This window comes from Pongo pygmaeus, chromosome 8 (genome assembly GCF_028885625.2).
Source record: "Pongo pygmaeus isolate AG05252 chromosome 8, NHGRI_mPonPyg2-v2.0_pri, whole genome shotgun sequence".
NCBI classification, from domain to species: Eukaryota; Metazoa; Chordata; class Mammalia; order Primates; family Hominidae; genus Pongo; species Pongo pygmaeus.
The window spans coordinates 101,596,317-101,832,170 of NC_072381.2; the positions used below are offsets into that span (position 1 = coordinate 101,596,317).

At 45.1% G+C, this 235,854-nt stretch overlaps 3 protein-coding genes across 4 annotated transcripts; 1 reads left to right on the forward strand and 2 right to left on the reverse strand.

Moving 5' to 3' along the window:
- Positions 1-23,515: 23,515 nt before the first annotated feature.
- On the forward strand, positions 23,516-57,626 carry DNTT (DNA nucleotidylexotransferase). 2 transcript variants are annotated; one of them, XM_054435925.1, is made up of 11 exons: positions 23,516-23,782; positions 37,403-37,577; positions 38,269-38,397; positions 39,629-39,799; positions 41,652-41,723; positions 43,287-43,410; positions 46,491-46,623; positions 47,753-47,858; positions 51,440-51,685; positions 54,959-55,042; positions 57,206-57,626. In XM_054435925.1, the coding sequence occupies exons 1-11, from the start codon at positions 23,580-23,582 to the stop codon at positions 57,290-57,292; spliced, it is 1,530 nt and encodes a 509-aa protein (XP_054291900.1). In that variant the 5' UTR covers positions 23,516-23,579; the 3' UTR covers positions 57,293-57,626. The 2 variants fall into 2 exon arrangements, with proteins under 2 accessions (XP_054291900.1, XP_054291901.1); XM_054435926.1 differs by having other exon boundaries at positions 54,962-55,042.
- A 4,653-nt stretch (positions 57,627-62,279) lies between these two features.
- OPALIN (oligodendrocytic myelin paranodal and inner loop protein) lies at positions 62,280-78,040 on the reverse strand. The gene is made up of 6 exons (XM_054436574.1): positions 77,932-78,040; positions 74,296-74,331; positions 70,462-70,494; positions 68,791-68,910; positions 67,316-67,372; positions 62,280-65,156 (listed from the first exon to the last, which is right to left on the reverse strand). Exons 1-6 carry the CDS (start codon positions 77,932-77,934, stop codon positions 64,980-64,982), a joined length of 426 nt encoding a protein of 141 aa, XP_054292549.1. The 5' UTR covers positions 77,935-78,040; the 3' UTR covers positions 62,280-64,979.
- Positions 78,041-89,055: 11,015 nt separating this feature from the next.
- On the reverse strand, positions 89,056-235,448 carry TLL2 (tolloid like 2). The gene is made up of 21 exons (XM_054435408.2): positions 234,988-235,448; positions 202,211-202,321; positions 168,388-168,465; positions 153,924-154,076; positions 149,747-149,864; positions 143,647-143,825; positions 142,078-142,183; positions 134,303-134,427; positions 131,495-131,610; positions 126,335-126,437; positions 118,317-118,433; positions 117,010-117,155; positions 116,323-116,518; positions 108,104-108,229; positions 107,214-107,374; positions 105,747-105,927; positions 100,098-100,223; positions 97,801-97,928; positions 94,730-94,943; positions 91,179-91,429; positions 89,056-89,345 (listed from the first exon to the last, which is right to left on the reverse strand). The coding sequence occupies exons 1-21, from the start codon at positions 235,160-235,162 to the stop codon at positions 89,211-89,213; spliced, it is 3,045 nt and encodes a 1,014-aa protein (XP_054291383.1). The 5' UTR covers positions 235,163-235,448; the 3' UTR covers positions 89,056-89,210.
- Positions 235,449-235,854: the final 406 nt, after the last annotated feature.

Below are 235,854 nucleotides of genomic sequence, written 5' to 3' on the forward strand. Positions count from 1 at the left end.
ATGATGTCTGCAACTTATTTTCAAATGGTTCAAAAAAATGTTAGCAATGATCAAAGTTGGGTGATGAGTGTATGGGTATTCATTGTACCAGTCTTTCAACTTTGCTACATATTTGAAAATTTCATGTAAGAGTTTTGAAAATGGCAGGACTTGAAATGTCTCTAACCTTCAACCCTTTCTAGAGAGCCATCTGGGCTATTGGAACTGCCTGGTGCCCCAGGCCTCCTCATCAATGCTGTTTCCATTAAGGAAGAATCCTGATTGGGGCTCTCCTGTCATAGTCATCTCATCTCCCAAATATTGTTCCAATCTTGACCATTTTCTTATTTCTCATGGCCTGTCCAAATCTCACTCACCATCAAGGCCCACTTTCTTTTGGAAGCTTTTCCTACTTCCTTCTAGTCCACTTGGGCCTCTGCTCTGATCTCTTCTATCTCCCTGTCTTTTGACCATAGTTTTGACTTATTTTTCATAAGTATATATCCTGTTACCATGATAAAATTATAAACATTCCCGCAAAACGACTATATTCTATTTCTTTGGTCTTTCTCTATGGCAAGCACAAAACTAGACCATTCTTCGTATAGAATAAATATTTTCTGAATTAAATGTGGAAGTTATTAAAAGACATCAACAAAAAAAATAGTTGTGAGATGCAACTACTTTTCAAACTCAGGAACTGAATTGATGTTGAAAATCATTGAAATTCTAATAGTTTACCTATGCCGAATGGGGAACTACATGGCCATGGAAGCCCTGCTTTCCAATCACAGTATTTCTTTCAACTGAGCCTGGTCATAAACTAAGGGTCCTTTTCAAAACGTGTTCAGGAAGTCGCTGCTAAGTACTCAGAGCAGACAGTCCAGCAGAAATATATTTGTCAGACTGTCCAAAGAGAAGAGTAAGGAATCAAACTTCCATCTCCTAGAACTTACCATCTGTCATTAACGCCAGCACTACCGTCTCTTTCATATTGTCTTTCTGACTCCACTTGCACGTCTTACCTACCTCCAAATTCTACTTCTAGTCCCCTAACTGTCCAAACGGATCCCTGGACTCTCCAGGCTTCATCAGCATTTCCTTTACTATCATCCCTGGAACAGTCTCCATTGGACAATGGTATCCCCTGCAGTATGGGACCCAGATTCCCTCAGCTTCAAAGTGCTGTGATATTGGACTACATTTTATGCCCAGCATTCAGTCATAATTTGACAGATCTGGAATTGGCCTTTGAGAGAAAGCTTCCAGATTTAGCAAATAAGAATACAGGATGCCTAGTTACACTTTAGATAAACAATGCTTTTTTGGTAAAAGCACATCCCAAATATTGCATGATGTCCTGTCCTTTATCTGGCAAATCCGAGATGAGAAAACCAAGGCCCAGAGAGTGGACTGACTTGCAAAAGTCCATTTTAGAGAAAAACCCCAAGCCAGAAAAAAACAAGAGCAGAAAGAACTAAGATCTCCTTACTCCTGACCCATGTATAATTTTTTGTGTGTGTGTGGATGTGTAAAAACAACAATGTCTGTAGTCAAGATGTGTTGAATCAGTACAAGGAAGCAAATTTCTCATGAAAAAAATCTCGTACATGTTTTCTATTAATTATTTAGCCAAATAATTTGGGCCCCTAGGATGAAATGGCTTAAGGAAATTCTCAGATCTCCAACCTGAGATTATCTGAGTGGAATAATTCAAATTCCTTCTTAAGAAATGGCAAACCAAAGACTGGACAGACTGGAAATATCAAAGAATGTATGTGGAGCTGGAGTGAGGGAACTGAATGCGTCACTACCATCCTTCCAGACCACGACTGCCAATCTGTGTGATTTCAACGTTCTGCTTTTTTACAAATGAGAAGACCCTGTATATAAAGTGTAACAAATATTTATAGAAAGCCACTTTTTATGAAGAAATCTTTTTAGATATTCTATAACATTACTGTCTTTCAAAACAATAAGTAACTAGCTAATATTCCAATAGAAAAATGAGCAAAGAACACAAAAGGTTAATTCACAAGAGAAGAGATCCAGATGGCCGATAAAAATATAAACTAGCTCACAATCCCACTAAACCAAAGAAACACAAATTAAACCAAGTATAAAATACCACTGATTCTTTAACCTACCAAAGTAAGCTTTTAAAAAGTTATAAAATTCAGGTTTGGCAAAGGCATTGTTAAGTGGGTGCTCTTGCCACTGACCGGACAACAAATTGATAGAAACTTCCTAGAAGGCAGTTTGGTTCTAGGTATCAGGATTCTTAAAATGTTCATATGCTTAAAAGAAAAATATAAAATTTTATTAATTTTTCCTAAGTGTAGAATTATTTATACCAGTATAGAATTAGAAACGATGTAAACATTCAACAATAATATAATAACTTCATAAATTATGATATAGCCAAAAGTGGAATGCTCTGCAGCCATTAAAAACAGTGTTTTCAAATAATCTGTAACCATATAGGAAAATCTTTACAATGGACCAAAAAAAAAAAAAAAAAAAAAAGGGCAGGGCCTGAAACTGTCCATATAGTTTGATTCAGGTTTTATAATCTCGCACACAAACACAAATGAAAACACACTGATACATTAAGTCTAAGTGTGATTCTCTCTGGGTGATTATCATGTCCACTTAAAAAATGTTCCTAAATTTAAAGAATCTTAAAATCTTAAGATCTTTGGATTTATTTTTAAATTACAGTAAAAAATTTGAAACATACTTTGTGTACAGGTAAAATATAACTGCTTTGTATAAGTTCCTTACAGCTTCCATAACAAATGACCACAGATATGGTGACTTAAAAAAACAGAAATTTATTGTCTCACAGTTCTGGAGACCAGAAGTCTGAAATCAAGGTGTCAGTAGGGCCATGCTTGCTCCAAAGGCTCTGGAGAAGAATCCTTCTTTGTCTCTTCCAGCTCCTTGTGGCTCCAGCCACTCCTTGGCTTGTGGCTGCATACCTCAAATCCCTGCCTCTGTCTTCACATGGTCTTCTCACTTCTTTCCAAGTCTCTCCTCTATGTTGCTTATCAGGACACTTGTTATTGAATTTAAGGCCCACCCACTTAATTCAGGATAATCTCAAATTGGCATCCTTAATATAATCAAATCTGCCAATACTCGCTCTCCAAAAAATGTCACATTCACAGGTTCTAAGGGTTAGGCAGTAGACTTATCTTTTGGAGGACTATCATTCAACCTGGGGTAGGAAGTGGGACTGGACTGCGGAGACGGGGCTCTGACACCAGACCAAATTGAGGGACTAGCTAAAACAGGTCCGTGGCAGAAGCACCTCCCGCTACGGCACACCCAACAGTGTGCTCTGTCAGTTTACCGTTGCCATGGCAACACTCAAAGGTTACTGCCCCTTTCCATGGCAATGACCTGACAACATGGAAGCTGCCATCCTCATCCTAGAAATTTCTGCATAAACCACCCCTAAAAGTGGGCATAAATATGAATGCTGCACTATCTCTGAGCTGATGCTCTGGGCACACTGCCTATGGTGTAGAACCTCTGCTGCTGCTGTACACCGCTGCTCCAATAAAAGTTGCAGTTTAACACCACTGGCTCACCCTCGAATTCTTTCCTAGGTGATGCCAAGAAGGCTCCCAGGCTAAGCCCCAATTTGAGGGCTCGCCTGTCCTGCGTCAAACCCACTATACACCGTAAGATGGTAGTTTTACTTACAAATGTCAAATATATAAAAAATATTTGCGTTTCATTTAGGACTCTTTTAACTGCAAGTAACAGAAAGCCCAACTCAGGCTGGATTAAAAAAGAAAGGAAATTGTTGGTATATCCAAATGTGCTGCATCTGAGCAGGCTTTAGAGTTTAGGAACCAAACACTATGGCTAGGACCATTTTTTTCACTCTCTGTGAGTCTTAGCTAATTTTTTCCTTAAAGGTGGCCAGCTGGCTCTGGCTCAGTGGGCTGCTGGATCTAGCTCATATCAACTATTCAGAGAAAATTGTTAAATTTTCGGAAATTTTGTAATCTATTGTTAACACAGCCATTATTTGAAAACAATAAATTATATAAGATTACAATTCAATAAATTATATTTTTAAAATGTTATAAATACTCAAAATTCATGTCTTCCTATTTTACATTTTATATTTTCTATGCTCTTGAGGTGAGTTTCATCTATTGTACTTATGTCTACAATGGAAAGACTATAATGGTCAGCAACATTATGTTAGAGCTTGAAATCAGCGTGGTGGAGGTGTTTCCACCACACGAATTGGCAAATGCTACAAATCAGAGTTGTTTTTTGAGAGCCAGTTGTTAAATATTCACCACCACACCACTATTCCAGCTGCCCCAGACTCACAGCCCCTCAGGTTCAAGTACAGCTGGATAAAGATGGCACCCTCAAAAGTAATGAGATTCACCCTGATTGGATATTTTGTCTGTCTTTCCATCTCTGAGCCAAACACCAAAGCCAGAGGGAAAGTGATACCCTATCCTCCATTCTGGACCTAGGTCAGCACACACCCAAGCCTATATATTTAGGGTGATCACTCCATGACTATCAGGAGATGTCACTGGAAGAAGGAAAAAATGGCTGCTGGGGAAACGTCAAAGTATATCCACCATAGTTGTCAAGCAGTAGCTTACACATGGTCTCAAGGTCTCCTTCTTTCATTCCTCATTGATAAGAGGCATGTGGTTCTGGACCAATGAAGCTCTGGTAAATGGGGTGAAATGGTCAGGTTCTGGTGCAGATCTCTTCCCCATAACCCCCAACCTCTCTTTTTGGTGGGATGATGTCTCCACTCTCTTCTCCCTCAGGCCTGTTTTTTTTTTAATGCTCACAGCTTGACTCCAACTTGGATGAATGGAGCATGCATTTATAGGTTGTGTAGGTTCCTGAGATTTTTTAAAAAATGAATTTATTTCTTCCTTTCGAGGGGTCCCTAGTCAAATGGAGGAGACATATACAAACAAATAATGACCAAATGATGTAAAGTGTGCTTTCACAGACATATGGAAAAGCTGCACTGGGGAAGTTCAGAAAATTAGGGACAGACTCCCAGAGAAGAGGACATCAGCGAGCTGGACCTTTACATCCAAATAGGAGGTTTCCTGTGTGGCTAGAGGAGCACAGAGAAGATGTTCCATTCCAAAGGAACACAGAGAGCTAAGGTACCACAAGGTCACCTGGGTTCCTTTACTCCACCCTTTTTCCAACACCCTAGACACCCTAGAAAGATTTCCCTTCCTCTCTCACTCTCTTTACCATTGTGAGCCAAAAATAGAACCCAAACATGGGAGCGACACAAAAGCACTGCTGAATGCAGACTGGTGTGGAGGATGAAGAACATGCCCAGGCTTTAAACTGAACACGCAAAGAGCCTGGGCCATTGGAAAGACCCACAGGCACTTTGGAAATCTCCAGCTGCCTCCACCACCACATCAGGTGAAATCCATTCCTCTTCGAGTATGAGCATTCAAGGCCAACCATTCCTTGCTTTGTTAGCTTTTCTTTTTGGCTCAATTACTGTGTCAGCACAGAATCATTTTCTATTTTCATCTCCAGGGCAGACGTTTCTCCAACAGTCTTTTGAGCCTGGGGACCAAAACACCATTTATAGCTTTGCTTCTATGGGAAAAAGTGCTTTTAAGTACCAAATAACTGACTTACAAATAAATGATTAAACTCAACTGACCTTAAGCAATGAGCTTCCTGTAATGTTTTGCACAGTTCAGTGCCAAAGGCTAATAATGTGTGTGTGTTTTAACATTTCTAAATATGGGCGCCAGGTGTTGCATTTTCAGACTGACCAAGTGTAACTTTTTTCTTCTTAAAGCAACAGAGTCGTTTTTTTTAGTGAACATGTATCTGTTTAAAAGAAAAGGTGAAAGAAACGGCAGGGGCCACAAAAGAAAAGCTACACTGAAACTTTAGTGGAGAAAGATATATTTGCGCAATATAAGAAAAGAGGTTAATTTATTTTTAAAACTTTATTATTACAGATTAAGGCAAGCCTCCAAGCGTAGGGAAAGTTCAGAGATCAAAGCCTCCTGCACAGCTTGGTTTTACTTGGAGTCCAGCAACCCAAAAAGATCTGCACGATGAGGTTTCTAGTCTCTTTCAAAGCAAGCCCAGATGAACAAAAATTTTAAAAGCACGCTGTGAAGATAGTACATAAACTGTGTCCCTGATAAATCAGTATCAGGGTGACCCCATCAGAAGGAGTGACCATGCAAATTGCTTTTTTGCATCAAAAGAAGACGACAGGGCTTAGTGCTTGATTCATTTCAATCTCCCACTCTTTGATTCCTCTCTATTTCTTTTCTACACCCTTGACTGATCTTCTGTTCTCAGTCTTTTCGTTTCTTTCTCACTTCCTCTAACAGCAGGGTATGATATAGTGAGAATTAATACTCCCAAACAAAAAAAAAATTAACTATATATATATTTTTTCCTTTCAAAACAAAACCATTTCTTTACTGCTGTTCTTTCAAGATTCATGACCTTTGTGTATACTGGCATGATGAAGCATTTTTCCCTGTATGCACTGGTATATGATTTTTCTATATCCCTGAATGGTAGGTATTTTAATAATACTGATAACTATCAAATTTTTAAAAACTTGCTTGTGGCCAGGCATGGTGGCTACCACCTGTAATCCCAGCACTTTGGGAGGCCGAGGTGGTTGGATCACCTGAGGTTAGGAGTTCGAGACCAGCCTGGCCAACATGATGAAACCCCATCTTTACTAAAAATACAAGAAATAAGCCGGGCCTGGTGGCAGGCGCCTGTAATCCCAGCTACTCGGGAGGCTGAGGCAGGAGAATCACTTGAACCCAGGAGGCAGAGGTTGCAGTGAGCCGAGATCAGGCCACTGCACTCCACAGCAAAACTTCATCTCTAAATAGATTAATTAATTAAGTTAAATTAAATTAAAACGTAAAAACTTGCTTGTGTTTTTGAACAAAGTCCAATATTTCATGGAGCGCAGGACCGGCTATGTATGTTGTGAGATCCAGTGCAAAATGAAGATGTGAGTCCCCTTCTTCGAATTGTGAGACAAGGTGAGAGTCTTCTGAATGTAGGGCCCTCTGTGACTGCGCAGGTCCAGGTCCATGGAGCGGGCTCTGTGGGTGGGTTTTTATTCATGAGAGCACACACACACGGACACACGTACAATTCTCTAGACTAGGATAGAATTAACCAAAATTCACCATGAAAATTAAATCACGTGACCCCCATCAAAAAGGCCAAAGTATCCTGTGCTGGTTTCCAGTATGCTTCCTGAGAATTCACTTACCATCACTGACAGAGAAAATATTGTTGTAATTCGTTACAGCACCGGGACCAACTGATGAGTGGGGTGTTTTGGGTAACTTGTTTTCAAATTTGTAAAACTTAATAAGCATACGCAAAATGTACTCAACAGAAAAGGAATTTTAGAGCCACCTTTCCCTCAGGGCTGGGAGCATTTGTAATACTGTGTGTGGAGGGCTCCAGCGCAGGGAACCATGATTGACAGCAGCCACCACGTGATGGATGGATGACCAGATTGATGTATCGATAAGGCCGGGCTTGCAGAAGAGAACTCTGAAGAGCAGGTTTTTCTGGCTCCAACAAATTAAATCAGAGTCACATTTTTCTTCGATTAGTGACCCATATCTGTTTTCACTTTTTCCCAGTCCTTCTGCTGGTCCCATGGATGCCCCCTCCCCCTTAAGCCACCACTCATTGTCCCCACCCTTTGTCATCTGGACACTTTTCCTTCCCCTGTGATAGTGGAGTCATCATCCCATGTCCTTTCTTGCAAACTTGACAGGGTATTAGAGGCATCTTCTTCCTCCCAGGATTCTGTTGCCTTTGAAGTGAGGTGGAGCATTTGTCTATGGGATGGGGAAGGGTGAGTGTCCGGATTCCAGTTGCACCTCTCAATTGCAGACAGTTTCTACTGCATCTCCCAAGGGCAAACACAAGTCACCATCATGAATTTACACTTTGTTCTCAATTGCCCACTCCAACCTCCTATCTAGAGTCACATGAGCATGAGAAATGAATGGTGTCTCATTCAATCTTTATAATCCCTTAGGCACAGATGAGAAAAAGGCTTTGGAGAGGTTAAATAACTATTAATAAGAAGAGGGATTTTGATTCGATCACTGCATTAACTGACTCTCACCATTGTTCTGTACTGTCCACAATACTTTACTATAAAGTAAATTATAAAACAAAAGTTTAACTAGGTAATCATTATATATACAAGATTCTAAATAAGCTAATTCATTCTCCGTATGGTTTCCTATTTTCTACCTCCTTCCAGATCATTCTTCCAGGTGCGGCCTCAGCTCCCTCTCCCTCGAAACCCAGTGGATGGTTCTAACTTCCCGGTCACCTCTTCCTTTCCTACCAACCCCCCACTGCCACTCAGATGCTGTCAGAAAACACATTTAACCAAACTAAAAATAGCAAACCCAGAATACTCCCCAGCAAGGAGAAAGAAGCTAACCATCTTCAAAGAAGCTGAAAGGATTTCAAGAATGGTGAAACATTCACAAATCTAGAATTGTGTTGTATAAGTTAACTGGCAATGCTGTACCACCTTGTAAAAATTCAAATAACAACTCATGTGCCTGTAGTCCTGTGTAGTTTATAAAGCACTAATGCACTTTAACTGTACAGCATATTATGGCATAGATGCCATTATTAGGTCCATTTTTACAGAGGCGAAAGCTGAGGCACACAGCAGTTGCATGACTTCCCCACAATTAGTCAATATGAGAAGTGAAGTCAGGTTTTCTAACTTAAGAGCCTGTGTTCTTTCCACTCTCCCACACAGCTACTTGTTGAATTAAATTTTCAGATCAATGCACTTTTATTTCTTCTTTTTCCAAATAACAAGAGATACAATTCAGAAAGAGCTAAGAGCCTCGTCTAACATTCTGCAGCTTAGACATCCTCCTGCTGCCAGATTTAGAAGTCATGGACCTTCGTGTATTCTTTCAAAAGTTAACTAGGTTTTAAATAAGTGGAGAAAATATGGATTATTTAATAAAAGAATCTAGGACAAGTAGGAAGCTACTTGGGGGAAGAGAAACTTGGATCCAATACCTCACTTGATACACAAAAATAAATTCCAGTGGATTAAAGATTTAAATGTGAAAACAAATCCCTAAAAAACCTAGAAGAGAACATCATTCCCATCCCTCACCATCCCACTCCACCCCATCCCACTCCACCCCATCCCACCCGCTGCTGCTTAGGGTTTAGAATCTCTGAGTGTGAAAGGGCTAAGTATGACACAAACAGGGAAGCCATAAAGAATAAGATTGATATATTTGACTACATTTAAAAGATCTGCATGTTTAAAAGCCACCACCATTAACCAAGTCAGAAGTCAGAAAACAAATTGGGGGAAGTATTTGAAACCTATACGCAGGAATAAGACTAATTTTGTCATATATAAGCAAATCACACAAGTCAATAAGGAAACACCACACACCCAATAAAAAATATGCAAAAGATAGAAAGGATGGTTTGTAGAAATACTCATAGCCCTTAAATAGATGAAAAGATGCACAACCTCACTCATATTGAAGAAAAAGCAAATGAAAACTCCACTGGGATAGCTTCTTCTACATTTCATATTTGCAAACAACCCAAAGTTCGACAGTACACCATGTGTGATGAGCGTGAGACAACGGGCCCATCACCTCTCCGGTGTGTAATCTGATTGTAAACTGGTACATTGTCAATGGAGGGCAATTTGCAGATTGGCAATAGCTATACAAATTTAAATGCACAGATAGAGGATTTAAGCAAATTATCTGTCATCAAAATGCCATCAAGTGTAAATGATGGAACTTGGATTTGACTCCAAACCCCATGCTATTGGCACAGCCCAGAGCTGGAAGACTACACAACCAGAGCAGCCTCTACCTACACATTAAACAGCTATTTAATATGTACCTATGAATGCAAGTAACATTTTCCATTTTTAATATTTAAATTTTTCTATAGATTTAGGGAGTATAAGTGTTGTTTTCTTACATGGATATAATGCATAGTTATAAAAAGTCCAGGCTTTTAGTGTAGCCATTACCTGAATAGTATATATTGTACTCATTCAGTAATTTTATAATATCTCCCCCTCTGTCCCACACCCTTCCAAGTCTCCAATGTCTATTATTCCACTCTTTAGATCCATGTGTACACATGATTTGGCTCCCACTTATAAGTGAGAACATGCAGTATCTGACTTTCTGTTTCTGAGTTATTCACTTAAGATAGTGGCTTCCAGTTCCATCCATGTTGCTACAAGAGACATAATGTCATTCTTTTTTTCGTGGCTGAGTAGTATTCCATTGTATATATTATATATATCACATTTTCTTTATCCAATCATCCATTGATGAACACTTAGGTTGATTTCATATCTTTCCTGTTGTGAATAGTTCTGCAACAAACATACCGTTGTAACACCTTCAATTTTTTAAAACAGACTTATTTTTTAGAGCAGTTTTAGGTTCACAGCAAAATTGAGCAGAAGGTAAAGAGATATCTCACACACCTTGTGCCCTCACAAATGCATAGCCTCCCCCATTCTCAACATCCCCCACCAGAGTGGTACATTTGTTACAATCGGTGAACCTACCCTGATACATCATCGTCACCCAAAGTCCATAGTTTACACAGGAGGATTCGCTTTTGGTGTTATACGCTCTATGGGTTTGGGTAAACGTATAATGACCATTATAAGTGTCATACAGAGTAGCTTCACTGCCCTAAACATCCCCTGTGCTCTGCCTAGGCATCCCTCAACATCTTTAATTTTCATGATAAAATTGGAAGAAAAGTGTTTATTATGTATGTTTTATGTATGACGAGACTGCAGCTCAGAGAGGTTAAGTTTATTGCCCACAGTCACATCGCTGCTAAGTGGCAAAACCAGGCTCAAAGCCAGGGCTAGCCTTTCTTTCTACAGAACTGCTGCCTCCAACAGCTGCCTCTGCCCTGAGCATGCTGCCCTCTAGAATCCGAAAAGCTCTGTAGGCGGAGGGACTTGTGTTACAAGATGCTGGTCCTCAAGATTTGTTGGTCAAATGAATGAATGGTGTAATTCTGACGTTCGCCTTTGCAGATAGAGAGAATGCTGCCTTTTTTCTGCGCAAAGAAAAACAATTACAAAGCAGAAAACAAAGCAGTGAAGGCTAAAAGGAATATTAAAATCTTCTGAAATAAAGTTACTTATTCACAGTAAAATACTCCAGACTTTCTCCAACAGGGCCTTTGCTTTGTAACCCAGAGGCCTTTTAGGATAGAAAATACTGACACCAAATGGTGACAAGTAGAACTCCCATGTCCGGGACAATAGAAATATCTGAAATGAACTCTGCTGTCTGGCCAGCTCACTGAATGACTGCACTAGTTCCCAGAAAAATTGTCTTGTCAACCACGCCCAGCGAGTTTCATTTTGTGGCATTTCTCGCACGTGTATGTCAGGATTTGCTCCCAAGAAGCTGGTATTCCTTCTCTGCCACAAGAATCCCAGAACATGCCAAGTGCGGCCCACTGTTGGCTGCACTCCTAAGTCCTAGTTTTCTCTGCCTTGGTCTACAGTGCATGGATGTGCATATCCACATATGCACACGCAAATGGATGTATGCATGTGTATATTCATAAACTCATGTTTCAGGGTCCAAAATCCCTTACCTTTCCTTATATATACAGAGAAAATGTGAGCTTTGTTATTTTGTCTATAGAAGAGCTGATTTACTTTCTTCTTGCTGGGATGTGGGAAAAGAACTAAAGCTTAGTTCCATCTTGCCATTTCAGTCCAATCCAATAGTTTTAACTGTCTCATCAGATAATTCAGTTTTCTCTGCTTTGATAACTTCAGGAAATGTAATATCTTTCAAAGTTCTGTCCCCTCCCTTCAAGATGGTATCCGGGTACATGGGAGAAGCATGTGGCTATTTGTCTTTGTGGCATTGTAGAACACTGTCTCATGGGTTGGCTGGTGAAGTGGAGCTGGTACTCAACAGGGAGGCAATACCTTCCAATGCCCTGCTTTCTGCCATCTGGCAAGGGCTTGGTGGTGCAAGTTTGAGTTGTCCAGACTATAGAGGAAAATGCCCCACCAATTAAAAGTAGTTGTTTCATTTAATAAACACAAATATCAATAGAGAGTAGGGAAGGAGTCTATGCCTCTCTATCTTTTTAGCTTTACATGAAGGAGGACAAGTAGCGTTATCCATCTCAGCCGTGCTCAACAAATATTCTAAACCAGGGGTTTTTCAAGGTTGGTGGCACAGGAGGATAACTATGGAGTTTGTAAAAAACATGAATACTCACCCCCACCCACCCTTTGGGGTTCAGATTCTATTCATGTGCAATGGAGCCTGTTCACTGGTATTTTAAAAACTCAGGTAGTTTATTGTGTAGCCAGGGTTGTGAACCAAAGTTCTACACAGAGAACAAATATTTATGTAACAATGTATTCATGTAACAGGCAAACTGGTTTTTTGTTTGTTTATTTTTGCTTTGTATCCATTGCTCTGGACTGAATGTTTGTTTCATCCACAAATTCACATGTTGTTGCCTTAATCCCCCATGTGAGATTAGAAGTATTTGGAGTTATGCCTTTGGGAGTAATTAGGACATGAGTGTGGAGCCCTCCTGAACGGGATTAGTGCCCTTAAAGGAAGAAACATGAGAGAGATGATCTCGTTCCCCACCATGTGAGGATACAGCAAGAAGGTGGCCATCTGCAAACCAGAGCGAGTGCCCTCACCAGGAAACTTTTCAGTTGGCACCTTGATGTTGGATTTCCCAGACTATAGAATGGAGAGAAATAAACTTCTATGGTAATTTTGTTATAGCATTCCGAAGTGACTAAGACACCCTGGTGATCTGGGAGACTCCAATGTGTGGAATTTACCTAGTTTTCCTCTAAGAGCTGCCAGCCTCCTCTTGGATTTTCCTGGCACTCTTCCCCTTCTCTCCCTGTGCCCTCCTCCTAAGTTATCTAAGGCAAACCTCTTCCTCCAGTAGAAGTTCTTTCTGTTGGACACTCTTCTGCCCTTTCTAATAGAGCTGAGATTTACTAGTAGTACATAGGTTTACTTCCTCTGAGAATAAGTAACCTGCTCTCTCAGAAGCTTTGGAAAGGAGCTAGGACCTTTTTCACCAAGTTAAAACATTTCAGTTAAATATAGTCACACCATTTAGCACCTAATTATAAACTATTACCTCCACAATTTAAAAATATTGAATATGAGATTTTGTTATTTTTAAAAAGTAAATAATTACTCACAGAGCTTTATAAAAAAAGATTACTATATTGAAAGTGAGTCCCCACTTCCCCCTACCCCCATCAAATTATTCTGTCTGAGAAACACATGTTTAAAATAAATCTCAAATTCGTTGCATTGAAAGCTGAGTTTGGTACCAAATTCACGATGTGACATTGTTTCTGCTGGGCCGTTGAACCCCTTTTTCCTCCCAGGTGGTGATGAAAGACTTTCACTTCCTGGCAAAGAATAAGAGAGGGTTTTGGCTGCATCCCCAGCAAAACCAGCTTTAGATAAATGGTTTGGCACAAACACTTGTGGGCCTGAGCTCTCTCCTTCTATGCATTAGGGGTGTGTCACTGACAGAATTCCCACTGGTCTCTCTGGATGGAAGAGGAATGGTGTTCACAGCCTATACTTTGGGCTGTCATCTATGTACAAAGACATGTGCTAAGCCCTCTAAGGCATACAAAGAAGATTACACTCTAAATGGGAAGACGAGCCATATTTGTCTACATAAAGGAAGGTGGTCAGGGGCAGAAGGTAATTAAAATAGGGTAAGTATCAACAATGTGTTATTAGGGCGAGTTCCCAGGAAGCCAGCCCTGAGATGGGAATTTGTGTGCAGAAGTCTATTGGGGATGCCCTTGGGATCATCATCTATGGCAGCATGAAGGAGTAGATTGGGCAGAGAAAGAGTTGAACCACGATTTGGTTATAGTACAGATCTCAGCCAATCTAATAGGATGCTCTAGAGTTAGGCTGGCCCTTCAGAGTTGTCACCCCTTGAAATGAGATGACCTGGCCTTTGTAACCTTCCCCCGATCATTGACCAATAAGTGGAGGGGTCTGTCCTTAGGCAAGTGTCTCTCTTTGTCAGTGAGCCATCAGCTCTGCCATTGTCAGTGGCAGAAGGAATGGTGACTCCATCCTGAGGGGGTCTCTGGGCAGCTCACCACAGCATCCACTACAGCGGGAGATCTGTGACCTTGAAGATAAAAGTGTTTTTTTTTGTTGTTGTTTTGCTTTTTGTTCTTTGAGATGGAGTCTTGCTCTGTTGCTCAGGTTGGAGTACAGCAGTGCAATCTCGGCTCAGTGCAACCTCCGCTTCCCAGGTTCAAGTGATTCTCCTGCCTCAGCCTCCTGAGTAGCTGAGATTACAGGTGTGTGCCACCATGCTCAGCTAATTTTTGTATTTTTAGTAGAGAGAGGGTTTCACCATGTAGGCCAGGCTGGTCTCAAACTCCTGACCTCAGTTGATCCTCCTGCCTTGGCCTCCCAAAGTGCTGGGATTACAGGTGTGAGCCACCGTGCCTGGGCCAAGGATAAATGTTTATAGCACAAGGGAAAAAGGGTACATTACTAAGGCACTGGGAGTAACTGGGGAATCTGAAGTGTATTGTTATGATCAGTTTCTATTTGCTATTCATTTCACTCTGATAAGACCATCTCAATCCCCTAGTGTTATAAACACTACAAATACTACTATAGCATAAAATGTCCTCCATAAGATCCAGTAAAGAATAGCTGAAATATTTAACTGACACTTTTCAAACCATAAAGGTCAAACACATTTCAAGTTTGGTTTAATTCTATTTTACAATTTTGGTTTTATAACCCAAAACTATTATTTTCCAATTCACTGTCTAAATAATTGTGAGATTCTGTCTCTCTCTTTATTTATTTATTTATGAAATAGGATCTGGCTCTGTTGCCCAGGCTGGAGTTCAGTGGCACAGTCATGGCTCACTATAGCCTCAACTTGCTGGGTTCAAGCAATCCTCCTGCTTCAGCCTTCTGAGTAGCTGCAAAGACAGGCATGCACCACCACACTCAATTAATTTTTTTACTTTTATTTTTGTAGAGATGGGGTCCTGTTTTGTTGCCCAGGTTGGTCTCGAACTCCTGGTCTCAAATGATCCTCCTACCTCAACCTCTCAAAATGCTGGGATTATAGGCATGAGCTTGGCCTCAATTTTTTTTTAAGGTAGACTTTTTTTTTTTCCAGTAGTTTTTGGGGAACAAGTAGTGTTTGGTTACATGGATAAGTTCTTTAGGTGTGATTTCTGAGACTTTTGATGTACCCATCCTCTCTCCTTTTACAATGATTTCTTTATGATGTGCCTCCTTGGTCTGGCACATTTATGCCTGTTTCCATCACCATCATCATTAGTTTCTTTCAGATCTTTGCTAAAATGTCACCTCCTCAATAAAGCCTAATTGGATAATCTTAGACTGCCACCCCAACCCTGGCATGTGCTGTCCCATTTATTTCTCTCTACAGCATTTATCACCATCTGGCTTTCTTGAGATTCTTGAATAATTTTATTTATTGTCTGTTTCCTTCTAGTAACAGACAAGTATGTAAATCCCATGAGGCAGGGGTTGTTTTATTCACTCTGTATTACTAATGCCTTTTAGAAGTGCCTGGCACATAGTAGGCACACAGTCAATATGCATTGAATGAATGAATGGTCCCAGCTGAGGCTTCCACGGTTCTCTTCTGGCCATTTGCAATAGTGACCCAGCTGTAGTAGCAGCTTCAGCTCTCTGCACCTTCCAGGCGTCCCGTTTTGGACCACAGTATATACACATCACTGCAGGGCTGCCCTCTGTGGCCCTGCCTTGGGCCTGCCACTGTCCTGCTCAGAAGCTCCCATGACTTCTCAGTGCCAACTCAGGCTCTGGGTGGTCTCCGAGGTCTGCTCCAAACCTAGCTTCTCTCCTTCTCCCCCCATCTGCTCAAATCCTTCCAGCCCTCCTGGCCTCCGACAGGCTCCCTCTCACGTGAGTGCCCTTCCTGCCACCCTTTCCTGCCCTCCTCTGAATTCCTCCAGCAGATGGGTATAAGGTGGCAAGTTAAACATCTTCCAGGGCCTTCTGAAGAATGTGAGGATAAATGGTAAAGCATTTCACAAAGCCTAATGTCTTTAGAGATGACTATTATTACCAGTATGTCATGATAGTAGTATTGTATCATAAACTTCTCAATTCAGTAATACATGTCTGGGAGGTTGGAGCTAAAGCATCAAGCCAGATTCTCCAGTTTACCAGTAATAAAGCTGATCTTGTGACTCTGGTCACAGTGGTGTGCTGGAGTCAGCTGATGCCAGCTCACGAGAACCCATGGCTAGATGTTCTGGAACTCTGCGAGCCGGCTGCTAAACATTCACATGCACCCCACTGCCAGCTGACCCATGCTTGTTTTGCAGTCAGTTCATAAGCTGCAGGAGAGAAAGATGTGTTTAACTGCTTACCTTAGAGACATTATCGGTCAAGAAAAAGAATGAAAAGGATCTGGTGACAGAAGTGAAGGAGCAGTTTGGGGAGTGATCATGAGTAGTTCTGTTTCAGGCATTTTGAATAATATTTTTCAGTGGAATGTAAATGGGTCTGGTGCTCAAGAGAGAGAAATGGGCTAGAGATAAAGATTTGGAAGTTATGGGGTATTGGCAGGACTGGAGGATTTTACCCCCGGATACCCAGGAGCCATGGCCCCAACCACTGATCCACAGCACAACGTCTATCATCTCACCCAGGCTCTGTTCTCATTCTCTTCAGGGGCCCCAAGTCACATCTTATTATAATTGTCTCCTGATTCCTTCCGTTCTTTCTCCCTCTTCAATTCACCCCATTCATTATTGCCTGATTAATTTCCCTAAGGCACCATTTTGATCACCTTCTGTGTTTGCTTAAACACATTCAACAGCTCCTAACTCTTTGCAAATAAAATCCCAACTTTCCTATTCAAATTTGTCCTTGAGGCAAATCCCTGTACTTTCTCCCTTCCATGGCTGATATTCATGCTATCACCCATAATTTTGTATACAGCTAAGTTTAATAAACGTTCTGGAATAAAGACTAGAAGTCACAAATAAGCTGCTGTTGTCCATCAATTCCATTGTTCTAACTCTCACTTCTCACCTTGTAGATGAAGGTGAACCCCTGTTATAACTAAAATATAGAAATTTCTTGTACTTGTTAGGCACCCAACATATATAGCTACCAAATGCTTCTTAATGGCAAGAAACAAATTTTCCAAGGTTTATTTTTCATTCAAGACACTCTACACATGTTCCTGGCAAGGCAGTTCTAAGCTCCAGAAGACACTTGCTGCCAAGAACCAAACACAGCTGTTCAGCCAACAGAGGAAGCTGGTGCTCAGTGAAAAACCAAACCAAAACAAAACCCTGCCCGCACATTTGAGGATGGCACAGGTCCCAGATCTACACCTTGAAATGAATAGATGATACAAGATATTTGATATAAAAGAAAATAAAAGTGCCGGAAACAGAAGTTTTCTCTCTCAGACTGACTTCCTCCAATGTGCACAGAGAGTAACAACGGACTCCTAAGGATAAAAATAATGTTTGCTGATGGGAAGAGGGCTGCTTCTCCACTGAACCATGGAAAACCTAAAATCCTCCCCATTGTTTCCTGCCCCATACACTTGTACTCAATAAAGATCTCTAAGAATGATCATGTGGAGACTAAATATTACCCAAAATGGAAAAAATTTAAAAACAATCCCGAACTAAGGGGAGCAGTGGCTGCCTGGGAGCATCAGCATGGAAGCCAGTGAGCAGCTGTGTTCTTTGTTTCCTCATAGCCATCATCACCTGAACAGGCAGGAGCATTGGCCACATCTGCCAGTATCATGGGAGTGGCAGCATGAAGGGGAGGACAGAAGAGTGGCCCAGCTCCCATGTGGACCAGGCAGGCAGTTGTCATGCTATCTTATTCATCACTTACAATGTGAAGAAGTTGGCACTATGACTGCTATTTTACATGTTGGAAGCTGCGAACCCCCCACGGGGTAAGGGAATGGCCCAAGCTCATACATCTGGTAAGTAGCAGGTGGTTCAGGCTTGTGTAGCTCCTGAGGCACCAATACTTCCAGTTGCATTCAAAAGGGTGCTGTAGGTGTTCTACAAAACAAACAAAGAAAAGGCAAGCATGTTGAGAATACAGTGGGTGAACACAGTTTATTACAAACCTTTAATGTTCTAACACACATTGTATAGAGTTTCTCTGGTTTCCCTACACTTAATTCACTACAGAATTTTTGTTTTGCCTGGAACACTTCATGGGACCAGTGTTCCCATGAATCATTGCAGGACACCCCTCTGGTCTCATTAGAGTCCTAGGTCTGTTTTATTTTTTTTTGTCTTGTTTTGTTTCCTTTTATGAGACAGGGTCTCACTCTGTTACCCAGGCTGGAGTGCAGTGGCATGGACAGGGCTCTCTGCAGCCTCGACCTACTGGGATCAAGTGATCCTCCTGTGTCAGCTGTTCCTAAGCGGGCTGGCACCACTTTTGGAAGAGTCTAGGGAAAGCAAAAGGCCATTGGGAAGGACTGTGACAGGATTACCTACAAAGTATATGGGAACACAGGGAAGGGAAGGGAAGGGGGAATAAGGAGAAACCTGCACTATTACAATAGCAATGGACAATTCTGGGAACTTGCATGCCAGTGTTCTTTGAAGTGCTTTAGTCCTCATGGCCACCTGTAAGATAGAAATCATTCTAACCCCCATTGCAGAGATAAGGGAAATGAAGCACAGAAAGGTTAGGTTTTGAATTCAGGTAGTCTGGCTCCTAACACCTGTATTCTACTTGCTCATATTGAAGAGACATCTAGTTGGGATGTTTAAAATGGAGAAAGGTGGTCATGGCAGAAGATTTATATTACAGTTGCCCAAACAGTGTAAAAGCTTAATAATAATATCAACGACTGGGTGCAGTGGCTCATGCCTGTAATCCTAGCACTTTGGAAGGCCATGGTAGGTGGATCACCTGAGGTCAGAAGTTCAAGACCAGCCTGGCCAACATGGTGTAACCCCGTCTCTACTAAAAATACAAAAATTACTCGGGCATGGTGGCACGCACCCACCTGTAATCCCAGCCACTCAGGAGGCTGAGGCAGGAAAATCACTTGTACCTGGGGGGTGGAGGTTGCAGTGAGCCAAGATTGCACCACTTCAGCCTGGGCAAAAGAGCGAGACTCCGTCTCAAAAATAAATAAATAAATAAATAAATAAATAAATAAATAAATAAAATCAACTTACATTTGAATTTGAATTTGTTCTTCAAACACTTACTAGTCAGCCTACCTTACCAGGTACTGTACTATGGTGTTGGGGATTCAGCTGTGAATACAGCAAGACTTATAGTCCAGTGTGTGGTATACACAAGGGATTAGATCATTACAACACAGGATGGTACATGCTTTTATGGGCAAAGAGGCACAGAAGACTGTGGAATCAGGAAAGGCACCTGACTTAGGATAGCCCTTTGATGCTATATTAAGGATTTTTCACTCTAGATGTTGCTCAAAAGGAGGAATGGATGGTACGGAGGTGTTTCAGAAGGACCACACCTTCTTGTCCACAGGTCCACACTAACAGCTTGGAATTCTAGAAAGGCCTCAGAATGGCCTGACCACTGCACACTGTGGTCCTCCTTTTGAAAGTTCTTCTCCAGGAAGTGCAGGGCTCTGGGGCCTCCCTGCTCTCTGCCCCAAGCTTAGTGCAGATGTAGTAACAATCCCTTAACTGGGAGTCTCCACAACCATCAACCAGCACATCATGTAATCCTGGGTGTGGCAAGAGTAGGAATACTTCCTTCCAAATTCCATGTGCTCCCTTGCGTTTCCAAGCCCTGCTGCAGTTAGGTGGGACTGCATGACTAATTCTGGCCTATGGGCTACCAGCAAGAATGTCTATCATTTCTGAGACAAAGCTTTTAATTGCTGATGCAAGACATCCTCATCTCAGTGCTCTCCTCCCTGCAACGGTGACTGAGATGGGCTCATAGCTCAGGTGGTACAGGTACACAAATGTGAAACCTCCATCAGCCTGAGTCTTGAATGGAGCAGAATTCTTCACTAAGTAGCATAAACAAATAAACTTTTGTTAAGACACTGAGATTTGGAGATTATTGACCAATCTAATAGATCAAGGAGAGTGCTCAATGTCTGATGCAAAGAGCTTCAGAAAATTATAGTATAGTAAGAAGAAATCAATTCCTGCTATTGGCAGCAATGCCAAAGAGGATAAGAGAACTCTGTATAGTGTTTTATTATTTTCAAGGCACTTCATGAGCACCATTTAATTTAGTTCCTGAAAAGGCAATGAGACATCTGTGCTCTCAGACCTTATTTCACACCTCCCTTCACCACAGGGGATTAGTTTAACAGACATTAATGGCTGAAAAAGCACAAAGAGGACATTGAGGTAACTCAGAGAAAGAAACTGCAAGAAGCACACTACACCACTGGGCTGGAGCAACAAAGGGAGGGAGCGGGGATTGTTGAAAACTGGAAGTTTGGAGCAGGGCTCCCATGGAGCTGGAATGCAGATCTTTAACAAGGAAGTGCTGCCTGTCGCCCCTGGTGCCATAGAAGTTCATAGGGAAACCTCTGCAGAGCTGGGACTCAGACCTTTGAGGAGATGTCACCTAACTGGTACTGATACCTCTGAAGGGTACAGTAAGGCTGGGTCTGGTTGTGCAGAAAAGAAAAAAAGAAAAAGAAAAAAGCTAAAGACTGGAACCAACCACTGCTGTCTGAGTAGAGAACCATTACTGCAAAGACCCTGACCTTTGTAGCAGCAAGCAAACAAAAAAGGTCACCTCTTTCCTCTTATCTAGACTTTCGGTCTCCCTCTGGTATCACCACTGGCAGAGCCTGACATAAAGTCAGCTGGCAAATGAGAAAGAGAATTTGCTCAGTCCCGGCCTCAACCTCATGGAATCCACCAGAAAAAAGGTAGATTTGCAGCTGAGAGATGACAGCCTGATAACCAGACAGGCATCAGTACATTTGAAATTTTTGTTGGTAATCTTTTCAATACCAGTGACTCAAAGCAAATTAAATATGACATTGGTTAATATGATATTTTGATGATTTAGTAGTTTTACAAAACATATATATCTGATTTCAGATTGAACTGGAATGTCTCTAAAAACAACATAAATTACTACGAGCTGACATTTATTGAAAGTGCTACCTTTGTGTCAAGCACTCTGCCCTGCAGGTTATGTGGGCTATCTCAGTCCTCATTTTACAGATGGGGTAAAGCTGAGGCTTAAAGAAGTTAAGCAACTTGCTTTGAAGCTTCAAAGCAATAGAGACAGAATTTTTATGGGCAGCCTGACAAAGCCTGAGCTGTTAGCCACATCTCAGTACTACCTCCCCATTCCCTTTACTGCTTAGGTGGTGCGCCCTTACTATTAGGTGGCTATACCTTGGGAACGAACACAACAATCCCAGACTCTTGCTAGAATCATTTAGTTACTCCCTGCTGCAGCACCATTTGGTAGCTAAAAATGCATTCTAACATGAAGCATTCAGCTCTTCAGTAAGCAAACACATAATAGTGAGCGTCAAAATGGACTCTCATCTCCCAGTTGATCTCTAGCAAACAGTCATAGCATCCGGGAATTTCAGGGCTGCATTATAGGCCCTTACCAGATGTCTGAATTCCCTTCTGTTACAGCTCAATAAACAGTTATCCAGCATCTGTTTGAATATTTTTCATGACTTGTAACACACAACTGTATAAAGCTGCTCTCTGTATATTTTTAGACAGCTGAGTTACTAAACAGGTCTTACTTGCGGAGAACTGGAATCTATTACTCTACAATTTCTACCTGAAGATTTCTGATTTTGCTTTCTTGAGCAACACAGAGTGCTTTGCCCATGTCTTAAGGCAGCTGTCACATCACTCTTCCCCTAATACGGTTGTGAGGTGCTCACGTGCTTTTGGAGATAGCAAAAGTCTCAAATAATATGGCACAGATGGCCAGGCATGGTGGCTCACACCTGTAATCCCAGCACTTTGGGAGGCCAGGGCGGGCCGATCACCTGAGGTCAGGAGTTCGAGACCAGCCTGACCAACATGGTGAAACCCCATCTCTACTAAAAATACAAAAATTAGCCAGGCATGGTGGCATGCACCTGTAATCCCAGCTATTCAGGAGGCTGAGGTAGCAGGATCGCTTGAACCCAGGCGGCGGAGGTTGCAGTGAGCTGAGATTGTGTCACTGCACTCTAGCCTGGGCAACAAGAGCGTAACTCCATCACCAAAAAAAAAAAAAAAAAAAGGACAAAGGGTGAGCAGAGCTCAGATTAGTTATTGGAGAAGGCAATACAGAGGAAGGCTCCTTGGTGGTTAAGAGTATGTCTTTTAAAATCAGACAGATCTGAGTCCAAATCCTAGCTCAATCATTTCTCAGTTGTGAAAATTCAGTAGCTCTGTGACCTTGGGCAAATTGTTTAGCCAAATGAGAAATGTAGGACCACCTGACAGTGGTATTGTGAGGATCCTGTCAGCTAAGGCTGGTAGGTGCTTGCCTTGGCTGTGTAGTAGCTGCTCAGGAAATGAGATCTATAGAGTGTATTAACAAAAGACAAATTTAATTTTGCACATCAAGTTATGAAAATGTCTCCTTATGGCAGTGATTCTCATCTAAAAGTCATACCATCCCACTGAAGAAGACCTATTTTAGGGTTTATAACAGACTACTCTCTAGACAACCTTAATCCACTTAAAAAACTAATATATGCATACAGCATTTGGAATCCAAAGAACTGAATTCAAGATCTGGCTTGGCCCCTTATTCTGTGATCTTGAATAACTGAGCCTTGGTTCTCTTGTTTATAAAATGTACCTATGTAAGTGAGCAGGTGGTAATACCCACCATGAAATACTATGGAGCAGTTAGAAGCAACAGAGCAATTAGAATACAGACCTGGAAAACATAGTTCCAAGTGAAATAAAAAGGTGATTGGCAAAATGAGAAATGTAACAATGCCATTATGTAAAATCAAAACAACCACAAGCAGAATATAACACCCAGGCAAATCACAGACATCTAGTACAGTGTAATGATTGTCTACAAAAGGAGGAGAATTCAAGTGAGTTGGGAGGTTTAAAAGGGATCAATAAATAAAGACCACAGAAGGGCCTCAGTACATTTAGAAATAAATAACATGCAAACAATGATGCTTCCCTACCTTCCTCACGAGGTTACTTTGAGGAGCTAATTAGATTGTGCGTATGAAAACAAAAGTTAATTGACTGTCTTCATTATGATCTCCATATTGGACAAATGAACTGAACAGAGATAAAAATTCCCCATCACACTTTGGCAGGAAGCTGTTGCCAGGGCAGCACCCGTGAAGCCCTGCCCTGGCTTCAGAGTCTGCTGGTGAGATGACATCAAAACCCTTCGTGTAGGAGGGTGGCAGTCTCCCTCCCTTCTGGAGACACCACCAGATGGGCCAGCCAGAGGCAGCAGCAGCCTCTTCCCATGGATCCACCACGAGCGTCCCACTTGAGCCCTCGGAAGAAGAGACCCCGGCAGACGGGTGCCTTGATGGCCTCCTCTCCTCAAGACATCAAATTTCAAGATTTGGTCATCTTCATTTTGGAGAAGAAAATGGGAACCACCCGCAGAGCGTTCCTCATGGAGCTGGCCCGCAGGAAAGGGTTCAGGGTTGAAAATGAGCTCAGGTAGGACAGCATCGATCTTGCTTTGTAAATAAGCAGAGGCTTTGTGAACAGCTTCTTGGGAACCCAAGGAAACTGTGTTTTCTTCCACATGTGGAAGAGGTGATCTTCCCACTGGGAGAACAGCAGATTTGAAATCAAAGAACAACTAGTTAAGGAAAATGAAATAAGTGGGGACTGAATACAATTATATTGAAACTAGTTGACACCAAAAGGTGAGATAAATTTTTTGTTTTTTCTTTTCACGCCTACGAGATCTGTTATTTAGGGATGATAAGCAGAACACTAATTGGAAAATTTAATGCTGAACCACTCAATTCTATTCCTGACCAAATTGAACAAAGTATCACTGAGTTCAACAAAAAAGTTTTGGCTACTTTGATGCAGAAAGATGATTTTGTTGCTTGGTTCTTACCTATACATCTGGGCGTGCTAAGGCAGCTAGCATCTGTGGTGGGTGAGGATGACTAGCCAGCTTGCCACAGGCACCCAGATGTGGCCTTGATCACATTTTTCCAAAGAGCGGTCCTAGTGGGGTTCTTAGAAAGAGAGATGCTAGGTAAAGATGTATTCACTGTTAAGACAGCTCTGTCCAGGGGTGACACACATCACACTGAGTAATCAGAGCCCAGGCAAGGAGGCAATAGAAGCATTTGGACCACCTAGATTGGTTCACTCACTAATCCACTCACCTTGGACAGCAATTATTCTTGTTGTTTTTCTAACTGCTGTGTAAGCTCTTCACTGGTCTCAAATAGATGAAGAGAAAACAAACAAAATCCAGAAACAAATGGTATTAGAACCTTAACATAAGTGATGGTTCTGGATTAAACTGTTAAGGGGCTTGCAGTGAAGGAGTAATGATTTATGCAATTGACTGCTTTGACTGTGCAAGAAATAAATTGACCACAAATTTTCAGGCAAAACTATAAAAATTTTATGTGAAAGGACATTTTGATTGTAAAAATAGTCTTTGATATTTGAAAATAAAACTGACAAGCATGTCATGCAGAAGAAATGTCAGCTTCCATGTGTTGAAGAGACATATTTCAAAAGTCAATTTTCAGATATGTTAATGTTCCCAACACCGTGATTCATATGACATTGACTTTTCATTCATTTTTTGCTAAAATGCCCCATTCAGAAATTCCTGAGTTTCCTATGGCCTTTCTTCCACCTGATTTCTCTTTGCAAGGTCTCCTTTTCTCTCTTGCTGCCTCTTTGTAACCTCCTACAGCCACTCTGAATCTCATTTTCTAACATCCTTTCCAAGAAAATCCTAGATTTCATCTAACTGTTAAGCCTGCCTGATCTTACAGACTTACATAGAAGGCTAGAATTGGAGAAGGCAGGAAGATTATATAGGTAAAGAAGCCAAAAAAATAGATTTTTTTTTTTTTGAGACAAAGTCTCGCTCTGTTGCCTGGGCTGGAGTGCAGTGACACAATCTCAGCTCACTGCAACCTCTGCCTCCCAGGTGCAAGTGATTCTCCTGCCTCAGCCTCCCAAGTAGCTGGGACTACAGGCATGCGCCACCACAATCAGCTAATTTTTGTGTTTTTAGTAGAGACGGGGTTTCACTATGTTGACCAGGATGGTCTCTATCTCCTGACTTTGTGATCCGCCCGCCTTGGCCTCCCAAAGTGCTGGGATTACAGGCGTGAGCCACCACGTCTGGCCAAAAATAGATTTTTTTCAAAAAGAAATTAAAAGCCTTAGCAAATATGGAACTGCTTTTCATGGTAAAGAAATTTGACAAGGGTTAGGCAGGAAGGAAAGAACCAGAAGCGCCACTTACTGGAAAGCTCTCCATTGAAACGTCCAAGCTTCCAGCAAGGACCCGCTGATTTATTATAGATACAGCAATGAATACATACAAGGCGGCTGAGGCAGGCACTCAGGGAGATGATGGGAAGTAAGTTTCTTCTGTTGGCAGGACAGCTGAAGAGGCAGCTACATGCCCCAGATGCCTGCTGCCAGGGACCAAGCCCAGCTGCTCAGGCGGCGGAGGAAGCTAACTGGTGCATGGTGAGCAAACTGCTGCTGTGCATGTGATGATGGCAAAGTTCCCAGGCTGGTAGCTCAGAAGACACATTAAATACAAATGTGCTCTATGGCGCAAAAATAAACCACAGGAAGTAGAAGTCCTAGGTCTCAAACGGAATTTCTGTGCATAGATATATAGACTTTAATTGGATAGAAAAATAAAAATTATTGTAGGGGAAAAATCTCTAGATACGAAATTTAGAAACCTCAAATCCTGGCTCTGAGCCTCCCCAGCCATGGGGTATGGGACAAGGTCCCCTCTCTCCCCATTGATTTTAATATCCTGATAAATGGCCTATCTGATGTGATCACCAGATGAGATAATGCATGTCAATGTGCTTTGATAAATTAAAACAGTTAGACAAATGTAAAGTGTATTTTCTTGTGAATTGCTGGATCCATTGACCTTTACAGCAAAACCCTAAGGAAAGGGCTCTCCTTCCACAATATGAACTAGGTCAAATGATATCAACAAATAGAACAAAGACAGGAAGGAAACCCGTCAACATGTTATAAGTGGTTTTTTGGGGGTGGGGGTTATTAGGGAGAGATTATGGGTGTTTTTATTTTCTGTGTTTTCCAATATATATATATATATATTTTTTTTGAGACGGAGTCTCGCTCTGTCCCAGGCTGGAGTGCAATGGCGCGATCTCAGCTCACTGCAACCTCCGCCTCCCAGGTTCAATCGATACTCCTGCCTAAGCCTCCTAAACAGCTGGGACTACAGGCATGTGTCAGCACGCCCAGATAATCTTTTTTATTTTTAATAGAGATGGGGGTTTCACGATGTTGGCCAGGATGGTCTCGAACTCTGGACCTCGTGATCCGCCCACCTTGGCCTCCCAAAATGCTGGGATTACAAGCGTGAACACCGTGCCTGGCCTCCAATATATTTTTTACAATAAGCATATATATATGTATGTGTGTGTGTGTGTATATATATATATGCATGTGCGTGTGTGTGCACATATATATATATATATATATATTTTTTTTTTTTAGACAGGGTCTTGTTCTGTCACCCAGGCTGGAGTGCAGTGGTGCCATCTCGGCTCACTGCAACCTCCGTCTCCCAGACTCAAGGGATCCTCCCACCTCAGCCTCCCAAGTAGCTGGGACTACAGATGCAGGCCACCATGCCCGGCTAATTTTTGTAGAGATGGGGTTCCGCCATGTTGCCCAGGCTGGTCTCGGACTCCTAGCTCCTGCCTTCGCCTCCCAGAGGATTACAGGTGTGAGACACCGTGCCCAGGCTATAATAAGCATGTATTTTAAAAATAAAAATAACAAAGAAAGCTGTGTTTTCAGCTGATAGGCAACAGTTTTCATTGTTCCTAACACATTCTTTGGCTGTCAGGAGGATTAAATTAGAGAAGAAACCTGATTCCTGCTTTACCTGGGCCTGAACACACAAATTAGAAATGGTGTACCTCAAAGTGTTGCACTGTCTGTAGCTATTTCATTCTGCAACATGCATGCAACATAACTGGGTGGAGCTTCGCTAACATTTATGCTATATTGCAAAATACGTGCCATTCAATGTACCATAGGAAGCTGGTCTTAAAACGTAGATCAGGGAAAGTATTAAAACCCTTGAGGCATTTTTGCATATTTATGAAAAGAATACTGAATTTTATTCCATGGCTAACTTCCTAAATTTTAGAGCAATTTGTCACCCAGGTCAAGCTGGAGAAGGATCAGAACCTACTGCTTGTCACTTTCTTATTTCATCCTGGGTTCCAATACATGGAGCTATTTTAAAATTTCATTCTGTCATCAACCCTCTTCCATAAACACATTAGTGTCACTCGAGTCCATGTGAAGAGACCACCAAACAGGCATTGTGTGAGCAACAAGGCTGTTTATTTCACCTGGGTGCAGGCAAGCTGAGTCTGAAAAGAGAGTCAGCAAAGGGTGGTGGAATTATCATTAGTTCTTATAGGTTTTGGGATAGGCGGTGGAGTTAGGAGCAATGTTTTGTGGGCAGGGGGCGGATCTCACAAAGTACATTCTTAAAGGTGGGGAGAATTACAAAGAACCTTCTTAAGGGTGGGGGAGATTACAAAGTACATTCGTTAGGGTGGGGCAGAAACAAATCACAATGGTGGAATGTCATCAGTTAAGGCTATTTTCACTTCTTTTGTGTATCTTCAGTTGCTTCAGGCCATCTGGATGTATACGTGCAGGTCACAGGGGATATGATGGCTTAGCTTGGGCTCAGAGGCCTGACAATTAGTTAAGCTTACTCTCTGTGTCTTGACCCAAATCATTGATGCTGAGGAAGAAAATGCACGGCCAGGAAGGCTGGCTCTCCACCTTTGCATCTACCTAGCCATTTAACACTTGCCAAGTTCCATTGTTCAAGCAGCTTGACACCCACCAGAGCATACTGTCATCCTTCCTAGACTTCCATAGTTTATCTACAAGGATGCCACTGGAAGGCATTGTCTTCAGTGAAAGCAAGATGCAGCATCATGTCATCACCAATAAAGGGCTTTGTTAGTGCCCACTCTGTGCAGTATTTGTCAGGTTGTGGAGACACAAAATAATGGAAGACATGAGTCCTGCAAACAAGGAGTTTACAGTCAGACAGGAAAGTCAGGAATTGTACCTTTGTTGTCACCTGGAATTAAAAAAGTAGCATAGCATATATTCCAAGTTTGAACAAGTTTTCTTTAAAAAAAAAAAAAAGTTAGCATTTGCCTGCTCATTTTTTACTTTTAGTCTTCTAGTATAATTTTGGTCTAGTTTTATCTAAACTGGCTGCTTGCCCTTTCCATACAGTCATTACATAATGTTTAACATGTGGATTCTGTCTCACTCATTATCCCAAAATCATTGCCTCCCAAAGTCCCTGGCAATCTCGTGGTAGTAAAATGCATTATCTTTTTCCACCTGAATGTTGGTAAAGACTCTCCGCTTGACCAAACTGTAGCATGGCTTCTAGCAGTTAAGGCCATGTCCCTAGGATGGCCCCCTTTAAAATGCCTGCCTGAGAAAGTTCATCACTGCCAGGAGAATGTCCTATTTATTCTAGCCAAATGCAGGCAATAGGCAGCTGTCCCATGAACCCTCTCTTAAAGCAGTTACTTTAGAAAGTTGCAATGATAAATCCTTTCTCTGTCCCTTTGAGATGTAAATCTTCTAACCATCCAGAACTGTCTTCCAAGGACCTGAGAAAAGAAACCCTTCAAGGAGATAACTCCGACTTTCAGATTCTGTGGGAGGGAGGGCCTAACCTCAGAGGACCTTGCTCTAATTTACACCACAGAAGTTTGCTTCTCCTCCAGATAAGCTCCAATTAACAAACCCAGATGGCCTAGTCACAGGGACCAACCCCCCTACTACCCCTCAGGGGCACACCCTTCCCCTAGCAGCACACCCCAATTTTTTTAAAAGTCTCATGCCTTTTGTTCCCATAAAGTTGAGTTCACTTCACACTGGATCCTCTTTCCTATTGCCATCATTATGACTGAATATAACCATCCTTCCCACTTTAACTAGTGTCCAGCTTTGTTAATCTTTGGCAATGTTCTATTCTACACTTCAAATTTATGGTGTCTGAAATCAAAATATTCAAGGTCATTGTTTGCAAAATAAACAGAACATCAGTTGAAGGAGGTCAGTTACCTGCTCTAGAAAATAAAAGTTGAACTGGCCACTCTCCAGGCCAGGCCCAGAATCCAAACACAGATTCCCTGGTTTTCTTTACAGTTTTTCTCACTCTCTCCCCACCACCTTGAGTGCCTTCTCCCTTTACCTCTCTGCTTCCCAGACCTTAGACTCCTGAAAGCCCCCAGAGAAGCCTTCCTCCCTAGTGATTCCTGGTGGGAATCACTGCCTAGGGTGGGCTCCTAGCTTTTCCTTTTGATGAGAAAAGGCTCTTCATCTCATCCAATTATCCCTTTCTGACTCCACAAGGCCACGTGTAGACCTCATCTACAGACTTAGACAATTTTCTTTCACATACAAGGCCTCAAGAAATATTTGCTCAGGGAATGATTTATCTGGTGAATATAAAACCAGCCCAAGGAACTTGTGTTTACCAAGAGTAATTTTTGTAATGAATTTTTTTCTGCAATGCATGAGTATTACTTTTGTAATCAGCAACATAATAAATATTTTATTTTTATAAATTCAAGAGCATGAGCATGGGATGTAAACTTTAGTCTTGCTCCGATCCAAATTACTTTGTATTTCAAAATTTGTGGCTTTAAATTAATAAAAATTTTCTTAATCCCATTTAAGGTGGGCCAAAAAAAATCGAGGCAAGATTGTCTCAGTCATAAGTACAGCAGGGCTGGAGACAGAAACCTGTCCTTAGTGGTGGTAGGTGCTAGTAAGAGTTTGCGATGAAACCAAACAAAACTGCATGATCTTTCTGTTCTAAGGATCCTGAAACAGATGAGTTGCTAAGTGAAATTGGTAGAAGGGTTTTTAAACTGTAAACAGGTCAGTTTAACTGTAAATGACTATTTAAGTCGTTGTTTACAAAATAAGTCCTATATCAGATGGGAAGAATCAGGAATGACCTCTCCCTGGGAAGAAGACAGCAGGTGACCATCCATGAGGATCCAGAAAGTCAGACAGAGGGTGGGAAGGAGTCTACACCCAGGCAAACAAAAATAGCTGCCACTTTCCTCGTGGAGGGTTTTTCTAATTATACTTGGTGAGAGGCAGGATCAACTAGGAAAAGAAAGACAGGAAGAACAGGGAAATTGTTGCCTGAAGAAAAAAATGCAGAACTGAAGCCTGTGAGTTAATTCCATAACCCAGGGCTTTTCAGACATCTGAGTGCCACAGTCATGATTCTTGTAATATCTTTTACCACATCTGTTATTATAATATATACGTGATCTGTTTCTTTCGTTTGTTTGTTTGGGGGGAGACAGGGCCTTGCTCTATCACCCAGGCTGGAGTGCAGCGGCGCGATCTCAGCTCACTACAATCTCCACCTCCTGGGTTCAAGCGATTCTCGTGCCTCAGCCTCCCGAGTAGCTGGGATTACAGGCGCATGCCACCACACCCAGCTAATTTTTGTATTTTTAGTAGAGACGGGGTTTCACCATGTTAGCCAGGCTGGTCTTAAACTCTTGACCTCAAGTGATTCGCCCACCTGGGCCTCCCAGAGTGCTGGGATTATAGGCATAAGCCACCACACCTGGCCAGTGTGTTTCTTTTAATTGTCCCTAAACTGACTCATTTAAAATAAAATTAGCCTTGTTCTAAGGAATCATATCCATAAAACCTATGATCTGAGATGCATAATTTAAAATATAGATATAAATAAACACATAAGCCTTTTAAATGTTCAGTTGTGTACCTCCTAAAATTATGTCGCGTACCTGCAGAGAAACCAGTACCATGTTGGAAAACACAGCTGTCATTGAAGCCAAAGGCTCGAGTGGGAGTCAAATCTAGGCTGAGGCAGTTCAATAGAAAAGATCTTTCTCTACAGTGGTGTTTCTCAAAGTGGAGTTCTTGGGCTGTGGGGTGGTTTTAAAACATAGGTCCTCCTGTGGAGAGGGAGGGGCAATTTCCCTGACCTTTGCATCTGAGAGGGCTGGTGACTGATTCAACCAGTAAGGTACAGTGGAAGTGACACTGTGTGACTTTCCCTGGAACACAATCTCTGGGACCCCAGAGCCTCATGTAAGACATTGGTGCCTCCTCTTAGACCACATTAAGTTGCTTGGGTCCCTGGTCCCTAGTTGCACTGAGCCCAGCTTTCCAGCCATCCTCACCAAGGTGGCAAAATGTAGAACCACAGGGAACATCAGCACCTCAGCAGAACAATACAGGGCAGAGAGATCACCCAGCCAAGCCTACTTGAAGACCTGACCCACAAAATTGTGACATATAATAAAATAGATGCTTTTTAAGCCATTACATTTTGGGATCACTGGTTATGCAATAGTAGATAACGAAAACAGACTGACTATATCAGAATCACCAATGGAGCTTGTCAAAATGCATATTCCTGGGCCCCAGGTGCAATTCCCCAGGGATTCTGAAGTCTGGTAATGGGACCCAGTAACCTGAATTTTAACCTAGCTTCCTGGATGACTCTGGTAGACACCAGAGTTTGAGAGACATTCCTTTAGAGCTATTCATTCATTCATTCATTCATTTATCCAGTCTACCATCATCTTTTTACCATTACTATAAATCTGGCCATGTGCTGGGTTCCAGGCATAACCCAGAGACCATGCCACTGTCCCTGCTCTCAGGGACACCAAGGACCAAGCTGGGCACCTGACAGTCAAGCACTAGTTGAAGGAGGAGACCCTGAATCTTCTTCCCTGTGGGAGACTGAGGACCAATGCCAGTTCCCTCAGAATTGCTATAATTGGTTCAAGACCTCCCAAACTTAGTCCAAAGCATTAACAATTGGTCGTGGCCAATAAATTAGGAGATTGAATTCACCGATATTTTGGGAATAGCCATCTCAGCAGAACCTTGGGATCTCTGAGGTTGAGGTTGGCTGCTGGAGGGTTTCTGTCACCTTTTATTATAAGAAGGAAGCCAAGGTCTCTGTGGGCAAGGCAGAAACAACTTCAGCCGCAATCACAGATTCATTTGCCCTTGAAAATGACATTCATGTATATTTTCCCCCAAGTAGAAAAGTGACCATAGATAGTTCATTACAGAAAATGAGAAAATAAAGAAAAGCATTTCAAACACACAAACAAAGCCCTCCTCAGGCATCTAACCACAGTCTAGCAGAACGTTAAGAGATTGCTTGAGTCAGGCACACCTGGGTTTGAACCTCGGCTTCATGTAAGCTCCCCCAGGGTTGGTTTTCTCCTCTGTGATTATATTGCCTACTGTGCAAGACTGTCGTGAGGATTAAGTAAGAATATCTGCACATGTGTGTATGTCATTATCATTATCTTTGCTAATAGTCACAAGTATTTCTTTCTAGTCTGATTCCCTTTATATGCCAGTATTTATTGTTTGTTACTTAATAGTGCCTTGAGCAGCCTCCCATCTGTACTCCCCAGCATTCTAATGTCCCCATCAGAGGTAGGGCTGTGTCCAGAGGAATCCTAGGTGGAGAGATGGTGGTGATGGAGCAGGGGGGTAGGAGTGGATGGTGACAGGCCAGAATTTGGACGATGAGTCCAGGGCTCCCCCTTGACACGTCCATCTCCCTCAGAGGTTTAGGGAAAACCCAGAGCCCAGGGAGCCTGACAGCCTCCCTGTGGCTGCTCTGTCTTGATGTGTGGCTATGGCAACTGTTCTTTCAAGTTTTCTGGGGCAGTTCTACATGTCCTGTAGTCTAGTTTAGTCCATATAATATTGTACATAAAATAGCAAAACACAAATTCTATGTGGCAGCAGCAAGGCAATACATTTACTGGTGTTATATAGGAGGTGCTATTCCATCTGTATTTCTGCCCTTGGGAGGAAATCGGTTTTCTTATTATTATCATACCTATCCAGATGTTACTCCCTCTGCAACAAGAGGAAGTGAGCAGCTCCCTCCTTTTCCAAAGAACACAAAGTCATGGATGGCCAAGCACGTAGACTTTGATGAGAACAGCAATAGGATCAAATCCCTGCTCCACCTACTAATTATTCACTGGGTGAAACTTTTAACGTCTCCAAGGCTATCTCTTCCCTTTTTTTTTTTTCTTTTTTTTGAGATGGAGTTTCGCTCTGTCTCCCAGGCTGGAGTGCAGTGGCACAATCTCAACTCACTGCAACCTCCGCCTCCCAGGTTCAAGCGATTCTTCTGCCTCAGCCTCCCTAGTAGCTGGGACTACAGGCGCGTTCCACCACTCCCAGCTAATTTTTTGTATTTTTAGTAGAAACAGGGTTTCACCGTGTTAGCCAGGATGGTCTTGATCTCCTGACCTCATGATCTGCCCGCCTCAGCCTCCCAAAGTGCTGGTATTACAGGCATGAGCCATCGCACCCCGCCTCTCTTCCCATTTTTAGATGGGGATGATCATATCTATCTCATGGCATTATTGATAATTAAATGAAGTGATGTATCAAGTGTGCCTATCAGAGTATCTAGCACATAGTAATATTCTAATATTGTTAACATTTCCAGTATTGGAGTGTTCAGAGCAGAGAGAAAACCACTGTACCAGCAAATAGACAAACAGTTGCCACAAGATAGTGATAAGAAAGTATCAGCAGAGCACACTAGAGGCCGTGGGTCTCCTTAGTAATACTGCTCAGTAAGGGCTCGGAGCTGAAAGTGAACAACACACAGACTGTGAATTGCCTGTGAGGGGCTGATGGCAACCCCGACACGAGGAAGCACATCACAGCCCAGATCTAGCTGGCCACATGCAGAGGATCAGCCAAACTCAGGCAACACAAGACGATGGGAAATACAGTCTGGGCCACAACAGAGATTATTCTCTCAACAAAATTTCTTAAATTATTTGTGGCAAAGGACCAGTTTTCAAAAAATGTGTTGAAGACCAATGCTTCTTTTTTTTTTTTTTTTTAAAGCCACAATAAAACTATTTTGGTGATGTCGAATTACAATTAAAGTTTCTAAATGCTGACTTACAATTTCTGAACTTACCTTGTTGGGAACTAGTGGCAACCAATACGGAGCTCTGAGTAGCATTGGCTTAAGAAGTTTTGTTTGACTTTTTGGTTTTTGTGTGTGCTTAAGATTGTTGTTGCTATTTTGTTTTGTTTGCTAGTTGCTTAATGAGCAGGAAGTGGGAGTTTAAATCAGAGTCTTCCTTCATATGACGTACAGCCTGTCATCCACAAATTTGCTTGTATTAATTAAGAAATGCATATGGTTCTCGCCTAACAATGTGAGCGCAGACATTCCCACACTGTCTCAGAGAATCCCAGGAGAAGAGTCAGTAGGGGGAGTGGTAAGAGTGTAGGTGATTAGGGGTCCCAGGGTTCCTCTTTAACATACCCTTCTCCCTCTCAGGGTTAGGTAAAACTCTATTTATTGTAATAATATTATCATAAATAATAATGTATCATAAGTATAATAATATAATAATAATTTTTCCCTCCAAAGGGCAGAAATACAGATGGAAAATATAGATGGAATAACACTTCCTATTAATCCTTGATCCAAAGAATCCTTCAGGAATTTTATTGTAAATAAATTTTGAAATAATATGGATCTACAATAGGGAAGTGGTTATCCATCTTCCTTTAATTCTTGTAGAATGTTGCTTTGCCATGACTTATTTCTGCTTGGGCACACCCTGCCATCCAGATGGTCTCAGCTCTGACCCCAGCCCACACCTCTCTCTGAGCACCAACCTCAGATCCCAACTGTCAACCAGATATTTTAATTTGGATCTCCTGCTGTCCTTCAAATGCAGCATGCCTGAAATAAACTTCAGTTCCACTGCTCCACCCCTTCCCCCAAAGAGACGCAACTTCCTAAATCTGATTTCTACCAAAAGTGCCATTACTTTACTGTGATTAATATGCTGGAGTAATATTTGACTCCCTCCCTGACTTCATCTTTCATAGGTGAGCTGATGCAGATGTCCACCATATTTCTCCTCTGCTTTTCTGTGCCACACTGGGTTAAAATCATCTCACACTTACACTATCGTTTCATCTTCCTAAGTAGTTCCCCAACCTTCCCTACCCCATTAAGCTCTCCTACAAATCACTGTATGTACCAGACTCGTCTTTTAAAATAACACTGTAGTGCTATCAATGTTCTGCTCACAAAAGCCTTCACTGGCTCCACAACCCCAGAAAATAAGATCAAACCTCCTCAACAGGCTTTTAAGACCTTCTAGAATGTAGTTGTCCCTTCGAATTCAGCCACATCTACAATTACTTCCCAATATAAACTCTCCACTCCAACCCAGGCCATTATCCTCCCTGTCCTTCTGGCCCCTGATCCTTTTCTTCCAGGAGAACCCTAAGTTCTGCCTTTTAGGTGTGTCATTCAGGACTAGGCACAGTCCCAGCTCTGCCACCAACCAGCTGCCTCTCCCAGCTTACACCATGTTTTTTTCCTTCTCTGAACATGGCAGATCTTCATACCTCATGTCTTGTCATAATTCACATCATAAGCCATCTGTTCCATGTAACATACTAGTGTCTAGGAACTTCCTTTTTCTTCTTTGGTCCCCAACCTCCTCCTACTACCATCACCGCCACCACTGTCACAAAGAATCTAGGGTTGTGCATATAATAGTAAATTTAAAAATACCTCATGAATCAGATTCTATCAAAAAAAGAAGATGGAGAAAGAGGAAATCAAGGAAACAAAATAGGAGGAGAAAGAGAAAATATTGCTATATTTTCTCTTCGATGCTTGGGTATGCTGTGTGCTCATGCTATTGCTCAGATTTATAGACTATTTGAACTGAAAGGATCTTAAAAATCACTGGGTCCAATAGTATAATGCTGACTGTGAAGACTTCTTAAAAACTAGAAATAACATATCTGGCCCCCCCAAAAAAAAACAGTAAAAAAAAGGTGAGTATCATTTACCAACTGTGTGACTTTTAGAATGTCACTTGACCTCTCTGTTCCTCAGTTTCCTCATTTTTGAAGTGTGAATGATGTAACACTTATTGAGGAGCTAAATGAGATGATGTAGGTAAAGCACTTGGCCAATGTCTTAAACATGGTAAGTGCTTAGTACCTGTTAAGAAAAAGATCCCTGTCCATGCTTTGAAAACATGTAAATCAAAATTTCTTGAAGGCTGGTTATAAATAATTAATTTATTATTAATAATAAACTGTGAGATCATTTAATGGGGTGTTTCTATGGTCTGAATATTTGTGTCACCCCAAAATTCATAAATTGAAACCTAATCCCCAAAGCGATGATATTAGAAGGTGGGGCCTTTGGGAGGTGAGTAGGTTATGAGGGCTCCACCTAGTGAATGAGAGATTAATGTCCTTAAAAAAGAGGCCCGAGACAGCTGCCTTCCCCTTCTGCTATGTGGGACACATAGCGGGTGCCATCTATGAAGAACGGGCCTTCACTGGACACCAAATCTGCCGACCCCTTGATCATGGACTTTCCAGCCTCCAGAACTGTGAGCAATAAGTTTCTGTTGTTTATAAATTACTCAGTCTAAGGTATTTTGTTACAGCAGCCTACATGGATTAAGACAGTTGCTTAATCCATGTAAGCATAGCTACATCTGTACCTATTTCTATGTCTACTTTGGATCATAATATAAAACATATTTCTAACTGTGGGTCACTGTCAAACAAGTTTGAAGGCCATTGGATTATTAAAGTCCTCCACTAGTAAAAATGGAGCAGCATGCCAAAACCTCATGTGGAATGCTAGGTGCTACTTTAAGAGCAATTTTATCTTCCATCTTCTCTGGACCTTGGTTTTCCATCAACACCTCAGTCCTGCTAATGTTGTCTTTATTTTTCATGCATCTGACATGTAACCCAGACCACTGTTGCCATACTAATTAATGTAGAGAGAATTCCCTTCCACGGAGTCCTAAATTCTCCACACCTATGGTTAGGTCTAGCATGTGTCTTTCTCCATCAGATGGAATGCTCGGAAAACTTGAGGAAAGAGGAGAGCTTCTGATTTTGAAAGAGTTTCAGCTGGTAACTCTGTCTTGCATTTTGCAGTGATTCTGTCACCCACATTGTAGCAGAGAACAACTCGGGTTCGGATGTTCTGGAGTGGCTTCAAGTACAGAAAATACAAGTCAGCTCACAACCAGAGCTCCTCGATATCTCCTGGCTGATAGAATGCATAGGAGCAGGGAAACCGGTGGAGATGACAGGAAAACACCAGCTTGTTGTAAGTGTCATGGGTGTGATTTTCACTGTTCTTTGCTTGATGGTTAAGAACATAGGCTTAGGATCAACGGAACTGGGGTAAACCCTAAATTCTCTGCTTACTTCCTGTGTGACCTTGGGCAAGTCACTTAGCTTTACTGAGCTTCAGTCTCTTCCTTTATAATATGACATAACAATTATGCCAGCCTCACAAAATGGTCATGAAGATTAGAATAACACACATGTAAAGCGCTTAACACAATGTGTTAAGTATAGTAGGCATCTAACGAGTGGTAGCTATTTTCCTGAACACATTTATACAGAAAAGCAGGAGATTCCTTTTTTTCTCTCACTGTGATCATTCAGAAAACAAAACACAAAACAACAAAACAAAAAGTTAAGCTCTCAATTCCAAATATTTGAGCAATTACACTAGAATCTTTGGGAAGAGGGCTTGGACCATAACTACATAAATTCATAGAAAAGGAAGATGATACTTAATTGATAGGTCTTTTCATGTTTTTTTTTCTGATTTCAAAAATAATACATGTTGATAATAGCAAGTTCAAATATTAGAGATGTATATAACATAAATTTTGAGTCTCCTATAATTTTATCCTCCAACCACAGACAACTACTTCCAAATTTTTTCCATACATATCTATTATTACTATTAATTTTTATTGAAAATGGATGCTTATGCATTTGTTTAGGTGAGAAGAGACTATTCAGATAGCACCAACCCAGGCCCCCCGAAGACTCCACCAATTGCTGTACAAAAGATCTCCCAGTATGCGTGTCAGAGAAGAACCACTTTAAACAACTGTAACCAGATATTCACGGTAACGGGACTTTACATCAACACCCAGGGCAAACGAACGGCTTGCAGCTTCTTTCTGTGGATCGCAAATTAAATTATAAATTTTTCTGAAAACCTGGGAAAGTTTTCCTCCCACCTACCCACAGCCCTAGCCTGATCTCTCTCTGATCCTTCTATCCTTCTTCTTTCTATCAAGAATGGGTCTCCTTCCTTCCTGGAAATGGGCAAATACATTTAGGTTATATTCTTTGGAGACAGCGGATTACTATTTACAGAGGGTTGTCATTAATGGGCACAACACTTGTCAAAAGCAAATATTCTGAAAAACCAAATACTGGAATTAGTCCAAAACATAGTAAGAGCAAATTACATAGAAATGGTAACAATACATCAACAGCCTTTGCTGGGAAACCAAAGAATTGAGCAAACCTAGATTCCAGCCTTTCTGATATTCACTAGTTTGGGCAAGTCGATTTCTCTCTCTGAGCCTGTTTCCTCATCTATTCAAAAAGAAATTGGATGGATCATATCTAAAGCTCCACTCAGCCCTCAGATTGGTAATTGTGTTTTGAATGGCCCTAAAACCCACAACTGCTTGTCTGCTAGCCTAGAGTCAGTGGTTAGCTGGATGAAACATGTAGTAGTAGATCAATACAAAGCTTCTCATTTCTAGACTTCCAGCTCCATGTCTGTGTTGGAAAGACCAGGAAATTGTAGCTACTGGATATGCTGAGCATGAGATCACACAGCTACAGCTGCTTCCTCCCCTGCTAGAAATACAAACATGCCTTACCTTAAATAATCCTGGCTCTGGGTCTGTGTGACCTACGACTACACTCATTCATTCAACAAGCCTGTGTTAAGTGCTGTGTTTTATGGGGATGCTCAGTGATCAAGGCAGAATTCTAGCCACAGGCTAGTGGGAAGATAGTATAGAAGGAGGGATTATGCTGAGTCATGACTAGCAAGATGCTGTGAGCACCAAAGCATTTTTTAGTTAAATCATCTGTGAATGTTTAATAGCAGTGTACTCCAAGTTTCCGTATAATGCACTCTGGTACCTGTCTTTTCAATTCAACTCTACTCCATGACACCAGAGAGGAATACAAGGGTATGGGAGACCCCATCCTGACCTAGAAGGAAACACGCAAGTGGTATTCCAATATTTAAAGGAGAGCAAGAGGCGTTTGTGAGTGACCACTGGCTCAGGGGCTTGGAAGCAAATCTCTTGCTTATCTGGTTTTATCCTTCAGGATGCCTTTGATATACTTGCTGAAAATTGTGAGTTTAGAGAAAATGAAGACTCCTGTGTGACATTTATGAGAGCAGCTTCTGTATTGAAATCTCTGCCATTCACAATCATCAGTATGAAGGACACAGAAGGAATTCCCTGCCTGGGGTCCAAGGTGAAGGGTATTATAGAGGTAAGGGTGAAATGGGATTTGTCCCACTTCCCAATAGGTAGGTGGGGATGGGGGAGAGAGAGATGTAGCTAACAGATTTTCCTGTCAACTATGTAGATGTGGTGTACATCACAAATTTTCGTTTATACATATTCCTCTCTCTCTCCTCTGTCTCTCTCTCTCTGTGTTTATTTATATATATATACACACACACACACATATATATGTTAGGGGTTGTGAATATCCTAGTCACATGGCACCAAAATACGTTAGTGGTGGCAGGTGTCAAGAGTTACTGATAGTGAATTCGTTCGGGTCTGCAGCAACCCCAATTATTGCTTCCGCAGAAGAAAGAATTCGACTGAAGGGCATAAGGCAGAAAAAGAGACTGAGGCAAGTTTCAGAGCAGGAGTGTAAGTTTATTAAAAAGCTTTAGAGCAGGAAAGAAAGGCAAGTACACTTGGAAGAGACCCAAGTGGGCAACTTGAAGGACCAGTGCAGCGTTTGACCTTTTGACTTGGGGTTTTATACGTTGGCATACTTCCGGGGTCCTGCGTCACTTTTCCCATGATTCTTCCCTTAGGGTGAGCCACCCGCATGCACAGTGCCCTCCTTGTGCTTGGGAGGGGAGCATGCGCAGTGTGTCTACTGGAGTTGTATGCATGCCCACCTAAGGCATTTTTCCCTTTTCCGGTGGAATGCTCTGGAAAGTCATACTCTGCCATTTTGTCTCTTAATGTGCATGCTCATGCCCACTCGCCCAATTCCTGAGATTTTAATGGAAGCTGCTGATTACCAGTTTCAAGTGTTTTTATCTATTGGGAAATTGCCTCTCCCTGGCGCCGGCTGTGACTAATCATTTTATAGGGTGACACCTGCCAGACCATCAGGGAATTGCCTCTCTCTAGCACTGGCTGCAACCAATTATCATTTTAGAGAGACAGTGTGATAACTGCTGGACCATCACCTGATGGTCGCCTGACATTCCTGGTTTGGAGGGGGGAGCCCTCTCCTGCCCCACTCATGCCTGACTAGCTACCTACTCTAACATATAAATAGATAAAGGTGTGTTATTTATAATTCATACCCTAATATTATCACAGCTGGAGCTACATGGAACCAGCTAGTAGAAACAGAACTCTCCCATATTGTTATTAATCACAGTGAAAGACTCAAGTGGCCGAAATCTTGACAGCAGGGAAATGGTCTGATTTCCCTCAGTTCCACCTGGGGGCGCCACCTTAGAGCAGTGGTGCATTTGACATGAAGTGGAGGTGGTTCTACATCTCTCCAGGGAGAGTGTCAGAGGTTGTGCTTATTTAATGAACGGTGTTAAGGGTTTCCCCAGCAAAGCAAGTTGGTCATCTGGTAGTAAGTTTCCGTATAGTCAAGTGCAAGGTATATTATTCAAGGACAGTTATCCCAACTCTACTCAGAGGAGGGGGGCTCTGAGCTAGACATCACAAGGGCTTGAATGTAGATTGGCTTTTTGGTGGGTCCAAAATTAACTTTCTCAATGGAAAAGTCTTCTTATTTCAGTAAGGTCATATTCATTGAAGAGAAAATTATCACCAATATTTGGACATACATTTTTCAGTGAATATTTTGGTTTGGGGTTCTGTAGATCTCGATTCTAACCATTTGTATCTTTGTTCCTAAGGATCGTAAGGGGGTCCTTGGATATATGATGAGCTAGCGTTTTCAAGATTGTAGGGAAATGTCTTGTTTTCTCCAGATCAATTAGGGAAATACCCCTGCATGTGATGCATGCACATTTCATGAGAAAGCAAACTACTAGGTCCATGAATTTGAGAGTCTTAGACAGTAATTGTCCAACATCACTAATTTAAAATATTTTTCAACTGTCCATTAGGAGATTATTGAAGATGGAGAAAGTTCTGAAGTTAAAGCTGTGTTAAATGATGAACGATATCAATCCTTCAAAGTAAGTGATTTTACATATATTTATTGAAAATGGTTTTTCAGTTAATCTTATTACTTATTCTGGCTGGTTGTATTAGTCAACTTGGGCTGAGATAACAAAATACAGAGATGGGGTGGCTTAAACAACAGAAATTTATTTTCTCACCATTCTGGAGGCTAAAAGTTCTGGATCAAGATGTCAGCAGGGTCAGTTTCTGGTGGGGGTTCTCTTTCTGGCTTCTTGCTGTGTCCTCACATCCTCCCCTGCTCACATGGTGAGAGAGAGAGAGAGAGAGAGAGAGAGAACAAGCAATCTTTCTGTTGTCATAAAGACACTAATCCTGGGCCAGGCACCATAGCTCATGCCTGTAATCCAAGCACTTTGGGAGGCTAAGGCGGGTGGACTTGAAGCCAGGAATTCGACCAGCTTGGCCAACATGGTGAAACCCCATCTTTTTACAAAAATACAAAAATTAGGTGTGGTGGGGCATGCCTGTAATTCCAGCTACTTGGGAGATTGAGACATGAGAATCGCTTGAGTCTGGGAGGCAGAGGTTGCAGTGAGCTGAGATCACGCCACTGTACTCCAGCCTGGGTGATAGAGTGAGACTGTCTCAAAAACAAAACAAACAAAAAGACACTAATCCCATCATGAGAGCCCCACTCTCATGACCTCAAAGGCCCTGTCTTAAATACGGTCACACTGGGGATTAGGACTTCAACATACAAATTGGGTTGGGAGGGGGAATTCCGTCCATAGCTTTGGTCTAGGAAGAAAATGCCTAAATAAATTCAGTTGCCCAGATTATTGCCATGCTGTCGTGATGTACAAATTGCCTTACCCTCCAAGAGTCTGTCACTCATGGGTACAAACATCATGGGACATGAGGACGATGGGGGGTTGGTGGGGACAGGACGGAACTGCTCTTAAAGAGCAGATTTGTGTCTGAAAATCTCCTTACTGCATCTCCATTTACTTGGAAGCAGGGTTTATTACCTCCCAATTTTCCCTACCTTAGAGTTGCAGGTGGAAGGGACTTCCACCAGTTCCTTCAAAGCAAAAGTGAGGTACAGGCCTAAAATATGGCCATGAGCAGGAGCACAGGCTTGGAGTGTAAATAGACTGGGGTTTAAGTTTGGGCTGTGCCACTTCCCACCTGTGTGATGGTTGAGAAACTATATAACCTACATGAGCATCTCTTTTCAAAATGTGAGGGTACCTATGCAGAGCATAAGTGTCGGTAAGAGACCCAGCAAAGGGGAAAGCCCTGTAGAGATAGCGTATCACTCATGGACAGCGCAGGCAGGCCATCAATTAGACTGTATCTAAGCCCTGCACAGGTGCCAGAACCTGCTTGTTACTTCTGTTTCATTCTGTAATTCCACAGGTCGAGAAAGGACTCACCTGAAATAAAAAATGCCCTTAAAAATAACCATCACCCACCTGCTCGTCATATTCAGGAGAAACTAAGTCAAAGATTTGCTTACACTTTTTCTTCATTGCCTGAGACCTAGAAAGGGTCATGACTCAGATGTTATAACGATTATTTTAGAGACTGATGGCATGCCTTTCCCTTCATTTTAGCTCTTTACTTCTGTATTTGGAGTGGGGTTGAAGACTTCTGAGAAGTGGTTCAGGATGGGTTTCAGAACTCTGAGTAAAGTAAGGTTGGACAAAAGCCTGAAATTTACACGAATGCAGAAAGCAGGTAAATTGTCTCTCCTAAAGGTCATTGTTGCTATGGGCTGGTCAGGTCGTGGTGGAGCTCTAAGTCAGTTACACTGCAACTCCAATCTGGGAGAGCTGGGACACTTCTTTGATGTCCATTGATGCTTGGATCTAAATCTTAGCTCCAGCAGTTTCCAACTGTGTGATCTTGAGCAAGTTAGTTAAAATCTTTGAACCTTAGTTACCTAATCTATGAAAGGGAGATAACATTGATACTTAGCTGAGAAGTCAATCAGATAATGCAGGCAATGCCTCAGCACTGTGTCTGGCACAGAGCAAAGGTGCCCTCCACGGTGGCTGTTGGTGGTCCTTCATCCAAATGTCAAGCCAGGTTGTGCTGCTGATCTGGTCCTTACTGACTCTTCTGGACATTGGGTCCTGGCTGTCTCCCTGGGTAAGAGTTGTGGGTGAAGAGTCAAAGACAGAAGGGTTGGCTGCTAAAGAATACTTGAACAAACAGAGTTGTTGCCTGGCACAAATGTGAAGATGCTCTAGAAACTGTAAAACACCAGGAAAATAGAAGGGAAATGGTGGAAATCTAGGCACAGGGTTGATATACCCAACCAGGACTCTTTAGCCTAAGAGAAGACCGTGGTGGGACATGAGTGCTGTCATCACCCACCTGAAAGCCTGGCAGGGCCTCTCAGAGGTTGAAGGTAGCCTGGTCACTTCCATTTATGAGGCTCCCAGTAAGTTTTTTAAAAATGAAGGAATGGCAATACAGTGTGAAAAAAATTGTGTGTTTAAAAAAATGTTTACTTTTAACAAGCAATAAAAATACAATACAGTTGTGATTCAAAAGGGAGTCACAGCCACAGTCCCTACTCATTTTTTGTAAAGTTGCTAATCTTTGAAAGATTGCTAATCATACAATGCCACATAGGAAATAAAAGAGTCTAAGAAAAAAAGAGCCAGTATTTATATTCCAGGACTCTGAAAGCACATGTTTATCAGGCATGATATATACCAGTTCTCGAGATGCCATTCAAAAGAAATTTAAATAAGTATTAAACATAAGTAGCAAGTAAATGGTTTGGAATGATGAGTAAAGACTCTCAGTGCTTAGAGAGAAATTGGGAGGCAATATAGTGTTTCATTTGGATGAAACTTATCAAATGACGTCCAGTGCTCTCAGGATCTAAGGGCTTCTAATTCCCTAGCTTTGTAAACTGGATTTTTGCTCTTCCTGTTGAGCTTTTCCAACCCTTTGAATGAAGGGGCTTTATTCATTTAGTCAATCAGTGATTTCCATCGAACTGTTTAATGCTACCAGTTCTAAGCAGAAAGCAAGGAATGCCCTCCCATTATACTTATACCCCCACAAGTAGTTATAGGCACCCCTTGGAGCAGCACTACAATGAATGGAATTGCCAATGGGAATAGCTTAGAATACTGTGAAGGGTAAGCTAATTGAACATATTGAAAGGACAATTCATGGGTCAGATGGATAACCTGATTTGGTTTTACTTATATTTGCACTTGATTGCAGTTCCCTGAGGCTTGAGCATGCACATGCCACGTTTGCCTTGAAAAGTCAATTTATGAACTATAGCAGCACATATTTAACCTTATACTGTGTGATATTTCCTGTAATAAGTTAGTCGCCTTGCCATACCAAAAAGGAAAGCCAATTAAATTACTTTCATGGATGTCAACAAATCATCATAGTCTTACATGTTCATTCCTGATAGCTGCACATCTTCTTAAAGAAATAGTTGTGAATCCTGACTTTTGGATCATGTATATCACTGCATAAACACAGGTGTTTGTGGTTACACAGTGAGTTGTACTTCGAGTATTAGTCGTGATGACAGTTTCTGTATTAGAGCCTAATAGAGCATTGCTTCTTAGATCAAACTCCTCATGCTCACAAAAATGGCCATGTTGCAATAATTTTTAGAAATGTGGCTTTTTAATAAAAATAAAAAGTAAGTGTCATATTGAAATAATGAAAGTAGTGTTCCACAAGTGGTGTGGTTTGGTATTGGACACAGTTTATAGGTGTGTTCATATGAATACCATTTCCTCTTGGTCTTGCCAGCATGTTTCTGTGACTGTCCCCATTAGAGAGAACATGGGAAATTTGGCAGGGTGTGCAAGCCAAATGGCCACCCTGCTGCTTCCCTTCCACAATCCCAGGGTGAGAAACAAGGACCAGTAGATTTACTCTTGTCATTTCAGAGGGCCAGTGGTAGGTGAAATCGCAAAGAAGTAGACTTAGGCTTTTCAAAAGAAAGAACTGGTGCAACAGAGTTTACAATTAGGAAACAGGCTCCTCTGGAGGTATCAGAGTTCCCCATTATTAGAGTCAAGCAGAGTTTGAATGGCCCCCTCTTGGAGACCCTAGATAGGAGAACAGCGATGCTGAAGCATGATTTGATGTCCCTCAGGCTCTATGGATCTAATCACGAGGCTCATCTCCTCACCAATACTTCACCCCAATCCTTGGAGATAAGCCTCCCTTCTCCTTTGCTCTTTCCCTCCAAATCTCCCTCCACACCGCTCTGTGGGAACCACCAAGTTAGCTTTTCATCATAACAACTCTGAACTTTCATTAATTCATGCTGGTCAGGCAAAGAAGCAACAAGCTAAACCACCTAAGATATTTCCTGCCTTGCTTCAGACACACGTCTACTCTGCTCCTATTCTTGACTTTAATTTTTTAATGGATCCATCACCTTCCAACTCTGAATCTCCTCATTCCAAGTCTTTATGCGTAACCTTTTAAAAAACAGTAGGACACAGCTTATTGATCAAGAAGGCTGGTTCTTCAGTAGGAAGTCAGATCTGAACAGTTTGGATTCCAGAGGGATGTGAAATATTGTCTCCTTCTTAGGAAATTGTAAGCCTCTAGGTTAGAAAGCAAAGAACCACTGTTACCCTGAAAAATTCACAACCAGGAGAACCACATGGATTATTCTGTCTCTGTGGGAATGGAGTTCGGTGTTGATGACTGTAGTCATGTTAGCTCTATTGTGGGGACAGAATCCCCTTCTACTGAGGGCTGGTTGTTTCACACACGTGTCACTCTCTTCATTGACCTGTCAAATGGCCTCTCAGGATTTCTGTATTATGAAGACCTTGTCAGCTGTGTGACCAGGGCAGAAGCAGAGGCTGTCAGTGTGCTGGTTAAAGAGGCTGTCTGGGCATTTCTTCCGGATGCTTTCGTCACCATGACAGGAGGGTTCCGGAGGTAAATAACTTGGGTGGCTTTGCCTCCTCTGCCCTAATACTTCAGTGGCTCCCTGACTTGGACAGGCATCTGAAATGGCACAAAAGGCTTTTTGTGATCTGGTGCCAGCTTCTTTCTGCAGCTTTATCTCCTGCCCCTCACATTTCATTTCAGCAACCCCAAATGGCTTGTCATCCCCTGCACATTCAGAGCTGTTTCTTGCCTTGTTGCTTTGCTTACTCAGACTTTTCTGCTTTGACTGCCATTCCTCAAATTGTCGCTTGGCTGACTTCCCCTCATTCTTTAAGACTCAATTTAGATGGCACCTCCTCCAGAAAGCCTTCCTTGACTCCCTCCTTCTCCATGCTGGATTAGTGCCCCCTCTTCCATGCTCCCTGAATACCTGCAAAGCCCTTGATCCACAGAGTTACAGTGATTTGTTCCTGTGTGTGGTTTCTCCACTAAGTTTGTAGAGCTTAGTTCTCAGCAAGACTAGTGCATGATGCCTAGCACAAAGTAGGTGCTCAAGAAATCTTGGTTGAGTCAATAAATGACTGACTGAATGAATTCATGAATGAGTGAACGCTTCACAAGGATGTATGCTGTTGTTGGATATTGAGGCCTACATTTCAGAAAGGGATTTCTTTCCTCCCACAGCCTCCTCTACCTCTTTCTCCAGCCCTCTTACCTGGTGGCTTTTGGCCATTCTAACAAAATAGGTTTGGGGCAAGGAAGAAAGTAAGAGAAGATCAAATCTAAGATAATGCCTTTACTCCATGTCATAATTCCAAGAGCGCTACCTTGTATTATGTGAATACAATTCTTGGTTTGCTTGTTGTCATGCTTGTCTCCATGTGTGTATGTGTGGGTGCATGTAGGTTTGTGTGAGTGTGTAGAATAAATAATTTTTTTGTTATTTTTTGCCTTGATATACATAATCAGATACATGCTATACATGACTTTTTCTGTGTCATAAATTTATTTTGTAAGGAACAGAGTGTCTAACCAAGGATATTTTGTTTCTTAAAAAAAAGTCAAGAACCTTCTATGTTGCAAATCTTAAGCATAGGGCATAGAAACAAAGGTGATTTTTTAAAAATGAAGACTAAAATCTAATTGATTTCCATTTTATACTGCTTTTGAAAATTAGGGGTAAGAAGATGGGGCATGATGTAGATTTTTTAATTACCAGCCCAGGATCAACAGAGGATGAAGAGCAACTTTTACAGAAAGTGATGAACTTATGGGAAAAGAAGGTGAGAAGAAAGACGAAAAATACATGCACACTCAAACATTATGTTAACACTTGAATTTTGCACATTACTTGCCTTATAATTGTGTAATGACCATCTAATCAATTCTCAATTATTTGTGGCAGCTTATACAAAGCCATATGACCTACAATAAGACTTTCCTGTTTGGGGTCCTAGAGAACATGTTATGAATATGTCCTGTATCTTGTTTATTTATACTTACCCTATTGCCAACAGGGCCAAGGGTGGCTATGCATTTGTGTTTGACATGCAGAGGCATTAAAGCACCTAAACAAAGTAAAAAGTATGCACTATGAAGACCTGGGAAATGTAAGCCAGAAAGCTGCAAGCTTGGGTGAGGGGGCAGGACTGCAAAGACTGGGATAATATCAGTCTAAAAGGTGTTGATAGTGCCTTGAATTCTATGCTGGTCAATTACCATCTTGACTTTGTGCTGAGATGGAATGAAGGAAACTAATGAGGGCAAGCTGAGCCCTGCAGAGGTCATGGCTCAGAAGCCCCCATACATTGCAGAGATCAGACTTGTGACAGGCCTATTTCCTGGTGGAGGAAACCAAAGTAAGCTAAGCTAACCGTGCAGCCAGAGCCACATGCAGGCCCTGACTCCTGTCCAACTCTAGTGAGAGCCTCACTTCCTAGAGAGACCAGAGAGTCCCACCCTTGGGACCTGTAGATAGGTCTGGGTGGGCTGGTGTTTCTCCTCACGGCTTCATCCTTCCTGAGTAGTTTGTGTCTATTGGGTGCGGACCAAGCTTATTGATATCCCAGAAAAGGAAAACCTCAGATAAAGTGAAAATAAAAGCTAGAAACACAACCCTAGGGCCAGGGGCACTGGAAGTGAAGACTCAACTTTAGAACCAGATCCAAACTGACATGAGTTTGAATACCGGGCGTCGAGTCTTCCCAGAAGGAGTTGGAGGGAATTAGAAGCGAAGGGCAGGGAAGGGCTCCTGGCTAGACAGCCTCACACTCAGCCTTGCAACCCTCCTCAGAAGGCACCTGAGACTAAATTCGGATGGAGCCTTCCTGTGGGAGGTCAAGCTGAGTGCATCTCCCTCCTGCCCCAGAGCTCTCTTCCTGAGAACTGGCCGCTCTGTACCCTGGGGAGGATGGGAGGGACGGAGAGGCAGGGAAATGCCTCCTCCTAGTCAGGAGTTTCTCAGTGTCCAGTAGGAAAAATAAAAGAACATGCTGATGTAAATATTCAGTCAACCAGTGGGTATTGATGGGGAAGCCAGAGCCCAGAGGGCTGCCCTGTAGATAGCCAGGGCTGGAGATCTAGAGGTGGCATCAGGGGTTGTGTGCATGTTTGACAACTGTGGCCTGCTGCAGACAACCTTCTGAATATGCAGACAGGAGCATTACGTTCGAGGATGCATTCTCAAACACCTTGCAAAATTCAAGACAAAACCCAATAAAGAATGGCCCATTTCTCTCTTACCCACCAAGTGACTCCACCATGTGGCAATAGCACAAGCAGAGTTTACTGTTAGGAATCCAGCTTTGTGGGCTTTTTTTTTTTTTTTTTTTTTTTTTTTTTTTGAGGGAATGTGTGTTATTACAAATTTGGCTTTCATGTGAGACTTGTTCATATTTTTTATATCTCCTTTTTCAAATTTACATAATTGAAATTTACACAAAAGGCTGCTATTCTGTACTAGTTTTAGCAAGTTTCCTTAAAAAGTGGAATTGTGTTTTCCTGAGCTGGTGATTAGAGGTTAACCACGGCAACATCTACCACCTCCTCCAGAGGTTCTTCCTAACATTAGTGCTTCCTCCTTCAAATGGTGTTTTTTTCTTCAAGGCGTTGAAGGGTGAAGAGTTCCCTCTATTGAGGTTAACAAAATAAAAAGTATCTTTTTGAATTGAAATAATGTCTTGTGCAGGTTTGTAGAAGAAAGGCAAAGCATGATTCCTAACAATAATTAATTTACCAATGATGCTCAAAGTGTGGTCCCTGGCCCGGGAACACCAGCATTGCCCGGGAACCTGTCAGAAATGCCCTCCCTGCCCCTCCTGCATCACTCTGGGGACAGAGCCCTGCAAACTGAGCTTTAGCAAACCTTCCAAATGCTTCTGATGATAGAGCTTTTAAACATCTAACCTAAAGAGTACATGGTAACAAATCACACATCCCAGTAGCTTGATGACATTATTTGAGATTTACTTCCTGTTTTTGTTGCCAGATTTAGTGGTTGCTACCATGTTTCTCTCTCCCGTCCCCACATCTGCCCTGTGCCATCAGGAACTCCCACCAAGAATGGCTACTCGATTGGGCACATCTTAGAATCACTTGTCCACTTTCTGGATAGGCAACTTTAGGTGAAACATGTGTCGTTAACTTTATCCCACTTTCTCCAAGGCAGGTGGAGTAACACTCTCATGAGAAAGAGACTCCCAAGTGCTACCTAGAAATAGCAAGTCATCCTGCCCCAAAGTTAGACTCCGCCTCCAGCCACAATGCTTTCAGCTGGTTAAACCTGGTCATCAGTATAATATAAAGGGACACTGCCTTTGTCCATTTACATTGCTATAAAGGAACACCTGAGGCTGGGTAATTTATAAAGAAAAGACATTTACTTGGCCCATGGTTCTGCAGGCTGTGTAAGAAGCATGACACCAAGCATCTGCTTCTGGTGTGGCCTCAGGGGGCTTACACTCATGGCAGAAGGCAAGGAGGAGCTGGCAGGTGCAGAGGTCACAGGGTGAGAGAGAAAGCAAGACAGAGTGGGGAGGGGCCACGCTCTTCGTAACCTCCAGCTTTCATGGGACCTAACAAAGTGAGAACTCACTCATTACCATGAGGATGAGGACGGCACCAAGTCATTCATGAGAGATCTTCCCCTATGACCCAAAGACCTCCCATTAGGCCCCACCTCCAACATTGGGGATCAAATTTCTACATGAAGTTTAGGGGGACAAACATCCAAACTATAGTAGACAGTAACTCAAAGCTGCCCCCCCCAGAAACAATATGAATTTTTTTATTTTATTATTTATTTATTTTTGAGACAGGGTCTTGCTCTGTTTCCCAGGCTAGTGTGCACTGGTGTGATTATTGCTCACTGAAGCCTCAGCCTCCCAGGCTCCAGGGATCCTTCCACCTCAGCCTCCTGAGTAGCTGGGACTATAGACACGTGCCATCATACCTGGCTAATTTTAAAATTTTATGTAGAGATGAGGTCTCATTATGTCACCCAGGCTGGTCTCAAATTCCTGCAGCATGGCTTTTTGTTTATGGTTTGTTTGTTTTTAAAGGACTGAGGAGAGCCCAGAGCACTAGCTGAAGTTCAGAAGTGAAGAGGGAGATTTTCTTGCAGTTTTGCCATTAAGCAGCTTTGCCTCAGGCTCTTTCATCACTAAATTCCTTTTCCCTAAAGGGAAGATCATGCAACCACTTTCTTAGTGTTTTCTCCTAGTGTTTGCAGGTGGGTCTTTAATGCAAGGCCAAACACATGTCCATGTTCTGCTCGAATCTGTAAAGATTTCATTAAGAATCCAGTGTTAAATCATAGATCTTCTTCATCAGGGCCTTTTCCTGATGCCATTCTGTTTCTTTTCAGGGATTACTTTTATATTATGACCTTGTGGAGTCAACATTTGAAAAGCTCAGGTTGCCTAGCAGGAAGGTTGATGCTTTGGATCATTTTCAAAAGTGCTTTCTGATTTTCAAATTGCCTCGTCAAAGAGTGGACAGTGACCAGTCCAGCTGGCAGGAGGGAAAGACCTGGAAGGCCATCCGTGTGGATTTAGTCCTGTGCCCCTATGAGTGTCGTGCCTTCGCCCTGTTGGGATGGACTGGCTCCCGGGTAAGTGCTACATGGACCCATGGGATGATGTTAGCTTTCTGAAAGACGTAGGTCGAGTCTACCTGGGCCCAGGGGAGAGATGATGGCAACAGGGGCCGGGTGACAGGGGAGGGGCCAGTACCCAGAAACCTCTAACTCAAGGCATCCTGTCCACACATGGTCAAGTATGACAGATTAGTTTAGAACAGTTATTCCCAGTGTGTGGTCCCCAACACCAGCAGCAGCAGCCTTACCCAGGAACAGGTTAGACATGAAAATTCTTCACCCCACTCCAAACCTATAGAATCAAATCAGCATCTCTGGGGATTTCAGCCCAGGAATTTGTGTTTGGAAAAGGCCTCTAGGTGTTTCTGATGTAGCTCAAATAGGAGAATCACTGAAGTACAGAAACCAGCAAGGGGGTTGAAATAGGAAACAATAAAGTGGAGAGGCAACTCACAGATTGGGAAAAAATAACTGCACATCATACATCAGCTAAGGGCCATTATCCAGCATATACAAGGAAACCAAAAGACTCAATAACAAGAAAACAAATAACCCTATTTAAAAATGGGCAAAGGACTTGAATAGATATTTCTCGAAAGAAGACATATAAATGGCAAGCAGATATTGCCATCTTGCTTAACATCTCCAATCATCAGAGAAATGCAAATTAAAACCACAATAAGATGTTATCTCACATCTGTCAGATTGGCTATTATCAAAAACATGAAAGAAAGCAGGTGTTAGTGAGGCTGTGGAGAAAAGGGAACCCTCTTATATTGTTGGTGGTGTTGTAAATTACACATTTTGGAAAATAGTATGGAAGTTCCTCAAAAAACTAAAAACAGGGCTACCATATGATCCAGCAATCTTACTTCTGGGTATATATCCAAAGGAAATGAATTCAGTGTGTCAAAGAGAGGTCTGTACTCCCGTGTTCATTGCGGCATGATACACAATAGCCAAGATATTATTAAAACAACCTAAGCATCCGCAACAGATGAATGGATTTTTAAAATGTGGTTTATGCACAGTGGAGTATGACACAGCCTTTCGAAAACAGGACATTCTGTCATTTGAGACAACATGGTTGAACCTAGAGGACATTATGTTAAGTGGAATAAGTCAGGCACAGAGAGACAAATACTGTATGATCTCGTTTCTGTATATGTAGAATCTAAAACAGTCAAACTCGTAAAAGTAGAGAATAGAATGTAGAATGGTGGTTAGCAGAGGCTGGGGGATGGGGCAGAAAATGGACAGGGAAAAGGGTCAACAAGTACAAAGTTCCAGTCAGACAGGTGGAATAAACTCTGTTCTATTGCACAGTATAGTGACTATAGTTAATAAAAGTGTATATTTCAAAGTAGCTAAAAGGGAGGATTTTTAATGTTCTTACCACAAAGAAATGGTAGATGTTTGAGGTGATGGACATGCTAATTAGTCTGATTTTATCATTCTGCAATGTATATAGGTGTATCAAAATATCATATTATAACCCACAAATGCATACAATTATTATATGTTAATTAAAAATAAAATCAAGTTATAAAATTTTTCTGAAAGAGCACAAGTTGAGTTCATCCCAGACCTGGTTGCAAGCTGCTGCTCTGCTTCTTACTGTTGGGTGATCTTGGACAAGTTCCCTATATCCTGTAAAACTCAATTTTCCCATCAGGAAAATGAGGACGATGACCTTAGCTACTTCCCTGGGTTGCAGAGACATTAGGTGACATGATGTTCTCAAAGCCTTGGCACCAAGCCAGCACGTGGCCAGTACTGGATAAGCAGTAGCTTCCATCTCCTGTCACTCACAGGAGAGGACACCTGTGATTTGAGTCCCATTCGCATGTGTTCCACCCTCCCAACTAAACACCTCACCCTGTTTCTCCTGTTTTCCCAGGTAGCTGGTTTTGCTTTGAGTGAAATGAGTTCGTAGAGGGTTTTTTATACAGATGAATGACACAACACAAATTAATTGTTCTCAGCCTTGGGTTAAATGTCAGGTGTCTTTGCTTTGGGGTGGAATTAATTCAGCACAGCATCTTAGCACTGGGATTTCTTACTCCAATCACAAATGTTGACTGACAACTAAATGCTTCTTTCATTCTTAAAAAAGGGGGAAGAAAAGAAAAAATATATCATAAATGCAACTTGTCTGATAGACATAAATCTTTGGGAACACATAGTTGATTGAGAAATGGGAAAGTTCCAGAAAGAAGTCCTTGGTTATGCAACGTCATGCCAGTTAAGCATCACTGGCTGAAGTGGTTGACCTTTGCCCATTTTATTTTTAAGACGGACATATTTTCAGCACATTCTAGTCTCTTTTCTCAGAGTTCTCAGAAAATTGTTGCTGTTGGTTCTGCAAGGCACTGGCAGAGAACTAAGCTCTTTTGCTTTTTAGCTGGGTGACTTTAAACAAAGGACTTCTGATGGCAAAGTCCATCTCCTCACCCATCCCGGGTTAGCTTTCCTAAAATAGCAACTTGTTCCTTACCACTAGAGGGCACCAGTATCCCAGGCTTGCTCCCTAATCCCACATGAAGAGGACAAAATTTCTAGATTGTGTTTCTCTCAGGAAAACTAGTCTCAATGACAATTCATTGCCCTTGTTCCTGTCCTCTGTCTTAGGCTTCATGTATTGTTCCCTTCAGTCTCAGAGCCCATTCCTGACTGTGGGAGATGTCATCCAGGAGCAGTTGATTTAGACGGTCAGTTTCACGGCATCTCAGTGTGAAAGGATGTTAAAACCAGAGGGAGCCTTAATCATGTCCTTCCTCCATCCTTTCATTCACTCAGCCAAGACTCAGGGAGTCTGGATGACTTGACAGGAGATGCACAGCCAGGCAGGGACAAAATCCAGGCTGGAATGGGTTCCCTGACTCCTCCATCCTCTTTTACAATAACAATATTCCAAATCATTTAAAACCCACCAAACTAGTATTTATCCAGCATTCACTGTGGACCAGGCATTATTCTGGTACAATGCTCACACTATTCATTTATTCACTCAATAAAACATTTGCTATACATCTTCTACATGTGAGGCACTATTTGAGGGAATACAGTTGTGGACAGAACAAACCAGGTTCCTGCTCTCACAGAGCTTACATTCTAGTGTGCTCATGGGAGCATGGACTTCTGTCACCAGAGAAGTTGGCCCTAGGGGAGGAAAATCACTTTGAGAATGTTTAGTGGAGTTAGATATTTCACTAGAGGGATGTAGCCACCTAATACTGAAGACATTCTAGACGTGCTAATAATTTATTTTAACTATTTCCTGTCCAGCAGTTTGAGAGAGACCTCCGGCGCTATGCCACACATGAGCGGAAGATGATTCTGGATAACCATGCTTTATATGACAAGACCAAGGTACAGTTCTCTTCCTAAAATGGGCTACTTTGATCCTCATCCCCAAGGCTGGCCCCCGAGCTCTTTTCATGAACTGATTTTAGTATCCAGGTATAGTTTCCTTTGCTATGCGTGTTCTATTTCCAGTTGATCATAGTTGAGGGCAGCAGGAACGATTTCCACAGACTCACAGTTTCCACTCAGCCTAGAATGCACTTCGAGAGCTTTTAGCTGAAAGATGATGAGCTATTGGGCTTCCAGAACAAGTCCAGCAGTGAACATTAACTGGGTTTGGTATATCCTTGGTGTTGGCAATGAGTAACTACAAAGTAAACCAGGGATCCCCAGAAATCACAAATACTACTTGTGTATCCCTCAAATGCAGGGGGCAGTGGCATTTTGAGTGGCCATGTGGGCCATTAACAACAGTCTCCTGCAAGAAAGAGAGCAACAGAGCTGCCCTGAGACATAAATGAGCATCTAGCTAGTCTCATTGACCAGCCATGTCACTCATGTGGCATGCTAGTCTTCTTGTGGTCATGATCCAATTCATCCCTCAGCAAAATGATAGATGCCTGTAGAAGTTAGAAGAGTTAAATATCCAACTGTTAAATCCACAGTACTAAGGGCTACTCTTCTTACAGTGATCAAGGACACCAAAATAGGCTCCGGGGGGAAGAAAACTCAAAATAACTAGAAGTAATGGTACTGGCCAGGTGCAGTGGCTCACGTCTGTAATCCTAGCACTTTGGGAGGCCGAGGCAGGTGGATCACTTGAGGTCAGGAGTTCAAGATCAGCCAACATGGTGAAATCTCGTCTCTACTAAAAATACAAAAAATAACCAGGTGTGGCAGCTCTCACCAGTAATCCCAGCTACTTGGGAGGCTGAGTCAGGAGACTCACTTGAACCCGGGAGGCAGAGGTTGCAGTGAGCTGAGATCACACCACTGCACTCCAGCCTGGGCAACAGAATGAGACTCTATGTCAGAAAAAAAAAAAAAAAAGTAATGATCCTTTCCCTCTGGGAGCTTGTAGTCTAAATGAGGTGTATTCAGTTAGAGTTGTCTCAGTTGCAAATGTCAGAAATCAAATCTAAAGTGACATAAACAAAAAAGGGAACTTGGGTTATATACTGCAATATCTAAGGGTTCAGGGGCAGCCAAATATGGGTGTTCCGGCAGGCTTCCCTCTGTATTGCCTTTATTCTCAGGCAGGTTTTCCCATAAGTCTCACTCTTCCAGCTACTTCAACAGAGAAGAGCCTGTTTCCTAATAGTTCCCCCAAGAATCCTACCTGATGCTCATTGGCTAGGCCTGGGTCATGTGCCTATCCCTGAACCCATTACTGTGGCTCTGATTGGCCAGACTTGGGTCATGTGCTTCTTCTTGGAATTGGGAGCAGCTCCACCTAACCCTCCTGGACTGAGAGTCAAGAGGAATGGTTTCCCATAGAAAAATCCAGGTGCTGCTCACAGAAGAGGGGGCTGTGGATGCTGGCAGGAAAGCTCCGGATGCTAGGCATGTGGCTGAAGGCAGATTCACATAGTACAATGAAGGAACACTTACAAATTAATACATTCTAAATAGTTCAATGTAGGCAAGTACCTTCTATGTGCCTAGCACTGTGCTATGTACAAGAAGGGATGGAGGAGAAGAGCTGCTTGGTCTTAAAGAGATCACAGGGTGGGATCCTGCTGGGGTTAGAGGCAAGCATGGAAAGCTAAGGAAAACCCAACACATACAAGTAGCCTATAATTACCAGCAGTACATAATTATAACTGTATGTTAGAATTACCCAGTGCGTTCAAATAGATTGATTACAAGACCTCTCCTGAGCTTCTGATTTCACTGGACTGGGGTATGGCTCAAGCGTCAATGTTTATTTTTTAAACTCCATCAGGTTGTTCTAATAAACATCTGTGGTTCAGAACTACAGCCCGTAGGAAAAATATCCAAATGGCCTTTGCTGAATATGTTAAAGCTGTTATGATTTTACTTTAATTCATTTAGTACCATATTTTGGAAAGTCAGTTAAAATGACTTTTTGTACTCAGAAGCAGGGAATTATGTTTGGGCTATAATTCATTCTGACAAGGTAATTTTATAAGTAACACTTTCACTGTGTCCACACCATGGTGCTTATGAAAAATATCTGAATGCACATATTTCTTGTTATGTTTTCAGAGGATATTCCTCAAAGCAGAAAGTGAAGAAGAAATTTTTGCGCATCTGGGATTGGATTATATTGAACCGTGGGAAAGAAATGCCTAGGAAAGTGTTGTCAACACTTTTTTCCTATTCTTTTCAAGTTAAATAAATTATGCTTCATATTAGTAAAAGATGCCATAGGAGAGTTTGGGGTTATTTAGGTCTTATTGAAATGCAGATTGCTACTAGAAATATGTAGCTTTGGAAACATGGGAAGTCACCACTGGTAATGGGTAAGGTTCTAATAGGCCATGTTTATGACTGTTGCATAGAATTCACAATGCATTTTTCAAGAGAAACGATGTTGTCATTGGTGGCTCATTCAGGGAAGCTCATCAAAGCCCACTTTGTTCACAGTGTAGCTGAAATACTGTTTAATAAAAACGGGAGGAAACAAGATGATGGAATCTGTTTTTCTTCACTCAAATATTATAAACTATTTTAAAACACAAGTGTAACCAAGTGGAAGAATAAAGAGCTTACAGTTTGTCTTAAGGGGACAAACAGGTTTAATTAGAAGATGCAGAGATTCCAGAGGGGATTTGGGTCCCTTCTGGAGTTTGTGGAGGAGAAGTGCTGCCTCTGGGCTGGCTCAGCTCGGCTCAGTGCCTGCTTCTTCCCAGCCATCGTACAGCTGGTTCCCTAAGCATCTCAGCACAGGACCACATAAAGGATGTATTCTCCCTGCCATCATGCTGAAGGAAAGACAATGTCCTAAACCACCAAAGAAATATCTCCCTCTTTTTTCCATCTTGGAGCTTCTGTCTACACTTTATGGCTCAGTCTGTCTCAGGAAGTCAGTCTCTCTTGGCTTCTTCATCTGAGGGCACCCAAGGAAAGGGAGGGAGCCCTGGCTGAGGGAAATTATGAAACTCCCAGGCTCCAGACCCGTTCTTTCCTCCTGCCTCCTCCAGGTGGCATAGACCCTTTGCCTTGAAGGGAATTAACAGGTCATCTGTTCCAGCTGCTTCCGTGTCTTCAGCCTGCTAACGAGCTGGGAGGCCCATGACAACCCTTTTCCCTTCCTTCCAGACCCTCTGGGAAGAGGATATTGGGAGATACAATACCTTTTGGCTATTGTGACTAATGCTGCTATGAACATTGACCTACGAGTATCAGTTTGAGTCCCTGCTTTCAATCCTTTTGGTAGGGACCTAGTAATAAAATTGCTAGAGTCAATGGTTATTCTATACTATGTTTAACTCTTTGTGGAACCACTACTGTACTGTTTTCTATAACAACTGCACCATATTACATTCTTAACCAACAGTGCTCAAGCGTTCCAATTTCTCCACATCCTCAACACTTGTTATCTTCTGCATTATCTGTTTTATAATGGATGTCTTAATGGGTGTGAAGTGGCAGGTGAAAACTTTTGCCCATCCTAGAACCCAAAGACAGTCCAGGCTGAAACTAACACACTGAAAGGGCCTCAGATTGTGTGTGTGCATGTCACATCTTGAGTTGATGGCTAAAAAAAGCTGGGGACAACAAGAGGGTGGACAGCAGCCACCCCCACTGGCCTCAAATCCCAAAATCCACAAAGTATTCTAGTCTTTTCTGCTGCCCAGTGTTTCCCAGTTATGACATTCAAGATTATTCTAGGTAGTAAGTAGATGAACATTTTCATACTGATATAATCAATAAATATTTATTGAGTGCTTACCATGTCAGTCATTTTTCTAGGCACAGGGCATAGAAAAGATAACAAAACTGTCAAAAATCTCTGCCTGTATGATTATAAGCATAAAGCTTATGTTCTAGGAAGGTGTTTATTTGTGTTCGAAAGGTGTTAAGAAAATGGTTCCTTATTGATGGTAGTAATATAAAGCTTCCTTTTTGGAGTAGGCTTATTTATATAAGAAAAGCGACTCAAGGTCAGGGAAATCATTTAGGAAATATTACCAGTGGAATGGGGGTGTGGCAAGAATGAGGAGAGAGGGACGCAGGTGGCTGACATTTGGGAAATGTGCAGGTGGCCTTGTCGCCTTCACTGAGCAACTCCCCAGCCCTGTTCCCTGGAGGTCCCCACCACACAATAGCCCCAGGAGGTCCATGCCGGAGGAGTTTCCCCATCAGAGAACCTCACAGATTCTAAATGCTACTTTCCTTATTTGAAAAGGCATGTTGGAGATTCCACAAATGCCATGTCTTTTTTTTTTTTTTTCTTTTTTGCTGTAAGCCAGAATTTTTATCAGTTCTGGACATGTTTTTTTTTGCTGTAGGCCAGAATTTTTTTCAATTATTGTGGTGACTAGTTACCAGAACTCAACCTTCACCAGTGCCTCCTACTTTGGCAGCAGAGCGCCCTCTGATGGCTGACAGAAGAACCCTTGGAGGCAAGCACAGTATGATATAGCAGATCAAGTAGGAAGCAGATTATCTGTTAAAAACATTGGAACTATATGTAAGAAGCCATGGATCACCGATGCTCTATTTGTTCACTTTTTTCCCAGCCTTTTAAATCTGTGTTTTATTTGGGGTAGTTTTTATTGCTGTATCTTCAAGTTTACTAATCTTTTCTTCTGCAATGTCTAGTTTCATTAATCCTCTCCAGTATTTTATCTCACACATTATAGTTTTCATCTTTAGATGTATGAGTTAGGTTTTAAAAACTATCTTCCATGCTTCTATTTAACATATTCAATTTTTCCTCTAGCTTATTAAATACATGGAATATAGCGTAACTGTTTCAATGTCCTTGTCTACTAATGATATCATCTGTGTCAATTTTGAGTCAGTTTATATTAACTGAGTATTCTCCTCATTATGGGTCACGTTTTCCTCCCTCTTTGCAAGTTTGGTAATTTTATATTGGATTCTAGACATTGTGAACATTGTGAATTTTTTCCTGGATATTTTTGTATTCCTGTTAATATTCTTAAACTTTGTTCCAGGATGTGGTTAATTTACTTGGAAACAGTTGGATGTGTCCTCATCTTGCTTTTGAGCTCTGTTAGGCAGGGCTCATCTTGCTTTTGAGCTTTGTTAGGCAGCACTAACATAGTCTAATCCAGGGTTAATATTCTTCCCCACTACTGAGGCAATACTTTTCTCAGTGTTCTGCCTGATGCCTGGTGAATTATGGTGTTTTCTACTCTGGCTGTTTGGGAACAGTCACAGTTTCTGGCCTCCCACTGAGAGGCCTGGCCCATTAGAGCTTAGGGTATTGTTCCCTCTAATCCCTTTGTGTGGTTCTTTCTCCAGCCTTGGGTAGTTTTCTCACATGCATATGCTGATCAATAGAATAATCAAGAGGTCTCCTCTGTCTCTGTGCAACTCTCTCTCCAGTACTCTGCCCTGCAAATTCTATTCACCTTGGCCTCCATGGACTTCCAGCTCTATCTCACTAACAGCATGTGCAAAAGCCATGTGGTGCAAGGACCATGGTGTCAGAGAAAAGGCCTGTGTGGCAGGAGGGCCATGGCATAAAATGAGCAGAGAGAAGGCTCTTGCAGCTGGAGGTTCCCATGTGTCTGAGTTGCAGAGAGAAAGCCTATGTTTGTGGACAGACCATGGCATCTGAAGGGCCGAGAGGAGGCCTAAGTGGTTGGGGAAGAGAAACTAGAAGAGGTAGGACACAAGACTAGGCTTTCCCCAGCTCTCAAAACAAAGACCCATATCCTTACCTTGGCTTTCATAAGTGGGTAATCCCAGGCCAGGCGAGTCAATAGTAATCACTGTTTGACTCTTCATGACAAAATCAGTCACATTTATGGTAGAATTTTGTCAACATGGTTTGTTCTCGCTCACAATCAAATCTTTCAAATCATTTTAGCCTGGAAATGAAAGTCTATGATAAATTGATTCTCTGTCATTACAAATCAGATTTTACGCCCCAGGTTACACTCAGCCTGTCCTCCAGAGGCCCCTTTCAGTTTTAGAAATAGTTCTACAGCCCATTGGACAGACTCAGCCAACTTCCAAAATGTTCCCCAGTCTCACCTGTCCAGTTTTAGTATTTTTCACCCCTTAACTTATTGGAGTTCAGGTAGCCTCTCTATAGGATGGAGGAGAGAGGTTTTTTTTTGAGTTTTACTTGAAGGTACAGCACTTTAATGTATGCCCTGACATAACCAGACTTTTCAGCCATTTGGAATTCTCAGAGGATTGAAGTGCTGTGCCCATTTCTCCTTCTCCTCTAACTTCAGGTAAAGGAAAAAGAAGGAGAGTATAGATTCTTATCTCATTGGAGCCCGAGAGAGATAGTTTTATGTCTTTGAGCTTAGAGGCAAAGCACCTGTATAAAAGCTTTCCTGATATTATTTCCTTGGATGGAGCGTCACATTCAATTGGGTAGAGAAACGTTTCCACAAACACCCAGTTTAGCATTTTCATTATGCCCCCAACATTGTCTTAGGACCTGGCAGATTGTCTGACATTGGAAGGAAGCCAGTGCACATTTGTTAAATCAATTCACACATTAAGCAGTAATTCTCATCAAGATGGTGGGAGTGCGAAGATTATATGACTTCGCAATCTTTCAAAAATTAGTTATCACTTTTTTGTCTTCAATTAACATCGCAATGTTGCAGGGAGAAACACCTTAAGCAAAACTAATAATTGTTATTTCTTGGCAAAATAAAGAAGAAGTGAGTATCTCTCTCCACCAGCAAAGTCAGGAACTGAGAAGAATCATAGAGGATATAGAAGGCTGTGCTGATAGGAGTGAGGAACAGGCAGGCAGAAGGAGTGCTTTGCAGGGTTTGGGGAAAATCAAAGTAGAATGTTTGGACTGGATGGATGTAACTTTAGAGATAAACCAATTCAAACACCAGAAGATACAGGAGGAAATGAGACCCACACACATCATGCAACCTGCCTAAGGTCACTCTTAACTTACCAGCAGCTCTGGGTTAGGGAAGCAGAGCTTCTGACTTTGGGTCTCATCATTTTGCTTACCACACAGGGCTGCCCTCCATGAAAGACTGAACGTCTTCTAGCCTGGCAGAGAAAGTGCCAATATCGGGAATATCCCTGGGATAATCTTGGTTCCAAGGACAGGGCCAGTGTTCTCTAATATAGGCAAAGAAAAGCCACAAACGTTTTGTAGGTTCATAAGAATGGCCATTTTACTTTTCACTTCATTCCAAAATAAGTTCTTATGTATCAAAGCAGAAGTAAATGACAGAAATGCTGAACCTTTCTAGTTTAATAGAAACAATGTTTAAATAAAGATTCTAAGCCATGGATTATAAGTAGAATTAAAATAAGTGATCCAAGATACAAGTCATCCCTCAATTTATAGCTACATGGCTTAGTCACATGCGTATTTCAATCCAGCTTCACAACCACCCCATGGGCTAGGAGGATGAGAACTGCTGTCTCCACTTTACAAGTACAGAACTGAGGCTCTGGATGATCAACTATCGGCCCAAGGGCTGACACCTGTAAGTATCAAAGCCAAGGCCACGGCTGAGTTCTCAGTAAATCCAAGGTCCTTCATGACATGTAAGAGAAGTACAAGCACCAGGATGACTGGGAACGTCTGTTTAAAAATGGCTAAATCTGCTTGTTTAAGGTAATTAGATCCAGAGGACTTGGCACAAAACTGAGTTTCAAAAAGGGCTTTGAAGAGCAGGTGTTGACATGTGGCCAGAGATTGGATTTATAGAACGTGTTCTTGGTTATTCAGGGAAGAGGGGCATGTTTCTGAGTAATCAGAAGCCCTGTGTGAGAAAGGAATATTTTCTAGGATATCTGTGTGGCTCGTGGAGCTGGTGGATGAACTTAAGATTCCCTGGACCCAGGCCTTCCCACTGGGAGGCCTGGCCTGCTCGAGGGCAATGGCTATACATGGGGGAACCAGGCTGCCTGGAAGCTTTCTCATGGGAGTGAAAGTGAAAGCCTGTCCCAAGCTGGCTGAATGGCAGGCACATTGCTCCTTGGCCCATTGCTGTGGTCCTGTCTCCATCCACTTGGGTCCTCTTGATTTTTCTTTCTGCCAAACAGCTTTCCCCCATGATATCCAAGGACTTGGTTCTTTTCTCCATTCCCACAGAGTAGATGCAGCCCTCATTTCTAATAATCTCTTGGAGAAACTCTTGCCTTCCCTGCGCCCCCCCATCTTTACTTTCAACACACACAGTCCATCGCAGAACTGCCCTCCTTAAATACTCTCTGATTACAGACACAAGTAGGAGCAATGAATGATGTGTCTCCTAGGCCAGGTGGGTGGTAGGGTAGCTGACACATGCTAGAAGGAAGTCTGCCCAAAGTCACAGAGGAAATGAAATTCATATTGAAGGCAAAAGAAGAGTACAGAAGAAAACAAAAAAGAAGGCTGGCGATGGATTGGAAAATGGGAAGAGGAATTACTGGGATAAAAGAAAGCTGGAGGGTGGCCTAACCTGGAGTAATCCACCCAAAATAAGGCAACCTGGTTATAGTTTGCCCAATAGGTTCAATGGGCCAACACCATTTGAAGCGGCCTCTCCTTTTCCATTTGGACTCCTTGGAGACAGTCCTCAGCAAGCTGAAGCGGCAATGCTAGGCATGGGCTTAAGGGCTCTTGTTTAATCTGAAGCCTTTAAAAAATAAAATAAAAGAAGCTGTAACTTTAACAACTATCCCTAAAGCACAAAAGTTAAAGTTATTTGAGGAACTGCCATCAGAGGTATCGTAATGTCTTACTTTAAAAATTAAGCAAAATGTTTCATTGTAAAGACAAAGTGTTGTTTTAATATGAAACATGAATTTCCATCAACATTAACATCTTTAAGGTTAAATGTAACACCACCAGTCTCTGTATTTGGAATTTGGAACTTGTAAGAACCTGCCTTTTCCTGATTCATATGAGGACACAATCACACCTAGATTGGAAGATTCACATACTACCAGCAACACCTAGAATCATCTTTAGATAACAATTTGGATCACAGACCATGGAGAAAGTTTGCCCTAAATGTTCCCTTGTGTGACCCTGTGACTACGGGGAACAAATACTGGTGATTAGCTATTTTATCAGGCAAGCAATATGGGAAGAGGTAGGAGGAAGGGGGTAGAGAGAGAGAACTAACATTTTGACTGGCAACTAAGTAGCAGACACTTCCCTTTATTTCGTATTTAATCTTTTCAATTATGACATGAGGCAAATATTTCCCCTCCTTTAAAAAAGCAAAAACTGAGGCTTGGAAATGTTAAACAACTTCTCCAAAGTTGTACAGCTGCTCAGTAGTAGGTGTGACTTAAGAGTCTGTATTCTTTCCACTGCTGTGTGACATGATTGAGCCATATGCTTCCCTGTGGTCAGGGAATGTGTGGCTCCACATGATTTCTACCCTGCGATATTCAGAAACAATTAACTGCTTCCTCTCACACATCCTGCATAAGTTTCATTTGTATCCCAACTTGCACCAGGCTGACCTCAGCAACACTTCCATGAAAGTCAGATCTGATGGCTTTTTTGAGAAAAAGGATATGAAAAAAAAGATGAGAAGGCAAGACACTCAGAAACCAAGCCCCTTTCCCAAAATGACAAAGAAAAGCAAATTCCCACTGGGAGCAGGAACAGGATCTAAGGACCCCATCTAGTGAGTCAATGTACTAACTAAAGCACAAGATCTGAGAGTTGGAATTAACCATGTTGGGGATGTCCCCCTAAAGAGACAAATCAGCCCCAAAGTGTTCCAGAGCTGTAAATGAAATTTGGATTGATTAAGAAGCAGCTTGGCATCTCTCCTCTCCAAGTACAAAACCCTGGGTTTTCAACCCTGTTCCAGTGCCAGGTCTGCTCCTTGACTGAGCTGCATCATTCCAGGCTCAGTCTGGGCACAAGCCACCACAATCCCCTCCTTCTTTCCATTTCTATAGTAGGACGGTAACGGTCATGCACAGGTTCCTCGCTTCCTGCTGCAGTCTTCACATATATGTGGGCCTCTTGTGCTCCCATCGTATTCTTCTCATGTGTGGGTGATCTCCTAGGATTCTTAAGGAAACAAATAGGTTTTTTTAAAAACTACAGCAGAGAATTCTCCCATACAAGATGGACTAACAGCAACCACATTGACCCTCCCACCTGAAATAACCAAAATCAGACACAACATTTGAAGCAATAGTTTTCAAGACACTAGACAACAGGCAAGGAGGGACAATGGTCCTGGAGAGACAGAAAACAAATGAGGAGAGACCCACAATTGCCTGATCTTACTGCTTTGGGAGAGCTTTCAGGCCACTCAACTATCTTTTGTTGTTAACAAAGTTTCTCATTTTTTGTCTTTTAACTGTTAATCTATTTGTGTATTTATATTTAAAGTGGGTTTTGTAGGCATCATATGATTGGACCTTGTTTTTATAGCCAATGTGAAATTTCTTCCTGTTAATTCGGGTATCTAGACCATTTACATTTAATGTGATCATTGATATGGTTGGGTTTAAATCTACCATCTTGCTCTGTTTTCTGTTTGTTCTACCTAGCTGTTAGTTGTGTCTTTTTAACTCTTTTTCTACTTTATTTCATATAGATTTTAGAAGAACCTCATTAAGTTCTATGAAAAAAATTGATTGGGATTTATATTGAAATTACATCTGTTATACAGATCAACATTGTTTGACATCGTTATGTTATTAACACTTTCTACCCAGGAGCATGGTATGTAACCCCCATTATTTAGGTATTATTTAATGGGTTTTTTAACCAAAGTTTTACTATTTTCCATAAAGGTATTACATATTTTTGTTAGATTTATTCCACAGCATTCTACATATTTAAATACCAATTACCATCACAAATGGTAATTTTTAAAATCACTTTTTCTAATTGTTGTTGATGTTGAAAGTGTAAATTACTTTTGTATATTGATTTTTGTATCCAGTGAACTTGTTAAAATTTCTTGTTAATTCAAGTAATTTTTCTGTAGATTTAGCTTTTCTTTTCTTTCTTTCTTTCTTTCTTTTTTTTTTTTTTTTAGATGAAGTCTCGCTCTTGTCCCCCAGGCTGGAGTGTGATGGCGTGATCTCGGCTCACTGCAACCTCCGCCTCCCAGGTTCAAGCAATTCTCCTGCCTCAACCCCCAACAAGTAGCTGGGATTACAGGCACCTGCCACCACACCTGGCTAATTTTTGTGTTTTTAGTAGAGATAGGGTTTCACCATGTTGGCCAGGCTGGTCTAGAACTCCTGACCTCAGGTGATCCACCTGCCTTGGCCTCCCAAAGTGCTGAGATTACAGGCGTGAGCCACCGCACCCAGCCAGATTTAGCTTTTCTATGTCGACAATCATACCATCTGCAAATAATGACAATTTTGTTTCTTCCTTTTCAGTGTTACACTTTCTAATTTTTTTTTTGAGATGGAGTCTTGCTCTTGTCACCTAGGCTGGAGTGCAATGGTGCGATCTCAGCTCACTGCAACCTCCACCTCCTGGGTTCAAGCGATTCTCTTCCCTCAGCCTCCCAAGTAGCTGGGATTACAGACGACCGCCACCACACCCAGCTAATATTTTGTATTTTTAGTAGACACGGGGTTTCACCATGTTGGCCAGGCTGGTCTCAAACTCCTGACCTCAGATGATTCACCCGCCTCAGCCTCCCAAAATGCTGGGATTACAGGCGTGAGCCACTGCACCGGACCTATACTTTCTAATTTTTAAAAATCCTACTTCATTGACTAGGATGTAAAGTATAATATTGAATAGAAGTGGTGTTAGTGAAGATCCTTGTTTTATTTCTGATATAAAGAGAATGCTTTCAACATTTTACTGTTAGGTATGATGTTAGCTGTAATTTTTTGAAAAAGACATCTTTCAAGTCAAGGAAGTTCCCATTCTGTTTTTAGTTTGCTGAGAGTTCATATCACTGTTAAATTTTTTTGAACTTTCTTCCCCTATTGAGATGGTCACATGAGTTTTCCATTTTAGTTTGTCAGTAAACTAAATTATATTAAATTGATTGTCTAATATTAAAAGGAGCTTGAATTTCTGTTCAGCCAATAAAAATGCACTGAGAACCTCCTTTGTGCTTGAGCTTCCTCTTGGTCATCTCTTTTCCACATGTGCTCATACTGTGCTTCTTTTGGTGAAAGGCTTTCAGACACTTAGCTTGTTTACTGTGTGAATGGTATATAGAGAGTATAACCAAGAGTTCTTACCTCAGATATCTTGGGATTGTCATCAATTTCTGAAATTTCACATGGTCTGTCACTTTCCTAAATTGGAAAAAATATAATAATAAAAGAAAGAAAGAAAAAGAAGTGAAGGGTTATAGCATTTGACCGTAACTATGATTAAAATCAGTGGTTTTTAAATCTGAGTGTACATTAGAACAAACAAAACAAGCACAGAGGCATCTAATAACATCCCCCCTCAAACCAAACCAAACCAAACCCATACCTAAGCCAAGAAATATCATTGTGAGTTATCAAAAATAATCCAGGGTGAGAGTAGAGATGAAAAAATATTGGCCCTGAGTTAATAATTGGGTTCATTATACTATCCTCTCTACTTTAGTATATGTTTGAAATTATAATTAAAAAGTTGTTTTTGTTTTTTCAAGATCAGTGCCACAGCTTTGTCATCCAGAAATTCTGATTTAATTGGCTTTGGTGATTGGAAATTTTGAGCTTCCTAAATAATTTTAAAGTGCACTAGAGGTTGAGAAACTATTAGTTAAACAATACTGCCACTAACCACAATACTTCTTGATGTGTTTAAAATTTACAGCTTGTCAACACATCTTTACATGTAAAGATGTTCATCATCCATTATCTCATTTCATCCTTATAACTTTCCCTACATCTTAAAATAGGGAGGGTAGTTTCTATGACTCCTATTTTGGAGTTGAACTAACCAAGACATATTAAATGTTAAGGCACTTGTCTAGGATCATACAAATCATAAAGTGGCAGAGTCAGGTTTAGAACCTCAATTTTCAGTCTCTTAATTAATGTTTACCCATATGATAACAACCTCGAATGTCAATAAATAGAGAATAGAATTAGAACCCAGAGTCCACATGACACAGTTGTGTCACAACCATGGAACCTTGTTGGATATGGGTCTAGGTGGCCTTTGAATTCTAAGCATAGTCCCCAGAACAGTCTGGCATTGGAGGGGTGGATTGGATGGGGAGGATATAGATTCCCTTGCGAATTATACATTTTCAGATGTGTGAAAAAGGCAAAGATAGATAGAGCCACATACTTCTGGATACATCCCTATCACGGACACCTCAGCCCCTCTTCATCTCCTATCTTTCTTAACGTTATCTGCATCCGTTCTTTGTGAAGCTTGTGTGCTTTTGTTTCTCAACTTTAGAAAGCACACCCACTGTACAGACATGTGTTTGCCATGGCAACAGACGTCCCTCTCCACTGCTACTTTTTGTTACCCCAAATACCATCTTTGCCAGGAATTCCTCAACTGACCTGAAGGTTTTATGACAAATCAGCTCTGTCTGGTGCCTAATGTCGTGTCTGCAGTGGAAATTATGGCCCAGAAACTTCCAGCATCCTGTCCTCAGGAAACAGACATGGGCCCTGAATTCTGATACCCTTAGTCCAAAAGCCAGTTCACTGAAATACTGATGGCTGCCTATACATCTGGACCCAAAGAAGCTGGTAATCACCTCCATGGCCTCAATGCTGCTTCTTCTTCGGTGAATCAAAGTAAATAGTAAAGCCACCAGCAGGGCTGTGGCCACCAGCGATGGTATGCCCGCCGCTAATCCAAGAGAGGGCCCGCAGTCCTGGCACAGAATGAAAAACACAGGGTCAGGGGAAGCCCAGAGTCTTCAAGAATAAAGGAAAAATTCAATAGAATAAAAATAAAACAAAGAATCTGCATGGATCATAAACGTCATATACAAAATCAAAAGGGTAATGAAATACTGTGCAAAAATGTTTGTAACACACATGACAAATGATTTACTTTCATAGGACTTAATTTACGCAGTTTAAATCTATTGGAAAGAGTAATGATCAAGTAGAAAAATGGGCAAAGGATATGAACAGGTATTCTTTAGAACAGAAATACAAATGTCTCTTCAATGTAGGAAAAGCTGAGATACAATTCAGAGCAACAATTCGATGTCATTTTCATCTGTTTGGCTAAAAATAAAAGCTTTTATTATATGCCACACTTTTTTTGTTTGTTTGAGATGGAGTCTGGCTCTGTTGCCCAGGCTTGAGTGCAATGGCACAGTCTCAGCTCACTGCAACCTCCGCCTCCTGGATTCAAACGATTCTTCTGCCTCAGCCTCCCAAGTAGCTGGGACTACAGGCACGTGCCACCACACCCAGCTAATTTTTGTATTTTTAGTAGAGATGGGGTTTCACTATGTTGGCCAGGCTGGTCTCTAACTCCTGACCTCATGATCTGCCTGCCTTGGCCTCCCAAAGTGCTGGGATTACAGGCTTGAGCCACCGTGCCTGGCCCTACCACACTATATTAATACGAATTTTAAAAAATTTATTTGCACTTAATGTAAATGACGAGTTAATGGGTGCAGCACACCAACGTGGCACATGTATACATATGTAACAAACCTGCACGTTGTGCACATGTACCCTAGAACTTAAAGTATAATAAAAATAAATAAATAAATAGAAGTGACATTTAGCCTTTCAAAAAAAATTTATTTGCACTAAATGCATTAACCTATTAATTTTCAAATTCCCATTTTGCTTTGATCGGAGTGGAAATAGTTATGCTTTTAGTTACATAAGTTTTCAGATTTGCAGACTATCTGGAAATATTGAAGATAATCTGCAGAAACCCTATAAAAGTGCAACTGTTATTGAATAATGGATTCACCTTCACTTTAGGTGGGAATTGATTTTATTGAAGAATAATAAAAGTATATGAATCACAAATATATAAGTTGATGACTTTTCACATGAGGAATACACCCATAAGACCAACACCCAGATCAAGAAACAGAACATTAGCAGCATCTCAGTATCCCCCTCAAATCCCTTCCAGCCTCCTTGTGCGTGACCACTATTCTGAAATCTATAGCCATAGAGTAGTTTTGTCTGTTTTTCAGCATAATATAGATGCAAATATAAGATATGCACTCTTTGTGTCTGGCTTCATTTGCTCAACACTTTGTGAAATCCATCTGTGATTTTGCATGTTCTCCCTCACTTTTGAGCGGAGCTGGTCAAGAGTAATTGTTAAGCCAGATTCTGTGCTTAGTGACAGTTCACCTATCAAACTTTAAAGCTCGAAACAAATGCACAAGATGGATGGAGCATTATTATTATCCCCATTTTATAAATTTAAGTGATATAGTTACCGTTTCTTTCCCACCTGTAACAGGAGAGGACGTCTGTATGGAAAAAGAACATATATTGTAAAAGAACAAAAAGTCTATGGAATATACATTATACAAGACAATCTGCCAAAGGTTAGGCTATAAAGCCTAAAGTTTATCCCTCTGCTAAACTTTCTGTTAACAACTACCAAACAGAACCTAACTTGATTGCTTCCCAGGTAAGAATTGGAATAAAATTTAGCTACAAGGAGAAAAGAATTAGGAAATTCAGGCAATGTCTTCATCATTCACCCTGTGGATGTGCAGTGACACATTTTACAACACAAAAGGGCTTCCTCCTGTCCCTAGTCAGCACACCTGGCACACTTTGGGCCTACTTGTCCCCATTGCTAGAAGGGAAACACATATAAATAATGGTGGAAGCAAGGCTCTTTAAGGAAGCCCTGCTTGTTTTCAAGTATGTGATGACACAGACGGCAGAAGTTGTCAAATATCCATGCTCCTGGGGATAATTCTACATGAAATGAATGCATTACATGTTTCTGGTCCACCTCTTAAGCAAGGTTATTGGATTTCACTCATTTATAAGATATTTCAGGCAAGAGTTTACCTTGATTAAGAAATCTAAAGGAACAAAATTCTGCATGGGAAACTATGTAAATTACACTAAGTGGTATGCTGTGGGATTAAGAGCACAGGTCCTGGGCTCACACTGCCTGCCATAGAACAGCCATTTCTCAATTCACAAGCTAAAGGGCTGCATGTCTCCATCTACACAATATCTACAGGGATAGTAGTAGCTGCCTCTAGGGTTATTAGGAGGATCGAATGAGGAGCAGAAGTATGAACTCTTGTCATCCCTTTACACTTTGCAAAGCTCTGTCCAGATCTGTTATTTATTTAATACTCTCAGCAATCTCATCAAGTATATTGGAGTCCTGGGGCTTGGACTTTTGACAATTATTAACTGCATTTTACAAAGAAATGTAATAGATCTCAGAGAAGTTATGGGACTTGTCCAAGGTTTCACAGATAATCATAACTCTAATCTGAACTTGGATGTTTGACTTCCAAGCCCAGACCTCTTTCTCAGAAAGCTCCCATCAAAAGAAGGTTTTGATGACCAGGCACTGAAACTTGGTACTTAAATGGTTGTCCTTTGACCTAATCACAATCTCCCCCACCACCACACCCACATTACTTTAATCCTGCATTTCCCTAAGGTGCTCTGTTTCTAAGGGTAGTAGGAAGAATCAGCCATTGTTTCAGGTAAGGCTTCCTGTCTTCAGAGTACAGAAAGACACTCAGGGTGGCTTTCACCAAAAAAAAAAAAAAAAAAAAAAAGGGAAGGTGTTAACTCTAAGAGTATGGGAGTGTCCCATGGAGCCCAAGGACAGGTGGGAAGCTGGTCTCTCCAGGGACTGGAGCTCGGAACGGGGAACTTGTGTGAACCGAAGGCACCCTCCTTTCTCCTTCGCTCCAGAGTAGCATGGCCTTCTGCCTGTACTGTTCTCTGATGTTTGCTTCTCTCTTTCTCTCCAGATGGATTTTTCTGCCCTGATAAACTCCTGCTAATTGTACCAGCTAATGCCATGGAGCACTTAGGATATGCCAGGCTGTTCAAGAATTTTTCCCATATTGACTTATTTATTCTATACAACTGCCAGTGAATAGTAACAGGACTATGATGATCTCATTTTACAGATGAAAGGAGCAAGGCACAGAGAAGTGAAGTAACTTGTGTGAGATCACACAGCCCTAGGTGACAGCCCCCAGGCAGTCTGGCTCTGGGATCCATGCTCTTAACCACTGTGCTACATGGCCTCCATGGCCTAATGCATTGTCTTAGTCCCATTTTTCATACTTGACAGTTCAGTATAGACTGAACTGACAAATTGACTGAACTTGACATTTCAGTCCTCAGCAGGGACTGGCCAGCAGGGAGCCCTGTTACAAACTCCCCACAGAGAGGGATCCAGGTGCCCACCTCTGTCCCACTTCCCAGGGCACTGGCATTCCCAGGGCACTGGCATTCCCAGGCTACCCAGCTGCACTGAAGTGGAAGGGTTGTGCAGTAGAAACATGACTTCCAGGCAGGATGACCTACCATCCCCATTGTCCAGAGAGCTGCCCAGGACTTTCAATGCTAAAAACTGACAACACCAGGCAAAGCAAGATGGTTGGTTGCTCTACACGGGATCAAAGGGGTGAAGAGACAGTTCTCAGAGAAATTAGCTGTTAACCAAGAGAGTACTCCAAAGGGTGATGACTGGCCGCATAAGGGCCCTCTTCCACCGCATTCACCCCCACTCCCCAAGAAATGGCTTCTTGCTGCTCTTGATGTGATGGGCCAAGATAACACAGAACCTGGAGTGTCTGTGGACCTGCTGGGTTCCAACAGCCAGGGGAAATTTCCATCAGTGATTGAAGGAAAAGGTTTTCACAGGAAAAAGAGGAAGAATTAGGGAATTTGCCTGAAGCCAACAGCCAGAAGCTGAAGCAGGGAAGCAGAGCAAGTTGGGGAGGTTCAGAAGTGCCCACCAGAGGCTGGAGCAGGTGCCAATGTATTCAGTTCACAGAGGTCTGGGCAGACAGTGGTGGGCACCACAGGTCCAGCAATAAGTCACAATGTTCTAACTTTATGCTACTCTCTAGAACTATGCCCCCATGTTTCAGTAAAATGAGCACTGGCTTAGGAGTCCTCTTACGAGTAAGATTCAGTTTATTTTCTTTGAATAACTAGACAACTTATCAGAAAAATGTGGCACAGCCAAGCCCACTAAAAAACTGGGCCAGAAAAATGCCTTGCTCAACCATAGCAGCACTACTGATCAGATAACAATCTTGGCTCTTAGTGTTATCTATATGCAATGTGCAAACAGAAGATGGAGGATCAACTGTGGATTGAAACTCTACCATCAACAATTGAAAACCTCAATTTTGACTTGCAACTAAATGCCATAATCAAGAGCCATAAAATGTTCATTCTTGTTGACCCAATCATTCCCGTTTTAGAATACATACAAGGAAATTATCTTAAATGCAGATAAGGATTCTCTAAAATGCCATGTATCACAAAGTTATTCCTAATGATAGTTAATCAACTAAAGAAATAATTAACTTGAAAAAATATTATGCGATCATAATATGATCACATGATTATGTGATTAACCATATAACAGTTCTGGTTATAAAGACTAGTGGAAAACATTTAGATATAAAATTATATGTAGAGTAAGAAAACAATAGTACAAAGGCAACAAAAGTCAAAATTTATGTAACGCCAAACAGGACAGGAAGGGTTACACCAGTTTTCTGCTGAGAGAGTTTAGGTGTTTTATTGTTGTTGTTGTTTTCCTATTTTCCTTTTCAAAATGTGTATTTATAAGTTTTATAATAGAAATAAATTCTCTCAGCATCTCTCAACTATTCCTGAGTGTGTTTTGAAAGTTTATGTAAATGGCCTATAATCCCAGCACTTTGGGAGGCTGAGGTGGGCGGATCACCTGAGGTCAGGAGTTCGAGACCAGCCTGGCCAACATGGCAAAACCCCGTCTCTACTAAAAAGTGCAAAAATTAGCCGGATGTGGTGGTGCGCACCTGTAATCCCAGCTACTCAGGAGGCTGAGGCAGGAGAATCGCTTGAACCCAGGAGGTGGAAGTTGCAGTGAGTCAAGATCATGCCACTGCACTCCAGCCTGGGTAACAGAGCAAGACCTTGTCTCAAAAAAAAAAAAAAGAAAGTCTGTGTAACTTATCACCGTGTGTGAGGTTTATGTGAGTTCTGGAGACCTACTGTAAATTCTGCACTGGTCTTCTCTGCGTTGCCTGGTGAATGGGGGCTGCTGTACTTACTGTGTTCGCCGGCAGGGTGAAGTTCAGTGAAAAACTCTGCAAGACAGAAGTAAACATTAAAGCTCCCAGGGATGGTCAGCAAGCTCCTGACTTCCTCAAACTCACTGACCCTGGTGGATTCCGAGAGGTCATTGATCCTATAGACTCAGCCAGCCCCCATCATCATGCACAGTCTTGGCCCCAAAAGAAGGAAGAGGAGGCAAGGAGCCTGTCATGAGTTCCTCCCTCAGCATCAAGTCAGTCTTGCCACTGCCCCCAACCAGGTCCTCGACCAGGATCAGATGAAGAGGCAGCCTGCAAGGCTATTACCTGAGGGGTCCCATTCACAAGGGCAGCAAACACATGACTAGAAAGTTAGCAAAAGGCTAAAATTATGTTTATTCCCCCTAGAACTCCTTTGAGACAGAAAACTGTTGAATTTAGAAGTATTTTGTGTTTTCTCCTTGGAGTAGAAGGTAAGACCCCCAAAGGGCATGGTCTAACAAGAACACCTGATCCTTACCTGGGAAAGGGAAGGCTTCTGTTTTTGCTGCAACTGAGGCAGAGGTTCTAGGCTGCTGGAGCTGAAGTGGCCAGGAGGACAGGGGAACAGCAAACCCTTCTCTTTCCTCCCCTCACTTAATAGCTGGTCTCAACTCTCCCGCAAATATGGAGTCCAAATTTAAAGATCGTGGGCTCAGTAGGGCAAGTAGTCTGCCCAGGGCCTCAGGTGGCTCCTTTTCTCCTCCCTGTCCCCAGCCCCTGTTACTCCAGCCTTTCCAGGCTGCTCCTTACCAAGTCCTTTCCCTACCTAGATTGGAATGATGGGTGGACCTGTTCTGACTCGGCCAGTGAAACTATTTTCCCCTCTTTCCCTGGGTAGAAGTGGTCTTGTTCCCACTTTCTGGACTCTCAGCCCCCTTGGGTCCAGCCACCCTGGATTAATGCCTCCTGGCTGGGCCCTCCTTCAGCCTCAGTCTCCCTGACCCCCAGATATTTCTCTGGGCTTGGTCTACACCACAGCTTCCCGTCTTTCCAGCATCCCAAGACCAGATTCTGTCGTTCTAGAAACAATGCATTTACTAAGTTTTAAAATGAAATGTTATCCAACAATAGGAATGTTGTGAAACATTAAAGAATCCAAAAGAATCATGTTTCACACCTGAATTACCTGAAAGATCATCTTTCTTAAAACCCTCATTTTCCAGCAGAGGAAACTGAAACCCAGGGACTCAGAAATCACCTCATGGGCAAATGAGAACAGTTGGAGCCTATATCTCAAAACCAGCCAATGGGCCCCGGTCTATGTGACTCAACCCCAACCCGAAAGATGGTAACAGAGGATCTCATCCCAACATATGAAAACTGACAAAACACCTATTTCAGCTGACTTACTGATGGATTGGAATTCAGATGGGTTAAGGAACAAGAAAATCTTTTGTGAAACAGAAGTGTTTTAAGCACCTAGAATGTGTAAGTCCCCCTAGCTTTTGCCCCAAATATTATATCCTTCAATCAAGGTGGCCCTGCTCGACTAGCACGCTTCAGTGGTGCCTCTGTCACTTCTCCACCTCCTGGCAATAGGACGCCCACATTTTATAGAGAATAAACCAAGCCTCAAAAATTTGAACAGGTTTCCCAAGTCCAAACAACTACTTAGCTGTCACCAGAACCTGAGTGTCCTGGTGACAGCCTTTTTCCGCCACTCTGCAAGGCTTCCCAGCAACTCCAGTAGTCTCTGTGGATGAATCAGAGCACCCAGGCTGACAGCACTGTGCACCTCTGCTTCTGGGATGACGGTGGAACACAGGGACATCTGGGCCTCTTAGGTCAGGGTCCTCTTGCTCAAGGGACCTAACCACTGCTCTTCACGCTAGCACCAGACCAACAGGTGCTGCAAGGACACTGGATGGTCGCTGCACTGAATGCAGCTGCCCAGAGCCTTATCTCATCAGTGGGCACTGAGGACTGACGTCAGCAGCCCTAAGACAAAGCTTCCTTTGGGAGGACAGTAGAAGAGGGGGTGCAGCAACAAGTGGGCCATTGCATGTGTTGTTTATCAACATTTGGATGACGGAGATTTTGGCCAATTTTAGAAAGACACTCATATTTTGTAAAAACACAGTACAGTGCTCTCATGGAGAGAAAAACATCACACAAATTAGGGTAGAGAAGAATCTGATGCAGTGCCCTTCAGAGACACAGCTGAGTGGGGTGATGCAACCCTGAGCTTGGAGCCACCTGATCTAAATTCGAGTCCAGACTTAGCCACTTAGGAGCTGTGTAGTCTTGGATAAGTCACTCAAACCCTCTGGTCTCCATTTTCTCACAACAAATCTATTCTCCAAGGCTCAGTTTTCCCATTCTCAAAATGGGATACTATTAACTTGCCTTGCCCACTTCACAAGGGAATACCGTACAGCTGTCATCTGTGGCAGCTCCTTTCTCCCAAACTGTAAAACACCCTTTGTGTTTTAGGGATCACGTGGTAGCATATTCTTTATGGCCTGGCCAGCACAGAGCTAAGGATAGGAAAGTTCTTGTGGAATGGAATTGCAAGCATGAGTTAGCGATAATCAAAGTACTAGAATTTGATACAATGCAATTATTGCTTACTGCTGGTCTGAGCACTATGCAGTATCTACACAATGATTCTGAAGGCATTTTGGGATCTCAGTGGCTGAACGTCCTTCATTATAAGTTTGCAGTTTGTGAGAGGAAGGAGGAAGAGACAGGATAAAAACTTACTGCTTTTGAAGGTGTGCTGGGTATAAGACCCCATACTCACAACCTCCCCATGAAGGGAGCACTATTATTCCTATATTATACCTGTGGAAACTGAGACCAAGATAGGATTTGCTCACCAGCTTTTAAGTGGTAGAGATCAGGTTAGATCACAGATCTTCCTAACTCCAAAGACTGAGCTCTACTCCTTTTAATAATACTTTTTGTAAAAAAAAAAAAAAAAAAAAAAAAATTTCACAAGGAAGTGAGATTACACAATATTCTTCTTTTTGTGTCTGGCTTATTTCACTTAGCATAATGTCCTCCAGGTCCAAATAGGACAAACGTGGCAAATGGCAGGGTCTCCTCCTATTCTAAAGCTAATATTCAGTTGTATATATACATATAAACCACAGTCCCTTTATCCATTCATCCACTGATGGACACCTAGGCTGTTTCCATAATTCTTTAGTAAATCACAGAACCCTCTTCTGTTTTCTCTTCTAACTTAGCAAACTTCATTTGATTGAGCCACAACCAAATATCTATCACAAGTAAACAAGAAAGATGGAAAATTTCTGATCATTGATGACCATTCATGTTGCTGATGATAGAACAAAAGGCCAGATTAAACAAGTAAGACAGATAAAATCGTTGATTAGATCCATTGCTTCAACTAGAAATGGAACATAGATGAAACATCTACTCTGTACTCTTGTATGTGGGAGTTTAAAAACAAACCTTAATACCAAAATAAAAGACAAGATCAGCAAATATTAGGTGAGAAGTTTAAAAAATTATTGATATTTTGCATATAGGAAAATAATTTAAAATAAAGTCCCTTTACTTCATTGTACATTTAATTGAATTTGGAGGTTTTTTTATAGTAAGAAGTGAAAGTTCGATTGAGAAGAGATGCCAGCTCTCACTCACCATTTTTGACAGTCTCCCAAGAACCTTCTTCGTACACTGCCTTTGGTAAGCTCCTTTCTCACTGGCTTTATTGGCTTGTGTCTTTCATTTGTAGGAACAGTTAGCTGACAAAGCTGTGGAGGCAGGCTGAGAGGTGGCTCCAAGAGAACCCTGGCCAAGCCATTTATGGTCAGGGGAGTAGCCAAGCCCTCAGTCCATCCCTCAGGAAAGATGGGCTGCTGCTCCATGGCCACCGTGTATGGCCTGGTTCACCCACCCTCTTTGCCTTGATTTTCTGTCCTTCTTACTTTTCAGGCTGCTTTCTTGGCTATACCTCCATCTCAGCAAAGAAGCCACAGCTGGCCTAAGAGCTTGGGGGCTTCTGCAGCCTGCAGCCCTTTGGAAACAATGGGTTACACAAGGCTGAGGCTGGCCACTCCATCCCCAGCTGACAGGAGTCCACATTAACCATGTTACTGATAATGATGGAGTCATTGTGTTACATGGACAGCAGCATGGACGTTCAGGATGTCTGGAGGAGGGGTGGGGGCCCATTCTGTTGCAGGAGTCACACTGCTGGGGGCTCCAGCTGCCGCAAGGTGCTGCACTCACTGGCCAATGAGCTGCCTGGTGTGAGTTTGGCCTCACCCCCTCTCTGTTTTTGTATTTTGGGTGGGAAGCTCACTAGACCTGGAGGAAGCCATGGACTTGGGCTGCTTTGTAACTTACAATTTCCCTGTTAGGGATTTGCCTCTTTAAAATGGTGAATGAGTTGCTAATAAAACAACAGAATTAAACCAATAATTTGGCCACTGAAATGAAAACCACTGTGAGAGGAGCAGATAGGAGTGTAAGGAGAAAGCGACTCAAGTGACAGAGGAGGCCGTTGCTTTAGATGACTCTGGGAGATGGCACTGAAGCTGTGCATGAAAGATGAGAAGAGGGCAGATTTGTGAAGGCTTGAGGGAGGAGAGCCCCAGGCAGAAGCCACAGCAAATGCTAAGCCCTGCAAGCTCGGTGCACTCCCAGAACCGGCAGGAGGCCGGTTGGCTGGAGCAACATAAACCAGGGAGTGACCCCGGAAGGGGCTAAGGACGGAGTGAGTTTGAGCCCTTTTGATGTGGCATGGGAGGGCATGGTAAGATTTTCATCCTTAGAGCCTTTCCCAAGGGTTTTTCAGTGGGAGAGATGCATGATGTAATTGCTGGTGACGAGGATTGCTAGGGCTTCTCTGTGGAGCGAAGATCACATGGGAAGAGAGTGGAAGCAGGTGGCTGGCTAGTGGAGTCCAGGTGAGCGATGAAGGTGGCTGCTGTAGGAAGAGAGCAGTGAACGAGTGTGTTCTCTACTGTGGAGGTGGAGCCACTGGGATTTGATGATGAAAAAAATATGGGGCAGGGGAAGGCAGAGGTGAGGGAAAGAGAAGAATAAAGCCAACTCCTGGGTTTGGGGCTTGACTAACAAAAATGGAGACGCTATTGGCTTACGCAGGTAATACTGGAGAAACAGATTACCCTTACACCTGAGTAGCCTAGGGGCTGTCCAAGTGTAGGTGCCAAGTAGGCGATTGGATAAAGGGGATCTGGGGCTGAAGACGTCCATTTGGGAGTGGCCGGCCTGTGGATGGTTTTAAAGCCACCAGTGTGCATGAGCAGGTAGACAGGGCAGAGGGCCAGGACAGCTGCCAGGGGTTCACAGACATTTAGCAGCCTGGAAGAAGAGGTGTCACTAGCAAGGAGAGTTGAGTGAGGCAGGAAAATCAGAGAAGTTTGGGGGTCACAGGAAAGAAATTTGATTCAAGAAGGGGAGTGGATGTTGGTTAATTGTATCAACTACTGCTGAGAGGTAACCTCCAAAGAGGTCAGAAGAGCCTTCTGATTCCCAGTATGGGGGTTGCTGGTGGCCTTGATGAGAGCAGTTTAGTGGCACAGTGGAGACCAGATTGCCTTTAATCAGGTGGTTTTTCCATCCTGGTTACATACCTGAATTACCTAGGTGGTGGTAAGGGGCTGATTATAAAAACTCTTGATGCCTAGAACCCGCCCCCAGAGACTCTGACTTAATTGATCAGAGTGAGGCAGGGGCATCCCCAGGGGACGCTAACGAGCAGTCAGGGGTGACAGCTGCTGTTCTAATCAGTTCTTAGACTGTGGTAATCAGCCACCTGCAACATGGCAGACACGGATGCTATCCTAAACAAGACCAATGCAGCCTCTGCCTTGTGGGCTTCCAGTTTCCAAGACTCCACAATGACAGCCTAAACTGAACCTACTGGTGACAACATGGTCTAGAGAGACCTCTGTTTAGAGCCGCAGCTGCCCTACTGGAAGCTGCATGGTCTTAGGCAAGTGAAATAACTTCTTCCATCTGAGTCTTTTAATCTACAAAGCGGGGATGATACAATTTACAGCAATTAGACTACTTGAATCAGCACAGCTCGTACAAATGATGCTTTTAATTTTCCTTGACTGGCGTAGAATCAACCTGGACCACAGAACTCCAGTTTATGGCCCCAGCACTCCCTGGCAAGGCTGTTTGTGGATGGGGAGGGCCACTGAGGTCCTTTTCGGCACTTTTGTTTGCTGTGCATCCACTGATCTATAACTCTGCCTTCTGATGGACACATTATCTTTTTAGAAGAATTGTTGACATCTTCAGGCAAGTGGTACCCCTGCCTAAGTGTCCATCGGTCGTGATTGCCCAGTCACAAGCATCAAAACCAGACTCTGCTTAATTTTTTAAAAAGGAAAATTTGGCCGGGCACAGTGGCTCACGCCTGTAATCCCAACACTTTCAGAGGCCTAGGCGGGTGCATCACCTGAGGTCAGGAGTTCGAGAACAGCCTGGCCAACATGGTGAAACCCCATCTCTACTAAAAATACAAAAATTATCTGGGCATGATGGCACATGCCTGTAATCCCAGCTACTCGGGAGGCTGAGGCAGGAGAATCGCTTGAACCTGGGAGGCGGAGGTTGCAGTGAGCCAAAATCATGCCATTGCACTCCAGCCTGGGCGACAGAGCAAGACTCCATCTCAAAATACAATACAATACAATACAATACAATACAATACAATACAATACAATACAATATAATACGATACGATACAATACAATACAGAAAAGGAGAATTTATTGACTGAGTATAGTGGAGCTCTCAGAAAGGACAGAGGGCTAGAGAACCAGGCTCTGGAAGGACAGAGTGAGGTTGCTCCCAAACCTTCAGCAGCAGCAACTCCCAGACAATCTTTTGGAGGTGTCCTTCCAGGGAAACTGAGCTCCAAAATATCTCAGCCCTTTTGCCTCTCTGATCAGGACTCCAGTCCCAGGAAGAGGATTTGGTTGGTCTGGCTTGGTTCATATGGCCAAGGATGATGTACCACCTGGCTAACAGTCCCCCCAGTGAGGGTCCCTCCAATGGAAGAAGAGGTGGTTCTGCAAAATGAATTTGGCATTGTTACCTAAAGGAGAAGGAACGGATGAAGTGAGTAAGCTCTCCTTCTTTGGAAGTTGGGCCTGAGAATCATCTCCTTAGAAACCATAGATGGAATGCCCTTAGTGGGTGAAAGATTGGGGCCACCAACTCTGAGAATCTCGGATCATTTATATTTTGTCACCATTTAAATTTGTACAAGCCCAATCACATGGATGGTCTTCCCTGCAACAACTGGTCAGCTTAAAAAACTGGACTATTCTAAATGACAGGTGGCTGTCTTAGTCTGTTTGGGACGCTAAAACAGAGCACCACAGACTGAGTGGCTTATAAGCAACAGAAAGTTATTTATCACAGTTCTGGGGGCTGGGAAGTCCAAGATCAAGGTGCCAGGAGATTCAGTGTCTGGTGAGGGCCTGCTTCCTGGTTCCTAGGCAGCTGTCCTCTCTCGGCGTCCTCACATGGAGGCTGAGGGATCTCTCTGGAGCCTCATAACCTAATTACGTCCCAAAGCCCCCACCTCTCAATACTATTACATGGGGGGCTGGGATTTCAATATATGAATTTTGTGGGTATACAAACATTGTTGCAGTGGCCTCATTCTAATTTTTAGAAATCTTTATCTAAAATGTTAATAATAAGGTAGGGATAAAGTGAGATTTTAGAACAAACAGAAGAATTATAGTCATTTTCCTATCTACAAATGTCACATGTGAGACTCATTACTGCTGCCCACCAATGTTGCTAGTTTGTCTTGTTCTTGTCATGAAGTTAAGGACATCCATGTGACTTGCTGTGATCAATGAAATGAGTAGAAGTAATATATCATTTCCAGGCAGTTTTAAGAGCCAGTGTGTCATGTGCCACCCTTTCTTTCCCTGTATTATAAAACCCAGCAATGTTCTGATGCTGCTGCTTCATCAGCCTGGTCCTGACTGAGGATGATATGGAAGAGTTTCCAGACGACCAGAAATGAATGTGTAGTGTGGACAAGAAATAAATCTTATGTAAAGCCCCTGAGATTTGGGGGATAGTTATTGCAGCATAAGCTAGCCTATGCTGACTGATATACCAGCATTCATAGCCTTGCACCACTGGTACTCACTGTTAGGTATAGAAGATAAACCTTGCTGAAGATCTATAGCCTGCTTGCTTGTTTTTTCTTTCTTTCTTTCTTTTTTTTTATTAAGTATTTATTGATCATTCTTGGGTGTTTCTCGGAGAGGGGGATATGGCAGGGTCATAGGATAATAGTGGAGAGAAGGTCAGCAGATAAACACGTGAACAAAGGTCTCTGGTTTTCCTAGGCAGAGGTCCCTGCGGCCTTCCGCAGTGTTTGTGTCCCTGGGTACTTGAGATTAGGGAGTGGTGATGACTCTTAAAGAGCACGCTGCCTTCAAGTATCTGTTTAACAAAGCACATCTTGCACCGCCCTTAATCCATTTAACCCTGAGTTGACACAGCACACGTTTCAGAGAGCAGGGGGCTGGGGGCAAGGCCATAGATCAACAGCATCCCAAGGCAGAAGAATTTCTCCTAGTACAGAACAAAATGGAGTCTCCTATGCCTACTTCTTTCTACACAGACACAGTAACGATCTGATCTCTCTTTCTTTTCCCCACATTTCCCCCTTTTCTTTTCAACAAAACCGCCATCGTCCTCATGGCCCGTTCTCCATGGTCGCTGTCTCTTCGGAGCTGTTGGGTACACCTCCCAGACAGGGCGGCCGGGCAGAGGCGCTCCTCACCTCCCAGACGGGGCGGCCGGGCAGAGGCCCTCCTCACTTCCCAGATGATGGGCGGCCGGGCAGAGGCGCTCCTCACCTCCCAGACGGGGCGGCCGGGCAGAGGCGCTCCTCACCTCTCAGACGGGGCGGCCGGGCAGAGGCGCTCCTCACTTCCCAGAGGGGGCTGCCGGGCAGAGGCGCTCCTCACTTCCCAGACGGGGCGACCAGGCAGAGGCGCTCCTCACTTCCCAGATTCGGCAGCCGGGCAGAGGCGCTCCTCACCTCCCAGACGGGGCGGCCGGGCAGAGGCGCTCCTCACCTCTCAGACGGGGCGGCCGGGCAGAGGCGCTCCTCACATCCCAGACGATGGGCGGCCGGGCAGAGGTGCTCCTCACTTCCCAGAAGGGGCGACCGGGCAGAGGCGCTCCTCACTTCCCAGACGGGGCGGCCAGGCAGAGGCGCTCCTCACTTCCCAGACGGGGCGGCCAGGCAGAGGCGCTCCTCACTTCCCAGAAGGGGTGGCCGGGCAGAGGCGCTCCTCACATCCCAGACGATGGGCGGCCGGGCAGAGGTGCTCCTCACTTCCCAGACGGGGCAGCCGGGCAGAGGCGCTCCTCACTTCCCAGACGGGGCGACCGGGCAGAGGCGCTCCTCACATCCCAGACGATGGGCGGCCGGGCAGAGGTGCTCCTCACTTCCCAGACGGGGCGACCGGGCAGAGGCGCTCCTCACTTCCCAGACGGGGCGGCCGGGCAGAGGCGCTCCTCACTTCCCAGACGGGGCGGCCGGGCAGAGACGCTCCTCACTTCCCAGACGGGGCGGCCGGGCAAAGACGCTCCTCACTTCCTCCCAGACGGGTGGCGGCGAGGCAGAGGCGCTCCTCACCTCCCAGACGGGGCGACCGGGCAGAGGCGCTCCTCACCTCCCAGACTGGGCGGCCGGGCAGAGGCGCTCCTCACCTCCCAGACTGGGCTGCCGGGCAGAGGCGCTCCTCACCTCCCAGACGGGGCAGCCGGGCAGAGGCGCTCCTCACCTCCCAGACGGGGTGGCGGCCAGGCAGAGGCGCTCCTCACATCCCAGAGGATGGGCGGCCGGGCAGAGACGCTCCTCACTTCCTAGACGGGATGGCGGCGGGGCAGAGGCTGTAATCTTAGCACTTTGGGAGGCTAAGGCAGGTGGCTGGGAGGTGGAGGTTGTAGTGAGCCGAGATCATGCCACTGCACTCCAGCCTGGGCAACATTGAGCATTGAGTGAGCGAGACTCAGTCTGCAATCCCAGCACCTCAGGAGGCAGAGGCGGGCAGATCACTCGGTGCCAGGAGCTGGAGACCAGCCCGGTCAACACGGCGAAACCCAGTCTCCACCAAAAATACAAAAACCAGTCAGGCGTGGCGGCGCGCGCCTGCAATCCCAGGCACTGGGCAGGCCGAGGCAGGAGAATCACAGGAGCCCGAGGCAGGGAGGTTGCAGCGAGCTGAGATCACGGCAGTACAGTCCAGCTTCGGCAACAGAGGGAGATGGAAGAAAGAAGGAGAGGGAGACCGAAGAAAGAAGAAAGAAGAGGGGAGAGGGAGAGGGAGAGGGAGAGGCTTCTTTCTCTTTCTTTCTTTTCTTTCTTTCTTTCTGTCTTTCTTTCTTCTCTTTCTTTCCTTTCTTTCTTTTTTTCGTTCTTTCTTCTTTCATTCTTTTTTTGTCTCTTTCTTTTCTTTCTTTCTCTTTCTCTTTTTCTTTTTCTATTATCGATCTATCTACGTATCTACCTATATCATCTATTTATCATCTATCAATCATCTATCTATCATCTCTATGTAATTGGTGACTGCAAATGGGCAGAAAAGTCATAAAATCTTGAGACTATGTATAGCACAAAACAACTGCATGTGTTAAAGGATTTTGCATTGAGAGCAATCTGAGTGCTTCTAAAAACACAGTTGTATAATTACCCTTCTGTAATATAACCCACAAAACTCCAAACATACCCCAAAGCCTCTTCATCTAATCAACCTGAAGAGGGTGTCCTTTATCAGATGGAGTCCCTGTCTTTGTGTTAGAAATAACCCTGTATCAGTCAGGTTCCCTGCAGGAGACAAGTAATGTACACTCATTACTACATTTGAAAAGGACTACCTATAAAGGTTTCCCTTGAGGGAAGTGCAGTACCCCAAGGTTAGACAAGCAGGGTGTCATTATCACCCCAAGCCTGAAGTGGCAAGTGGAAGGAGGAACTTCCAGGGCCCCCAATGGGGATGGGAGTGTTCACCTACTGGGAGCCATAACCTTCAGTCTCGGGTGTCAGATTTAGTCCTCAGACACATGTCAGATAGAGGAGGGTGGCGATGGGAGCTGAGGGGCAAATGGAAGATGTCTACCACATCTGGATGGTTTCAGCAGCAGACGTCTTCACAATTAGGTTGTAAGATTTTCAGCTTGTTTTGGTGTAAGAAAGGGAACAAATTTGAAAGCCATCTTTAGCTTTGCTCATGACTTTCTGGGTCCATTAGTGAACTCTGTTCTGGAGTACTTGGGTACTAACCAGAGAGTGGAAGGCTGTAGAGAAGGGCCCCCTTTTAGTACTCTCTCCCAAGCTCTTGTGATATTGGAGAAAATTAGCACCAAAAGGACCCATCTGGTCTGAATTAGCAATACAAACCCAAGACACATCAATAAATCCACATTCTTTAATGAAACCATCCTTTCTAGGTAGAGACATATGTTAGGTCCTCTCCACTTTCTCTTTGAAACTGACATCATTTCATGAAATGTAAAATTACACAAAATAAAAAATACCCATATGTTTACATGTAATACTTTAAACAGTTTTCCTTTTTAAAAAGAAAATTTTAGGCATTTGGGATTACTGTTCAGAAGTTCGGTCTACAAAAGAAACTTCAAAAACATCTGCTAAAGCCAAGGGAACATTCGTTCACAAATGGAACACTAACAATACCAATCTGAAAGCTATCAAAGGGACCCAATCACTAGAAAATCTCAATGTGAATTTGCTAGTTAGCAGGATTTTACAAATTATTTAAATCAGCTGAGCAATTCGTGAGTGATATGAAATTTTACAGCAGGGGTGTCCCATCTTTTGGCTTCCCTGGGCCACACTGGAAGAATAATTATCTTGGGCCACACATAAAATACACTAACAATAGCTGATGAGAAAAAAAAAAAGTCACAGAAAGAATCTTACAATGTTTTTTAAAAAGTTTACGAATTTGTGTCGAGCCATATTCAAAGCCGTCCTGGGCCAAGGGTTGGACAAGCTTGCTTTAGAGAGAAATTATAAGGTAGAAATAAAAAGGAAACTTTACCTTACAGGTAAATACCTCTAAATATTTACCTTAGAGGAAAATAGAGGGAATAGTGGATCAATGAACAGCCTCTCTTTCTCTGTTTGAAGAAATTCCACTGGCTAAAGTTAATTCCAGATATTTTCCTGCCCTGCAACCCAGGCTTAGCTTTTGCTAGACCAGGCTACACCAGAACGGAGCCAGGCTAAAAACCCAGACCCCAAATCCTTCATTAGCCTTTTGTCCTAAGACAATTCTCTGAACTAAAACTATTCTTGCAACTCATTGTCATCCCCAAAGCTTGGTACCCAATTAAAGCACAAAGCAGGCTGCAGCGATATCTTCTACCTCTGCTGTTTGCTTCTGGGGATGCTTGCAGGCAGGTCACTGAGCAATTGGAAGCACCAAGGCAGAGGCCTGGGTCTTTCTGCTGAATGGACTCTCTCTAGTGAAGCCAGCCTCTAGTTTCTTTGCAAGAACATGTGTCATGCCTAAGTCCCCACAAGTGTGGGCTTCCAGAGGAACGGCCCAGCTAGCCCCAGCTGAATCAGAGCTTCTCTTTTCCTTGGATACATCACACAGAAGGCCTAAATAAAGGTTTTTCATAAGAGTCCCATTGTTGCAAATTGGCCATATGGTGACAATTGTTGAAGCTGTGTGTTTTTGAAAATGTTCATACTAAAGAGATAAAAAGAAGTATCATTGTTTCACTGTCCTGCTGAGCAGCACCAACTCTGTTTCTGACTCCCTCCCACTTTTCTATGAAATTTGTTAATCTTGCTTAGACTTCTACAGGTTAAAACTGCAGAATTTTTATTTCCTTGGAGAAAGAAACATAACACCCATCTTAGGTATCCCAGTTCCAGTTTCAACTCTCATAGACAAGATGAGATCAAATAAAACCTCAGAAAATACAAAAATCAGATAAATGGAATCTACCCTAACAGGCAGGTGGGATTGGAGCCATGAGGTCAGCTGCTCCATTTGCCGTATCAAAGCGCACGCTGGGCAGGGTCTGCCATATGCACAATATGAGCGTGTAGGCTAAGCCTCAGTCCAGGGCCGAGAAAGGCCAAAACAGAGCTTGGTGAAAGGAGAGGCAGGAAATGGAGAGCCAGTCCTGCAGGGCCCACAGTAAAGCAAGGACCAGGGGTTGGCATTTTCCACACTGCATTGATTAAGGCTTTGACAGCTGATCTTTTACATACATACATATATACAGACATATATTATTAATAATACTTTAATTTTTTTCTGTTTTAAGGAAAAAATATTCCCATGCATTTCTCTGACCTTTCTTTGTATCATTCTAGTTTTTGCTCCCAGCAATCACTTTAATGAGACACAGTCCTCTGGTGCCATATTCTGATCTGTAAAAAATATAACCTTTCACCTTTTACAAATACTTTGTCTAAAATGATGCTGATTCATCCCAAAGGAATTCTGGTGCATGGGAGCTATCTTGGCTCTAACCAAAAACACTCATGTGCCGCCCTGGGTCCAACACCAACCAAACAGGACTTACAGTTATGTAAACATTATTTAAAAATTATTCCAACATAAATACTCTTTTAAAGCTAACATACCACAGCTTTTAGCTCATAATGCCCATAGATGCCTTAATGAAATGCCATTCAAAACTACCTCACTGTTTAAATTATACCTTGAGGTGCTAAAATTATGTAAACATCATCCTCTACACTTCTCTAGAACAAGTGCCAAGTGTTATGAATTCTGACTGCAAGTTGGTGATTGAATACTAGTTGATCAGAGCAAAGTTACCAATGCACTCTTTAACCTGATTGGCTACAGGAAGCTAGTCACTGATTGACTTGTTCCACAAGGCGATGATTCTTACATAATTTATAATTAACCAGTCTTCAACAGTGTTCACCCCATAAGGGACCTGAATTGGTCCCTCATAAGAGGTCTTTGCACATTTTGCAAATGCAGTTTGAATTGGATGTCAAGGAGTCCAGGTGTGCCATGGCAAGTGCCTCCAAAGCTAAAAGAAGAAATGTTCTTCAAAGCCTGTGGAATTCCAAGCACAGGTGGAGTCTTCTCAAAGTCAATGAATGAAAAAATATCAGGACGAGCCACAATATTGTCTTCTCAGCAGACAGGACTCTCGCCAGCAAATGTTCTGCTGTATTCATAATGGATGCCTTAGCCCCCACTGCAATTAGGGAGGGGGGAAACCAAAGGGACAAGGAGAGCGAATGACTCTGAGAAATGGCTTTGTGGTCTCCTAACTTCATGACAATGATTGTTATACTCGAAACTCCCTCTGTGCTCACTGCTCACTGTGATGCCTTTTTCAGTCCTGACATCCATCCATATTTTCAGGTTTCTTGGTTGACATGTCCCTGGCAGAGAGAAAGAAAATGATTCCAGCCAAAGCTGTGAGCCACACATTAGTCTCAGCCAAGTTTTCATCCCTTATGCCCAACATAGACAGAAGACAGCCTGGCACCTTTGCAAGCAAGTCCAGATTAGAGGAACGGCCAACCCCAAGGCTGGCCTTTTGCCACATAGGAGCAAGGGACAAGGAGAATAGGTAGGAACAAGCATAGCTTGAATGGTCAGTGACTTCAATCCGAATCTTTAACACTTTAACAGTTCATGAGTGATAACATTGCAGACAGAAGCAAAAGAACATTTTCTCTCCACCTTGTTGGCCAAACTTACATGACTTTCATTCAAATATATACCTCTAAGGCTGGATTCTGAGTTTTTGTTTGAGAAAAATACTGTACACTGTTTTAGGGCAGATTTTCAAGGTGCTATTGTTGTTACAAACAAAAAACAAAACAAAACATTCTCAGTTTCTGTCTTTCAAGAACATTAGCACTATTTCTTCATGTGCAGGGCATCCTGGAACTTGGTGCTGGTGTATCGGGCATGAAAGCCTTTCTTGTTGATGGTGTCATCTGTGTGGAATCGAATCATCAGGGAATCGCCTGCAGAGTAGATTTCTTCTAATGGCTGAGGAAAGGAGAAAGGGAAACGAGAAGGACTTTAGCTGTGATTGGAGTTGAAAATGAGGAGGATGGGACAGGATCTTATGCAAGGACACAGGATGTGTCCCTGGTACCAGAGACTCTGAAGGGCATCCAAACAAGCTCCTCTTCAAAAGAAAACATTGCAAATTCTGCTCCAGGGAGCTTTGCAGGCCCTGCTCTTCCAAAGATGATCCTAGGTGCATAGCTCATATAGAATCTATTATTTATTAAGTACACAGGTGGGTCAGGTGCTGCGCTAGGCAATTCCAGATCTTATGTAAACTTTACAGCAACCTTATAAGGCAGGTACCATCCCCGTTTTTCACTTCAGGAAAACGAGACTCAAGTTCTCACAGGTAGGCGGGACCCAAGCTCAGGTCCTTCTGACAGTAAAGGATGCACCATGAATCACTGAGCTCCAGGGTCACCATTGTGATGTGTCTCCCGGGAGACATGAAACAAAGACCATGGTTCAGGCCTCTGTCCTGTCCAAGGACAAAAAAATGGGATGGCGCCACCACATCGGTCAGAAAGGTTTTGCCAGGTGGTCTGTGAATGGGAGCCGCGTTCCAAGGCTGTTGCCTGCGAGGTTCTAGTGGAGGCAAAGTGGGCTTCCCCCACAGTTAACTGCTCAGGAACCTCCAAGGAGTTCCTTTCCACAGACCCCACAGTTTGAAAGATTTTATCAAAGGTAGTGCATTGGTTAAGTGCCACTTTGTCATTCTTCCTTTTTTAGAGGGTGAAAGAAGATGAAGGGAATTATTCAAAGAAATATAAATGCCAATTTGAGTTTCTGTTTAGCACAAGGACCACTGGTGACTCAAAAATGATGTGATATAAGTCCAGCCAATAGCAAAGAAGCTTGAGCGACCAGGCCTGGAGGCAACAGAAAGGAGGGGGCTGGTGCCCAGTATGGGCAGTGTCCAGTGCGGTGCAGCCAGGGGAGTGACCGGGACACTGTACTGGCCAGTGTGCAAACTCCCACCAAGCACCAACTATATGCCAATCCCTATGTCGGGTGCTGGAGAAACAGCAAACACAATAGGCCCACTAAAAAAGTCAATAATGAGAACATTGATAATGACCTTGAGCACAACTATTGTGTGTATAGTAAGTGACTTGTAATTTTCATAGGCATTTGGTTTTGCTTGAGGAGAGAAATGTGAATATAAGAAATATATAAAAGCATAATTAAATATTTTTAAAGCCTGAAGGCCAAATAAAAATGGAGGAGAGCGGCTGCATGTGGTGGCTCATGCCTGTAGTCCCAGCACTTTGGGAGGCCGAGGCAGGTGGATCACTTGAGGTCAGGAGTTCAAGACCAGCCTGACCAACATGGTGAAACCCTGTCTCTACTGAAAATACAAAAATTAGGTGGGCGTGGTGGCGCATGTCTGTAATCCCAGCTACTTGGGAGGCTGAGGCAGAAGAATTGCATGAACTCAGGAGGCAGAGGTTGCCGTGAGCCGAGATCCAGCCTGGGCGACAGAGCAAGACTCCGTCTCGGGGGGAAAAAAAAGAAAAAAAAAGGAGGGGAGAGGGAAAGCCTTTGCAAAAATAGGTGAAAGTCCCAAAAGGAAAAGTGCTCTTCCATGGCTGGCCTCAGTAAGGGGCCTTCAAGGACTGGTCCCTGGCTGCCTCCCAACCTCCTCTCTGACAGTTCTTCCGCTTCCCACTCTGCTTCTGCAGAACGTGCCTCCTCGCCGTTGCTCCTCAGTGGAGGAGATGGCCAGGACTGAAACCCGGGTGTGTCTGACTCCAAAACTCCTGCTGTGAATCATCACACTCTGCCCCGGCCCCAGTCTCCGGGACTTACCCCAGAGCCACAGAAGCGGCCGAGCCTGGGCGCTGAGCTGTCGTAGCCGTCGTAGGCTTCCATGTAGTCGTAGCCGCAGTCGGCCTCCTCCTCAACCTCAAAGGTCCGGAATGTCAGCTCCACGCCGTAGCCGTCCTCTGCCACGATCAGCCAGTCGCAGTGGGCCTGGCTCGGGTAGTTGTTGTCCCCAAACTGGGCATGGGAATAGAGCTCTTTGGTCTGCACTTCAGCCTTCAGCCTGCCCCCGCACTCTGGAGCAGAGAGAAGTGAGATGTCCCTTCAGCACAAGACACCCTCGTGCCTCCCGCCTGCGTCTGCTCAGCTTTCTCTACAGAGCCTGGTGCGTGCCTGGCAGGAGAGGCCAGGTAGTCTCGTCACCCCCATTTGATGGAGGAGTACACAGAGGCCCCTGGCTCCCAGGTCAGGGCTCCCTCGGGGGTGCAAAGTGGCCCTTACAAGCCAAGGTCCCCTGTTCCCAGCTTGAGAATACGTCAGCATGCCATTGAAAAGAGCTGGCTGCTTTTTGCTTTTTCCGGTTATGAAGACATGGAGCCAGTGGATGGTTCACCTCACTGGTCGCTGGGATGTGGGTGGATCTATTTGCCACTTTATTCCCTGGAAGTGTTGGATGCATCTGAGAAGGGCTCACACTCGCCCCACTGACTGACTGTAATTTGTCATTTCTGCCAACAGAGGGCGATAAAAGCACATCAGAACCGCGGGTAAGCTCTCAACCCTGGAAACTTCAGACCCTAATTGACTGGTTCTTGCAACTGAGGGCATTGACTATAGGCCAAATTTGAGATCCTCGTGGGTGTCACAGGTGAGCTGCACCTCAGGCTCTGGGCTTGTATTCTGTAGCCTTTGTTTCTGGGTTTTTTATTATACAAGGACAGTAACTCTGACTGGCCCTGGTCCTATGTATAGTACCTTGTGTCTTGGACACTTACGCCCACATAAAATAAAATCGATATTGGCCGGGCGCGGTGGCTCATGCCTGTAATCCCAGCATTTTGGGAGGCTGAGATGGGTGGATCACTTGAGGTCAGGAGTTTGCGACCAGCCTGGCCAACATGGTGAAACCCCGTCTCTACTAAAAGTACAACATTAGCTGGGTGTGGTGGTGGGCACCTGTAATCCCAGCTACTCGGGAGGCTGAGGCAGGAGAATCGCTTGAACCTGGGAGGCGGAGCTTGCAGTGAACTGAGATTGTGCCACTGCACTCCAGCCTGGGCCACAGAGCAAAACTCCATCTCAAAAAAAAAAAAAAAAATTAAATTAAAATAATAAATAAATAAATAAATAAAATAGATAGAGAAGACTGGTCTAGATAAGCAAGCACCAGAAATTCTGGAGTCAAATTCTTGCACAGCCCCTCCCCGGTGTGCTCCATGCCCCCGAGGGGCCCAGGCAAATGCTGTTGTAGATTCTGGGCTGCCTGGCTCCTAACACTCCTAGGCCCCGCTGGAGCTCCACGCCCTGCCTGGCCCCAGTCCTGTCTCACTGCCCATTCTGAGTCCTGTGTTGGCTCTGGCTTAGAATGTCTTACAGGTCTAACCCGTCTTTGGGAAATTTCAAATTCATGAGAGCTGGGTGGTCTTGAAGGGAGCACAGAGCAGGGCGCGACACCTCCCCTCCATCCCGCCAGACACCCCCACCCTCCCCACCTGCCTGGGCCCCGTGAGGCGGACCCCTGGCCTACATCGATGACCTCCGTGCCTTCTGCTGCAGGTTCAGCCATGGGGAGCACCAGCAGATCAGAGGGAGGAAGGAGAGACAGGCCAGGGTATTTAGTCTCCTGATCGCCACAGCTTTTCTTCCACTTAGGTCCCAGCTGCAGCCAGAGGGCCTCTGCATGCAGCCCTCTCTGTCTCCAGCTTCCAGGAACTGCTCCCTCCTCTCATCCTCTGGGCCTGGAGTTGCAGTTCCTAGCTCTGGTGGCTTCGCTGTCCTACAGTGTCCCATACTCTCCTACCTCTTTGTAACCTGTCCCTTTATTAACTTCTCCTCAAATAATGACTCTGAATGTGCCCCCATTTCCTGCCGGGACCCTGAAGCACCTAAGTTCCTGCTGGTCTCTATCTGCAGGGGCAAGAGGGCTTTTAAACTTCCCTGGAGGAAGCTAGAACTCCTCAGGGAGTTTGACAGGGTTCCACAAACCATGCAGCGTTTTCTGCTGTGCAAGATGAGGCTGAACTGCCTCAGGATGCTGGTCGCCATTTTGTTTGACCTAATTTATATCTTCTGGTACTGAAAAAAAAACTGGGGGTAGGGGCTGTCAAAAGGATCACAGGGTCCCATGATCGTGAGCTCAGACTCAGCATTACAGAAGCCGAGTGGGCTTTGGGTGGTCACCGGCTCTGACAAAGGACACAATTGTATATCAGGATCAAAGGGTCAGATTTGCTTCCGTGGGCCCTAGTCTCAGGTGGCAACATTTTAGTGGCTAAAGAGCAGAGCCAAATTTCTTCTTGACGTTCTTCTACTTAACGAAGTAGATAATATAAGTTATAAGCACATACATTTCCCACCAAAGGACCTAATAGTGCTATTTACATTTTGAGTGGAAGAAAAAATCACGGGGAACAGAAACATTTTTCACTTTCTAGAACTGGTCCTTAGAGGGATAAAAGGGCTGTTTTCACCACTCAGTTACCCAACTTCTGGACTTCATAGACCAGCAAAATACCTGGGCCGGAGTGCAGTGGTGTGATCAGAGCTCACTGAAGCTTTGAACTCCTGGGCTCCAGCAATTCTCCTGCTTCGGCTTCCAGGGTAGCTGGGACCACCACGCCTCGCTATGTTTTCTAGTTTTTATTTTGTAGAGATGTGGGGGTGGTCTCACCATCTTGCCCTGGCAGGTCTTGAACTCCTGGGCTCAAGCAATCCTCCCCACTCAGCCTCCTAAAGTTCTGGGATTACAGGTGTGAGCCACCGTGCCCGGCCAAAATATATTTTTAAAAGAGAGGAAGAAAGGAAGGAAAGAAGGAAGGAGGAAAAAATGGGGCACTAACAAAGGATTGTCCATTTCAAATTGCGTCAATTAAGGACATTGAAAGAAGACAGCCCTTTTCCCTGTGGTTGCTGATGCTTCATTTTATTTTGTTATTTTTTTAGAGACAAAGTCTCACTCTATCGTCCAGGCTGGAGCGCAATGGCACGATCTTGGCTCACTGCAATCTCTGCCTCCAGGTTCAAGCAATTCTCCTGCCTCAGCCTCCTGAGTAGCTGGCATTATAGGCACCGACCACCATGCCCAGCTAATTTTGTATTTTTAGTAGAGACAGGGCTTCACCATGTTGCCCAGGCTGGTCTCGAACTCCTGACCTCAGATGATCCGCCTGCCTCGGCCTCCCAAAGTGCTGGGATTACAGGCATGAGCCACCGTGCCCAGCTTGATGCTTCATTTTAATAGGACATTTTATCACGCACCTTCCTCCCCTCACCCTCCCCCAGTCAGAATAAAAGGCAGTCCTTGTCCTGCCTTCACCATCTCTCTGTCTCCTGTCCAAGTGCTCATCAGCTGGAAGCCAGTGTCCCACCCCAGGTACCTGTGCTGTGCACTGCCTGGAAGCCTTTCCTCTGCACTGAGGCATCCGAATAAAACCTGAGAAACATACTGCTGCCCGAAGCCACCATGGGGTCTGGTTTCTTGCTTCCACAGAAACGGCCCAGGATGGGGGCCAGGCTGTCCGGCCCGTCGTACATTTCCAGGTGGTCATACGCACATTCCTGGTGCTGCTCGATCTCAAACTCATTAAAGGTCTGGGGACAGAAGAGCAGAAAGTAAGGCAGGGGCCTGAGGTTCAGCTGGGGTGGGGGCCTCCTTTCCAGTTCTGGGAGAGGAAGGGGCGAGGCAGTGCAGGGAGACGTCCAGCTGGCTGTGCAGGGGGTGTGTGGCCATGATGATGCCTGGGGACATCTGTGGAAAGGGTCTCAACCTCCGCCTTGCTTTTGGTCCAGCAAGTGGCCCTATGAGGTAGTTACATGAGCTGTTGCTACAATGACCACACTGCAGATGAGAGAGCAGGGGTTCAGAGATTAAATGCTTGACATTTTGACAGCTATTAAGCGACAGAGCCAGCCTTTACACAGCCCAAATCTGTCTTCCTTCCATCCCATCACACAGCGTCTCTCTCACTTAGGGCTAAGAGCCAGCAAGGGCTGAGTGCCCACTCTGTCGGCAGCTGTTTTAACTGCTTTACAAGTATTGCCTCATTTAATCTTTACACTCCTGTGATGTGTCTAATCTCCGCTTTACAGGTGAGGAAAATGAGGCTCATCGCTGTCAGATGACTTGCCCAAGGTCACATACTGAGAGTTGGGCCATGATCTGGCGCTCTGGCATCAGAGACCCTGCTGTTGACCGGTGCACTCTGCTGCACGATCCTTCAGTACAAATGACGCTGGTGAGGTTGCATGAGGTGCACGCTGCTCCGGGCAGCACCCTCATGGTGGCTGACACTCATTGAGTGTTTATTCCAAGCATTTATGGGCATTTTCTCACTTACTTCTGGTGATGCTGTGAAGGAAGAGCTATTGTTATTTCCAACATGCAGAAGGGGAAAATGAGTCTTAGAGAAGCTGGCTGGCTTGCCCAAGCTCACACAGCTGAAGACAGATGAAGCTGAACTTGACCCTAGCCAGCCTTCTCCAGCCCCCACTGCTATCAATCACCAGGTTATGCTGCCTCACTTCTCCCTGATCCCCCTAAGGACTGTCCCCTAACACTGGCCAGGGGAGCCCCACCATTCCAGGCTTTTCAGTCCTGAATGCAGGTGCTGGGTAGGTGGCCGACTGATGGCAGCCCCAGCATCAAGGGAGATGGGATAAGGTGAGCAGGGACGGTGTTAGATGAAGACTTGGACCAAATGACAGAGCAGGGAGACAGGACATTAGTTGGGGGGGTTTCAATTCAAAAGAGCGGGGCTGGCCTGGCAGCGCAGAGATGGAGGTTGGGAGGGGGAAGGGACCAGCACGGCAATGCAGGCTTTCAGAAGAATGACTCCCACACACTAACGCACTTGGGCAAAGCTCTCCCGCCTGTGAGATAGGGAGCGCTGGGGCCAAGGTGGTGGGTAGAGACACGGGACAGGGGAGCAGTGGCACCGGGACGGCCATGCAGTGGAAGGGAGCCTTAGGCTCAGCAGGCAGGGAGCTCCCAGGAGGTCCATGGGGCACCCTGTCCCCACCCACATGCAGTGAACACCACCAGCTTCCTTGAGAAGTATTCAACTCACATTCTATGGTAAAGAAAAGAGCGCAATCAATATATCCACCATCCGTTTCCCAAGGGAACGCCTTTTGGAAACTACCACGTGTGTGTATGAGCCTCGGGCAAACGCTTCCCATTGTGCGTTTGCGCGCTCCCAACGCCAGAGGGCGCCTCCCCCGCGGTCCTCGGGGCTCTATGTTGCCATTGCGAACATTTCCCAGCAGATGTCGGTCTTGGAGAAGCAATGCCTGTCCCTAAGGCGCTCTCCAGTTCGTCCTCACCCAGATTCAAGGCTGACCCGGGACACCTGCTCCTAGCAGAGCAGCAGTTTCCCCACGGGCAGCCCAGCATGTGAACTACCCGCTGGGAGCACCCTGGGGTCAGAGGCCCTGTCTTCACCCCTCGACGCCCTGGGGGCCCATTCGCCTCTTCTGCTCCTCACTCATGGCTCTCACCAATAAACATCCTGCAAGTCCCTGCGCCATAGTCTATTGATCACGGACTTCTCCCTCTCTGTTCTCTTCCATTCTCCCTGAGTTATCGTCCACAGTTCATAGGGTCAATCCTACTTACCTCTACAGTCAGAAAAACCCATTTAAAAAATGTCCGTCTGCCTGAAGTACAATACATTCTCCAGCTGGCAAAAGGGTTTCTTTATTCTCCAAAGTGTGGGAGTCCCTGGGGGTTGAGAAATGAGACTCCTAGGAGATTCAACTCTCCTTTGAAATAACTGTGCAAACCACACATCATATACGTGAAAAAGACTTCAAATAAAGGCTTGGGGAAAATTTTTAATTCAAGAGGGAATTTGCATAAAGAACTTAGTCTCCTATTACTAATGGAAAAAAAAGTAAGTTGTAGAAAAAATACAAATGGGATTTTATTAGAGGAATTTGAGTAACAAAAACACATATATTTCCCTGTGCACTGACAGTCATGATTGTGCACAGAAAATTTCTGGAAGGATCCATAAGAATGTGTTTAGAGTGGTCATTTCTAGAGTGGAAATGGGGGCTCTGGGGTCTTTTGATTTCTATTTCCAACCTCCTGTACTGATTCATCTTGTTTTCAATCGTGAGACTGTATTGTCTTGTAAAAAATTAAAACTGGAAACAAGTGAATCTCAAACAGCACTGCAGATGTGGGTGGTGGATGCCGCTTCCTGCTGGTCCCACTATGCCCAGGTGTGACCTATACAGCTTTTGTGCGTTGTCTCTTTTAATCTGCACAACAGCCCGAGGAAGTGGGCTTCATTAGTATCCATGTTTTCCAGATAATGAAACTGAGACCTGGAAATGTTGAGTAACCTCCAAGTTACAGAGCTGGGAAGCGGCAGAGCAGACACTCAAACGCACATCTGCCTGATACTCAAGTCCACATTCTCAATAAACTACAAAAATGACTCACGAGTTTCACTCTGTGGCCTGCAGTCGAAGAGATGTTCCAGGTGCACTCCCTCCGGCTGGGGTATTTGTCAGGCCAGTTGGGGCTCGCCAGGGTCCCCTCTGCACTGCTGATCTTGTGTGCACAGCCAGCTGGGGGTGGCAGGGGGACACATACAGAGAGAGAAGTCATTCACTGTGGGCAGCACAAGAGGGATTCTAGGGGGGTCTCCTCCCCTCTCTCCTAATTGTCTCAGGGTCTTTATCGAATGTGGGGGTGGGGTATCCTGAATCAGGTGTCTCCTGGCTCAGGGATGTGCTGGTTTACTTGCACTGGCTTTTCTGCCTTCCTGGCCATGGCTTGGGGGCCAGGCTATCTTTCTATTCCTATCCACATTGCCATTATCCTTGCAAATATGTTAAAAGCACTGGCAGTGGGGTCAGGTGGGCCTCAGCCCATGTCCTGGTTCTGCCACCTACAATCTTTTGGACTTGGGGCTCTTATGTAAGCTTCGGTGTCCTTATTTGTAAAAGGGTGCCACTCTAGTCAGGGTGATATGTGATCGAATGAGATAATGCATGGGAAAGGCTTAGGGCATGCCAGCCCATGGTAAGTGCTCAGTGCATCTTGGCTAACAGAGGTCTCCTTCATCATCCATCCATAAGCTTCTTTTAGTTTTTCAAAGCGGCTTTATTTGGAGTCTACCAAGTTTGTCCTGGTTACAGTGATTTGCCAAGAGTGGTCCCACAACTTGTTCAATGCTTGATATCTTGGCCAATAGCTGGCATTTCTCTTCTTCTGTGTTGGGCACTGTGGTCAGCATTTTCCATGCATCCTCTCCTTTAGTCCTTCTCACTTCCCAAATAAGAAAATAGGTTTGGAGAGGGTCAGTGCCTTGCTGATAGGGGGCAGAGCTGGGACTCAAACTTGCCCTGCCTGGCTTTGAGGCCAGTGCTACCACTGCTTAGAAAGCACGGTGGACTGTATCACAAACAGGGAGGCTCCACGCTGAAGAAGCTGGAGAGGCAGATGAGAAGAGCCGAGGGGGAGGAAGGGGAGGAAGCAGCTTCGAGGAGGTTCCAAAGTGATTTGCCTCTGCTCAGTGCTACATCTGCTCTGCAGCCACGCAGAGAACAGGTGCTCAAAGGGGCAGTGGCTCGGCTCCTGGGACATTTGCTTGGCTCCTGGGACATTTGCTCGGCTCCTGAGACATTTGCTCTGACACCCCCTGCCCTTGGGGTCAACCCACACGAACGCAGCCACTATTCAGGGGTGGGACCCTGGGAGAGTTGACGTCACTCCTGTCCTCTCCCACACTGCAGGAGGCAAGCCTGGTCCTGGCCCGGGCCCATCTCACAGCGGCTTGACTGTTCCTTCCCAGCTCGGTTCTTCCAGCAGCCTCCCACCCAGCCCATCCGCCACCTGTGACCATGCCCTAGGGCTGGGCTTGGAGGGTGGCCACCTCCTCCTGAAGATGTGTCAGCGCCTCCTTTAACATTCTAGGCAGATCCTGACCAGACTCTGGGGTACACAGCCAAATCTCCTAACTCCAGACTGTTTATTCCAGAGATCAGGGCGTGTGTCTTCCACATCTTCCTCCACCCTTGACTTCCTTTGCAGGGTTCTGTGGCTGGAGCCAAGGCCTGGAAGCCTGTGTATTTGTCATAAATGTTCAGACTCCCTTCACTGGGCAGGGTAAGAACAGAAAGAAGGCTTTTTCCAGAATAACTGGACAGTAAAAGCCACCTGACCCTGAAGAATTCCCCACAGTGAATGGAGAAAGGAGCAAAGCTTTCCCCAAATCCTATTTTCCAATGGGACCTGCATATGGTAGTTAATATATGACAAAGATATAAATGGCTGATCTTTATTGACATTTGAGGACATAATATGTGTCAGAGAGTCTGAAATACTTTCTAGGCATTCTTTTAATCCTCACAAAAACTTTAAGAAGGAGGTAGGTTTAGACCCTTTTAACCAAAGAAAAAACTGAGGCTCAGAGAGGTTAAATAGCTTGCCCAAGGTCACAGAGCTAGGGAATGGCAGAGCCAGGATTTAGACCTACGTAGTTGGATTCCAGAGCCTGCAGGCTTAATCACTTACAAAAATAACAGCCTAGAGCACCTGAGGCCCCCAGGTGTCTCCTGAAGGAGCGAGATGCCCTGGGGAAAACTCTCCCGCAAGGACAGCAGTTGCTGGGCCTCAGCTCAGAAGGTAGAAAAGCTCCTCGCCGCACCCCCTTACTCATGCACATGCACACAGGGGCATGGGGTGCAGCGAAGGGCAGCCTGCCCCCCCAACAACTGGAGGTCCAGCCTCACCCTCTTTGCAGTCATGCCCATTCTCGTGGAGCCGGTAGCCATTTCTGCACCTGCACAGGTAGCTCCCGAAGGTGTTGACGCACTCATGCTGACACCCGCCGTTGTCCTTGGCACACTCGTCCTTATCTGGGGAGATCAATGAACTCTTCTAAGAGGAACCGCCAACTTGCAAATGTCCCTCAGGGCTCAGAATCCTACTTAAAAGTGGCCTCCTCTGGGAAGCCTCTCTGATTGCTCCCCTTCCCCCTCTGATTGTTCCCTCACTGGAGGAGTGAAGTGGGAAGCATCTTCACCTCAGGTTTCTTGGGTATGTACTTGTTTAATTTCCAAGCACTTGGCCCTGGTATGTGTTGAATTCTCCAAGTACTTTATGTATGTTCTCTGCCCCGCTCCCTGCTCAAAACAAGGAGTTCCCTAAAGGACAGGCTAGTATTAATCACAATAGTAACAATAATAACAGTAATTCCCACTTACTGAGTATTTATTAGGGAACAGGCACAGCCCCAAGCACTCTATGCATTATCTAAGTTAATTCTCATCCAACCTTAGGAGGGAGCCGTCTATCCGCCAGTCTTTACAAGTAAGGAAACTGGCCAGGCATGGTGGCTCATGCCTGTAATCCCAGCACTTTGGGAGGCTGAGGCAGGTGGATCACCTGAGGTCGGGAGTTCGAGACCAGCCTGGCCAACATGGAGAAACCCTGTCTCTACTAAAAATACAAAAATTAGCCGGACGTGGTGGCGCATGCCTGTAATCCCAGCTACTCGGGAGGCTGAGGCAGGAGAATTGCTTGAACCCAGGAGGCAGAGGTTGCGGTGAGCGGAGATCGCGCCAGTGCACTCCAGTCTGGGCAACGAGAGCAAAACTCCATCTCAAAAAACAAAACAAAACAAAAACAAGTACGGAAACCGACACTGAGAATGGCTAATGTGGTCAAGGTCACTCAGTGAGCAAGCATCCTCTGTGGCCTGGGCTCAAGTGCTGCGACTCCACCCCGCCCTCTGCACGTGGAGCAGCTGAGTGTTGGGGATGCACAGCAGAGGGCCAGCCCTACTGCACCACTTCTAGCCCTTGTGGCCATGGGCAGTTCCTGCCCTCTGTGCCTCAGTTGCCTCGCTTGTAAAATGGAGACAGTAATGGTATCCTCATTTCACAGGTTGTTGGGAGGGGTAAATTAATTAGAGCAGCATCCAGCCCACAGTGTTAGCTGTATAATTATTATGTGAGAACTCAAGTGCTGGCCCTTGTTAAACCTGTGGTCCTTGTATGCAGCCCTATCCGAAGCCAACTTGTTCCTGCATTTACCAAAGATCAGCCTCCCTCCCCTGCTTCCCTGCCATCACCAGAATGACTTTAGGGGTCAGCCCTGTCTTCCTCCCCTCTCTATATCCTCTTGTTCACCATGGTTAATGTCTCCTTGAACACTGTATTTCACCTGCTTATGTTATCAGCACAACTAAGAGCCCTTGTAAGACCCTTTGCTTTGGGAGGCTGAGGCAGGCGGATCATGAGATCAGGAGATTGAGACCATCCTGGCTAACACGGTGAAACCCTGTCTCTACTAAAAATACAAAATAATAATAATAATAATAATAATAATTAGCCAGGCGTGGTGGCGGGCACCTGTAGTCCCAGCTACTCGGGAGGCTGAGGCAGGAGAATGGCGTGAACCCAGGAGGCGGAGCTTGCAGTGAGCGGAGATTGCACCACTGCACTCCAGCCTGGGCGACACAGCAAGACTCTATCTCAAAAAAAAAAAAAAAAAAAAAAAAAAGAATGCAGAAGAGAGGCCAGGCGTGGTGGCTCACATCTGTCATCCCAGCACTTTGGGAGGCCGAGGCAGGTGGATCACCTGAGGTCCGGAGTTCGAGACCAGCCTGACTGACATAAAGAAACCCCATCTCTACTAAAAATACAAAGTTAGCTGGGCGTGGTGGCACATGCCTGTAATCCCAGCTACTCAGGAGGCTGAGGCAGGAGAATGGTTTGAAGTCAGGAGGCGGAGGTTGCGGTGAGCAGAGACTGCGCCATTGCACTCCAGCCTGGGCAACAAGAGCGACACTCTTGTCTCCAAAAAAAAAAAAAAAAAAAGGATGCAGAAGAGATGAAGCCGCCCAACACCCAGCACTGACCCACCTCTCTCCCTTCCTTCCTCCAAGTCCTTCTGCAGATGACTCACAGGTCCTCACCTCTGCTCTGACCCTCTCCCCTGTGCTCTGGTTTCCTATTGCAAATGTGGAGCTGCCCTGCCTGTGAGGCTCTGCTACATCCTTCTCTGAGTTGGCTCCTGCCCCCCGCCTGCTGCCCTGGTCCTCCAGCCTCCTGGCCCTCCCAGCTCTACACTGCCTGGCGTGGCTTGGTCAGATGACAAGTTTAGGCTTCCCCTGCTCAGGAACCTGCAAACAGTCCCCCTTCCTGTTTCATTGGGTCCCTACTCTTCAGCCCAGCGTTTAAGGTCCCTCGTGACCTGGCCTTCTCCAGCTTGGCCCATCTCATGCCCTTGGCTTCCCAGCATGGGTCAGGGCTCCGTGCAGGCCCATCTCATCTCTGTCTGTGTGCTCTGTTGAGACCTTAACCTGTGCTCACACTGCCTCCCCTACTGGTGACCCTGATTACTTTCTCTCTAATCATCCTATCTCCACCTCCATGTCTTCCATCCTTTAAAACCTGGCTTAGACCACCCCAAATCCTGCAAAAAGTCTTCACCCACTGCTCCAGGCAACCATGGGCTTCTCTTCTTCAAACATTAGCCCTTGTTGCACCAGCCCACCCCACAGTGCTCCAGGCTGGGACTTAGCAGGGTGTGTATTCCTGGCTCCCTAGCTGGCATGTAAGCTTGTCCAGGGTTGGGGTCACTTCCCTGGCAAAAGCTCTGAGCCTAGTAGTGTACTGTGCCCACAGCAGACACTCAGAACAAAAAACATGACTTGCTCAATGAGAGACTGCCAAAAAAAAACCCTATGGAGATGGAACTCTGGGTATCTATAAAATCAACAAATAATTGGGTCATTTCTATGCCAAGCATTAAGACTATAAAGATAACCAAAGTACAGTTCCTGCTTGCAAACAGTTCACCCTCTAATATGATGTGACATGCAGGACCTGCCACACAATTTGCAAGGCTCAGTGCAAGATCTGAACTTTGTTCAAACACTATTATGAATTTCTTTTTTTTTTTTTTTGAGACGGAATCTTGCTCTGTCACCCAACCTCTGCCTCCCTGGCTCAAGCGATTCTCCTGCCTCAGCCTGCCGAGTAGCTGGGACTACACGTGCGCCAGTGCACCCAGCTTATTTTTTGCATTTTTAGTAGAGACGGGGTTTCACCATGTTGGGCAGGATGGTCTCGATCTCTTGACCTCGTGATCCACCCGCCTCGGCCTCCCAAAGTGCTGGAATTACAGGCATGAGCCACCACACTCGGCCATGAATTTCAAGATGATGACAACAGAACCTTAAACTAGTGTGGGCCCTTCCGAGAACAGGCTCTGTGCTATTGCACAGGCCACAGGCCCATGGAGCTGGCCCTGGTGACAAGAGCCCTAATGGAAGGGAAGGAGATAGTGCTATGGGAACACTGGTGAGAGAACAATCAATGTGCTAAGAGGGTGCTATGGTTTGAATGGGTCCCCCAAAGTTCATGTGTTATAAACTTAATCCCCAATGCAACAGTGTTGAGAGATGAGGCCTTTAAATGTGATTAGGTAATGAGAGCTCATTACTGCAGGAGTGGCATCCTGATAAAGGATGAGTTTGACCCCCTTGCCGCTCTTTGTCACCCATGTGGTACCTTTCACCTTGTTATGACACAGCAAGAAGGCATTTGCCAGATGTTCCCCCTTGATTTTGGACTTCCCAGCCTCCAGATTCATTAGCCAAATACATTTCTGTTCACTATAAATCACCTAGTCTGTGGTACTCCGTGATAGCAGCACAAAATGGACTAAGATAGAGGAATAAAATGAAGCCAGAGAATGTTACAGAAAGTGGCATTGTGAGTCTTCAGGTTGAAGTAGGAGTTTCCTAAGTAGGGAGGGAAGAAGGATATTCCAGGGAGAGGGAACGCCACAGGCAGAGGGTATGAAGACAGAGTGGGATGGGGGTTTAGGAGTAGAAGGTGATGGCGTGGGGGAACAGTGGGGGGATTATTCGTGATCAGAGCACAGGGCACCTGCAGAGGGAATGTGGCTGGCAGAACAGGTGGGCCAAGGCAGTGTCCAGCACCAGATGCCACGCTAAGGAGAATGGGCTTTTTCTACAGCTGCTGTACTGGCCCTGAGGGTTCATGGCCTTCAGTTTGAGAAGTAAGGTCCAATGGGCTGCTGTAGTGGGTTTAGTAGTATCTTCCCAAAATTCCTGTTCATGTGTGATATGGTTTGGCTGTGTCCCTACCCAAATCTCATCTTGAATTGTAGCTCCCATAATTCCCACGTGTTGTGGGAGGAACCCGGTGGGAGAGAATTGAATCATGGAGGCGGTTTCCCCCATACTGTTCTTGTGGTGGTGAATAAGTCTCATGAGATCTGATGATTTTATAAGGGGTTTCCCCCTTCACTTGGCTCTCATTCTCTATTGTCTGCAGCCATGTAAGACGTGCCTTTGCCTTCTGCCATGATTGTGAGGCCTCCCCAGCCATGTGAAACTGTGAGTCCATTAAACCTCTTTTTCTTTTTTCTTTTTTCTTTTTTTTTGCCCCGAGATGAAGTCTTGCTCTGTCACCCAGGCTGGAGTGCCGTGGTGCCATCTTGGCTCACTGCAACGTCCACCTCCTGTGTTCAAGCGATTATCCTGCTTCAGCCTCACGAGTAGCTGGGATTACAGGCACACACCACCATACCCGGCTAATTTTTTTTTTTTTTTTTTTTTGTATTTTTAGTAGAGACGGGGTTTCACCTTGTTGGCCAGGCTGGTCTAGAACTCCTGACCTCGTGATCTGCCCGCCTCGGCCTCCCAAAGTGCTGGGATTACAGGCATGAGCCACCACACCCAGCCTAAACCTCTTTTTCTTTATCAATTACTCAGTCTCAGGTATGTTGTGAAAACAGACTAATACAATGTGGAACCTTAGAATGTGATCTTACTTGGAAATAGAGTCTCTGCAGAACTATTAGTTAAGAATCTTGAGATGAAATCATCTTGGATTTAGGATCAACCCTCAATCCAATGACTGGAGTCATTCTAGGAAAAGGAGCGGACACAGAGACCCAGAGAAGAAGGAAGGGCATGTGGAGATGGAGACGGACATCAGGATGATGTAGCTACAAGGCAAGGAATGCCGAGGACTGCTGGGAGCCACCACAGGCTAGGAAGAGGCAGGGAGGGATTCTGCCCTAGAACTTTCCGAAGCAGCATGGCCCTGCGAACACCTGGATTTTGGCATTCTGGCCCCCAGAACTGTAAGAATAAGATTCCGTTGTGTTAAACCAACCAGTTTGTGGTAATTTGTTATGGCAGCCCTAGGAAACTAACACAGCCACCAACAGATATATAAAAGCCCTGGATCCAGCACGGCCCCTCCAAGGCAGCCATACCTGGAGGGATGCAGGAGCAAGCAGAGAGAGAGAGAGGAGGGGGCCAGGGACCCCAGAGCCTGGAGTCTGCAAAGCCACCTCACTCGCACTGCATCAGCCTCACCTCTGAACCCGCATACCTGAGAAGAAGTGGGCCCTGAAGCCGCGCTTGGAGACGGTGTTGTCGGACTTGAACTCCACGTGCATGTTGTTGCTCTGCGAGGTGATGACCTCGGGCGTCTCAGAACCGCAGAACTTGCCGTGCAGCTTGGCGTCGGGGGACAGGCCGCTGCGCACCTCTACAAAGTCGTATTTACAGACCTGCAAGGGAGCATGATGGGGAGCTGCCCAGAGTCCCTGTCCCCACCCCAGACCCCCAGCACACTGCTGCACCTGCTTCCTGAGCGCCTCACCCTACGTGTGTGTGTGGGGGAGGGTCCCTTGACTCTTGCTACGCCAGTTATTTGAATGAGTTCCAGAGGGCATAGGAGGACCCCTGGCTCTCCCACTGAGGCTCTGTGGGGGTGCCATCCCCTGGCACAAGAGCACAGGGCTCCCAAACCTGCATCCCCATAATTGTAGACTTGCTTTAATTTATTCTATATATTAGGCTTCCGCATGAAATTTTACTTGAAGAAAGGGCCCCACTGCTAGAAGGAGAAGAAAAATAAGAAGAGGAGGAGGGAGAAGCAAGAGGGAGAGGAGGAGGAAAAATCTGCAAACCACCGACAGAATCTGACTCCATTTTCAGGCAGGGAAACAAGCTCAGAGGGGGAAAGACATTTGTCTGAAGTCACATAGCTCGGCAGTGCTGGAGCTAGGACTAGAATTCATGTTCCCTGCTGTAGCAATGATTTTTCTCAAAAAGAACTTCACTGCTAAGGGGTCTTATCAATTGCTTTCAAGGATTATTTTTTTCTGCACAATATTCACTTTGGGGTGACACCCTCATGGGCACCATGGTCTCCATGCATTGGGGTCGTCAGCATTGAGGTCTCCTTCCAGTACCCCGAAGGCCTGATCAGGTGAGAGCTACACCAGTACTGTTCTCAAGGTGAGACCCCCAGCTCAGCTGGGGTGGGGAGGGGAGTCTCAGGAATGGCTTGTGTGCCCCAGGGTGTCCCTCCAGCCTAAGGTGCAGACGTAGGCATGCCTGACTAGCACTCCAGCTGTAGGGTGCTACCTGGACCTCAGCTGACTTGATCATCCATGATCACTGCCCGAAAGAGGAAACAGGCTGTCTGTAGTGTCCTTGTCCCTAGCTGATCCTCACCCCCTTTATTCACCTCAGCTGCACACCAGCTCCCCAGATTCACAGCCCAGTCCTGACACCTCCCATCCCCAATATCTGCCTCTTCCACTCTTGTCCCGATTCTCCTTGGATGTATCAGCGACAAGAGGGCCAGAGGTGCTCTATCTGCAGAGGGCGTGCGGCTGAAACTGCTGGAGAAAACATTCCCCCAGATTCTGCTAGCGCACGTCCTAAGACTGTCCAAAGCTTCAGTTCCAACACAAGCCATCTCCCTCCCCTCCCAGCCCCTCACTGGTTTCCAGCTCTGAGTCACCCCTCAATACAGTCCCCAATCAATTAGAGCATGGAGACATACGTCATTGCCTTCCAGTTCAAACACTTCAAACTGAAGGGAGATCCGATACTGAGCGGGGGCCACCACCTGCCAGACACAGTTTTTGTTTGTGGGATACTCCTTCGGCCACCCAGGGCTGGTGATGGTTCCATTCAGCTTGGTAATGAAACCGCCACAGGCCACTGCACGGGGGAAACAGAAACAGGATTCATTTGGCTTTGGCTCCAGGTGACTATGATTTCCCACCAGGAGCAATAGAGCCGTGCTGTTCTGTAATAATAATTTTAAAATGTTAGACAATTCAGTGTCCGTTGTTCAAAACTAATGGTTTCAACTGAATATTTGAAGGAACAAAATTGGGGATAAATCTTTACTGCTTTTAAAAACAATGAATGCATTTGTGCTTTCCTTTCACCCAGTGGCAGAGCTGGGGGCTCCCTATGGCTTGGGCCAAAGGAGAATTAGAAATGTTTGCAGCAAGCTACTCACCATACCAAGCTTGCATGAACAAGCAGATTCATGCACGTGGACAAGGAAGACGGAACACAAGCCAGGTAGAAATAGGATGGATGAAAAGTGCTATCGGTTGAGTCACTGGAGTGCTCACGGTTTTTCTTTGCTTTTGTTTCCTACTTTAATAATCATGTCAATTTCACACAATCATAGAAGAAAATAAACCATGGCTTTGATTTCAGTCTCTAGGGCAGATTCTATGTAATTTGGGCAGTTTTCTGACATTTGTGACAGCTGTCAGGCTGTTTCTCCTTCTAGGAAGTAGGTGGGTCTTCCACCATGTCTGCCTATTGCCCATCATTCCTACACAGCCAGCTGGTTGCCCCATCTCTGCCCCACTTCCCCGAAGACTTGTCCCATATTCCCTCTCATTCCAGCTTGGCAGGTCCCACACCAACCTTCACACATCTTCTTATCGGCGGCCAGCTCGTAGCCAGGGTCACAGGCACACTTGTAGCTGCCCAGCGTGTTCATGCAGCGATGCTCGCACCCGCCATGATCTGGCCAGGAACATTCATCCACCTCTGGTGGGGAAGGAAGGAGACCCCGGTTACATTGTCATGAAGCCTCCTGGCTGTTCCCAACTCTTCCACATCCCAGTGTCACCAGCAAGTGTCCTCTAAGAAACAGGAGCCACTCCTGGTGACTGCCTCCCAAAGAGTGCCATGTCCACCTCTGAAAACCAGGCAGCAGCTACTGTGAAGGCAGGACACTGACAACACGAGCAGGAACACCTTGTTAGTTGGGGTGGGCTCTGCCAAGAGAAGGCCAGGCCTGGAGAAGTGAATTCTTTAAGGTGTTCGGTCATCGGCCATTTGAGACTTCAAAAAATCTCACAACATTCCATACCAAAGACTTCATCCATTTTAAAGCCATGGAATTGAGGACTTCCCCTGCCCCCATAAATATGCAACTTCTCAGAGATATTAAATAAAGGGTGAAGACAAAGAACATGTTGCTAGATGAAGATGTGTTAGTATTCTCTTAGAGACAGAATCTGTTATTTAGGAGTTTTAGAAATACTCTTAAGAGAGGTATGCACAGGGAGATATTCAAGGTTACAGAAAACACGGGCTCTTAGGTTAGCCAGTGCTCCCAGGAAAACCTGCTGGAAGAGGCCATAATGAGGCTGAGTTAGCAGGGGCGTTGGATGGGATTCAGCACCAAGTGCCTAGTGATGCATTTGGGGCGACTAAGTAACAGCATATAGCATGCCATCGGTGCTGTTCAGAGGGAGAACCTGGAAGTCATTAGAGACGCTCCCCAGACACATTAACCCACGTGCCACTGAAAAAAAGAAAAACCAAAACAAATATTAGAAATAAAAGGAAAAATATGATTACCTGTTGCCAGCTATGCTAGCCCTGAAAGAGAGCATGTGGGATGTGGCCTAGCAGACCTAGAGAGGAGTCTAGTGACGGGACAACTAAATGTTGAGACATCTTTTTCAAAAAAGTTGAACGTAGGAAGAAGAAAGGATATGGGGAGAAGTGGGAAGGAGAGTTCTGGTCCACAGCACCGTGGAAGGTAGGAACACGGTAAGCATAAAGTTGTTGGCCAGGCACTGTGGCTTACGCCTGTAATCACAGCACTTTGGGAGGCCGAGGCGGGTGGATCACAAGGTCACGAGTTCGAGACCAGCCTGGGCAACATGGTGAAACCCCGTCTCTACTAAAAATACAAAATTAGCCTGGAGTGGTGGTGCATGCCTGTAATCCCAGCTACTCGGGAGGCTGAGGAAGGAGAACCGCTTGAACCCGGGAGGCGGAGGTTGCAGTGAGCTGAGATCATGCCACTGCACTCCAGCCTGGGCAACGGAGCAAGACTCTGTCTCAACAACAACAAAAATAGTTGTTCACCAAATCTTGAAATAACTCTTTACACATAAACTAAAAGAAATTAAGAACATCTATGAGTCGGTAAAGATCTGGAAAGTTACCCAGTCATGCCCTCTCAGGCAGGAATCCTTTCAATAACGTTCTGGAGAGATGGCTCTTCAGACCCTGCTTGAAAACTCCCAGAGACAGGACTCTCACTACTTTTCAAAGGTATTTATCGGGACAAAAGTCTGACTCCTTACAACTTCCAATCCACTGGTCCTCAGGAAACACAAACCCTCCAATCATCCAGCTTCCCTCTACCCTGCCCTTTTCCAACTCAAGTATACCCCTTTCCTTCCAGTCGCCCTTGTCTGCGATGCACAGACTCCTCATCAACCTGGTTGCACTTCACTGGGTAAAGGAGGGTTTGTAAATATCCCATCATTTCACATAGTGGACAGTGAACTTGGGTAACTCTAATGGTGATGTACTCTTGGGCTCAATAAAAACTTACATAAATTAATTGCTTATTAGGGGAGATTGGGTTTAGAGAGACAATCCAGGCAGGGAGCTGAAGTTGCCCATCACCTCAAATAAATGTAAGTAATAAGTATGCTAAAATAGTAACAAGTGTGCAGTTACTTTTTTATCACCTTACCATATTGAAAATATTTTCTTAGACATTCGCTAAAAAGTACAGAAAGAAGAAAATAGTTGATAAAAAGTAGCGGAAAGAGTCCAGGCTTTAAAGTGAGTCAGACCTGGGGTGGATCCTCCAGCGGATCTTCCTCCAATAAATTGGGTGACTGCTTGTGATTTAGCCTCACTGAGCCTCCCTCCTGCTTTAAAGCGAGAATGATAATATTTACTTTTAGGGTTGTGACGACTGAAAACGATGCATGTGAAGTACCTGGCATACAGACCATCGACACACAGAAGCCATCATGATAGACAGCAGCAGAGCTGCTTTCAAATTTCCAGTGAGTAGAGAGACACAATGATGGGGCAGTGAAAAGATAAGGTTCCCTGGGCATACCTGGACCAGGTGGGAATGGAGCAGTGCAGGCCTGAGGAGGGAAGGGAGACAAGGCAAGAACAGAAAGAAGGAAAATGCTTCAAGGATGGGCCAGTGGAGGAAGATGGATGGGCAGGAGGGCAGCACAGCAGAACTCAAGACACTGGCTGGGGGACCTAGGGAGGAGGCAGAAGGAAACAGAGGAAAGAGCCCATTGGGAGAGACAGATAGACAAAGGACCAAGGCTGAGGGCTACCGGAGACTCTGATACCAGAAGATGCTGTGGCTGTAGGCAGGACACATAGGCAAGAAAGAGGCGCACAGAGGAGCAAGTCTCTTGGCACCATCCTAGCCAAGTGAAGGGAGAGAGTCCAGTGGATGGACCTAGGGCGAAAGCAAAGAAAATACAATTCCTCCAGAGACTAGAAGGTAAGGTGCTTGGCTTTGGGAGGTAGATGAAAGGCATGCTTTTACACCTGAGCTCTCTCTAGCAAGAGCCGTGAGATGTTTGGCCAGTTACAGCCCTGCTTCAGCTTGGCTGGATGGCACAGAGGTGCATGGGGCCTCCCACTGTGGTAAAGCAGCACCTGCTCCAAGCCCACCGGCTCGTGCTTGCTCTGGGCTGCAGAGGCCAAGGCCAAGGCCAAGCCTCCCAGAAAAATCTGGGAGAGCGTGGCAGTAGAAGAGACTGGAAGCAGCGTTCAGCTTAGCATAGCAGGAGCTCTGGAGTCTTCTCATGGTCCAGGTGGAATTAGCGAAAGAAGGAAGTAGTTAGATGATGAGATGGCTCAGGCAGGATCCCAAAAATTGTTTCAGAGAAAGTTAAGAAAGGGAAGGCAGGGCATATTCTTAGGCTTTTGAAGAAATCCCTTGAGGGAAGCCAGTCCCCCTACCAAGCCCTTCATGGTGACCTATCAGCACTGGGATAGGGGGATGGAGGGATCGAGGTGGGAATCCTTTAATTCTTTATGTGGGGGGCATAGGACCAAAATGGCCCTGCCAACCCTTGAGTGCTGCTGCCTTCTCCCAAAGTAACCAGAATTGTAAGGTGCTCTGCTTGCTGCCAGCCAGTATGCTCTGAGAGGGGCTGCCATCTGGCACCAGAATCGGGTGCAGAGACCAACTGGCACCCTGGCCAGGATCAGGCGCCAGCTGGGCCCTGGGCAGAGCACCTGCCAATTGGCAACAAGGCAAGAGCTTCTTTGGCTTGCTCCAGCTCTTCTGCTGGGCCTTTGAGCTCCTCTTCCAGCTTTTTTCACTGGAGAAGTTCTGACACACGCACTAGGTACGTGGTGTTCACAGGGCATCTGACTGATGGCCTTGTTGGGAAAAGGCTGGGCTGGGGAAGCTGGCTGGGTACAGTCTCCTGACCTGCGCTGTCTGATACTGCAGCCCCCAGCCACATGTGGCTACTGAGCACCTGAAATGCAGCTGGTCCAAGTGGAGATGTGCCATGAGCATAGAACACACGCTGGATTTCCAAGACTTAGTGTGAAAAACCTAAGATCTCTCACTAATATTGTGTATATTGATTACATATTAAAATGATATTATTTTGTACAATAAATAAAAATATCATTGAAATCAATGTCACTGGTTTCTCCTTTTTTGTAAGGCAGCTGCCAGCATATTCAAGGCCACCTACGTGGCTTCTGGTTGGGCCTCACATCCCATTTCTGTTGGACAGTGTTGCACGAGGCTGTGGTCTCTCACCCACTCTTCTTCCAGAGAGTCTTGCAAGGGAGGCAGAGCAGGCAGCAGGATGCCCACTCCACCAACAGGGAAACTGAGCCCCATTCATTCATTGATCCGTTCTTTCATTGCTCACTAGGTATTTACTGAGCCTACTGTGTGCCAAGCACTGGGACCACAGTGAGGAGCAAAGCAGGTATAGGCCGGTCGTAGAAAGGAAAGCCGATCTGCAAGAGAGTGAATACCTAGTAGGGAACATGGGACCAGCGCCTCAGACTCCACTTGCCACGTCCAGAGCCCTTTTGCCTACACCCCTGTGGTATCAGGAAGGCAGAAAGGTGACCAGGGTCAGAATCGAATCACAAACACTGAGGAAAAATTCCACCCCCTTCACATTCCTTCCCTGTGGCTTTCAGGTCTCCTTAGTGGAAAGAGAGTGGATTGTGGAATCCTACAGATCCAGGCTCTAGTTCCAGCCCAGCCATGTTAGGAATTCAGCTTCCTCAACTGGAAAACGGGGGCAATAATAATTCCTACCAGGGGATTGTAATGAAGAAAAGTGAGATAACCTAGATCCTGGCACGTGGCCAGCATTCAGTAGACGTCCTTTCCCTGATTTAATAGGTCTAGATGAGGTTTCTATTAATCCTGATTCCTACTTTAAGATTCATGGTCAAGATCAATGTTGTATAATTCTTCTTTTCTAAATGTTCTTCTTTGCCGTTGTTTTAACCATAAAAAAGTCAAGCTGGGTCTGTGCACTAAGTCACTTTGGGTGGGTCTTAGTCCACACTTTGACAGGCATCTGAAAAGATGTTTGCAAATTGAAATGCCCTCCAAGTAGGACACTGGGTAACCTGGGCCCCGTCGCAGACTGAGTCTCACAGCCTCCACCAAGGTCCACACCCACACGGCAATGTCATTGCACATTTGCTGCTGATCTCCTTTACCACCTTGGGCACTTGAGGACAACCACTGTGTGCTTTCCTCGGCGTCTCCAGCCCCAGCACCAACACATAGACTGATGAATGTTGAATGCACACTAGATGAGGGGGAGGGAGAAGGTGGCGTCTTCTAACCAGCAAATGGAGCCAGCTATCATGGTTACTTGAGCAGGTCCAGGCACTTCCTCGGTCTCTTACAAACCAGTTTAGCATCAGAGAAATACCTTCCATTGCCCTGACTGGCATCTCCAGTAAGTTTTCCACAAAAAATTCAGGAGGTTCAGTTACATTTGACTTTCAGATAAACCATCAATCACTTCCCAGCGCAGTATGTGATAATTGGGACATATAATTAAAAAAATCATTCTGTATCTAAAATTCAAATGTAACTGGACATCCTGTTTTGTTTTGTTTTGTTTTTTTAATTTCCTAAAGCTGACAAGCCTAATCTCCAGCTTTAACTGGTACTCTCAAAACTGTGCATTGCTTATCACCAGCAGCATCAGCAGTGAGGTGTGGATGGTCAGTGGTTACCAGTCATCCCCCTGGAATGGAGCCCCAGCACCCAACTTACAAAACCCGGGGTGGAAGTCAGGGGAGGAGAAGGCCAAGAGGACTAGAATAAACAGAATTAGAATGACAACCTCATAATCATTCATGACATGTGGTAGGCAGAATAAGGCCTTCCAAAGCTGTCTACAGCTTGGCCTCTGCAACCTGTGAATCTGTTACCTTAATGTAAGATTCTGCAAGTGTGGTTAAATTAAGGATCTTAAGTAGGTGAAAGAAGGACTCTGCAGGTGTGGTTAAATGAAGGATCTTGGAGATGAGGAGATTCTCCCGGATTATCTGGGTGGGCTCAATGTCAACACCAGGTCCGTGTAAGGGAAAGAGGTGGAAGGAAGTTAGGGTCAGAAGGAGGAGATGTGCTGACAGGAGCAGTGGTCTGTGATGCAGCAGAGAGAATGTGGCATGAGAATTACACACTGGCCATTACTGGCTTTGACCATGGAAGGGGACCATGAGCCAAGGAATTCAGGCAGCTCCTAGAAGCTGGAAAAGGCAAAGAAATAGATTCTCCCTTAGAACCTCAAGAAGGAATGCAGCCCTGCCATCCCCTTGATTTTATCCCAGTCTAACATGGGATAAACTTCTGACCTCCACAGCTGTAGGATAATAAGTGTGTGTTGTTTTAAGCCACCAAGCCTGTGGTAAATTGCTACAACAGGAATAGGAAACCAGTCCATCACAATAGCAAGAAGAGATTGTCGCATCGGTTTTTCCAGAAAGAATAACCACCTCAAAGATTCCTTCCCTAGCAAAGACAATGAACGGGACTAAACACTACACTGGGTGTATTGACTTGCACTATTCCATTTTCTCCTGATGACAACCTTGCAATCACCTGGCAGCATTGTCTCTCCAGGTAGAGAGACTGGAGCTTGTGCAACAGAAGCTGTGCAATTGGAGAAATCATGCAACTTGCTTGAGGCCACCCAGCCAGTGTCACTGCTGCCAAGTCAGACAGGGGCCACCCCAGGCTGGGAGACACCAGGCATGTGCAGGCTGGGCCAGGGTGGGGTGGGGGCTGTGAATTTCCAGGCACCTCAACCAAGGCTGTCATATCTTCCCTGTGCAATCACAAGCTGACCTGCTTTCAAAATACACTTGCTATGGTCGGTCGGGCTTTTTTTTTTTTTTTTTTTTTTTTTGGCTTGAGAAAGAAGCAACTCAGTTTTGTCTCCAATCCTTCAGCGCCATCATGATTCTTCCTCTGCTGCTGTTTGGCTTTTGCTCTTCCCCAATGCCTCAAAATAGGAAAAAATAACAGCCCCACCCCTTGTTTGTCACTTCAGCTTTTAAGTGCCTCCACAGCCATCCTTTTTTGGGGCTTCACAACAATTGCTTAGGTACAATGGGCAGACATCCTTCTTCCTATTTTACAGAGAGGAAAACTGAGGCTTCAGTAAGGACTAATGGCTGCCTGCTCTGGGTGACACTGCAGAAGTGGGTTCTTCTGACACCCAGGCTGTTCACATAGAACCTGGGAGAAGGTCTAAGATGGGGCAGAAGGGGAGAATGGGAGCAAGGGAGGGACTGGGATTTCTGTGCTGGCTCAGCCAGGAGTCCTAGGAGAGGAGGGAAGAGGAGAAAGCAGGCTCTGGGCAAGCACAAGTGGTAGGGGGGCTGGGGAAGTGGGGTCACTGATTAAGGGGCCACAGCAGCAGAGGACCGAATGTCTCTACTCAAGGGCTGCTGCTGTGCTCCTGGGCGCCCAGGCCCAAGGCAGTGGGGAGCAGCCATGCTTCCCTCTTAGGGTGTGGTCTTCAGGGCTTTCAGGGGCCTGACGGCAGAGAAGGAGAACCTGCCCATTCAAAGGAGGCTTGGAAGCTGGCTCTTCTGGCGCCAGGAAAGCTGCGCCTGCCGGTGCCATTCTGGGCCTGGTTCCATCAGGACCCTACAGAGCAGCAGGTCCCTAGGGCAACACGGAAATTTGTTCCCAGAGTGCCACCCCTTATTCTCCTCCCGACTCCCATCATGTGGGGGTAAGCATGTAGTCTAGGGGCACTGATGTTCCAGGAGCTGAACACCTGGGTTGCCTCTCTGGCCCACATCAAGGAATAGTGGCAATGTTGTAGAAAGAGTTTGAGCTTAGGAATTAGGCAGACTGAATTAGATCCCTGATCTGCCACTTAACTACCTGCGTGATCCTGAGAAGCCCTTCCCAGCCCTGATCCAAACCTAACTCACAGGGTTATTTGGGGAATTAAATGACATTATGTAAGTCAAGTACCTTACACAGTTCTTGGTACACAGTAGGTGATCAATTAATGATAGCTGCTATCCAAATATTTGCAGTTATTCCATGCTCAGTTTCACTACCGTGTAGTTTGGCCCTTGTAAACTTATTAGATCTAATTTCCAAGTATAGAACTTCCTATTGTGTGTAAGCCAAGGCTGAGCCTGCTCCTGATCAGTTGGGAACTCTGCTGGGGGCCCACACCCAGCTCTAAAATGCGTCGTTGCCTTTTCTCTGCAGGGAGCCTTGTTTGGTGGTAAGCTTCCATACGGTTTTGTGTGTCTTAGGCCGGGGGAGCAATATTTCTTCTTGTGCCTAAAAGTGGAAACAAACTGCTAATTCATACCCTTGAAAAAATTGGCCGCAAAGCCCGCTTTATTGATAGAGCCATCGGACACAAACTTCATCCACAGTCTGTTGGAGCTGGATTTCACATCCTCCGGCTTCTCATAGCCACAAAAGTGGCCGATCAGGGCACTCTCTTCCGTGGGGCCATCCCGGACTTCCAGGTAGTCATATGCACAGCTGTCGTGCCTTTCAATCTAAAAGAAGAAACAGAGGCAAGGTGGATGGCAGATGGTTCCGCTTTAAGGTTTTTGATTTAAGAAGAGAACCCAAATATCATTCTCAAAATCTAACCAAGAGGCCAAAGGACCCAAGTGTGTCCCAGGTCTCTCCATGCTGCTTCCTAGTTCACTCCTTACTTGCAGAAGTCAAGGGTGAATCAAGCTGAGAAGATTCTAAGAGGATAAACAGAGAAGAATAATTCTACCAAACTTCCCTGGATCCCATCCTGAATTTTCACTTAGATTATTATTTTCAATCTCTCTTACTGCCCTCAGAAAGGTGGCGAACCCCATTTCAAAGCCTGCATAGATGCTGACGTCAGATGTCAGGGCACAATTCACCATGGGCTTGAGAATGGCCTCTTAGGTTCCTGTTTTTAGCCAAAAATGAAAACCCATCTTTACAGAGTGGAGGGTGTCTCGCAAAAGTGCCGTTTCCTTGGGAAGCCGGTCTGAGCAGCACTCACCTCAAATGCTTGGAAGGTAAGTCCCACGTGAAACCCCTCCGAAACCGTAATCCTCCAGACACATTCCTTGGAAGGTCTGTAGTCATCCGGATAGTTGGGAGATTGAATCTGACCGGCATCTTTGTTAATTTCTCCCCCGCAGGTAGCTTTAGAAAGAGACATCAGGAGAGGAAGACGGGGACCCTGGTCAGATCTTAGGAAGGAAGGTTGGGGGAGGGAAACAGCGCTTGCCACCACTAGGTGGCTCCGCTCACCAACATTTTCATCTCCACTGCACAAACACCGTGCCTCCAGAAAGGCACGATTGCATTTGTCTTTAACTCGGAATTTTTTTCATATAAAGAAAAAACCACGTAAAGCAGTGGTTCTCTACCTTCGCTGTGCATCAAAATCGCCTGGGGGAGTTTGCAAACTGTGGAAGCTGGGGCTACACCCCCCAGAGGTTCTGATTCCAGTGGGTGTGGGGGAGCCCTGCGCAGCCGCGAAGTTCCCCAGGTGATTGAAGGTAGAGGGTACAGGATCGCTGGTAGGAAAGGACCCGTGCGCACAGACGTGCACACATGCGCACACATGCACATTACTTATTTTACAAAGACAAAACTTTGGCCTCTCTAAAATTGTAATAATTTAAGGCCAAAGGACCCTTGGTAATGTAAGGCCAAAGGACCTTTGATAATTTTCTGGTAGTTTCCCCATTTTTTTTTTTTTTTTTTTTTTTTTTTAGCAGAGGGTACGGTGGGGTGGGGAATGAGCCAGAGAAGCTCAAGACATAGAAGAAATAGAAGCACCATCGCCTGGTGGCAGCTGCCTAGAGCCCAGACCTATTGGTTCCCTCTACTCAGCCACCAGGGTAGCCTCAGAGGCCCTTCTAAGAAACGCAGTTGGAAATTCCTTGATGTTGCCCAAAGTCTTCTTTTCACAAAGGAAACAAACAGAGGCCCAGAGAGGTCAGATTCTTTGCTTAGGCTCACACAGCAATTCAGAGGCTGCTATCATTTCCACAGGGTTCTAGATCCCCCCAGTACCATCCTGTATGGGGGAAGCCAACTCCTCAGCTGGCCTGGAATGAGGGTTGAATGGGATGGCGTCAGAAGGATGGCACTACTTCTGAAGTGGGCACAGCTGGCCTCTGCTTCCAGAATGTCGTGGGAGGGGCTGTGGAATCCTCTGCTTGCCCCCTGCGGTAGCTGCCCCCACCCCCGTGACTCTGGCCTGGAGTGTCTGGGCTGAGAGAGGGACAGTGGGCTGTCTGGGAAGGACAGAGCTTATGAGGGGCCACCGAGCAGCCGCTTTCACCACGCACAAACCTTCGTACACTGCAAAGAAGCCCTTGCCCAAGATGTTGCTGCTGCTGCGGAACTCCACCCAGAGCCGGCTGTCCGTGGAGACCAGGGGCTCCGGGATCTTATCGCCGCAAAACCTGCCTGGAAAGTGGAAAAAGAAGCAGTTAGGAGCCCTGGGGACAGCAAGAAGGCACTGGCTTCAGGCTAGGAGGAAGCTGAGGTTCTTCACACGTGGTTTGAAGTGAGCAATAACCCTGGCTGGGACAACTTATCCTGTAGCACACACAGGATCAAAAGATGGGATTGGAAGAGTCACACAATAATGTGTGACTTAATTCTTTTTCAGGCTGACTTCAGGAGAATTCCAGATTCCCGTCAAAGTATCCAGAGAAGAACCCAGGCAGCCTCTCCCCTGCCGAGGGGTGTTGCTGAGGCTCTGAAGGTGAGGCGGGGGAAGAATGGTGAGAGAATAGCGCAGATTTCCTTTCCTGGTATTTCCTGTTGCATGTATACCCTTCCCTTTTGGGGGCATTAGACATTCTGCTTTCCTTGCCTTGGGAAGGGATGCCAGGGAAAACACAGCAAAGAAATAAAACCATCTTGGCATTTACATTTTACAAGCCTAGTTGCAATAGCAAAGATTTGGAAGGATGCACCATATTTTCCCCCATCCTGGTAGCCATAGGAGGGTTCCTAGGATGGAGGAGTGACAGGACTAGCGGGAGAGCAGCAGGGAGCCCCTAAAAGGACCCATTCTCCATCTCACCTTGAGAAAGAGATCCCAGGTAGGTTTAAGAATCTAAGAGAAGCACAAAACTGTGTCCTCTGTCCTTGGGCAGAGTCCAGAGTGGCAGCAAGACCCTGGATTCCCCTGTTGTGCCCACCCCCCAAGGTCAGCATAGAAGTGTCTATGTGATTGTCCAGACATTTGGCCATGAGACAGGCATGCAGAGCTCTTCAGGCAAAGTGTGGCAGGATGGCAGCAACATGATTCCAGGCCCAAGAGGGGGACGGAAGTGACTTTCTCACAGCCGAGAGGATTAGGGGAGCCATATAATGTCTCCCAAGCTTCTAGGGGAATGTAGACCTGCACCATTCTGAACTGGCCTAGGGTTGATACAAGGAGGAAGCCCAGTAGCCTCTATCTGGACAAAGGACTCATTGGTTGGGGATGAGGACATCCCAGCAATGCCAGTCAGGGTGGCAGGATAGACGCCCCCTGCCACCACCATGCCTTGGCATAAACTATGCCCCCAACCAGGACATACAAATTGACCAAAACTGGAAAGGGGGATCATCATAGACAAACTTTTGTTATTGGGAAAAAAAATAAATACATTTGTATTTCTTAGACACTTGGGTGCATGGTCTGAAATCTGGAGCCTCCACAGAGGCCTGGTCTTCCAAGTACCTGGTCATTCTTGGCCATCTAATCCCTACTGCCACGTCAGGATGGCAGCCCAGGGCGAGGTGGGAGATGGGTTCATCTTTACTGACTGGTTCAGAACACAGGCCAGCCACGGTCCATTTGGACTGGAAGACCATGGTTCTACCAAGCACCTATTGCATGAGTCACTCAGAGAATGTATTTAGCTATGGGGGGCAACAGGGAATGGGAAGTGGCTGCTAATGAGTATGGGTCTTCTTCGGAGCGACGAAAATATTCTTTTTTTTTTTTTTTTTTTGAGACAGAGTCTTGCTCTGTCACCAGGCTGGAACACAATGGCGTGATCTCAGCTCACTGCAGCCTCCACCTCCCAGGTTCAAGGGATTCTCCTGCCTCACCCTCCCAAGTAGCTGGGACTACAAGCGCGTGCCACCACGCCCAGATAATTTTTTATATTTTTATTAGAGATGGGGTTTCACCATGTTAGCCAGGATGGTCTCATTCTCCTGACCTCATGATCTGCCCGCCTCAGCTTCCCAAAGTGCTGGGTTTACAGGCATGAGCCACCGCGCCCGGCTGTGATGAAAATATTCTAAAATTGATTGTGGTGACACAACTCTGAGCATGCTAAAAACCATTGACTGGTATACTTTAAATGGTGAATTGTATGGTCCAGAAATTATATCTGAATTTTTTTTAAGTCCATTTCACAGATATGTCGTGGGTACTCTTACTGCCAGTGCTATGTTAGGCAGTGGACAAACCACTTGAGGCTATGAGCAGGTGAGGTTAGGGGAGGAGTAAAGGCCACTGTAGGCATCTCCTAAGGGCCAACTGTGTTGTACATGGTTTGGGGAAACATGGGGGTAAAGGCTGCTAATCTCCTCTGCTTCCTTCCAATTCTGACCACCTGTAGCCTTTTGGATTTGGGGAGATTAATATTAAGTGAGATGAGATGAAACTCCTGCCAAGAATTTGGCAAGAAAAAATCCATCAGAAGCCTCTAAATTTTCAGTAATGGTTTCTCTGGCACGGCCAATTAGTGTCAAGTGATTTTTGGAAAATGACAGGCAAGCCTGGGGAAGTACTGCTTACCAATGAGGACACGGAGCAATTAGACAGTGCCGGTTCACAAAAGGAATTCCTTCTTAGCCTAGCCCAAGTTTCAAATCCAAGTTTCTCCTTTTAAAACCCAGCTGTCACAGCCACTGAGGCTTGTTTCCAAAAGAGAAGGAGACTTTCACTGCCTCGTCTCCTAAGGACCTAAGCAGATGAGATGAACCACGCACCACCCAAGGGCCATTAGACAGCCTGTCTCTGCTGAGTACTCGACAGGAGGCAGGAATTGCAGCCTGAGGTATATTTTACAGCCTTGGCAAAACTAGACTTCGTAGAACAAATTACAAATTATTCCTAAGCACTCTCCCCAAATCACTTTGTCACTCCTAACTAGAATCCTCTACTTTGTCCCTTAACTGATGTCTCAGTGTTCTCATCTTCACCATACTGGTTCTAATAAAAGCCCTTTTTTATTGACTATGTCTATGCCAGACACTGTCCTAAGCACTTTACATGGATTATCTATTTCATCCCAATACTCTCTGAATTAGGTACTATCATTAATCCCATTTCACAGACGAGAAAACTGAGAGTCAGAGAATTTAAGTCTCAAAGCTATAAGTAAGAGCAGGATTTTAACCGGAGCAGTCTGAGACCTTCATCATCAGTATCACCTTTTTCATCATCACCACCACTACCATCAAAAAAAAAAAAAAGAAAACCTTCACTGACTGAGGTACGGTTCTGAACATTGTACAATTTTGGATAGATAGACATCAAATCTACTCTCTAGTAATGTAGATGTCATCCCCATTTTCCAGTTTGGAAACAGACAAGCAGGAATGAAGATCAAAGCCTCAAACCATAAAGCAATTCTGTGGAAATGCCAGGCTTGGCTGTTTGACTGACTGCATCATTTCTGCTCATCTGGGAGGCTGCCCCTGGCTAGGGAGCCTGAGTAGCTGGGCCACACGACACTGATTGGCCAGCCTGGCCTTTCTGAACTTCCCTCTCCCTATTTCAGGGAAAGAGGGAAAAAGGGCTTTTGTGTGCATTGTGGTGATACAGAATGCCCAAAGACAGTTCTGCATACAAAAGTGCATTGTTAGAGTAATTCCTCTAACAGAAATAAGGGAGAGAATCCAATTTACAGGACAGAATTTAAGATTACTGGATGAGCTCTCTCTGCAGCCAACTTCCTCCCCTCTTTAGGTGCAATATCATAAGTGACCCCCAAAACTGACAAACCAATTTGATATCTTTAACCAGCCATGAAATGTTCTCAATCGACTTTTCCCTTTAATCACTATGTGAAAACCTGGGTCTCGAAAAATAGCCTCCTTCCAAGGAGACTAAGCAGGATGGAGAGAAACTGGACGAGAGAAAAGGTGTCAGATTCCTGCACTGAAATCCGGTTCCTGGATTTAGAGGAGGAGTTTAATAAGGATATCAAGAAGAGGAAATGCAGATGAGGACACTACAAGTGGGCTCCATGGGGAGTCATAAAGGGTTCATTCATAAAAAGTTATACGTCCATTATGCCTGGATTTTCACACACTGCCCTGGGAAAAAATGCGATGCACAGTTTTCAGAGCAAGATGCATACTTTCACAATCCGCCCTAATCCGCTCTCCCTCCTGCCAAAGGGGCATTGACCTGCCTCCTCCCAGCAGATTTCATGGCACTGACCCCTCCCAGGGACCAGCTCGGCCGACACAATGCACTTGTTCCAAACACAAAAGTTCACTAACAACTGCATTTGGAAACATCAGAGGAGGCCAAATAGTTGGCAAAGGAGAACTGCAAATTTAGAATGACGGTTACAGGCGCTGGCACTCTACACACACACACACACACACGCACACACACACAGAGTAAAAGTGGGTAAAATATGAGCCAAAAAAAAACCTCAAAACGAAAAACAAAACAAAACAAAAACCATCACCACCACCAACAAACGGCAAAAGTCCCAATTCATTAATGAAATGTAGCCAGAAATGCCAGGATCTATAATGAGAAAATCTTGTTTCAAGTTCAAGAAAAAGGAACTCCTGGAAATCTCTCTGCCTGTGCCCATTCTCAGGAACGTGCCTTGGCCCTCTCTGGGGAACTTCAGTAACAGACAGCTTCCTCCTCTTAAGCCTTTAAATCTATCCCATTCCTGGGAGGTGGGGGTAGAGAGTTGCCAGATTTAGCAAACAAAACTCAAGGAAGCCCAGTACATTTGAATTTCAGATAAACAACAAATAATGTATTTTATCTGGCACCCCTTGGGTTCAGCAGTCACCTCTCCCCTTCACCAGGACATCAGAATTCTGGTCTGATCTCAGCCACTAGCTGTGTGGCCTTTGAGTTAGTCCACATTTGGGGAGCTTGGTTTTCTCATAAAAGTGTGGGATTAAGTGACTGTAAGGTCTCTGCCAGATTGCGGGGTCTGTGATCCGATGTTCTCACGAAACTCCTCCCACATAGCTCTTTTTATTATTTCATTATAGAATGACACCTGAATGTGTTCTTACAAAAGACTCAAACAATGCAGAAGTATACAAAACAAAGTTTGAAGCTGCCCACCAACTCCGCGCTTCCTTCCTCAGAGGTAATCACCTTCAGCAGTTAGATGGGCATATTTGTGGTCCTTTCTACATTTGTGGTACTAGATTTGGGCACATGCCCTTTTATATAAAGGTAAATAGGATCATTCTCTGACCCGACTTGTGGGGATTCCAATTCACGGTCTCCCAGGAATCTGTATTCATAGAAATCTTCCCAGGAGGTTCTGATGTCCAGCCAGGTTTGGGAACCTCTGCTACTGGGAATCCAGCCCTCTGTCTTTTGCCACAAGCAAACAGTGCTACCTGTAAAGCCAGACCCTCCTTCTGGCTGCTAGACAGCGCCATGCCTGCTCGTGGTAGGCAGGAAACAGAAATCCAGGCAGGCATCCTCCGCCCTGCCACTGTGGGGCGGACTCCACTGGTCCTGCAGTAGACGCGCTCCTGTCCGTGCTTGGCCTGGGGATCACTTTCTTCGCTTGTCTACCTGGACAGCTGACTACCTGACTGACTTCTCCTAATGCTGGCAGTCTGGGACCCCTCAGTCATACGAAAGATTAATGTCTGCCAGGCTACCTTGAGTCCAGCCAACCCCTCTGTCCAGCCTCTTCTGACCTACCTCAGCCTTGGCTCCCCAGAATCTGGCATGAAGTCAGGGCTCGGTCTAGCAGTGACACGCCCCAGCTTAGCCCTCTCCCTTCTTTCCTATCTCCATCTCGGCCAACCATCCCATACCAGCTCACTCTCAGGCTCGTCAGTTGCAGCATAACAAGTTGGGCTTTCTGCTCACATGAATATGTGCCAGGGACAAAGTCCTCACTGAGCGCTTAGACTTGTCCAAGCCAGAGCCCACCCTACAGACCCCTCTACAAGTAAGGACAATACACTCTCAGCTGAGACCCTCCCATCTGGCTCCTGGTCACTTCTGCCTCTCTCACCAGCTCCACCACGGCTGCCATTCCTGGGCTGAATGAGTCCCAGTGTCTACTCCCGAGACACTGGAGCCATTGGTCCTCTAGGCAAAGCTAACCCTCCCCTGTCATCCACGAGAGATGTAGGGAAAAGAAAGAGAGATCAGACTGTTACTGTGTCTATATAGAAGGGGAAGACATAAGAGATTCCATTTTGAAAAAAGACCTGTACTTTAAACAATTGCTTTGCTGAGATGTTGTTAATTTGTAGCTCTGCCCCAGCCACTTTGCCCCAGCCACTTTGACCCAACCTGGAGCTCACAAAAACATGTGTTGTATGAAATTGAGGTTTAAGGGATCTAGGGTTGTGCAGGACGTGCCTTGTTAACAAAATGTTTACAAGCAGTATACTTGGTAAAAGTCATCGCCATTCTCTAGTCTCAATAAACCAGGGGCACAGTGCACTGCAGATAGCCGCAGGGACCTCTCTCTGCCCTTGAAAGCTGGGTATTGTCCACGGTTTCTCCCCATGTGATAGTCTGAAATATGGCCTCATGGGATGAGAAAGACCTGATGGTCCCCCAGCCTGACACCCATAAAGGGTCTCTGCTGAGGTGGATTAGTAAAAGAGGAAAGCCTCTTGCAGTTGAGATAGAGGAAGGCCACTGTCCCCTGCCTGCCCCTGGGAACTGAATGTCTCGGTATAAAACCCGACTGTACATTTGTTCATTTCTGAGATGGGAGAAAAACTGCCCTATGGTGGGAGGCGAGACATGTTTGCAGCAATGCTGCCTTGTTATTCTTTACTCCACTGAGATGTTTGGGTGGAGAGAAACATAAACCTGGCCTACCTGCACATCCAGGCATAGTACCTTCCCTTGAACTTAATTACGACATAGATTCTTTTGCTTACATGTTTTTTGCTGACCTTCTCCTTATTATCACCCTGCTCTCTTACTACATTCCTTTTTGCTGAAATAATGAAAATAATAATCAATAAAAACTGAGGGAACTCAGAGACCGGTGCCGGTGCAGGTCCTTGGTGTGCTGAGTGCCGGTCTCCCGGGCCCACTGTTGTTTCTCTATACTTTGTCTCTGTGTCTTATTTCTTTTCTCAGTCTCTCATCCCACCCGACTAGAAATACCCACAGGTGTGGAAGGGCAGGCCACCCCTTCATCTCTGGGCTGAACTAACCTTTCTTGTTACACTACCTGCCCACTATGTCTCACTCAAAGCTCCAAGCTAACTTTCCATGGGTGAGTTCACGCCCTATTCATCTCACCAAAACAATACACGCTCATCATAGAAAAATTGGAAAATATAGCTAAACCAAGAACAACAGAATACATTTTAAAAATACTCTATCACCCTGAAATAACCAGTGTGTTATCTACGTATATTTATAATTTTACTTGAGATTTATATTGCAGATCACAAAGTGGTGTCTTCTAGTTAATTCAGCCTGTACACATGTTTTAAGTCATTTTGGTTTGAATAATTTTGGACAGGATATTTAGTGTTCAGTTCACCACACTCCCCCCACCACTCCTTATTTTATTATACAAATCCCATCTCCTTCATTTACATGTTATCCTTGAAGCCATCTACATTTGCAATGCCTGCATTATATATATATAAAATACATAAAAGTATTTTTTAATCAAAATGGAATCCTACTGTTTATTCTATTTTTATCACATACTTTTTTGTGTGTAACAGTGTACCATGAACACCTTTCCGTATCAGTAGTCAACTACAACTTCATTTTTAATGGCTGGGAAGTTTTCCAATAAAAAGATGGATCATAATTTATTCAGCCAAACCCTACTGTTGAACATTTAAATTGCTTGCAATTTTTCCTGCTTCAGTGAACATCCCTGTAGCTAGAGCTTTGCACACTTCCTTAATTAGTTCCCTAGGATGAATTCCAAAAAGTGGAATTGCTGGGTCAAAGGGTATTTGCAGTTTTAAAAGCTTTTAACATGTGTGGCCAAATGGAGTGCTCAGAGTTTTACAATGATAGAGGCCCTTGAGAGTTTCCTGTGACCGCTGTCAAGGTGGACCTTCCAGACATTAACAGCATCCCAGGGAACATCCCATCACTCCCCTCTTAACGGTGTCTAAAGTCAACTTACCCAAAAGGGGGGCTTTTCTCCAGTAACCATCCCGGACCTCCACGTAATCATACCAGCACAGCCGGCTTTTAAACAAATCCATGGATGTGAAGTTTAATACGATCTGTAAAGAATTACCATAAAGTGAGTTTTGGCAGCAAAGCCTGAGGAGTTTGGGAAGATATATCTTGCATACTGGTGTTCTCACATTACCCTTTAGCATGCAGAACTCTCAGACCACAGTAGGAGTGTTGTCTCCAAAGCATGCTCACAGGAAACCTAAGGACATTAAATAATAAACCTTAAGCAGGATGGGGAGTAAACAGAAGGAGATGGGTCCTTCGGTTCTGTCTGGGGAATCACTTGAGCTTTTGAAGTCACTAGGTGGTTTACAGAAAGCGAGATGCATTAAAAAGACTGGCCAGGGCGCATGGAGACTGGGGATTTGGAAGGAGGTAAGGGGTCAGCGAAGTTCAGAGATACAAGAAGATCTTATAACATCATCAATCATTCCAAAGGGTCTGGGGTTAGCCTGAGTGCATCTGAACATCTCTGTGATGAACCTCCCCTCAGCCATGACCTCACTCTCCTGAGGTGTGGTGTGTCTAACGACCTTCCTACAGTTAGTCCATTCTTTCATTCATTCCACCATTGTTTGTTGACCACCTTCTGAGTGTCAGCCTGTGCTAGCCAATTGAGATAGAAAGATCAGTAAGACAGGGTCCTTTGCCTTTGGGGAGCCCAGAGAAGAGGGGAAAGGCAGATGGGCCAAGCCAATGGGAACACTATGGTATAAACACTGAAAAGAGAGGGATTGTCATGAGGAGCATCTTGGCAGCCCTGTCTGGACATCCCTGAGGTCAGGTAGTGGATGCTCCCATGGCCAAACTGGTGACTGCTTAGTAGGGGGATGGGGAGGGCTGGGTGGTCCCACGGGCTGGGCCTCAGCACACAGGTGCTGTACCCATGAACTGGCTCTGGTCCCCCTGCAGCCCACCAGCTGGGGGTTCCCCTGGCAGATGGCCCAGAGCAGAGTTCAGATTTCCCCTGGCCTTTCACCCCCATGCAAGTTCCACTAAACCAGGTGCCTGTGGCTCCTCCCACTGTCCTGAGGTGCAGTGGCTTGTCTGGCCCAGGCTCACCTTTCCTCATGCCCCACACACCTCTGCTCCATCATGTCTCCATTCTTCCTGATCTCCAGCCCTGACCCAGCCCCTGCATCCCTGACTCTATTCCTTTTCCAACCCCGGGGGACCTTGCTCTCAGCAGTTCCTCTCTCTCCAGCATCTCCACTCGCTGCCCCTCCACTAGCCACTTCTTTATATTCAAACAGCCCCAGGGGCCCTCTAGCTCTAAGTAAACCCTTAGGCTGGAAGGCTTCCTCAAAGGTTCCCATTCCCTCCCCACCAAATCTAAAGGACTGTTATTTGTCCTTGTGCCCCATGACCCCTCTGCCCAGAGCTTATCCTTTCTGGTTTTCACCACACTGGCCTATCTTCTCCCCACTGCTCTTGCTCCTGTGCCCTTCTCGCTCCCTACTAGGTGAGAGCACCTCCAAACAAAGCATTTCCTTTCCAGCCTCCTCCACTGTAGAAGACGCCATTGCCCCATTGGTGAAGGAGCCAAGCTTTGGTATTATCTTTCCTTCATCCTTACTGTTGATCCCCCATATCTGTTCAGCATCCATGCTGCAGCTCTTTTTACGATATCCGCATCCCTCCCCTCTAACCCCATTTCGCTCCTCCTGCCTCACCCCGTCCTGGATTGCTCCCACATGATTCCTGGACTCCTCCCTGCTGTGGCCCAATTTTTTCTACACACTGGGGCTTCTAGATCAATCTTCCACTCATGTCTCATGTTTACCAGACCCCTCCCAATCTTCCATTCATATATCATGTTGACCAAACCCCTCAGGAAACCTCAGTGGCTCCCTGTGCCCCCATCTCATGAATTAAATTCTGCTTACTCTCCACACCCCCAGGACCTGTCCTGTGCAGCCTGTTTCCCAGTGTTCCCTGATAGTCCCATGTCAGAGAAACACTCCCCAGGCCTGCTCAAGTGTCCCCCTCCTCGAGCCTGTGTCTGATTGCCCTGATGAACACGATTGATCTTTGCCTCTTTGGAACGCCCCACCCTCTGTTTTATAATGATTCTAGAGCCGGTGTCTTTAGATCTACCTAGATCTGGATTTGCTTCTCAGCTCCATCTACTAGCTCTGGAGTCTTGGGGAAATACTTGCCCTCTAGTTTCCTCATCTGTAACACAATACACACATCACTGTGCTATTGAGGGGACTGTGCGAGAAACCATATATAGAGTGTATATTGCTATGCCTGGCACATCATAGGCACTCGATAAATAGCAACTTAAAATACCAGGCAGTCCACATTGAGTGTACACTTAGCATACCACAACTAACACTAACCACACCTCGAAGGCTGCCCATCTTGATTAGTGTTGAGTGCCCATCCCTTCCCTTGGGCCCATCCCACCCAATGTTTCATCTCAGGACAAATCACATCTTCCACAAAGCCCTGCGATCTCCTAGGAAATGAAGAGTCAGTGCCAGGAAAAAACAGGTCAGATCACCTTCTGTCATTGTGTGTGTGCGCGTGCACGTGGGTGCGTGCATGTGTGAGCGTGTGCATGCATGTGTGTGTGCGCACGTGTGTGCGTGAGTGTGTGTGCATGTGTGTGTGCACACTGTCACTCCTCCTTCAAACTAGACTGTGTTTTTCGACCCTACTTGCACATTAAAATCACCTTTGAAGCTTTGAAAAAAGCTCGTACCAAGCAAACACCCTTCCTTCCATTAAATCAGATTCCCTGGGAGTGGGGGGAGGGGGACCCAAAATAAACACTCAGTCTTAAGACGGAGGTGTGCCTTAGATTTCTGTCCTATCCCACACCGTGCTCATATTCAGGTGGTAGAGCTTAGTAACACCTGTAAGCTGGTTGCACAATAATTCTTTAGCCTTTGCTTTTTTAAAATTACAGAAAGGAAATGTTAGTACAACTTCCTTGGTAACACATTCATGATCTGAATGAATGGGATAATTATTCAGGCTAATTATTTTAAGTACGTTAGTGAACCATAAAGACCACAGGGGAAAGAGGTAGTGAACAAGAGGTGATACTCGAATCAATCAAGTTTGCTAATTACTTGCAGCTCTGGGGAAGGCTGGGTGAAGCAGAAATGGAAATAATTGGTGCAGAAATTTCAATGATGTGTATTCTCTCTGTCCCCAGTTAGCACTAATAATTAAGGCTTGATGAAGTTTACACAGTTCAAACATATCACACACCCTCTGCTGTGCAGGGCAATTCAATAATTTAGAAATTACCAGACCTCTTCCTCTTCCCCCTTTCTGCCTCCCTCCTGTTAGCCTCCAGCAGGCACATGGATTTCACATCTACCCAAGGCAGACAGGTCTGGGGTCTCAGATACAAGATGACAGCCGTACTTAATGTCTTAAATGCTTAGAGCCAAAGGAAGGATGTATACATGTGTGCCCACACATGTGCATTCATGTATGTGTATAAATGCACGTTCAAATGTCTATCTACTAGCCTGACCCCTTTGTGTAATAACATAAGAAGACGGTCAAGCATTCAGGCTGTCAGAGTCCAATTGCCTGGGTTCAAATCCCAACTCTGCAACAAACTTAGAAGCCTTGTGCAAGTCCAATTCCTTACCTGTAAATAAGTATGGTAACAGAACCTATTTCACGAAGTTGATGTGAGGACTAAATTAGATGATCCACATGATATGCTAAGGATAGTATCCGGTCCACAGAAAATGCTCACAGTGATTCCTAGCCATTTGTCTCTAGTTAGCACACTGTGCTTAACTTGACATTTAGATGGACATTTTAAAAAGTTATAAATTAGAAATACCTGAAGGTTGGCTACAGGTGCCTGAAAAATTCCATCACACCCACTGCCAACTGCTAGTGAAAAACCCTAGCTGCATGTTTTTCACTCAGCCCCTCATCCATCCACATATCCATTCAACAAATACTTGTCAGGTGACCAGTCTGTGCCACAGACTGTGGAGTGCTGGGGCCCTGGGGGTGGACGATCTCTAACCTTAATGAGCTTAAGATTTAGAAGTGGGACAAATAAATCAGTAGTGACTATACCGTGAGACATGCTACAACAGGTATGATTACAGAGAGCTCTGGGGACACTGGGGGTATCCCCTAACCTAGACCTAGGGAACAGAGTTTCTCCAAGATAGTTGCATCTAGTCTGAGACAACTTGAAGAACACTCAGATTTGTAGAGACACGTAGCAAAAAGATAAGCTTTGGAGAGCAAAACCTCAGTTCTCAGTTTCTAGTTCGATATCTTACCTTGACTTTTGGCACTTTCCTTAATGTTCAAGCCTCAAATTCCTTATCCAGATAATGGATATAAGAGTATGTGCCCTGCAGTAGGGTTGAAAACATACCACCCTTGGACCAGATTGAAAGAGATCCTTGCCCTAGGCTCAGCTCTAGGGGGTCATGGAATTCTTCAAGACTAAAGGGATGTGTCCACCCAGAGCTTGCCCAGGTCCTACACCACACTCCAGGAGCCCAGGAATTCCCTGTCCACACAGCTCTGAGCCCACTGCCAGGTCATGCAAGGGCCTCTGCCCTGGATTCATCTTCTTGAGTGTAGACTGCACGCCTGGCCAGTCCATCCCGCTGGAGGGGCAGCCAAGGAGTGAATGTTTGCAAAAGAGGAGTGTGAGATGCTTAGGGAAGTGGGCTGGGATGTCAACAGGGATGTTCTTTAAGCCCCAAATGCTGAGACGGAGGCTGGGGGGAAGAAAAGCCAGCTGTGGGCTGGCTCCCTGTGTCACCATCTTCCAGAGCAGCAATCCGAGGTGTCACAGAATTCTAAATTCCAGGATATTATAATAGTGTATTTATTAAGGTTGGAAGGAACTGTGAACTTGATTTATAACTCAGTGGATATTTAGTACATGCCAGCCTTCATTTGTATGGGTGAGACTGATTGAGAAGTCCAGAAATAATGAACATACAGCAAACAGCACCATGCCTGGCACACAGTGGATGCTTATAACCAAACAACTGTTATTTTTACTATTAACAATAAGAATTCCTCCCACCTCACCCTCATCACCTCACCTCAAGGAGTGCCATCCCATTTGCCGAGGGGGCTTCCCACCTACCTTTTCCCCTGGGGTGACCGAGATCCTCCAGACGCAGTGGGAGTAAGATGGGTACCCATTTGGGAAACCAGGTGCAGAAAAGTTTCCCGTTGTGTCCTGCAGGGTCTCCCCACACGCTGCACAAGCAAAATCACAACTGTGATGTGGCATATGCACCTCTCCCAGCCCAAGCAGCTCCCGCACAGGACAGCGGAGTAAACATACCCCTTTACCAGCCAAAGCCCTCGGAACAGGTTGGTGAGAAGTGTAGCAAGCAGATTGATGTTTTCTGGCTAACAAAAGCACAAGTAGGACCTGGGAGCCAAAAAGGAACGCCCAGGAATTTCTTCTGAGGCTCTCAGGACTGAGCATGGCCTAGAGGTCATGAATCTTAGCTCTCTGGCCAGCTGTGTGGCTTGGGCAAGTTTCCTAGACTTGCTGGACCTTAGTTTTCTTATCTGTAAGATGGGCAGGACCTACCTGAGAGGGTTGGTGAAATCGTGTGCATTACATGAAATGGATCAGCTCAGTGCTTGGCACGTAGTGAGTGCTTCATATATAATGCCATTATTATTGCTAATAATAATATCGGTGGCAGAGAGAACATGAAAATGCAAGTAGAGGCCAGGCGCGGTGGCTCACGCCTGTAATCTCAGCACTTTGGGAGGCCAAGGCGGGTGGATCATTTGAGGTCAGGAGTTCGAGACCAGCCTGGCCAACATGGTGAAACCCCATCTCTACTAAAAATACAAAAATTAGCTGGGTGGTAGTGGCGTGCACCTGTAATCCCAGCTACTTGGGAGGCTGAGGCAGGAGAATCACTTGAGCCTGGGAGGCTGGGAGGTGGAGAGTGCGGTGAGCCGAGATTGCACCACTGCACTCCAGTCTCCAGTCTGGGTGACAGAGTGAGACCCTGTCTCAAAAAAAAAAAAAAAAAAAAAAAGTGCAAGTAGGTAAGACAAAAAGAAAAAAATGCTTTGAAACTTATTTCAGCTGTTAGTTTAAATCTTTACTCTTCTTTTTCTGCTACTTATCTCTGAAAGAACTATCAAGCAGTCAAGAAAACAAAAAAATGCAGAGGCATAGGGAGCTGGAATCTTCTGTAGCAGGCTATTCTGCCCTTGAATGTTTGAGGGTTGGTTATGAGTCTAGAACCTAGTCTTTATGTATGTGAAAAGTATTTCCCCTAATTTGTCCTCACAAATGAAGGGTACCTGTATGAATCCTTGGAAACTACAGGTTTTGTATTTCTCTAATGCCTGGGGATTCAGACTCTAAAGACAAAGACACTGGTTTGCTGAGAGCCCCTCCTCTTATGTGGCCAACCCTAACATGGAGATCCAGCATCCTTAGGCATCTTTTCCTTACATGCAGTTCAACCTCTGCATGGCGACTGACTGAGCTTTCAGTTACTGCTCGGAACTACTGGAAGCTCCATATTTTTTGGAGCTGCAAGAAGGGGTATGTGGAGAACCGCCCATTATCGGCCTCAGGAAATCCTGGATGTCGGGACTTCAATATCACGTTACTGAACAACTGCCAGGCATCATGAGGATTATGCCTGGCAGTCAACACCCCCAAGGGTTCCATGGAAATTATTTTAGAATAATCATCAACATTCTGCAAGAACAGATACATTACTGTGTGGCTCCACGGTATTTTGCTGTGAATCCTTTTGGGAAGTAAGCAGCATAAACATTATAACTGAATAAATACGATGGCATTTCCCAGGGTATGCTATAAGGTTTCCCATTCAATTCAGCAAGGTTATATGATATGTGTGTCCTGTATTTCAGCCCTAACATGCCCCCAGATGACTAATAGCTGGATGGACATATTTTCTAAAGTTTCTTGAGGAAGCAAGCCCCACACAGCCCTTTGCATCCCTCGGGTCCTGCTCAGTAAGGTAATGTGACAGTCCAGATTTTCTAAGATGGTCCTCACTTCAAATACTTCATCCCATGATCTAACTCTGTGTCTGGTTTGGAAGTTTGGGAAAGGCTATTGGTAATGGAACTTCCTTCTATCCTCCTAAAACCACTGAAATGGATTCTGACCCATCAGTAGTAAAAACTCAGCTGCCACAACCAGTGCTTTACATTGAGGCTCAAGAGCTGAAAGGGATCTAGAAGAGCTCAGATGGTGTGCATATGATGATGATGCTGAAGCCAAGGGGATGGAACACAAACGGGACAAATCCAAGGGGAAGGAACGCTTCCAAATGGGCCGGGGGACGGGCATTTGCTCCAATCCCAGTGTATTGTCCCATCTTCAATGGCAGACTCCTGGCCACTGACCAGCACCTTGGATGGCCAGGAAAGCCCCAAGACCAAAGCAACAAGCTCGTTAATAGCACTGAGACGCCCTCCACCTTGCAGCATTTGGGAAACTGACAGCCATCCTCCCAAAAGCATTCTCCCTCACTCTTTGTCTTCCTGCAAAATCCAGCTTGGTTCTTGTTTTTCCAAACCCACATCCCCTAGTCCCAGAGAAAGGAGAGGTGCTCTTACTGTTATGGGGTGCACACTGCAGTACACCCCTATTTACTGTTGTTCTGTTATGCCTTCTTCCCCTTGTGGACACAAAGGCTTTGCCAGAGAAGTCTGAAGCCTCTCATGAAATCGCCTATGGACTCTAAGACCCATTATTCCCTTCACTGCCTGTCACCATGTCACCTTTCTATACTGCCTAGCACCTCCTACCAGGACACCAGAAATTAAAGCTGCCAAGGAATAGTCCCTTTAGGTCCCCCAAGTTGTTTTCCCGGCACAGGGACTGTGCTTTGGAGATGCTAGGGAGGAGCTGGCAGTCCCCACGGCTCATAGTTACCTGGGCATTTGTACAGCTTCCGGGCTTGAGCTATGTCTCCCTGACTGAGCCGCACACGCTGACCAATGGTTGGCCTGACGCCATTGTCATCTCGACGGGGAAGGATGGTGTCTAAGAAAACTCCTCTACAGGAATGAAAAAAGACAGAGAAAAAGAAAAGTCAAGGCCATCAGGCTGTCTGTGCTGGGATTTCTAGGCTTCATTCCCTTGCCCATAACCCCATAAACATTCCTGCCCCTTGGCCTGCCTCTCCCGGGCTGGCATGACTGAAGAGGTTTCCTTCGCTCATGCTAGCATTTTCACATTCCATCTCATCAGCTGCCTACTCGCTTTCCAGTGGGAAGATGACTCTGCCAAGTGTAAAAATATGCCCTAGTGCGGTAGCCCAGGAGCTTCCTTAGGGATGTGTCCTGAGCATTTTCATGAAGCCCTGACAGGTCCTGACCCCGGAGAGACCACGGTGTGAGTGGCGCCCCCTGCAGCTGTGCATTGGGAAGTACTGTGTGTAGTTAAGTCCTGGAGCCACCCCAGGGAGAGCTTGGGAACTGGTCCAATGTGAGACTCTCAGGGGCTGGTCAGCAAGTGCAGGTTGATGAATTGGTGGTCCCAGTTTGAAGGCCCTGCTGGTAAGAGGGAAATCAGATGGAAAATGAGATAAATGCAGAGAACAAGAAGTAGTGAAAAAAGCCCTGGACTAGAGATTTCTACACTAGGCCTGCGTGTGCTTGGACAAGACCCTTCCCCTCTCTGAGCCTCTCTAAGTCTCAGTTTACCCCACTAAACAATAAGAAATTTGTTGAGATGGTCATGGCAACTCCTTCTATCTCTAACATCTTATTCTACTCCTACTTGACTGAAATCTAATGACAGCTCCATTTCTAAACTAGACAAGTGGAAATCAGGTTGCCAGTTGAGCACTGGCCCTGTTGTGGGCATGGTTTACACCCTGCCTGCTGCTTTGTCTGCTGCCAGCTCTGAGCCTCCTCTTCTGCTTCCAGACCCTCTATCTGGGGCCTCTCCTGGAGGTTTGGCCTCTCCTTGAATCAGCGCCTCCTCCAGTCACCACCTTGTTTTTTTCCTTCCCTTCTTAACCAAGTTTCTAGAAAGTATTGTCTCCATTCCCCAACTGCTCACCTCTGATTCACTTCTCAATCCAACTGTGATCTGACCCCATCGCAATGGTCACCACTCATCTGCCAGTAGACACCTTCCAATCTCCGTCTGCCCTCTCTCCAGCACTGACCTCCGATGCCCTCCTCCCTCCTCACTGTCTTCTCCCTGGGTCCAGGCCACGGCTCTCTCTGAGCAGTGAGACAAGAACCGCTTCTGCTTCCCCTTCAATGATGCCCCTTGGGTTTCTGCCCTCTCCCTCTGTCCTCTCTCTCCATGTTCCATCTGCTCCTATGGCTTTTAACCATCATCTGCAGCCTCACAGCTAATCCTCTGTTTCCAGCCCAGGATCCTCTGCTGAGCCCCAGATGCCTCGTAACACCTCCTCTGGACTGCCCTATAGGCCTCTTATATCCAACATGCTCAAAACAAAATTTATCACAATTCCATCCTTCTCTTGCTCACTCCATGATCCTTGTCTCCTGAGCCTGAATCTGAGGGCATTCTCAGCTCCTCCCTCTTCCTCACACTCTCCTACCAAACCAGGAGCCAGGTCCTGTCCACTATACCTTTTTTGCACCCCTTGAACCCATACCCTCCTCCTCGTTCCCAGACCATTGCCATAGCTCAAGTGATCAACACTCCATTCCTGAACTCTTTCCAGTAGCTTCTTAACTGGCCTCCCTCCCTGTAGACTCAGCCACTTCTACTCTACTGCTCCCCTTGGCCACAACGCTGCAATGGAATCATCCCAAAATGCAAGGGGAGGCACGTGCCTTCTTTGCTTAGAACCCTTCACCAACTTCCAGTCACCACTTGGATCTCTAGGCTGTTTGCTCACTGACTTCTGCCTTCCTCTCCAGCCTGACTCTTTAATCCCATAACCAAAAGAATACTTAACAAGAATAAAGCATATGTCATTATTTTAAGCAACACTAAGCTCCTTGTAGGCCCCAAATATGCCCTCGCACATGCTATCCGCTCCCCAGGCTGCCCATGCCCTCTGTTTTTTTGTCTGTTTGCAAACTCCTATTCATTCTCCAAAACCCCATCAGATGTCCTTCTCTATTAAATGCCTTCCCCAAGCCTTTTCTACTCCTCCCGTCTGGAGTTTATCATTCCCTGCTCTGGGTCTTAATCATTTGTGTAGTCTCTTCTTATCATACTGTATTGTCTTTTTTAAGGAGTGATGGTATTTGTCTTCTTTGCTAAAAGTAAGTTCCTCAAGCAGAGAGACTGGGTGTTTTATCTCTGTCCTTAGAAACTAGAGCACAGCAGACCTCAAAAAATGCTTCTTGAATTAAATTATGCAACCAGGATAAAGCACTGTCTTTTAAAAACTTTGCAAAATAGTTTTTTACATCCAAAATGGAAGCGAAAATGTACATATGTCACCTAGCTATTAGCTGTGCATGCTCGCTCGCTCTCTCTCTCTCTCTCTCTCTGTCTCTTTCAAGCACTGTTTCTATTTCCCTAAATTCTGCACTACATTAGAAAATACCTATTACTCCTGGTTCTTCCTGGTTACATCACTTTGTTATCTTTTTGTTTTTGTGCAGACTTTTTTTTTTCTAAATCAGATTTCAAGCTCACGTTCCAACCTTAGCCTGTGGGAGTCTAGATCATCTGCTGATTTCCTTTTCAGCATCTCTGTACCCAACATGTAACCCTTGACCTGTCTTTCTCTAGCTCCCATAGCCTCATTTCTGAGTCTGGACTCCTGTAGAGAAACTTTAGTGGAATCCTTGGCCTCCCTCACTGACTTTAACACATTTTAAACCACAAGTGATGACTCTGCGGAAAATCCTAAATTCAATCATTAGCTACTCCAAAAACAGGCACTTCTGCCCTAATGAAAGGTGTGTCCTTTTGTAATTATTTTCTTGGTTCCCTTGCAGAAAGGAATTCTGCAGCACAAGCATAAGGATCACACAGTCTCTAAGCACCCCACGCTACCTGGCCACACCATGTAGATGACTTTGCCAGTGGGCCTGGGGCATAGAAGCCATGTTCTTGCACTTACTCATTGTTCATAGGACTTTCTGATGTGCCAGGCCCTGCACTGGGCACTTTCCCTGCACCATTTCATTTCATCTTCATAATACCCTAGGAGTCAGGTGCCATTATCACAAGAGCTCTCACTCTACAGGGGAGAAGACTGAGCCTGCAGAGCTTAGTGACTTTCCCAGGGCCCAGAGCTAGTCATGGAGAGGCAGGCCGGGAGCTCACTTCTGGGAATCCTTCTCCTTCCAGCCAGTGTTTCCTGCTGCTCAAGGAACAGTAGGCCTTGTGATGTATTAAATTATAGAGCTAAGAACATTGCAGACTTCAAAAACCAAAACATCAGGAACAACACTGGCTCACACTCAGATCGCTCTTTGGTGCTGGATGTCCTCCCTTGCATATCCTAAGCAGCCAGCAAGAGCTTCCAGCTGTTTACTACAAGAGCCGTCCCCTGTGTAAACCACAGCGGTGACGTTCCTTCCCTCTTTCATGTAGGACAACTCTTAGCATTGACATTCTGCTAAACCAAGACAGAGTTCAGCAGATGCCTCAGGGAATAAAACTGTCAGCTCTGAGTTCTGAAACAAAGAGGCCCCTGTACAAGAGAACTGTCTCCTCATCTCCTGGATCTTTGCCCAGCAAAACCTCCAAAGAGACCGCTCCCCACAGCCTGGGTCCAACCAAGGGGGAGGGGAGAAGAACTGCAATAAACTAGAGAGAATAAAGTTGGAAGGAGACAGCTCAATCGTAAAGAGACACAAGGATTGAGTTTCCCATCAGCAGGGTATAGCATTTGCCCACCTCCCCAGATCAGCATATGTTCCATGGGCTCTATTCTGCTCTTTTACAGAATCCAACATGAGGTACAGGCCAGCTTCAGGGTCTTTGTGACCAGAAGTAATGGCATGGAGGTGGGAGTGGGGAAACTATTGACAAAATGCCCATAGAAAAGCCCCCAGTAAAAACCTAGTGAACAAAAGTGTTTTCCGAAAATCCAGGTAAAAAGTTGGCAGAAAGGACCATGCAGTTATCCAACTGCAACAAAACAGATTTGCTGAAACCATTCTGAACTCTGGGGCAGAGGTGAGAAGGTAGCAGTGGCAGATTGTTAAAATCAAAAATCACTCCTCCTAACAGCCATATCCTACTGCAACGTGCCATACCTCCCAGTAAGAGGTGCAATCTATTTCTCCACTCGCTTGAGTTTGGGGCTGGCCTTGTGGCTTGCTTTGACCAATAGAATGTGGCAGAAGTGATGTCATGCAAGTTCCAGAGCTGGGGCCTTAAGAGGCTTGCAGCTTCCCCACTTGCCCTCTTGGAACTCTGAGTCCCCATGCAGTGTAAAGCTTGGTCTAGCCTACTGGAGGATGAGAGGCCACATGAAGGAGAACCAAGGGGCTCCCAGAGAGAACAGAGGGGCATGAACAGGCAGCACCAAGTGCCAGGCGTGTGACTGGTCATCCTGGACTCCCCAGCCCAATCAATCTGTCAGATGACTGTTGCTGTGAGTGATCCCAGGAAAGACCAGAGAAGAACAAACCTGACTAGCTAACCCACAGTATCATCAAAAATAATAAGCTGCTGTTTTAAGTCACTACGCTTGGGGGTCAATTGCTCTGCAGCAGTAGCTAATGTAACAGTAGCAGGAGGGGCTGCCTGCCTTCGGCGAGCTGCTCTGCTCCTAGCTGCCCATCCTCCCGTGTGCTGCCCCTGCTGATCTCCCTCGTAGAGATTCTGGGGAATTTTGATGAGGAATTTTTATTTCATGGGTTTGGCCCATGGATTTCCACTGGTCTGGGCTGATGGTTCACACTGACAATAGCATTAGAAATGGTTATCCCCTGAGGGACAAAAGGCATGGCATTATGAGCTAGCAATCCTAGAAAAAAAAAATACATATATATATTTCAAAAAGAAAGACAAGAAAAGAAACGCTGGTGCTGGAAGATCCTCTGCCTGCATCCTGTCCTGGCCTCTGGCTCCAGAGCTTGTGCAGTGCCTGGCACAGAGCAGGCGATGAGAAGGCAGTGCAGTTCCTACAGCACACAAATGCCCTACATGGTACAGACTTATAGATTCACCTTAATAAAGTAGCCATCGCATTGGCGAGCACATGGAAAGAACTGCAATGAGCATAATGGAAATTTCTACCCTCACCTATTCCCCAACATTGCAGGTCCTCCTGGCCCCTTTGAACTCATTCATTAACGTATTCATTTAGCATATGTCTATTGAATACCTACTAGGTGCCAGGCACTATGTTGGGTGCTGGGGACTGGAAGAGAATGAGATAGTCTCTGTCCTCAAGGATCTCAGTCTACTGCCAGAGAAGGGAATACAACAGATACATATAAATGTATATGAATATATACATATGAATATATATGTATGTATATATGAATATATACATATGAATATATGTATGTATATATGAATATATAAATTAATATATGAATTTATAAATCAATAATTATTAATAAATTAAATGATATTGATTTCATTTGAATATATAAATTATATGAATATATAAATTGAATATATAAATTAATATGAATATATAAATTAATAATTATTAATAGATAAATTAAAAAGCAATATGAAGAGGTATGGCAGCTACAGAAACAAGACCCAAGGAAAAAGCTTCTCCCTTGGGCCAACTTGACATAGATTCCCTGACAAAATTGATACTTGGTCTCTAGTAGCAGCCTGTAACTCCTGGATGATGGGGTGGGCTTTTGGCTATTCCTTGCACCATTTACCAAACAGGTGAATCAGCCTACCCCAAGACCCAAGCATCGCCTCCCCCTTGGATATTTGCACACTGCACTGGCGTCCTGAGACTCCCTGCACACAGCCTCAGGGTGGATCCCTCAATGTCTCAGTTTCCTAATCTGGAAGAGGAGGCCCTTCCAGTTTCAGATTTCCTGTATGGCAGTGAATGAGATCATATCTGTCAACCCCTCACCCATCTGCACCAGACTGAGAAATTGCAACATGAAAGGTTGGAGCTGGAAGGGGCTCAGAGAACATCTAGTCCAACCCTCTCACAATGAAACCAAGGCCTGTGGAGGTGGAGATTTAACCATCACACAGCTGCCCCTAATTACTGTCTGCCTCCCTCAAAGGCAAGGGTCACAGGAGAACTATGACTAGAACCCAGCTTCTCCCTCTCAGTTCGGTGGTCTCTTCATCACACCATGTTTTTTTTACTATCTTTGGAAAAGAGCCAGGAGAAGGTCAAAGAGGCCAGGAAGGCTCAATTTCACGCCACTCCCAAGTGCTGTCAAAGATGCCAGCTTTAACACAACTCCACCCATTAGAGCTCATGTCTAGGTGCAGGATAGAGATCATGACTAAAGCAGTTGTGTGGCCGGAGGAACAGTACCCCCTGAGAACTTGGGATGCTGAGATTTAGAGGATTTCTCCCATAGTCCTATCAACAAACTCATCAACAGGATGCTTTCGGCAGCCTTACCCAAGAACCAAGGAGCCCTTGGCAAACAGTGTCCCTTTCACTCCCAAGAGCCATATGTTTTCTGAGCAAATGAATCCCTTTCATCTTTATGGACATGGAGACTCATGGAATGGATTATTTCCCTCTTTGCTGTGACTGCTAGGAAGCACAGGGCAGGATTTGCTGCCAACTCTAACCAAGTGTACATGACCTCACAGCATATACTCTGAGCACTAAACTTATTCTGGGCCTCAACTTAGCTTTCTAGCCATATTTTTTCCTTCTCCTTTCCCCCAGTTTTCTCACCTATTATTTATCTTTGTTATCCCGTGTGTATATTGGAAGTCACCACATATCCTTTTGGGGAAATGACTAAATAAATAAACGAGCAAACAGCTGGTTTTAACAGGAAACTGAAGAGAAAGTGCCAAGAGAGAAAATATTTGTTCCCCGTGCCTCCTTTAATTCAAGGGTAGAAAGAACTACAAAACTGGGACAAGTAGGGAAAAACTTCTGCACACAAAGCACTTACAGGGTCTAGAAGCAGGGACAATACTGAAAATCTTTAATGTCTGCTAGGCACAGCACATCAGAACAGCTCATCAGAACAGACCCTGCCCATGCCAGCCATAAATAAACGGCCCAGCCCTACTTGAATACAGCAGCTTCCATCATCTGTGACCTGCAGGTGGGAACCTGGATTCTTGCTCTCACTCCAGTCCTCAGCTACCTGTGCATCTGAGAGCTGGCTGGAGCCTCATTGTCTTCACCTCTAAAATGAATCGATGATTTACAGCCCTCCCAGCCCTGACACCGGCTAGTTTCCAATAAACCAAACCTCTGCTAGGAGAATTGGTGAGCACCACCATGCTTCTACAAAAGACTCCCCCCACCCACTGGAAATTTGACACAGAGCCTCTAAGTTATTATCCCAGCCAACCTCTCGATAATTTCCCTTTTCCAGTTTGCTGCTTGTGACATTAGGGCATGATGGAATGCTAGCTTCACAATGGGATTCAATCTTATTAACGGGAACCTGATTAGATTATATTTCACTGCAGCCCAGAGGCCACTGTATTTCAAGGACAGACAGGCCAGCCGTGCTAGAAGCATGCAGAGACCCACTCTCCGCAGACCTCCAGGAATCTGACCCAAGCCTGCCGCAGGCACAGTAAAACATAGACGAGGCAAAAGCATAGATTCCGACCTTGAGAAGGTGTTCCGGGCGTAGTGCATGATGCTGTCAAAGTCGTATGTCTCTCCCAGAGAGCTCACTTCCCCAGCTTCCATTTTTAAGAAATTATACTCCTGACCTGTGACACAACACTGTGTTAAGCCCTTTGAAAACCTGAAAGGAGGCAGAGGAAGGAGAAGGAGGGCCCGTAACAACTTCCCAGGGCTCTCTTGGCCCAATCAGTCAAATAACAGGGCTTGTAGTGGTTCTTGTTGTTTTCAACAATTAGAAATTTGAAACTTCCAGCAAGCCCTGTGTTCTCCCAACCCCACCACCCAAGACCTATCCCCAAATGCCACTCAAACCTCTTAAAGTAAGTTTGCAGACAGATTAGTTATCAACTTGCTTGCCCCCGCAAAAAATAAAAAATAAAAATAAAAAACTCTGGGCCAGGTGCTGTGGCTCACACCTGTAATTCCAGCACTTTGGGAGGCCAAGGTGGGTGGATCGCCTGAGGTCAGGAGTTCGAGACCAGCCTGGCCAACATGGCGAAACCCCGTCTCTACTAAAAATACAAAAAACTAGCCTGGCGTGGCGGCAAGCGCCTGTAGTCCCAGCTATTTGGGAGGCTGCGGCAGGAGAATGGCGTGAACCCAGGAGACAGAGCTTGCAGTGAGCCGAGATCGCACCACTACACTCCAGCCTGGGCGACAGAGCGAGACTCCGTCTCAAAAAAAAAGGACAAAAATTAGCTGGGCGTGGTGGTGGGCACCTGTAATCCCAGCTACTCGGGAGGCTGAGGCAGGAGAATCGTTTGAACCCAGGAGGCGGAGGTTGCAGTGAGCCAAGATCACGCCACTGCACTCCAGCCTGGGCAGCAAGAGTGAGACTCCGTCTCAAACAAACAAAAAAACAAAACAAACAAACAAAAACCTGATCTTGCAATTCGAAGAAACAAAAGAAAATGAATCAGAGAGTTAAGTTCAATCCTAAATAGCTCACAATTCAGATTCTCTAAAGCATTTGTAAGGCAATCATATTCTTCAACTAGCTACTTTCATGCTCAATATTAACTTGCATATAAAATTATTTGACATAAGAAAGTATTTTTTTTTAATCTAGATACTTTATCTGCCTTGGGGCAGAATGTTTCGAGGCAAAAACACTGTTTTTACATGTGTTCATGTCCTAATTGTATTTCAGTTTCAGAAAATATGTTGCCTAAGTCAGCAAAAATAACTCATAAAAGCAGCCAGGAGAACTCTTTTTTTTTTTTTTTGGCTTATCAGCGCTGATGCTGTAACAGTGTTCTGGTCGACCGTGTTCCTTTCAGGAAATGGAGTTAGATTTCAATGTCCTTTAAAACATGGAAAATCATTTTGCTTCTGCTCCAACCTACAAGCTATGGCAGATGACCTCCCAGGAAACCACAGAGCGACAGTGGTCATACTGGTGAGAAGGGCCTCCACAATAGAGTCATTGCTCCTATTCAGCAATTAGCATTGCTCAGCTTCCAGCAAGTCCCCTCCTTCCCTCCCTCCTGTCCCTGAGGTTGCCACCTTCTCAACTGGTGCCTTCCAGACTCCACACAGGCCTCCTTACCTGGCTGGATGTTTTCCCTGATGATGGTGACATGTTGGTCTCTGTCTGGCCGGGTGTGTTCATGCCAAAACCCAACCACATGGCCCAGCTCGTGAGCCACAATGCCAAACTTGTCACAGTTCTTCCCAATGGATATGGCCTGTGGGCCTCCTCCTCGGCGCCCAACATAGGAGCAACAGCTGGACAATTGCAGGAATACCCACGTCAGCAGGTCAGAAGACATTCAGAGCAAGAGGCAAGTCCCCCCTCCCACTCTGTATGTGTGTGCGTGTGTGCATGTAAAAGAAACAGAATTTCAGGCCGGGTGCAGTGGCTCACGCCTGTAATCCCAGAACTTTGAGAGGCCAAGGTGGGTGGATCACCTGAGGTCAGGAGTTTGAGACCTGCCTGGCCAACATGGTGAAACCCTGTCTCTACTGAAAATACAAAAATTAGTCAGGTGTGGTGGCGTGTGCCTGTAATCACAGCTACTTGGGAGGTTGAGGCAGGAGAACTGCTTGAACCCCGGAGGCAGAGATTCAGTGAGCCAAGATCATGCCACTGCACTCCAGCCTTCATAACAAGAGTGAAACACCATCTCAAAAAAAAAAAAAAAAAAAAAAAAAGAAAAGAAACAGAATTTCAGAGGTGAAAGTGCTCTCATTGTCCAACTTCCCACCCAATGACCCAATGCAGAAATTCCCTCCAAAAATGGTTCTTGAGCTTTTTGTGGTTATGAATCTTCTTGAAAAGCCGACAAAAGATATGGTCTCTCTCTGACATAAAGTCCATACCATACTCCACCCCTCCACCTGCAAGGTGCTGGAGTCCCTGCTGGGCCATTTTTAATGAAAAGGAGAAGAGTCAGGGGAAGGAGGCAGATGAGTGTCTATAATGCATGCAACTTGGTGTCATTATCAGAGGAGAGAGATGACTCCCTTCTGGGCACAATCATTTTTTTCAAATAATATTTATATACATTTTTGTAATACCAAAATTTATTTCATCAGTCTTCTATTAATGTACATCTGGGCTGTAACTCCAGTTTTTGCTATTTTAACAAGGCCTCGGGGGAGAGGATGACAAGCAAAACAAATAAAAACAACAGCAACTGAAACAAAGAAATGGTAGCGTAAATTTCTACCAATGGGATTCATGGATAAAAGGATATGTGCATTTGAAATTTTAATAGATACTGTCAAAATGCACTCCCAAAATGTTGTCTGTTTATATACTCACTAGTAAGATATTAAAAGCCCTTTTCTCTTTACCTAAAAGAAAGGAAATCAGTCTATTGAAGAGACAACCGCACTCTCATGTTTGTTGCAGCACTGTTCATGATAGCTAAGATTTGGAAGCAACCTAAGTGTCCATCAGCAGTTGAATGGATAAAGAAAATGTGTACACACAGAAAATATGTACAAGTACACAATGAAGTACTATTCAGCCATAAAAAAGGATGAGATCCTGTCATTTGCAACAACAGGAATGGAACTGGAGATCATTATGTTAAGTGAAATATGCCGGGCACAGAAAGACAAACATCATATGTTCTCACTTATTTGTGGTAGCTTAAAATTAAAACAATTGAACTCATGCAGATAGAGACTAGAAGGATGGTTACTGGAGGCTGGAAGGGTACTGGGGGACTGGTGGGGAAGGTGGAGATGGTTAATGGGTAAAGAAAAAAAAAGGAAAGCATGAATAAGATATACTATTTGACCAAAAAAACAGAGTGACTATAGTCAATAATAACTTAATTGTGTATTTAAAAACAACTAAAAGAGTGTAACTGGATTGTTTGTAAGACAAAGGATAAATGCTTGAGGGGAGGGATACCCCATTCTCCATGATGTGATTATTTCACATTGCATGCCTGTATCGAAACATCTTGGGCACCCAACAAATATATACACCTACTGTTTACTCACAGAAGCTTAAAAAAATGTTTAAGTCCTATTTCCCTCATCCTGGCCAACACTGGTTTTATCAAACTATTTTGCCAGTTGGATAGGTAAAAAATAAGATTTCACTGCACTGAGGCTGGATAGTTTTTCACATATTTTAAGTGACTTTTTTTTTTTTTCTGTGAACTATGTGATCACCTCTTACCCCTGTTTTCTTTTGGGTTGTCCATTTTTTTATGATTGAAATTTAAGAACCCTTTGTAAATTAGGGAAACTAGTCAAGAGTGTTGCAAGTATTTTGCTCACTTTGTTAGTTCTCATTTGACTTTGTTTTTATGTATTGTTTTGTTTTCTTTTTGCATTATAAAAGTTTTTAATGTTAGTATTATAAAAGGTACTCATTTTCTTATGTGCTGCTTAGAAAGGTCATCCATATTTCAAGATTATAAATAAAATCTACTCTTGTTTCCTTCTTATACTCTTCGATTTTTTCTTTCTTTCTTCCATTTCTTTTTCTTTAATACTTACATCTTTGATCTAGCTAGAATAGTTATTGGTATAAGAAGTGAGGTAGGAGTCCAGCTTTTTTTTTTTTTTTTTTTTTCACAGAGAGTTATCTAAATTATCCCAATATTCAAATATCCCAATTGACTAATTGATCTTTCTCCCACTCATTTAAAATGTTACCCAAATTTGTGTATAGGTATATTCATTTTGGACCCTTTTTTATATATCTCTATTTTTCCCTTAAGTTCCAAACTGTTTTGTTATTATCTTCCCTTTGCATTTTAATATTCTGCATGTTTGGTTAGACCATTAGATAGCTACCTCTGTCATTACTGTTTTCTCTCTCTCTCTCTCTCTCTCTCTCTCTCTCATTATTTCTACATGGTTGTTCCTCCAGATAAACTCTAGTATCATTTGTTCAAGTTCTAAAAATATGTATGCATACATACACATGTATGTATATATCTATAAATGTTGGTGTTTAAATCAGAAAGGCATGAATGTACAGCTTATTTTAGGGAGTTCTGACATCTTTACTATGTTGAGTATCCCTACATCAGGAAGCAATATGCTTTCTATTTTTACTTTTTTTTTTTTAGGTTCCTGGGAGTTTTAGCATTTTCTTCCTATAGGTCTGGCACATTTATGTTTAGTCTTAGATATAGTATCTATTATGTTTCTATTAAAGTTGTGATTTTTTCCCATCATAAAAGTGTATCAAACTATTTCATATATAAAGAAAAGCAGTCACCTATTTTTGTTAATTAATTAATTTTGTGGTCACTTAATAGAGTCTCCTTGTGTTTCTAACAGCTTTTCAATTGATATTCTGGAGTTTCTAGGCACACAATCACATTACCTCCCATCAGTGCAAACATTGCCTTGTTCCTGACAATATTCACAGTGTTTCTTTCTTTCTCTTGTCTAATTTATATTAATTAGTAATTCCAAAACAATGCTAAATAATTGTGGTAACCCTAAACATCTTAAACTTGTTCATGATTTTAACTAAAATTAAATGCTTCTAGAAGTATCATCGATAAACATGATATTGGCTTTTGGTTGGAAGTTATTTATATAAATGTATATTTATACTTATATATATATAATGTAAGAATCTAGCCTTGACATCTATTTCTGTGCTACCTTGGTTACTTTTTTAAAACAAAAACTGCATGTTGTATTGTACAGGTGCCTTTTAGCATCTATTGAGATATGAATATAGCTTCTCTTCTTTGACAAATCAATCTTGAGAATAGATTTCCTAATGTTGAACTAATCTTGTATTCCCTAGATAAATGTATTTGGCAGCCTCCTCTTCTTTTCTTCTGCTGCTGAATTCTACGTGCTAACATTTTATTTAGAATTTTGCGTGGCTATTCACATGTGAGATGAGTCTATAATTTTTTCTTTCTTATCTTTTTTATCATGTTTTCCTTTCTTTCTCTATTTATTTGGTGCTATCCTTTCCAATTCAAGGTAGCAATGCCATAACAGTTCCTCAAAAGTAATTTGAAAGCGTTCATCTTTCTCTATGCTCTAAAAAGTTTAAGTATACCAGAATAATCTGTTTTTGAAGTTTTGAAAGAATTCACCTGTGAAACTCCGGGTCTGGTGCTTTGTGGGAGATGGCTTTTTCCCTCCGTTCTTCAATTTCATTCAAAGTTCTTGGTCTGTGCCAGTACTTTATTTTTACCTTGAAGACTTTCACATTATCCATATTTTCACACTTCTTGCCCTAGAGATTTGCAAACTACTCCTTTGTGATTCTGCTGAATCTGTGGCTATTTCTCCCATTTTCATTTCTAATTTTATGTATTTCTATGGGATCATATTTTGTCTCAGTTAAACTAACAAGTGGTTTATCTATTGTTTTGTTTGTTTGTTTGTTTATTCAAATAATTTACTCTTGAATTTGTTAGCCCTGTAATGTTTCACCTTGTCTGTTTCCTTGTGCTCTCCTTAGGTTTATTTTGTTGTGGTGATGGTGGTGGGTTGTAAGTATTTATTTTTACTAGCTTCTTTGAATTGAATATTTCATTGTCATTATTGTCAACGGGTGATGTGGATATTTAAGTCTGTGGGTTTTTGTCTGGACATAGCTTTAGCTATATCTCTTTTATTTTGAACCATAGGGCTTTCATTATCTAGACATTCTACAATTTTAATCTTGCTGTTTTTATGACCTAAGAGCCATAAAAACGGAAGCATGGGGGGACTTTTAACTTACCAGCTAATGTTTATTCTATTTTTGTTATTATGTTATGTCCAGTTTCACTGCTTTGCAATCAGAAAATATCCTAAGGCTATTTCTGCCTTTAAGAATTTGTTAAGATATTCTTAATGCTTAATAGATGGGCCATTTAAAAAAATGTGTTATGAGGTTATAGAATCTGATAGACCCATAGAATCAACTCTATTAACTGTATTTTTCAAATCCTCTGTGAATCTCTACTTATTTTTTGGTCAACGTGACACTGACTTACTTGGGCTGACAGAAATGAATTAAGTCTAGTGCTACTGAGCATTTCTGTCAATTTCCCCTTGAATTCCCTGGGGCTTGTTTTATGACTCTTGATGCTATGCTATTTGGTGCATGAAGATTTATGACAGTTATATTCTCACCGTCGCTTATACCCTTTCTCATTATAAAGTGTCTCAGCTTTTGTTTTAACATTTTCTGACTTTAAAAACAAAAACAACAAAACAATGAAAACCTAGTCAATGACTAAAATTGTGATCCCAGCTTTCTTTTTGTTAGCATTTATCTGTATGGCTTCTTTCCTTTTACTTTTAAACCTCTCTAGGTTGTTTTATTCAGTAATCATCTTACGTATAGACCACGTAGTTGGGTTAGGTTTTTTTGTTGTTGTTTTTTTGTTTTGTTTTTTTTTTTTGAGATGGAGTTTTGCTCTTGTTGCTCAGGCTGGAGTACATTGGCTCACTGTAGCCTCTGCCTCCCAGCTCCAAGCAATTCTCTTGTCTCAGCCTTCCAAGTAGCTGGGATTACAGGCATGTGCCACCACACCCAGCTAATTTTGTATTTTTAGTAGAGACGGGGTTTCACCATGTTGGTCAGGCTGGTCTGGAACTCCCGACCTCAGGTGATCTGCCCACCTCGGCCTCCCCAACTGCTGGGATTACAGGCGTGAGTTACCGCTCCTGGCCGGGTTTGGGTTTTTGATCCAACATGAGAACTTTTTCTTTCAGTAGGAAAGTATATCATACATATTTATTGACATAACAGATAACTTTAGTCATAAGCCGTCATTTTATTATATATTATGTTTTCTGAAGGAAGTTTGTAAACCTGTAGAGTCCCTGAAGTTAAATGCAAAATTTTACATACATATTCATCTATTCTTGAAGAAGGAAAGCCCACCGCTTCATCAGATTCTAAATGGGAACACAAACCCCAAGAGGTTAAGAACCACTGCCTTAAGTGTTCACGTGACACACCACCAGTTCCTTCTGTTGCTCTCCTAGTAGCAGGACCCCTGGTCTTCATGGAGTCTCCTGGAATCTTCCTCTTGACCCACCAGCTTTGCCACTGGATTGTAATTTCACCGAGGGCAGAAAGTTTCTAGCAAACCCTGGACTCCTCTAAATAACAGTTCATTGGAAATACTTAGGTTTACAGAGAAAACTCAAGACTCATAAGCCATCTGACTGATTCTGCAGAGGTGGTGTTGCTTTCGTTTACTTACCCACAGGTTCTGTAACTGAATACAATAAAGCTTTCCTCGTCCGTCCTTTCTATGAAGGTCACACAGGTGTGCTTCTCCCAGTGTCTCATGGCCTGCTTAAAAATGGCCCTCTGGCTCCCTGAAACAACAGGGCAAGCACTCGACTTCAATCATGGGTCCGTACTTTCTTTAGATGCTTTTTTTTTCCTTCGAAACGGAGTTTTGCCTTTGTTGCCCAGGCTGGAGTGCAATGGTGCGATCTCGGCTCACTGCAACTTCCGCTTCCCGGGTTCAAGCGATTCTCCTGCCTCAGCCTCCCCAGTAGCTGAAATTACAGGCATGTGCCACCACACCCGGCTAATTTTGTATTTTTAGTAGAGATGGGGTTTCTCCATGTTGGTCAGGCTGGTCTTGACTCGTGACCTCAGCTGATCTGCCAGCCTCGGCCTCCCAAAGTGCTGGGATTACAGGCATGAGCCACGGCACCCAGCCTCCTTAGATGCTTTAAAGCATGCTGAGTTAAGACAAAGGATGTTCCAACAATTAAAAAAAAAAAAAGATTGTTAATAATACTGTATTGTTTACTTGAAATTTGATAAAAGAACAGATTTTGTGTCCTCACCAGCCCCCCAATGTAAGCATGGGTGGTGACGGATGTGTTAATTAATTTGATTATGGTGATCGAGACATAATATATCAAATCTTCGCGTTGTATACCTTGAATATATACAATTTTTATTTGTCAATTAAATATTTTCAAAAAAAAAAAAAAAAAAGCTTATTCAGAATACAAATGCTCCAGGAATTTTCAGGAATCAGGATTTCCCTTGCTAAAAACACAATGTAACTTTTCTGAGTTGCCAAAACCTAGAGAGTAGGAGTTTGTGGATTGGAAGGGAGGGTAAAAATAGATTTTCAAAATATCCTGGGCTTCCCAAATTTTCCTTTGTATTGAAAGTATTTTCCAAACTTTTACAAAACCTTATCCAGGTTTTTTGATTTGGAAACTGCAGGCTTTTGAAGTAGGGGGGAGTCAACTCCAGCTCACCAGCACTGCACTTCACCCCCTCATTTTCTTTTAGACCTGTAGGAGGGTGCTCCCATGCACTCTAAAATTTCTATTTGCATATACATCTGTGTACTTTTGCACAGGGTTTCAGTGTCTTGTGGGGAATCCTTGGGCCTAATTTTTCTTCCAGGCCTTTGAAAATAGGTGAATTTCATACTTTCTCTGAACCTGTCTTGGTATTTCCTTGAGTGGAAATTTGCTGAATAATAAAACTCCAGGCTGACAGTTACGTATAGTCAGTCAGTTCTTTTCAAAATCTAGAAGGAAGACTGTTTAAATTTTCCTAGAAGCAATGAGAAGGATCTAGGAAAAAACAGTTGTCTGGGAAGTATGAAGGATGGTGGGAGTTGGAGGTCTGAGTTCTACAGGGCCCTCATTGCAAAACAAAAACAAAAATTACAAGCAAAACAAAACAGCTGACATCACTTGGATGTTTGTCCCCTTCAAATCTCATTTTGAAACATAATTCCCAGTGTTGGAGGTGGGCCTGGTGGGAGGTGTTTGGGTCACGGGGATGGGTCCCTCAAGAAGGGCTTAGCACCATCCCCTTGGTGAATGAACTCTCGCTCTGAGTTCTTGAGAGATTGTTGTTTAAAAGTGTGTGGCACCTCCCCCAACTCTCTCTTGCTCCCTCCCACCATGTGATGTTGTGGCTTCCTGTTGCCTTCCGCCATGATTGCAAGCTTCCTGAGGCCTCACCAGGAGCCGATGCTGCCACCATGCTTCTCAGACAGCCTGCAGAGCCGTGAGCCAAAACAAACTTCTTTTCCTTAGAAACTACCCAGCCTCAGGTATTCCTTTAGAGCAACACAAATGGACTAGCACAACAGCACTGGGGGAGGCTCCCATCATTGTCTACAGGATGTGGGGATGGTATCATATTGTTGTCCCCAAAAACATTCATATCGAATAAAGAATAACAGCTGGGCATGGTGATTCATGTCTGTAATCCCAGCACTTTGGAAGGCCAAGGCAGGTGGATCCCTTAAGCTCAGGAGTTTGAGACCAGCCTGGGCAACATGGTGAAACCCTGTCTCTACAAACAATTAAGAAAAAAAATTAGCTGGGCTTGGTGGCACACGCCTGTAGTCTCAGCTACTCAGGAGGCTGAAGTGGGAGGATTGCTTGAGCCCGGAAAGTTGAGGCTGCAGTGAGGCGTGATCATGCCACTGCACTGCAGTCTGGGCAACAGAGTAAGACCCTGTCTCAGAAAAATAAAAGAAAGAAAGAAGAAACAAACAACAACAACAAAAAATAGAATAACTTAGCTGTCCATTTTTTTTCTGACATCTTGACATTTTTTGCTCAAATTGTTTATAGCTCACTCACCAAAAATAGCAACCCTACTAATTACCTAATAACATGAAATACTTGTGTCAGCAAAATTCCTGTATATAAAATTAGTTAACTTTGATGAAAGTAATATAAATTTTTGGTCAGAAAAGCACACCAGATCTGAAAGAACACAGTTAGGATACCAAGGAACAAAACTCTGTAGCGGTTTATCATTTCTATTTTTTTTCTTTAGGCACTCACCTTTCTCTGCTGTGAGAACAGACCTCCTTGAAGGCAGGATGAAATCTTAAGTCATCTTTTTTACCCCCAATCCCTAATTAAGCACCTGGCACTAGGAAGCCGTGGATCAATGCTGCAAGAGCGAAAGGGAACTGCAGGAATTCCGCTGCCCTGCTGCTGAGGTCTTCACCGTTCCCTAACTTACTCATCAGCGATTCTCAGTGGCTTTGGCAAATCCTCAGGGAATCTGCCTTCATCAGCCACCTCTCAGAGTAGAGGTCACAGAGCCACAGGGAGGGGAAGGACTTGTAAGTTGCACTGAGAGCCCGGGAAAGTCTCTCGGTATGGCTTGTCACTCAGGTTTTCCATTGACATTGGCCGCAGGTGCGCAGTGGGCATATTTGCTACCCGCCTAGGATGTGCCGGGCCCTGGTCTAGGTGTTGGAGATACGGAAGCAGAAATGAGACAGAAAAAAGACTGCTGCTCCCACAGAGCTTCGACAGAGACAAAAATAAATGAAACAGAAATAGAAGTAAAGAGTTCAGGTCATGGTAAGTGCTGCCAATGTTATAAAGCAGGGTCTGGGGACAGGGAGGCGCTGGCAGGGGGAGGGCGGAAGGCCTTCCTGTGATGTGTCCCTTGACATAAGACTCAAATGATAAGAAGAAGACAGCCATGCAAAGACCTGGGGAAAGGGCATGCAAGGGAGACAGAAGGCAAGTTCAAGTGTGAGTGCTCAGGGGCCTATGAGGGGGGCACGTCTTGGGATGGGCACATGGCTGGTGAGGCCAGAGCATAGGAATGAAGGATGGGAGAAGGGTAGAGAGGGTCAAAGGCCAGGCAGGAGAGGGACAGTGGGGTACTTGAGGGAGGGCACTACAGGCCCATGGTCAGGAATTTCATTCCAGTGGCAATGGGAAGCTGGGGCTGATTCACATATTTTAAAGATAATATTAATATCAGATAATTACTAATTACTATGTGCCAGGCACCACTCTAAGCGCTTTATCTATAGTAATCCATTTGATTCTCAAAACAACCAGATGGGGTAGAAGATATTATCATCCCCATTTACAGAAGAGGGAACTGAGGCACAGAGAGGCTAATTTCCCCAGGGCATTTTGCTGGCAAGTGCTGGAGCTGAGATTTGGACCCAGGGAGTTGAGCCATGTCCACTGGTCCCTTTGGTCACTGAGTGGAACACTGCTTGTGGGTGGTGGCAGGGGACCTCTGAGTCCAGGACGCTCATCCAGGCAGAGGACAGGGAAGCCAACCATGTGCAGTTGCTCAGGGACTTTCTTCTATGCGGAGGGCTTGTCCTTAAACAGTCATCATGCAAACCCCGCTTATCCTTCAAGGTCCTTCCAGATCACTCCCCACATGAAGCATCGGGAGCAAGGTAACCAACTTTGAGGACATAGCCCCAACAGAGATTGCAATTTCCCCAGGACTGGTGGGCCAGGCCTTGCCAGCAAGAGGGGGGCACCATCTGTAGGCCTGCTGTGGTCCCGAACATCTGCTCCATCCCACCCGGGTCCTTCCTAGAAGGACTCTCTGAACCCAGGGAGACAAAGCACCCTAACCCAAAGCAGGCCTTGTCTGTGGCTACTGACCAGTGAAGTTCCCTCCAATGACGTAGGGGATGACTCCTCCAGGCCATATCCTCTCTGTCCTTGAGGTTGTGGCTCTTCGGACCCGGGGAGAGGTCTCGGCTGCCGCATGCAAGGTCCCAGGGCTGTGCAGAAGTGTGGTATTCTCCTGACCATCTGCAAGACAGTCGGGTTAATATTGACTTTGCCCTTTGATCTCTCCTGTGAATTATGGCTGAGGTTGTATTATCCACGATTCCAAAAAGGGGGTGTTAAAACATGTTCTAAAGGGGCTATTTCATCAGTTCAGGGTTTGGAAGCCCTGGGTGGTAGTTTTCCAGATGGGGGAAGAGTACATGTAGTAAACATACTGGGCTATGATAGGAGTGGGTTTGGCTTGTCTGAGGCCTTGAGAGAGGTCACATGGGGCCATAGAATCAAATGGGTGGGGATACCTCACAGCTCTTTGGGTGGGGCTGAGGTAGTCCCAGAGCCACTAGCATTTGGGGAACAAACTGGGTCAATCCCTTGCCTTGATCCAATATGGTCAGTGTTGCATATTTTGAAATAATTTGGCCAGTACAACAAGGAGAGTGGACCAGTCTGTGACACTGGAAAAATTATTTATAAGAAAAACCCTGGAAAAAGCAGACCCTCATAAAACCCCCAACTCTTGGCATCTGGACCCTTAAGACAGGAGTGTGGGAAACACAAGGAGGTTCAATGTAAGGTTCTGAGTCCACGCATTAGGCCCCCTGCAATGGCAGAGATGGGTGGATGGAATAGAATGCTGCAACCCATGGACACCAGTCACTGAATCCGCATGCATTTCATTCATCAGTCAGATAATTTAAAATTTTGTTTTCAGTTGGCTTGCTTAGAATCCCTCATTATTCTAACTTGGAGCATTTTCGCTCTAGTTTTTATACTTTCTCCCCTAAAAATCAGGTTTTGTTTTTGCCAACTCTTTTCTTTGTTTTTGTTTATTTATTTATTTATTTATTTATTGAGACGGAGTCTCACTCTATCACCCAGGTTGCAGTGGTGCGATCTCGGCTCACTGCAACTTCCACCTCCCGGGTTCAAGCGATTCTCCTGCTTCAGCCTCCCGAGTAGCTGGTATAACAGGTGGAAGCCACCATGCCTGGCTAATTTTTGTATTTTACTAGAGATGGGGTTTCATCATGTTGACCAGGCTGGTCTCGAACTCCTGACCTCAAGTGATCCACCCACCTAGGCCTCCCAAAGTGCTGGGATTACAGGTGTGAGCCACTGTGCCTGGCCAATTCTTTTCACTTTTCTTTATTACATTAATGTTATTTATTTTATTACTTCCTTCTATTTTCACTTGTTTTATCCTGACGTTTCCTTCCTAGCTTCTTTTCTCTCTTATTTAAAAAAATTGAGATAGAATTCACACACCATATTTAGCCTTTTAAAGTATACCATTCAGTGGCTTTTAGTATTTTCACAAAGTTGTGAAACCATCACCATTATCTATTTCTACAGTATTTTCATCACTCCAAAGAGAAACTTTGTACTCATTAACAGTCACTCCCCATCTCTGCCTTCTCTGAGACCTTGGCAACCAGTAATCAACTTTGTTTCTATGAATTTGCCTATTCTGGACATTTCCTAGAGATGGAATCACACCACATGTGGCCTTTTGTGTCTGGCTTCTTTCACTTGGCATGTTTTCAAGGATCACTCATGTTGTAGTATGAATCAGTTCTTCATTTTATGGCTGAGTAATATTCCATTGTATGCACATACCACGTTTTGTTTATCTGTTCTTCAGTGGGTGGACATTTAGGTTATTTCCACTTTTTGGCTGTTAGGAATAATGCTTCTGTGAACATTCATGTACACATTTTTGTGGACATAGTTTTTTCATTTCTCTTGGGTACATGCCTAGGGGTGGAATTGCTGGGTCATATGGTAACTCTATGTTGAAACTTTTGAGAAACTACCAGACTGTTTTTCAAAACAGTGGCACCATTTTACATTCCCACCAGCAATACACCAGGGTTCCAATGTCTCCACATCCTCGTCAACACTTGTGATTTCAATCTCTTTTATTATAGTCTTCCTAATGGTGTGAAGCGGAATCTCATTTTGGTTTTGATTTTCATTTCCCCAGTGACTAATGATGTTGAACATCTCTTCCATGTACTTGGTGGTCATTTGTGTATCTTCTTCAGAGAAATATCTATTCAAATTATTTATTCATTTCCTTTTTATTCTTTTTTTTGAGATGGAGTCTTGCTCTGTTGCCCAGGCTGGAGTACAGTGGCACAATCTCGGCTCACTGCAACCTCTGCTTCCCGGGTTCATGCCATTCTCCTGCCTCAGCCTCCCGAGTAGCTGGGACTACAGGTGCCCACCACCACATCTGGCTAATTTTTTGTATTTTTAGTAGAGACAGGGTTTCACCATGTTAGCCAGGATGGTCTCGATCTCCTGACCTCGTGATCTTCCCACCTCGGCCACCCAAAGTGCTGGGATTACAGGCATGAGCCTCTTTTATTGTTGTGTTATAATTAGTCTTTACATGTTCTAGATACCAGGCTCTTGTCAGATATATAATTTCCAAATCTTTCTTCCATTCTGTAGGTTGTCTTTTCACTTTTATAATAGTGTCCTTTGAAGCACAAATGTTTTTAATGAAGTCCAATTTATCTATGATCTTCTTTTGTTGCTTGTGCTTTTGGTGTCATATCTAAGAAACCATAGCCTAATTAAAGATCACAAAGATTTATACGTATGTTTTATTCTGAGACTTTTATACTTTTAGCTCTTATATCTAGGTCTTTGATGCATTTTTAGTTGATTTTTGTATATGGTGTGAGGTAGGGCTCCAACTTCACTCTTTAATATGTAAACATCTAACTGTCCTAGGACCATTTGTAGAAAAGACTAGTTTTTCTCCATGGAATTGTCTTGGCGCTTTTGTCCAAAGTCAACTGGCTATCCTTTCCTAGCTTCTCGAGTTGAATACTTGGTGCATTAATTTTACATCTTTCTTATAAATATTAACATTTTCAAGGCTAAATTTCTCTCTGACATCTTCTTTTCCTGTGTCTCACATTTTGAAATGTATATTTTCAATGTTAGATATTGATACATTCTTTAAATTCCATTTAGACTTTCTTCTTTGACCTCTGAATTATTTCAAAGTATTGGTTTTAATTTCTAAACATTTGTTTCTGTGTGTGTGTTATTGATTTCTAACACTGCACTGTGTTCTAATAACCTATTCTTCACGGCAGGGGTTAGCAGTTTTTCTATAAAAGGCCATATAGTAAATATTTTAAGCTTTGTGGGTCATATATTCTTTGTTACAACTACTCAACTCTGCCATTGTAGTGTGAAAGCAGCCATAGATAATATGTCAATAAATGGACATGGCTGTGTGCCAATAAAACTTTATTTGCAAAAACAGCACGTTGGATTTGGCCTACTGATCATCAATGGCTAGCCCTTGCTCTAAAGTATCAATTCTTTGGTATTTAGGCCTTCCTTGGTAAGCTAATACAAGATTGATTTTTATAAATGTTCCATGTTTTCTTATAATAATGTGTGATGTCTAATTGATGGGTTTCATATGTTGTTCAAATATTCTACTTACAAAAATTTTTGGCTTCTTAATGTATCAGTTACTAAGAAAAGTGCTTTAAGCAAAACCTCCAGAACTAAGATTATGAACTGTCATTTTCTCTATCCTTAATTTTTGCTCTAGATTGTTCAAGGCCATGTTGGTTAAGTAAGACAAGTTTAGAATTGTTAAACATTCCAGATAAATTTTTCTTTTATCATTAATAATCCTTTTTATAATAATAACATTCATTCATAATAATGATTGTTTTGTCTGATATAAATATTGCTATACCTTTTTTTTTTTTCTGAGTCAGGGTCTGGCTCTGTCACCCAGGCTGGAGTGCAGTGGCACAATCTCAGCTCACTGCAACCTCTGCCTCCTGGGTTCAAGCCATCCTCCCACCTCACCCTCCCAAGTAGCTGGGACCACAGGCATGCGCCACCACTCCCGGCTAATTTTTATACTTTTTGTAGAGACATGGTTTCATCATGTTGCCCAGACTTGTCTCAAACTCCTGAGCTAAAGTGATCTGCCCACCTTGGCCTCCCAGAAAGCTGGGATTACAGGCATGCACCACCGCACCTGGCCTGCTATACATTTTTTAATTTTGGTTAGTGTTTGCCTCATATAGCTTTTTTCTATCCATTTTCAATATTTTTGTATAATTATTTTTGTTAAAGTGAGTCATTGAATGGGTGTTATTCTCTGAGTTAATTGCATTTCCCACAACAAACAATACATCAAGCTTTGCAATTATCATAATATTGAGGTTCAATATTATCTTTTCTGGTATATAAAGTGGCTTTTTGTAAATTGAAATTTTTATTTAGATAATTGTAGATTCACATGCAGTTGTAATAAATAATACAGAGATTTCATGTACCTTCCTTTCAGAGATTTCATTTCCTCTAATGGTAACATTTTGTAAAACTACAGTACAATAACACAACTAGGATATGTGCATTGATACAAGCCACTGATTTCACTCAGATATCTCCAGCATTACTTGTACTCATTTGTGTGTGTATGTGTGTAAGACAATTTTATCACACACAGTTTTGTGTATCTACCACCACATTCATGATACTGAACAGTTTCAACACCATAAGTATCCCTCATGTTGTTATTTTATAACAATATCTACCCTCCTTTCCCCTTTCCTCTATCCATTCCAAAATTCTGGCAACCACCAGTCTGTTTCCATTTCTAAAATTCTGTCATTTGATGAATATCATATAAATAGAATCATACAGCATATAATAGGGATAATAATTATGCTCTTCTCACTCAGCATAATTCCCTGGAGATTCATCTAACTTGTTGCCTGTATGAATAGTTTATTTTTATTGCTGAGTAGTAGTCCATGGTATGGATGAACCACAGTTTGTTTACCCATTCACCTGTTGAAGGATATCTGGATTGTTTCCTGCTGTTACAAATAAAGCCATTATGAACATTCATGTACAGATTTTTGTGTAAAGGTAAGTTTTCATTACTCTGGGATACATATCCAAGAGTGGAATTACTGGGTCATATAGTAATTGGGTCTATTTCTGGGTTCTCTATTCCATTGATCTACATGTTTATCACTCTTCCAATGCCATACCATCTTGATTACTGTAGCTACAGAGTAAGCCTTATATGGGGTAGAGTGATTACACCCCTTCAGTCTTCTTTTTCATAATTGTTTTAGTTATCTTTCCATATAAATTTTAGAATAAGCTTATCTATGCCTGAAAAAATGAAAATAAAAAACCATGTTGAGATAGAAATTGCATTAAACCTATAGAATAATCTGGAGAGAACTTGGCACCTGTACTCTATGCATCTTCCAATCCAGGGATGCAGCATGTCTCTCCACTGATTTAGGTCTGTCTTGATTTTTTTCATCAGCATTGTTTAATTTTCATCACACAAACCCTGTACAAATTTTGTTAACTGTATATCCAAGTATTTCATCTTCTTTGGAGTGATTGTGTATATGGCATTGTGTTTTTAATTTTGGCTTCTGCATGTTCATTGTTAGAATATAGAAATGTGAGCCATTATAGAATTTTATATTTCCAATATAGAAATGTGCCGGTCTTGTATTTCTGAAATTTTGTTGAACTCATTGATTGTTCTAGGAGGTTTTTGGGCTTTTCTTTTTTCTTAATAGATTTCTTAGGATCTTCTATGTAGACAAACATGTCATTTACAAAAGAGACAGTTTTATTTTTTCCTTTCCAACTTGTTTGCCTTTTCTTTGTTTTTCATGCTTCACTGCAGTGTCTGGAACTTCCAGAACTACGCTGAATGAGAGTATGAGAGCAGACATCCTTGCCTTGTTCTTGGTCTTGGGAAAAGGCATTTGATCTTTCAACTGCTAAGTATAATATAAGCTGTAGGTTTTTTTCTAGACACTCTGTATCAAGTTAAGATAATTCCTCTCTATTCCTAATTTGTTAAGTTTTTATCGTGAATAGGTGTTATATTTTGTTAAATGTGTTTTCTTCATCAATTGCTGTGATAATAGGATTCTTCTTTACTAGCTTGTTGATGTAGCGGGTTCTATAGATTGATTTTCAAATGTTGAATCAGCCTTGCATACCTGGAATAAATCCCACTGGGTTATGCTGTATAATTCTTTTTTATACATTGTTGGATTTCATTTGCTAATTTTTTTAAGGATTTCTGCATGTAAGTTTAATTAAGTTTTAAGGGTGTCTCTTTTTTTTTGAGACAGAGTCTCACTCTCTTGCCCAGGTTGGAGTGCAGTGGCGCGATCTCGGCTTACTGCAAGCTCCACCTCCCAGGTTCATGCCATTCTCCTGCCTCAGCCTCCCAAATAACTGGGACTACAGGCACCCGCCACCATGCCTGGCTAATTTTTTGTATTTTTAGTAGAGACGGGGTTTCACCGTGTTAGCCAGGATGGTCTCGATCTCCTGACCTCGTGATCTGCCTGCCTTGGCCTCCCAAAGTGCTGGGATTACAGGCGTGGGCCACCACGCCCAGCCTTAGAGGTGTCTCTTACAAGCAGCTAACAGCTAGATTTTTTTCTTATTGTTCAACCTGAGAATCTTCTAACAGATGAATTACATTTATTTTATAACTGATATACCTGGACTTATTCCCTTCCTTTTGTTTTATGCTTTCTTTTATGCTTTTGTTTTCTTTTCCTCCTTTTATTCTCCTTTCCTGCTTTCTATTAGATTAAGAAATGTTTCTATATTTACTTTTTATTTCTATTATGTGCTTTCTATTCTTTAATATTGCCTTTCATGTTTAACATTCATACTTGACTTTTTAAAGTATAAAGAATTAGTGAACTAAGAAGACAGACCTGGGCTGGGTGTGGTGGCTCATGCCTGTAATCCCAGCACTTTGGGAGGCCGAGGCAGGAGGATCACAAGGTCAGGAGATCGAGACCATCCTGACTAACACAGTGAAACCCCATCTCCACTAAAAAATACAAAAAATTAGCCAGGCATGGTGGCAGGTGCCTGTAGTCCCAGCTACTCAGGAGGCTGAGGAAGAAGAATGGCGTGAACCCGGGAGGCAGAGCTCGTAGTGAGCCGAGATCATACAACTGCACTCCAGCCTGAGCGACAGAGCAAGACTCCGTCTCAAAAAAAAAAAAAAAAGAAGAAGACAGATCTGCAGAAACCAGAAACCACAGCCTCGTTCTAAGAAATACAGGGTTTTTAAAATATTTTAATTTGTACGACAGCCTCCAATTTTTCATGTTATTATTTGCTTCCTTTCAAGACCCCAAATTAGTCACCATTATTGATGGCTTATTTGTGTTTGTTTGCAATACAGATTGATATCTGCCTTCATATCCATCCATTCCCTTGCTCACTGGTATTTCGTACATCTCACTTCTCCCTTCTGGAAATGCTTTTGAGTCATGCTCTGTCGCCCAGGCTGGAGTGCAGTGCGATCTCGGCTCACTGCAACATCCACCTCCCAAGTTCAAGAGATTCTCTTGCCTCAGCCTCCCGAGTAGCTGGGGTTACAGACATGTGCAACCATGCCCAGCTAATTTTTGTGTTTTTAGTAGAGATGGGGTTTCACTATATTGGCCAGGCTGGTTTTGAACTGCTGGCCTCAAGTGATCCACCCCAGTTGGCCTCCCAAAGTGCTGGGATTACAGGTGTCTAAAACTTTTCAATAAACTTTCACTCCTGCTCTAAAACTTGCCTGGATCTCTCTCTCTGCCTTATGCCCCTTGGCTGAATTCTTTCCTCCGAGGAGGCAAGAATCGAATTGCTGCAGACCTGTACGGATTTGCTGCTGCTAACATCGCCAGCATCTGAGGCTTCCTTCTGTGAGTTATGTTCCTTACTCTCTTCTGATCATGGCCATTCACCTTTCTTTCCTTTGAACTCAACTCTGTATTTTTCATTTGGGGTGGTGAAAAGGTAATATTTTTTTCAGTGTTCTTCTACTTGTATAAGGGGTTCCTACTCATCTAGTTGGTCATATTTCCAGACCCAGAAAGTTGGTATGTAATACATTGTTAAACCTGAAAATAATTGTCTTACCACCAGAATTTCTAGAACAGAAGTCATACACTTGCAGTGTTGGGATAAACCCAACCCGCAGATGTGTTTCTGTTTGGCCTGGACACTTTTGGCCCACACTATGTTTTTTTAAAAATTTCCTTGTAGGAGCCAACTTTTAAAAATCAAGGGATTTCACATAAGAATCCAGATTTTCTAGTTTTTCTTTAAAAACTGAAAGATTTGGCAACAGCAGGCCCATCTTCCATCATAGTACAACCAGCTGGAGTTTAGAAGCACCTGCTCTCCATAGTCAGAGCACATGTTCTGTTTGCTGGAATCTCTCTCCCCCTTCACATTGTCCTATTCAGCTTACTTCACCTTTTAGATGACCTACCTGCCCTCTACGGAAGATATTCTAATTTGCTATTCCAGTCCTAAACTACAAATTGTATCAAGATGTCAAATGTGAATTTTTCTGGTAGACTGGAAGCTCCACGAGGGCAAGAACTGTTGCCAGCTTGTTCTCCACTTTATTCTCCACACCCTGCATGGTGCCTGACTGGTGGTGAGCATTGAATATTTTTATATTTTGAATGAATGAATTAAAGAAGGGATGAGCTATTCTAAAAACAAACAGCCCAACAGTCCAAACAACTCTGTGTTGGAAACCTCTCCAAAATGTTGGCAACACTGAAGCCCTTAATGTTTACATCCTGAGAATTATCCAGTCTTAAGTAATCACAGGCAGCAATGTAGCAAGTGGAAGTTTGTTACTCATTTCCCATATGGTTTTCAACAAGTCTCTTAATTTTCCTCTGTCGCCAACTCTCCTTTGGAGAATGGGCAAAAATACTTCTCTATTCAAGGAAATAACACTAAGATATTCCGTGTTTCTCTGACAAGCTGTGCTGCACATACATGTGACCTGGTATTATAAGGGTCGGTTTTATGCAGCCGAGTCAGCACGGGAAAATCTTAAGTGCACCTGGAAAGAAGCTAGGGTATAATTTCCAGAAATGGGTTATTGAATGACAGCTTCCCCTTTGGTCCAGTGAGAAATTTAATTTGCTAAGGACTCAACACAGGAAGCATTTGCCGATTAAAAATATGTCTAAACAGATGTTCTGCTTAGCCTGGAAGAAGGATCTTAATGCAACTGTCATTATTGGATTTTCTTGGATTACTACTATCTGGAATCGGAGTCCAAATAGAAGGATGTAATTATTTATTATGGCCAAGAGTCCTGCATTTGAAGAGGAGCTCAGGGCGTCTGACAGGATTTAACACGCTGGGGGTAGGGTTGAGGGGGGATAAAGCCTATTTAAATTCTCTGGCTCTGTGAGCGAGCCCTGTCCTCTCTGAAAGAGCAAAGCGGTTGTTGCTTTTCAATCTTCTATTTCCAGCCGAAGGCACAGCCATGTCATAAACAGAACCAGGCCTGAGCCAGCCTTCTCCAGTGAGGAAGTGCAATTTTTAGATTAGGCAATTGGTCATTCCCACAATGGAAGTAAACACGCTGACAGCTCAGCCATCTGCATAACCGTCACCCCAAAGGTGACGGGTGAATTTGCACCTCACCTGCAGCAATCTCGAAAGGCTGAAGGCCCCTCAGTAAAGGGGAGACTAGATCATTCTGCACAGTGGTTCTCAAACCTGGCTGCACATTAGATTCAACTGGGGAGCTTTTAAAAAATTCTGGTGTCTGCCTTCCTGCTCTGAGATTGAGAATCAATTGGCCTTAGAGTGGAGTCAAGGCACCTGCAGTTTCTAAAGCTCCCCAGGTGATTACAAAGCTCAGTGAAGTTTGGGAACCACTGATACAGCCCAAAGGTTAAGATCAAGGGGTTTGGGGTCAGGGGGACTTAAGCTCAAGATAAATGCTGCCATTTGCTACCTACATGGCTTTGGACAAATCACTTCCCCTTCGGAGCCTCACTTCTTGCTGCAGGGCGGTGGTGACCCAGGTAATGAATGTCAAATGCCTGCAGTGAGTAAGGGCTCAGTGTGAGCTGCCACAATGGCTATGAAAGTCTGCATTTGAGACGGCCTAAAAAGGAGGGCCTGAAGTTCGTTGGGCTCAGTTGTTACACCCAAGTAAACTGACATAAGTGATGCTGGGAATTCCAGCCTCGAGTGCTGTTTTGCACCCAAGTTTGTGGGATGCCTGTCCTCTGGTTCAACCAGATTCCATTATTATTTGCTTTCACACAAAGCCCCTAGGAAATGTTACTGAAAGTGAAAGGTCCATTCTCTTTCATGAATATGGTTCTGGAAATCAGGCTCTATCAAAACAGTCACAGCTTCATTCATGGAGCAGTTGCACACTCCATTTCATTAATCCCATTATCAGCGCTGAAATGCATGCTGAGCTCTCATCTCCAGAGGAGGGAGAGCCTTCTGACCAAAGGGTCTGCCGGAGGGGATGTTGAGTGAGCATTTCAGCCTTTTCCCCCTCCCCAAAGCTGGAGGCACAAATCCCCACCGTCAGGGCTGAGGGGAGCCACATAATGCCAGGAAATAAACCTGCTGCCGAAACTGGGCACTTCCCTCAGATCCTTTCTCCTGCCTGGGCGGTCTCTTTTCCTGGGGGTGGTGGAAGGGGGGCGAGTTGTGATTAAAGGGAACCTGAGATTGACACAACGTGTCTTATCTTTCATTCAAATAAAAGCAAGAGGCATCCAGGGCTGGCGCCGACAGCATCCTGAGGGTTGGGATGGGAAGGATGGAGGGATTGGTTAGAACGGCCTGCCCTCACCTCACTTCGAGATTTCCTTCCTCCTCAGGACTACCCCGGATTCTTAAAGACATGCTTGTCTGCTGCTGTAATGCAGAGTGGAAGGACTGGCCTAGCCTGCACATTCCTTATCCTCTTCGAACAAACCAGGGCCATTTGGGGGAACTGCAGACTAGGGGACTGCTATCATCACCCTCCCTGAAAAGCCCAAGATTCTTTGTTGCAGTGTGGGTGCTGTGCACAACCCCACTAGAGGCAGAATTTTAATGGGCCACAGCTGCCGTCTTCCTTCCTGTCCTCTGTAATTGTGTTTCTATGCAGCTGTTGCACAGCTGTGGAATCCCAGTCCAGAGGTAGATGATGCACTTTCAATGCTGGATAATATAATTCCTGGAGGTGGAGGTGGGGAGAAGGAAATGGAAAAGCTACATTCCTTGAGCCTCTTTTAAGTTCCAGACACCTGGCTATGTGCATTACATAAATATTATTTCTAATTCCCTCTAAACCTCATACAAGCAGTTAAATAACTTATCCAAAGTCATAGCTACTAAGTGGATGAGCTGGAATTCAAAACCAAGTGTGTCTGACTGTCCAAGTTTATAGTTGGGTCATTTTACACCCAACGAACTAGTAAATATCAAAAACTCTGACAATATCTATTGCTGGGGAGCAGAGGCAAAGGGGGAAGGTGGTAGATAGTCTCCAAATATGGCCACCAAGTCCCCTTATCCCTGTGAGGTCATGCCGCTTCTCTCGTGAAGGAGTAGAATCTATTTCTCTCTCCTTGAATCTGGTCTGGTCTTTTGGCTTATTTTGTTAATAGAATGTAGCAGAAGTAGCATTCTTGAAGTTTTGAGTCCAGGCCTTAAATGGACTGGCAACTTCTGCTCCTTCCCTCTGGGAAGCCAGTCACCATGCTATGAAAAGTTTCTGATGAGACAGCTGAATGGTGACAGTCTGCATGGACAGCAGGGCCACAAGGAGGCACATTGGGGCACTGCAGGTGTAGCTAAAGTTTTTTTGGACCTTCCAGACCAGTCCACCTGCTAGATAAATTCAGTCAAGTGAGTGACCCCAGATGGCATCAGCCAAAGAACCACCCCACTGAACCCAGTCAACCCCCAGAATCATGAAAATAACAAACCATTGTTTGAAGTCACTAAGTTTGGGTGTGGTCTTTATGCAACAATAAATCACATAAATAAGGAAGAAAAAATGAGTGTGGCATCTTTGTCACTGCAGTGTGATGACAAACCCTGCTGGATTCATTCACACATGCTCCATTTTTACCACTAAGTGCTGATCATTTGTGGCAAAGTGAAGGACCATTGAGTACCAGATGTCTGGGGAGCCCATAAACTTATAAGTCAAAATACCCTTAAATAAGCAAAGCAGAAAAACACGGATCTGAAAGCAAGCCCTGCACATAGTCCAAACAACAAGCTGTACAGCCAAGAAACAAATGCAGATTAGTTACATGGGTGACTAAAGGATCTGCCTCTCTCTAAAAGAAGTCAAATTGAAGAAGAAGATCAGCAACCCAATAGGAAAATGGGCACAGGACAGGAAGAGGCGATTCCCACTGACAAACATAGGAAAAAATGTTCAAAGGCACCAGCAGTCAGAGGAGTACAAATTAAATATCAATAAGCCACAGCTTACTTGTTAAAAACACTGATAATGAGTTCTCCCTACTGCTAGTAAGAATATGGGAAAGGAGTACATTTATAAGTTGCTATGGAAATGTGAATTGTTACACCTTTTGAAACACAACCTAGCAACATCTATTACAAGCACACTAAATATGTAAGGATATATGTTCAGAAATGTTTACTGCAGTCATTATTCATGATGGCAAAAGCTTGAAGGGAACTGAATGCTAATTGATAAGGAAAACACTGAATAAATTATGATCTGTCCATATCAGTAATATCTACTCAAAAGAATACATTTAGGTTATAACTAGTGCCTTGGAGGGGTTGTGCCCATGAGGTATTGATGACAAAAGCATGATGCAGAAAAAATGTGTATCAAATATGATTCTATGTTTTAAAACAATGACAAAGCCGGTATCTGTATTTATGTTTAGATGTGTGCTTATATACGTATATCTCTGTATATATATCAATGTATGTGCATGGAGAAAAATATGAAGGCTGTATACAAAGTCACTAGCACGCATAACCTGGGAAAGTGTAGAGGGTTGATAAGTGGAAAAAAGAACCCGAAAGGAGGTGGCCACATTAAAGAGAAAAGAAAAAGAAGATAACACTTTTAAAAGTATGATGATATTATCGAATTTATGCATTTGTGTAAAATTACATATATGCAAGTATATATGTAAAAATGTAAAATAGCATGAAAGCTGAAACACAAAATAAATAATGATTTCTATTTCATTCCTACAGAGGTGTCCCTGAGACATACGATTCTGGCATTTAAAAATTATTCCTTGGCCAGGCGCGGTGGCTCACGCCTGTAATCCCGGCACTTTGGGAGGCTGAGGCGGGCAGATCACGAGGTCAGTAGACCAAGACCGTCCTGGCTAACATGGTGAAACCCCTTCTCTACTAAAGATACAAAAAATTAGCCAGGCATGGTGGCGGGCGCCTGTAGTCCCAGCTACTCAGGAGGCTGAGGCAGGAGAATGGCGTGAACCCAGGAGGCGGAGCTTGCAGTGAGCTGAGATCGCACCACTGCACTCCAGCCTGGGCAACAGAGCGAGACTCCACCTCAAAAAAAAATTTTTTCTTTTGCTTTGCTGTGAAGTTTGTGTAGAAGAAATACCACTGCTGACTGTGAATCATGATTCCTGCAGGATGCAGGCCAGACGGAAGTCCAGCAGCCCCTCTCCTCCAGCACTGCTTCTGAAGAGGAGAAGCTTCTCCAAAATAGAAGTGTCCAGTGATCTCCGAGCTAGAAACTCTTAAACAACCAGCAGACCACACTCAGGTCTGAGCATCTGCATACAGACAGGCAGTGGCGGTGCTTCTGGACAGGCTCCTGACTCCCTGCCCACAGCCAACCAGCCCCTTACCTGCTTCCCACTTAGTAGCCCATGGAATCTCTAATCTACACCTCCCCCACAATCCCCACTCCAGTTTTATTTTTCTTCTTTGCCTCCCTCACCCATTCATTCTCTCAGACACTCAGTTCTCAAAGCCACATTATTTGCCACTCCCAGGTCTTCAGGGACATTGACTCATGATCCATGCACAAGGCAGAAAAGTCCAGCCAAGAGAGCAGAGTTTATCTGAGAGCTATGCTGTTCCTGACCACCTTCCATCCCTTTCTGAGAGTTTATCTGAAAGCTATGCTGCCCTTCCGTCCCTTTCGCCAGCAGCACACCAGCCCTGCTCACGCCCACAGACTTCAGTGCTTCTAGTCCATCTCAGCCAGTAAGATAGGAAATGATTCCATAAGAGCTATCCAAGGCCATGGACTAGGGAAGAGAGAATGGGAGTGACTGCTTAATGAGTACAGAGTCTGCTTTGGGGGTGATTAAAAAGTTCTGGAACTCAATAGGGGTAATGGTTACATAGCATTGTGAATGTACTTAATGCCACTAAAGGGTATGCTTTAAAATGGTAAGTCTTATGTCACGTGTATTTTTCCACAACTGAAAGAAAACAAGGTACCCAAAGACCTGGTGAGGGCTCACATTACCCTTTCCAGCTTCCTTGGTGCCAGTGTCCATGGCTGTGGTGTCTGGGCTGCTCTCAGATGCCTGCTCTTCAAGCCCACCTAGAGGAATGGAGAAGAAAGAGGCATGAGGACACATCAGCCTTCTCTGCATCAGCACCAAGGGATGAGGGAGCAAACCTGGTCACCTGGGGATGATCACAATCACCGTGGATTCGTAAGCTTCATTCCACACATCAACTGAGCCCTTACCACGTGGCCCCACGCTATTCTAGATGTGAGGGCAAAAACAAACCTGCTTTTTTTAATAACCACACACATCAGTCACAAATTAATAAAAGTATAACTCTCCTGGATCATTTCAAGGGCACCCAGAATCAAATTTACAAAGTTACCAGGCAACCCCAAAATCAGCTTCCTCACCCCCGCTCCACCTCCATAAGAAAGGCCAAATGCAAATAGGATCCTCTCTGGGCCTGGAGTCCTCCTGGTGCAGAACGCAGGGAGACGTGCCCAGGGCTGCCGAATACTCAATGTGTCCCGTGACTGCTGCCTTTGTTACCCTGTGCACTCTCTCAGTATTTGGGTTTCCTCTGTGGGGTAAGTCTCCGTGTAGGAATCTGCTGTGTTGACCTTATAAATTACGACTCCATAGACACTCTGTTCACGAAGGACAGTGATGCTTCTACGTGTTTGCTAGTAGCCATCATTTATAAACTGTGTTAACACTTGTCTCTCCCAGGAATGTGGCCAATCACCAAATATCTGTTTGACCTACTATGGGCCAGGTGCAGTTCCAGGCACCACGAATCCAGCAGTGAACGAGACAGGTGAGTTCCTGCTCTCAAGAGGTGTCCATTCTAATTGGAAAGCTGGACCATAAACCGCAGGTAAGTAAATTGATGAATGAGATCATTGCAGGTTTGGAAAATGCTCTGAAGAAGATCAAAACCAGTGCGTGATAGAACGTGAGCTGCTTATCTGGTGAGCTGCTTATCTGGTGGTTGGAGAGGGGCCTCAGGGAGGTGGGATGGCAGTGAGATCTGAAAGGCAGGAAGGATCTGGCCATGTGGAGATCTGGCCAGAGCATCCTCCGCAGGGGAAGGATCCAGAAGGAGCCTAGATGGGGATTGAGCTTGTCATGAGAGGGACAGCCGCAGTGGGCAAGTGGGAACAGGGCCGGAGAGGGAGGCAGGCCCACAGGGCCTTGCCAACCAGGCTGTGTTTTGTGACTTTATTCTCTTTGTTACAGGAACCCTGTAGAGGGTTTAAAGCATGAGAGGAATGTGTTTTTATCTGTGTTTTACCAAGACTGCGCTGGGACACAGGCAGACAAAAGCAAAAGCGGAGTGAACAGTTAGGAGCCTTGCAAGTGTCCGGGTGAGACAGGGTGGTGGCGTGGACCAGACACTGCAGTGGAGGTGCTGGGACCTGTCGTGTTAGGGAACAGTCATAGGCAGAGCTCGCAGGTAGGGCTAGTGGATTCGATCTGAGGAAAGACGGGGGCCACCTATGCCACCTGCCCTTGGAGTTTGAATAACTGGGTGGGTAGTGACACCAGGGAGCAGATTTGAGGACAAAGACTATATCCAGGAGAGACTATTACACACACGAAACCACATCAAAGCAACCGAAGGACAATCTATTTTTAAACAAAAAAATTATTCCTTGCATTTATTTAGAAACTTACAGCTTACAAGTCAGTTTCCCAGTCTCCCCTTTAACCCTGATCAGAACATTTTATGTGTAATCCCATTTTCCAGAGGAGAGAACTGAGGCCCAAAATGTTTAACCCAGGGTTGCCCAGCCCATCAGGGAAGATGAGGGCTCAGGACACAGTCTCCTGGTCACACACCCGGTGGTCTTCCCTGTCCTCACAGATAAAGGCTTTCCACGCTGCTCAACCAAGGCTCACATGGCACCACGAGCCCAACCCCTGGGCCTGTATGACCCTGGAGACAGCCACATGGTCCCACTCCCAACTCCTCACATGCAGGCCATCACTTTCCCTCTCTGTGACCGTGACCTGGGCAGTGGCTGCAGCTGCCAGGTCTCCTATACAGAAGGTCCCACTACAGCCAGGCGGAGATGGGAGGCTCCGCGCCTGCATCCTGCTGGTTCCGCTGCCTCCTGGCCAACCTGGAATCCACTCACACACTCCCTGCAGCTGCCGGGTGTTCGCTGCCAGCTCCTGGCCCTCTGGGTATTCATCCAGTTGCAGCAATATCATTTCCTCTCGGGCTAAAGGTCAGGGGAAATCCTGATGGTATGAAATCTCTCAGCAGCAGAGGAATGTACCACCTGTGGCGTGGAGGCGAGCTGGGGCCGACGCTCTGGGTCTAGCTCAGCCTCACTCAGCTGTGCAGCTGTGGTGGGGAACTCGGGTGTTAGTATTTTTCATCTGTCAAATGGGCTATTGCAAGGACCAAATGAGGTAATGGGTTTGTTCAGGCATTCGTTCATTCAACAAATATCTATCCAACACCTGCTACAGGCCAGACGCTGTGTCTGCTGCTTGGGATATGATGCAGAAGAAACTGTGCCCTGACTTCATGGAAATTATATTCTGATGAAGGGTAGGGGAAAAAATGACAAACAAATAGCGAACCAGATATTTAGGTCTGGAGGATGTAGGTGGATATCTGGAGAGAAGCATTTCAAACTATGGGAACAGCAAGTGCAAAGGCCCTGGGGTGGGAGTGTGCTTGGTGGGGGGGAGGTGTGTATGACTGGAATGGAATGAGTGAGGAAGAGAGAAGGAGATGATGAGGTCAGCAGGCAGTGGAGGGTCTGGAGGATCTGCTCATATGGGGCCTTGCAGGCCATTCAGGATTTTGGCTTTTATTCTGAGTGAACTAGATGGGATCCAGAGGACATGAAAGGGCTTTATAACTGCACTGGTTTTGTATATGACAGGGATAATAGGTAGTGAATAGGAGTGGGGAGACCAAGTGCCCCCCAGTGATGGAGGGGGGAAAGAATTAGTGTTTACTGTCCCAATTATGGTGCAAACCATGTGCTAAGAACAGTGCCAAGTGCTTTTCCTCACCTTCAGTTTTATATGTGCAGTCTCATGAAGACCCAATAACAAACGGACCATGAACAGATGAGGAAACAAGGCTCCAAGAGGTGAAATGACTTGCTTGTCTTGAGGAAGCAGAGAGAGTTAGTAAAGGTGATGGCTGAAGGTGGGTCCTGTCTGACCCCCAAGCCTGTACTCCTCTTCAGCCTCAGTCACAGAAAGAACGAAGAGAACAAGGGAGGTGCCTGGTAGAGGCTGCTTATTCAGGGATACAGGGCATTGCCCATCCAGGAGGTCTGTAAGAAGACATATGAAGTGATGGGTCTAGCTCAGCTTGAGATAAGGCTGGAGCCATGGCAGTTAAGAATATAGAGCCCTCCTCTGTCCTTATCAACAAGAGATGGAAGGTTCTGTCTTTTATCTCAGAAAGGAAGCCGGGGACCTACCTGGAGTTAATGTGGCTTGGCCACATTTCATCTCCTGATGAAAACCCTTCCATGGCTCCCCCCTGCCCTTGGGATAGATTCCACCTCCTAACACCACTGATGAGGCCCTTAGTGATATGGCCCTGCCAGCCTCCTCCACCAGGTACCTCAAGCCTCCTCTCCTTCTACTCCCTCCACTGCCACTCTGTGCTCAGCTGCATTAAGTGACTTAGAGTGCCTTGGCTTTCTATTTTCCTCTTATTGCACACTTTCCTCAACCACACCCACCTCTTCATCTGGCCAAACCCTACTGGTCCTTCAAGTCTCCATGTAGATACCACTTCCTCTGAGCATCCGCCCCCCTGCTCCTCTTGGGGTAAAAGTCATTCTCTCTGTTCCCACAGCCCCTGGCCTTATTCACCACCCTCTCCACAAGGTACTAGGATCCATTTACTCAGCTGAATCCCCTATGATTTAGCTTTTCACATCTTGAAGGAAGGGATTTTGTTATGTCTAATAATGAATACCCAGCACCAGGCCTGGCACATGGCAAGTACTGAGTAAAATACAGAACGGATGGATGAAGCGATGGATTGATGGGTAGGTGGGTGAATGAATGCATGGATGGATGGATGGATGGATGGATGGATGGATGGATGGATGGATGAATGGATGGATGGATGGAGTCATGTAGGCATGGAGTCATGCCTACGAGTCATGTAGGCAGTGTTTAAAAAGAGAAATCAATTATTTCTAACTCAGCTTAACTGTTGGAAAAATAATTGTCTTTATCAGCTTTTATGGAGAGAAGGAGGCAGCTATTCTTGGAACAATGGCTCTCAACTTTGGCCGTGATTTGAATCACCTGGGAAGCCTTTAAAAAAATACTGGCGTCTGGGTCCCACCCCCACCCCCGGAGGTTCTTATTTAATTGGTCTGGGGCATGGCCTGGGAATGGGGAGTTTAAAGAGTTCCCCAGGTGATTCTATGGTGGCAGCCAAGGTTTAGATTTGCCACTCACAGCACCCTGTAAGAGGAAGCCTCACCTTGTGCTATTTTCTTACTCCCAACCTCTCTCCTCCTGAGCTCACCAGGAATGGAAGACATGGACTTGGAGACAGACACTTTGAACACTAAGAAAAGCCATGTCTCACGTCGAAATCGATAAAAACTGTTTCTCCGTTTCAATAAAAACCGGCAAATGAGTACGACAGGTGTGGCTCTAGCTATAACTGCAGCTGCAGGCACCATAGAACAAGGAAGAGAGAAACAGCCTGATGCAGACAAAGACTGAGGGCAGGGAGAGGAGAGCTTTCAGGGTATGGGGATGTGTTTTTCCTTGGGTGTGATTGCAAGACAAAAAAAAGTTTGAAAAAAATACATATATATCCCCATATTTGATCTTTGCTTAATTACCTCTTCGGTGAGAGGATATGCAAAGACCTTGTAGATTTCATTAGTCACAGAGGTTTATTCAAACGTCTCCTTTGCATAAGAAACCCAGGCTTACAGCTGGTCTCTGGGAAAGAATGCCCTCCAGGCCTTGAAAAGAGAGCTCCCGGCCTGTTCAAGCTCTCACTGAAACACAGCAGAGGTCAGCGGCCCGTGATGCATGGGCCCGGCTGAAATGTTTCTATCCAGCATTTGCAATTCAATCCCACAGTTTCCTTTATGGAACAATTCACTAAATTCAGAGTTGTTCTTTTTTCTAATTCACCATATAATTCACCTCCCAAGTTCAATTAAGAAGCAATCTGTTAGCAACTTTGGGAGCAAGCTGCTTTTCTTTGGGAAAGCCCAATTTTCTTCCGCTCTCAACAAAAAGTGCCTTAATTAGATGCATCATATGAGACATTGATGTACACACAACGCCCCTCCACCATAATTAATGAAATATTAACTGTATACACCCAAAGACATCTAGGCAGAAAGAGATGGGCTTTTCCAAAGCCCTAGGGGCAAAGCCTTGTGCCATAGATTAATATTGCCCATCTGAACAACAGTGACTATGAATTCATATTCATTAATATCATTCATAAACAAAACTCTATATTAATTATTCCTTTCATCTCTTATTCTTAAAGACTAACATTACTTGGTCCTTGGTTCTCTTGAACACGAGAATACCTACGATTTTTTAACGCCAGCATTTAACTTTAAATGCCAATTCTTTGCAGGTACTTCACATATGTTCTCTATTTAATCCCCAAGCCAATCCTCTAAGGTGGGTATTATTCCCATTTTATATGCAGGGTAACCGAGGCTTAGAGCAGTTAAGACATCACCAGGGACACACCGCCATTGGGTGGAGAAGTTGAGATTCTCTCCATATCGGTCTGATATCAAAGCCCTTCATAGACATTACATACTAAAGAAACCTTGCAGGACGGCAGCCTTAGCTCTCAGGTTTACTCATTTTTTAATACTGTATTTACAGCTTTGACCCACGAGAGCTAAATCTATCATAAAACTGCAGTGCTTTACTTTAAGAAAAAGAAAAAAATATATATCCAGCACAAAATCCTAAAAATCACTTTATTCCTACTCCATTCATTCAGTACGCCTTGGTGGAGCACCTGCTTTGGGCAGCACTGTGCTGGGTTTCTGCAGGCAGTGCCTGCCCTCTTGGTGCCTGCATTCTGATGGAGGGGATGGAAATTAACAATAAATAATGAGATCATTTCGTGGGATTAAGCACTTTGAGGAAATTAAAACAGAGTTGTATGTCAGAGCAGTGGGGGATGGGAGTCCTAGCAGGGTCTCTCAGAGTCGGTGACATTTGAGCTAAGTGATGACAGATGGATATCCATCTGGGGACAGTATTCTAGCAAAAAACAAACAAATGAAAACTGCAAGGAAAAAAGTCCTGAGGAGGGAAAGTAAGAGTCCAGTGTGGCTGGAGCTGGGGCTGGCGAGCAAGATAGGAACTGTCACCTGCGAGGGACACAGGTCCAGCTCAGGGCCAGCTAGAGCAAGGCCCTTGAGTCTTACCTTTCTGACCATGTCTTAGGCCATCTTAATTTGCTGGGCCCTTAGGTCACATGTAATCTGCACAGCAATCCTGTAAATAAGTACTGTTATTCCTCTTTTAAGGAGGAGAAAACTGAGGCTCATGAATAAGTTGTTCAAGGTCACCCAGCTAGTCAATGATTGAATGTGCATTTCAAGGAGGGCCCATCTGACTCCAGAATCCATGCTCACAAAGCCTGCCCTCTACCCTAGACGGGTACAGGTGTGGCCTGAGCAAGCATCCTGGGGAAGGGCAATGAATGAATGAATGAAACATCTGCACAACTTTGTTGGAAAATTACCTGCAAGACACATCAATCAGGTAAAGTATTCATTATTCATTAGAAAAAAAATTAAAAGGCAAAGCCCTTTTAAAAGGTTGATTCAGGAATGAACAAGGCAATCGCTACAGCACTAAAGCAATCAATGTGTAATCTTAAGCAATTCAATGCCAAGTAACTTTTATATCCATGCCAAATTTCATATGCTACAGAAGAGAAAGGGAAAATGAGTTAAAAGATCATTGCCAGATTTTGTTTGTGAAATGATTTAATATTGGCAAGTGTATAATAAAATGGGAATGCTTATACACTTCTGGTGAAGGAGGACTATAAATTGGTAACACTTCATGAGGTAATTTCATAGGACTAATCAAAATCTTTTAAAACAGGCAATAAGGCTGGGTGCAGTGGCTCACACCTGTAATCCCAGCACTTTGGGAGGCTAAGGTGGGCAGATCACGTGAGGTCAGGAGTTCAAGACCAGCCTGCTCAACATGGCGAAACCCCGTCTCTACTAAGAATACAAAAATTAGCCAGGCGTGGTGGCGCACACCTGTAATTACAGCTACTCAGGAGGCTGAGGCAGGAGAAACATTGGAGCCCAGGAGGTGGAAGTGGCAGTGAGCTGAGATCACACCACTGCACTCCAGCATGGATGATGAAATGAGACTCTGTCTTAAAAAAATAAAATAAAAATAAGTAAAACAGGCAATAATATGACTTCTAGATACCTGTATTAAGGAATTAATTGGCAATGAAGTCAAAGGATGTTCATCTCAACATTTTGTATAATCAAAAAGGCTATAGCAACTACACCCCCAACAGGGGTGGTGAAATAAATTATGACATAATAGAACACTACGTAACCTTTTAAACTGTTTTAGAAGGAAGTTTACTAGGTGAGAAAGTGCTCAGATTATAAGTCAAAAAACAGGTTAGGAAATATAATTCAATATAAATTCAGTATAAATTCAGTAGAATCCAGTATGATTCCATCTTTTCTTTAAAAAAATATGCAAAAAACATGCTGAGAAAATGCTGGATGGAAATCACCACACTGTCCATTGTGATTATCTCTGGTTGGTGACTCTGGGGTGAATTTTATTTTCTTATATACTTTTGTAATTTCCAAATTTTGTTCAACATATTACTTTATAATCAGGAAACAGAGGCTTATTTTTTAAAAGAACTAGATTACATCATACACTATGCCTGCACTTTGTAGTGTGCACCTGCACACACACACACACACACACAGTTGTCAGGGAAACCTTTTTCTGATGAGAAAGAAACATAGTTGTGTTTATGCAGATGGAAAAGTTGTAATCCAATCTTTTTTTTCTGCTTTTCTGCTCTGATCACAGAAAGAAAAAATACCGAGTCCACACCTTGGCAAGATGGAGGAAAGAAAAGCTTTTGCGGGGGAATGAGACGGGACCTGCCAGTGCTTTCTCTCCAACAGTGCTGGGAGGGCTCTTCTGAGATCCTATCTCCCATTCTCTAGTCAAGATCACTGGCTCCTGCCTGGGTCCTGGCACTGGCTGATGAAGTCTCAGAATTTGCTCCTGCCCCCAGGCAGAGGCCCTCATGCAAATTTGAGCTGTTTCCAGTGCCTTCAGCCAGAAGTCCATTTTGCTTGGTGTTGGACCCTCCTCTCCTCCGGCATGCCTGTGTCTGCATTCTCCCTGTTCTCTGGTTGTTGGATAAGTGACTGCCAGACGTTCCCCTTAGGCATGCTCTTAGAGTACCTCTATTGCTCACCTGGCATCAAACCTCCAGTTCTCCCCTGGCCCCTGGACTCAGGTATCCTTGTCTACCTGGTCCATATCTATTATATCTTTTATGGCCTTGGCTTCTTGGCTGTACCCATTATTTATTGCTGTATATCAAACCATCCCTCCTCATAGGGTTGTTACGAAGATTGAGAGAGAGAATACATGCAAGGCAGAAAACAATGCCTGGCCTGTAATCAGCACTCACTGAGTTAGTGATCACAGCTATTATTATTATCTTTATTGACTCTAACTGTTCTGAAGTCTGAAGGAGCAGAATAGATTGAAACACTAAGCCATATTTTATACCTGAAGCACCACAAGCTGAGGAAGAAGTTCAAGTTCTCCTCAAAGCAGATTTAACAAAACCAAGTTTAGGCTGAGAACCCATGGACAGTCATTGACAGTGAAAGGAAGGCATCCCACTGTTCCCCAGGCATGGTATTTCTTTAAACCTTTCTCCATATGGTGCTTGCCCATGACAATGTGAGATATCAAATAGCAGTAAAAAAATTAACTAAAGATAAATTAGCCGGGCATGGTGCCGGGAGCCTGTAGTCCCAGCTACTTGGGAGGCTGGTGTGAACCTGGGAGGTGGAGCTTGCAGTGAGCCAAGATCCCGCCACTGCACTCCAACCTGGGTGACAGAGCGAGACTCCATCTCAAAAAAAAAATAAAAATAAAATAAATAAATAAATAATTTATTAAAGATATAATCTAAGAAAGGACTCAAGTGTGACTAGGTTATATGGAGTCATCCTGTTATCCCTGAGACAGTGGAGCTGATTGGCCAAGATACACTGGGTAATTGTCAGAGGCGTTTGAATCAGAGCAACTCCATCTCAAATAGGGGATGAGTAAAATAAGGCTGAGACCTACTGGGCTGCATTCCCAGGAGGTTAAGGCATTCTGAGTCACAGTATGAGATAGGAGGTCAGCACAAGATACAGGTCATAAAGACCTTGCTGATAAAACAGGTTGTGGGAAAGAAGCCGGCCCAAACCTACCAAACCAAGATGGCCACAAGAGTGACCTCTGGTCATCCTCACTGCTACACTCCCACCAGCACCGTGATAATTTACAAATGCCATGGCAACATCAGGAAGTTACCCTATATGGTCTAAAACGGGGAGGCATGAATAATCCACCCCTTGTTTAGCATATTATCAAGAAATAATCATAAGAATGGGCAACCAGCAGCCCTTTTGGGCTTCTCTGCCTATGGAGTAGCCATTCTTTCATTCCTTTACTTTCCTAATAAACTTGCTTTCACTTTATGGATTCACCTCAAATTCTTTCTTGTGCGAGATCCAAGAACCCTCTCTTGGGGTCTGAATCGGCACCCCTTTCCAGTAACGTAATGGCTTCCAAATTGCAGGCTAGAGCTTCACTGAGGAAACTGATCATGTTTATTGGTTATTTTGTACGTGCCAAGGACTGTGCTTGCTACCTTATGAGCATTTCCTCATTTAGTTCTTAGCACAGTCCTGTGAGGTAGAGTCTATCACTAGCTTTAGTTACAAATGAGAGAAGTGAGGATTAGAAAACTTTCAATAACTCACCAATAGGCACACAGGTAGTAAGAGGCAAAACCCAGATTCAATCCCAGGCCCATCTGCCTCTACCGATAGCCTTTATAATACAAGGCTAGGTATTCCAGCCTCAATCCTCGATAGCAAATATCCCAATAGGAAGGGTCAGGAAAATCCTAGCTCCTTGCTCCCTGGGCAAGACAAAAGGTCACCTTCACAAGGAGATCTTTGGGAGTGCATATCTCAGGGATGATTCTGAAGGCTCACAGATACATGTGTGTATTCTGAGGTGTGAAGTTCCCAGGAGACAGGGGCAGGGCCTCTGAGGAAGAGGAGAAGAGAGGAGCTGGCAAGGAGAAGACAGATGACAAATGAAGCCTGAGTCCGCAGGGAAGCTGTCCCTGGTAACCTGCTCTCTGCCTCCCCAGGGTAACTCCATTCCACCAGGCAGCTGCCCCAAGGGCACTGACAGTCAGACCTCTCAGCCCCCAAACCAGGAATCAGACCAGAAGTCCTTGAAGACTGAGCAGGTCCTTCCTCAGGAATAGAAAGTTGTCCCCTCCAGACATCAAGGAGGGCCCCTTCAATTCCGGCTGAGCTCAGAACCACTGGATGCCCTCAGAGCCATCCAAGGTGCAGGCCTCTGGCCAGGGCTTACCACCTGCCTCAAATCAAATCAGATCCACAATGTGCCAGGGTATGTGGGAGACACAGCTGTAACCCAGGCACTGCCCACCTGCAGGAGCCACAAGGCACAAAGAACAGTGCAAGCAACCTGGTGAAGGAACTCGTACTCCCAACCTGGTCCCCAGGGGAGCTTGCTGGAGGCAGCATTAAGGACAAGAAGGTTTTCAACAAATGGGGATGGGAGGGAGTCAGTTAGGATAGAACATAGAAGGGAAACAACACGTCCAATTTGGTAGCACAGCCTTTCTGACCCCAGTGGTTTTGGAAAGATACCTAATTTTTCTGAGCCTCAATTTTCTAATCCATACAAATGGGTATAATAGGTGCTAACTTTTCAGGTTGTGAGCAGCAGCTAATGCTATGTCTGGCACATTGGAGGGACCCAGACATAACCTTACTGATGATTATTTTTGGGTCCCCTTGGAAGGCCTCAACCTCCTGTATCTTGGTGACCACACTGCAGCCTAGGCTGTGGCCAGGACCACGGCTGAACCAGCCTCCCTGCCTCCTCAGGGAAAGCTCTTCCCAGGCCCCAGCCTGCTGCACCCCAGTCTTCCTCCGGGCAGTCCTCGGGCCAGGACTGCCCGGAACTCACCTGGCTGAATGACAGCTTGTCTCTGTCCTACCCCATGGTCCAGACTTCAGCAGGGTGTTCAGAGCACATTCTGGTTTCATTTAGTCGGAAGAAAGGAAGAGAGGGAAGGGAAGGCAGACAAGAAGGAAGTAGCTGCTCCTTCCTTCACAGAAACAACGGTCAGCTGAACAGCCACTGGGGCCTGGCTCTTTTTGGTTCAGTGAAATTGTAGAGGGAAACTCCTTTTCCTCAAGGGCTCTCAGGGGATTCTTAAGGGGCCTCTCGTTCATGCAGACTTCCAGAAGTTTCTAAGGGGGGTGCTTTCTGAAGCAGGAAGGAGTCGGGTATGGTGGCTGTGGAGCTATAGAAATGCTTGGGGGTAGGGTGGGGAGATCAGACCGCAGCCTTCACAGCTGAGGGTGAAGAGGAAGGGACAGCAGGGATCTGGGCGCACAGCGGGACACCAGTTAAATTCTTCCCAGAGATGCTGAAGGCCAAAAATTGGACTGGAGGCTAAAAGCCTAAGAGGAAGATTCTAGAATAAACTTCTCAGCCTCCATTTGTTTCCTTCGTGCCCACTAAGCATCATCGGCAATGATCTCATTTATTCGCTTATGTTTTTATTGTCTGCCTCCCCAACACCTTCTAAAACGCAAGCTCCATCTCCTTTGCTGATGTCTCCCCAGCTCTGGGACGATGCCTGGCCTATAAGAGGTGGTGGCTGCTGGGGGTTGGGGTGGGAGGATTGGGGGGCAGGGGAATAGGGAAAAGGGAGGCTGTAGGATGTGAGGCCAGCAGGACGTGGATGCTGCTCACCAGGCAGGAAACCATGATGGTCTGAGGTGTGGAGAGGGGGAGGAGAGCTGCTTAGGTGATGAGACGACCACTACCCTGCTGGATGGGAAGAGATGAAGGGAAAGCCTTGCTCTGCTCTCAGAGACCTGACAAAGGCACCCACTTGGCCATTCTTCACACTAAAATTTATCCGCCAGGAGCAGTGGCTCACGCCTATAATCCCAGCACTTTGGGAGGCTGAGGTAGGCGGATCACCTGAGGTCACGAGTTCGAGACTAGTCTACCCAACATGGAGAAACGCTGTTTCTACTAAAAATACAAAAATTAGCCGGGCTTGGTGGCGGGCGCCTGTAATCCCAGCTATTCGGGAGGCTGAGGCAGGAGAATCGCTTGAACCTGGGAGGAGGAGGTTGCAGTGAGCCGAGATTGCGCCATTGCATTCCAGCCTGGGGGACAAGAGCGAGACTTCGTCTCAAAAAAAAAAAAAAAAAAAAATCAGCCAGGCGTGGTGGCACACACCTGTAGTCCCAGCTACTAGGGAGTCTGAGGTGGGAGAATTACTTGAACCCAGGAGGCTGAGGTTGCAGTGAGCCGAAATCGTGCCACTGCACTCCAGCCTGGGCAACAGAGCAAGACTCTGTCAAAAAAGAAAAAAAAAAAGAAATCTGTCAATAGAAAGGAAAATTTGGCCAGGAGCAGTGGCTCACACCTATAATTCCAGCACTTTGGGACGTCAAGGTGGGAGGATTACTTGAGGCCAAGAGTTCAACACCAGCCTGGGCAACATTACAAGACCCTTGTCTCTATAAAAAAATTTTAAAACAAAGAAAAAACAGGAAAAAAGAGAGCACAATCAGAGTGATCAACATGAGACTTGGAATAACTTTAATAGGAAATGTGTATAACTGCAAGAGAAGAATTATGCATTTTTATTGCAATTTATGAAAATGATAAATAAGTAACAGAGAGAGATTCCATGTTCCTCAATGGAAGGGGTAAATGCTATGAATGTGTCATTTTCCCCAAATGAAGTTATGGGTTTAATGCAATCATGACCTAAATTCTAAGAGGATTTTGCTGGAATCCTCTCATGTTTTTGTAGAAAATGTTCCTCAAATTCATCAAGAAGAATAAATGAGTGAGACTCTTCAAGAAATTTCAAAAAATCAAGAGCAAGGGCAATGAAGAAGGATGTACCCATCAAATATTAAAACATATAAGGCCGGGTGCAGTTGCTCACACCTGTAATCCCAGAACTTTGGGAGGTTGAGGCAGGCAGATCACTTGAGATCAGGAGTTTGAGACCAGTCTGGCCAACATGGTGAAACCCCGTCTCCACTGAAAATACAAAAATCAGCCGGCACCCCTGTAATCCCAGCTACTCAGGAGGCTGAGGAAAAGGAGAATCACTTGAATCTGTGAGGCGGAGATTGCAGTCAGCCAAAATTGTGCTACTGCACTCCAGCCTGAGTGACAGAGCAAGATCCTGTTTCAAAAAAAAAAAAAAAAAAAAAAAAATATATATATATATATATATATATATATATATATATATAGCAGCTAAAATGAAAAGACACATGGATGGCTGGATATAAATGCTAACCCTATATATAAAAAACACACTCTCTGGTAGAGGAGACATCACGGACACAGGGAAAGTATGAAATAGATGGTATTGAGATTATTATTTAGAAACTGGGGGGTATCAATCCTACCCCAAAATAAAACCCAAATGGATTGAAAGAAAGTATAAGAAAGAAATTTCAAGTGCAAATAAACCATATGGAAAAACTCTACCAAAAAGTAAATTATTTCCCAAAGCTTCAGTAAGAATAATTTTTTTAAGTTCAGAAGTTTAAGAAAATTTGGTTTGACATATTTAACTTCAAAAGCCTTAAAAGTTTGTATAAAATTTCAAAACCTTTGTATGTATTGAGTAATTCCCCAAAATGAAAACAAACCACTCATACAAGGGAAAATATCTGCATTGAAGATAATAAATGATTACTATTCATATTATATAATTTGCCCATGCAAATCAATGAGAAAAACTTTGTATCCAATAGACACATGGAGAGGGGAAATTGGCAAACACATCACAGAAGAAATTCTAATTTAGTAGATGCTATATATAGACTGAATGTTTTTGTGCCCCCTCAAAATTCATATGTTGAAATTGTAACCCTCCAATGTGATGGTATCTGGAGGTGGGACCTTTGAGAGGTCACGAGGGATCAGTCTTCATGAATGGGCTCATGCCTGATATGGTTTGGCTTTGTGTCCCTTCCCAAATCTCATGTCAAATTGTAATGTCCAGTGTTGGAGGAGGGGCCTGGTGGGGTGTGACTGGATCATGGGGGCAGATTTCCCCCTTGCTGTTCTCATGATAGTGAGTGAGTTCTCACAAGATCTGATTGTTTAAAAGTGTGTAGCACTTCCCCCTTCTTTCACTCTCTCCTGCCACCATGTGAAGATGTGCCTGTTTTCTCTTCGCTTTCCTTGTAAGTTTCCTGAGGACTCCCCAGCCATGCTTCCTGTACAGCCTGTGGAACTATGGGTCAATTAAACCTCTTTTCTTCATAAATCACCCAGTCTCAGGTAGTTCCTTATAGCAATGTGAGAACAGACTAACACAGTGCCCTTATAAAAGAGACCCCAGAGAACTCTCTCATCCCTTCTGCCATGTGAAAACACCACAAGAAGATACCATCTATGAACCAGGAAGCAGGTGCTCCCCAGAAACTGAACCTGCCAGCACCGATCTTGGACTTCCCAGCCTCTAGAACTGTGAGAAATCAATTTCTGTCATTTATCAGCCACCTAGTCTATGACGTTCTGTTACTGCAGCCCAAGCCAACTAAGAGAGTAGATAACATATAGAAGACGTTTAGCCTTGAGAAATGAAGATAAAAGCAAAAACAAGATACCACTTTTCAGCTGTTAAATTAGCAAAATAAAAAATTTAATGGTATGGCTCAATCATGAAGACTCTGGTGGAAGTAGACTTTTCATTGCGTGAGCAGTTTATTCAGCAAGTTTGTTATACATCTAAAATGTGCCCATCACAGGACTAGGCACTGGGAATGCACCAACACATAAGAATTCACATACCTCAGGCAGAGTCTATAGTCCAGTGTGGGAGAAAGAGGAAGCAATGTGGGCATCCGGAGGCTGCTCAGAGAAGGGTTGACTGATCTGGATGGAAAGGCAGGAGGGGAGTGGCAAAGACCTTCCACACATGGAGGTGGAGATGAGGGCAGCCTACAGAGGGGAGGCACAAGGCCTCAGCCCAAGCTCTGCCTGAGTCTGATCCCAGCACGCCTTTCCAACTTCTCTCCCCAACTCCCAGGTCCCACCCTCCTGCCAACCACCCTGGACTCTACACTTCCTGTGCTGCTCAGTTCTCACTGCCAAGTTCTCACCTCCATGCCTTTGTTCAGCCTCCACCTTCCACCTGCAATGACTCCCCTGCACTGCAACCCTGATGAAAATCCTTCAAGGCCCACCTCAATCTCTTCCATGAAGCCATCTCTGTCCTCTGTGCTTCTTTTGCATCTCTTCCATGGCCTTGTGCTCATGCATTAATTCCCTCATTCGACAAGCTTCCATAGGGCACCTCTGTGCCAGGCACCATCCCAGGTGCCAGAGAGACGAAAGCGAATCAGATACAGTCATCACCCCCAAGGAGCTCCTGACACTCACCATATCAGGCCCGTAGTATAATTCTGTGTGACCCCATCTAACACCCCTATAAGACGCTCTACTCCTTAAGAACTGGAGCAACATCGTGTGCATCTCCACCCACACTGTGTTCACAGCAGACGCTTACAAAATATGTCCAGGTGAAGTGGACTGAATTGGATTGACCAATACTTGCATATATTACCTCAGATAATTCTCACTGCATCTGTGTGGGCCATTATTATTGTGAGGTATTATTATCTGTAAGTTTTTATTATTGTTATCCTCATTTTACAGATGAGGAGACTGAGGCTCAGTAAGGTAAAGTCCTTGGCCTGTGGTTACTGTGGTATTTAGCACAGCTGAGAGGGTCTGCCTCCCTGCCCAGTCCTTTGCCTCATTGCTCCTTCCCCTAGTGTTCTAACAGGAGCAGAGATGGAGGATGAAAACCTCCAGACAGTGCAGAATATTCAGTGAGGTACTTTTGTCCTGCAGAAATAAGACACTGTCAATTCTCATTACTTGAAGTAGTTATGTTCTCAAAAGTTGTTGTGAATAAATATCAGTGGCTGATAAATGACAGAAATTGATTTCTCATAGTTCTGGAGGCTGGGAAGTCCAAGTTCACTAAACTAGTGAACACCTAACCATTGCTCCCAGGAGATCAATATACAATCTAGTATAAAATATAGTACTGTCTACTATATACTGCACAACATGTAGTATTCTATACTATATTGGTCACGACATTTTCATCAACTGATAGATACATAACCTTGTTTTACGTGTGTTTCTGTTTAAAGACACCTAATTTAACATCTATCATTAGGTCATTAACATTGGATCCCCAGCCAACAGCACTATATTTATAACTCATGCCTGAATGAAATTTATCTAACAGAGGAACTTTCTCCATAAGGCACATCACAGCCGTCTTGCAATTAGGAACACCGCTAGTCAGCACTTCAGCACTATACTTGGGGGCCATGTTAAATAGCAAAATCACCAACAAAAAGCACAAAAATGCTTAAAATATGGCACTAAATATAGCACAAGAAGGACACTTGTATGTGAGTTGAAACAAGAAGGCAGATCATCCGGCCTCAGCTGGGAACATGCAAATTGGGAGACTCAAATTTTTCATTGCTTTGCACATGTCTGTGAATAACCAAAAAAGTGCCATGAATATTGATTTTTAGGGTTACAAATAAATGTTTGCAAGTAGGCAAATTCACGAATATGAAATCTGTAAGGATCAACTGTACCTCACTAAAGAAAACAGAAGGGAGAGGTGTTCGATTTGATGGGTCCAAGGACTCCCATGTGGTTCCCGAAGCCAGCACTGATGGGCTCCTTATGGCCATGTCTTCCGAGGCATTGAGCCTGCAGCTTCCCACTGTGTCAGAGCAGGAAAGCAAACGAACTCAGCAAACGAAGCCAGCTCTCAAGACCCAACGTTCATTTCAGAGTAATAAAGGGGAGCCCCTGAGAAAGGGGCCGGTCCTGGCCCATCAGCTGCAGGTAGTCAGGTATCGGGAAGGACCTGAAGCTGGGGCTCGTGACCTGTGTTCTCCCAGCATGATGGACCAGACTTCGGGACCTCAGGCAAACCAGGGACTCCTCTGGGTCTCCGTGTCGTCAACTGTAAAGGGCAGAAGGATCCTGTTTGGTTCCACAACTGACACAAATCAGAGTTGTGAGGGGCCTTCAAGCACCACCCAATGTAAAATGCCTTTGCCAGGCTTCCAGGCAGGGGGAGGGGGACACTGGGGGTGATCCTCAGTGGCTGTGACAAGTGCATGCTGAGCCACCAGTGCACCCAGCTCCAGCTCCCTCAGGACCTTGGTCTACACATACAGGATGCCATCTAGCAGGGCAGATGCAGCTCACGGCTCCACGTGGGAAGTGAACCTGTCACCTGGCCTCATTAGTTTGTCAGTTTGACCAAATGAGTAAAAACTAATAAATGGAAAACAGTCATCTACTAATAAGTGGACCAGCCAGGGCAGCAGAGCTGAGTCCTGTCAGAGCTGAACTGGGGCAGTGAAGTGGAGATCAGGACCCAGAGCCAACCAGGAATTCAAAGAAAGAAACGAAGAGAGGAACAAAACACCCAAGCCCTCTCTCAGGGCACTGGAGGAGCCCAGAGCTTTGAGGCAGGAGTCCAGAGCCTGCTGAATGGAGACCTTTTCTGTAGAAGCTGCCAGAACAGGCCAGGTACGGTCGCTGACACCTGCAATCGCAACACTTTGGGAGGCCGAGGCAGGAGGACTGCTTGAGTCAGGAGTAGGATTACTTGAGTCAGGAGTTCAAGACCAGTCTGGCCAACATGGTGAAACCCCATCTCTACTAAAAATACAAAAATTAGCCAGGTGTGGTGGTGTGCACCTGTAATCCCAGCTACTTGGGAAGCTGGGGCAAGAGAATCACATGATCCCAGGAGGTGGAGGTTGCAGTGAGCCGAGATTGTGCCGCTGCACTCCAGTCTGGGTGGCAGAGCCAGATTCCATCTTAAAAATAAATAAATAAATAAACAAACAAACAAACAAACATTAAAAAAAGAAGAAGAAACTGCCAGAACATGGAAAGATTCAATCTGTGAGAAGTCACAGCTCTGGCTCCCCTACACCCTAGAATGTTGGCCTTGTGAGCGGCAGCAGTACAGGCAGGGATGGATTGCTCACTTAGCACATGCCAGCCCGGGGCAGGAAGCAGAGTGCCCAGATGGCGATTAATCCAACAACTGTAAGCTCCCTGGAGGCAGAAATGGTATATTCCACCAAGGGTCTTGCACAGTGCTTAACATGATACTGCTTCTGTATCAATAGTGTCTACACCACCTGCTTTCAAACAAGCTTGCAATTCCTTTTAAGAGAAGACATATCCATAATACATGTTTTCAAATAGAAATAAAAATTCTTAAATGTAAACAGAAATGCAAATAAATATACCCCAAAATAAAGTTATACAGTTTGAGGACTGAACACTGAATTTAAATCTGAGCTCTGAAAAGCAGAAAGGGTTGCCTACACTCAGGGATTAAGTCTTTCTCACTACCTGATTTGTCCTTACAAAAAAATCTTAGGATTTTATCACATGGTCTTTGCATAAATGCAATAGATCCAATGAAGATTTACAGATGTCTCAGAAGGCAAGCCAGACTCATTAGGTCATAGAAAGAGTAGCAAGGAACTCAGGAGATCAAAGAAAGGAAGAGACCAACCCCAGTCCTCTCTCGGGGAACTGGAGGAGAGAGGCAGAAAGAGTAGCAAGGAACTCCACCCCCTGTCCTTGACTTTTGCGGGACAGATGTCGGCTCTGTTCAAGAAGAACTGCAGAGCAGTGACCTTAACTTTAAGAGACAATGTCGGTAAATAGAGGTTAAGGTAACTGGTGCTTTCTTGGGGGCTGGCATTTGTCAGTAAAATGCAATGGCCCCTTCGTTTTAGAGAAGTTAATATCTACTAATGTGGTCCCACCTCACTGATTGACTGGGGCAGGAAGAATCTGTCTGATGCTAGCACATGTGTAGGGCCATAAACCGTCCCATGCAAAACACTGAGTGTGTCCTCTGTTTGCCTTTTTTGTGTCCCATCCTACCCCAGTCCCATCCAGTGCCCAGGACATGAGCATCTATATTACAACAGGTGACAGAGACTGAACCCTCAAGAAAAGGAAGAAAAGAGGCACCAGAAGAAGGATCTTCTTCCAGACTACCCGGCAATAGCTGAAGCTCTAGGATCCTTCTCCTTTAATGAAGAAGGGAAAAGCAGCCTTGACCAATGTCATGGGACCTGAATTAGGACCCAAGGTGGTGCCTCTTACCCACTGGCCCCGTATGCACACTCAAATACCTAGAGCTGGCAGGAGGACAGGCAGGCAGGGAGCACTGAAGTGAACGGGGTTGGGTGTGAAGATGAAAAGGGAGTGGTGGGGACTGCGGCTCACCATGGAGTGCAACCCGTTGTTACGCAACTCTGTTGATCGTTGCCATGTGGGATTACTGGACCAGTGTGGCCAAGTCTTCTAGCTTTTCAAGAGAAGCCAGAGTTCTGGATTTTTATGAGAAATCTGATTTTTAAATGTTGGCTGTAAATTAAAAAGATGTAAGCGCTACAAAACAAACAAAACACTTCTGCAGACAAGATTTGGCTGGCCGGTTGACCACACAGGACCTCTCGCTTGAAGGTGAATGGGAAAGTCATGCCTATAGGTGATGGCAATGTCAGAGGAGAGAGGGATTCCTTGGGCAATGGCAGCTAAGGACCAGGGATGAAAGAAGAGACAGAGAACCTGGGAAGCAGAAAGCAAGTAGCAGCAGGAGCTAGAGGTGGGTGGGACCAAGTCCACCAGCTCAGTGCCAAGGCCAGCTGGGCCTTTTCTCAGTGTTTGTGGGCAAACAAGGCTCCTTAAAGAGGACCAAAGAGAAATAGGATGACCAGAACATGGAAGAAGATTCCAATGGCAACTCCACCACCATCATCACCTTCTCTCTCTGGATCTCCTTGGAAACCACAGAAATAATGACCTACAGACCTTGGTATAAACAGCTCCAGCAGAAATGCAGCTGTGTCTGGGCCATCATGCACTGGGTACTAGGATGGGGAGCCTCATCCCAGACTCACATCAGCAGGGTCCCACTGAGGCTCTTCAGGTTGTGTCCTCAGCCCTCATGGCCAGGCCCACTTGTCAGGTGCTCAGTTTCACAGCCTTCATGCAGCCTGGGCTTTCTTCACCTCCTCTCTCCAGCCCACTGTTGTCTGTTGTTTTCTAAGAAGGGATAAAGGAAGCTCACAGCCACATCACTGTCAACACCTCTGGGAGCCCACTAGTGGGTCTCTGCAAGGTTCCTGGCTAGATATGATCTAAGCAGACTATTCTGAAGTTCCACGAGGCATCAAAGGAAGGAGAACGCAGACGTTGTGGTTATCTAATCAGTAATGTATGCAGCAGACATCATGTATCCAGTCCCCATTACACTCAGGGAATTTGGCAAAAGAACCAAAGGACTCATTCTTGGACCTCAGGAAGCTTAGAGTCCAGCACTCCATTTTATAGATGAGGAAACCAAGGTCCCCCAAGGTGAAGTAACATCTTCAAGGTCTGTCATGTCATAGGTAGCCCTAAGAATGGTGGCACTGGTTTTATAAAAAATTAGTTTAGTTCATTATCATGCCCAATAAGAACATGTTTGAGCAGCAAATGCATTTGCAACAAAGGTCAGTTTCCAGCTGTAACAAAGTAGACCCATCTAAAAAGAGGCTAGGAAGTACAAGAGCAAATATATATAGTTTTACAAAAACTAAGATGCTAAGTTTAAAATTTTAGGGATTTGAGGGAGGTTTTTTTTTTTTAGAAACACGGTCTTGCTTTGTCACCCAGGCTGCAAAGCAGTGGCTTACCGCAGCCTGGAAATCCCAGGCTCAAGAACAATCATAGCTCACCATATAGCCTGGAAATCCCGGGCTCAAGCAATCCTCCCACCTCAGCCTCCCAAGTAGCTGGGATTACAGGTATATGCCAACACACCTGGCTATTTACTTTTACTTTTTATTTTTGTCAAGACAGAGTCTTGCTGTGTTCCCCAGGCTGGTCTCAAACTCCTGGCCTCAAGTGATCCTTCTGCCTCAGCCTCCCAAAGTGCTGGGATTACAGCTGTGAGCCACCATGCCTGGCCATAAAAGATCTTTGATTTTGTCAACAAGAATTCACCACAGTATTCTTATAAGTCATGGTAAGAAACATTTTTTCTATATATGACACTATACTGGAAAAATGTATTGGAGGCTACATAAGTAAAAAGCCTTTAGTAGGGTTTATTTCATTTCATTCTGCTTTAGATATCAACTACTATTTAAGAACAAGAAACATAGAATTCCATTCAATAAATACAAACAAAAATACATACACAGTTTAAAAAAGGAAGAGTGGAATCAGATTAAGAAAAACCAAAAGAGGGATGCTTGAGAGGCTGAGACACAGTCTTTCTGTTGGTCAAAGCTGAGAGGCCAAAGACTGAATCCTCAACAGATACATATGATACACGTGATCCCCAGCACTCATGAGACTGTGTCCCCAAGTTCCACGTATTAAGATGGCTGGTGAGAACTCAAAGTATTTTCCCATGACAATGGCATTATAAATGGCCATGTGGGGGTGGTACTCCCAGGCTTGGTCCTTAAAGCCAGGTGAACTCGAAAGGAAGCTGGGCTACCCCGGGGGTCAGTTCACTCGCCCATCACCTCCCCAAACCAGAAGCTTCTCCCTCATTCATTCATTCTCTTGCGCCACAGACGTGGACCTACCATCTGCTCCCATTATTACTTCATTTCCACGTCCTCTCTCCCCAGCACGCCTTGTCAGCCTTCTGCTTCGCTCATTTTATAACCTCCTCCCTTAGAGATCGCTTCCATTATCAGAACTCCCACAGTGCCTTACACAGGTAGCTGCCGGAGGCATTCAGTAGGGCACACTGCAGCCAAGGGATCATGACAGAGGCTCCAGCAGGCTGGCCATGGGGGGCAGGTGCAAGAAGAGGAGACAAAACAAAAATGAGAGGTACTTCGTGGCCCCTGAGAAGAGAGATCAGCCTTGCTCCTTTCTCTCCAATTCCTAGTCCAGTCCCCAAGAGGCCAATTCTACTCCGCCTCTGTTCTTATAGGGCCATGAGAATATACTCTTAAAAGACGCTCCTCTATTTGAGCTATCTTGAGTGGGATTCTGTATCTCACAACTAAAAGAGCCTTGGCTAGAACGTCAGGTACTAAACTCTTGTTTGTCCCAATTTCTTAAGCTCATCTCCCAATTTTGATTCAGGCTCTCAGATTCATGGCTCATGAGGATACCCACTCCCTGGATGGACACTCAAGAGGAGGCACCACCCTTGCCCCACCTGGCCCTGCACCCCACCGTGGCCCCAGGTGGAGTCCCAGCCCAGCTTCTCCAAATCCTGACAAATGCGCTCGTAATAAAAATGAACTTAAAGGTAAATTTGCTTTTCCCAACACTTCAAGTTCTCAGTGAACTCTGGCTTCAATCCAAGGTATAAGTCAGCCTCTGAATGAGGCCCTGGAGGATGAGAAGATCAACTCCTTATGCTGCATTCTTTTTCCTTCCCAAAGAGCAGATGTGCACGTTATCAGATGCCTCCTTATCATCTCAAATCATCTCACTAAATTCAAAACTTTATGGGTGGAATAACCGCCAGGCTGCGCCTGGTTCCTGTGCTGACATCCCCCTCCTTTCCAGCTAGCACCTGCTGATTGCTTTCCGTGGGCTGAGCCCAGCCCTGGCTCTGGGGCCAGACCTGTCCTCTGACAGAGGGATTTCAGGGGTTTGGACTCAACACACGAGAGTCTCAGCAGCACACCAGCCTTCCCTCCGGTCTGACTCTGACCTGGGCTCCGATTTTGACTTGTGGATTTCTGTATTATTTCTGACTCTTGCTGCCATCTTATTCTCTCAGGCCAGCTATCTGCTTTCCTCCCTAATCCTTACTTCCTACAAGAACCAGTCGCTCTTGCCTTGTTCTTTTGAGCTCCCAGCATGGAAGAAGAAGCCTGCTTACAGCCTCTCTGATGGGATTTGCCTGGGTCTCTGGCCCACACATCCCAGCCTCCCTGTGCCTGTGCCTCTGCTCTGCCTCTGGTGGGGCCCTGTGCACCCAGGCTGGACCCCCATCACCAGCCTCTCACCTGGGTGACAGCTGTCACCTGGGGTCTTCCCCATAGGTGTGGGGGAAGCCTGCCATGAGAGGGCAGTGGCTCCCTCAACCCAGTGGGGGCTTTGATCCCAGATCCCACCCTCCAATCTGACCCATTCCTCCAGTGCTCCCAGAGCACGACAATCATCACTCCCATCTTAAAAACACAATCTCCTTAATGGTGGGAGAAAAAGTGGTTACTGCTATATCCTTGGTGCTGAGCACAGAAGAGGTCCTCAATTAGCATATTTTACATGAGGAAGGAGGGACAGAGAGAAAGCAATTCTAATCATGAATTTGGCATCAGAGAGGTAGCAGAGCTGTGGGGTCGATCCCAGGGAAGAGTGTGGGGAATGACAGGCTAGGAGGGCATCATGTGAAGATCAAGTTCTGACCTGTGGGAGCCAAGAACTCTTGTGGGCGAGGCAGGGTGATGATGAGGGCCAGCTGGACATCCCCAAAATTCTGAGAGAGAAAGGCTGAAGTGCATGGGGACCCCAGCAAGCTCTCCCCGGCTTGCAGACTTAAGGACCACATTTTCCATCTGAGAATCTGTACAAAGGGCCCTATAAAGAGAAGCTAATGACCACGTGGCTAAAGGGTCTCCTTTCCAGACACTCCCTGCAAGGTGATGTGGGCCTGCCCAGCTCCATCCCTGAGCTTGAGAATTTCTCTTGCTGCTGGTACCCATCCCCAGCAGGGGGTCGGAGGCATCACACATTCAAACAATCCATCCTACCCCTGACAGCCTCATGGGGGAGCAGGAGAGCAGGCAAGACCATCAGGCAGTCTTGAGCCTCCTGGCTACATCCACAGTTCACACGTGTTTGTCTGGCACCACTGATGTGCCCAGCCTGATGCTGGAACAAAAGAAGAAAGGCCAGACTGTCACTGCTGTTGACAGTCTGGTTGATGGGTCGGGCAGATGCTGAATAAATAATAGCAGGCAGGATGAGATTTAGCATCCGTAAGCCTGCAGAACACATCCTGTGCACCCCCAGCACCTCTCTAGGGGAGTGATGGCGAGCCTAAGTCTTCAGTAGCTCAAGGGAACAGGGTTAGAAGTGATGCCAGTGGCTGTTTCTAGAAGCAATGGAGTGTAGGAGCTAAATGCAGGGCCTCTGACACTTCAAAGACTAGAGTCCTAATCTTCGCTCTATCAATGATTAGCTGTGTGCTCACCGACAGCTTACTTACCTCTCTGAAAATTCATTTCCACACCTACACGTACTAATAGTACCTACCACATAGAACTGTTGTGTAAAGATTAAATAAAATCATGTCTATAAAGCATTTAGCCCATAATTGACATAACAAATGGTACTTGTTCTCATTCTTTCGTTGTTACTACTAAAGAGGAACCAGCATTGAATCCATTCTCAGATCCCTCTCTGGCCAACTTTGTGATGACCCCAGAGTGTGGCTCAGGACAACTCGGGAAGTCTTTTTTTTTGAGGGGGGAGACAAAGTTTTGCTATGTTGCCCAGGCTGGAGTGCAGTTGTGCGATCTCAACTCACTGCAGCCTCTGCCTGCCAGGTTCTAGTGATTCTCCTGCCTCAGCCTCACAAGTAGCTGGGATTACAGGTATGCGCCACCACATCTGGCTAATTTTTTTTGTATTTTCAGTAGAGATGGGGTTTCACTGTGTTGGTCAGGCTGGTCTGGAACTCCTGACCTCAAGCAATCCACCCGCCTTAGCCTCCCAAAGTGCTAGGATTACAGGCGTGAGCCACCGCACCTGGCCACTTGGGAAGTCTTTATGTTGGAGATTGATTTAGAGATTTCCCATGTGCTGGTTGGAATCCAAATCCAAGCATCTAATAGAGCACACTGATACAGGCCCCGCTCCAGAGTCTCCTGCAGGTTCCGGAAGAGTGCTAAAATGAAGAATTCCAAGAGACTTGGACATTTAGGGAGCATGGGGTTTGGGACACAGAAGTTGGGGGTCGCATAGAGAAGAGAAGACAAGAGAGCCAGCAAAGGGCCAACCCTGTGGGTATTACTGTTATTATTTTTGGTGTCAGACCCCAGAATAAGTGCTTTACGTATCACACTTATTTCATCCCCGCTGTGAGGCAGGTATTATTATTCCATCTTACAAATAAGGAATGAGTTGCCCTAAGTCCCACAGCAAATCAGTACAGAGCCAGAGACGCAAACTCAGGCCTGCTGGGCTCCGACACCCATGTCTTCCCACACTGCAGCCCTCCAAGGTGCTGATGCCCACGGGCACAGCTCCAACAGTGGGGAAGCACACCAAAGACAGGACTGGGGTCAGAATTTCGTAACTTGAGATCCATGGATCTCAATGTGAAAACTGCAAGCACGATTGTGTGTGTGTCTGTGTGCATGCGTGCGTGTGTGTGTACCTATGAGAAGGTTCATAATGTTCATCAGATTCTCAAAGGAGTCTGTGAATCTCAAAATGTCAAGCACAACATACTTAGAGAAAAGAGGCCACCAGGACCTTCTTCTTTGGACCCCCTCCTCACCTAGCTTTGGAGGAGACAGTGGAAAGACAGGGATGTGTAAGAGAGCTCCCTGATGGGCCCCTGTGACTCTTCAGATTTCCAGACCTGTGGCCCTGGCAGCAGAGGCCCTGAGATTTCTCAGAGACGGCACTTGGCAATGCATGACGTGGGAGAAGACAGACTTGAATCCAATGAACTGGCCCAGCAAGAGTCCATTCTGACGTTCATTCAAAAAATCGAGACATCGTCCCTTCTGTAGGATTTCACAGGGAGCCCCCCACTGACCCATTCTCATTTGGACACTTGGCAGTCAGTAGCACTCCTACCCCAACAAATAAAACTAGTAAAATGATGAAGCCATGTCTACAAAGCTTGGGGAATGTCTCCACAGGGGTAGAGGCTGAAAAATCACAGCCCCACCTGTAAGCTCTCTCAAGAGCCTCAAAGTTGGGCTGAGTGCAGTGGCTCACACTTGTAATCCCAATACTTTGGGAGGCTGAGGCAGGAGGATTGCTTGAGCCCAGGAGTTCAAGACCAGCCTGGGAAACAACATGACATCTCGCCTCCACAAAAAATACAAAAATTAGCCAGGCATGGTGGCATGTGCCTGTGGTTCCAGCTACTCAGGAGGCTGAGGTGAGAGGATGGCTTGAACCCAGGAGGTTGAGGCTGCAGTGCACCACTGCACTCCAACCTGAGTGACACAGCAAAATCTTGTCTCAAAAAAAAGAAAAAAAAGCTTCAAAGTTAAAAATATGCTGGGAACAGAAACATGTTGGATCTCTTTTTAGAGCCTCAAACCTTGGAAAGCAAAGCCCAGAAACCCTAAATCCAAGTTCTCTGATTCTGGACATTGGGTATCTCTTGGGTATGCATTGGTGTTCAATGCCTACCTTTAGCCCTGTAATGCCTGATAGCCTTTGGTCCCCTCTTTTCTTTAGCCTGAAACACCAGCACTCAAATCCAGAGCTCAAACTGGCTTGAAGGAAGTTAGAATGTGGTTCCATCAGCCCCCACGATCAGATGGGAACACTAAGACCAGGTGAGAGTAATGTGTGCCACTCAAAGTCTTGGACAGAGTACGGATAGGAACTCTAGGAACCAAAGGGTCTGTGGGTAAAGAAAGAATCCAAGGCTGGGCGTGGTGGTTCACGCCTGTAATCCCAGCAGTTTGGGAGGCCGAGGCAGGTGAATCACTTGAGATCAGGAGTTCGAGACTAGCCTGGCCAACATGGTGAAACCCTGTCTCTACTAAAAATACAAAAATTAGCTGGGCATGGTGGTAGGTGCCTGAAATCCCAGCTACTCGAGAGGCTGAGGCAGGAGAATTGCTTGAACCCGAGATCATGCCACTGCATTCCAGCCTGGGCAACAGAGAGAGACGCTGTCTCAAAAAATAAAATAAATACAATGAAAAAAAAGAAAGCGTCCCCATGATTCAGAAACAGGGCTCAGAGAGGGGACATGTCTCAGAGTCTCTCCTGCTAATGTATTATTTTGAACCCGATGCCCAAACCGTTGGGGTTATGCAGACATCCTACACAGATGGCAGGAGTTTAGGAAGTGAAGATTTAGAGCAAGGTTGATTTCTTAAATAGAGATGGACATGGCCCAGTGGCTCAGAATAGATGAGGCAGGAAACATCAACTTCCATCCGAGCCAATAAGTAATTAAAACCATTTCCCCTTTCAAAGTCCTCATTACAAACATCAAGAAATCAGATCCAGATTTCCTCTTCAGGTACATTTACAAAGATGGACGTGCCCAATGCAGACTTCCTGGACTCTTTAGGGAACAAACAAACAAACAGAAAGTTCAAAGCATCAGCCACACAGGCTTCTCCTCCACATCTCCTGTGGCTAACAGGAGAGGTGTCTAAGAACTCAGGAATGGGGCTGTCAGGTTCAGCCACTCTCGTATCGAAGAGGGTGCAAGAGGGTCGGAAAGTGTGTGCGCGCCTGTGTGTGTGTCTGTGTGTGTCTCCCACTAAGTACTTCCTTCACTACACAGCTAATCCGATTAGCAGCTTTAGGAAACTCTGTAATGTTAATTCAAGGGCCCCATTCATAGAACAGCTTGGCCAATGCCTGCCCAGGACTCCCATTCTTCTCACTGCAAATAAAATGCACACAGAAGACTTTCTCTCCCTGAAGAATCCTTTCTTGCCGCCTTGCCCCCACACACATCCAAAATGCGGCTGCCACATCCTCCAGCAGCCCCATGACAAGGGAATGGGCCCATCAGAGAATGTGGGAGAAATAGCGGCTCTCTCCATCCCAAGAACAAAATGAGGCCAATTTTAACAGCACCATCTACCCAGGCCATCTCCTCAAGCTGGGAGGTGTTCAGAGCAAAGAGGCATCACGAATGCAGCTGGGTAGAGATGGATAAAGAGGCTTGAATGGGTCATCCAACCTTTCTGGGGGCCTTCATTTCCTTATGTGTAGAATGGGGACTTTCAGCAGAGGGAGCAGCTAGAACAGAGGCTGTAAGGAAGGAAACTGGGGGCCTGCACAGGCACATCATTGCATTTGGCTGGAGGACCAGGAGTGGGAAGAGAGGCTGGATACGCAGGTTGTGGACATAGCATGAAGGGCCTTAAGAGTCCGACCAAGGAATGTTTCTAATAAGCAAGGGGGAGCTATCGAAGGTTCTAAAGAGCACAGCTATATTCGTTTCCTAGGACTGCCATGCAAACTACAACTGAGTGGCTTACAACAGAACTCTATTCTCTCACAATCCTGGAGGCTGGAAGTCTGAAGGCCGGGTGTTGGCAGCATTCTCCCCAAATGCTCTAGGGGAGAATCCACCTTTGTCCCTGCTTAGCTTGTGGTGGCTCCTGGCAACCCTGGTGTTCTTGGCTTGTGGCTGCATCACTTCAATCTCTGCCTCTGTCTTCACATGGCCTTCTCTCTGTGTCCTCTTCTTTTCCTATAAGCACGGCAGTCAATAGATTTAGGATCCACCCTAAATCCAGGAGGATCTCATCTCAAGATCCTTAACTAATTAGATCTGCAAAGATTCTATTTGCAAATAAGATTACATTCTGAGGTTCCAGGTAGACATGGGTTTTGGGAGGACCCACTACAGTGGTCACAAGGTTGCCAGAAAGATAAGCTAGAAGCAGAATGGAGTAAGAGAGACTAGAGGCAGGAAGACAAATTGGCATGAAATCAACACAGCTCGTGGCCCCAAGTGAACAGAAGACATGCTCCCTGCTGTGAATCCTAAAGCTGTCAGTGGCTTTTTGTGGACACTGCAGTACGCTAAGTGGGCTCTTAAGCCAACCCAGGCATAAGGTCTTGCCTCACCATTGGCACAGAAAGACTCCAGCCTACTTTTCAAGTGACAACAAAGGAATAACCACCTGCACTCTTGTTCTCAACTCCTCTAGCTGGCAATATGACGGGCAGGTTGGTAAACTAGAAGACACAGCAACCCTGGAGTTGACAAACTTGGGTTCTAGTCCTGATTCTGCTACTGAATAAATTTGGACACATCTAGCAAATGAGGCTGACTAGGTCACCTCTAGGGAAACTGACATGATTTCCTTCTGCAGCCAAAAAAGCGGTGCCAAGATCACAGGATAAACAGGCAAAGGAGGCCTCTGGGGTTGCACTGTAGGGTTCTGGGCCCTTCCCCCCATGTCTCCCTCCAGGGACCTCAGACCTCTCCCCTTGAGCCCTCTCCCTACCCTCCAACAAAAGAAACAGGATGGCTCTGTGTCCCCACCCGAATCTCATCTTACAGCTCCCATAATTCCAAGTGTTGTGGGAGGGACCCAAAGGGAGATGATTGAATTATGGGACGGGTCTTTCCCATACTGTTCTCGTGACAGTAAGTGGGTCTCACGAGATCTGACGGGTTTAAAAATGGGAGTTTCCCTGCACAAGCTCTCCTTGCCTGCCGCCATCCACGTAAGATATGACTTGCTCCTCCTTGCCTTCCACCATGATTGTGAGGACTCCCCAGCCACGTGGAACGGTGAGTCCAATTAACCCTCTGTCTTTTGTAAATTGCCCAGTCTCGGGTACACCTTTATCAGCAGAGTGAAAATAGACTAATACACAGAGGCACTTACCAAAGCTTGGAAATGAGATTAACTTGCATCTAAGAATACATCTTCCCACACATTTGGAAGTAGGAAAAGAGGGTAAAGGTTTGGTTCCTTTTTAATGAGATATATATATATATATATATATATATATATATATATATATATATATTTTTTTTTTTTTTTTTTGAGACAGATTCTCACTCTGTTGCTCAGATGTAGTGCAGTGGTACGATCTTGGCTAGTGAAATCGTACTAACAACCTCCACCTCCCGGGTTCAAGCAATTCTCCTGCCTCAGCCTCCCAAGTAGCTGGAATTACAGGCACCCACCACCATGCCCAGCTAATTTTTGTATTTTTTGTAGAGACAATGTTTCACCATGTTGGCCAGGCTGGTCTTGAACTCCTGACCTCAAGTGATCCATCTGCCTCAGCCTCCCAAACTGCTGGGATTACAGGTGTGAGTCACCGCACCCGGCCTATGATTTTTAAAATTAAAACAAATGTTTAAAGATACATGCAGAAAGTTATTTATAGAAACATTGCTTCTAAGAGGAAAAAAAAATACAGAAAAAAATGGGAAACAATCTTCACATTTATCTATAAGGGCTTAGTTAGGTAAATCATGGCAGAGTCGCACATTGAATCACTACTGCCGTTAAAACAAGAGAGACCACAACGTGCTGCATGACAAGATGTCCATGATACAGTGTTAAGTAAAAAATGCAGACAATGCCAAAGCACATCGAGTAAAATCCCTAATCCCTTTTATGTTACACACACACACACACACACACGCACACATGCACACAAACAGCCCGAGCACATTAAGTCTGGAAAGAATCCAGCAAACTGGTAATGCCAGGGATCTCTGGGGCTGGGATAAGAGGGGATTTTCACCTTCCACTTTATACAATTATGAGCTACTGGACTTTTTTTTTTTTTTTTTTACAACAAGCAGCATTAGTTTAATTAACAAAAACAATAAAAAATATTCCCATTCTGACGATAAAATAACTATTCATACTATTCTAGGCAGACGCAAAGTACTATTGGACCTCAGAGAAAAATGATCAGGATAAAAATCACTTTGCCATAAAAACACACTAGAAAAAAAATATCAAGCTTGGGAAGGAAGAAACACCAAGTATGATATATATTTCAAAGGCCTCATTCCTAAGCCCCCACATTCCCTATGTACACAGCAAATTTCCCTCATTCTCCACTTGTTTTAATTTTAATCTTAATTTTTTTTTTTTTTTTTTTGAGACGGAGTCTCGCTCTGTCGCCCAGGCTGGAGTGCAGTGGCGTGATCTTGGCTCACTGCAATCTCCACCTCCCGGGTTCACGCCATTCTCCTGCCTCAGCCTCCCGAGTAGCTGGGACTACAGGCGCATGCTGCCACGCCCAGCTAATTTTTTTTTTTTTTTTTTTAATCCAGGCAGGACGTAGGCTCTGTGCTCTATCAGCTCTATCAGCTCACAGGAGAGAAGGGAGAAGACAGGCCTCCAAGTTCTTAGGTCATGTCCACCTTGAGCAAGTGGCATGAGGGAGAAGACAGAGCTGCTGGGCTTCCTCCACCGCAGCATCCTCAGGCAGCCTTCCCTCAACACAACCCTCTAGCAGCTGGGTGTGCCGCTGGCGTGGTGGCTGGCCACTGCCCTGCCTCTCTTTGGGGTCTCTCACTCCCATCTGCCAACCTTGGGCCCCCAAGGACAGGAGGAGAGCTGAGAAAGGCAACCCTGAGCATTCTTGATGGTGGGCCGGCGTCAAGTCAGTGAGACCCAAACCGGGGAGACCAAGACTCAAAGGCCTTACTGGATCCTGCACAGACACCACTCCTGTCTTCTAAATGAGTATACACCCACTTAGAGCATCAAGTGGTACAACCACTTTGGAGAACTCTTCGACAGTACCTACTAACGCTGAACTGTGTGTGCCCTATGACCCAGCACCCCCACTCCTGGGCACAGGCCCAGTGGAAATGAGTGCTCATGTTCACCAAAACACTACGTCCAAGAATGACGGCAGCAGCTTTATTTATCGTAGCCCAAAGCACAAACTGCTCACATGTCTGTCAACTGAAGAACAAATAAACCAGGGTCCGTTCATACAATAGAATAATGCATAACAATGAAAAAGAGCAACACGGCGACGTGAGTGAATTTCAGTCACAGGCTGCACAAAAGAAACCAGACACAGAGTAATACAGACCGTATGACTCCATGCAGGTAAAAGGAATCTGTGGTGATAGAGGTCAGACCAGTGGCTACTTTGGGATGTGTATTAACTGGGAGGGGTGTGAGGAGTCTCTGGGGTCTGGAATGTTCCTTATCTTGGTCTGGGTGGTGGTCCCATGAGCGTGTACATATGTAAAAGTTCATCATGCTGTATGTTTGAGATACATGAAGTTCACTATTTTTAAGTAACACCATCAAAAAAGTTTTAAAAATATTTTAACTACACATACAAGATTACAGTCAGGTCAGCTTCTCTAGGCCTCCAGGTAAGAACTGGGGAGAAAAGTGTGATTACATGGAGTGGTAGGATTATGCAAAGATGCTTCCTTTGGTTAGAGCTTAAGTAAAGTTCTGAATATATTGGTATTAAAAATAATTGAAAACTCCATTTAAAATGTGAATAGAATTTCAAACCTTATACGAGACCTCAAAAATCCTAAGAAATGACACTCACGAAACAAGACACCATAAAGAAATCCTAAAGTACATAACTGCCCCACCTTCCTCCCAGCCACTCGCGATGAGGTCCCCGTGACCTCCTGGCAATGTCAGCCCTCACCCACCAACCCCTGCAGGGAGCTTTGAAGGCAGGTCCCTGTAGCTGCTCTGGTTCCTCATAAACCCTGGGAGGTGCCCCTGCCCTGGGCACATGCCCACACATTTCCCTCCAGGTTCCAGAGGTCTTCCTGGATGTCACCACATACACGAGCAGCCTGGGAGAGGGGTTGCCTGATACAACCCTCCCCCCAGCACCATCCCCACTGCAATCAGCATAGTGAAGCTTCCCAAGCAGCCAGCCAGGAACCCAGCACCCCAAGGGCATCTGGTGGGCTGCAGACAGCAGGGGGAGAGGGGACTCCATCAGGGCACCCCTGATTTCAAGATGAGCAAGTCACGCTCCTGTTCACCAGAACCCCTACAGCCCAGTGGGTAAAGCCCAAGCTCATGAGTTCAACAGGCAAGCCCTTCACCATCTACCCCAGCTAACTTCTCCAGCCGCATCTCCCGCCACAGCCCACAAAGGGCTGCCCTCCAGTGACTTGCACGTTACCTCTGTTCCTCAAATAAGGAGAGTCCCCCCATACTTCCTGCCTTTGCAAAAGGCTCTCCTTCCACCTGAAATGCCCTTTTTCCCACTCAGGACTCCGACTCACCCTTCAAGACACCACACACAAGTGCCCATTCACATGACACCAGGCAGGCTTCTCCACTCACTCTCTGTCTTCCCACTGCTCTTGGTTTCTCACACACTTGCTATGAGGTGTTATGGTGTTACGGTTTTCTGTTTACATTTCACTTGACTCTCCAATCTGGAAAGTGCTGAACCCCAAGGCCAGGGTCCTAAGAACCAACACCGAGCTCCAGCCTGAACCCTCTGATAAAGAGGCAAATGGAGATTTTCTTAGAAGAATCAGCAAACTTGGAAGCCCCAGCTCCACTGGCTCCAGTGGAGAAGGAGAAGTGACCCCACTGATTTTCCACAAATAGGTGGGCATCGGACTAGCAGGTCAAACACCGATGACTCGTGGTCCACATCTCCCCCTGCTGGAGTCCCTCGTCCCTCCCGTCTGGGCAGGAGAAGGGAGGAAGCAGTACCTACCTGTGCTGTGTCCTGTTGCCCCCACTGTCTGCTTGGTCCAGTCTCTGGCTTTGTCAATGTGAAATAGCTTCAAGTCATCTTCATCTAAGGCAATGTCTCCCCAAAAGACAGCTGGGAAGGAAACACATAAGTGGGTGAATTTATGCTAGAAGTCAAGAAAAATGGATTCACTAATGCCCCAAAGGGCATTGGGTGTTGGGTGGTAAACTTTGGAAAAGACAGCCCATCCAATAAAATTTCTCCTTGAGCCTAAGAGATAGGGCTGGTGGAGGCAGAGGAACAGCAGGTATTAGTTCTGTGCAGCCTGGGGCTGTGCCAACCACCATGAAAATCCAAATCCTAAGTCTGTAAGGTATTTTGAAAGGTCACCTGTCTTGTCCTCGCTCTAGGCAGCTCTGAGCAAAACTACCACAAAAAGACAGCTGCTTCTTTCTTCTTTATGGTTCCCAAGATATAGAAGAAAACGAATAATGTGATAAATTATACTGTTGTTCATAATTTTTGTTGCCCTTCCCTGGGGAAAGATTATAGTACCCTGCCCCATTGGTGTCAGGATTGGCCACACAGCCTGCTCTAATTCAGTGTGAGCAGAAGCTTTAAGAGCTAGTGCATGATTCACTGCGCCCTCTTTGCCCTGTCCCAGAAGACAAGCAATGTTCCAGATGGGGTTCATCTGGGTTCATGGGGATCACCCTAGGTTCTGGAGTAAAGATGATGTATAGCACAGTGTGGCTTATCAGGATGGATATGCAGCATGGATTAAAAAATGAAAACACTGTTTTTTTTTGTTGGGGGGCAGGATGGATTTTTTTTTTTTAAAGAGAGACAGAGTCTTGCTCTGTAGCCCAGTCTGGAGTGCAGTGTCACGATCATAGCTCACTGCAACCTTGAAAGCCTGGGGTCAAGCAATCCTCCCACCTCAGCTGCCCGAGCAGCTAGGACTCCAGGCATGGGACACCACACCTGGCTAATTTTTAAATTTTTTTTGTACAGACAGGGTTTCGCTATGTTGTGCAGTCTCAAATATTTCTCCTGCCTCGGCCTCTCAAAACACTGGGATTACAGGTGTGATGCTGTTTTCATAATCTTCCGAGATTCACGGGCATTCATTACTGGAGCACAATCTCTTTATCCTCACTAATACAGAAATTGCCATCAGAAATAGTATGTTCTGTAACAAAAATCCATTGCCTTTGGGCCAGGTGTCAAGGAAACTGTTACTAGAGGCTGAAAGGAAGTCATCTCCATGTTATGCAGTGACGGTGACGAAGTATTCAGTCAAAGTGTTGCCTGCCTTCACTCGGAAGGCAGATGATGAACTGAATGCGCTATAGTTTCAAATGAAGACATGGAGTAAGAATTCTGATAGCATGCCTTGGTTGTTATTAACTATGTTTGACAAGGTTCTACAAGAAAGAAACGGGCTCGAAAAATGACAATTTTTGTAAGAATGACAAAGAATAGAGAGTCCAAAACTTCAGGGTCTTAGAAAGTTGGAAGAGCTAACCTATCCTCATAACTACAGAAAAAAAGAAAGCTGAGAACTTCGAGTAACAGAGGTTGATGAAAATTCAGCATTGTAGTGTCAAGAACAGCCTTTATGGAAAACTGGAAGGTTCTCCAAAAAGTAACTTAGCCGGGTGCAGTGGCTCACACCTGTAATCCCAGCACTTTGAGAGGTTGAGGCGGGCGGATCACAGGGTCAGGAGATCGAGACCATCCTGGCTAACACGGTGAAACTCCATCTCTATTAAAAATAGAAAAAAATTAGCTGGGCGTGGTGGCTGGCACCTGTAGTCCCAGCTACTCCAGAGGCTGAGGCAGGAGAATGGCGTGAACCCGGGCGGCAGAGCTTGCAGTGAGCTGAGATCGCACCACTGCACTCCAGCCTGGGCGACAGAGCAAGACTACGTCTCAAAAAAAAAAAAAAAAAAAAAAAAAAAAACTGAAAACTTAAATTTATCACGAGGCCCAGCAATTCAACTCCTAGGGATCTTTCCAAAAGAAATGAAAACATATGTTCATACAAAGACATGCGCAAATGTTTATGGCAGTCTTCTTTCTAATAGCCCTAATCTTGAAACAACTTACATGTCCATTAGCTGTGGAATGGATGAACACAATGTGGCATATCTATACAATAGAACTATGTAGCAATTAAAAGAAACAAACTATAGACACAGGCTCCAATATGTATGAATCTCAAAAACATCATATGAAATGAAATAACTGTTGCCAAACACTACATATTATATGATTCAATTGATATGAAATGTCTACAAAAGGCTAATTTATAGAAGTAGAAATATTTGTAATTGTTTAGGACTGGGGGCAGAAACAAGGATTGACTGTAAACGAACATGCAGAAATTTGGAGGTTACTGGAAATGCTCTAGAACTGGATTGTAGTTATGGTTACACAATTATAAATTTACTAAAATCACACATACACTTACAATAAGTGAATTACACAGCATGTAAATTATACTCAAGAGGTCTGTTAAAGAAAAGAAATTCAACCTTGTAGCAAGAACCAACCAAGATGGTACCTGGTAAACCCTTTCAGTTGAGAAAGAATTGTTCAGATAAAGAAAACTAAGAATGTGTTTCTCTCTCAGAAGCTTCATAAGTGCAAGGTAGCAATAATTAAGTCTGGAGAGAGATAGACATGTTTAGAAAATAATTGTATGTGGCTATGGCACACACAGCTGAACCAAACAGATAAGAAGATGATTAATGTTGTAGAAAAGCACAGGACCAAAAAAAGTCATTAGCATGGCCTATAAGAGGCTGCCAGTGTTTGACACTTAAATAAATGTTTGACACAAAATGACCCTCGGGCCTCCATCCTTGTATGGGAAAGAAACAGGCTGAAAAAGCTGCCCCCATGAAGGGCATATTCTCTGATGCCCTCTCCAGACGTGGCTAAGAATAAGGGAAAAGGAAGGGCAGGACCTCCCAGAGTGTGGAGCTCAAAGCCACACGGGGAAAATGAATGGAGAGCTACTGGCAGGAGGTGGCATCAGGGCCTCATGAAGGAACCTTCCCCATCCTAGGCGCCCCTTGCAACATGTGTCCAGCCTGATTTCAGAACTGTTATGGATCAGTGACTGTTGTGCCTCCCAATCTTCCTCTTTCCAAATGGAAGTGTTTGTTACGGTTATCCTGTCCCTTATCTATCATTGTATATTGAGTATGTATTTTGGTGATGGGGTGGGGAAGTATATGATTGTTTTAAAGTTCACAAGCCTCTGGATGAAGAGGAGTCACATCCTGACTTAGTATAGAGATGATCACAAGATCTTGGACTTGGAGCCTGGTACCATGACAGGACAGGACTTTGGGGAAAGGTAAGCATGTTGTATATATGGAAGGAGAAGGAAAGCAAGTATTTGTTACAAGAGGGGAGGAGACCTGTGACAGAGTCTATTATTGTTCATCATTTTTGCTGCTTCTCCTGGGTACAAATTATACTTCCCCCTCTCTCAGATGTCAGGCTTCACCATGTGATTTATTTTATTTATTTATTCTTTGAGATGGAGTCTCTCTCTGTTGCCCCGGCTGGAGTGCAGTGGCACGATCCCAGCTCACTGCAATCTCTGCCTCCCAGATTCAAGCGATTCTCATTCCTCTACGTCCCATGTAGCTGGGATTACAGGCATGCGCCACCATGCTGGCTAATATTTTTGTATTTTTAGTAGAGATGGGGTTTCACCATGTTGGCCAGGCTGGTCTGGAACTCCTGACCTCAAGTCATCCTCCTGCCTCAGCCTCCCAAAGTGCTGGGATTACAGGCATGAGCCACTTCGCCTGGCCCACCATGATTTTTTTCTGGCTAATGAAAGTGAGGGGAAGTGACATGTGTCACTTCCAAGCAGAATCTGTAAGACCGAGCACACGGTTTGCCATGTTCTCTTTTCCCAAAGCCATAAGACAAAGGATATTCCAGAAACAGGCCGCTCTATCAGGCTGAGACGTAGAGTGAAGATGATATGATCCAGGCTGAACATGTAACATGAGACAAAAACTTCTGTGGTTATAAAGCATGGATACTTAAGGATTATTTATTTCTGTATCATAATCTAGATTATAATGATTGACACATACAGCACACAGCCTTTGCAAAATGATCTGTATTCATATTCTGGCTCTGGCAACCTCGCACATATTACTCAACTGAGCCACAAATGATTCATCTATAGAGATAATATTGCCTATTCTGGAAACCTGTTGAGAAAATTAAATGAGATCATGTACACATAAGTACACACACACACACATACCATGGCTTTCTTTTTTTTCTTCAATAGATATAACCTTTCTTCAGTAGATGCAATCTATTGAAGGAAGAAAAATAAAATTTGTGGAGCAATGAAGAACCAAGCCCAGTACTTGACACATAGCTGCTTTCCCTGCAGAGATCAAATATAATTTGAAATTTGAAACCCAAGTAATCCATCCAAGCTGTCCATATTACAAAATCTATAAACTGGCTCATGCTTCTCCCTGTTCTTGGCACATAGTAGGTAATTTCCCCACAGAGGTCAAATACAGCTTTCAAAACTTTGAAACCCATGCCATCCATCCACACTGTCCATATTGTGAAATCTATGAATTGAGACTGATGCTCCTCACAGCATTCATTTTTATATTTCTAGGTCGGAGTTTCCCAGATCTCCATCTCCCTTTCTTATTTAGCCACAAGCCACCAGAGGCTTTTAAAAAAAACAAATGTGCAAAAGAATAAAGTTGAATTCCTACTTCAAGCCATATACAAAATTTAACTCCAAGTGAATCAATGACCTAAATGTAGGAGCTAAAACCATAAAACTATTAGAAGGAAACATCAGCATAAATCTTCATTATCTTGATTTCGCAATGGGGTAGATATAACATCAAAAGCATGAGCAACAAAAGAAAAAATAAATAAATTAGATTTAATCAAATTTATAAATTTTTGTGCATTGTGACATTATCAGAAAAGGAGGACATTATCAAGAAAGTGAAAAGACAACTTACAGAATGGGAGAAAATCTGTGCAAGTCATATATCTTATAAGAGCCTAGAATCCAGAATATAAAATGAACTCTTACAATTCAACAACAAAAAGGCAACCCAATTAAAAATAAGCAAAGGATTTGAAAAAACACATCTGTAAGGAAAAGATATAAATGGCCAACACATGAAAAGATGCTCAAAAGCATCAGTCATTAGGGAAATGCAAATCAAAACCACAATGAAGTACCACTTCACAGCCATTCGGATGGCTAGAATAAAAAATCAGAAAATAAAAAGTGTTGACTGAATGCAATAAATGTCTCTCAATTTAAAGCTTTTCTTGGGGACCCAAACTTTGTACAAGGCAGTCTATCTGACAATTCCTTGAATTCTGACTGTCATCTAGAACTCCCTTGAAATGTGTGACAAGGTTGGTTTGGTCAAAGATGGTTTCCAGCTGCCTGCACTGAGCCCTTCGGCTTCCCACTTTCCTGAAGATTTGGCACAAGACAGTCCACAGTGCAGCAGCATTTTTCCCCCAAAGAAAAAGGGTCCGATGTCAATTATGGCAATGACAATGGCAGACAATCAGGAATACTTCTCAAACATTCTGAGAGAAGAAAGAGGGAAGCAAGGGGGTGGGAGAAGGGAAAAGATGAACAGGCACTGGGAAAACCACCCAAGCCAAAGAAGTAACATAGTGGTCTTCCAACTTCTGTGCTCACGTGTTTCTAAATCATTTTGAAAAGCTACATATCCCTTTGTTAGCCTGACACTTCAGATTTTTCACGATAAGTTTAAATACTTATTTTGCTCATGAGAAGAAAATAATAAATATTTTATAAGATGAGGATTGACTATATGCAGAATAAATGTTTCATGATATGGTTTGGTAAAATAGGTTTAACTACCTTTTGGAATAGCATGCTGAAACTGAAAGAAAACAAGAAAAATGTCCATCCTGGGTTTTATCCACATAGCTTGAAAAATTTAGAGGTCCAGGGATCACTCTAGTTATACTTAAAAGAATCACTATCATTAACTACCCTACTTCAGTTGTTCTGAAATCAAAATATTCCTCCCTGCCCCAAGCATTTCCCTTAATAGAAATTCCTATAGATGAGAAGAGACAGAAGAGCTGCAGGTCTAAGATACTCTGGCTCCTCATCGAAGAAGGCTGCTCTATAACCAACCATTTCTCATTTTTCCTTTGACACTCGGGGGTTTTGTACACAGTGGGATTCCAGATGGGTGACAGGTAAGCCTCTCTCCCGTGAAGTGCAGGAAGGGCCATATGCCCAGCATCCTCCTGCAGTCCTAGTATAGAATCCCAGATGCATGCTTCAGAACCTGGAAGTTCACTCCTTTGAACCATCTGTAGAGAGCACCCCTGGGAAGTCCAATGCTCCTGCACACCGCAGTTTGATGGCGGAGCATGGCAGAGGGGCAAAGAAGGGCAGAGCAGTGGGGGCCGCTCTGCAGCAGCCCCTTCCCAAAGTCACAGGGCTGCTGGGAAACTCTTCCCACACTGTCCCCTGGGCCTGCTCAGCTGACTTGGTCTCCACCTCCTCATGTCCAGTGCTCAGGCATCCTCCTGACACCAAAGGGTGGGAGCCCCAGGCTGATTTCCTTGCAGGGGAATCCTTTACGAAGGCACTTTCTGCCTGCAGTCTTCGTATTGTTCACCTGGGGAGGCAGGCTCATTAAAAGCATGTACTTTTAAGCCAGAAAGACCTGGGTTCCAATTCCAGTGCCATCACTGAAGAGCTGTGTGACCTCAGGTAACTCACTTGGTCTCTCTGAGCCATGGTTTCCTCATCTGGAAATAGAGGTGCCTACCTGGTAGAAGTGTGTGAGAATTAAACAACATGAGGTCTGTTAAGCAGCCGGTGCCAGGCCTGGCCTGTGGCAAGCATGCAGTGAAGAGTGGTGCCACTCCAACCTCCACTTTGCTCCTCCTGGTTCCTGTCTCTCTCCCTCCCCCACCTGTCCTCATCCAGAAGACCCCACCCTGCAAAACTCAACTCAGCTTCCATCACCAGTATCTGCCCTCCCACCCCTATACACTCTTTCCTTTCTCTGTGTTCCTTTAGGACAAATGGTCTCAACCAGACAATATTAACCAGACAGCGGGGGCTAAATCATGCTGCTATACTCATCTAACACTTACTGAGGCAGCACATGCCAGGCATTGGCAGGGGTAGGGCTGGGGGTTGAAGTAGGTGGAGTTGGGGGAGGGAGAGGAGATCATGTTTTCTGTAATGCCTTACAGTTAACACTGGATTGTACATAGGCATCGCTTCTTTTAGTTTTTGCATCAACCCATATTGGTCTCATTCCACTTTTACGGATTAAGAACCTGAGACTCAGAAAAGAGAATGACTTGCTTGGAGTTACAGGGCCAGCAAGCAGCAGAGCCAGAACCCCCAAGCCAGGGTTCTTCCCAGTTCCCCAGCGGCTTCCTAAGTTCTTAGTATCTACTCAACTTCCCAGATTGTGCCAGAGTCTAAACGCCATGACGACAGGCTCCCATGTACATTTCACTTGTGAAATCCCATTTTATACTCACCAAGGAAAGTCATCACATGGTGCAGTATGGGCCTAGTGGCTGACGGTGAAGGAACCGAATCAGATAGCCCCCAGCTCACGTCCTGCCTGGGAAGACTTGGACAAATAACTTCACCTCTCTAAGCCTCAGTTTCTTCATCTTCCAAGTGGGCATAAAGAGTCATAATATCTTCCACATGGGGTTGTTGCGAGCATCAACTGAGATAATGTGGATCCATGCTCAGCACAGAACTGGCACCAGGCCCCACTCAGCAAATATGAGATGGAGGAGCGGCACCCTGCAGGCACTGAGGTCACCGGCCATGGCCCACATCAATGTGATGTGCAGTGAGCTAAGAGACGTTTTTACAGGTTTGATCCCTTTGGGAGGCACTGACTTAGTGCTTGCGTGCCCAGCCCAGGGCAGCCCTTACCCACAACAGCTGCAAGAGGGCATGGCCTGGCCCTTCCGCAGCACCCGCAGGAAGCCCCCATGGTGTGGGACTGGATCCTAGCCCACCTCAAGGCCCAGAGAGCCCCTTCCCCCACCAGACCAGGCTCCCACGCTGCGGTCCTGCAGACTCTTCCCTTGTGTTCTACAGATCCTGCCCCAGGATCCCACAGACAGTTCCTGTGGATCAAAGACAGTACAAGAAGGCCACCTGCCCTTCACTCAGAGGGGAAGCAGCCCATAGCATGAGTCCTCAGTGCTGCCCCTCAGGCTCACAGATACAGCCTTCAAGCCAGAGTGGCTGCACCCCAGAACACAGGTCCAGAATGTCAGCTGGAGTCCCCAAGCCACCACTGCCTTCCATAGAGAGCAGCATGTTCTGCAGGGGGTCTGAGTGATTCATTCAAGGTCACATAGTGAGTCATTTGGCAGAGTGAAGACTCAAGTCCAGGACCACTCATAACAATGGGGTCTGAACCAGCAGGGCCTACATGTATCTGGGAGCCAGGGATGGAAACCCCTGTGTGGAAGGAAGAAGAAACTGCCTTTGATACTCTAAATAAACCAAAGGCTGCTGTGGGAACCTAGACTCCTGACGCAATGCGTTCTTCATAGCAGAGGTCCTTCCATTACATGCAATGTGTGTCTTCAGACAGAAGAGCAGGGCACTAAGGGGTAAGTTCAAAACCAACATAGCCCAAGAACAGCAAAGGGTGCTATGACTAATTGTGATGTGTGCCATGGGCATGAGTGCATAGGGCAACCCTCATGGCACACATTTGCCATCCTTGCCTTCCTCATTAAGAAGGAAATCAGGGTAATGCTGCTGCAGGAGAGAAACCAGGAGTTTGGTATCAAAGCAGCTGCTCTCCTAGATAACCTAAAAGAATAAACTGAAGTGATCCCAAGCCAGGTGCAGTGGCTCACCTGTAATCCCAGCACTTTGGGAGGCCAAGGTGGGAAGATCACCTGAGCACAGGAGTTTGAGACCAGCCTGGGCAACAAAGTGAGACCCCTGTCTCTACCAAAAAATCAAAACATTAGCTGGGCGTGGTGGCACACACCAGTGGCCCCAGTTACATGGGAGGCTGAGGCAGGAGGATCACTTGAATCCAGGAGGTCGGGGCTGCAGTGAGCCACGATGGTGTCAGTTGACTCCAGCCCGGGCAACAGAGCGAAACCTTGTCGAAAGAAAGAAGAGAGAGAGAGAGAGAAAGAAAGAAAGCGATTCCATCAACATGGTCTCCGCTAACCACATGTGGTTGTTGGGCATTGAAATGTGATTAATATGATTGAGGAACTGAATTTTACATTTTATTTCCTTTTAATTAATTTAAGTTTAAATTGCCACATGTGGCTAGCTATATATAAACATAACATAAATAATATAAATTATAAATGATACAATACAAACTACTATATGTTACTTATAAAATAAAATAATATAAAAATTCTATTTAAAATAACATATCTAAGCCGGGCGCAGTGGCTCACACCTGTAATCCTAGCACTTTGGGAGGCCGAGGCAGGTGGATTACGTGAGGTTAGGAGTTCGAGACCAGCCTGGCCAACATGCTGACACCCTGTCTTTACTAAAAATACAAAAATTAGCCAGGCGTGGTTGCGCGCACCTGTAGTCCCAGCTACTTGGGAGGCTGAGGCAGGAGAATCACTTGAACCCAGGAGGTGGAGGTTACAGTGACCTGAGATTTGCACCACTGCACTCCAGCCTGGGTGACAGAGTAAGACTCTGTCTCAAAAAAAATAAAAACTATTGGAAAAAAATTAAAGTAACATAGCTAGGAACAACCTTGATGACAAAAATGTGTTACTAAGTCAAGAAATGTAAAATCGTACTAAAAGCTATAAAAAGTGACTGACAAGACATGTTTCTGGTAAGAAAGACTATAGTAAAGAACCGTTAACTCTTTCCAAATGAATGTGTGCGTTTAATACACTTCAATCAAAATCCCAATTTTTTGTATTACTGGCAAGATGATATCAATGTTAATCTGCACAATCAGGTGAGAACAGCCGAGAAAAAGAGTACCAAAGGAGGACTGGCTTCATTAGACAGCCTGCAATGTAGAATCATTTGAAAGCAGCCCCTTGGTTATATCTAAGAAAACTTATATAGGATAAAACAGGTCTCGCATATTTGTGAAAAGTAGGGAACTAAGCAATGAATGATGTTGAAGCAAACAGGTTAGCTATTTGAGGAAATGTCAGTTGGCTTTGAACCTTATACTATACACCAAAATTAATGTCAAATAAATAAAAAATTAAATCAACAAGTGGACTGAACTATACTTAGAAGCAAATGAGTTATGTCTATGGATTCAACGCACAAAGCTATTGAATTCTTACCGAAAGGCAAAGAGAAGACTTTCAAAGTATTCCCATCACCGCTTCCACTACCAATCTCAGCTATTCAAGGTGTAATCCATAGACCAGCGGCATTAACATTATCTTGGAGCTCGACAGAAATACAGAATTTCAGAGCCCACCTCAGACCTGCTCAGTCAAAATCCGCATGTTAACATCCCTCAAGGAAATCGGGTGCACCCTGGAGTTTGAGAAGCACTGACCGAAGGCACCAAGGACTCTGTTTCCAACTATGACCCTGGGATCATGGGCTCCCCTCCACCTCTCTGTGTTCGACATGGCTGTAGTGAAGAGGGTAGGCAGGGCAATTCCTCACAGAGATGTAGAACTTGAACGTATGGGCTGCAGGTAGCATTTAAAATGCATATCCGGCTGGGCGTGGTAGCTCTTGCCTATAATCCCAGCAGTTTGGGAGGCCGGGGCAGGCAGATCGCCTGAGGTCAGGAGTTCAAGACCAGCCTGGCCAGCACGGTGAAACCCCATCTCTACTAAAAACACAAAAAATTAGCTGGGCGTGGTGGCAGGCATCTGTAATCCCAGCTACTCGGGAGGCTGAGGCAGGAAAATCTCTTGAACCCGGGAGGCAGAGGTTGCAGTGAGCTGAGAATGCACCATTGCACTCTAGCCTGAGCAACAAGAGCAAAACTCTGTCTCAAAAAAAAAAAAAAAAGCACATCCACGAAAATGCTCTCAGCTCCAGTCTTGGCTGACCCCACCAGAGCTTCAACCTGCAACTGAGGGACTCATCACCAGGTGGTAGTGTTTCCTTATGAAGCTCTGGCTAGTAAATGTTTCAGGAATAGATTATGAAGTGCAATAGGAAAAATGTTTTTTGGAAATCAAAAATTGAAATCTTTATAAATTAGTCAAATACAGCTTTAAAGCTGTTATGTAATAAATTTGGAAATGTAAAAGGACTAGCTTTAAAGACACGCTTTCCAGTGATATCTAATCCATCAGTGGTGTGCTGCTATTTAACGATTGGCTGGGGTGGGGGAGAGCCTTGGTTTGTGGTGTTTGCTGATTTCCCTGTGTCAATGCTCCAACTGTGGCTGATTTCAGGTCACTGAACATGGAGTTGGGAAAAGGTGTGCACAGTTGGGCGTCGCAAGGAGGTAACAGCCAGCTCTGGGCCACTGCAGTAATGACAGGAAGTACCTGTAAAGTACCTCACAGTTTCTGAAGTTCTGTTATGTTCCCCATCTGATGCCATGTGTGTGCCTGATTTTGGGGGCTGCAAAAGATGACCATAATCTGAGCCTTGCAGGGAAAGGCTCATCTCTGCAGCTCCCATCCAGGATTTGCACAGCACAGATCTTGCCCTGGCTGTCTTTTCCCCATTGACAGCAGAAGCAAGCAGCACTCACTGTGTCCCTGGGACCAGGCCGAATGCCTTCTACGTATTTACCACAATCTGTCCTCTAACCAGTTTCAAGAGGAGGCCATTTTGTCCCCTTTCTATAGAAGGGAGAGGAAAAAAAAAAAAAAAAGGCCATGAGGGAGGATGAGGGAGGTAGGAACTGGCCAAGGTCATGCAGGGAGGAAGAAGCTGCACAGGTTTTCTGAGTCAATACAAGTCTCTCTGATTCCAAAATCAGATCCCTGCTAGGCGCTGTGGCTCACGCCTGTAATCCCAGCACTTTGGGAGGCCGAAGGGGGTGGGTCACCTGGGGTCAGGGGTTTGAGACCAGCCTGACCAACATGGTGAAAACCCGTCTCTACTAAAAATACTAAAATTAGCTGGGCATGGTGGCGGGCACCTGTAATCCTAGCTACTCGGGAGGCTGAGGCAGTAAAATCGCTTGAACCCAGGAGGCAGAAGTTGCAGTGAGCCAAGATCGCTCCAATGCACTCCAGTCTGGGCAACAAGAGCAAAACTCCGTCTTAAACAAACAAACAAAAATCAGATCTCTTATCCAGTTCTCCCCAAAGTTCCACATTCTAAAAAGTTACTAAGAAATGCTGTTAAACCACCTTCTTAACTGCAGGACTTCCCAGACCCTTTATAATTCTAATAAATATCACGGCTCTCCAAGAGAAAGACTGGGAATGCAGCATTCCCCAACATATTTGCCTCTGAGATCTCCTTTCACTGGGTCTCCTGACCTAAGGAACACATTTTGGAGACTGTTGCACTGCTCCACAGTCCTCCAGGAATGACAAACTTCTAGGACTTGAAGGGGCCATACAGGTCATTGGGTCCAACACTCCACCCAGACACAGGGAGCTCACGCCCTTCCATCACATCCCCATTGATCTTTGAACAGCAGTCTCTATTTCTTCCAAATCTGGTGTTTTAGATCTCCTCTCAGGACCAGCGCACTGAAGAGAAAGGGACTGATGGTTCTGCAGCACCCACACCGTGCAGGCTCCTTCACTCCTCTAGCCCTCAGGACAGCAAACCCGTGCAATGCGCATCCTCATACCCAGTGTCAGGTGAGGACTGTAGGCACGGAGAGATTTAGGCAACTTCCTCCAGGCCCCCTCTCAATTCTAACTCTTAACTGCCATGAGTCTTTGGCTCCCTTTGTAAGATGGAAGCATGGAGAGGAGGAATGACTAACTTACAGCCTTGGAAATGTAGAATCAGGAAAGCCTCACAAAGGGGATGAGTGAGAGGATGATGAGTGAGCTGCAGTTTGGCAGGTGGATAACAAGAGGAAAGGGCATGCTGGCTAAAGGGACAGCATGTGCAAAGGCCCTGGGGTGAGAAAGAGCAAGGCACTGTCAGGGCAGGAGCAGGAGGGGTGCAGTGAGGGTAAGCCAGCTGGAGTGGGGGGCCCAGCCATGCGGACTGCTGTAGACAGTGAGGGTAAAGCAGGACAGCAGGCCAGGGGATCTGACAGGCTCAGCAGGGGCAAAAAGGGATGCCGAGAATCGGGGAATGGGATCCTGGGGCTGTTAGAGCACCCAGGGTGGAGAGGGTAATCAGGAGTCCCTCATTCTGGTATAGCACTTTACAGTATGCCACCCCTTCCATGCACACATCCTCCTCTCCTGCAAACACCCCCCACACCCGAAACCCCAGCATCCAGCACAGGGCCTGGCACTGACCTTCAGAACATTCTCATCCCCAAATCCGTAAGTGAACAAATACCTCCTTGCAGAAGGCCTAGAAGAAGGCAGGAAGGCCACCAGCCCAATCTTATGGGGGAAAGTGAGACTTCAGAAAGTTAACGACTAGCCCAAGTTGACAATCCGTAAGAAGAGGACAGGGCTTGAACTCAGACCTTTTGGCTCCAAGACTCAGAGTTCGGTTCACTGCCCTGCACAGGATGCTGGTCCCAGCATTGGGATTCAAGGTGAGGACTGACCTCAGGGTCAGCAGGAAGTGCTCTGCCAACAGAAGAGCCACCAGCCTGGCCAGCCGGGGGCAGCCCGGGCGGCTGCTTTCAAGGGACAGAGTGCAGGAGGGGTTGGGCTGGAGGAGTCCTCACACCCCTCCGCACTGAAGATTCCAGGACTCTGGTGGGGGGATTTTGGGGGTGGTGAACGGCCCCTGAGTTGGGGTCTGCAGAGCTGGGGAGACTTCGAGGCAGCAGCCAGCCAGTCAGAGGGAGACCCCTCCACTCCACTGCCACCTCCTATCACCACCTGCACTATCCCCAAGACTCTGTTCCCTGGCCCCCAAAGAATGGCAGGCCCAGGGCAGCCCTCTGACCTTCCTGGTCCCTCCTGGCCGTATGCCCTGCCCTGCCCCAGGGCTTGTTCCAAACCAACAAAGACCTGGGTTTTATCTGAGGAGAGTGGCCTGCAGGAGGTACTTACCTTACCTCATCTCACCTTCATCAACCAGGACACTTTCTGATTTTCATTTCTACACTTAGACCTCAGGGCTACACTAAGGCATGGTTTATCGTTCAGTCAACTTCCTACCCGTGGACCTAATCACAAATATTCTGCAGTGGCTTTGTATCTTGGGACATGAAGCATGGTCTACATGGGGGAAGAGACGTGGTCTGCATCTCCACGGTCTGTACTGGAAGCTGTGTGCTTCCCCTGTGAAGCGTTTTCTTCACTCACACAATGAGACAGCTGAACCAGCTCAGTGTTTCTGGAGGCATGGCCCACAAACCACTTACATCAGAAGTAAGTGTCAAAGGAGAGTGTTGACATGCAGATCCCCAGGCCCCAACCCAGATCTATGAAATCAGAATCTCTGAAGTCAGCACCCAGGAATATGCATTTTAATTCATGCCCTGCCCCACCCACTCAGGTGACTCAGATGGACACTGCAGTTTGGAAACCAATGAAGTCCATGGTCTCTGACCTAACATTTGATTTCACTACATTTTCTTTTAGAGAAACATAAGGTATTTGCTTGGGGCCTGCTATTTGTCCACTCCAATGAACAAGCCACTCCAATAACTTCCTCACTCAGGAAGTGAGGAAGACTTCATAGATGTTCCATAAGATAGTCACCTAGAGATAAGCCCAGGTTATTGGAGGAACTAAATATGTAGAATTCAAACCATTGGAATTCCTCTCAGGAAACAGGCTGAGGTGGGGTGGAGGGGCCAGAGGCGGGGAGTGTTACAGGGAAATCCTACCCACAGATGCATTTAGTTCATTGCAAGTTTCCAGAGGAGGGATTTAACAGGTTTAAAGCAGTTTTCTGTGAATCTTTGTCAAGGGAGTGTATGTACAAACAAACAGGGAGGGTTTTTTTTAGTAAAAAGTTAATCGGCTTAAAGTGTGCAACTAAATAAGTAAAGCTTACATTAAAGTGACCCACAGAGAAAGGACCCCTAGAAAGAAAGTTCTAGGAAATACAATATGGCCTCTATGTTCTTTTGTAGTTCCACGCTATAAATATTCATGGGACGGTGTTAATGGGGTCTACAGCTCTATGCAACCACAATAGTTTTTTTGTTTATTCTCAGGACCATGAACTTTGAAACCATGACCCTAAATTTCAGGACTCTGCATTCAGGCGCATTTGCAGAACAGGAGGGGAGAGGTTCGGGCTCTCGGAGGAGAGGAAACAGGCGAGATGTGAATCACGCCTCTTGGATCTTTTGGTTGAGATTAAAGGGTAGGGTCTGTTTAGTATGAGAAGCCTCCTGTCTCCAGGGTCCCCAGCTGCTCCTGCCTGGGGAGACGGCCTTCTCCAGGAATAGATGGCTCAGTTGCTCAAGCATACGGCAGAGAGGAGTGGAGAGATGTAAATGTTTTAATGGGATCAAACAGATTTGGTGCAAGTTTTACATTGAAGACTTGGAAAACTCTAAAAGTGAAGAATTTCTAAGACAGAGAATTTGAAAGTCATCTAAGCGATGTCCTTGTTTTCCATATGAGGAAACTGGGGTCCAAGAAGGTCAAATGACTTGCTTAAAATATTGCATCTAGAAGCCATGTCTGGGACTCCCAACCATGGGCTTTCCCTACACCAGAAATGGCAAATAAGAGACAAGCATGTGCCTCCCCTTACCCACTCTTGCTCAGGACAGATATTCCTAATTGATCACAGCTCTCCTGTCCATTGAGCCTGGACAGTCTCTGAATCCATCTCAACACAGTGCTACAGAGGGCCAACAGAAATGGACAGAAATGGCACATGAGTTGAGACCTATTTGCCACCTATGCCCTACGGCATGCTGGCAACATTCATAATCCATTACCCATTTGTTCCAGCTAAGGGTTTTCCATTTTCTAACTCTCCATGTTAAAGGTCAGTCAGGACCTAGGAGAGCGCCCTACACAGCTAGGTCCTCCACAGCCGCTCTGAAAGCTGACTGCTTCTCAAGAGAACACACAGCCCTGCCCTCTGCCTTGGCTGGCATCATCCTACTTAACAGATGAGCCAAGAGGGTCTGGCTGGTGCCTGGGCTGGCGACCACCTTGCTTAAAGCAGATACAGTCTCCTTCCTCGCCTCCTCATCTGTATCATAATATGGTTGCATCAATACATTTCAGAAATGTCACAGCTTGGCTTTCCCAGCAGGGCTCAGTTGAATCAACAAACACACTTGCTCAGCTAATTTCCAAAAAAGAAAAATTAGCCACAAGATTGGTTTGGGCAGGCAGGCCATATCTGCAAGGCTATTTAAGTTTCACAGCTCCAAATAGGTTTCATTTCACATGCCACCCCACTCAATGGGTGGTGTTTCTTTGAGCACTGTAAGATGACTTCTTGGACACATAGGAAAGAGAACCATGATCAATTAGTAATATCTGCCATTAGCAGGGGGTGTGGAATGGGGAGGGGGTTGCATGTGCCACACATTTGCCATTCACAAATTACATTGTAAGGATACTAAAAACGGCCGGGTGTGGTGGCTCATGCCTGTAATCCCAGCACTTTGGGAGGCCGAGGCCGGTGGATCACTTGAGGTCAGGAGTTTAAAACTAGCCTGGGAAACATAGCGAAACCCTGTCTCTACTAAAAAAATAAGCCCGGTGTTGTGGTGCACGCCTGTAATCCCAGTTACTCGGGAAGCTGAGGCAGGAGAATTGCTTGAACCTGGGAGGCAGAGGTTGCAGTAAGCTAAGATCACACTCCAGTCTGGGCAACAGAATGAGACTCTGTCTCAAAAAACAAAAACAAAACAACAACAACAACAGAAAAATACAGATACTAAAAATATTTCAGTCCAGGTAATAGCTGGGGCAAGGCCTGAACTACGATTAACGTTATACTTTGTACACTTATTCTTCACCCTCTCCACTCTGCTCTTTGTCCAGGAAGCCTGCTTCTGTGGACGGCATCCTCCAGTTTCCCCTCAGGTTTCCTCCAGCTTCTGGTTGCTTTCAACCAGGAAGAGATCTTGGCAGACCATAGGGAAGAGGAGAGAGGCTGTGCATTTCTTCCCTGCTAGATGCTACAGGTCTAGCCGTAGACACATCCCTCCACAACTTCCCCTCCTACCCAGTTCCAGCTCCAGTAGCACTGCTCCCTCCCCTGCCCCTCACCACAGGGATAATGAGCTCATCTCTGGGTGTCTCACCTCTCCTGTTTGTTCCCTTAACCCTGCATCTCTAATTGGCCCCTTCGTGAAGGTCTCTTCATCTGAAACATCCGGGATAAATTCTGTTTCCTGCTGGGACTCTGACTTATAGAGCTTTGCTAAGAAAATCTTTCCATTATTTCCATAGCCAAATAGGAAGATGGGATTCTGGCTGGTAATAGGGATGACTACTTTGGCCTATGCCGACACCTTTCACTGCTTAATTGGGCAGAATATGACTTACTGCTATCTCATGCCTGCTGCGTTCCCACAGCATGAGCTCACACGGGCTCCATTAGGTAATGGAGAGAGGATGCAGTTTAGGTCCTAATAACCCAAAGCTTCTTGGGCTCTAATTTTACATCTTATGTGCTTGATTTGAGGACCAGGCATATCTCATAAGCCCTAATATCTTCACTGTGAAATGATCTTTTGCAGAGCCATAAGTTGCAATTTAATTATGCAGGACTCATTCTGAAGACAATGGCCATGGGAGACCCCAAGTCGCAGAGGATGGAAAGACACACTAGGTGGAGAGGGAAGGAGGACTGGGATCCACCTACGGCCATGCCAAGAGCTATTCAGATGGCCTTGGACAAGTTACTGCCCTTCCCAGGCCTTCAGGGTTCTCACGGGAAACATTAAAAGCTTAGAATAAATAATCCTTAAGATTCCTTCCAGCTTTAACATTCTAGAAGTTTTGACTCAAAGATCTTGCTTGGTGTAGCTGGCTAACTTTCAGTCATAGTAGTGGGCCTGTTGCCATTTTGACTACATTTTCCTCATAAAGGTCCAGCAGTTTAGCTTATTGTGGCAGAGATTGCTCATTGTCCACCAATACTTCTCTCCCTTCTTCCATTTTAAGAGAACCCCTGATTTTTAGCTCCAGGTCCTCCAAAATAAAGCTTTTCCAGACTCCCAAATAGCTGTCTGTGGCCAAGTGACTAAGTTCTGTCCAATGAGATGAAGCACAAGTGACAAATGGCAGCTCCCAAGAAGCTGGTTCTCACACATTCTTTGTCCCTTTTACTTTTCCACCCCTTCCATATCCAAACCATGCCCGTGATGATTTGAGCTCTGCATACCATCTTGACCATGAGGACAGGGACCTCAACTGAGGGAGAGTGGAGTGGCAGCCTGGAAGGAGCTTGGATCTTAGATCTTGAAGGACTTCCTGAAGCAGAACTGCCATATCAGCCCTGAATGGAGACCTCCAGATTTTGATGTGAGAAAAGAATAGACTTCTAGCTTGTTTAAGCCAATGTCCGAGATATCAATATATTGCCTCTTGGCTCCAAATCTATCCTTCTTTGTCTTGCTTTGTGACACTGGATCTGGACCCTGTAAACATTGCTCCTTCACCAATTGACACCATGTTAGGCTTTATCAGTAAAAGACACTGGAAGGATACTGCAAATAGAAGAGGGGATTGCTCTTCCTGGTTCCAGTGGTCTCACCTTGCACCCATGGGAGGGGCTGCCAGCAGTGTTCAGGAAAACCACTGGCACCAACCCCCCAGAGTTTTGCCAATTTCCACTGGGTAATTCCCTGCTGGTCAGTATCTCAGTGAACTCCCCAATTCCAGTGGGCCACAGCCACTCTCTCTTAAGAAGTTAGAATTTCAGCCTGGGATGGTTGGAGGTGGGGGTGGCTTCCTCCTTCCCTAGTAGTTGCTCCTTGCATCTGCTATTTTTGTTTTCTTTAGTGTTCTCTTTACCTCTTTTGGTAGTCAATCCCCTTTTCCTAGTTGATAATTATATTACATTTTCTAATTACTGTTCAAATTACTGGTGTGGTTTCAGTCTCCTAACTGGACCCTGATGGGCACAGCAAATTAACTTGGGTCTGTTGCTAGCAATTTAACTTAATCTGAACTCATACAACCATACAAACATCTCTATGGGAAAGTCAATGATATGGTGCAGAATAAGCCTTCTGCTTTTTAAAAATCCTCTCTCCAAAAATTTGTTTGTGGCAAATATGACAGAAAAATAATGAAAGTCCTTAATTTAGTAGGAAAAGGGTTCCCACTAAATGTTTTTTAAAATTATCTAATTAGAAAAATGAGCAAGAACAGAAGAAAAGGTGCATGAATAGGAATCGCAATTAGCAGAAGAAATAGATACAATCAAAATGTATTTTAAAAGGTTCAAAATTACTGAAAAAAATACAAATTACAATACAAGTGCAAGTTGAAGAAATAGAAAAATACTTTTCTCCAACCAGCAATTGTTTTTTAAAACTAGAATATAAACTATTAATCCTAATGGGAGTGTAAAGGAATAAAAAACTTTTAGCTGGGCACGAAGCCTCACACCTGTAATCCCAGCACTTTGGGAGGCTGAAGTAGGTAGGTCACTTGAGCCCAGGAGTTTGAGACCAGCCTGGCCAACATGATTAAAAAAAAAAAAGAAAAAAAAAGAAAAAAAATCTCTACAAAAAAAAAAAATACAAAAATTAGCCCGGTGTTGTGGTGCGCACCTATAGTCCCAGCTACTCAGGAGACCAAGGTGAGAGAATCACTTGAGCCCTAGGGTTCAAGGCTGCAGTGAGCTGTGATTGCGCCACTGCACTTTAGCCTGGGTGACAGTGAGACCCTGTCTCAAAACACAAAAACAAAAAACAAACAAAAAAAACTTTTGAAGAGTTGTTTGAAAAGGAGAATCAGAAGGCCTAAACGCATTGGTACTTTTGACCCAGCAATTCTACTTCTAGAAATTTATTCTAAAGAGATAATTCACGATGTATATAAACATGTAGCTACAGAGATGATTCCAGCATCATTATTTATAAAAGCAAAACAAAAAGATTGAGGCCAGGTGCAGTGGTTCATGCCTGTAACCCCAGCACATTGGGAGGCCAAGGCGGGCGGATCACCTGAGATCAGGAGTTCGGGACCAGCCTAGGCAAAATGGCGAAACCCTGTCTCTACGACACATACAAAAATTAGGTGGTGCATGTGCCTATAGTCCCAGGTACTCCGGAGGTTAAGTGGGAGGATCACCTGAGCCCGGGAGGCGGAGGCTGCAGTGAGTAGTGATTGTGCCATTGCCCTCCAGTCTGGGTGACAAAGCAAGATAAGGAAGGAAGGAAGGAACAAAGGAAGGAAGGGAGGGAGGGGAGAGATTGAGAAAAAAATCTGTATGTCCAACAATAGGAGATTGCTTAAATAAATTATGGTGCATCTATACAACAGTGTATAAAACAACTTAAATTGGTTTTGTATAAGAATGTTTATTACAGAAGGATCTTTATTGTCATAGAGAGAGGTTCATGGTACTAAGTGAAATTCAAACAGAAGCAGGTTCAGGCTAGTATGTACAGCATTTTCAGGAGAAGAAAAATGTTACAAACATGCCTAGAAAAGGTGTGGGAATATCATACAACAGAATGTTCACAACAATTACTTCTAGGCAATGGGATTACTGGACATTTTTACTTCTACTTGCTGTACATTTTCTAAATGTTTTCCGGTGGATGGGAATTAGCTGTGTAGTTAAGGAAAACATTTCATGTTAAACCATTATCTCCCTTTCCACCACCTCAAGGGCACCCCAGTGCCTGCTGAATATGTTTGAATGAACTCATACATGTTTCAACCACGACCTTGGGGCACATCTCAGCTCAGGACCCCTCCCACCCACAGAGCCACTATCTCTTCCCACCTTCCCTCCCTTCCCATTCTCAAGGCCATAGCCTGTATTCTCATGCTCCAGGACTTGAACTCTGAGAGGTCCCCCTGCTTCCTGCTTCTACAGATCCTAAGCATCGCAGGTCTTCACTGTAACAGTCCTCTGCTGAGAAACCATCAATAGCTCCCCATTGCCTTAGGGATACGTTTCAAATGTTTCAGCTTGACTTCCACTGTTCCAAGCTTATTTCAATCCTGTCATTACCATTCTGCAAAGTAAACCAGAGTAAATCTCCAACTCCAGACACATCACAAACATTCCTCACCTTTGCTGACACCGTTCATTCTACCTGAAATACCTTCTCTTGCATCCCAGCGTCTGCAAATCCAAGGCATCCTTCCAGACCCGCCTTAGAGCTTACCAACTCCCTCACCAGGAAGTCTTCCTTGAGTTGACTGCTACCCTTTCTGAATCCCTCTGGTATCTCATTGACTCAGTTTTCCATTTGACAAATACTAGTTGGGCACCCACCATGTGCTGGCACTGTGCTCGTGACTGTGAAGCAAAATCAGTCTCATTTATACTCCTTGGAGCTCATTGTCCAATGCAGAGACAGTCATTGAACAATAATACTCGCATCAGTAATAGACCCAGTTATAGATTGTAAAGAGTGCTTTTCAGAAAAACGAAGGTGATGAGAAACCTGAAAGGGGACCTGATTGAGACTGGGGGCTGGGAAGGCCTCATGGGGGAAATGACCTGTAAGCTGAGTCCTGGAGGATGAGTCAGAGTTGACCACATATAGAGTCCAGAGACATTTCCAGGCAGGAAGAAGAACCGATGTGAGCTGGAGCCTGGCAGGTAAGGGGAGGGAGGCTGAGTCAGAGGGACAAGCAATGACCAGAGTACCCCGGGGCCTGCTGATTGCTCTTATCTCAAGTGCAATGGGGTGACATTAAAGGATCCTAAGCGGGTCTGATCTTGCAAACATGATCACACATGAGTTTGAGAAAGATCACTCTGCAACACGGAAAACAGATTTTGGGAGGCAAGAGTAGCGTCAAGGAGACCAGTTCAGCCACTACTGCAGCAGCCCAAGTGTGAACTTGGACCAGTGGCAGTGGGGATGGAGAGAAGTGGATGGGCTCAATTTGGAAACAGAATTGACAGCACTTGGGTTGGGTGGGGTGAGAAGAAGAGGGAAGTCAGGTGTCCAGGTAGCAACTGGGTTTCTGGTTTAGGGACCTGGGTGGACTCTGGTACCGGTGGGGTATCTGCACCCATGGGGCCCAGTCCTTAGTGAGCCAAGGAGGAGAGGACAGGAAACCAGCACTGACTCCACAGGGAGGAGAGGCGACCCTGTGACCTGAAAAAGAGTTAAGAAGGAAGGTAGCTTGAGGCTGTTGCTGTGGGAAGCCAGCTCACAGGACTCACATCAACTCCAGGCCAGTAACCCGGGTGGGAGGCAGGGAAAGAGGCTGGGTGCAAATTGCAGGATGAGACAGAAGATAAGTGGCCCAGCTGGCAGAGCAGGCAAAGACTCAGGGCTGAACATCTCCACTCAAGTGCTCATGCGGGCGAGCTTGAGAATATTTATTGGTAATTGGCAGAAGTGGTTAGAGGTGGCGTGATCACAGATAGGTCTGTAACCAATCAGCAGGAAAGCTCTGTTCCTGTTGCTATGTTTGCATCCAGGCAGAACCGTATTATGAGCAGGCTGAGAGGGTACCATGAGAAACCTGCTTCTACACATTAGTTTATGTGTCATCCTCTCCCTGCTTCATGGGTGAGAGCAAGTGAGCTGTGGAGCAATAAATTATCACTTGCCACATGCTATATATCCCAGGAGAACTCTTAGCAGCCCTGAGAGGGAGAGATTAGCATTCACAGGCCAGTGAGGTTGTTACTTATAGGGAAATTCTAAAATAGGGAATAATACTATGAGTGATAATAATAATAGCAAGTAGAAGAGCCAACAATTAATGACTGCTTGCTAAACACTTCGTGTTCACTGCTTCATTTAATCCTCAAAAAAGATTATATGATGGGTTTCAATATCACTATTTTCCAAATGAGGAGACTGAGGCTCAAAGAGATTAAGAGACTTGGTCAAAACTACACAGGAAATAAGAGGGGCAGAAGCAGGTTTAAAGCCATGGGCTGTGTGATGCCAAAAAGAATCTCTACAACAGCATGCTCACTGCTTCTGCTCTTTATCAGCCAGAGCCTCCTTGGGAAAGATTGGCCTTCGAAGTCTTCTCCCTGTGGAGGTGAGGAGAGTGGTTGGACCCATCACCCTCAACTGACCTGATACCCATGCACTGACCCTGGGCCTTCTGGAAGAGGGATAGAGGAACAGAGACAGGGACAGGTGCATTTTGACACCTGGTATTATTCATTTATTCTTCCCTATGCTTTAGGACAGAGAGTACTTGGAAAGCCAGAATTCTCTTGTCCTTGTCAGATTCCTAGACAAGGATAAAGAAAAAGATAGGGAGACGGTCATGGGCTTTGGTGCTCAGGGAACAAATACACAAATGTGACCTTCAGACTGGGCAGCATGGAGAAGCTCGTTCACTGGGGGTGGAAGCAGCCAGGCAAAGCTGGAGGCCCCAGGGTTGAAAAGGTCACATGGCATAGAGGGGAGAACAAGGATTAGAGAGGTCTCAATGTCGTGTGCAGGTCCTAGCCCAGGCTCTCCCCTATGCAAGCACCCTGACCATTGCCTGTAATGCCCCTGAGATCATGTGAGCCCAGGCCATCTCCTGCGAGTGCTCACATCAACTCCTAGGGGTTGGGAGAAGCCATCAGCTGACTGGAGGCTCAGGCCCAAAGCCACTTATACATCTCCAAATAGCCAGGGGCTGGTTTCTTCGGTAGGTCTCAGACACCTGGTTGGCTTGCAGGGAACCAAATGCCTTAGCCTAATGCCATCCTCAGCGAGGCCATTGAGATTCATGGAAGATTTAAGTTTTAGGTCAAAGTCTCTGGGTATAGCCGGGCATGGTGGCTCAGGCCTGTAATCACAGCACTTTGGGAGGCTGAGGTGGGCAGATCACCTGAGGCCAGGAGTTCGAAACCAGCCTGGCCGATATGGCAAAACTCCATCTCTCCTAAAAATACAAAACTTACCCTGGTGTGGTGGTGCATGCTTGTAATCCCAGCTACTCAGGAGGCTGAGGCACAGGAATCACTTGAACCCGGGAGGCAGAAGTTGCAGTGAGCTGGGATCCCACCACTGCACACACACAAAAAGTCTGAGTATAGATGAGCTATCAGAATTGGCACCATCAGAAAACATAAATCCCTTAAAAATCACCAGGCTTTGTGTATTAGTCCATTCTCACACTACTGTAAAGATACTACCTGAGGGCCAGGAGCGGTGGCTCACGCCTGTAATCCCAGCACTTTGGGAGGCTGAAGTGAGCAGATCATGAGGTCAGGAGATCGAGACCATCCTGGCTAACACGGTGAAACCCCGTCTCTACTAAAAATACAGAAAATTAGCTGGGCGTGGTGGCGGGCGCCTGTAGTCCCAGCTCCTAGGGAGGCTGAGGCAGGAGAATGGCGTGAACCCGGGAGGCAGAGCTTGCAGTGAGCCGAGATTGCACCACTGCACTCCAGCCTGGGCGACAGAGCAAGACTCCATCTCAAAATAAATAAATAAATAAATAAAATAAATAATAAAGGATACTACCTGAGACTGGGTAATTTATAAGCAAAAGAGGCTTAATTGACTCGCAGTTCTGCACGGATGGAGAAGCCTCAGGAAACTTACCATCATGGTGGGAGGTAAAGGGGAAGCAGGCACATCTTACGTGGCAACAGGAGAGAGAGAGTGCACAGGGGAAACGGCCACTTTTAAACCATCACGTCTTGCGAGAACTCGCTCACTATCACGAGAACAGCATGAAGGAAACCACTCCCAGGATCCAATCACCTCCCACCAGGTCTCTCCCTTAACACGAGGGGATTACAATTCCAGATGAGGTTTAGGTGGGAACACAAAGCCAGATCACTTTGGTTGTTCCGATATTTAGTTTCCTGCCACTTGGAAACCTTGCTGGATTTCCGTGGGATGATAATAATTTTAAAAATAGTATTTACTGGGTGCTTACCATGTTCAGACATGATTCTAAGTGCTTTCTCTGTATTAATCACTAAATCCTCATAATAACCCTATGCGGGTAGATATTAGTAACCGCATTCATAGATAAGGACAGAGTCCCAGCAAGCCTAAGCAGGTTTGCCTACAGCCGTGAAGTGGTAGAGCCAGTATTTGAACCCAGGAGATTTGCCTCTAGCACCTGCCGCTTTGCCCCCAGGCTGTCTCAGAAGTACGGAAAGCAGTGCTGTTCATACAATTCAGTTCACTCCACACACTTGTTGGGGCATAACAGGTTCTTCAAGGGCCACATAACTCTAGCACTGTATATTTCATATTTATTGAGTGCTTCTGTTTTCTAGGCACGGTACCAAGTGCCTTCATATACAAGCCTGTTAATCAGAGTTTCTGTTAATGGCATGATACACAAACGGACACCGAGGCTTTGAAGGCTGAGGGACTTGCTCCAGGTCTCACCATTAGAAAGTGACAGAGCTGAGGCTGGGCGCGGTGGCTCGTGCCTGTAATCCTAACACTTTGGGAGGCTGAGGCGGGTGGATCATGAGGTCAGGAGTTTGAGACCAGCCTAGCCAACCTGGGGAAACTCTGTCTCTACTAAAAATACAAAAATTAGCCGGGCATGGTGGCAGGCGTCTGTAATCCCAGCTATCCCAGCTACTCGGGAGGCTGAGGCAGGACAATCAGTTGAATCCGGGAAGTGGAGGTTGTAGCGAGCTGAGATCGTGCCACTGCACTCAGGCCTGGATGACAGAGTGAGACCCTATCTCAAAAAAAAAAAAGAAAAGAAAAGAAAAAAAGGAAAGTGACAAAGCTGAGAAGAAAAACCTAAGTCAGCCCAATTCCAAAGCATGGGTACAGAACCACAACATGTCAGCAAGGTCTTTGTTCTCCACAGTCTGGGGAGGGGCCAGGTGCTCAAACAACCATAGTCCAGGCTGGGGAGTGCCCTGAGAATGGCCGGAGAAGCAGTGGTCAGCTGGACGGCCAGAGCTGAGGTGCTGCTGCATGAGATGCCCTGCTGACCTGTCTATAATCAGCTTCCATCTAGAAGCCTCTTCTGCTGAGCAGGCTGAGCCCAGCCCTGGGTAGGAGGCTCCCCAAGGGCAGGGTTGAGTCTAACCAGCACTTAGACCCTCAGCACCCATGCTAGGCTCACATGCCACGTGCACTGCATATCTGGGGCTGTGTGGATGGCTCGGTGGCATCATGCCTGTTCCCACTCCTCTCCTCTCACTGTGCGGGACAGCAGAGGAAAGGACGCTCTCCCAACACACATGCCACCCTAAGGGAAGGGTGTGCTGCGCTGATCACTACACTACTGGGCGGGAGAGAAAAGGAAAAAACGAGTTCCACTGATGTAAGACTTGGAGACCTACCTTTGATTATATTGTTGTTGACTTTTCTGTCTACCAAACATGGGCTCTGTCCACAGAGGCATCAAAGGACCAGCAAGGTCAGGGAGAAAGTCTAGGCCTGAAGCTCAGTTTCCTCATATACAAAATGGCAGCCATTGCAGCTGCTTGTCTGCTCTGGGGGCTGTGCTGAGGGTTAGTGGGTGGTGTTCTTGCTGTCATTCAGCTCCCACAGCAGCCCCCTCCAAGAGGGGCCTGATGCGTCTTCCTTCCTGGTCCCCCCTTTCCCAGACTCTGGCACCCCAGTGTGAGACCTGGCCACTGTTGAGAACTCTAGGCTCTGCTTGGCATTGGATAGCCACACACTCCACACCTGCTTGGCTGAGCTGAATTCTCAGCTCGAGCAGCTGTGCCAGCCAGCCAACTGTTCCTCAGGGGCTAAGGCCATGAGCTTCCTCCACCGGCTCTGCCCCTGGCCCTGCCCTCATCTGCATTTACTTAAAATCTTTATTGAGATATAACTCACATGCCATAAAATTCACCGTTCACTTACTTTTGAGACTCTGTTTAACCACAATGATCAGGTCTGAAATTAAGAATCTCTAACCCTAACTACACTAGATGAAATAAATTATTCATTTATTGCAAAAATTCAATGTCCTCTACAGCATTTCAACAAAAGAGTTCAAGAAGTGCTGTGAGCACCTGCTCTGTACTCTGATAAAGTATATATCAATATATACTTGCCTTGTGCCAGATACTGTGCTCAGCACTTGACAAACATTGTATTATTTAATCCTTATAGCAATCCTGAAAAGTGGATATTACTAGTTCTTTTTTTCCGAGGCTCAGGGAAGTTGAGTAACATACTCAAGGTCACACAGCCTTGCCTAGTTGGCAGATTTGGAATCTAGGTCTGGCCCGCATCAGAGCCTGTGCTCTTATCTGGCTCACACCCTGCCCCATTGCATGGTGGAGTGTGAAATTGTGTAGAGAAGGTGGACTAGATTCTGCTCCTGTATCATCTGGAGAAACAAAAAAGGCAAACATTTAACTCCAATACGGCCCTGAAATATTTTAATTCCATCAAATCAGCACCTGCCCATCAGCAAGGACATCATAACAAGTTAGAATGAAAATAAAGATGTAAAAATATCAGCCACCCTTACCTAGGTGTGGCCCATGGTGTGGGAGTCTGATGGGGGGGCAGGTGGAGTACCAGAGAGATGGCAGCTCACATTCTGGGGATGGGTCATGCCAGGGAGACAAGCTTCCAGGAGGCAGCATGTGAGCCTCATCTCTGCTTAAAAACCAGGATGCCCGCCCTGCCATGAAGGTTGGCAACTCCAGAGGAGCACTGCCCAGGACTCTACAATCTTCCCAATGTCACTCTGGGCACTTTTAGGAGTCCCTGGCACACTGGCCCAGGGCTGCTTCAGTTTCTAGGCTGACAGTAACATGAGGGCTGCTGACAACAGCTGCCCCAGAGAGGGCTCTCAGTGAGCCCCAAAATGAAACCTGATTGGTCAGATGTCTTGGAGAGAATGGCAGAGTGAGGTGAAACACCAAATTCCAGGCAGAAGTAAAGTCTGAAGTGTGGGCTTACCCTCACTACTGGTTCCTGAGCCATAAGACACGAGGGACCACCAGATATATTTATCCTATCCTAACATGGGACCCACAGTGGTGAAGAAGGCCCTGGTATTTACCAAGCCATCCACTGAAAAGTGAAGCCGGTTATCAGGCAGTTCCCTTAGATTTAATAAACCCAACAGGCTATACAGCATTTTCATATCATTTGAGGCTCATGTAGACAATTTTTGAGTCACATACCCTCAGCTCACCTCTGGGCAGTTCCATGCCTCTGCCACATGTCTCCCCACCTTTCTGCTTGAGAACTTTTTCTAAATCCGTAGAGCCCTCTATTCCTGGATATTCAGGGAAGTTAATGCCTCGGGGAATGCGGCAAGTCATCTTTTCCAAAACTGGCTGCAACATCTCTCATTTCATGCGCCCTTTTAACAACATGATATTGACATGCCTCCCACTGGAGAGGTGGGTCTATGCTCTCCCACCTTGAATCTGGGAGGGCTTGTGGCCGTGATGGAAGTGACAATGTGTGACTCCGAGGCAAAGCCATCAAAGGTAACACAGTTTCCATTTGGTTCTCTTGGGATGCTTGCACTTAGAATCCAGCTGCCATGCTTCAAGGATGCCCAGATAGAGAGACCACGTGGAGAAGCCACCTATAAGTGTTCTGGCCAACAGGTCCCCGGCAACAGACAGCCTCAACAGCCAGACACATGAGTGAATGAGCCTTCAGATAACTTCAGAACCCACTTGTTGAGTCAGCCCAGCCTGTAAGTCTTCCTAGCTGAGGCTCAGCCATCATGGAACAAACACAAGCCTCCCCTGCTGTGTCTTTTCTACATTCCTAATCAACAGAATCATGAACATAATAAAACAGAGGTTGTTCTACCCCACTGGTCTGGAATGCTTTCTTACACAGGAATAGAAACCAGAGCAAGGAGCAGACAGTGAAGGGCAGCAGGCTTTGGATAAATGCTGCAGCCTCCTATTCTCTGGGCAGATAATTTGGGAGGCATTCTGTAAGCTCCTCAAAGGAGCTCCCAGTGGGGTCAGGGGCCCATTGCCTAAAGCAGCTACCTTGATTCCACTCCCTTCATTGGATTTCCTTCCTCCCTGTCTCATTCCTCCTGCTCCCTCAACCCTGCTTCCTGGGATCACCTTCCACATGAACTGTCTACACCAAAGTCCTTGTGTAAGGCTCTACTTTCTGAAGAATCCAACTAAAACTGGCCTTTTGTCTACCCTGCAAGGCAAGCAGCTTTTGCTCCCACTCCCATTTTGTAGATGAGCAGACTGAGACATGGAAAGGTAAAATGACTTGCTCAAGGCCACACGGTGAGTAAGCGGGGGCAGGGTCAAGATAAGGACCTAGGCCTTCTGACTTGAAATCAGCTTAAAACTTGTGGGTGAGGATAGGCAGGCAGGCAGGAACCGTCCTCCCAAGCTTTGCTCTGAGAGGCATGGTGGTTGGAAGAATGCCTTGTGATTTACTGCCAGTTGAACCCTTAGCTGTATTGACAGTATCAGAAGAAAAACAATTGGCAGAGCTATGGATGACCAGATAGAGAACACCCCCCAGAAGCCCCACGCCCCTCACCAGCCCCAGGCCAGGAGGGCTTCACAGACTAACTTCCACTCCCCCGTCATTTGATTTAAAAGTCATCCCTTTTTACAGCATCAAATAGATTGTCTATTAGCAAATTTAAATTTTCCAGCTTAAAACCTGCTTTAAGGTCAGCATGAAGATATTCTTTCCATCAGTTTCTAGAAAATCCATTTATAAAAAGTATCTAACTATATTTCAAGCACTGTTCTAAGTACTTTATCAGGAATCATCCCCATTTACAAATGAGGAAGCTAATGCCCAGAGAAATCAAGTGATTTGTCCAAGGATACACAGCTTGTAAGTGGCAGAGTAAATGGTAAAAATGGTATTAAAAATTGCAAAAGTAGTGAAATGGTAAAATTAGAAATGGTAAAATTACCAGTTTGTTCAGCTTCTGAGAGGTTGGGCTAGAACAAAAGATCATAGACTCATAGAACACTGGATAGGAAGCAGCCAGGGGGCTCACACTGAAATGCCTGCAAGGTATGAAGCAGGCCCACGGCAAGACAGTTGATGTGGACCAAGAGCACAAGCTCTCTGGACATGTCACTTCGTAATTCTAACAAGGCAGACATTTTCATTCTGCAGGTAAGGAACTGGGGCCCAGAGAGCAGGGGAATCGTCCAGGTAACACAGATCCTGAGAAGCCAGGAATAGATTCAAGACCCTCCCCTCTGCATTCTGAGTCCACAGTAGGAATGGAGACCCACGCCAAGAAGGGAGAGTGGGAGGTGTTTTAGCTTTGCAGCGCTGAGGCAGGTCCTAAAAGCAGAGCTTCTGGCCAGAAGAGTCAGGGAGTTAGGATTTCACAGAGATAGAACGGGAGGCTGCCCCTAAAGGTTTGCATTAGATATGCAACCAGGAAGTGCAGTGTCCCCCTAGCCAAGAGGCAAGTCCTTTCTCCGAGACTTCAGTACACTGATGAACTGCTTGCTGGCCTTCCAGACAGCTGTTCTCCAGGTCAGGCAATTTCCAAGAGGATGGGCTGACTGGGATGTTACCTTTTCCCCCAGGTTGTCCTTATCATCGCCCTCTTCTGGCCACTCTTAGCATCAGTGTAGCCCAGGGAGAGGTCAATGGGTTGGGAGAATTCAAGGAGTCTGAGGAGGGTGCCTGCAGCTGGCTGAAGCCGCGCTGGCCAGATCCTCTGCCTTCCAGCCCTGCCTGTGCATCCCATTCTGTCTGTGAAGAATCACAGAATATGCCTGCCCCTGGTTATCTTGCATTTTCTCTAAAATTACTGGGGAAAATGAGGCTGTAACACGCAAGCCTGCCTCAGGGTTATCCTCCAAGGCTGAGACCGGGAGCTGGGATGCCTCTTTCACATCTGGATTCACAAGTGCCCAGACCAGCACCCAGCATACTGGAGATGCACAATACATTCCTGAGCAAATCAATCACTTCCCCACTCCAGGCCTCAGCTGCCCACACTGCCTCCCAGAGTCCCCAGCTCACACCCAGCAGGGTCTAGGATCTGACAAGTGTGGGAGGTGGTCCAGCCACTCCCTTTATCCCACACCTATTTTCCCAGCTTCAGTGGCCCTCTTTTCAGGGCCAGGCTGCCATTCCAACAGTGCTCTGGAACCTCTTCTCCCTGGCCTTGAATTAGGTCCCATGAGGAACTCATGGTACCTGGGCCAGGCATGCTACCTGCTGAGGTTTTCTCCAGTTGTCCAGGAACCAACTCCTCTGCCCACCTTCCTAACTCAGAAGCCCCACTAGGTGCAGCAGTAGGTGGATATTCTGCAGGAAACTTCCCTTACTAAGACCAGGCCCCTCAAGACTAGTTCGATGTTAAACCTTCACAAGATTCTCAAGTCTCACAAACTCCTCCTGCCTCCTAGTAACCTGGTCTTCCCCAGACTTTACCCAGTCCTGACCCTCCCAACCCCCAGCCTAGACCCAAGCCACTGCAGTGATAGTAACAATAAAAAATAACGACAATGCCATTATTTCACTTGCAGAGAATTTTCCCGTAAATCACCTGAGTCCTCCTATAATTACTGCCACCAATTTAGAAATGAGGAACCTGGAACTGATAGAGGTTTCCAGGGTGTGAAGGGGCGACCACTGGCCCACAGGCCAGACAGAGACCTGGCCGGCCACAGCCCCGGGAAGGAGCACCTGCTCCGCCGAGGGTGGAGGTCGCGCTCTTCCCTCCCCATTCTTCTCTGCCGACCGCCAAGCGAAACGGGGCCCCACAAAGCCAGAGATAAACACCGCTACCCGCGGGCCACTGGCCATGGGCCAGGAGCGTCTGTGCGAGCTTCTGAGCCCAGCATCTCCCTGGGAGCGTGAGCACCCCTCTGTCCGTGCTGGAACTGCCCCACACTCATCAGCTTGCTGGAATATGCGCTTGGGCCTTTCGGAGGCTAACGCTTCAACGACTCCAGCTCGGAAGCCGCTCCCCTCAGGACTCACGAGCCGGTCAGTGGCCCCGGGGAAGCGGGAGCTGCAGCGCCCGGGCGGCGATTGCGCCCGAAAGGCCCGTACGTCCCGGGGCGCCGCTTCCTGGCGGGATTAGAGCACCTGCCGGCTTCCATCTCCGCCCGCCCAGAGCGACCCTCAGGCCGGTACCGCTACAGGCAAGTTTCCGGCTATTCGAGTCTTGCTCATTCTCCCTCGGCGACCCCTTTCCTTTTGCCCGCTGTGACGCTTTTCTTTTTAAAATCTCCTCCCAAGAGTAACCACGGATCTTGGGAAACTTTGCGCGAAACTTACAAATGCTGTGAAATCGGAGCCAGGAACTCCATCTGAGCCTCGGAGCGCCGCGCCCAGCCCGGCTCTTCTGCTCCGGCCCGGAGCGTCCGGCGGTGGCCAGTGCTGCCCACTCGCTGTCAGGCGGCCCTGGCACCCGCCCTGGCCCCTGGGCGCCCTCTCGGCCTCAGGCACCCGCCCTGATTCGCTTTGGGAACGCGCCGGCTGTCGCCCCCCCGGTGCGCACCGCAAACCTGGGGCCGGGACGTCCCAGCCTCGGAGTGGTTTTTAAGCAGTTCCTCGGAGGCATTGTCTTCCCGGGGAGCCGGGGATCTCAGGGGAGGGGAGAGGAGATCCGCCCCACAGACGGTAGCGCAGGCTTGCCCACCACCTCATTTGCATTTCAAAGGCAAACTTCTGCGGGACTTCCCCGGCGGCGGCACCTACCGGCTTTGCAAGGGTCGTGGTAATGCTCCAGCTGCTGCTCCGTGCCCTCCTCGCCGTCCAGCTCTGAGTAGTCTGTGGTGGCGTCCGGGCGCTCCCCGAGTCCCCCGGCGCCGCGAGGCAGCGGCGGCAGCAGCAGCAGTGACACCAGGACCCCAAGTGCAGTCGCCCGGGGCATGGTGGCGCGGGGCCGGCTGGGGCAGAAGGAGTTGCGTGCACGAAAGCTCAGCTCGGCCGAAAGACGGTGCACACTGGGTCAGTCGGCTCCGGCCGGGACTCGGTGGTTACACAGGGCTGCTGGGCATGGCTCGGGCGCGGAGCAAGCGGAGCGCGGCGCCCCCTGTCTTCGTCGAGGCAACCGGGAAGCAGCCGCTCGGAGCTACTTGCCCGGCGGCCGAGGCTGCGGCGGCTGCGACTGTGGCGGTGGCTGCGACTGTGGCGGTGGCGGCGGTGGTTGGAGCAGTGGCCGCTCCGCCCCTCTCCACCAGGGCTGGACCACACAGCCTTCGCCAGGGGCCCTGGGCAGCCAATCACTCGGGCGCCCGAGGCGAGGCCCCTCCTCTTCCCGGCACCTCCGCAACTTCGGAGGAAGGCCAGCGAGGTGAAGATGCTGAAGCCAAAGGCCGGGGCCAGCTCCGCGCCCACCCAGCCGAAGGCGCCTGCCCGGGGCGCCACCTCGGCCTCTGGCTCCCGAGAATGCTGCTCCTGAAGATCGAGGCTGGGCTTCTCGCCTTGTTTTATTTCCATAACTCACTTTACAACTCCCCGATGCACACGTGGCCAGAATGGTTGGAACTCGGAGCGCTGGACCAGGAGCCCTGTGTACGCGATTCATGTCGCTACCAACTGGCTATGTGCATTAGGGCAGCT

Coding starts and splice junctions, on each gene's coding strand:
- DNTT (XM_054435925.1), top strand. CDS start 23,580: ATGGATCCACCACGAGCGTCCCACTTGAGCCCTCGGAAGAAGAGACCC. Junction 37,578..38,268: donor CAGGAAAACACCAGCTTGTT/GTAAGTGTCATG, acceptor GCATTTGTTTAG/GTGAGAAGAGACTATTCAGA. Junction 47,859..51,439: donor TGAACTTATGGGAAAAGAAG/GTGAGAAGAAAG, acceptor GTTTCTTTTCAG/GGATTACTTTTATATTATGA.
- OPALIN (XM_054436574.1), bottom strand. Junction 70,495..74,295: donor TCACCCTGCCGGCGAACACA/GTAAGTACAGCA, acceptor TTTTCCATACAG/ACGTCCTCTCCTGTTACAGG. Junction 68,911..70,461: donor TTACAGGTGGGAAAGAAACG/GTAACTATATCA, acceptor ATTCTGTGCCAG/GACTGCGGGCCCTCTCTTGG.
- TLL2 (XM_054435408.2), bottom strand. CDS start 235,162: ATGCCCCGGGCGACTGCACTTGGGGTCCTGGTGTCACTGCTGCTGCTG. Junction 134,428..142,077: donor GCCCGGAACACCTTCTCAAG/GTCGGAATCTAT, acceptor TCATTCCTGTAG/AGGAGTTTTCTTAGACACCA. Junction 94,944..97,800: donor CAGGCCACAGAGTGAAACTC/GTGAGTCATTTT, acceptor TTCTGTCCCCAG/ACCTTTAATGAGTTTGAGAT.